This window comes from Lepidochelys kempii, chromosome 1 (assembly GCF_965140285.1).
Source record: "Lepidochelys kempii isolate rLepKem1 chromosome 1, rLepKem1.hap1, whole genome shotgun sequence".
Lineage (NCBI taxonomy): Eukaryota > Metazoa > Chordata > Testudines > Cheloniidae > Lepidochelys > Lepidochelys kempii.
In genome coordinates, this window is record NC_136380.1 from 55,866,784 (window position 1) to 56,113,200 (window position 246,417).

Consider the following 246,417-nt stretch of genomic DNA (forward strand, 5'->3'; position numbering starts at 1 on the left):
TCCTCCTCAGAATTTATTCAACCACCCGGGTTATTTCTGGATTAAGCACCCTCAGATTATAATAATGTGCTCCATCATTTTTTTAAAAAGGTTCTGCTGACACCCCACTCGCACCCCCTCCAAAACCTGTTCCCCTTCCCACATCTAATGATTTTAGGATCTAATCTGTAACGTGTGCTAATTTAAGAGTAATTCCTTCCTGTGGTTTTATTTAAGTTTTTGTTTCACATTTTCTAAATGTATTACATAAAGTTCTAATACATTAATCACCATCTCATGTCATAGCAATTTTATTAAAAGCTTATACTTACAAATATGCATTCTGAAGGGATTTCAGGAATTTTTGCAATTTTCTCTGAACCAGGCTTGTTGAACCAATGGCAACAATGCTTGAGCTGTGTAGAGCAGCTTCCAGCAATAAAGTATATCTACACAATATATCTTGTCAACTCAGGCATGGATTCTTCTTGTGTTTAGTCCCAAAGAGTTATAAACAAGTTAGTTTTATCACAATATGTTGTGATAAAATACTTAACACAGCCCTATAAGTTACTGTACCTGATACCATTCCAATTCCAGAAGAAATTCCAAGAGATAATTCCCCTTACATGAAGTACTGGAAAATCTGTTAGCTATTTTGCAGTTAGTGTTTGCTTATTAATATGGTATCATCTTGCTGAAATCCAAGACTTGGTACCATGAGGTATTTTTCCACATAAAATTGCTAATGCCAACAAGATTGTCCAAATGGGATCATCATTATTAAAAATATTAGGCAGTAAGGAATGTAATTACTACAGTGATTGAATATGACAACTGCTAATCACAAGTAGAATCCTGGTACAAATCTCATTTCCAGTATACAAGAAAGGACACAAAACCTTTTTAACATAATTTATATACATTTATGGCTTTATACAACAGTAAAGGATTGTTCTTGTGTCTGTAGGTACATCAGGCACTTCTCTGAAAATATCCAAATATGAACTTTAATTCTGCGATGTTACTGAATAAGAGCAGTGGAACACAGAAGTGTTGTTACACCACCCATGAGTAAAATTAGCCATATTTACAAGCCATTCTCTGGTGATATTGCTGGTTTGTGGAACAACCCTCAAAAAGGAGGCAAGTTTTAATGCCAAGGTTTTTTGTTTGTTTGCATAAACCACACTGCATTTTTACGTAATGATTACAAAAAACATGACATCTTATCTAAAATCAGTTATAAATTAAGAATCCTAGCAATTTCATAATGAAAATATGAACTTCAAATCAGTAAAAAAATAAAAAAGTACTAACATACATCCAGTGGTTTAACAAGTGCAAATTTTATACTATTTTATAATTGGTCCAATTTTAAGTTCTCTCCTCTTCTTAGGGATGCTCTGTTGACTTAAGCCAATAATAAGCAGTACAACTTTTGCTTATACATGTAGGCAATTTGTCAGTTTATCAAAGCAGAGCTTTCCAATTAATGCATCTACTATCTAAACATATATCATATAGCTATATTATGGAAACAATACATCTTTATATTTAAAATATCTGAACAGCTCTATAATACAATATACTTTTAATAACAGTACAAACCAGAGAAAAGTCAAAACCAAAGCTGCATAGGTAAGATCATCTGCACAATTCACAAAGCAATCATTTACAATAATTCTGACAAACTAATTTACTCCAACAGTTCGGTACTTTTACTGAAAAGAATTTATTACTAGAGGTCACATAATGTTTGCTTTCATGACAGACAACCTACCCTTCATTAGATTTCACAGTATCCCACAGTTACAAGCAAAAATATTAGAACTTTGACACACAAACGAAATAAAAAGAAAATGCAGAACCAAAATTCCCACCATCTATAAGTATCTATTCTGATAATGATCAAACAAGACTTCCTGCAGCCTATTTTAATTAATGAACTGTTGCATTCAAGCTCATCATAGCTATAAAAGAAAGAATATATTTGTAAGTTATACAGTAGCAATAAAATTATAAGAGGTAAACTGTTAAATGTAGAATTTTCAGCTCCTGCACCAGAGGGTCAAATTTCAAAGGGTCTCTCTTTTGGCACATAGAGGTCAAATAATTATATGACTCAGTACTTCACTTACTCTAGTCAATTGCCATTGGAAAGCAAAAATTTTGCACATGCACCAAAAAGGAGGCTCTTTGGAAACTGGTCCCAGAGTCTTCTGCTCGTGCCATGGCCAAGAGCTGTGATCACATTTCAGATATCATTAATAGGGAAGTTATTAGACAAATGCAGGCTGTTTTAGTGATATGCCAGCACTGAGCACACACTGTAATTAATATCAAGAACTTTTTTATGTTGTGTTTGTTAATCTTCAATCTCCTGGCACATCCCACAAATGATCTGGAGAATGACGATGGAGAAGATGGGAGCTAAATTGGGATTATAATCACTTTCCAGTTATGGATCACTTGAAAATAGTACAGCAGAAAAATTCATTTCCATCCCTGGGCCTATTGTAAAAATTGCAAATATTGTAAGTGCAGAATAAAAATCCTCAGTTTTTTGGTTGGTTTTTGTTTTTTTAATAAACAATGTGCAGTAATCAGTGGCAGGCAGGCAGGTTTACCTCCCCTTTCATCCCTCAAAACACAATTTAACTATGTAAATACAGCAAATATTTACCAAGTAAAGGCCCAATCCTGTAAACCCTGCTATGGGCCCAATCGCCTAAAAGTAAAGGTTTGCAGGACCAAAGCCTTAGTAACTAAAGCTATCCCTTCTCCCTAAAACTCTTGTGTTTATGTAACTTTGCTATTTCACTAATCTTCCCCACCCCCAGAAATGGAGAACAAATATGTCCTTGCCCTGAAATGTTATATAATGCAAGTTTTATCCCCCATGTAGTTTTATAGTAGCACTTTCAAACCCCCTAAAATAGAGTGCGATAATAAAAATGCTGACAGACCCTAAAACTAATGCTAAATACAAATGGAAATTCTGTCATTAACTTTATTAAAATATGAACATTCTTAAAACAAAGATCCTGCTTTTGAGTCCACAAACATTATGAGACCTCCATGAAATAAATACAACATGAAGCATTGTACAAGCATCTAACAATGAATACTTAACACTTTGTGGTAGTCAGAGTTAAAATGGTAATAGAAGCTGATGAAGTTTCTAAAAATGCATATATAAAACCGATTAAATATTTCCTAAACATGAAACGGAAAGTGTCTGTCTATACACATCACTCTTCTGCCAAAAAATATGGGACAGAAATGTTCTGAATGCAAGGTACTCAGTAAGCTTTTTTCTTTCTTTAGTAGCACTCTAAGGTGCTAAGCAAATATATAAAAATGTTCACTTCATCCAGTTAAAATACTGTATAAATGAAGGTTATGAATGCTGCCAGATTTTAGATTCTGTAAATTTTTTTTAGGTAGGCTATATAACAAAGTAAACTTTAATTATAAGAACAAAATAGCTTTATAACTATTCCAAATATTCTCTCAAGTCCAACAATACCATTCATTAATCTGGAAATCAGACCCACAAATATTTTTGCATAAATTTACATAATAAAAAGATCGGTAACATACCAATTGGTATATAATCTATTGTTTGTTTTGAACATTGACTATTCAATGACCTTATCTGGAACTTATTTACCAGGCCTCTGTTTTCTCATATGGAATGTGTATCAATTTTAACAAACACAAGGCAGTTCATACAGCTGCAAAACAATGTCCACAGTTGTCTCAATTCATCAGTTCAACAGAACACGGGTAACTTCAATAAAAGTTAAACTTACTCAGGGCATGAGACCACCACAGTATTACAAGAAGTTTATAGGTTTTTTTTGGACCAAACAGATATTTTTTTTAAAAATAATTCTCCATTTACAGCTCATACTGTACAAAAACTGAAAGCACAACATGATGCAAAAGTATTTTCTGTGATTATATGGTGTAGTGAATTTGGCACTTCAGAATAATGAAATTTCCAATGGCACAGTTCTTATCTACAGCAGCACATAACCTGCAAACACTGGGCAAACATCCTGTACAGGAAAAGTCTGTTTGCTGCCAATTTTGACAAAAGGAAAAAATGAGAACAGTTTTATCAAGAAAACTAAAAGAGGGGCGAAGGACATCTTTGGACTACTTTTCTCGGTTCCTGTTGTCAGACAAGTCTGAAGAGCTTTAAACTGTAGCCTAGGGGAAAAAAACAGAAAAAACACAGTGAAACAAAATACAAAATTAATGTTCACAAAAAAGCAAAAGAGATAGAATACGTGCTCCAAATAGCTCTAAGTCAGACAAGAATGAAAACTTCCACTTTATTGTTATTTTTATATATATATATTTTAATACTACTGGCTAGATGTCCAAAACTACTACTCTACCTGTCCAAATAAATGCTAGAAGTCTGTATTAGGTATCCTCATTGCATATGCGTAAGTGTAAAGTAATTTACAACCCATTAAAAAAGCTAGCAAGTTAGACAACAGTTAGATGGTAGATGCAGGCACATGACACTGCAAACCATTAAAGCTTTAAGCAATTCCAAATCTGTTAAAGCCTGTACTTTTCCTTTAAACTCATTTTCAGATTTTTTTTTTTAAAATAGTATGAGAATTTACCTTGCACTAACTCCTAGCCCGACACCCAGCTATGTGTGGTGGTCTTCACACTGTGTGGAAAACTTTGGTTAGGCAACACACTGTCAAAGTTAAAATCTAATGTTTCTCCATCCATAAGGTCATTACGAATAATTGACTCCATGTCACAGTCCAACCGTTCAATTAACATGTCATCTAAGTCACTGGGAAGCTTCTCCTGATGGAGAGAAACAATTCCCACTCTTCCATAGCCATTGCAACTGTTAACAGCAGCATAAGGGTTCATTGTATTCATATGCATTGGGTGACTCATAGGCACTTGTAATGAAGTTTTCACCGTGGACAAACGATTTAAACCTGAAGTATGTGACATGGCATTCACTGTGTGTGACAAGGCACGACCATTAACTGCAACTGTTGGCTGATTACGTCCTTGGTGTGGGTGGGCATTGGGAGTCATCATCTTGTTGTGGGATGGTTGATTACCATATGTTGACATCACTGAATCTGAGACCATCAGCACATTTTGGCCCAATACTCTACCACTAGGTTGAGAAACACCAGTATCTACTGATGCCAAGATATCATTGTGCGGAGGAGAATCAGAAGTTAGTAACTCCTTCAGGAGTCCTGCAGGACAGTTATATTGGCTGATCGTTCCATAGCTTGATTTACTGTCTTGAAGAGTTTGCATAGGCATCTGGGGCAAAGAGTTCATGCCAGCTTGAGCATATGTAAATTTTCGGTAGTCTGGATTTGGTGAACCTATACTTGTGGTTGGTGATGCAAATGAATAACCTGGTGTTTGCTGCATCATTGTCGCTGGAGAAGACTGGGTCGATACGGTCAGTGATGTACTAGGTGACAACAGGTTGAGATTATCCAAAAGATTCTCCATATTTTCAGAATTGCTCATCTCTGAAAGGCTGGGTAGAGTAGAAGCCATTTTGGTTGCTGATGAAGGATATACCATAGAGTGCACATCCCCATCTCCAAGGTCATCTTGTTCTGGCAAGATTGGAGAAAGTCTTCCACTAATTGTACTAGCATTAGAGCTAGTTCTAGGTCTAAAGGTACTCCAGTTATCAAAGTCATCATTACTGTGAGAGTTGGGGCTTGCAGGCCACTTTGAAAACTGTGATCCTGGGCTGTCTCCATTTCCTTCTTGGCCTGACTGAAGGGCTGCCTTTTTCTTGGCAGCTCTTCCTCTGCTTTTCGCAAACTTGCTGTTGTTGTCCATGGATGCTGCTCTTCTCCTAGGTGACTTTCCACTCTTTCCTCCTTCAGGGTTGAGCATCCACCAAGAACTTTTTCCTGTTCCCTCATTCTGCACCCTGATAAACTTGCTGTGCAGCGACAGGTTATGACGAATTGAATTCTGAAAGATAAAATATGGGATAAGAAAAGGGCCAGTTCTCTTTATCTCAACATGTAACATTTAAATGAGCAAGCCATTCTGATGCTACTTGTGTGAAAGATGCTATAAAAATAACTATGACTGAATTACTGTACAAAACACCAAAAACTTAACTGCTGTACCCAGTATCTTTTTTGGAAAAGGAATATTTTGCTTAATACCATTAATGTAACCTATCTTTCAAATTGCGCATCAAACCTCATCTGATAAACACAACCAGGGGCACTACTAGCAGGTTCTGCTAGAAATCCTTATTTACATGATTTTAACTCCTTCACTGGAGAAACGAAAAATCCCTTCAATTTTTCATTTAGTTTGAAAACTTAAGTGTAACGGTAAAGCTTGGAAGGGTGCTAATTTAGAAAGATATGTATTGGTTCAAAACTGGCTTGAACAAGTTAGCCATGCTTTGTCATATAATTTATCATATGGTTTAATTGCATTTGACATGATAAAAAGAAGAAATTGGCATGTGCCAGAGGCATCAATTTGAAACATGATAAGAGGACACCAAAACCAGAAAAATTCACTGAAGAACTGGTTCTCAACTTGATTGTATGAGTCCCTGCTAAAGTGTAGCCTGCATTTAGGCAATTTTATTAAACAAATGGATTTTTTAACCCAGTACATGAGGAACTGTTCCATTTCTATCTCTCTCTCTCTCTCTCTCATCACACATGCTACCCTGCAGTAATATCACAGCTTCAGGAGGGTTACTTCTAAACAAAGAAGATTTGAATAATTATACTTTTGTGACAAAATATTTATTAACACGACAAACGGTTTATTCACCACTTCAAAAACTTACCCTTTATAAAAACTCCTAAATGCAGGCCTCATACGAGACTGGATTCATTATAATCAAGTTGTAAAAACCTATTTTTCTGTAATATTTCTTTTTTATTTTAAATAAAACTCAAAAATTATGCTAAAACATGGGATTGCTGTAATACAGCAACTACAAGAAAATCCAGAGTTTATTAATATTAATGTTGTTGATAGCACTTTAAAGCTAAAGCATGACCCAGCCTCAAGAATACAATCACGTAAGCCCCAACCTGCAAACACACACAAGTAGTCCCCGTTGAACTCTCTGAGCCTATTCACATGCATAAGTAATTTCAGGATCAGGTCCCAAGTTAAACAGATAAAAATTGCAATTGCTAAACAATGAGGAAAGAGCGAAGACAAACAGCAGAGAGGAAATATGACTCATGGAGAGTTAAACTTCATCCTTAAAACCATCTTTTTCTCCTTGAACATTTTAGTATGTGAAATTAACCATTCTAATACCCAAAGGCACAAGAGTTAAAGGATGACTGTACCTCTGCAAAGAGAAGACACTGCTCATATCTTCACCAGAGCCACTGGAGCTTCTAGCCACCTTCTGAGACATGAATGGCTTCAGAAAAGCCACTGACCCCAGGAGATCCACAGCCAGCCAGAGAACACTCTGAAATCTCATGCCATTGATAAGCAATTTTGCATAGCCTAGCCCAAGGCCCCCATTCCTGCTGAAGGCAAGAAAGGGGCAGCATGTCTGCCTAAACGTTCCTGGTATTATTCCTCAAGTACATGAGCCAAGATCAAAGGGGACCGAACCATCAGGCAGGAACCCAATAACTGAGGATCCCACATGAGGAATAGGGGACAGCATCCCCAAAAGACCGTCCTCATGCTAAGGCCATCTGACAACTGGACACTGGTCGGTGGAGGACAGACAAGTCTCCAGATGCACTCTCTCCAGTTCTGACCAACCCAGGGAGCTTTTTCCCCCTCCATATGCTGCTGCAGGGCCACAGCTCTGTTGTTACAATTGTGGTTTACCCCCAGTTGTGAGTTCAATGGTCAGAAACTGGGTGAAAGCTCAAAATGTTATACTACCTACAACAGTGAGTATTGACAGAAAGGGTATGAAGAGATGCAGGAAAACTGGATTAGTGCAAATTAGTGGGCCTATCAATCAGACCCAAGAACTGTCATGACTTTCAAACAGGAGAATGGAACTGGAAAATGATGGATCAAAATTAGTGTGCTGGAAATTAGGCCTAATTGGTGGGCAAAATAAGATCTGAGAAGATGGCTTATTCCACCCATCACCCCCTTTTGAGGTACTTAGGGATTAAAATGGCAAAATGGACTCCTTGTGGATTCCTCAGGAAAGGCTGGCAGGCCTCTGCTTCACTCAAGAGACTGTGCCCGTCTCTGGTGAGCCGCAAGGGTCATTTTGACACTCAGACCTCAGGACACGAGTTGGAACACCTGACCACCACTGCTGGACCAGCGAGAACTATGGATTGATATATATGAGATTCTGCTCTGTCCTTCCTTCCCTTGTGTGTTCCTTTCTGTCCTCCTATCCTCTCTCTCCCTCAGCTTTTCAACTGCACCAGCATAATGGAATAAGATGGCCCATCCAGTCCTTACCAGTCTGAGGAGGACTGGTGAAAGAGGAACCTGACCGGGGCAGCCAGCAGGGAAGCAAGCAAGCAAGCAAGCCAGGGTCTAGAGCAAGAGCGGTCATGAGTGGCCTGACAGCTCAAAGCATCTACCTGTGACTGACCAGCCACCTCAAGTCATAAGAACATCAACAAAAAGCCACAGTCCTCCACCATTACTATCTCTTCTTTCCCCCTTGTTTCTGGTTTGTCAAACACAGGAAAAGTAACCACCAGTCACAGGGTCAACTCAGCATTTTACAGCAGAACTAACCCTTTCTTCCCCACAAAGGATTATTTCACAAAATAAGAGACTAACCAGTATCTTCTCTCTGAAAAAGGAACTTTTAATCACAATGAATCTCACTGAGTTATGCCAAACAACTTCATTTCCAAAATGCTTTATGTTTCATTTTTGATTCTCTGTCTCTCTCATGTATTCTAATCAATATAGTTCTATATCCTGGTGTGACATTTCTAATGTGTTTGCCACAGGACTAACCAGGCTGATGTCTCTGCACTCAAAACCCTGAGACATTTAAAAGTGCTTAGTGTTATACACGGACAGGGCCATGTTAACACCTTCACCTCTTTGGGCCCACTTGTTCCTCTGAAATTAATACAACCACCCTTTCCTCAAAGCTACCATCACTCAACTAATGAGTACATCTCACTGCCTGTACCAACACCCAGATGGAAGAAGTTAGCTTGCTGACTTGGTTGAGACCAGAGAAGGCAACTAAAGTATTGTCTCTCAACCATCTGAAGTCTCTAGCTGCTATGGGACCTGTCAGAGGATTCTCTTTGTGAGGAGGGGCTCTGCCACATGTGGAGATGAGCAGATATTGATGTCCCAGCTCTGCGACACCAATCTCTTTTTAGTCCACCTCCTGGGGCCACAGAAAACAGTTTAAGGAGGGTGGCCTGTTCTTCTGTTCTGTCTAAAGGAGAAAGGGTAGCAATACCTTCCTGACAATGGCTCTAGCAACTTGGGGCATCTCAAGGGGCACATTGTCCCTCTTTTTCCATGCAATGGTGGCAGAGGCAGATCTATACCCAGATGGAGATACAAAATGCAGCCAGCAAGTCAGCAGTGGCAGGCTCCTCTCCCACGCTAGCTACTGAAGATGCTTTCAGGGTCAGGTACACTGAAGATCTTCAAGACTTCAAAAACAAAGCTAAGAGTATCTGCCAAAGGCTCTGCTGCAAATGTGAGCTGCCTCACTGCTGCAGGGAATCTAGAAGAATTTTAGAAACAAAAAAAGTTTAAAATTGTCTTTTTAAAAGGTAAAAAGTAATACAATTAAAAAAATACATATCAATATTAAGGCCAGAATTTCCACCCTCCATTGTGAAGGGGATGTTTTTGTTTGTTTGAAACAGGCTCTCTAATATGAAATAGTTAGAATGGGGATATGCCCTTCTTTGGCATACTACATCTTTCATCTCTGATCCGAGGATACGTACTCTAGTTAGAACAGTGGGGATCACCATTTTTTATTCTCATATAAGGGCCTGACCCTGTTAGGTGATAATACTGCCTGTTGATGCTGTGTACCTCTTAACCACCATCATATTTGCTGGGAGTTTAGGGCTCTCAGTACCTTGCTGTACCCAGATCGAATGCCCTTCTCTTCACCACACCTGGCATCTTAGCTATTGGCTACAAGCCAATGAGGGCCAAAACACAACTCCTGTGGAGGACCAAATGTCACTCTTTGGTCAACCATGAAGTTCACTGTTGCCCCTTCTACAGGCTGAACTCACTCCATCTGAAGCACTCTTGAGTGGCAACAACTCAATGTTAAAAGAAAATTATTCTGCAAGGCTGTTGATTAAAAGCCTCCTGCACTAGTTCATTTTTATTGTATTTTGTAAACATACTCCACCTTGGCACAGATTTAGTGTTTACTATTAAAAAAAAAAGTATCAAACACACAAAACATTAGGCCATACAAATGTGTTAAATATTTAAGAAATTACTGCAATTCCTTAGTCATCAAAAGTGTCATAAACGGGTATTAGTGTACTGAGGACATTTGAGGTCACTCTTTGAGTAACAAAGCTGTCTCCTAACTTTGCCAACAATAAAAAAAAATTTTCCTAACAGGAAAAAGTTTGCAGCACAGAGCTTGTTACATAAATTCCTGTTTTTCACACAGCCAGCAGGACATTAAAGAAGCTATGATTTACTAACTTGGAAAAAGTGTTGAAGAGGTAAATCTTGTGAAAATATGCATGGCTGTTAAAGTGATGTTGTGTCTACAGACCTTTGCCAGACACAAACATGAGTGATAAAAAGTGTAGTTTCAGCAATGGAACTTGGCAGCATGATGAGCAAGTGTGGTTGCAAGATTCAGAGGCATTCGTTTCCGAACCACCAGCCAAGCGCCAACGTGTAGCTTTTTTTGCTGCGGATCACTTAAAAACTGTTCTTTAAAATTTAATTTGAAGTCAACCCTTTAAACTGGATTTGAAAGCCATGAAATGCAAATTGTATTTAAACTGATTTTAATGCACACAAGCAAAGCATGTCAGTTAAATTTCAAAGCATGCAAGCTGGAATTTTATCAAAAGCTAATTATGAATATGGTAGGACTGCTGCCACCTGTGGGGTGGTCCTTGGGATTGATTCTATATCTTTGATCCTAAAAGAAAGTTAATGAAGTCTCCAGTTCTATTTGACCTTTGAAAAAAAAACTGGCTCTGCTGTATTTCAGTATAGACTATGGTTTATGACTGCTTGCTATTATTTACTTATCTGAGAGTCAGAATGTACCACTGTAATTAACAAATACAGTACTGACTTTGTAATTAGCAAATAATATATAATCAATTTTAGGAGGACCCGTGGAAGCTATTTGTTTCTGTCAATGCACAAATTTTTCAGCTATAAATTTACTTCAACTAATTTTAAAATGAGGTAAAAATCTCTCAATCCCCACCACCCCTTTTCCCTGTGACACAGTGACTTCAGCTGCTAATATACTGAATTTAAGGCAAGGATATAAATGTATTAAAAAAACAAGCAATCCAAAATTAATTGGCAGATGTCTGAAAACTATAGCTTTCTTCATTTTCCAGACTTCTCTAAAGGGAGAATACCCTTTTTTTTGGGGGGGGGGTAGATTTCACACTGTTTACAAAGTAAATTGTTCTCTGAAGTCATATTTTTGGTTAACTGTGTGGAGCAAGGGACATTTGAGAAAACATCTCCACTGCAGTATATCCAGATTAATAAATATGGACAAGAGAAATATGTACAATTAGGTTGGTTTTATTTTCTTCATACCGAAAGATGATGCAAACATGGGACTGAGAAGTAGGAAAGAGAGGTAACTTACCCTACAATAACTATGGTTCTTCAAGATGTTGTCAATGTGCACCCCACTATAGCCACGCATGCACCTCGTGCATCAGATCGAAGTGTTTTGAATAGCACTGCCCGTTAGAGCTGTGCATGCACCCTCTGCCTCCTCGTGATATCTTACAAGTCCATAACTGGTAGGGCAGCCACAATCCTTCCTCAGTTCCCTCACAACTGTCAGTGGCCTGGCCTGGCCAAGAATGTCGCTGGGGAGAGTGTTCTCTTCCTGTTGCTAGAGTGTACTGGAGATCGGCTGCTAGAAGAATGTGAAGGGCAAACCCCAATACATCCTGTAGGGCCCCAGCAACATGCCATAAGGATGTGGCAGACTTGTTAGATATTAGATAGTCAATGCCATTCCTGATTGGGCAGCAGCAGCAGGCCCCTGAGGGAGAGCCCGCTGGCCTTTCAGTGGTGTCTCCTATGGATCTCAGATGAGAGGATTCTTTGCTCAAAAGGATGTGAGTACATATACCCTGGTGATGGAGGGAAAGAGTAGATTTCCTCTTGAGGTGGCACTAAGGTATATGGTGCTCTCAGTACCAGGATCTTCACTGGTACCAGTAAGTGCCTCTGTATCAAAACACAATCCTGGTTCTTGTAGGGGCACACCAAGTAGCTGTGGTTCAGGTGTAAGTGTGGATGCTGCATCCTTGGATCACTGGTACTGGGGTTGGTGTTGGAGGCATTTTTCCTGTCCTGCAGACCACTATGTATCAGCAGCTCTCCATGCCACCTGGGGCTTAGTGGTTCTCTCTCGTGAGGCCTTAAGAAGATTGACCATGCGTGAAGGCACTGAGCGACACCTGGATTCTTTGCCTCTGTGTTCACAGTCTTCTCTCTTGGTGCTGGACTTCAGTAGTGGAGCGGTCAGCATCTGCTTTGGTGCTGGTGTCATTGCTAATGCTGGTCTTCGGTGTCATGTCTGCCAGGTTGGAAGCTGGACAAAGCTGGTTTGTCCAGTACCAGGCCTCTGGTGACTCTCTCTTCTCCATGTGAAGAAACCCCACAAATTGTTCCAGGAGATGAAGCTTTTGGTGGCATTGGAACAATTTTTATAGTGATTGTGCTGAGAGCCACTGAACCAAATTGTAAACCCTGCATATGATGGAAACCACGTCAAGTCAGGGGGTGCTGCCGCCATCACCCCTAGTTTCAGCAACCTTGTATCAACCTCACATCTTGCGACTTACACGTTCTCACTGTGAACACCAGGCATACTGAGCATCTACTCATTATATGGGACTCTCCTAGACAAAAAAAGGCATCTGCTGAGCTCATTTTGCACTGGGATTAATCTGTCACAGGAAGGCAGGGCTTGGAGCCCACATGCTTACGATTTGCTAGGTTGAGGTGTCTTACACAGAAAGTCTTATGGAAGCGTGGGGGAGCCTGACAACCTAATTTTTAGTCCAGACAGATCAAATTCATTCGCAGCAGTTCTTCACAGATGAAACGAAAGAGTTTTGAAGGAGTTTGGGAAGATGTAGTTGAGGCTACAGACTAGCAAGTTGCACACTTGCTGGCCTATGTGTCGCTGCCGTGGGTAGTACGAAGGAACTGAGGGTCACAGCTGCCCTTCCCTTTAGGCCCTCCTACAGAAGCAAAAGGAGGCAGAGAGCGCATGAACCCCCAATAGGCATTGCTCTTCAAAAGACTGATCTCGCACGCACATACACCTACAGCGGGATCCACACTGACACTCTACAAAGAGCTTCAGATGTCTATTTCCACATCTGCCACTAACTCACTGGGGGGCATTGGGCAGGTAACATAGAAACCTCTATCTCTGTTTTCCGATTTGTAAAACTGGGTTGATAACATTTTCCTATTTGCCTCACAGGGGGTGAGGAAAGGATCAAAGCAAACACTCTAGAACTGTAAAACGTTATATAAGCGTTAAGTATTACAGTAATGATATAGAATGTACACACATGCAAATACAGAGAAAGGAATAGTAATGCACCCATTCCAAACTCATGCTGATATAACCCTGCTATCGCGTCACACTTACGTATTTCTATTTCTAATAGGGACAAAGCCACTCGCAATGTATGTAGATCATCTAAATAAGTGCAAATTAAACCTTTATAACTATTCTTTGTATAAAAAGGATTCCCAGCTTCATGCTTGAGTGTAATAAGAATATATTGTGCACTATGTACATAATACTTGCTAATATATCATTTTACTTTTAATGGGAATAAGTTTGTGCTGGAGGAAATGTAACATAGGACAATCAGAATTATTTGCAGTGAAAAGCACAGTAACGATCACCAGAGACATTTGTGAGATATAGAAAGGCAGTCCCTCCATTAAAAAATTCAGCCTACATTAAGATTTAAAATTAAATTTTGTGCAGCTACCATCAACACAACTACGTGGGGAAAATACCAACAAATACTACAGTGTGGTAACTGTTGAAGATTCAGTTAAAGAAAATTAATCTTTGATTGGATGCAGGATCTGAACTGGATACTTTATATAAACAATAGACTTTGCTGAGAATTGAGAGTCAAAATACTGAACTAGGATATAAATAAAAACAGACTACAAAAGATTCTGAGATTTGCAGACTAGCTGTGAAGGATGACACTATATATTAATAAAGTAACAGAATAATGATCCAGTGCCAGAATCCCTAGAAATCATTTAAAAATATTATTCCACAACTATAAGGGGTGTGGCTTTTTTGTTTTGTTTTTCCAGACAGCAGGAATGATTACAATCACTCAGACAAAAATGTTAATACTAATTTCCTGTTTAACAGACAGTCTATTTCACCTTTGCCACACTCTCCAGTTACACCCAAGTCATCACAAATAGACAGTGTGGCACTGTTTACAGAAATTTTTTTTTTAAAGGTAGCTTAACTGAAGTGTTTTAGCTCTAATTAACATGCAGAAGTTCTCATGTGAACTAAATATATCAATTCTATTTGACAACAGAGGACTCTTAAAATACTATAAACACCCTCCCACCCAGAAGATGCAAGAGAGTGGGAGTCTAGTCTTAATGTATGCCCATAAAATGAGAAATATATTGACATCTGAAAATAAAATGTAATTACCTTGTCTTTATTATGTTAGGCTAAGTTAACACTGGGAGGGCTTTCAGGGAAGGAAAATCATAGAGATTAAAAAATAGTCCATCACATTAGGGCTTTGGGAATAAACTGCTAGAAAAATACAAGTCTTTGTTTGGGCACCCATATTAGGTGAAAGGTAACTACCCAGGATAAAGACTGATGTAGTAGCTTGTCATCTCTCTCTCTGTAGAGATAAAGCCTGTCCCCAGTTGGGGGTCTTCCTTAGGCTGCTTTGGCTGGAAGTCAAACATTTTGTTTTGAGGTCAATGAAGACTGACCTGAAAATTCTCCTTTATTGAAGAATCTGGCACTCCTGAGCCTTGTACCATCTGCCTCTGTGGAACTGGTTATCACTTCTGCTGTACCTTGTGGAGAAAGAGCTATGAAAAGACTCTTCGATCTTATAAAGCAGCTGGTGCTCCCTCTTGTGCTGCCTAGAGGGTTGGAGTGTCTTTTTATTCTTATTGGAGGACTCGGTCATTATCTTGTCCATTGACTCACCAAGCAACTTTCTTGTTTTCCTGCATGTGTATTTTCCTGCATGTCATAGTTCCATTTATGGAGCCATATACACCTACAAGATACCATGTGGTACCCTACCACTCTAGACAAAAAGAAAGGAGTCTCTATGTATGCATCTGATGTATGAGACACCAAATAATTGCCTGAGTGGGTCTCAGTTGGTGGGTGGTCTTAGCTCATAGAAACAATCCATCCAGTAGCACCCATCTCTGCCAACTACGTGGATGTCGATGATGCTCTTGGGGACGCTAACGTGGACTCAGTTTCCTCTCAGGAATAAGTCCCCCCTATCCTGCCTGTGGAGTCCTTCGGAAGGAAATCTCCTTCATTAGGAATTGTTGTTTCCTTTACTAAGGATAAGGTTCCTTAGGTAGGGTGACCACATGTGAATTACATTGGTGAACACTGCAGATCCTTTTGTAGCATGTCTACTGCAGCATTCAGGTTACTAGTTCCCACTGTGATCAGATGACATCCTCCAGAGCCAAGTGGACAGGACAATAAAAGTCCTAGTTTGATAAAGCATTTCCTCATTTTGTGCCTGCCTTCTCTCCAGAGCCAGGTCTCCAAGTGACCTGGGGTAGAAGAGAACCAGAGGCACAAGACAAGATGTGCAGGATAAACCGAGTCAGACAATTAGCCCTCTTCCCACACAGTCTTTCAGTTAAGAGGCTTTGGGGGGGAGGGTGTTATATGTGGGGACTTCTGTGCTTGGAATTGGTGGAATTTGCACATTAGGAAAATGGATTCATTGGGTTTTTTTCTATTGAGCCCAGATTGGGGTGGCCTACAAATCTTCTTTGGAGGCTTATGCGTTTTTCCCCATAGAACATGGCACTTTACTTTCATAGGATCATAGACTCTCTGGGCTCGAAGGGACCTCAGGAGGTCATCTAGTCCAAACCGCTGCTCAAAGCAGGACGAATCCCCAATTTTTGCCCCAGATCCCTAAATGGCCCCCTCAAGGATTGAACTCACAACCCTGGGTTTAGCAGGCCAATGCTCAAACCACTGAGCTATCCCTCCCCCACACTTTGGGCCCACTGTGGACCTGTTGAAGAGGAGAAGGGAACAGATCTAAGATGCACCCAATCATCTGTGAGGGGATCCCTCCATGTCTCAGACTTGGCCATTTCTTCCTTTCTGGGGCTTCTTTCAGCACAGTCTCTCTGGACAGTACCTGGTCCTGGGAGAGAATGGGCCGTCTCCCCTGTGGTCAGACATATGGAAGCAGCAGTCCCTAAAAGGATTAGACTCCATATTTAGAAAATTGCCTGATTGGTGGGAAAGCTGAAGTCCGAAAGATGAAACGTCCAGGGGAAAAAAAAACACAGATGGGCCAAACCAGGGTACATGTGTTGGGTGCCTCCTGGTCTCATCACAGCTTTGTTAGGGTGGGACTGATGCTAGGATCTGGCAGACCTGCAGTCTACAGCAGTGGCTGGCTGACCATGCCATCTCTGTTGGCTTCACAAGGTCCTTCAATCCTTTGTCCATCTTCAGAGCACTGTCTTCCCTACACCAAGTCAGCCACGTTCCGCTGTTGTCTGTGAACTCCCTTGTTGAAAGGGACTATGTTCACTGTGCCTTGGCCAGAATCGCAGAAGCACAAATATCCACTGTATTACTGGCGAAGTGCAATAAGAGCTAGATTTTTTCCCTTGAGGAAGTTAGCTAAGCATACATACAGGTGAGAAGCCAGATTACACTACCAGTATTCTGGGCAACAATAAGGTATGCTGATGCAATTGTAGTTTGGATTCTCAGAGTCGGATACTTGTTTTAAGTGGACACAGAACTGATGGTTGATAGCTATGCATCTTAATATTACTGCCATCATCTTTGAGACTGCCTTTGAGATGTGTTTAGCTTGCAGTTCTTCTGTGTGAGAAACATTAATATCCGTCACTGCTTGTTTTTATGACATCTGTTTGTATAACATTGTGATGCTCTGTAAGGCTTGTGGAAAAAAGTGTTTATATCACTGACTCTAAACAATGTTACTCTAAGGAACGTTTATAAGGGTTCAATGGACATTATTCAGAGGAGGCAGAATATTATTGGTCAAAGCTAGCCTTGGCAAGCAAGCAGAGGGCAGAAAAACTAGAAGATAATGTTTCTTCTCCCTATTTTGGAGAAGGTGGAATCTCATGACTCCATTAATGTAGGTTATACAGCACCCAGTAAACGGGAAACAAATTTACTGGTTTAATTCAAATTCCACATTAACACAGAAGTGCCTCTGCAAGCAAAGATCACTTAACTTTAGTTTTTGCTTTTACTTTCCCTCCTTCCCCCACAACCCTTCACAAAAACAAAACAAAAACAAACAAAAACCCCACCTTTTAGTTTAAAAAATTATTACTATGAGAATTTAAACACAAAATGTCAGGACGCTCAAGGATCTCACGAAGTTAATTAAAATGCAACTTAACTGATAAAAGTATTAATAATTGCAAACGGTAACATAAAATACTATGTGCGCTCAAGCTGGACAAAGCTAATGTGGCCTGGGTTCCTTTCCTTGTGCACTTCTTGAATGTGTGCACACAAGTACAGGAGAACAGTGTACACATGCACATGCCACACACACAGATATCACTTCACCCACCTCCGGAATGAAATGCAACTACAGCAGCTGTTGAACAGCCGATAGCAACACTAGGCCTACCAAAAACATCTTGACAATCGTGTGCTGTGACCACTGCTTTTCATGCTGACCAGTATTGTCTCGTTATTTCCTTGTGCTCCCCTTGTCCAGTTATTGTATCCATCTATTGTCTTTTATCTTGTACTTAGACTGTCATCTCCTCAGTGCAGGCACTGTGTTTATGTGGCATTTGTACAGTGCCTAGCACAGTGGGGCCCTGGTCTAAGACTGGGTATCCTAGGCACTATTGACCACGACCACCACCACCTCCTCACTCTAAGTCAGGAAGAGAACACTGCTTTATGCAACTGAATCTGCAAGAGGAAACAGACTGAACAGAAACAGGTATATAACCAGGACACGGGCCAACACCCTATTCTTGCAAAAACCACTATAGCATGTTTAATATCCGGAGGTAGTCAGGATATCAGTCTTCAGCTTCATATAAAAGAAAGCACCTCCAACACTGCAGAATCCAACACCCAACTGGAGCAGCGATTCAAAGCAAAGACAACCACCTTACCCAAAACACCAACACTGCAACCTGCAGTTTTGTGTATTTCTCCTGAAGGTCTCCCATAAAGTTATTGACTGGGCCTAATCTCAAGGTGGTATGGATACAAACCATGGACATTCTTTAAGACCAAAGTACCCAGCTGTTAAATCTATGCCTTTTTCTGTTTACTTATTTAAAAATTTATACATGACAACAGTCTAACTTTTAAAGCAAATTGTGAGCTTTGCTGTAAGATTCATATTCCAACTGCCATGTTTGAGCCTTGAGCAAAATATTTTTCCCCTTACCATTTAAGCCAGCATATTATACATTTCTGAAACAGTTTTAATGAAAATACTAACAAACAGTTAAAAGGCATCTTAACAACCCAAAAGACTAGTTGTTTTTTGTTTTGTTTTTTAAATATAAAGGCACACGTGTCAAGGCCTTACAACTTCATCCCCTTCTGGTAGCTATTTCTTTTAAGGATTCCAATTTTGTTTTTCTCTTTTGTATATTTAAACTAGATATTTAATAAAGAGTTTAAAAGATAGCCAAATGGTGATACAAGATCTCTTCAAAGAGATAATTCATACATTGATTTGTTTGGAATGCGATACACTCGCTTTTAAAATTTAGAACCTTAGATTATCAGAATGTTATCTATAAGAACTGCCATTTGCAACAGCTTCCAAGATGCTGGAGGATATTTTAAGGCCTAGTTGAATCTCTTAAAAATAAACTTGAAAGAAAAAAAGGAATGCAAGTTTTCTGTAGCTTTAGTTTTTAATATTACTTATACAATCACATCTAAAGGTAAACTACTGTTTATAGAGTTACTGTAGCAATTTTCCACTACTGTATCATTAGTTTACCCGTGCACAATGTTTACGAACAAGTTCATAACCAAGCATTCATTGAACAGCTGGAAGAAAAAGGGCCATAGATTAAGGTCCATGATTTGCTTATTTTATTATTTTTAATTTAAAAGATTTGGGGAACGTTTCCAAATTTGTCTTGCTTTAAAAATAAAAAATAAGAAGTTCCCCCCAGGAATGCAGAGTGTTTTCAGACATTTTGTTGGTTGATCATTCATACATTCATAAATTATTTGCAGTATTTGGCAGGCCATACCTCTTCTGTTTTAAAATGTTTATTTTTGTTCCTTTAGGTTATTGTTTAGGCCTGGTCATACATCTCTCAGGTTGTTGTGAACAGCAAAAAAGGAAATAAGCGGTATCTGAATGTTTTTACAGTGGGATATAACCTAGTGGTTAAGCAGCAATACAATGCCTGCCTATTCAATAGGAACAAGGGTGAAGATAGTAATATTAACTAGAAAGTGTCAGTTTGTAACACTAAGAAAGCAGAGTTCTAAGAAATATTTGAATACATAGTACACACAGAATATATGTATGCATGCACCTACACGTACTGCACATGTACCTTTAACAATGTTCAAGCTGGTGAAATCACTGTCTTAATGCAATGCTGCTTTGCAGACACGTCTCCACTACACTTCCCACTACCTTCTTTTGCAACAACTAAACACCATTTAAAGCCATTTATTTTTCATTACTTGGCTCCCAAAGATGGTATTATAACAACAGGCACTTTTTATTAACACTGGAGAACAAAATAATTATGTACTCTAGATCTATTTTAAAAAAAAATCAAAGTACAAAAAAGCAACTGGATATAGCTGAGTAGAGTAAACTGTGCTTTGGTATCACTGGAAATAAATGTCTTCTTATGGGTCAAGTTGGAACTGATAGGTATGCCTACCGGTATTCTACCCCTAAAGTTACAGTGTTCACACCCAGTGCTGCTAAATTCTTGTTCATACCACAGAAAATCTGTAGGTCAGTTTTAGGGAAAAAATATCAATTGCATATGGGTTTCATGTGGATTTGCAGAGTAAAGAGCGTTCCCAATTTAGTTACTATTTTCAAGGATAAACACTCAAATCGGGTTGTTTAAAGGAAGGAGACAGAGTTTTCCAGCTTTTTCTGTCGTTTGATTATGAAACAAGAGGAACATAAAGATTGGCAAATCACCTATAAAGAGAGGGATAACCTTCCAGTCACCAGAATACAAAATAATGGGGAAGACCCCTCCAACTTCATTAAATGCTTTGCTTTAGTCAGTTTTGAGGGAAGCAAGATTTCTCCAAAACTCTCAGAAATCAGTTCCAAAATAATAATAAAAAATACATATCACTTAAGAGGCCACACAGCAAGAAGGCAAGACACTAGTTTCATCTAAGGTACACAAACCTGCTTTTGTTGGTTAAGAGAACAGGAGGTGAAGATCCTGATTTAAAAACCAAACAAAACCAAACAAACAAACCTTATGTTTGGATCATCTCAATTTGAGCCTCAAAAAACACACTTGCTGGGAAGAAACAGGTTTTTCTGCTATTTCATTTGACAACCATTTGACTCCCCAAATTGAAGGACTCTATAGCCTACCAAAATGAACTTTTTCTGGAAATCTACTGATTAAATCACAGCAGAGTATGGATATCCAAAAATACCCTTCTTTTGGAACTGGAACACATTCAACTAGCTTGCTCAATTCATCTGCCTAATACTTTTGGCACAGCAGAGAGCATAAAAGCTTGTTATAAAGCATGCAAGAAGTTAGCTAGATAAAACAATGGAAAACCTTTGTGAGGGAGCAAGCCCTTGCATGCAGATTAATAAGACGATATAATAAATCTTTTCCATCTCTAAATTTTATGATGTTACATAACCTCTAATAACTAGTGATCAGAGATTTGACTGGGTCAAATTATTAGCAACAGGGGAATAAGTTTTCCTATGGATATTGTCACCTGCATCTATTCATGAGGGTTTTTGGGGCTACATAGGGTAGTTCTAACATCCATCTTTGCCTCCGCTCCACCCCAATTTTCTAGGCATATTAAACTGGAGAGAGCAACATTAGAAGAATCTTTGGAACATAGCAATTAACACGCCAGATCATACCAATGTCCAACTAGATCAAGTATCCTGTGTCTGACACGGCCAGTACCAGATGCTTTAAAAGGGTACTAAAAACACCATGGTGGATACTCTATGGAGTAATCTTTTGTCCACAGAAGTAGTATTATTCCTAATTTTCATTAGTTAGTAGTTGTCTTATGCTCTGAAGCATGAAACTTTATATCCCGTTTAAAAAAAATACTTAAATCAAGGAAAAACTATGAGAATAACTATCTTGTGAGATGGGTCCTGTAGAAGAGCTATTTTTAAAGATTCAGTCTTTTTCAAAAGGCTGTGAGAAGGCTGATTTAAATGAGAATGACGTGGAATCTGCTAGCCAAAGCCTTAGCCCTTCTGTACTACAAGTTACCACAAAAGAAGCCATGCTGCCTTTTAATAGTGTAAAAATGCCAAATGATAATGTAACCCACACACCTCCTGGGTGTGGTGTTCTGTCCCATCTAGTGGCACAGAGACCACATAGAGAGATTAATGAGTTTCCTCTACAGCCTTAGCTATGAGCCAGCTGGCTTTTAGCTCATGCGGTAGAGGCTCATGCACTAAGCTCCAGAGGTTCCAGGTTCGATCCTGCCCACCGATGACTTGGATCTTTCAGCATTACATACAACACTTGAGTGTTGTGCCAAAGGATACAGCAGCATTCAAATCTAACTCTAAGTTTATTGTTGCACTTGGCTTACATTGTTTCTTGTGTTTGGCTTACATTTTTACACAGTAGATTCACTGTGCACAGATACCTTCAGGGTGGGGGAGACTAAATTTACACCTCTGTCTTGCCTTCTTCTTTGCCAGCCTCCCCATCCTCTGCCTCAAATGAGGCACTTAGAATGGAGGAGCTTAGCTCCCCGGCACGCTTCTCTCCAATTATTGCTCCTGTACCATCAAATCCAGAATCCCACGTATCCCATATTGCCAATCCCAAGCATTCAAAAAATCATATTTTAAAAAATAGAATGGGGGGGTACTTGCATTCTGTTTTTTGAGCTTTTATGAATTGTTCACACTAACTTTTCTCTGCAACCACCAGGTCTAGAAATTTACTTTATTACAATGGAAGCAAGATTCTCATGTAGTCAAATGATTTCAGGAGCTGGGGCTTTAGGAAAAACACCTAACAAAACATTGTTAGGCTCACACTAACATCATGGAAGCTGGCAACATTGCTTAGGGCTTCCCCAGGAAGGCAGACGACAGTGAGAGGAGGGCATGAAAGGCCCCTGTATAGCTGGTTTGAGGGAGGGGAAAGGCAGCATTAAACTTAATGCCAGTACATCATATAAGGAGGTCTTGAGATATCAGGGTCAAAGTTTCTTAAAAACCTTGTTCCAGAAGGACATCTGAATGATTTTCTAAGAAGAATTTTAGCATCCCTACATTTACTCTGCTGACTAAGACTACAGAAGGCTGATCTATCAGTAGCAATCCCTAGGGCTTATTTTGAAAAGACATAAGGTAATATCTTTTATTGGACCAGCTTCCAATGGTGAGCTTCACTCAGGTCTCTTCTTCAGGTCTGAAACTCAAAAGCATGTCTCTTTCACTAGGAGCAGCTGGTCCAATAAGAGACATTACTTCACCCACCTTGTCTCTCTCATATCCTGGGACACGCATGGCTACAACAACGCTGCAAACAGTGGAAGATATCTTATTTCAGAAACATATTTTAAACTAAAAGCTAGAAACATCAGCATCTCTCACCCATTTTAGTCACTTTTGCTAACTTCTTTGAATTGGAGAATCCTTCAAGGAGCATTTAAAAGAAAGCACATGATTAAAAAAAACTTTTAAGGCTACACATTCAGCCTTTGGGAGAGTTTTGGAGAAACGTTTAATCTCAGTTTCAATATTGTTCCAGTTAAATCAATTTCTGTATGGTTTGGCTGACTAATGTGGACAATGCGAAGCCATGTTTAAACCATATTTAGATTCCTTTCACCTTATAAACAAACTTCTCAGAGACCCAGTTACAATATGCCCGTCTCCTAGCATGATTAAAGGTATAATTCAACCTTGTAATGCAGCTGAGACCTAATTTTTAAATGGCCCCTCAACCTGTGTTACTGCCTAGGTTTGAGACAATTTGGGGATATCATTAGGTACTATGAAAAAAGGATTTTAAACATGCACGTGAACTATCACATTTTAATTAGGCCCCCGACAATGGTTTTTAAATCAGTACAGACATCCCTTTAGCATCTCTCTAGCTTACAGGCTACAGAATGGTTTTAACCATTTGACTTCATCCACATTTTTTCTTCTTTACACTAGAAGCCAGTACAGTAAGAACCATGTTTACACTATGTTTGAACACTGTTTCCAAACTTTGCTAAAGGGTCAGTGTGGGAAAACAAGCTTAAACCAGATTTATTTTAGTGAGCATTGCTGCGTTAAGATGTCAATGTAGTGGTGAGTTGCCTATCAATAGATACTTGAAAACTGTTACGGAGTATGTCAAAAAATAAAGCAAAGAAGTTAAGAGTCTAGCACTACAAAAGGTGCACCAGAAGCGTGCAAATGTGCATTTGAGAACTGTGCTTTTGAGGACTTTTGACTTTCAGTAAAAGCTGTACGTTTGTCAGGAGTTTCACAAAAAAATGTGAAAGGGACCGTTTGCAATGAAAAACAGAATAGTTTTACTAAAAATTTGAACACAAACTTTCCAGCTTCTGAATTTTTGTCTGTTTACTGCACAAACACAGAGGAAAGTGTGGGAGATGCAGTGACTGAGCTTGCTGAGGAATGGACAAGAGTTCTGGAGATAGGTGGGAAATGGAGTACTGGCTGCGACCCGCAGACTTGGCTTAAGAGAAAAGGAACCCAACTCTCCTCATATAAAAACATTATTTTCTTAGATCAGAAGAGAGCAAAGACCTGTTCCCTTTCTCCCAAATTCTTGTAGTTTCTTGTTCCTCTCTTCCTAGTGCTGTTCTCTGTGATCTAGTCTGCAGGACAGGGTCCTTGTTACAGCTGCCTCAAAAGGATGAAACCATTCAAAAATTGAGAATTTAAATTTAGAAAGGGACAGCTTAGAGAACATAGTAACAACTAGCAAACAATACTGCTTTTGCAGGGTCAAGGCACATAAAGGGCACAGACCCATTCTCCTAAACGCCTCTCCCTCTTCTCACTTCTGATAGGCTTCATTCCCACTCAGGGCAGGCAAATCTATGACTAGAGCTGTTTCTGTAGAGACGCTTGATAGACTTTAAAGTCTGAGATACTATAAAGCAGTGGTTTCAGAGTAGCAGCTGTGTTAGTCTGTATTCGCAAAAAGAAAAGGAGTACTTGTGGCACCTTAGAGACTAACAAATGCATCCAATGAAGTGAGCTGTAGCTCACGAAAGCTTATGCTCAAATAAATTTGTTAGTCTCTAAGGTGCCACAAGTACTCCTTTTCTTTTTGTAAAGCAGTGGTCACCTCCCAGTCAATCGCAATCTTCGGAGGCGTAGTGTGGCTGCCACTAAGAGGCTCCCTGCCTGCCCTAGCCCCATGCTGCTCCCAGAAGCAGCCAGCACAGCCCCAGGGTATGGGGGGCAGGGGTCTCCCTCCACACGCTGCTCCTACCTGCAAATACCACCACTGCAGCTCCCACTGGCCAGGAACGGGGAGCTGTGGCAAATGGGAGCTGCCGGGGCGGTGCTTACAGAGAGGGGCAGCACGCAGAGCCACATGCCACCTGCCCCCCAGGGGCCGCAGGGGTGCATTGGCCCTTCCAGGAGAGGCGTGGAGCCGGGGTAGGCAGGGAGCCTGCCTTAGCGGCAGTCATGCTGCACCACCAACCGGGAGCCGTCGGAGGTAAGTGCTGCCTCATGGGAGGCCACACCCCCAACACCCAGCCCTGAGCCCCCTCCTGGAGCCAGTACCCCAAAACCCCTCCTGCATCCCAACCTCTAACCCCAGCCCTGACCGCCCTCCTGCACCCCAACACTCTGCCCCAGGCTCAGCCCAGAGCCCCCTCCCACACTGTGAACCCCTCAGCCCCAGCCCAGAGCCCGCATCCCCTCCCGAACCCCCAACCCCCTGCCCCAGCCAGTGAAAGTGAGTGAGGGTCGGGGAGAATGAGCAATGGAGGGAGGGGGGAATGGAGTGAGTGGAGCAGGGCTTTTGGGAAGGGACGGGGTAGATCCTGGGTTGCCCTTACATTGAAAAAGTGATCTTGGGCGTAGAAAAGGTTGGAGACCGCTGCTGTAAAGTGTCACAGCAGACAAAGGAAGATTCTAAATTAGGAAATATTCCTGACAAATTTTAATGTCTCACACTACCAAACATTCCAATTATTTATAAGGGAAAGATGCATGTGATAGCCATTCCGATGCCTCGCTCCCTCGTAAAGAGGAAAAGCTCATTTCCGCTACAACCTGCTCCATGGAAAAGACAGGCAACTGTGAAGGAGGTGCTTGATATAAAAGCAATGTAACAAAACAACAACAAGAAGGCGGCCTTTTAATTTGTATTAACATCTGAGAACATGCCACTCAGTGCTACAGTGTGTATAACTGACTTCAGTGTTCCTCCTTTGAAGCAATCTTAAAATTCACTTTTGCTACAGCCGTAGTTTTAAATAATTTTTGACTATTGATATATGTTGAATTTTTGACCAAGTAGTTATCTTTTGAGTCCAGGAATTTTTCAACATAAAGCCCAGCAACTTAACAAATGTGGGTAAATCTATTTTTCAGCTCCGTACTGAAATATTTCTAGCATCTTATAAATCATTGTTTGGTTCACATATGCATTAACATTAATATTTATGAAATTTAATGTTGCCCCATTAAATACGTCAATATGCCCTTAAAAAAGGCACCTTTTATCTAAGGGAAAAAATATATAGCTTTAATTACATGTCCAATTGTCAATACCTTTGACCTTGCTCCTGAACAAATATAGGTATTTTCATATACAAGGCCTTCACTGTCAAAGACTACATTGTCCAAAGGTAAATTTGACCTTTTAACATGCTGGCAAACTTAGTGTAAGTAATTCCAGCCAGAACAGTCTAAAGTATATAATCCTATAATATTTATATCTAACTAAAATTCAAAATGTATTCTAACAGCACTATACACTAAAGAACCTTTCATATGCTGACAGTTTAAAATTATTCAGATAATGCAGGTAGTAACGCAACTAGAGTATGCTGCACAATACTCTATACAGTGTTACAGAAGTGGTATTATGGCTTCAGTCACACAATGCTTTCCTATTTGTGTGGTGTTTTTAATAAAAAAGGTATTACCAATAAAATATAGAAAAACAGTGATAAAATTTAAAAAGAAGTAAAAATGAGGAATGGAAAAACATGCTGAACAAATCCTTTCAACCACAGATAGCATTAACTCAAAACTATTCAAAACATATATCAACAACTTACTGTATACTGTAGTTTGAAAGACGCTATTGAATAAAAGTACTTTCCAACCATTAAAAATGCATCATCACAAAATTTAACTGCACAAAGCAGTGCTTAACAATTTAGGACAGGAAGCGACGATTAGCATATCCAATTAAATCTACAGAGAGTGTTCCAGGTAGGCTGAATTATAATAACCCACCTTCAAATTTGGCCAAGACCAGAGTTAACACTTCTATTCTTTCAAGTAGTCTCACAGAATTGGAACAGATGTTTTCTAGACCAGTGTTTCTCAACAACCAGTCCATGGACCGGCGCTGGTCCCTGATATCAAAAAGGTTGAGAAACACTGTTCTAGACCGTTAAATCGTATCAGAAGCACATTGCACACTTACGCCTTACTGTGGCATTAGTTCCATAATGATTGAAGGGAAAGAGTGCTGTCTTCTCAATCAAATACCACTTCCTAGGACATGTGAAGCTTTTCCTTGACTTACCATTCAGTTATTGACCGGGCAATAATGCTGCTTAACTTGTGAGGCAGTAAGAAGCCAGACCATTGTTCTTAAAACAAACAAACTTGTTCTACAAAAGAGCAGTAAACTAGGAATTTACACCCACTTTAGTGACTTTGACACTGAAGGGCAATTTCTTCTTGACAAAAGACGTTTGGGTTTCTCTCTATTAGGAACTTCACTGATTTGGAAATTAAGACTGGAATATTTTTAGTTATTATGTTTACTGCAGTAGAGTCTAAGGGCCACCAAAGAATTGGGCTATGCACTGTACGAACACGGAGTAGCAGAGAGTCTCTGGCCAGAAGATCTTACAATCTAAACTGAAAAGACAGGCACGGGGTCGGGGAAGGGATATAACACAAGCAGAGTAAACAATGTTCTATGATTATTTTTTTTTTGGAGGGGTGGATTTTGGTAGGAGGGGATAAGTTAAATGGAAAGAAAAGAAAAGGGAAAGAGGGTGAAGTGACAAGGCAGGGGAAAAGAGGGTAAAGGGAGCAGGTATGGAATTACAGGTGAAAAGACTGAAGGGAGAAAGTTGGAGCAAATAGTCAATCAGTACAGGGCACAGAAATTCAAGTTTTTGTCCATATTATCATCTCTCTGTAGGAAAACATACTTTCCCTACACCTGCAGTTGCAACTAACCAATTAAGTTTTCTAGCTCATTCCCCTTTTATAACGTCTCAAACCAATGTCTGATGAAATGTTATCCCAATTTACATATTTGCCAAGTTTACTTAAATGTTACTGTAATGACTGTCGATTCTACATCAACACTGAAAAACAAACACTTTCCAGGGTAAGCAGCAGCATAAATGAAAGCTCACACAGGCTGCTTGGCTAGTGACAGCAGATGACAAAATAATGCTTATATAATTTTATACTAGATTCTGGGCAAAATATTGGTCACATTGAAGTCCATGGGAGTTTTATCATTTACTTGCTTATCTACGAGGTCTCAATGCACGTATGAGACAATGGTGTAGGGCGGAGGGATTTAGGTTTATTATGAATTGGGGAACCTTTTGGGAAAGGAGCAGCCAATAAAGGAAGGATTGGCTCCACCTAAACCAAAACAGAACCAGGTTGCTAGCACGTAAAATTAAAAAGGTTGTAGAGGAGTTTTTAAACTAGAGGCTGGGGGAAAGCTGACAGGTGCAGAGGAGCACATGGTACAGACAGACATATCCTATGGGGGGATTTATTAAAGGGGTTCCTCTTTCATAGGATATAGAGTAGAAGATAGACAATAAGTACAGGTAGGAACTGAAGAGGCTAACTAAAAAGAAGGAGGCTAACTAAATTGAAATTAAAAAACAGTCACAAGAATGAAATACCTGCTGCATGGAAACGTTTAAAAAATACCAAAATACTACCATTGTTCAAACTATATGTATACCTGAATTAAAAAGGAACAGTCAGAGGACCCCGCAAAAAATGCTACCATGTCTAAACAGAGTAAAAGAGGTGGTTAGAGACAAAGACATCCTTTAAAAATTGGAAGTCAAATCCTACTAAGGAAAATTGAAAAGGAACATAAAGACTCTGACAAGTCAAACGCACAAGTATAATTAGGAAGGCCAAAAAAATTTGAAGAGCAACTAGTAAAAGACACGAACTAACAGAAAAATGTTAAGTACATCAGAAGCAGGAAGCCCACGAAACAAACAGTCTGTGGGTCCACTAGACCAGTGGTTCTCAAAGCCGGTCTGCTGCTTGTTCAGGGAAAGCCCCTGGCGGGCCGGACCAGTTTGTTTACCTGCTGCGTCCGCAGGTTCGGCCGATAGCCACTCCCACTGGCCGCAGTTCGCCGCTCCAGGCCAATGGGGGCTGCAGGAAGCGGCGCGGGCCAAGGGGCGTGCTGGCCACCCTTCCCGCAGCCCGCATTGGCCTGGAGCGGCGAACCGCGGCCAGTGGGAGCCACGATCAGCCGAACCTGCGGACGCGGCAGGTAAACAAACCAGTCCAGCCTGCCAGGGGCTTTCCTTGAATAAGAAGCGGACCGGCTTTGAGAACCACTGCACTAGACAATCAAGGTGCTAAAGCAGTGGTCACCAACTGGTCGATCACAATCGACTGGTCAATCCTAGAGGATCTTCCAGTCAATCGCTATCTCCACTGGCACAGCAGGGCTGCTGCTAAGACAGGCTCCCTGCCTGCTCCAGTCCCACACCGCTCCCGGAATCAGCCAGTGTGGTCCTGGGGGTTGGGGGAGAGGGGTCTCCCTCTGCATGCTGCTGCTCCTGCCTGCAAGCACCACCCTCGCAGCTCCCGTTGGCCAGGAGGGAGCTGTGACCAATGCTTGCAGAGAGGGGCAGCAAGCACAGCCACATGCCGCCCACCACCCCCAGGGGCCGCAGTGGCACGTTGGCCCCTTCCAGGAGAGATGTGGGGACTGGGGTAGGCAGGAAGTCTGCCTTAGTGGCAGCCATGCTGCACAGCCAACCAGGAGCCACTGGAGGTAAGTGCTGCCCAGTGGGAGACTGCACCCCAACCGCCAGCCCTGAGCCCCCTCTCAGAGCCAGCACCCTGAACCCCCTCCTGCACTCCAAGCCCCAGTCCTGAGCCCCGTCCCAACCCAGCTTTTGTAAGGGGCAGTCATGCCTGACCATTCTATTAGAATTCTTTGAGGGTGTCAACAAATATGTGAACAAGGTGATCCAATCAATAGAGTGTACTTGGACTTTCAGAAAGCCTCTGACAAGGTCCCTCACCAAAGCAAAATATGCAGTCATGGGGATAAGAGGGAAGGTCCTCTCATGGATTGGTAACTGGTTAAAAGATAGGCAACGAAAGTTAGGAATAAATGGTTGGTTTTCCACAATGGAGAGAGAGAGAGAGAGAGAGAGAGAGAGGTAAATAAAACCCAGGGTTGTGAGTTCAATCCTTGAGGGGGCCATTTAGGGATCTGGGGCAAAAACTGGGGATTGGTCCTGCTTTGAGCAGGGGGTTGGACTAGATGACCTCCTGAGGTCCCTTCCAACCCTGATATTCTATGATTCTATTATTCTAAATAACAGGGTCCCCCAAGGATCTGTACTGAGAGCAGTGCTGTTCTACATATTCATAAATTATCAGGAAAAGAGGATAAACAGTGAGGTGACAGTTTACAGAAGATAATACATTACTCAATATAATTAAATCCAAACCTGACTGCAAAGAGATTACAAAGAGATCTCACTAATCTGGCTGGCTGGGCAACACAATGGCAGACGATGTTCAGGGTTGATAAATGCAATGTAATACACATTGGAAAACAATCCCAACTATACATACAAAAATCAGGAGGTCTTAATTAGCAGTTACTACTCAAGAAAGATCTTGGCATCATCATGGATAGTTCTCTGAAAACATCTGTTCAAGGTGCAGCAGTAGTAAAAAAACCTAAAATGTTAGGATCCACTAGGATAGGGATAGATAAAAAACAGAAAAATCTCATAATGCCATTATATAAATTCAAACCTGGAACACTGCATGCAGTTTTGGTCAACCCATTTCAAAAAAGGTATATTCAAACTGGGAAAAGTTCCGGGAAGGGCAACAAAAATTATTAGAAGTATGGAATAGTTTCCATGTGAGTAGAGATTAAAAAGACTGGGACCGTTCAGTATAGAAAGACGACGAAGGGGAGATATGACAGAGGTCGATAAAAGCATGAATGGTTTGGAGAAAGTGAAGAACGAAGTGTTACTTACCACTTCATATAACATAATAACCAGAGGTCACCCAATGAAATTAATAGACAGCAGGTTTAAAACAAACATAAGGAAGCGCTTCACACAACACACAGTCAACCTGTGGAACTGGCTGGCCAAGGGATGTTGTCAAGGCCAAAAGTATATATGGGTTAAAAAAAGAATTAGGCAAGTTGCTGGAGGATCGATGGTTATCAGCCAAGATGGTCAGGAACAGAACCCCACATTCTGGGTATCCCTAAACTTCTGACTGCTAGCAGCTGGGATTGAACAACAGGGGATGGATCACTTGGTAAATGCTCAGTTCTGTTCATTCCATCTGAAGCATTTGGTGCCGGTTACTGTTGGCAGACAGCATACTGAGCTAGATGGACCACTGGTCTGATACAGTATCGCCATTCTTATGTTCTCTATGTTTAGGACACAGGATTAACACTACTAAACATATTATATGTACATGGTAAGGGCTAAGGCATTGAGTGACTATTTTTCTTTGCCAGTACCTCAATAAAACAAGCTAATAAGCTAGCATTTCTCATTTAAGAAGAATTCATCTTTATGTTAACTGTACTATGAGCATTCTGGGTGATCGAAAGGAGTACAAAACCATGCTTACATACACTCAGGTTAGAGAGCAAGAAAATACCTGGTGACCATGAAGTCATTTATGATTAAGGCTGTGAGTCTGTCACGGAGGTCACGGATTCTGTGACTTATCGGGACCTCCATGACTTCTGCAGCAGCTGGTGCAGCTGACCCGGGGGCCGCCTGAGGAGCTCGGGCAGCCCCTGGGCCAGCCACACTGGCTGCTGCTGGGGAAGTCTCGAGCCACCACTCTCCTCAACCCCCTCAGCAGCAACAGGCATTTGGGTGCATGTGGGAGGGGAGCTTAGGGCTGTGATGCGGGAGGCGGTGAGGGCTGTGATGCGGGAGGCGGTGAGGGCTGTGATGCGGGAGGCGGTGAGGGCTGTGGGCGGTGCGTACCTTGGGAGGCTCCCCGGAAGAGGCGACATGTCCCTCCCTCTCAGCTCCTACCTCCACACCCTGCCTCCGCCCACAGGCACCGCCCCCCAACTCCCACTGGATGCAGTGCCCGGCCAATGGGAGCTGCGGAACCAGCGCCTGGGCTGGGGGCAGTGCACAGAGCTAGGAGCTGAGAGAGTGGGACATGCCGCTGCTTCTGGGGAGCCGAGAGGAGCCAGGTAGGGAGTCTGCCAGCCCCACCCCCACCCTCTGAGCACCCACGGGCCGCCCCTCCCAAGATTTAGCCATACAGGTCATGGACAGGTCACAGGTCGTGAATTTTTGTTTACTGCCTGTGACCTGTCCATGACTTTTACTAAAAATACCTGTGAATAAAACTTAGCCTTAATTATGATGCATCATGCATAGAGGAGAGTGGACACTTAGCTGGCAAGTTTGGCAAATTCTGCATAGCGACGAAAGAATCAGAGAAAGGGAGCTTGCATCTAACTGCTAGAAGCATCTCTCCCATATCACTGCATTAAGAAATGTTGGAGGGTAGCATAGAGAAGCTTGATCTCATCTACCGCTCACTGCTAAGCACAGCGGTCTGAACTGTACCTGCTCTGTGACGTAGGGAGAAAGACAAATAGTCTGGCATCTTTGTCAAACACTAAAAATGCACCTTTTTCAGTTATCGGGGGATGGGGGGGTTGTTTCAGGATTTGTAAGCAACTTCCTCCAGCTTTAAGAAAACAATGAAATGTAGGGAGGTCTGCCCTTATAGAAAATGCACAAAAATAGGTTTAAATTAGGAAAGCAGCTGTTTCAAGCTCAGTCACCCTTTCATCAGCAACAGGACTTTAATTAGTACCCATCTGCTTCCTGTTTTATACTACAAATCTAACTTTCTCCTGTTCAGCAAAACATAAACAGCCCCCCTTACACTTTGTAAAAATAAGATTAAATTGATTAATTGTAAGAAGTTACGTTCTAGACACTGGACTTCCATGTTCTTAAGTATTAAACACTGTACAATTTTTTAAACTAAAAGGGACAAAACCAAAATTATGGAGCTTTAATTTTTACTAACAGGCATTAATATATGTTTATAGTTATTATACCACATGATTAATAAGTATTAATGAAGCAGCACCTGAGGACCTCAAACAAGGATTAGCGCATTATTTTAGCGGGCACTACACTAAGACAGACAGACCCTGCCCAAGAATGCTCACAATCTAGGCATATAAAGCGTATTTGTTACTGACAGAAACGTATACCAAATGCAAGCAAAGGATATATGAATAAAACAATAGTAAGTCTAATAGCTATGGGGATCAAACTCACCCCACTGTTTGAAGAGAAGAAACAACACACAAAAATATTAGTTGAGGAGGAAGTAGCTTCATTTTTTAATCTCCTAGCATTTTTCCTCCCCTGCTTCTCCCCTTCAACATGTCAATTTTAAAAAAAATAAAGATAGATCAGTGAAAGTTAAGACTAGCAAAACTATGCATTGTAAATCCTTCAGAACTCTCCTGGCATTGGAGTTAAACAGGGCTTGACAATTTGCCAGACATGATATCCAGAGACCAAAACCAAGAGACTGACTGGAGGGGCACCGGTTAGGACCATGGGCAATACCTGGTGAGAAGCTCAGCTGCCGGAAAAGAGGAGGGGAAGGGGTTCCTATAGAGGTTCTCTCAATAGAACTTACACAAGGGCTCCATATTTCATATTAATTTCTGGATAATAAATGTGAATAGAACATCTGAAGTCCTCCCTGCCACACCTGAACACCCTCTGGCTTCTGGAAGGGGCTCTCTATACATCCCTTTGTTCTTAAGTGTTGATGATATTTTACTCAGGTTCCATAGGTTTTTTTCCAGTTCTCTCTTCTCCATTAATAATTTCAGTGGCTTTCTACTGCTGCTGTTCATAGCTTTTTCCGACATGTTAAACCGACCAAAGGCTTCTTAATTTCAGGCTGCTGCTGGAGAAAGCTGTAAGCAGTGACAGATATTGGAGCTGTCTGCAGATTCAGGGAGATGTCACTGCATAAGCTAACAGTTGGAACATTACCTTGCAGGGTTATGAATGTTTCACTTATCTGAAAGCTTAAATTCTGCACATATTGACGGCTTCACCCTCCCTCTGCCCTCTAACTTGGGAGTGAATTTTTCAGACCCTGTCAGTTAAATAGAAGAACCAAAAGAACAGGTAAACTCCTATACTAACCAAGGAGTTTGTTTATTTTCACCAATAGCAAACAGTTTTCCTGTCATCACTTCTGTTAGAGGGCTATCCTATTTCACGCTGTTCAGTTGGACACACACAAAAACTTAGTTTATTTTTATGCTTGCACTTTGGATTTTTATATTTTATATATCTAATTGTAAAAACATCTCAAATGATGGAGATGCACTTTCAATCCATCAAAATATGCATAAATATAAACTTTGTTTTTAAAATAAAGTATTTCTACTTCACCATAAACTAGGGTGGGATGCCTGGGTTACACTAAGAGGCTTTGGCAGAACCAAAAACTTTCAAGAAAGAAATGACTCCTCAAAACAGTTTGACCCCCAGTTTGAGAACCCCTGGAGCAATTCACCCAATGTTCTCAAAGCAATTTACAGTTAAGCTGTAAAACCACCAACTGGACATATGTATTGTCTCTATTTTATATAGGGAAACTGAAGCAAAGACTTGTTCAATATCACACAAGTCAGTTCCAGAACTAGGTTTACAACCCATGAGTTAAGACTCAATATGCTTCTTTAAATGCAAAGGGTTATACACAAGGCAACTATATCAAGCTATATATTACAACATCATTGCCTGATAGATGCTAGACTTTTGTCACTTTTGTCCATTCTTTGAGAGGATGAAGGAGAATAAAGTCTGCCGATGGAAAAAGGCTTTCTGATCACAATGCTAACAAGAACAGAAAGCAACAAGAAAGGGTGGAGTAACTGAACACCAAATGTTTGAGTCCTGGATTACTCCCTAGAAAAAACAGATAGAACAGCCTATACCTAAGTATTCAAATTGGTGCAGCACAGTGGGTACTACAGAAATAAATTGCTTAGATTGTTTACCGCGAAGGTTAAAGACAGTGTACTTAGTTTTTTACTAGAAATACTACTTAGTGATTTTAACTAAAGATATTTCTATGACATCTCAAGCAGCATTTCAGAAAACTTCACCCAGGACTGAAATTCCAGATTGTCTCAAGAGCATATGACAAAATATTTGTATCAGAAATTCTGGCAACATATCATACAGATGGATTTCTGAAAAATAAGCATCCAAGAATAACCCACTCTCAGTTCCAAATATAAATATTTAATCCAAACTGAATGTTCATTTAACTTGGTGCTACAATCTCCCCTCGAATTCCCCCTGCACACACACAGTGCTCTTGCTAACCACAAGCCTCTGAGCTCTTAATTAAAACTAAATTCAAGACACACAGGAAAGCAATCTAATCCAGCCACCCACCAGAAACAAAATCACAAAACAAAAGAACAAAAAGAAAGTCAACACTAAATATCAGGTAGCTATTTTATCCCCACTGTAATCTGTCAGACACCATGAGAGCCCCCCAAACTAGACACCATGAGAGCCCCCCAATCATTCCTGATCTTGACGTTTCATTCAGTGGGACCAGGGACCACCTTCACAAGGACTATGCCACCAAATGAATTCTCAGAGTGATTTCACATTCAAACTGAAGAAAGGTGACAAAAATTGGCCACGACAGGCACCACACAGGATGTCTCCTGAGCATGTGGGTGGATAGGCTGAGCAACAGAAAGTGACAGTTTGTGCTTGTACCCATTGCACCTCTCACTTCAGGATGTCCATGCATGCGATGTTCTGTGCTAGCTCACAACTACTCTGCAGACAAGCAGCCAAAAAGTCTAAATTTTCATAACCATAAAAGTCTTAACTTTCCCAGTTTCCTCAATCCTGCATGTTCATATGTATAATCTTTAAGTTCCGTTAATGAACAGTTTTGCATCAACAGTGCATTATATGAGCTGAGGCATGAAAACTGTCACAGTTCTAGGGCTGGTCACCAGAGCATGACTGAAGACTAAACACAGATGTTTAAGCAAGTTCTTGTATACTGTTTTCAGGGGACCAAGGCTAGCAGAATTATACAGAGAAGCTTTTAAAGTCTTATTTAGCAATTATAGTGGAAAGTCTTTGTATAATTCATCTAGAATTTTGCTACTTGGCTCATAGATTGGATCTGTTTTGTTTTGGTAGTTTGTTTTTTTTAAATGACTAAATTTTACATATGCAATAAGCCAACCATACCTAATCCCAATTTTTGTTTGCAAAGCTACTGAACCAACGGGATTCCAAGATATACTGAAACAATTAGCAAGAGAGCAGAAGATTGGTATGTATTTAATATGTTTTTGTTTTAAAATACAGACACTCGATATATATGAATTCTTACCTTAAGTACATCTTATGCCAGTAATAGCTGTGCTTGACAGCAGCCAACTTTTGTATATATTATTATTTGCAAAAAATAGAAACACAACACTAGAAAATATACTGTAGGAAACAGACATGGATTGATCAACGTAACTTACAGGAGTTTTTCCATTCTAGGATTCTATGAAAAAGCTATAACCAAAAAAAATTTCAAGCTTGGCACTTAAACCAAAATTTTCATATTCACGTCTAAATAACTTATGTTACATTTTGCATACAGACTTTTTAAAAAGAAATATGGATAAGATGGAAGGAGAAGTGAAACAAGAACTGCAGAATGAGATTTCTTGATAGGAAGAGCATTACAGTCTGAGGCACAGATGTTAACTATGTGCCATTTTTTCCTTGTAGGTTTTGTCTCGATATTGACCTGGTCAAACTTTATTTAGCCTATGAGATGACCACAGGCAGTATGCTTACAGGCTAAAGATTTGGTTGCATTCAACAGAGCCCAAGGGAAAGAAATAACAAGAACAAAAACCAAACCTGTAATACATCTACGGGTGTAACACTTTATATATTTTACCCTTACTTGGGGACTTAAAATTTGTCAAAATTAAGTCTTAGGTTTATAAAAAATTACTGATATCCATTCCTACCACAGATGCAACAACCCAAAACACCAAGGATTCTCCAAATTTGAACGCTGCACCTGTGGAACTCGTTGCCAGGTGACGTTGTGAAGGCCAAAACTATAGCAGTGTTCAAAAAAGAACTAGTAAGTTCATGGAAGATAGATCCAACAAAGGCTATTAGCCAAGATGGTCAAGGATACAACCCTATGCTTTGAGCGTCCCTAGCCTTTGACTGCCAGAAGCTGGGAGTGGACGAAAGGGGATGGTTCACTTGATTGCCTGTTCTGTTCATTCCCTCTGAAGCACCTGGAATTAGCCACTGTCAGAAGACAGGATAGTGGGTTAGATGGACCATTGGTCTGGCACAGTATGGCCATTCTTACGTTCTAAATGTATGTTGAGGACATATATGTTTAGTAGTGCTGTGTTAATCATATGTATGTGACAAGAGCTGCGGCATTGAGTCACTATTTTTCTTTGCCAGTACTTCAATAAAACAAGCTAATAAGCTAGCATTTCTCATTTAAGAAGAATTCATTTTTATGTTAACTGTACTATGAGCATTCTGGGTGGTTGAAAGGAGTACAAAAGCATGCTTACATACACTCTGGTTAGAGAGCAGGAAAATACCTGGTGACCATGAAGTCAATTATGATTAAGGCTGCAAGTTTGTCATGGAGGTCACGGAAATCACTGATTCCATGACTTTCTGGGACCTCCTTGACTTCTGCAGTGACTAGTGTGGCTGGCCCAGGAGCACCGGCTGCTGCTGGGGCAATCTTGGGCCATTCTTAACTGTTTAAACTTTGTTCTGTAAAATAAACAGAGTACAAGGTCACTTCTATTTATTTAATCTCAATTTTGCCCTTGTAAAGTACACTTAGAAAAATATCACAACTAAATTTTTCTTTGTAATTCTCAACCTATTAAGAATACTTAAGAACATTAAAACAGGCATTTCTGAGCCTTCAGTGTACCAGTAGCCATGATGATGAAGAGCCATTAGTAATCTAGGAGGCCAATGACACAGATAAATCAGAACTGTATTATAACAACATGGTGGAAAACGGTTAGTCAGAAATAACTCACGTTCAAAAGCAATATTTAAAATATTAAAGGAAAATGGTGCCTATCTGATCACTAAAGTAACATGGAATTTGGGTTATCACTAATGAAAGTCCTACGTGCGGTGGTAATGGTGACTCTTTGTTTTCAAATGCAAAACGTGCTTTCAAAAACAATTAAAAATATATATTTGTTTGCCACCACCATTAATCTTTTGGACACTTCAATCCTCACAAGAACATTAGAAATTTTGTGCATTTCTGCTTTAAGCTCGTGACAGGAAGCTAACAAGGTGATGGGTGCAGTATAAGAACATCATCTGTTAGTATTTTCAGTTTGGCTTGTAATTATAGAGAATAATCACTTTATCATATACACACGTTTGTCGATCCGGAGAGAGTGATGTTGCACATGCTGAAGTTAATACAGAGGAAAAAAGCTACTATAACCTTTACTACTGCTAGATCTAGTGTTAGACTGGCAGCAGCTAGGAGCTTTGTTTTCATTTTATAAACATAATCAGATTAACAGAAGGCCTGAATACACAACAGAATTATTCCAATATATATCACAAATAATCATACTGTTTTCTCTCCTGTTGGCCTCAATATTGTTTGATGCCCCAATTGAATGCTGCACACAAAAATAATAATTTGATCAGCCGTATTGAAATCAGGCCACCCTAGACACTGTTCCCTTCTCAAATCAGACCCCAGTTGTAGCAGTTTGCAGGGATTTTGACCACATCCTCTGGGTGAGAAAGATTGCTAAAGAGGGTTTTCTAGACCAAGTTCCTCCAGGCCCTTTAACATGAGCATTTGCACTCTGAAATTCAGGACCTCTGGACAAGGGAGCCATTTGCTCAGTTTCCCACCCCCCAGGTGAGAGGGCTCAAGGATTTACTATTAATTATTATTATCTGTACTACTATAGTGCCTACTAGCCCTAGCCATAGACCAGAGCCCTAGTACTTGGTGCTGTACAAACACAGAACCAACAGACCATCTTTGCCTCACCCACAGATTCTCAGATTGCAAACTAAGGCAAGAGATGGATACAAACTGTAACAAGATGGCTGATGTTAGTATGGTGGGTCCTATGCTTTTCTTGGCGGGGGGCTAAGATGCCACTCCTTGCCCCTGCTCTTGGGGCCCCACCAGTGGCCCGGGAAGGTGGTAGAGGAGTGAAGTGGGAGAGGGGTCTGGGTTTGCTCCCCACTCTGAGCCCTAGCCCCTCTCAACCCCTGAGGGTTCTTACCCTCTTACCCCTTGGGTGGGGTACCTTCGGTCCTTAGACGCTGGGAAAGGGAGTCTCCCTCCCCTGCTGGGGCAGGGTCTCCCTGGTTTTTCTGGTTCTCTGGTTTTTCAAAACACACCTCCAAGCTCCAGTCCTCTCTCCTTTCTCCTCTTTGACTGCCTGAAGCAGGGGTTTTTATTAGGTTCCCGACAGGGCTTTAATTGACAACAGATGCTCCACTTAACCTGTAGCCACCCTCCCTAGTCTACAGGGAACCATGCCTTAATTAGCCTAGGGCTTATATATTTCCCCTCTACCACTCTCGCACTGCTCCCTGGCCCTCCTGTATCACAGAACAAATGAGGAATACAAGGAAACCATGAGACAAGACTGGTCAGCATGATAGACAGTGGTCTCAGCACACTAACAGCTTACCTGTTATCCATTTTTTTTGTAGGCATCATGGAAGAGGAGAGTTTTAAGGAAGGTTCTGCAGAAGTTTACAGAGAGCTCCACTCAAGCATGAGGAGCACCACGGGAGAAAGCACAAACGTACTTGGTTGAAAAATTAGTAAGTGGGTGATGGCGGCTGGCATCATGGGCTGATCTGAGATGGGAGTCAGTATCTCAATAGTGAATGAGAGCTGTTAGGTAGAATGGGGGCAGGAATTAAAGAGCTCTGGAAGTGAAGAGAAGTAGCTTATGTTTGAGGTGACAGAGAGGGAGAGCCAGTGGAGAAAGGCAAAGAGAGGGGTGATAGGGTCAAAGCGAAAGGCTAGCGAAATGATTTTGGCAACAACAACATTCTGCATCAATATGAGAGGGGCAAGGTTGCACTTATCAAGGCTAGAGAGAAGGATGAAAACGCATGGGGTCTTGTGTCCTCTGATTTTTGCTAATGCAAATTTCAAATGGAAACACCTCTAAGTCTAGTCTCATGTCCTTTTCTCAGAGTGATTTTCATTTCTTAACTGAACTATGGGACATCTACCTTCATGTCCCCATCCACTGGCACTTTCCCTTCTTCCCCTTAGATGATCGGCATTACCAATTTGTCTTCTCTCCTTCAGTTTGTCGTCTGCCCCTTGGTCTCCATGAAGATCCTGATAATTCTGATAGCCAGAGTTCATCAGGAAGGAATACACTTATATCCCTATCTTAAATGACAACCTGATCTGAGCATCCTCTGTACCCCTGCTAGAATGGTCCTGGGACAGGATACTGTAGAAACTGGATTTCCTAATCACTTGAAACAAGGCTTCCAATTACTACAACAGAAATAGGACCAGGCTCCAAGATATGGCCTCTGAACAATTCCTCAAATATTGATTCACAATGGCCTTGAAAGGCTCAGGCAAAGTAATTTAGGTTCTTATGTATGCAAGGTTTGAAACTGAGCAAACAACAGATAGTTGTTGCTAGTACTGTTCTAGTACAGTTTCCAGTATTTCAACTATTGTATGGATAAGACTTAAGTTACCTTAGAAGACCCAAACAGCTATGAACATGTATCTGAGATCCTCTCTCTCTCAGTGCCCACAGAAACTTCCACCATCTGAAAGTCGTTTGAAAGAGATTAGAGGTATGTTAATAATCAGAACATCTAGTACTTCAGTCTCCAACCTGAAAGGAATGTGCTAAGAAGAGACTGCCTGCTGAGTAATACTATTCCTATTAACCTGTGGCTGCAGGATAACTTTATGGTCCCAGGTTCTTACTCTTTGGCAAAAAAAACTAAAACAAAACATACACAAAAACACACAAGACTGCAACAGAAAAACATTTATATGACAGAAAAATATTGAAGTAATAGACAAATCTATTGATTTTTCAGATATGAGAGAAGGTGCTATAAAACTGTACAGGAAGGATGCAAATATCAACATTGTTCACAAGACAGTTATTCTTGCAAACTAAAAAGCTATATGAAAACTGATAAAAATATTGCCAAAGTATTCTGACAGAAAGTAAAAGCATAACAGAAATGACCACCACTGGCTAAAGACAGACATGACAATCTGATGCAAATTCTTAAAATAGCATAATCCATTCTAATGAAGTCTCTGCCAAACAAAGAATAATTCAATATTTGATACTAAAAGGTAATAAGAAAGGTCTATTTTTCTCTCTTTTTTTTCCTTGATGTGTTCACATTTATTTGCTGATGCTGCTAGACAGAGGAAGTAGTACTTCCATCCCCTTCTTGAGTTCATCATTAAAAAATACTTTGGGACAAATTCTACCCTTAGAAAAATATGGAGCAATTCTCACTAGCTAGAATGGTCTTTGAGGACAGAATATAGCCCACAATGAAGAAAAGGCAAGTAGCAATTATAAAAGCATCTTCCATGAACTCATTTTCTAGCAAGGAGACCTTTGAGGAAGAAAATCCATTCAACACTGAAAACAGCAACAACTCTCACTATATTTTCACTTGAGCACACAATAATCAACTGTACCCACTAAAGTTTAGAAACAAGTTGTACCATTTTGATTAGCTTCATTTCTTCATCTTTGAGGAATGTAAGTGTAGAAACTACTACTTTACATTTGAGAGAGAAAATTGTATCAGTTTTTAGAACTGCTGACACTTCGTAGCCTTTCCCCATACTTATTATGCTTTCACTTCAAATTATTATGCATAGACACTAGAATACAATCTGTGATTACAAAAAAAATAGAGAAAATAAATGTATTCAATAGACATTTTAGTTAATTATATGACTGATAATATTCCACTCAAACTGTGGATTATTCAAGTGTCATTAGTGGAAATAGGTAAGAGCAGCTCTGTGTAAACACAAAAGCTTTTCTCTCTCTCACCAACAGAAGGTGGTCCAATAATAAATATTACCTCACCTACCTTGTCTCTGATTTGATTTTATTTTTTATATGGAAGAGTGCAAGGAGTTAAGTAGTATCCTTTTGTATACCTCCTGTGTATAACTTTAGAGGTTGCTAGAAACTCAATCCACTGCCTTTCATTACAAGTTTTCATTGCTTGGTAATGGATGGTATTAGTGCTCATATAGACCAAGAATTAATATGGAACAATAAACAAACTGGGCTGGAAAAGGTGGAGTAAGGAGTAAAAAAGTTTGGCTGGAAGAACACCTGGATTTTCCTAGACATTTACCAAGAAGAAGTGGCAAACAATAAAAAGTAATCGAGATTAAAAAAAAGGTCAAGTATAGTGGAAGGCTTTTCTTTTAATTCCTCTGAAAGAAAATGTGTATTAAACCTCAATTAATTCCTTCATTGTCAAAAGTGATTTTTAAAATAATGTTTAACAGTTGCTTTCCTGTAGACAACACAAATGCATAGTTAATTCTAAATCTCCTGCAAATCTATGTTTTACATCTTAGATATAAAATAATCAAATTCCTGCTGTCTCAAGCTTATCAAGTCCACAAATTTTCAAACTGCTGTTAAATAAAATCACTTCATGTACATTTTGTTCATAAGAAAAGCCAGGCAGTACCTACGTACTACTAGATGGTAAACATGACCACCTGGTTCTTTCATAGAAGTCTTTACATTTTGTGTAACAGCCAGTCTGAACATTTGTTAATCTAAAATACTTGGCATGTGGCTGAACTAACAATTAAACAACGTCCTGATAAGATGGTTATGATTTTTTTACTATAAAATATTTATATTGCAGTAGCACCCATAGGCACTGATCAAAAGGGGGCCTTGTTATACCAGGTATTTAAGAGGCACTGAAATACATAGGGTCACTGGTGAAACAAAAAACCCACAACTCTAATGAGACAAGCAATGCATGAAGAATGGGTGGATTCTATGAAATATACAGTTTTCATATATGTATACGTTAACAAACGAAGTTTTCCCCCAACTGCTCCTTAGCCCAGCCATTAAACAGAGAGAGATTTCTTATAAGAGATTACATCAGAAGTGAGTCTTGAGAAAGGATTTCCACACCACCTTTCTGTGCTGCCTAAGAGAACACAATTATGTTTATGGAAAGAGTTCACCAGTTTATCTTCTGTATGTCATAATTTCACGCATAAAGACACGCAGGTATAGAAAGTTATACTCTGATGGCAAGAATTTTGCCAGTGGAAATTGGCCTTTTGGGAATAAGCAGCTAAAGGAGATTATTAGCTACAGTACCCATATCAGTTCTGTTTCCTGCAAAAACTCTTCAAAAGCACAGCAAGCCATTTTCACATGCATGCCATGCAGTTGAATTTTAAACTACCATTCATAATATTTCAGACTGTTTTGCATGGAAGCTTACAGCTGAACATTATTTAGGGTGAAGCACCCAATGAGATTTTTTTTTTTGGCCTTATACAAACCATTTTGTTCCCAGAATACCCCGGGTACCCTTAAATGTGGAGTGAAAAGTGAATACAAGCACTAGAATTTAATGTAGCAGAAATGGCTATAGGACTGAGCACAAGATTAGGAGTGAAGTGCTCCATGACCTATTTCAACTTTTTTAAACCACATGGGTGCCATTTTACATCGTAGGACCGTTTACAATTAAAGTACAATTAATAAAAGAGCAAGCAGCAACCCCACAAATTATAATACAAGAACATAAAACGTACACTGCAGATGCTTAGATGAGAATGGGATGATTTTTTTTTATCATCCATCAAACAGCATTTCCCACCCTGAAAACTCTCCTACAATGGCTGGCCTTGACAAGGTTGGCCTACAGAGAGGCTGACCTGGGCTATTTCAGACAGGGAAGAGGAAACTAGCAGAGAAAACTAATCCAACAGTCTCTAGTCATACAGCATGAAAGAACCTCTGCAGATCTCAGGTGTAGTATAATGGAAAAGGAAGGGTGGTCTCTCAGATAGTGGCCCACCTGGCCTGGGACCTACCTGATTTACTATCTAGTCTAGGGAAAATTAGAGAACCCCTTTGCCTCAGAGTATCCATCTGTAAAATAGGACTAATTGCTTAGCTACCTCAAAGTGGTGTTTAATTTTAGCAGATGCTGCCTCACATCCTTCTTTATTCAGAGCCTTCTGTTCCATTCACCTCATCATATGGGATGGATATATCCTCCTGCTTCATTCTAAATACAGAACAAATATCTATTGAACATTCCCACCTTTTCTGCATCACTATTTGATGTTACCATATGCATCAAACAATGGATCTCTGCCTGACTTAGGGTTCTTTTTGTTCTTAATGTTTTTAAAATGCCTTTTCATTATCTTTAACCTTATTTGCTACTGATATTTCATTGATTCCTTTAGCTTCCTCATCAGACACTTACTTTTTTTTATAAATTGTAACACATTCATTGCCATTAACTTCTTTTTTCCATTCTTTATACAGTGATTTTTTTTTTACGTTTTATTTCTGCTTTCACGTCATCTTGTAGCCAGGATGGTTTTTTGACCAGTGTAACTTTCTCCAAAAGCCACGATTCCACAAACATGAATGTCCTTAAACAAGCCCCAGATTTTTTTAATATGTTTCACTTTAAGTTTGTTCCCAGTTAGTTATGCCAAAAATTGATTTAAGCTTGGGGAAATTGGCCCTTTTAAAGTTTTAAGTACACATGTTACTAGCAGGTGCCATATTCTGTTTGGACAAAGAAAGTGTAATAAGACCAGAACCACAGGTACTTAAGCAACTGCTAATTTTTAGTTCAGTGATTAACTCGTTGTCCATCAGAATTAGATCCAATATTGAGTTACCCTGTGTTGTGTATAAGACTTTGTGTTAAGAAAAATCAATTATTTTTAGAAATTCTAAGGAAGTTTTGCTATTGGCCACATGAGATATCACATGGCCACATGCTGATATCCAGCAAGTGTCCCCTAGGTTGAAATTCCTCAGGTCTGAACATTTTCAAATCAACAGGCCCAGATCAATTACACCTAAAAATCTTAAAGGAAGCAACGGAGGAGCTCTCTGAACCACTAATGTTAATTTTTACCAAATCTTGGAAAACTGAGGTAACTCTAAAGGATATTACGACTGCCAACCTAATTTCAGTATTTTGAAAGGGGTAAAGGGATGACCCAGAACTATGTACTGGTTAGCCTGATGTCAATCCTGGGCAAAATAAGCCAACAGTTAATTCACTCTATCAACAAAAAATTAAGAAGCTAAAAATATAATTAATACCAGTCAGCATGGTTTCATGGAATATAGGTACTGCCAAGCAAACTTGTTATCTTTTTTCAAAAAACAAGATTATGGGCAGTTGATAAAGAAACTGTACTGATATGCTAGACTTGGATTTCTCCAAGGTGTTTGACTTAGTATCATATGACATCTTGACTAAAAAACTTCCATTATATGAAATTAACTGGGAACATACTAGATGGGTTAAAAACTGCCTCACTGACATATCTCTAAATGTAGTTAAGCTATCAATGGGTGGAGCTGTTACAGGAGTCCCGCAGGGATCGATTCTTGGTACAATACTGTTCGATATTTTTTATCGATGATCTAGATAAGTTTGCAGATGACAAAGGTTGGTGGGGTAGTAAATAATGAGGACTGAGTTACTATTAGAGTGATCTGAATTGCCTGTGTAAATGGTCATAGTCCAACAAAATGCACTTTGATACAGCCAAACGCAAGTTAATACATCTGGAAACAAAGAATGCAGACTATACCAACAAGATGTAAGACTGTCTTGGAAAGCAGTGACTAAGAAAAGGACCTAGAGGTCATTGTAGATAATTGCCTCCACATGAATTCTCAATGGAATGCTGGCGCATTTACAGGGCTAATGCTATCCCTGGACATATACAAAAGTAAACAAGTAAACATAGGGAAGGGGCATTGCCTCTGTACACAGCACTGGTAAGACTACTAGAATACTGTGTCCAGTTCTGGTCTGCACACTTCAAGGAGGATGGGGGAATGTCGGAGAGAGTTCAAAGTAGGGCTACAAAAATTATCCAGGGCTAGAAAACAAGTCTGATGATGTGAGGCTTAAGGAGTTCAATCTATTCATCTTATCAAAATGAAGATTGAGATGTGACTTGATCACTGTGTATAATTACTTATACATAGAAAAAATATCTGATAGTGGGGGGGGGGACTTTTCAACCTTGTTGACAAAAGGCATAACAAGATCCAATGGCTGGAAGTTGAAGTTAGACGAATTCAACCTTGAATTCGGTAACCTTACTGCAGTTGCCTAGCGGTAAAGGTAATTAAATATTGGAACAACTAACCAGGGGAGGTAGTCTTTAAATATGTATTTTTAAGAGAAGAAATTAGATATATTTTTAAAAGACATGTTTTAATTCAACTTCTGCACACACAAAAATGGCCTGTGTATACAGGAGGTAAGACAAGATGATCAGAGTGGACCCTTCTGAGAGCCTCTGAATGAATCTATGAAAAAGGAGTGTTACTAGGAGTTGCATAACACTCTGAAGATGTTAAATGCCTTAAAAGCACTACACATGGTTAACATTTCTTCCTTTGCAGTAACATCAAGATTCTACAGCAAACTAACTTCTCGGCATAATAATGAGTGGCTACTTTTATATTTCTCCAAGGACTTCATTTTAGCATGGTTTCAGATCACACTTTGCAAGGCCTTAAGAAACTTACTCATACAGCAGCTAGTAATCTCTAATTGGGGTTGGGATTTTTGTTTGTTTGTTTTTTAAAGAGGGTAAAGGAGGAGGTGAGGATGGTGAAATCCAGTCAAGTGACTTTCATCAATCTAAATTATTCAAACTAATTAATTCAAATTAAAACAAAATTAAAAATAGAGTCCTTAAATATATGTTTTAAGCTGCTTTTTGCATGTCACGCCTGCCATAACCTAAACATGAAGCTTTAAGTATACAGTAATCCTATGCATTTTACAATTTGTGCTCAAAAGCCAGTTTGCTGATTACTTGTGAACTTTGTCCTGTTTGTGGTGTGTGTGTATTATATATTTGCACAAGCCAGCCAGTCTTCTTACACTTTTTTGATTTTAGGATTTGAGATAATGTATTCAAAAAGATCATTGTTACATCACTTTAACTTGCTCAGAAATGCAAGTCATCTAAGATGCCACAAATCCTCATCACCAAATGTACTGTGCTTCAGTACACCCTGCAGAATGTGCACAAGAGCACCTCTTTCATCATTCTTCTGTTTTGAAGCTTCACAAACAGAGCATCAGTCCAGATCATCCCCTACATATTTTTTGCCCCTTTCTCCCACTCATGGAGTTCCTGTCAGTTCCCTCTAGGGGATAGGGGATTTCTCCCTCCCCTTCCACCCATGAAACTCAGGGATTTTTGACACATCCACTGGGGGGCCAGGGCGGTGTCTCAATACTGCATCCTGTCCCAACATCTATCCCAGTATCTCTATGGCAACAACTCCATAGCCAAGCTGTCACTGGCCTCTTCACTGTGACTGCTGTCACCAAATCTTCCCTTGAGATAATAGGTGCTGGAACTAGAGGTGCGGGGGATGCTACTGCACCTCCTGGCTTGAAGTGGTTTCCATTATATACAAGGTTTACAGTGTGGTTCAATGGATCTCAGCACCCCCCTACTATACAAATTGCTCCAGCGCCCCTTCTTGAGGTTGTTTTAGAACACCCAGATGGTAGTGAGGAAAAGGAGTAAACTAATACTGACCCTAGCATCACAATCTTGTATTTCCTGCAGGTTTATCTGGGAGAGGTTGTGTCAGAGTAGCTCTGCCTCGTTAGATTCCTGGGAGGGACTGGCATGTGGAAAGGGAAGGATGATGCAGCAGAGGTTGCACCCCTGCATCAGTTTCACCAAATCTGAAACCTGCTGCTCATAGAGGCAGAACAAATTTGGCCCATGGCTCTACGAGACATTAGCTATGACTTACAGCTACTCTCAGTTATACAGCTGAAATTGTTCAGTAATGAGTGCAGTAAACACGATCTTTTGAAAAAGGGTTGGTTTAGATGAATCAGACCATTCAGTGGTATACTTTTAGAAAATTCTGGTTTAGAGTTCTTGCAGACTATACAGAGGCAACTTTTCCTTTCTCTCTCCTCATTTTTTTGGAGGAGTGAAAGGTAACATGGTATAGTACTGGTTGGGTGGGGAAGGAACTAGATATTCACAAATATACAGCATTCATCTGCCTACTCTGTTTTCTGTGTTTGTAACTTCACATTCTGTGTGTATTTATAACTTCTGAATATGCTAATGGAAAAAAAATCAGTAAAAAAAACTCCACTAAAACTGATCCCTCTGATGATGATGGAGTTTAAAATTCGTTTAAGTACCTACACAAACTAGAATAATCAAATACAAGTTGCACTCTCATAAGTTTCTCTACAGTATTTCAGTCACTGCCCTCTTTCCCCCCACCCCCTTCTCTGAGTGTAATATCATGGCTCTAGAAGAGTATGTTCTCATACATTTTGATAGTTACTTTTCGATGTTTCATGGCTGACTCAGTGGGTTACTCCAACCAGTGACAGGGAGGGTGGTTTTCAATCCATCCTAGCAAAACAAATCCCTCTTTCAGAAGTTCTGGTTTGGTACCACCTTCCTGTTGACATATGTGATACAGGCCAAAGTCTCAAAGCCATAAAACCTAGCAAGATCAATTACCTGAAGTAACAGAACCCACATTTCTATACAATTTATGCAGAAGATTGCTCTTTTCACATTTGCAGTCTGATATCAACCACTGTTAAACCAATGTTGGCAGGCTGTAGGAATGCTGTAACAGCAGTGATCTCAACTCACCTAGGCAGGAGTAGAGAAAGAGAAGAAATATTACACAGACTAATAGTGGACTCTATAGCTAATTAAAGAATAGTGTTACACAAGCGCACACAAAAAAAAAATCTGCTTAGTCCTCTAATGAAGTAGACAGTCGTCGTGCACTGGCCATGAAGAAGGTGGATGGCAAGGAAATAGCTATTATATGCACAGAAAGTTTTACTGAATTTAAATCTAATATTTTCCATTTAAGACCAGAATGACAACTGGCAAGGTCACCAGGAGATCTAGTTTATACTATTCAATATTCAGAGAAAGAACTGTATTTGGGTTTTTCCCTTGCACAAATCTGAGAACAAATTTAATTCTCATGAAAGTGAGAACCTGCCCCTGTGCAATCTTCCTCACACAGACACTCCTGGATCTTGCAAATACAAACTCTATCATGAAATTAAAGCGTCTATAGCAGGGGTGGCCGACCTGTGGCTCCGGAGCCACATGCGGCTCTTCAGAAGTTAATATGTGGCTCCTTGTATAGGCACCAACTCCGGGGCTAGAGCTACAGGTGCCAACTTTCCAATGTCCCGGGGGGTGCTCACTGCTCAACCCCTGGCTCTGACACAGGCCCTGCCCCCACTCCACCCCTTCCCGCCCCCTCCCTTGAGCCTGCCATGCCCTGGCTACTTCCCCTCTCCCACCCGAGAGCCTCTTGCATGACACGAAACAGCTGGTGGGGAGGGAAGGGAAGGCGCTCATTGGCGGGGCTGCTGGTGGGTGGGAGGCCGGGGGAGCTAATGGGGGCTCCTGACGTATTACTGTGGCTCTTTGGCAATGTACATTGGTAAATTCTGGCTACTTCTCAGGGGTCAGGTTGGCCACCCCTGGTCTACAGTCTTCAGAAGTGTCAATCAATTCTTCCATCTTCAGTCTGTTTCCTGTAAGTAACTTTAATCTTTTGTTTTAAAAGTACACAGCTACATATGAATCAAACTCCATTTGTCATCCATTAACAAAATCACGTAAAGGAAAAAAAAAATCTACTCAACACAACAGCCTTTCAGCTGTGGAAGCCTGGGGACAAATCAGAGTGGGTGGCAAGTTAAAAGAGATCACCTGGACCAAGCAATTTCTGGACTAGTTAGCCACATCCTCTCAGAAAAATGCGAGAATTGGAATTGCACTGTTGTTGCAGGAAGGAATAAGGAAATACTGGCAGATCTGCTCTACCTGCGAAAGCTGGTACCATATCTTTATGCACTGCATTTGGATGTAGTCAGTATGATCACGGCTTTTATTTAATTACACACGAAGGGCCCCCCAACAGAGAAAGCAACTACATTTCTTTCCGAGCGTGCCCAGAGCCACACTCAGTCGCCTTGAAGGCTCTCTCATTCGGGACACTACCAAGTTCTGTCTAGCTACTTCTCCTGTTCAACGTGTTGGAGTCCATTAGGAGGCATAGACTCGAGCATGCTGGGGGCTCTGAGTAATATATCTCCATCTCTAGAAGATACCAAAATAGTAGATCAGCAGTGGTGTTTTAGCCAACAGCAACCTGGGAAGAGTGTTCTGTGACATCCTCCAATGTGGAACTCAGTCCCTTTCTCACTTCCCACACCCTGTTTCCAACAGAACCTACGTTTGCTGAACCTTGCAGATGGCCTGAAAGTCATCAGTAGCCTCAGATGGTTATTAAGAAGGTGGAAGAAGAATATATGGAGTAATTAGGCGAGAGATTGCACACTGATGCACCTTTTACATTTATCAGTCCATTGGGGGGGAGGGGGAGGGAAGTGGTTTGGCCTGTCAAGTACTCATGTTCTAGGCATTTTTATCCTCAGTATGTATATTTTAAACGTACTTGTATAAATACCTAAACCAACAGGACAGACACTTAAATCTGAAGAAATAAACAGAGCACCTATTATCCAGAAAGTTCCCAAAGTTCTTTACAGACTATATTTAAAAAGGGATCCAATTACTTGCCCACCACTGAAATACAGCTCTCTCCGAGATCTAAGGTAGTAGTCATTCTGCACTAATACTACATAAAGAAAAGGAGGACTTGTGGCACCTTAGAGACTAACCAATTTATTTGAGCATAAGCTTTCATGAGCTACAGCTCACTTCATCGGATGCAACTCACAATGCAGCTGTAGCTCATGAAAGCTTATGCTCAAATAAATTGGTTAGTCTCTAAGGTGCCACAAGTACTCCTTTTCTTTTTGCGAATACAGACTAACACAGCTGCTACTCTGAAACCTAATACTACATAACCGTTTATAAGAATGGAAATGAAGCTTAATTTCTCCTGTTGAAGCTACAGGGGGAATTCAAGGCAAGAAGAATGTAATTGTGTAATTGGAATTAGGCCAGGATACCGGGGTTAACACTGCTGTTCTTACAAAATGTGCCAAGGGATCTTGCAGTGACTACTTGGTGCCATCTACTGAGTCATCAGTACCTCTTTCTGTAGAATCTGGGTTTTCCTTGGAGATCTCCCATTTACATACTGATCAGGCCCAACCCAGATTAGTTTAAGAACACAGCAAAAGACAGTATAGCTGGAAGTACACCTACTAGGGTCACTTTCAAGAACAGTAAAATATGTTTGGATTAAAAGGATGAAATCTTTCCATATAATAAAAAAAGAACTGTAACGAAGGCAACTTTCTATCTACAGTAAAACCTGCAAGCAGTAATTATACAACAAGAAGGTGGTGTTTAGGACATTCTGGCAGAAAATCTAAAGCATCCAGGTTGTAAAAAGCCGTAATAAGTAGGTAATCCTAGCCTGGCGTCCAAGTTGCTGCCCTAACCTGTTCCTTATGATTATGATTTTAAAATGTCTCAGTGTCAGCAGGTTCACTGTGAGTCAGAGCTGAAATAATAAGTGGCTTATTTTCCATCCTGATGGAGGAAATACATCACGGCTCATTGTGGCTCACTTACAGAGCCTGTTTTTTTTACAGGAAAATGTAAAAATAACTAAGTCATTCTGTCTTACTGCTCTTATTTTTGATTAACAAAGCCCTTACTACAATCAAATTAGAATAGAAAAAGCACGTTTTCAATATGGTGCACAAAAACATACCCAAGAAAAACTGTAGAAGAGCAAATAGCATAAACAGTCAAGAATATTAAGTCTGTGATAAACACCCTCTTCTGCCAAAATGACTGAACTACTCAACCAATGTAAACAACTGACTACTTCATTTGAAGTGAAAACATAAGATCTGATCCTGCAACCCCTTACTCCAAGGAGTTGCTCTCTTTTTTTCTTTCCTAGGCCTTGATGGGATAAATACATGCTAAAAAGTTACTCAATTAAATGTTTGCAGAATCAGGGTCCATGACTGCGAGTTCCTCAGGGCAAGGAATGCCTGTTGCTAGGTGTTCATGCAGTGTACAGCATAAAGTAACTCTACTCCTGACTGGAACCTTTGGGTGCTACCTGCAATGTAAATGTTCAGTAACAACTCCTTGTGCAGGAATTCCCAGAGAAATTTATAGAGTTTCTCACATATAGAAGGGAAACTGGACCAGGCACCAAAAGTTGGTCTCCAATTTACTACAGAAGCATATATAGCTAACATATATATTAGCGGTAGTAGTACAATTGTACCTATACACTCCAATTAAAATAGAAAGGATTGTGCAAGGATCTGCATAGAGACCCAACAGTTCCTGCCCCAAAGAGTTTACAGTCTAAATAGACAAGACAGACAAAGGACAGGAGAAAGTAAGCATCATCATTTTACAGGCAAGGAACTAAGGCACAGAGATTAGTTCATTTGCCTAAGGTCACATAGGAAATCAGCGACTTAGCCGTGAGCTGAATTCAGATTTCTGAGGTTCTATCCTATGCTTTAATGACAAAAGCAAGAAGACGGTTGTTGGTTTTTTTAGAACAAATTGATAAAATTTAAGAGTAATAAGTCACCAGGACCAGATGGGATTCACCCCAGAGTTCTGAAGGAACTCAAATATGAAACTGTAGAACTACTTAACTGTAGTATTTAACCTATCACTGCAACAAGCCTCTGTACCAGATGACAGGACTGTACGTAATGTAATACCAAATTTTAAAAAGGGCTCCAGAAGCAATCCAGGCAATTACAGGCCAGTGAGCCTAACATCAGTACCAGGCAAACTGCTAGAAATTATAGTAAACAACAAAATTATCAGATACATACATAAACATGATTTGTTGGGGAAGAGCCAACATGGCTTTTGTAAAGGGAAGTCATGCCTCACCAATCTATTATAATTATTTGAGGGGGTAAACAAGCCTGTGAATAAGGGTGATCCAGCTGATACAGTGTACTTAGATTTTCAGAAAGCTTTTGACACCAAAAGGTCTTAAGCAAAGTAAGCAGTCATGGGATAAGATCAGTAATTCATTGATCAATAACTGGTTAAAAGATAGGAAACTGAAGAGTAGAAATAAATGGCCAGTTTTTACAATGGAGAGTGGTAAACAGTTGGGTCACCGAAAGATCTGTATGGAGACTTGTGCTGTTCAACCTATTTGTCTGGAAAAGGAAGTAAGCAGTGAAGTGGCAAAGTTTACAGATGACAAAATTATTCAAGATACTGATGTCCAAAGCTGACCACGAAGAGCTACAGGGGGAATCTAACAAAACTGGGTGACTGGGAAACAAAATGGCAGATGAAATTCAACTTTGAAAAGTGCAAAGCAATATACATTGGAAAAAATAATCCCAACTACACATATATAACGAGGGGTTCTAAATTAGCTACCACTCAATTAGTTACCACTCAAGATAGATCTTGGAGTCACTGTGGACATTTCTCTATAAACTTCAGTTCAATGCATAGCAGCAGTCAAAAAGGCTAACAGAATGTTAGGAAAGGGATAGAAAATAAGATGAAAAATATAATGTCACTATATAACTATTTTGTACCCAAACATTGAATACTGTGTCCAGTGCTGGTCACCCCATCTCAAAAACAATATAGGGGAACTGGACAAGATTCAGAGGAGGACAACAATGATGACCAAGGGTATGGAACAGCTTCCCATATGAGGAGAAACTAAAAAGATTAGAGCTGTTTAGCTTAGAAAAGAGACAACTAAGGGATGATACGCAGAGTTCTATAAAATCATGAATAGTGCGGAAACAGTGAATAGAAGAGTTATTTACCCTTTCGCACAATACAACCACCAGGGGTTACCTGACGAAATTGACAGACAGCATGTTTAATACAAACATGAGGAAGTACTTTTTCACTCAACACAAAGTTAACTTATGAAACTCATTGCCATGGGATGTTGTGATGCCCAAAAGCATAACTGAATTCTAAAAAGAAATAGATATGTTCATGGAGGACAGGTCCACCAATAGCTATTAGCCAAAGATGGGTAGGGATGCAACCCTATGTTCAGGGCAACCCTAAACCTCTGATTGCCAGAGGCTGGAAGGGGAAGAATGGGGTATATCATTCCAACTGCCCTGTTTTGTACACTCCCACTGACGCTCTGGTACAAGTCACTGTGAGAGACAAGATACTGAGCTAAATGGACCATTGGTCTGATCCAGTATGGTTGTTCTTAGGTTCTTAACCACCCTCCCCTCCATATCACGAATTTTTTTAAATAGACAATCTATACTTTTCCTATGGTACAACTACTTCCAATCTAAAACTGTTTTTGTTTTGTTTTTTCACCTACAATACACATACTAAAGTTGCTTTTATTCCATTGTGAAAATACAGCATTCATGAGAAGATACAACTATGTGTTGGCTTTATCTCAGACTGTATTTAAAATTTTTCTGGAGAATAATCTGTGTGTGGAGCTAAATAAAAAGGATCATGTAATATTTTATTTCAATAGCTAATAGAATAGACAGTTGCTTCTCCTCAGCTTTCCCAACCCCAATCATTGAACATAAATCGCACATTGCACATAAAAAGTATTAGCTTTAGAGAAATTAAATAATGATGAGTTTTTAAAATCTAGTCAATGAAGTCTGATGAGGGGATTTTTTTTTTGAGGAAATAAGATTTTTTTTGTTTAAACTGGATTTTATTTTATTTTATTTTTTCTCTTTTTAAAAATAAACCTGCTTAAAATGAAATCTGAATTTAATACAAAATATTTTGTGGCCTAAACTATTATAATCTCTTAAAACATTTAAACAAGAAATAATTACGCTGAATCCATGAGCTATCAAAAACCAAGTTAAAGTCTGCTTTTCTGTATAATGAAAGAGGTTTTCCCCCACATACTAACTTTTCAGATCAAGCTTTATAAATGTGGCACAATAGGTCACATATGTATTAGGGGTTTGTTTTATTTAATAAACAAAAAATGTATATGCTGTTTTGTATGTTTAATTAAATTAAATGCAGCTTGACAAATCCTGAGCAAAAAATTAAATATATTATATAAGCAATATGTCATTCACCATTTTTAACATAGTAAAAATGTACACTTAAAAATCTGAAAATATTAAGCCACATACTTGCTTCAATGAAAGTATATAGTTGTAGTGTATCCTCCTAGCCAGCAAAAATACACCAAATCTAGTGTAAAGGCTCCATTTAGTTGTAAATCAATGTGTTTTAATGGTTATAACAGTTAATGAAAATGCAGCTTTCTGTAGAAAATTACCAAAGTGCAAATCGAAAAGGTGACTAAATCAATTATTTAAAATTTGAGACTTTCCACTTGATTATTTAAATCATTATTTAAATGTTTCCACCCTGGAGGATGGATTACAATTCACTAGTATGGAAGGCAATAGGAGAATCCTAAAAGAGGCTTGTCTCTATTGAGTGGACAGAATTTTGCAAGTTGGTTGGTAAACTGGAAGTTCTCAAAAGGAGAGGCAGAGGCATTTAGTAGTGTACAGTAAGCATCTGTTAAGTCCGGTTTCCATTAGTGACAGAATAAATAGCCCACTAATGAAACATACAGAGGATGCTTAACTGGGAGAAGTTCTGAGAATGTCAGATATACCACCACCACGAGACAGAGATTAGAAATGTGGGCAGAAAATGAAGAGACATTCATCTTTGGGGAAAAATGAGCGGGGGAAAAAAAAATCTGTTTGAGGTGGGGAAGGTGGAGAGGGAAACAGAGAGCAACAATGACAAGTGCGATGTGATAAGCAAATATATCAGTTTGCAATAGGATGTGGCCCTATAAAAGAAGGGCCAATGGAATTTTAGGCTACATATTTTGGGGCATCACATCCTAGAGGTATTCATCCCACTTCACGCTGCCCTAGTGTGACTGCAGCTGGAATACCAAATTTAGTCCTGGACACTTTCTCACCAAGACAAGTTTGAGGAAGTTCAGAGAAAAACAAGCAAGCAAGCAAGGGGCTGAAGGGACTGATATGAATAAAGATTAAATAGAGAGTAAGTAAAACACAACTCGCTGAAGTGACAGCTCAGGGTTGGGGCCAGTGTCTACAAAGAACAGTCCCGCAGTTTATATGAAAGCATCAATATTTTCAACAACCTCATCTTATTTCTACAGCCCTCAATTCCCCTACATGTCTGTCCATACATCACTCATGTACCCGGTCTCAAAATCTGAATGTAAGTTCCTTGCTTGAGGTGGGGACATCTTTTATTTGTCAGACTTAATGCACTTCTACGGTGCATACCAAACATTTTAAGTTGAAATGTATATGAAGTGCGCATATACCAAGGAGGGAGTGAAAATATTTAGCATAGTGAAAAGAGGTACTGCATAAATACCAGCAATAATATGAAAGGTCAAAGGAAAGTAAACTCCAGGCTGAATGTAAACTCCATAACTCTGCATACTTTAAATACACTGTCCTAAACGTAAGTGTACAATAGCCAACAATCCAGCACTGAACTGCCATCTCTAATATCTTTGACTTGTATAAATGTCACATCACATGACATTACATTTATAATCCTCACTGAGAAATCGCTAAGGGCTTGTCTACGCTACCGAGTCTTTGCTAGTGTAACTGTCAGCAAAGCACCCTACTGGAGATGCAGCAAGTGTAACATTACAAACTGCTACCATTACAATTTTCTACCAGTAGTAATTACTAACATCTGAAACCTAACATCTAGGTGTTTTTGCTGCTCTGTCATAATTAGCTGCCTCTGCCTTTCCCAATCCCCTCTGGTCCAGGAGTAGCAAATTGTGATTAACAGGGGTATGCCTGTCACAATTTGATAGCTCTCACCTTTCCCCACCTCGTGATGCAGGTGGTAATAAGTTCTGGTGGTTCGGGGGGTACTCCCATCACCATTTACTACCAGAATGTCCTGAACACCACCTATAGTAAAACCTGGTTCACTGACAAACTGGGAGGGTATTTCTAGTGGGGTCCTGCACAGCTCAGTCCTGGGTCCACTACTAGTCAATATTTTCATTAATGACTTGTATAACAGAATAGAGTGTGCGCTTATAAAAATCTGCAGACCACACCAAGCTGGGAGGGATTACAAGCACTTTGGAGGGCACGACTAGAATTCAAATGACCTTGACAAATTGGAGGATTGGTCTGAATTCAACGAGATGAAATTCAATAGAGACAAGTGCAAAGGATTTCCTTTCCTCTGCATAACTACAAAATGGGAATAATTGTTTAGGCAGTAGTAATGAAGTAGATCTGGGGGTTATAGTGGATCACAGCTTGGAATAAGAATTAACAACATGATCCAACTGTGAAAAAAGCTAATACCACTCTGCGGTGCATTAACAGGAGTCCAGAGGATAGCAACAAAAATGATTAACAGTTTAGAAAACTTGACCTATGAGGAAAGATTAAAAAAACTGGCTGTTTAGTCTTGAGAAAAGATGGTTAACAGGTCTCCCCTGAGCTATCTTCCAACATGTTAAGGGCTGTTATGAAGAGGACAGTGATCAGTTGTTCTCCATTTTCACAGAAGGTAGGACAAGAAGTAATGGGCTTAATCTGCAGTAAGGAATATTTAGGTTAGAGATTAGGGGAAAAAAAACTAACTATAAGGGTAGTTAGTCTTTGGAATATGCTTCCAACGGAGGTTGTGGAATCCCCATCATTGGAGGTTTTTAAGAACAGGTTAAATAAATACATGTCAGAGATAGTCTAGGGGGTTAGTTGGTCCCGCCTCAGCCCAGGGGACTGGACTTGATGACTTCTCAAAGTGCCTTCCAGCCATTGTGCATGTTCTTGTGATGATCAGCCACTGATGTCACAGGGCTGTCTACAGCAGATATATTTATACCATTTCCCCCTCTTGAGCTTTGATTAGGTGAGGAAACAGAGCGACCTGCGAAGTGCTGGCCTACAGTGGAAATATCCTATGCAGCTTCAGAAACAAAGACCGATCATGTCTAGTAACTAACACACCATATTTATGGATGTTTCTGGGTCAGGTGAGGTGTCTGAGACACAACAACACAATGTTTCAAGTTGAAAATATTTTTTGTTGCAGCCTATCATACTGTGTCATCACACCTTTATGGATATTGCAATAATAGACTCATTAATATTACCCTCATAATGTAAGAAAGGAACACACACAACAAATGCTGTGTTTATAAGTTAAATTTTTCCGGGGAGCACATACTTAGTACAAGATAAGGTTTATATCAAATGTGGTTAGCAAACAGGTAGATGCTGTGATCAAAGAAGTATCTTTACAGTTTAAGCATCAAAAACATGGCTCAATTGATTAATTCTAATGGGACAAAAGTGCCATCACTTTATATGCATTAGCCCTGTAAAAACACAAAGGAGACAAGGCACTTTAGCGTCTCCAAAAGGCAACTAATGCAAAGGAGTAACAGGATAATTCTTCTTTAAAAAAAAAAAAGAACCTTGATTTTGGTAGTACAGAACAGTAAGCTTGTCAGAATGAAGAACATGACTGAAAACTGTCATTAACAAAATACATAACATATATAAAAGGCTATTAAATTAAAATATTCAAATAGAAATATAAACAACTCCGTAGGAAAAAACATTTATGTATGCAACATCTGAAGCAACAGAAGAATAAACTCTGCACTTCAGTATTTGTAGGATGGAGAATTACTTGTAGAAATAAGGATGGTTAATATATTTTCAATTACAAAGGTATGGGGAAATAATGTTACTAGAAGTCCAGAATAGAACTGAATGGTAAAGGAATGTACAACCGTTTCAAGTATATGGATTCTTTGGGAGAGGTAACAAAAAGTATGAAGTTAGTGTGCCCTAAAGACTCAAAAACAAAATGGCAAATTAAAAGAACTGTATTTATTTATTTGTTTTAATTTCATTACTTTTAGGTTCATAGCTCACAATCTTTGAATATTTGTGGTTGTCAATCTTTACCTTTGAGAAAGATTTTATACAAGATACTATAGTACCCTAAGGGCCAGATTTTTAAAAGGAATGTAGGTGACTGGGGGGATTTTTCAAAATCATCTTGATGCTTTCAACCTTTAAAAATCTGGCCTGTAGTGACTATTTGGGAGCCAAGTTCTACACACAAGTGGTGACGTGAAAAAGGATGAGGGTGCCAGATAGAGAGGCAAAACAACAGTTGACAGAGGCAATCCCCGCTGGTGGATTATAAGAAACTGAGGTATTTTCGCCATCAACCCAGGAAAGTCAGTCAGTCTTGATGTCATATGATCCCAAAGAATAAACTTGTGCATTAAAAGAAAAATGAAAAAGCAAAAATTTAAAATTAAATACCAATGTCAGTACACTAGAAAGGCTGAAATGTGATTGCTGATGCTACCAGCGACCACGAATATTTTCAGTGATTATTGCTATAAAAAATATCAATAGCATAATGACATCAACCTCCACATTGTTAACGAAGATAAATGAAGTGCTAAGAGTATTAAAAATAACATTTTAAAAAGTAAATAATTAAATGGAGTGACACTCCATTTACAGTGGCTCGCAAGAAAAAGTACCCTTCAGGAAATCAGAACAGCAGATAAGACAAATCTGTGAAGTGCAATGAGGCTTTATACAGACACAAACTAATAATGGTTTGTTGACTTGTCCAAATATTGGGATGAATTGTGCCTTTAAGATCGCAGCCCTGGGAAGCACATGATGAGATGAACCATCCCTCAAGGGGGGAAAAGTCTCTCTGCCCCCCAACACCCCATTTTTGCAGGGACTAAAGATGGTGCATCCCATCTGGGGTAACTGTTACCCCCTCTGCTCCTCCCCATCCCAGGGATTTCCCCTCTGCTGCTATCTGGCAGAGCTTCAACCCCATTCTCAATCCCAGCTCCTACCCCACCCATCCCTGATTTGGCCCCTTCCTCCTCTTTCCCCTGTCTCCACTCTTTGAGCCTCCTGTGCATTCAGTTTGACCCCTGCAACTCCTGTGAGCAGCAGGGAGCATATTGCTATCCCCATGAAGAACCGAATCAGGGCAGCAGCTTCAACAGATGTTACTGAGCATGCTCAGTATCAGCAAAGTGAAAATTCTGACAGTCAGCAGTTTGTAACATTACACAACACTCACCTACATCAGTTAGGGATGTGACTTTTTTCACACCTCTAGCCAACAAAGCTACATCAGCAAAAGTCGGTAGTATAGAACAAGCCTTCCATTCAGACTACGATCAACTTTGCATGCAGGAGAGAGGCATGTACTCACTCCATAACCATTAAATAAGGTATTTAAGAACAATGTACAATACTGTATTCAAAATATAGATGCAAGTGTAAGATATATTCTCCTGCTTTTCTTTTGAAGTTCTGCAGCTCCTCTTGGCAAACAGCAGCTTCTAAACTGACATTTATAAAGCTGCAAAAAGGCATTATTTTCAATTACTTGAATAAAGTTTCTTCAGTTCTTTAAGCATTGTTTAATAAGAGCTCAAATTTATCATGACTGTCGAAACCACAAGATCTTTTGGGTCACAGTGATCAAGACAGAGAGCCACAATTGCTGTAGGGCTGCTTTTTTCTCTCTCTCTCACATACAAAACCAATCCACCCACCCACCTACCTGTGCCACAGCTTGTTGGCAAATCACTATGTTTTGGTTTCTATCACCTGCTGTCTTTTAGCTGAAAAAAAAATGAACAGTTCTTGTGTTCTCTATCTACCCCTGTTAAACCATGGCAACCTATTAACTCTAAAGCATCCATTCAGAAGGAAAAATGATCTTGTAGTAAAGACAGGATTTTTTTTGAGTTCTAGTCCTGGCTCTACCACAAACTCCTTATGACCTTGGGAGACTTACTTAACCTCCATGCCTCAATTCCCCTATCTGTAAAATGGGGATAGGAGTACTTCTAACTCAGAGGGGTGTTCAGGATAAACTAATTTTTGTAAAGCACACAGAGGTCGTTTGAGACATCCAAAGTATCACCTATTCATACACTAAGTCACTATTCATACACTACATACAAGCCAAAATAAGTGACAATATTAAAGCATGACACGGATATAGAAAAGCTATCCAAATACAAAAAATTCTCATTCTGTTGAAATGAGAATCAATACACAAATTCTGTAGAACATTAGAATGACTATGTAAAAATGGTACCTCACTCAGATCTGCTCCTTTTGTTTATTCTTCATCATAGAAATGTACTGCTCCAACAAAACAAACAAGTTCTCACTACTTCTTACTCCTGTAAGCTATAGCATTACTACTTTGCTATAGGAAAGTGAGCTGCATTCATTTCTGGCTTCTGGTTCATGAAGAGATTATTTTATTTCTAAAATGAGTAAAATTTTATGTGGAAGGCGTAGACTGTAATCAAGGAATTCCAGCGCCACTTTAAAAACACCTGTCACACTAGAACCACACTTTAAAGGAGTCAAAATCAAAGAAAGATCAACAGAAAGTGAAGGAAAAATAGCCAGTGTTCATAATGGAGAGAAATTTTGAGTATGAGAATTTGCAAGCCCAGTACAGATACATGCCAATTCATTTTTTAGCCAAACATTTAGCATTTTCTGCTCCATCCTTCAAATCTCCCGTACTACACTATATTTCAGAGTCAAGACGTGTATTTATGTTTTAGTCTGTCCCCCATTTTACAGATTTTTAATGCTGGCTGGCACAAATATAAGCAGACATATTGCAACACTACAGATGGCAAGTCTTATTTAACTTTTAAAACAAAAGCTTGCTGCTCTCCAGTTGGTTTTGAGTTCTAAATCTATTTCTGCCCCAGATGAGAGGCGAAAGTAAGGAAGTGGCTGCTGGTACACAGCTGACCAACCGATTGTGTGTGGGGGGGGGCAAAAGGGGCAGCTGCCTTGGAACCCAGCGATTTAAAAGGGCCCGGGGATCCTGGCAGCGGCTGGAGCCCTTGGCCCTTTAAATTGCCACTGGAGCCCCTGGCCGTTGCTGCTACCCCAGGGCTCCGGCAGCAATTTAAAGGGCCTGGGCTCCAGCTGCTGCCATGGTAGCTGCAGGGGTGGCTGGAGCCCCAAGCTCTTTAAATCACCAGCAGAGACCCGGGCGGGGTAGGCCAGACTGCGCTGAAGGGCTAGCTGGGGAAGTCTGGCCCCAGCCGCACCCCTTCTGCCCAAGGGCCTGCCCCTTCTAGGGGCCCAGAGCCGCCCCCTTCCCCGCACAACACATACACCTTGCCCAGGACCCTGACTCCCCTGCGTACCGGTAAATCTGTTAAGTTACTTTCACCCCTGGCCCAGACGGAATACAAAATGGTAGTATGTATATTTATTTTAAAATAATTAGTACTGGAATACTTACAGCACAGACATGTGCTTAACAAAAATTGTATAATATTAGATTACTTTTTAATTTGGAAGTTTAATACTCACACTGTTTGACACTTGGTTCTTTCAATCTCAAATGCATTTAAAACATACTATTGAAGCTTTTATGGTTGTCAGTAAAGGCTGTCTTGTTTAAAAAAATAGTGGGAAATCCTATAGGCTGTACTCTAACAGTTTCTTTTCCAAAACTATCTTCCATTATGTAACAAATTAGATGTTTTCAAAATGTTCCTCCTGACACACTGTTCTTCTTTACAAGAAAATGTTACTTTCTTGCTTACAATGACACAGCGTAGGGTTTTACTTAGCCAAAAGTAACCAAAAAGCCCCCAACATCATATACCTTATGTTCTGCTTGTCTATATATGCTACAACATGCCAGTCACTGTTTAGCTCAACAGATTTCAAAATCATTTCTCAGTTCCTCCACTTCATTTGCCAAGAAAAAAAAAAATGTTAGCTTTCATTTTTAAAAGCCACACCTCCAAGTGAGGGGGGGAGGGATTTTCGCCAGTAAAATATTTTCAGATTACCAGAAGACTGCACTCTTAGTTCTTTTGTTCTAATACTTAAAATATTCAGCCTTTAGGCTTCCTAACTAGCACCAAATAATTTACAGTTAAGTACATTCCTCACATCTGTTCTGAGAGCAGGAAAAGTTGCAACTGACAGCTGTCATGACAATCTCTGGATTCAGACAAATGCCTGGTGGTTAATGTCCATACAAAGCATGCACATGTGACGACATAAGCATTTTGCAATTCTGTGACAGAGCATAAATTTTAGTGGTTTGGGTTTTTTGCTCCATTAGTCTGGTAATGGAGATACGAAATTAATCTGAGAATTGTATCAGTTTTGAGGTTATGATCATTTTAAAGTATGAATTGCTTAATCTAAAAGTTATCAGATTGTGCAGACAGTCCTCCAGGAGTTGTATAGACATAACTGTTAGTCCTGCAAGCTCTGGACTACAGACCTGAAAGTGGCACTGTTATTTTGTACAGAAGTTTGATTGTTCTTCACTATTTCCTGAATGGCTGTAAGTTTAATTTATAAAACACCCAGGACTTCATGTCTATTTTCATTCCCATCCCCTCTTAACCAAGAGCCTCTCTCACCACAGCAAGAGGCATGCTGAACAGGTTGAATGATTTTCAAATACGAAAGTTAGTGAAGTAAAAGAAACTGCTCTGCTAGTTGAATCAGCAGAAGAAAAACATTATAGCAGGTCTTACACATTCTGTGTGGAAGAGGACAGTGGCTCAAACACTAGCTCACTGTACAGTGACAAACAAGGCTGCCTGTTTTCCTCCTTTTGTGGCTTTCTAAGGTCAGAAAGAAGATTTTCAAAATCTAGCTGTACTCATGCACAAATGAATTCCATCAGCTTTACAGTGATGCTCTTTAACTGGGCTAATAATACAAGGGGGAATCTTAAGTGGCCAAGAAGTTGTCTACTTCCCTTAGCACTACTATCCTAGTTGAACAACACTAATGCAAACTTTGTACGTGTTGGAAAAGGAGTTCCCAATCATTGAACATTAGGAAAATGTATTCCTATTTATGTGAAAACTTCCATTCTTTGAGTAATAAAGTTCCATTATTTGAGTAATAAAATTCACCATGGGTACTACAGCCTGTTTGCAGGATGAAAGCAGAATCAGATCGGTCAGGCACCAGCAGCAGTGGAATGCCCCACATCCTGAAGTTCCATCCAGCTGAGAACTTCCACAGCCAGGATAACTCAAATCTACTATGAGGGGGAAACTGCAACCTGCCAGCTGAGCCTCCCTACCCCCCACCCCAAAAAATGAGTCATGGGGTGGAGAGCAAAATACACAGACCCTTCTTTTTGCCTCTGGCCTTTCTCAGCCTAGCTTGCTCACTCCCAGAAGAATGCAGGGGCACCAGCCCCTAGAAATGCCTCAGAAGAAGAAGTGGAGCTGAGGAGATGATGTCCCTGGCTGGGAATCAATCATATTATTGAACGAAACTCTTAATCTAAAAATGTGAAGTGAAGTTTGGAATTTCCCTCAAAACTACTCTGAGCAAGGAGGTCTGGCTAAGTTGCCTACTACTGCGGGGATAAGGGGGCGGAAAAAATATGGAAGGACCTTCAGCTGGTGGGACAAAACAGGTCTGCTTCTGCCCCCAGCTACAAACAGGCTGAAGTACCCATTGTAACAGATCTGTGGACACTAATATGAAGAATGTAGTTCTCTGTCCATAATTTGGGATAAATTTAACATTAAACAAAAAATGCCAAGCCCCACAAATTATTTAAATATATTTTTCTAAAATTCCTTACCTATATTTCAGTTTAGATTACAAATGAAAATTTAAAGAACTTTCACTCTGTCTTTATTTTTAAAAAACATGCATTTCACTGAGAAGGTTTCAAAAGTCATTCACAGGTTGTTTCACTTACAGGTCGTTACACCACCACCACATTGCTGCTAAGACCGTGAAATTTTTTCAGTTTCAAGATTTATTCATAACAAATTTTGAAAAAAAAAAAAAAAAAGGAACAGTTTCACAAAATATGCTTAATTTCACTTCCATGATAAATCCCGTATCCCTACAGTCATTTTCTTGAAGGAGCACAAATTAATTTTAATGGTCTAATTAAATTTGAGTTGTCTGACTCCTCTGTTTCAGCCCTTTGAACAGAACAGCAAGTCATTTGCTCCCATTTACCTAAAACCAGCATGCAAGGCACTCAAAACTAAAATATCACGAATACAAAACAAAAAATGTAATGTTTTACAGAATATGAAATTAACCTGTGGAACCCAGGGCTGCAGGATAATTTGAGGCAAATTGTTTGTAATTAAAGAGCAATTTGATATTTTTATGAATAGCAGCATCTGCTGTTACACTAGTTAAAATAAAATTACAAGTGTTAATAATCCATTTGCTTCAGGGCATAAATTCATCATCAGCTACAGGAAGTAGAACTTTCCCCATGTGTCAGTTTTATCTGTAGCACAACTTTTACAAATGGACAAAATCTTAGCTTTTCATTCTTGGTAATTAAAATAGTCCTGTTTGATTGGGAGAAGAAAACACAGCTGGCAGAGTTTTATAAGCTTTGACAGAATTAATTTTTTGGGTTTTTCCAGCCCAAGTATGCACTCTGTATATGGCTGTACACTCCACTAGTATGCGCTGGTGTTTAGAGTGAGGTATTAAATGATAGTTTTTAAATATGGTTTTGAGGTACAACAAACAGTGTGTAGCTAAATCTCTATTAAAAGTTCAAAATGTCAATAAAACATTAAGTGACCTTTATTAGTATTTTCACATATGTATAAAGAAAAACATTCAGTTAAGTCTATTTATAAGGAAATTAGAGCTTTGAGAACATGAAAGTGAGGGGGAAAAGTTTAAAATATTACATAAAAATTCGCTTAGCCAGTAATTTTAAAAAGTATTTAAAGGACTGATATTATATGCAGTTTTCGCTGAGAAAACTGCTAGTGTTGTCACAAAGAACAATTACTAGAACATCCAGAGAGAAGGAAAATCCCTTCCGACTCCTCCAGGTTATGAATCCATACTTTCCAAGACATTCACTAACTTCAACTTGCAATTTTGGTTCCACAGACTGTGTCAAACTTAGCTCTTCCAGCCATGAATAGCATCTGCAGCACTGCTAGACTGGCTGTTCATTAAAACATTCTGTGCCTGGATATCTACCTCCTCCAAACAGCATAAAAGGTATGAGGTAACATGTCATGATACGATGTGTAGCTGTGAGAAAGAATGAACTGGCAATTAAAATTGAAAAGTCGTAAGTACTTTGCATAAGAGAGAGGCATTCTGAAGAAAATGTGCAATTTACTGGCTTTGGGGAAAGGTACGGCAGATAAAATGATAATCAATATTTAAACAACTGCATGTATTAGCATATTAGAATAAATATACAGAACTCACTTCAGAGGTGGTTTTCCCAAACAGGTTAAAAAAAGTTCTAAGTTAGAACAAACCTACACAGACTTCTGTTTATCCTTTTGGCATACTAAACTGAATGCAACCACCAAAAGGGTTAAGGAAATTTAAAATCCCAGTCCAGAAGAATCAACACTGAAAAATACTTGTTTTAAAATATAAGCTATGTTTCATTTTAACGTGCTAGCAGAAGAGATAACGTAGGCCCAATTACATGTGAATCTCAATAGAACAATCTCAGTCTTAAATTTATCATCAAAAAAGCAATTAACCCTTAAAATTACCCCAATATCTAACATTCTGTTAAAACTCTAAATGGAGAATGTTTCTCCAAGACAGAAATATTTTAAAAACTGAGGTTTTTTTGAAGGGCTTTATTTGATTGATTGAAGTCTTAGCTTTACTTCACATAATTTTCAGTACAGCTCTGGGTATTCGTAGTATCCAGAAGAAAATTAAGCAAAAATTGGGATGGATGCACAAGAGTAACTATAGTCAAAAAATGTAATGTGTTACCCAGAACTTTCATAAACTACAATGCAGTCATTACTCATTGCCTATGAGAAATACTACCCAGATGGCATTACCTTCTTCTGTAGCAGTCACTGATTAGTACTCTGTCACTAGGGCTGGCCCCCAGCTAAGTCTCTTCTAAGGAGAACCAGCCAATCCAGATCCACCTGTGCACAGTTAACTGGCTACATGGCTGAGCAGCAGTTAGTTAAGGAACACCCAGGGCCCTAAAGGGTTCTGAGGACTCAGGCAGGACCCCAGAACACAGAGGAAGCTCCCAGGGAGAGAGCTTCTCAGGCAAACTGGGTAGAAAACTACACCCAGGGACATCTACCTAGAGAGCAGAGGCTTCCAGAGAGAGGAATAGCCTCAGAACACAGAGAGAGAAAGCTCAAGAGGAGACAGTCTACACAACTCCCCAGGAAGGGAGGCCTGGGAAACACCAGGAGTCAGCATGAGAGAGACAGCAAAGATCCAGGCAGCTGAGAAGCCTGGGGACTTACAGCAGAAGGAGAAGGCTTGTTTACATATGTTTGGCAGTTGATTAAATAAACTAGACCCCATGAAGGGGTATTGTTCACTGTATACAAGCCTCACTGAGCTTTCTGAAAGCCAACTAGGGGAAACTGAGGCACAGACCCAATTGTGTTTCTACACCAGGGGACTCCAGGGTGAATTCTCACCATAACTTACTCATATAGCAAAGTGTTTAAAAGCAGTAGTCACCACCTGGCAGATCGCGATCGACTGGTTGATCCCGGAGCCTCTGCCTTTCGATCGTGATCTCCTGGTTGGTGACCACGGCTTTAAACACTCTACTATATGGGTATGTTATGATGGGCATTCACCCCTGCACTGCTAAAAGTCTGGCGGCGCAGTAAGGCTAAGGCAGACTCCCTGCCTGCCCTGGCCCCATGCCCCTCCCGGAAGTGGCCAGCATGCCCAAGGGAGGAGAGGCAGGGGTCTCTGTGCACTGCTCCTGCCTGCAAGCACCAACCCCGCAGCTCCCATTGGCCAGGGATGGGGAACTGTGGCCAATGGGAACCGTGGGGGCGGTGCCCGCAGACAGGGGCAGTGCACAGAGCCACGTGTGTGTGTCCCCTGCCAGGGGCCATAGAGGTGTGATGGCTGCTTCTGAGAGTGGTGTGGGGACGGAGCAGGCAGGGAGCCTGCCTTAGCCCTGCTGCGCCGCCGACCGGGAGCCACCCAGTGGGAGCCCGCACCCTTCTTGCCTCCAGCGCCCAGACCTCCAGCGCCCTCCTGGAGCCAGCACTCGGTACTCCCTCCTGCACCTTAAACCCCCTGCCCTGAACCCCCTCCCAGAGCCAGTACCGCGAGGCTCCTCCTGCTCCCTGAACCCCCTGCCCCAGCCCTGAACCCCCTTGTGGAGCCAGCACCCCATACCCACTCCTGTATCCCAACACTCTGCCCCAGCGCAGAGCCCCCTCCTGCACCCAAACTCTCTCCCAGAGCTGGCACCACCTCCTGCACCCAACCCCCTGCCCTAGGCTCAGCCAGGATCCCCCTTCCACACTCCAAACCCCTTGGCCTCAGCCTAGAGCCCACACCCCCTCCCAAACCCCAACCCAGTGAAAGTGAGTGAGGAGTGAACGAAAGAGGGAGTGGGAATGGAGTGAGCGGGGCAGGGCCTCGGGGAAGAAGCGGGGCAGATCCTGGGTTGCACTTAAATTCAAAAAGTGATCTTGTGCATAAAAAGGTTGGAGACCACTGGTTTGAAGACTACTAGGCTAAATTCTGCACTCAGTTATACTTTTGTAACCCCACTAGTTTTAATGGGGTTGGATAGATGTAGCCAAGGACCAGACCAGACCCACAAAATGTAAGTTAATTTACTTCTTTAGGCACTTTAATATGAAGGGCCTTGAAGTTGGGAGCATGCCATTTTGGAGATCCTGTTAAAAAGATGATCACAGTGCAGTCTGCTGGTCACATTCAGCCATAATGTGGCCGGGAAACAATATTTTGCACTGTAGAAGATGTTTTCATATGTGCTGCCTTCTGAAAAGCAGTTCAGTTGTTCTTTTAATCTCAAACACCCAGCAAATATGAAGACACCAGCTTTCATTTACTCCTATTGCCAGGATTAATATTGACAGGAGCAAAGAACAGGGACAACCAAAATATTGCACAGTGTTGCACCAAAAATTAGTAAATACTATAAGTTAGGCAAAAAGTCAAAGTGCGACACCAACTAAGACCCAGCCAATTTTGGATGGTTACAGCTAAGCCTCAGTTTCTAATGACTCTGTGGTGCATGGGCAAGAACAGCCTTCAGTCTTTTTACAGCCTCAGTTGCTAACTATAAACCTCCAAAAGTAAAAACATGAAAAAAAGTATTTGAGATACTGTACAGCTACATTATACAGGTCATCTCTAAACTGCAAGAGAAGATTAAGAAGTTGCCTTGCCGCTGTTTTACTAAGGGATACATGAGCCACCCCCACATACCCTTAGCTATTATTCCTATTCTATAATTCACCATGAGGCATGAAAGGGATGGAAGGCATGTCCCAGCTCACTATTAGTGGCACTGATGCTAGTATTTACAAGTCAGAATTCAGTTAGGGATTTTATTCTCTTAAATCCTCAGGATTGACCATGGACCAGTTACCCACAGAAAAAGATCTAGCTTGAACATCCTTAACAGATTTCTATTCAGATACCCAAGTAGTATTCTCCATTGCTTGACAATAAAATATCGATATTCTGACAAGATAATATGGAGATACAATATTTCCAACCAGCAATATCTCCATTGCTGGTGTCATAAATATAAAGGGAAGGCTAACCACCTTTAAATCCCTCCTGGTCAGAGGAAAAACCCTTTCACCTGTAAAGGGTTAAGAAGCTAAAGATAACCTCGCTGGCACCAGACCAAAATGACCAATGAGGAGACAAGATACTTTCAAAGCTGGGGGGGACACACAAAGGGTTCTCTCTGTCTGTGTGTTGCTTTTGCCGGGACCAGAGCAGGAATGCAGGTCAGAACTCCTGTAAAAAGTCAGTAAGCAATCTAGTTAGATATGTGTTAGATTCTGTTTTGTTTAAATGGCTGATAAAATAAGTTGTGCTGAATGGAATGTACATTCCTGTTTCTGTGTCTTTTTGCAACTTAAGGTTTTGCCTAGAGGGATTCTCTATGTTTTGAATCTGATTACCCTGTAAGGTATTTACCATCCTGATTTTACAGAGGTGATTCTTTTACTTTTTCTTCAATTAAAATTCTTCTTTTAAGAACCTGATTGCTTTTTCATTGTTCTTAAGATCCAAGGGTTTGGGTCTGTGTTCACCTATGCAAATTGGTGAGGATTTTTAATCAAGCCTTCCCCAGGAAAGGGGGTGTAGGGCTTGGGGGGATTTTGTGGGGGGGAAAAGACGTTTCCAAGTGGGCTCTTTCCCTATTATATTTGTTTGACGCTTGGTGGTGGCAGCAATAAAATCCAGGGACAAAAAGTAAAATAGTTTGTACCTTGGGAAAGTTTTAACCTAAGCTGGTAAAAATAAGCTTGGGGGGTTTTCATGCAGGTCCCCTCATCTGTACCCTAGAGTTCAGAGTGGGGAAGGAACCTTGACAGCTGGTACGTTAAAGTGAAGTTTCAAAATTAGAAGAAGTGAAAAAGTTGACTGTCTGCATTGTGTAACTTTAATAAACACCTTCCCCATCAAACCTACTTACTTGCCCGAATGAAAGCAGCAATAAAGTTGTGTTTTCCTGACCACAAAGGGGAAGAGTCAGTGGCTGTGGGATGTCTTCCAGAGAAATACAATACAATGTAGGAAGTTACAAATTAAGTTACAAGTTGAGTGGAATGTTGAACATTCACATACTGATCTGATGGGCTAACGCACAGTGCGTTCAACTGAAACGATATCTATATGCAATACTTTTTTCTTTGTTTTATTCTCATAGTAGTAATTGCCACACCTCAGGACATTTTCTTTCGACAAATGACTAAACTGCCAAGACACTTTGCCTCAGACTAAAAAACTCCTCCCAGAGGGTCAGTTTATGAATACCCTTAATTTTGGAAGAGAACTGTTCAGTTCTTGTAGCACAGATTCCCTGGTGGTAGAAATTTGAGGACAAGTCTATTGTAGTGTTAAATGTGGATATACGTGTTCAAGGAAAAAGGAGTGGTGGGGATGGGGGGAGGAGGTGGGTGAATGTTTAGGTTTTTAATTTCAAACTAGGGCTCAAAAGCTGTTCATTTTAGCATGCAAGTGATAAAGGAGGACACACAGTTTTTGCAGAGTCAGATGATGTTTATTTGAAAAGTAGTAATTTATTATAACGCTGGCTTTGGCTACGCAACAACTTAAGTCAACATAAGTTATGTCCTCAAGGGTGTGAATTAGCCACCCCCTGAGTGACATAACTTTTGCCAACTTAAGTGTTGGTGTGGACAGTGCTTCTCCCAACGACATAGCTACTGCTGCTTGCAGGGGCTGGAGTATTTAAGCCGAGGGGACAGCTCGCTCCCATCTGTTTAGAGCAGCTACACTAGAGAGCTTACAGCGGTGCAGCCATAGCCATGTCCTCTGAAATAACATTTATACATCTATGACCTTGATTAGGATGGCTTCACAAAGCCATCCTAATGGATCAAAAGAAAGCAAAGTGGCCTCTAATTAGGCATCTAATTACATTTTGGGTCCCCCATCCCCTTTCAGAAAAAGAGGGGGGGTGTCCCCCTTCCCTGTGAACTCCTAAGATCTAGGTTCAAATCAAGTTTGAATCAAAAGATCAAGTTCAATTTGATTAGGTTAAAACTAATTTGTGCTCTCACCCTAAACTTTCCTGGACATTGGTCTAGCCCAGAGGTGGGCAAACTATGGCCCACGGTACCATGCGGGGAGGCTGCCCCCCAGCCTCTCCCCGCCGTCCCTCCTCCCCCGCAGCCTCAGCTCGCCATGCCGCCAGCGTTCTGGGCAGCAGGGCTGCGCGCTCCTGTTGGGCAGCGCGGTGGTGTGGCTGGCTCCAGCCGGGCAGCGCGACTGCCAGTCCTGCTGCTCTGAGCGGCATGGTAAGGAGGCAGGGAATGGGGAGGGTTAGATAAGGGGCAGGGGGTTCTGGGGGGCAGTCAGGGGACAGGGAGCAGTTGGATGGGGCAAAGGTTCTAGGGGGGCGGTCAGGGGATGGGGAACGGGGGGGTTGGATAGGCATGGGAGTCCCAGGGGGCCTGTCAGAGAGTTGGATGGGGGTGGAGTCCCGGGGGGCGGTTAGGGGCAGGGGGTCCCGGGAGGTGGTGGTCAGGGGACAAGGAACAGGGGAGTTCTGAGGGGGGCAGTCAGATGACAGGACATAGAAGGGGGCAGATGGGGGGGGAGGTGCCAGGCTCTTTGGGGAGGCACAACCTTCCCTACCTGGCCCTCCATACAGTTTCAGAACCCCAATGTGGCCCTCAGGCCAAAAAGTTTGCCCACCCCTGGTCTAGCTAAAGCCTCCATTTTGGCACAAGGCAATCTTGGTTCAAAAGGCCCAGGTCTAGATTAACAGAGATGAGGCAATTTGAAATAGTTGGAGACTGAGCTGTGCAGAGAACCCAGTACCTGTACCATACCTGTCTCTAGCAGATTAATCCTTCATGTTCATTAGCATAAAATGCATGCACCAACACCAAGCCAGATTTATTTATTTTTAAAAAAAGAATTCTGTTATCAGGACTGCCAACCAACTAGAGATTTCACCTTAAGGAACCTAACCAAGAATTCTCTTTCTGAATTGCTTCTTTATCATGACTCTTCCATTTTACTGCAACTATTTACTTTCCTTGCTGGTTCAATCAGAAAAAGCCAAAATGCTTTACTGGAAGAACAAACAGGGATCAACCAAAAGCACAATATTTTTAAGACTAGCCACCATAAATATTCTACTTTAATTACTCTTAACTGGTGTATATTTATCACTAGATGATTAACATACTCCCTGTAATACATAACAGGAAGTCTTATTCCTTCCTGTTACCTACGGTATATCAGTGCCAGATACACGAACTGCCAGAGTACGAAAAATTTGCAAGCTAGTCTAAGAACTAAAAGTAAGTCTTTAAGAAGACTCCAGCCAGCGTGAAATCCTGACGTAGAAGGGCTATTAGCTCATAAAATTCAAACTCTTAATGAAAAGGAATTGGTGAACTGGCCTGTTGCTATTCAATTAACTAATATTTTGATGGCCAATCTCAAGTCTCCTTAGAGTGAAAAGATTTAGGTTCACCCTGCCACAAGCATCTACCAGCTGTTTTTCCTTCTTCCAAGGTTTGAATTTGACAATGATTCAAGGGGGAATTATTGATGGTTGCTCCGGACTACACTCAACAAATCAGAGTGAGTAATGTTAGACCTGTAGCAGTCAAGCTCTGTTGATACTTCAGAGAAGAAAGAAAAAGTTCCTTCTTGCAGCTATTGATTTTAAAAAAAGAATTAAAAGTTCCTCTTAACCCAAAAATCAGATACCTTGACTGGAAATTAAAAGCACTAATTTAATAGAGACCTAGAACTACAGTAATTCCATAACACAATGATCCTAAAGCAACCCCTCTAAGAGTAGTGAAACTGGGTCCCAAGCACAAGAGAAATTTTAATATATTCATTAATTGAGTTTGCAAAGAACACACTTTATTTAAGGGATTGATTTAATCTGGCATATACAAATTGCACCCACTGTAGACAAACTAGGACTCTTCAGCCCTGATTCATTACTGCTTTACTCCAGTTTTACTCTGAAGTAGCACCATTCAAATCAATGGAGTAACACTGGTGCAAATCATAGCTGAATCAGGTCCCTTGATAGTATGTTTTCAGATCGTAAGTGTTCTCTTTCTCCCTTCAGCTGTTTAAAATAGGCCAAAATTTGCCTTCTGGACTAGCAGAGAAGTGATGTCTGATTCGAAAGATCAGGGCTTTGGAGCAGAGCCTGGAGGTGGAGCGCGGAGCTGCAGTTTTTTGCCTGGAGCTGGAGCAGAGCTGGAGCACAGCTCAAAAGCCATGCTAAACATACTCCAGGAGCAGCAACACTTTGCCAACTTGCAAATGAAATTTGGGGTGGCTTTAGCTCAATCACCACTTGCAGTTATCTTATTCACTTTATGAGCATAGAAAGAGAGCCTTCTATAGCGTAGTGGGTAACAAATCCAATACCTTAATCTCATTACTGATAGGTATGCAACTCATAGTAATTAAAGTCACCTAATTTAATCCACTTCCCTTTAAGTAAACCTTAAACGTTTCTGCTGATCTTGCAGGATGTAAGCTCATTTGCACAATAAATGCAGTCTAACAAGTCACCACATTTAGAACAAGTTGCTTCAGTCTTATCTAACTGCCTAGTTTAAATGGTGATAGGTAAGTGAAACTCCACCCACGTGATAATTTCTGGAGTCAAACCTGAAAGAATTAAAGAATTTCCTAACTTTTGTTGTAATACCGAATCACAAATTAGCACTGTCAGTGGTAATCCCCAAAATCTGATTGGACCTATGTAGTTCTATTACTTATTTGAAAAGTCGATGTAATCTGTATTTTAACTACTCCTTTAAATAACCAATGCTTGCACCTCAGCACTCCTAAGACACTCACAAAACCCAGCATGTACGACCACGGGAAAAGTTACTTTACAAGATGTTAAATAAGGACTGTCACAAGTGGTCTAGCAGTAAGGCAGGCTAAATAATAAAATCCTGCTGAATTAATTATAAAGTGAAAAGAAAAAAAAGACAAATTCTATGTAGTTTATAAAATCTATATGAATGTGATGTTAAAACAGAGACTAGGCCAGATCCAGCAGTCCAGCTGATCAGTAGAGTACAAGGTGGGAAGGATGAAAAGGTTGCTTAAAGATTATGTCGCTCTTCCCTGATCCAGCTGCCGCTCTCTAAAAGAGCCTCTGTGCTGGGTTAGTGCAACATAAGGACTGAAGAACTGATCAAATTTAGACCAGCTGCATGGGGCAGAAAACACGGCTGGGAAAAAACAGGGTATAACTGCTTTTCAGGCATACCAGCTTCCCCCATACATGCTTCTATATTAGAGACAATGGGGCAACAGGGAGAGGGAGTGCCATCAGAGCCGAACATTGCCTATGTCAGCAGAGGATCAGCTTTACATTGGAGTGATCCTCCCCACACCAGTTACTTTAGGCTATGTGAAGCAAAGTAGCTGCACTGCGCCATCTGGCCCCCTTAAATAAAAGTTCTAACTTTGTGCAAAGTTATAGTTTCCATGGAGAATAAAATGGCTGCTTGCACATATAAATATTTCATTACTGTATATCTGATTTCCCCAATGCTTTCTTCATCCATTATGACAGAGCTCTGGTTGTTGTGGGAACAACAGCTTTCAATCCCCCCCCCTTTTTTTTTTTTTTTGGTGGGCAATTAAAATCTCAGTTTTTGCACTGCATTAACAGAGTTCTTTTTACCTTTTAATACCTTTCAAAAGAGAAAAAAAAAGGGAAGTGACAGTGGGATTTACACAGTCCTTTTACATTTCAGTGCCAGGATTGGGAAGGTCTAATACGGGAGGACTTCTGAATAATATACAGTCTTCATGTATTTCAATATCTAATCACTTAAGCAAATGCTTCTATGTATTAAAGTGCACGGATATAATGTAGTTTCAATACTCTGCAGGAAAGGGGCCAACTTTAGCTCATAAGGCAGATTTTGGGGTGCTCAAAATATAAGTCTGGATAAGTACTCTTGTAAGGAGAATGTACTGCACGTGCACAATATACTATATTCAGTACATGCATGTGAAATCTGGAGCTTAAACTGCTTGAATTATGTGAGAACAAGACAGCCACAATAAGCACTGAGAACATTACTCTGTGCTGTTGCAAACCAAACAGTTGAATGGATTTTCTAGCTTGCCCAAAAATTAATTTCTAGGCCAAGAACAACTATTTCAGAGACGTTTCAGCCCTAAATATGACCAGCCTTGGGCTTAGAATAAGGAGACCTTCTCAATAGGAAGCAGCAGCAGCACAGATAGGACACCCCAACCACCACTTAGCTATTCTCTTTGTAAACTGCAAGTCCAGAACCAGCACAAGTTTAAGGAGTATTGAAACATAGCCAGGTCTTCTCATTACCTCTGTTTAATCTCAGTTTTTCATCCTACATTATTCAGCAATAAGCCTTAGTTGTTTTCCTCTGCACATCAAAATTCTAGGACTACTCCACTCCACCCAGCGATGCACACAGTTCCAGTAGATTTTCAGCAAACACTTTTCAAACTGAGCCTCGTCACCTGATGTATCTACAAATGGTAAAGTACCTCAAAATCTTTAGCAACTATTGCAACAGTGTTTCAAATGGAGCAAATAAACCCATCCCTTAAGCATCTCTCTGAACTTAAGCAACTTCATGACATGTAGTTTCTTCAATATTCATATACAGAACTAAAATAGGACACCAAGACTAGTGAAATCAAAAATCTGAGGCAGTCTCCAGTGCAATCATAACATTTGATTTCATTCACTATATCCTCATTTGTGACCTAATTGAAAGCTAGTGCTACAGCAGTCATGTTACACTGCCCCAGAGCTAACATATGATAGTTGCACATTACAAGGCTGAAAGACAGCTACACAGCAACTCTGCTGGATGAAAACACATGAATAAACTCAGCAAATATATTCTCTGCAGTAGGTAAAGTGCAGTAAACAATATTTAAATACAGTCCAAGCTAGTGAAATTCTATATGCAGAAGCACAAATGCAGTTCTCCAATACATACATGATTGTTCCCTTGTGCATTTTAGATTTAATAAGTTGGAGCTAGTGTGGTAAAGGGCTGAATTCTTACAATACCACATCAAATTCAACTGCCTTGCATTTTAATTCACAAATAAAAATTCTACACAACTCATCAATACTCTATTGTAAACTAGCAAATGCTAAGAAAGTCACAGTTAACTGCTGCATGTATAACTTAACCTGAGGTTTCCTCCTGACTTCAAACAGATGCCTATCATCAGCTCAGAGTCTCTATTATATATAATTTCTTTTTAAAAAACTGAAAAGTGTATTTACCAGAAATATTTGGTATGTCTTTGCATGAGTTAGCTGGCAGGGTCAGTACCTGCTATACTCAGAGTTACAAAATCACTTCCATTAGAACTCCCTGTTTTCACATTTTTTCCAAAACAAAAAGGTGGCTGAAGACTGAAGCTCAGCATGGTCATAACCAGTGTTCTGTGTATTCTGCAATTCCATTGCCATGGAATTTGTCAGCAATTATGCTCTCAAAGCATTCATTTTAAAAAGGGTGTCTAGCATTCGTGGTGTCATCTTGAATCTGCAGCAGCCTGAAACAATAGTTCATAGAGGCGTGAACTGCCCAATTTATCTCAATAGTGTTGACTCAAATCTAGAAAACACTGCCAATTATTTTACTGTGGATTATTTTTTCAGAAACATCCAAATAGAAGCTTTATCCCAGTGTCTCAGATTGCCTCTTACACCATCCCGTGTGCCAAAAGCTACGGCTACCAAAATCTCCAGCTCCACTGACAACTTCTACAATGCAGTTAATACAAAAATCTGGAGCACATAAAAAAAATATATCAGAAAACGACATAACCAAACTGAATGTACTATAACAGCAACCACCACAATAGCTAACACAAAGATTGCCTAATTTTATTTCACCATGAGAGGGTGACAGAAACCAGGGCTTTTACCACAAAACCTAGGTCCATCTTACCACAGAGTACTTGGGCTTGGGGATGGGGAGGAGACAAGTAGTAAATTAGGAAATAAATAAAAATGTCAAAGCACTTTTTTTAAAAAAAAATCACTTAAGAGCATGCTCAATATGCATCTCTGAATTTTAATAGATTCTAATGAAATGTTCCTCTTTAGGATATGAAATGCATGTTCAAACTTCCCAGCCTTAGGAGGGGACTTGCACAGAAACATGGGCTGCTGCTGCATTAACAGTTTGTATAAGGAAGATTATAAGCATTAATGAAAAACACACTGGAAAATCCACACCAAAAACCACCTGCTTTATCAAGAAGAGAAATTGTAATCTTACTGTGGAATGCAACAAAATTGCATACAGTGTATTCTGCACATTTTAGGTTCTCATTCAAGATTTAATTGGAAACATTAACTCATGCTATCTTGGACATAAATACTATGTTCCAGTCTTGGTTTGTAATATTAAGGTATATGATTGATCAAAAAACATTCTTATTTATGGCATAAGGGTATAATTTAAATATATAGAATTTGTAGTATGATCAAATTAACATTACTGTCTTAATTTTTAATTTTCACATTTCCTGACTTCCTGCTACTTTAATTGTGCAACCTACAGGGGCCCGATAATTTTTTTTTTTAAATCATACAGAAGTGAGGGTTTTTTAAATCTACTACTGTTACAACAGGTGTAACTAAAAGATGGAAAAGATCTTTTATGTGCATTTGACAGCATTTTCTGTCCATTAATTTCACTGTTGCCCCAACATAGTTTCGTGCCCATTTGTGTGGGCCTTTAAAAATACCGTTGTCTTCTGTTGTCTGAAACAGAATAGGAAAATGAGTTTATAAAGCCACAGAAGTTGGCAAGGAGACCCCAGACGTGAAGTCAATTTTTTTTTAAAACCAAACTAGCTAGCTTTCAAGTTGCCAGAATCATTTTAATATTACATTAAACTAACCTGTGCATCTGAGATACATACACAGCCCTTTAAAACAAGTATGCTATTTGCCACAAGTACTGATTCCCAAAACTGGCTTTATTTACCTGATCATAGTATCTCAGAACATAAATAAGAATGCAGGCACTCTTCTATACAGAGCCTCTCACTGGAGTCATTAGTTTGAATCTTGCCTATTAAAGATAGCAACTGAAAGTTACTACTGAGAGCTATTTAGTGGCTTGTATGAAATGAGGTGGCAGTGGACAGACATTTATGGCTCTGAAAGATTTATTCTGACATCAGAACAAATGTGTTTTAAGTTGGCAGAGTCCCTCTAACTGAAAGTTAAAGATATAGCGCAATGTATGATGTTATCAGTCCATGAATCAGTTAGGAAAGTATCAACTTCTATTGCAAAGGCACAAAGGTAGATACCTACACTTCTTGTATCATGACTGATTGAGCATATAGCAATTCTGCAGAGTAAATTCAGTGTCCATCAACTAGTATCCTATCACCTTCCATATTAAAAAAAAACCCTACCTGTTCGATAAAACTTATTTTAAATACTTCAGCATGGAATGTATTTTTGTTATTTCAGGTATTCAGATACCAAAGTAAGGTTTTTCAAATTTTTGTAAAGTGCTCTGTATTCTATTTGCAAAAGGCTTCTGAATTATTTAAGATCATGTTATGTGGCTTTTGAATATCACACCCTAGAATCATCTTTGTACAGACCCTTATTCAATTATGAGTTAGTCATGACCACTACAACAATTCTTATGGACAAAGACATTCAACTCAGCATATGCTTTGGGCTCACCCTATCAGGCATACTTCCACTCATACTTCTGCAACTTGCTAACATCCAGTCTCATTCCTATAGCCAGGACAACAGGTAAATCTAGGTGATCAAGCCTTCACTAAGCCAGAAGTCAAGAAGGTGTAACCAGTGATGCAATCTTAATCTCCACAAGACTTAAAGAATATACCCAATTTACAGCGAAAGCCAAAAAAAGTTAGTAGTATTTTCTGTTTCAACAGAGCATTCTGTCTAAAGAATTACTCTGAGGATATCAGAATGTTGGTAGGGTCAACTTTTGGCTTTATTCCATTTTCAAAGACTGAATAAAAGACAAAGAGCAGCAAGTGCTGAAAGAGGGGATGTGATAGATGTTCTTTATAATTAATCTCACAACTTTTCTGAAGTAAAACAAAGGAAAAAAGAAAAAAGTTACCCACAGTTATTTCCCTCAGAGGTAAGTCTACTGCCACCACAACAGACTCCATTTTTTTAACCACATTCTACCCTTATCCGCATAACTTGAGTAAGAGATTGTTTTGACTGGAATAGTGAAGAAGTACGAAGATTTATGGTACAACACACTCAGTAACTTTCTTGTTATCACTACAACAGATCTTGGTCTTTCTGCAATTCTTTTTAAGCAAATATGGTTATCAACAGTGCTTGTTAGCATTCAATAGTACAAAAGGGTTTGGTAAAGAATGTTTAGGATCTCCCTTTGTTGCATGATTCATTCAGAAGAGTTGATGAGCATGTGGGCATTGGTTTTTTGAGGGGGGTTGGCAGAGTTTACATTTCAGACTAGAAATTCTCAGGAACTCTAGAGCAGACTACGCACATGTATAACGGAGATCAATTTTACCTACTTTAGTAAACATTACTTAAGAATGTACTTAAGGACAATTTCTGTGTAATGTAAAATTATATGGTCTTTGACTTTCACATTCCTTTTATTCACAGTATGGAGATGAAGTTTTAACAATCAAGAAATATACCTGAAAGTTGACGTAGATAAATTCTTTTAGTGAAAAATGCAGTTTAACAATTGAAATTACAATTTGGTAGTTATAGAATCACAGACACTTGAAACTGAGGAGACATATTCAGTCACCTAAATAATCTGTTACCAATGCAGAATATCATAACTAAGGTTGAAGGCACTGGAAATTAGATCTTGTTTAAACATTTCATTCTGAATTTCTTCTCAAAACAAGGTGTGTAATTTGACAGCTCACTAAATTAGGTGCTTTTACAATTATAAACCTAAACTCTAATTACAACAATATGGAAAGTTTTTTCCGAGACATTTTACCCAAATAAGACATGCAATCCAAGTGAGAAAGAGACAGCTATACCACTGTGTATTGCAGGCCATAAAGAAATTGACCCAAGACCCATTACAAATTCTGTTAGTAAAAGTTTACCCTCTCTAATCTACATTCAACCTTCCAAGTAACACTCCTTTTTCAGGGCCCATAACTGACTGAAATTTAGAATGTTTTAATTACACCTAAAGAAGTCCACTGATTACAATACAGTACTAAAACAACAGATCCTGAGCCAAACAGACCCTTATTCAAGCTGAGCCATTGATTCATCATGTTAAATGAGGCAAGTGACTTGAACTCCTTGTGCCTCAGTCAACTCAGCCATAAAACTGGTTAAAAGCAGAATTTCTTAGAACATATTATGGTGGAGCAGTAGGAAGACAATGGTTAAGATTGCATCAGGGTTTTCATTTCAAGGGGAGGTAGATAACTAACCCTGAAGTGGAGTGGGGGATGTAAAAAACAAAACAAAACAAAACAAAAAAAACCTTCCACCTACTACCAAAGCAAGAAATTAGGAATGACTGGGTGTATAGGTGTTTAACAACTTTCCTACCACCCTGTCAAAAATATGCACAAAGAGGAGAAAAAAAGAATCATGGTGACTTATGCCCCAGGAGACAGTACAATAAACATTTAAAAAGCCATACTTAAAGAGTTAACTGTGTTAAACGATAAATTTTATGAAAAATTGAAGTTGATAAATTAGGGTACTATGACAGCCCAAAAAACACCCAAACATTCCACATCCAACGAAAGTAACAGTAGCAATTTTTTGGTCTATAAACAAATGTTGGGAATAGGAAAGTCTTGAATCTGAGAGCTGAAACTATGTTTGGCTTGTTAAAACAATGCACCACCAAAAGATAAGTAATAGAATACAAAGTAATTAGTCAGTGACATTCTTCTTAGACTTCCTAGTTTTTGAAATACTCCTTTACTCAAACTGAAAATGCACTTGACAATCTCAATCTGTACCAACAGACAATACAGCCACCTGAAAGATCTCATTTTTAAATGCTGGTCTCTCTCATTTACAGCTTTGCCAGATCTAATATTGAAGTTTAACAGAAGTGAAATGGTTATCATTCAAATTTCTTCACATACATCATCCTTTAGGTTTCTTAGCTTCTACCAGTAAATTTAGCTAAGTGTTGTCCTTTTGTTTTTGTAACTTTATACTAGAAGAACACTGTAGGATGTTATCCACCTATCAAAACAAAACAAAACAAAAATGTACCTTTCGTAATACCATATCCCGAGGTAGAGGGGAAAAAAATTAAAAGACACTGTTTGGATGGACAACTACCCCAATATTTAAAAAGCCTTAATTATTATCTAATCTAGAAACCCAAGTAAAATGTATTTGGAAAAACTGATAAAACTTTGCAAAGTTTAACTAATATTGACTGAAACTATATTATGAACCTGTCAGTAGAAAACACTAAAACTTGTAAAATACTGTGGAGGTATCAAATTAATTACTATGATGTAATTGACTGTGTGGAGGATTTTTCTCCCTTTACAGATGTAAAAAAACAGAAGACCTCTTCTCAAAATAATCTGGTAGGTAGTGACAAAACCCTATATACCTCTGTTATGAAAATAAGTACACAAAGCATACTTTATACAGCATCAAACCAAAGGTTCATTTACCTCAAAGATGTTAACTGTTTAAATATTGTCCCCAATAAAGACTATAGGAAAAGGCAGTGCATTAATAATCAGTGTATTCAAACAAGTGGCACTTTGTAATCCAATTCAAATAGCCAGTTTTAGAAAAGTAGTAACTGATTAAAAGTCAGCCATTAGCTCTAATGATGGCTAGACAACCTGCTACATTAGAGAGGTCAAGCCACTTGCTAAAGATAACATGTCCACTGTTGAACAGCCTTAGAAGTCTCAAAGACCAGAACTCTTGCCTATTTATTATTGTCACCCCCACCCTGAAGCTGGAATCAGGGCTTGATGCAGGGCTAGTGTGTGCTTGCTACCCCATTCCAGTTTGTACAAAAGCAGAGTAGCAAATCCTATGATCAACAGGTCACCTAGCTGTCTGCTACTTCTAGACAGGCAGACTTCATTCTGAGGGAAACAGAGTCCGGTTAAATTTAGTTTACAGGTTTTTTTAATTAACAAAGCCATTACAATGAACACACAGCTCACTGGGTAAACATGCAGTGTTACTATAACCCTTGTCATGCCTATGCTTCTTCCCCCATTTTAGTTTATGACCCCCTCCCCCATTCACTGGGTCATGTCTGAATTTAGATTGTAAATTCCTTGGGGCAAGGACTGGTCTATTTGCTTCTGTGAAGCATATATCTAATGCCTGAGCACATAATGAACAATGGGATGAAAAGGTGATTTTACATCTTAGACCTGAAATGGCACTCGCACACTACTAGCTCTAGCTAAACTACCTTTAAAAAAAAATGGCAAATTCCCTCAATAAGATTAACTGCAATTAAAGTCTGTGTTGGAAAGGACTCTGTACTGCCCTACTTACTGACAGGGGAAGGTCTCACACAGCGGGTTAAAGGCGCTGCCATGTGTCTTCGGATTAGATCTGAAGCAGGAGGCACCGGCCCTTTAAATGCATTGCACACATTGACAGGCTTGAACTTTAGCTCCACACCGGGCACAGTACAGGCAAAATGAGCTAGCGTCTGCTGCCCTGTCGCCCCCAGCACGTTGCACCCTAACACTGCACTTCTCTAGCTCTCGGCTAGCCCTTGAATCTCTGTCACTTTAAGTTCGTCCCAACTCTGCAAAGGGAAATGACACAGCGAGTCTCCACAGCCGGCTGGCTGCTAAGTTACAAACCCGGCACAAGCAACTTCGGCTGCCCTTTTAGGCACCGGGGAAAGTGCGAGGAACCCCCTCGCCCCCGGGGACAGCCGCATGCACATGCAACCTGTTACAGTGTAAACCTTGCATCTCCCCCTTAAGCCACGTCCTCCGGCCTCTAACCTCAACTCTCTCGGGGGAGAGAGGAGGACACACTTTTTAGAAGTATTCAGCCACACTGCAAACCAAGCCAACCTGCGTAAGCTCCGGCCACCCCAGCGTCAGTGAACAGCCAGCGAGGGCAGGGGGCAGCCTGCAAATCACTACGTCAGCCTCTAACTTCGTGCACTTCACTTACGGGGGCGAGGGAGCAGAATTTGCAGCGCTCTGCAACCGCCCTGCTTCCCCTCCAGCTCCCCGATCACTAGGGGGTTGCAATGCTGAGTCCGCAGTTCCCGGTGCATCCTAAGCCCGGGGCGCAGCCCGCTAGCGAGGGGCCGGGTGTGCGCCCTGGAAGGAGCTTCCTGCCTCCCCTGAAAGAAGCGAGGTGGGAAGAGGCAAGTCTCCCCGCTCCTGCCGGGGTCCCGGGCCGGCCAGCTCTCCCCACGCCCCACCGCCTCACCTTCCAGCCGGCCGAGCTGTTGCTGTCGCCCTTATCCTTGAAGTAGGGGACGCTCTTGACCATCCACTCGTAGATCTGGGACAAGGTGAGCCGCTTCTCCGGGGCGCTCTCGATGGCCTTGGTGATCAGGTCGGCGTAGGACAGGTTGCCCCAGGCGTTGCGGCGAGCCGAGCTGCTCTTGCGGGGCTGGCCGGGGATGGGACCCGCGGACAGGGCAGACACCGGCGGGTGCTGCTGCTGCGGCTGGAGCGGCGGCCCGGGCTGTTGCTGCTGGTGGAGGCAGCCGGCCTCCTGGCACTGGAAGTCCCCGCAGAGGCAGCCGCCCCCGGGAGCGGCCCCTTCTGCTGCACCCGCGGCGGCCGGGGGCAGCGGCGGCGGCTCGAAGTCCTCGCTCTCCTCCAGCAGGCTCAGGTTGCCGATGAAATCGACGCTGACCGCCGAGGCAGAGGCGGCCCCGTCGGGCTGCCCCCCGCAGGACGGCGCTGGGCTGGAGGTGGCCGAGCTGGACGGGTTGAACTCCGGTCTGGGCAGGGGCCAGGTGCAGGAGCGGGGCCGGGGCAGCGGCTCGAAATCGGGGTCGATGTCCACGAGCTGGGGCGCTTCAGCCATGGTGGTGGCGGGGAGGGGACGGGCTCCGGGGAAGGGCCGGCTCGGGGGAAGTCAGGGGAGCCCGCTGGGCAGCCGGGGAGGCTGCCGGCAGAGAGCCCGCAGGAAGGAGCGGAGCGGGGCTGGAGGGAGCGCAGCGCTCCCGGGGAGAGCGGAGGGGGGGGCGGGAGCCCCGGGGCAGGAGCCCGGAGACGGGGGAGGGAGAAGGACACTTAGCTCCGCCACTTCATCAAGGCTCCCAGGGAGGGACGGCGCTGCCCGGCCGGAGCACCCGCCAGCGCGCCCGTGGGGTCCGCAGGGCTCAGGGCGGCTGCAGCCTGGCTCGCTCCCCGTGGTCGCGCAGCTGCCTGTTGAGTGTTCGGGACGCGGCCGTGACAGCAGCGACTCAGCGGCGGCCCGGCGCTGACTTACTGGAACTCCCGCCCGCCCCGCAGCCGCGGCGGGGCCCGCCTCCTCCCCCGTCCTGCGCCTTGTGATTGACAGGCCCGCCCGAGCCAATGGGCGCCCCACGCCGCTCAGGAAACGATTTGCCCGTCGCATTATGCAGAGGCCAATTTTCCATGAGGGGTTTCGTGTGTGTGGCTGCTGGTAAGTCACTGAGGGGAGAGTGTTCGCGTGAGCCTGGCTCGGTGGTGCGGTGCCTCCAGCCGGAGCAGGCAGCAGGTTTTGTTTACTACAAAATGAGCAGAGAAGCAGCTTTGGAGTTTGCTCCAGGGTTTTGCGGCAACGGGACTCGCCTGGCTGCAGGAGTTTGTTTTCAGCTCTGTGTGCATGCACATTGCACTGATTCCTAGGCGGGCTTTCCTTGGACTGCTGCCCTGTAGTCATTTGGCAATTATCACTGCAAGGCATTCAATTTATTGCGTGCAATCGGTTCTCTGGGTGTTACTCACTATCACTCAGGTAATAAAACTAAATGACAGGAAGGATGGTCTAGGTTAGGGACTCGCCAGACCTGGATTTGATACCCTGCCCTGTCACAAACCTAGAGCTGCTGCAAGTCACTTATCTGGCTGTGTCTGGGTTCCCCCCATATGTGCTGCACCCCCTGGCTTGACGGAGTTTCCATCATATACAGGGTTTACAGTTTGGTTCAGTGGTTGTTACACCCCCTCTATACAAATTGTTCAAGCACCCCTGCTTTCCTCTGTGTAAAATGGATATAGCAGTGCTTCCCTGCCTCAGAGGTGTGTTGTGAGGATTACAGTAATACATTAAGGACTGTGATATGCCGTGGTGGGGAGCTGTGTTAGTCCCAGGATATTAGAGAGACAAGGCGAGTGAAAAACTGAAGAACCATTTACTGCACCTTAGGTACTCCAGAATGGGCCGTCTCAGACAAGAAATCATCACATGCACCTGGCCACTGGAAGAAAAAAAGCAGGAAATTTACCTAGAAATCATGTAGGAAACACAAAACAGCTATCAACAGAAATTGGTCTAATAAAAAATACCCACCTTGTCTCTGTAAGCATTGTGAGGTATTCAAAGACTATGGTAATGGGAGCTATACAAGTACCTAAGGTAGATAGAGAAAGACATGCAAATACAAGCACGCACATTCTCTATCAGTGGCATTTATTTTCTATCAAAATCATCAGTCTGCTATGGTAGCTCCTACTTTCTCTTAACATGTGAGGGACTCTGTTGTCTGACTTTATTTTGAAAGGGAAAGCTTTCCCCGAGAGCTCCTTAATGGACAATTGGTTTTAGGGTTGGTAAGAGCCAGCATCCAACCCCCTCAGAAAGAGAATTCCCACCAGCAGTGTTGGACTATGCAACATCTGATCTGATGCACACAGATAGCTTCTGTAGCTACCACTGTCTATCCTGGCTTTGGATTTCTCCCTGACCACATGGAGATCCAGACTACTTGCTATTGCTGACTGACAGCTGTAAGCAGCAACAAGGCCATTGAACTACTCCACCCACCCACCTGACATACACAGAACAGTCAACATCAGCATAACAGACTCTTTGCAGTCTTGTTAGTCTGCGCCAGCTCTTGATTTAGAACATACAAAAGCATTATTTAATGTCCTTTCCTCATGCACACAAAATCTATGGGATAAATTAAAAGACAGTTCTTCCAACACAGGCAGACATTCTGTTGTTCCTGACAACCAGTTGTTGCTCAGTAGTAAAAGCAGCCTGGGAGGAGTGAGGACCAAAGTGATTGCTGCTGTAACTTCACCATCTTCCCTTTTGGCCAATATACATTGCCAGGAGATGTGAACATTGACTTAAGTTGCTTCTGTTTTTGCAGAATATATATTTTATATTGTATGCCAGTACATGACCTTGAGATAATTACATTTTTAAATTAACAACACATTTAATATTGCTTTTCTCAGCAAACCCCAAGGCCACATAACTTAATAGGGCTTTACTTTCCCCTCCCAATAAGACATCGGTTCCAGGATGTACATACAAAGGGCAGTATGTTCCAAGGAACATAGAAGTTTAAGTTCTATTTAAAATTAAAATAAAGATGTTTTCTTATAGAGAAAAGATCACAAAGGATGATGCATGACTGCATTTCAACACTGCCTACAAATTGGCAACTCCAAATTTTAGAAGATCCTGTTTGTCCTTACTAGCAGCAGTACATTTAATAATGTACTTTTGACATAGAATAATAAATCACAAAATTCACCAGTAGCAGCCGACAGTTCATCCTTTATTCTCATAATTTTATGTTTATATATTTAAAGAGTGTGAGCTTAGTGGTCCTTACATTGTGATTTCTTGGCTTTGCTAGCAAAAAATAGGTTTCAAATCCTACATTCTTGGATCCCAGCTACTAAAAAGTTACCTTGCCAGCATTGCTGCCCTTCACCCACGCCTCAGACAGTGAATACTATAGTAAGGGAGGTATATAAGCACCTAAATAGGTAGTTGGGCATTGTGACTTCTTGTTTCTTTCCAACTGTTTCTTTTTTTTAATAAATTATTAGATGTAATACAGTACAAAGCTAGACACTTAAAACATTACTAACCCCACCACTGTGTTGAATCTCAAGGAGCCCACTGAGGCAGGGTTGCTTTCACCTTCCAGCCAGTAGATCTGTTGCTGTTGCCCTTATCTTTACATCAAGATGGGCAATGTTAATGTTTTTAAATGTAGCTCATTGCTCCTATAAAAACAGATTTTGATCAGGAAAAACAATAATGAAGTCAGTAGAGTTAAGCTGGGTGCAATGGGATGTGTCTACCTAGCACTGACCCAGCTGGGGTCAACCTCACGATGTGGGCTGAAGAGGCCTTGCCCCTGCTAGGCATGCTCGACCTGGAGACAGGCTATAAAAGGGTGTGGCCCAGTTCAGTTTGTGCTGACTGAGGAGGAGAGTGGATATATGTTGCTAGCTCCTGCCAGGGCGTGGCTGGAGCTACAGACTATGGAGGCTGAGCCAGTAGGATCGACCGCAGAACCCCTGCTAACCCTGTAGGACAAGAGTGAGCCAGAAGGTTGACACCCCCGGGAGAACTGACAAAGCAGGAACCCTTGATAGGAAGCAACCCAGGGAAAGTAACTGTTAAAATAGGAAACTGAGCCAAATCATGGATCACTGGTTTCACAGGGCCCTGGGTCAGGAGCCATTGCAGATGGTTGGGCCCAGGTCCCCCCATCGTGCTCCACACATACTGCAGGGTATGGGTACTGTGCAAGGATTTTGGCTATTAGGCCACTCTCCTCTGAGAGCAAGGTTAGCCCCAAGGACTCTGGCTACTAGGCAGCACTGACCCGCTTTGTAGGCTAGGACAGCAATACCAACTCTCGCCATTTGAGCCAGAACCCCTTATTTGTCACACATGACTGAACACTCCATGATGTGGTGTACAACACATAACAGTGGGGTAAAACCAGTATGAGACTAAATTTAGGCCCAGCATGTATAATTTGTATGATATACCATACATTCACATATAAATGTTGTCTGTAGTTTAAAAACCCTTTTCAAAATGTATGGTGAGAAATCCAATCCAATGTGTAACAGTATGTGTCATGTTTATTTTCCAGGATGACAAAGGTGATTAAACCTTATTATAGGCTGGCTGCCTGTCAAATTTCAGGGTTTATTTGTTTTTAAGTTGTCATTTCTGAGTTATATTTACATAAAACCAGTATATTTTAAAATATTTTTTTTAATTCTGTAAAAATAAAAATATTCCCAACTCAGCCTAAGACCTTCCATGCCACGTTTCAGTTTGGAGAGGAGTTATTTAGCAGTGTTACACAACATTACAGTGGTTTCCTGTAGTGAGAGAGCACCCAGATTTAAAGAAGCAAAGATTACATAATGAAAAGCGAGGAAAACTACAGTGCTGTGTGAAAGAAACAGCAACCTGAACTGGACATGTTTAGCGGGGAGTCAAAAAAGGTGTGGTTGAGAACATTTTCCCTTTCCTTCCACAGGTGTTTGAAAAGAGGTTTAAGAACTGAGATAGCACTCATCCTGTTAAAGCAAATGGTTTTATAAACCAGAGTTTCATTTAAGAATTCTAAAATCCTACACTAATTGTTATTAAAAATATATATATATATATATTCCCTGACCCGTATAGAAAGTGATTACTAGAATTTTACACTAATAATTTATCAGTAGTCTTCGAAGGACTACATTTTTATAAATAAATGTTGGTAAGTGTCAGTTGTACCATACACACACAAACCAATGAAAAAGTATTTCCATTGATGATAACTGAAATTTACAAATAGGCAAAGCAAGGGGGGAAATGCTGCTTAAGAACTTATTAGAGTGTAATTTAAGAATATTTACTTCCTGTATTTTGAGATGTGATGTTGACAATTTGTGTTTTAACAGTTATAAATCTTTAACTTTTTGAATCTCAACATCTGTCTGTCTGACTCCCTCATCATTTTATGCAACTATGAAAATATAAATCAATAAAAATATTAAAAAGCTTTAAAGTAAAAAATTATCCATCAAAATTATAAAAAAAAATTGAATTCTGCCAAGCTTACTTATGTGTTGATCTTTCTACCTTGACCATTTTACAGAATTAACATTGCATTTTCCTATCAGGAAAGCAGTTACATTGTTGATATTGTTTACCTCCTCTTCTGTCAGATTCTTTGTCATGTTTGTGCCACTTGTCATTGACATACTCACTTCTTAGTCAGATCCTATCAGTGAACATAAATATCAAATAGTTTGCACTGCCTGTTAGTGGGATTGTTGAAGTATGGCCAAAGCATAGAAAGCAAGAAAACAAAGCAAGAAACAAAACTTCCAAATTTCCAAAATGCTGCATTTATTGACAATTCAAGGACTAGACACAAGGAACACATAGGATTGAATATTGCATCATTAAAACCAATGGGTGTTGGACATATTGCATACCGTAAATTCCGCTCCATCCCCACAGATCTTTATTAAGAGAATAAAGATGGGCCGATCCTGTACACTTTGCTAAAATGACTAATCCTTACTTATGCAAGTAGTCTTACTGGCTTCAACAGCGTGAGCTGTCTAAATAAGAATTACTTATGAGAGGCCCCAGTTCAGAAAAGCATTTAAGCAGGTGCACAAGTGCTTTCCTGAATAGGAGTGCTTTCCAAGTCACAACCTAAAAAAATTGGAGGGTCTGGCCCCTTCGCATCCACCAATTTAAGAATCCAATTACCACTGTGACACAAAACAATAAATAATGTTAACTTCTAACCCCAGTTTTTCAACATTACTGAATACTTTCAGGGAAACTCTCCCACCATCTAAACAGCCTCTTTTGGTTCTACAAAAGGTGCAGCATTGTTCTTTGTCCCAATATAGTTTAACACAGAGACTGCACAGCACGAGACATTACAGACCAGGTTCATCCCATCTCCCACAATGCCCTAAATGGTGATGGGTGCACCACAATTCATTTTCTACTCCTACACATTCCATTCCCAACCATTCTCCTTTATCATCCACAGCATCGGCTCATATTTTTCCCAGAATAAATGGCTGAAGATTGCATTGTATTGTCCTTCTGGGGGCTCACACTGGCATAAAGCATGGTCTTCTATTCACATGCTGAACATTGAATTATGCAGTAACACCTGTTTGAGGCAACCAAAATTAAGGGTCGAAGCTGCATTCTTTTTAATACTTTACGTGTAATTTAGTTTCTGAAGTTTTTATCAGATAAGTAAGGATTATATGCAATGGAAAGCACTGTATTCAGTGCATATCTCCTTTTTTGTATATGTATTTTTAAAAGCGTTATTTTAATAAAAGACAGAAAATAGAGACAGTGCCAGGTACCATAAGTGCTGTGGTGCTACAGAAGGGATTCATTTTTGGAGGAGGGCCAGGTGTATTTTGCATTGCTCGCCCCCTTTCGCCCCCTCAAGTTTCTGTCAGAGGAGAGTAGCTTTAGTTTGTGATCAAGGATCTATGGGAGCCTGGGCAGCAGAGATGTGGATTCAATGCTTACCTGGCTGTTTAAATGCCCCAGCCAGTGCCATCCACTTTGGCTTCTCCCCTGGCTGACTGAAGACCTCTTAACCGTGCAAGGTTTGTGGATGTCCTCTGTCACTACAACTCCCATTCAGATTACCTTTTCACAGGTGGGGGCCCTGGGTTTTAGTTATACTAGCAGGAGCCAGTGTAATCCAGGGCTGAAAGCAGCCCTTTATGTACCACACATGAGCAGAACATCAAAACAAAGCATTTTATATCACTTAGGAAATGTGTAATACATTATTCCCTTCTCCCATCCCCAAGATTGTGAGGTGGCTCGAAGTAAGCTATGTAATGGTGTCAGTCTGAGCCAGAGGTGCTGGAACAATTTTCATAGTGGGGGGTGCTGAGAGCCATTGAACCAAACTGTAACACTGTATATAATGGAAGCTACTTCAAGCCAGGGGGTGGTGCAGCACCCCCCGCACCCTTAGTTCCAGCACCTATGGTCTCTGAGCCATCAGTGTTGAAGTGGTCTGAACACTGAAGTTTGACTTAAATGGGAGTATTGTGGAAGTAAAACAAGCAGAGTTTGGCCCATTAAGACTAATATTTGGCTTAATTTTTAAAAATGTATTTATTATTTACAGCAGCATCTAGAAGTCCCAGCTGAGATCAGGTCACTGCATTAGACACTGTACAAATACATAGGAAACAACAGTCCCTGCACCAAAACATAGAACTTAAACAGACATGATGGACAAAAAATTCTGCACTCTGTTACACTGGTGTAAATCGAGAATTAATCTGTTAAAGACAGTGACACCACCTTGGATTTACATCAGTATAACTGCAATCCAAATTACCTGGTCCACTGACATGTCCTGAATACTAAATTAGTACTAGCTGCAGAGCATGCTTGAAATGTTTGGAGACAGGTGTCACTATAACCTAGAGCTAGGGAAATAATGCAAAAAGTTTGGCAAATATTTGTTGATGAATTCACCTTAGCAATGTTCATAACTCATTTGTATTCCATTTCTGCAAACAATTCAAACAAATAAGTTTTATGGGCAAAAAAATTTTGTGGGAAGAAAATTTCAAAGTTGCACCTTTGAATACTCACAAGAGCCAAATGTTAAGTTCATACATATAGGTATTCATACCAGTCAAGGATGAGAAAAAATAACATGACCGATTGTGACTAACACAACTCAAATTTCCACTATACATAAACAATTTTTGAGTTAAAAAAACTAAAAGGATATTCATTGAATGAACTCATATGATGAATACATTTGGGGAAATCACAATCTGCTCATATGCATGTCATGAGCAGAAAAAGAAGCTAAATCAACCAAATAAATTGCCATAAATTATTCTCTCAGCTCTACTATAAACCATTGCTATCTGAACTCCATATCAAACATTTTTAAAGTATATGAAAAAATGCTAAAAATACATTGCAATTACATATGTTGTTTACTATGGACCAATAAAATAACAAAAGTAATGCCTGCATAGTTATATCCCTTTTTAATGTGTCATGTGCAATCACTGACTCAGTGTAAAAGCAGGAGGTAAGAGTTTATCAGGTTTCAGTTTTGACAGAATCATACGGTCCACCCATATGCAAAGGCCAATCTGCTTGGGAGTAAACATACTATGAATAGTGTGTGCATTTTCCAGGGTCTCATGTTTCTGTTTGTCGTATATATGAGCCATTGTAATATTCTTTCACATATTACATTCAACATTTTAAGTGAATTCATCATTTGTTTTTTCCCTGATATATTGCTGGAGGAAAAATTGACTTGCATCACATGATAGCATTTGTATATTAAATAATTGTATGTTTAAACAATAAACTAAAAACAGGACATTTGACAGTTACACTATAATCCAGTGGTTCTTGTTGGTTTTATCCTGAGGAGGCCTCAAGATTTAAGCCAATGCAGTGCTTGATAATTAGTTTTTACTTTTTCTCTTTACTTCATTGAAAAAATGTTTTCTACATGTCTGTTTCAAGAAGAATAATTTTATACCCAAAGTCAGCATAGAGGCCTGTGATGTAATACAGGTTCTCTTTTCAAAAATTGACCAGTGTTAGGTTGCCTTAATTAGTCACTCAAAGATGTGGATATTTATAGCCCTGAGTGATGTAGCTGGGTCAACCTAACTTTTAGTGTGGACAAGTCTTAGTTTTAGCAGTACTCACTCTGCTAGTAGTCCCACTGAATTTAGCCCTTAGGCTTAATTGTTTTCTAGAGCAAGGTCTTAGTTTTCATTCATATGAATTACCTCTGGGGATTTTTCTTCATATAATATTGAAATAATGAAATTAATATTAAAAAGAACCCACTGACATGCACAGTAGTATCTGTTTATGATGCCCCTTTTGAAGGAGTCTGTGAGGCAGGGGCAACAGATTCTGCCTAAAAGTGGGGGGGGGGCACAAAGCCCTGCACCCTTTGTGTCCCTACCCCTATCCCTCTCTCCTCTCTGAGGCCGCGCCCCCTGCCAAGCTGCAAGACGGATCCTGGCTGGGGAGCTCAGGTCCCTCCACCTCCCCAGGGTGGGGGGCCCAAGAGCAGCCCCCAACCCATGTCCCTGCCCCTGGGCTCCCCGCCCAGGATAGGTGGAGTATCTGCAGCCCCCCACAGCTACCCACATGCCTCTTACTTTGACCTGGCTCCAGCTTCCAGCCTGGCCTGGGGGTGGGCTCTCAGGGGCCAAAGAGCCACCTGGGTCCTCCACCTACCCTGGGTGAGGGGCCGTACATGGGCTGGGACTGCTCTCAGGGCCCCCCCTGCCCCGGGCAGGTGCGGGGTCCACTCCGCCCCACAGCTCCCTGGGCCACTCTTACCCGGTCCAGACTCCAGCTTCCGGCCTGGTCAGGAGGCAGGGCCTTGGGGAGGAAGAGAAGGGGCAGGGAGCCGGGCTCGGTCAAAGAGTGGACAGGACAGGCCCATCCGCTTTCAAGAAGTGGGAGGGTCATTGTCTCTTGGTCCCCCCTTCCCCTCCCGCTGTTTCAGCGCCCCTGCTGTGAGGTGAGATTCACAAGGGAGATCTAGACATTACAACACTGAGCATTGCAGTGCCTAACTTTTATGTGTCCTCCTGCCAAGTGACATTCATAACCCCAAGTTAGGTATCAGGCTCTCTATACAATGCATGGAGAGAGTTAGGCACTTAAGATGGGGATTCACAAAAAGCATCATGCTGAGCTGCCTAAGCTAGCCAGTAGCAAATGCTGAGGAGACAGGTGTGACCTAAGCCTTGCCCTTCAAAGGGAATTAAGCACCTAACTCTGGACCAGAGGGAGGTGCCTCCCTCCACTTGGAATTCACAGCCATGAATCCTATCCTGAAGTTAGGCGCCTCACACAGTTCATCCCTTTCTTAAGGAAAACCAAGGAGGAGGCATGGACCACCCTCAACAGGAGACCTTAAGAGAAACCTGTCCCAGAATAGTCTATAGCCCAGTCTGAGGGAGGACTCCTGGGTTTAAATCCTTGCTCCACATCAGGCAGAATGGGGATTTGACATCAGGTCTGCCACATCCTGGGTGAGTGCTCTTATCACTGGGCTATTGGGCATAAAGGGGGCATATAGACTACTCCCTTCCTCGGCTGTGTTTTGTGTGAGGTCTGAACTGGTGGACAGGCAGGAAGACACCTAGTTTGTGCATTCCTCCAGGGCTTAGGCATGAGTTAGGCACAGACCTATTCAGTTATGTCAAGATGTAGGCAGATGCGTGCATGCCCAGCAGCAGATATTTAGAGAACTTTATCAGTAGAATCTTAGGCACCTGCAGAGTTAGGTGGCAGCTGAGCAGTGGTTTTGTGAATGCCAGTGGCACCTAAATGTTGGCCGTAGGTGCCTAAAGAGATAGTTAGGCACCTACATTTCACTTGTGAATCTAGCTCTGAGTGCCTTTCCACTGACTTGTCCTGACCTTAGGATTGCATCACGGTTTTCCACTAACTTGCATTAGGAACACATCCCATATAAGGGCCTGTCTACATGTAAACTTAGTGCATGGCAAGCTGAGGGGTAAATTACAGCACACTAGCTGGCTGTTTGGACCCTGCTACTGTGCACTAAAATTTCCAGCAGCAGTACATCAGAGCGTGCTACAAAACATTCAGTGCATAGTAGCACTGTCCACAGACCCAGTTAGTGCATGGCAAGCTAGTGTGCTGTAGATTTATATCCAAGCGTGCCACTCACTAAATCTCCATGTAGACAAGCCCTAAGTCCGTGAAAAAAGGGTAAATGGTTTAAATTTATCAGGAGATTATTATTGGACTTTATCTTTTAAAAATATATTAAAGGAAAATTAACAGCATCTCTATAAAGAAGATATTGACATAAGGTTTTGGGTCTCTCGTGGGATGAAGTAAAAGCAAAAGTGTTGTGGTGTTTCCCAGCCTGGGAGAGGGAGGTGGGACACACCAAACTGGTGTGGGGAGACCTTGGGCAAAGGAAGGGGATCAGTGTTGATGGAGAAAGTTGCAGAACCATTCAGATCCATTCAGCCACGCAAAAGTGCAAAAGTGCTGCTGGATCTGAGATAAAGCAGCTGGTGGCTCCTTGAAAAGCCACCCACCTTCCCTCTCTGCCCCCATGGTGGCCACTAATGTAGCTGTCTGCAAAAGCGGTGTACATATTCAAAAGTGAAGGCTCAGGCAGCAGCCAGCCTACTCAAGTTTCTCTTCTGTTCTCCAAGGGCCCTCAGTTCAGCTGTGGGTTGCACTAATGGACTCCCTTCATCTGTAGCGTTCTGTGGAGTGGCAGAATGGGAAGGATCAGAGCTAGCACAGAAGGGGAAACAGGAAGAGAGATAGGAAGGGGAAAAGTGAGCAAAAAGATAAAGAGGTGGCAAACAAAAGAAGTCACAGAGAGGAAAAGATGCCAAGAAGGAGGGGGAAAGGAGCAGGCAGAAAAGGGAGAGAGAAAATGGAGGGAAAAAAGATAGCTGTAACTATGCCAGAATGTGGGGAGTGCCCATTTGTCAACTCATCCACATTCCAGACCCATGGCAGCTTTTCCACCTTACCTGGGACCTTGGCATAGGCGGCACGTGACTCCTTCATTTGGGGAAACTGGACATGCCTGGATTGCAGCCCCACCCTGAGGCCCGCCCCCGCTCAGCCTCCTTCCCCTGAATCCCCTCCCATGCTCCACCACCGGCATGCTTGGCCTTCTCCCTGAGGCCCCCACCTACCACATGTACCTCTTTGCCCCTCCCCCAGACTCCGCTGCCTGCCAGCTGGCTGCTCACCACTTGCATGCGTCTCTTCACCCTCTTCCACAAGGCCGTCGTGTGGGCAGAGTGGGGAAAGGGAAGAGGTGGAGCCTTGTGGGGGAAGAGAAGGAACGGAAGCAAGGCCTCGGGGCAGAGCATAGGTAGGGCCACGGCCGGGGCACCCACCCTTTCGGCAGCAGCAGGCTCCAAAGGTGGTGGGCCAGCAGTTTGGGGAGGCTTAACCTGCCCTGGCCTCTTATACCCACTGCCTATGGACTTTGGGGAAACTCCTATGCTGGAGCAATGTGGACAGTGGCAGATTAATGTACGCGCGCATGGGGCCTGTGCCAAGGGGCCCTAGTCAATTTGGGGGGCCCCGCAGGAATGCCAGAACCTGGGTAGAAGTGGAGGAGCCACCGGTATTGGAACTGTGGCCCCACCTCCTGGTCCTCCTCTTCCCCCAGAGCCTCACCCCTGGCCAGGACAGAAGCCAGAGCTGGGCCCTGGTAGGAGCTGCCCAGGGAGCTCAGGCCGCTATGGGGAGCCCCAGACCCTCCACCTGCCCTAGGTGGGGGCCAGGGTGCCTGAGAGCAGCCCCCAGCCATGTCTCCAGCCCCCGGGGCACGCCGCTATCGGTGGGACCCAGGGGCCGGGGCTCTGGTCTGGCCTCATGCCCCCTTCCCGGGACCTGAAGACATGCTCTGTAGGCAGAGGAGGCCCTGCCCTGACCTGGGAGGCAGTGGGGAACCCCAGGAAGGTCACAGGCAGTGAGGAGCCAGGCAGGGAGGGCTCCTCTGGTGCAACTCCAACTGCTACTGGCCCGGCCTCAGCTGCCGACGCACTCCACCTGGGCTCGCTCTGTGCCTGAGCCGGGTTCCCACTGCCAGGCTGCCCGCTGCCAGGCTGCCCCTGCAATGCCCCCCCCCACAAACTACACCCATGCTGCTGCCACTCTGTGTCTGCCCAAGGCTACTATGCCCATGTTAAAAAGTGGGCGGGCATGGCCGTCCCAGTTCTGGCACCTCTGGGCCCCGAGGGTGTGCAGGGCCCAAATGGTCTTTGTGCCCAGGGCCCCAATAAATCTTAATCCGCCTCTGAATGTGGAGGCAGTGTACTGCAGGGTTGTGGAGCCGGGGCAAGATTGGGTAGGGCAGTGGACGACCTGCTGTTGCCAGTATTGTCTTCTACTGGCTCCATGGATTTCTCTGTGGAAATCCAACTAGGAGTTGATGCTGCTTTGAGTTGGGCTGCTGCAAAGGGGACCCAGCTAATTGCAGTGCTTTTGCAGGAGGAGCCATGCTACAGAGGGTGGGTGGAGCCAGCAAAGCTGCACAGATGACTCATCCTGTGTTTCCTTTCCTCTCAAATCCCCAATACCCAAGACTCTTTCCACCTCAGGAGATAATTGCCCTGAAACTGCATCAGTGTAATTTCACAGAGTTTCCTGGCCACTTGACGCATCCTTCTACTGATTTCTCTGAGGGAGGGGACAAAGTAGCCTATAGCCTATAAGAATTTGGTATATCTGACGATGATGCTGGTGCCAAACGAAGGAGCCCAGTGGGTGGTAAACCCAATTACACTGTGGATTAAAGATTTAAGATGAGCAGCCCTGAAAGAAGCCGTTTACAACAAAAAGAAAAATATTAAAAAATATCATGTAGTTTGGGTCTAATTCATAAAAAGAGATCTTGGGACCTGATCCAAAGTCCACTAAAGTCAATGGGAATCTTTTCATCAACTTTAAAGGGCTTTGGATCAGGTATGTAACACTAAAGCAATATGCTTCAACTGATAAAGCACATGCAGTGTCTATTTCATGGGCCAAAATCATAGCTGATGTAACTAGATGCAGTTCCCCTTACTGCAGTGGAGTAGTCAGCCCTAGGTATTCATTTGATCCCTATTCTAATGGCTCAAATTCATATTCTTCCCATCAGCTGTGACAGCCTCTCTAACACACCTGAGCAGATTAATAAATTATCCGTTCTGGGGCATCCTTCAGTTGTTGTTATGCTTCCCTGGAAAGTTTAATTTTGTTTCTGGTTCCTTACTTACCAGTGATGCAAAAGTCCCGACATTCCAGCCAAAATGGCCTCTGATAATGATACAATTAATGGCTTTGTTTTTATACTTACAAATAAAGAATCTGATACAAAACTACAGATAGAGGAATAATTAAATCACAGTGCTCTAGAAAAAATAACAATGCTTAATGCTTTCCACTTTAGCAGCACTTTTCATCCAAGGATCTACAAACACATTGTAAACACCAAAGCAAAACCATCCTTGTGAGGTACAAAAAGAAGATTATATACATTTTATGTAAAATCTCCTTTTCATACCTCACAGGGTGTGGGAAGGGGGATAGTGTATGAAATGCAGTAACTGTTCAACAGTGCATAGCTATAATACTACCCAACGGTTAGTACAGGAAGTAAAGAAGAATACCACAGACATTTGAAAATGTAAGAGGTAAGTTAGATAGCCAGGATGTAGTTTTATCTGAGTTGGAATTTGACCCAGACACTAGGGTTAACATTCTCTTTTGAAAAGCGCCATAGGATCTACAGAGTAGTTTTTAAGTCTACTGCTATTGTGTTCTCACTTCATAGTTGAAAGTCCCATTGACATCTATGGCAGTTTCACCCAGGAAGTGAGAGCTAACTATCAGAGAAGAAACCCATTGTGCTGACATCAGAGAAGAAATCTGTACTTGGTTCACAGCTCCAAATTTCTACTTTTTTGGTGGAACTGAAATGAGAATAGTAACATCCTTTTAATGCAATTCCTTTAGGGAATGTTGTCAGCCCTTTAATGATTCAGATTTGTTTTGATTAGAATTAATAATTTACTATATTTTTTCATAGTCTGTCTTAGCTTAAGTATACATCTGCCTTGACTGTTTCTGGATAATTCCGGTATCAATGAGATTTTTTAAAAATCAAATTAAATAAAAAGCAAAATCTGTCTGCTTCAAAATATTGTAAAGATAATTTTGTAGTATTTTTCTTTAAACCAAATCGATTTTTTAAACAGGTCATCAAATTTGAGTGGTAACTGTTATCACCCAATTGCTAAATAACTCTGACCCATTTTTAAGCGCCTACTGCAACAATAAAATTGCTACATAAGCTTTAAAAGAATAAACCTCGACCAGCTTGTCATCACATAACTTTCATAACACCTTTAAGGAGCAAAAACAAACGGTTAAAAGGAAAGTTAGCTGACTCATTTCATGAGTAGCTGGTGTTAGTACTAGCAGCTTGGAAGTTAACAGATAAAAATGTTATCTAGTAAACTGTAAGCTACTTTTAACAATTAGTATACATAGTTATGTATAAATTAAGTTCAGTTAACTCTGTCCTAAATTTGTATGCAATTTGTATTAGATAATACTATTCTGATAGCCTAATTCAGGTAAATTAATAACTAGAAAAAGTAAGAGAGCCTTTTATTTTCATATCTTTTACAGAACAATTTTAGTGAATTCAGAACTCAGTTACTCTTGACTTCATCAGTGGAGTTACTCCATATTTACACTGCCATAACACAGAGCAGAATTTCTCCTAGAGAGTTTGGATTAATTTCTTTATTTCTATTCCTGTTAAAAGCAGGGGCCATGCCATTTTATTTTACACGTACAATTCAGTTTCACAGTTAAAAAGGATTCAGGTCTCTTCATCAAGATTTCGGTTTTCTCTAACCAGGCAATTCATGTGTCACCTGAAGTATCAGATACCAGAGTTTATCCCTCGATTTGTTATTCTTGATTCTAGTAATATCACGTCAGCATTTGTGGGGTTGAAGAATTCTGTCAAATGCCACAAAGGGGAGCCATGTCTTTCCACAGCCAAATTAAAATAAGCAATAAGTCTAGTCACTATGCTACAAAGTCTCTCTGAGGAGAGCCACAGAAACAATTTAAATTAGTCACTGCTCTATACTGCCTAATTAGGAGTATCAAAGTGAGAAGTGTGTTAAGACTTAGTGTGCTAGGTTTTTTTGTTGCCCCCCACAACTTCTGTAATCATGATCCCCAGTGCAGAATGGGTATCAGATGCTACAAAAACAGAAAGCTAGCATTTTACCCACATTATTCCTGTGTAAAGCACTACCAAGGTGCGGGACAACAACAAATCAGGCTCTCTGTTCAAAATGTGAATTAGAGACAAATGAAAGGTGTGTGGGGAATTGCACCTATACCCCTTTGGTCTTACTTTTGGTGTACCTGGAAATAAAAAAGTCCAGAGAAAAGCCATTGTGTGAATTTAATTTTTGTATATAGGCCTACCCTTTAAGTTTGATTCTGCCTGCAGTTGCCCCAGCGTACACCAGAAATAACTCCATCCAATTAAAGGCATTACACCAGTGTAAAACTGGTGTAAGGAAGGAAATAATCAGGCCCTATAATGTCAGTGAAGAATAACCCCAATCACTATTCTGACTTTTGCAAAAGCCAGATCTTCTTGTGACCTTATCTCCATATCTGGGCACTTGTCCCTCATTTTGCACTGTAAGAAACAATGCAATGCAGTCAAAGATTTGTTTTTCATAACTTAGCATATTGTTGTAGAAGCTAATGCAAAGGCGCTATCTAGGGTTGCCAAGTCTCTAACTGCACAAATTGCTTTGCCCCTGCTCACTCCATCCTCCCTCCCTCTGTTGCTCACTCTCCCCCCACCCTCACTCACCTGCTCATTTTCACCAGGCTGCGGCTGGGCTGCAGGAGGGGGTGAGGGTGTCAGCTGGGGGTGCAGCCTCTGGGGTGGGGCCAGAGATGAGAGGTTTCGGGTGCAGGCAGGGGCTCGGGGGTGGGGCCGAGGGGTTTGGAGTGTGGGAGGGGGCTCCATGCTGAGGCAGGAGGTTGGGGTGTGGGAGGCAGTACGGGCTCTGGGATAGGGGTGCAGGCTCTGGGATGGGGCCAGAAATGAGGGGTTCAGGGTGTGGGAGGGGGATCCAGGCTGTGGTAGGGAGTTGGGGTGCAGGGGGGTGAGGGCTCCGGCTGGGGGTGCAGGCTCTGGGGTGGGATTGGGGAAGAGGGGTTCAGAGTGCAGGAGGGGGTTCTGAACTGGGGCAGGGGATTGGGACACAGAACGGGGTTCAGGGTGCAGGGTCTAGGAGGGTGTTTGGGTCCGGGAGGGGGCTTGAGGGAGCGGATTGGGGCATGGGAGAGAGTTCGGGGTGCAGGCTCTGGGAGGGTGTTTGGATGTGGGAGGGGGCTCGGAGCTGGGACGGGGGTTGGGGCGCGGGAGGAGTTTAAGGGTGCGGGCTCCAGGCAGTGCTTACCTCGGACAGCTCCCCACAAGCAGCGACATGTCCCTCAGCTCCTAGGTGGAGGTGCGGCCAGGCAGCTCTGCATGCTGCCTCCCCCTGCAGGCGCTGCCCCCGCAGCTCCCATTGGTCACGGTTCCTGGCCAATGGGAGCTGTGGAGCAATCACTCAGGGCAGGGCTGGGGCAGCGCACGGAGCCCCCATGGCCATCCTTCCACCTAGGAGCCAATGGACATGTTGCCGCTTCTGGGGAGCCACGCAGAACCAAGTAGGGAGCCTGCCGGCCCCACGCCAACTGGACTTTTAGTGGCCCAATCAGCTGTGCTGACCGGAGCTGCCAAGGTCCATTTTCGACCGGCTGTTCCGGTCAAAAACTGGACACCTGGCAACCCTAGTGCTATCTGAATGTGCAAAACTGTCATTGTTGCTCGTAGTAGTCAACCAGTGCCTCCTCATGAGCAGACTATCATGAATCACATGATGGATGTCTGACAAAACAGAAGTGGGAGTTTGTACATAGAACCTATATGATGCTTTTCATCTTCCAAGGCCTGTCTGATTAATTGTCACATTACACCTGTGGGGTAGAAGTCACCATTCTTATTCTCATTTTAACGCGGGAAGTTGAGGTAGGGGAGTTGTGACCTTCCCAAAGCCATGGCAGGAGTCAGTGTTGGAACTCAGAAGTTTCCAGCTCCCACTCATGTGCTCAGAGCAGTAGACCACACCTTTCTCTCACTACAGACACAGACTGATGCTGAGTGGTAAATGAAAGAGCATTAGCAGTTAGTGATTCATTTGAAAGCATGCGGTTAATAGAATTTTACAATTAATAGAGATGTGATCAGTGTGGCCAGCCTAATGGCCTGTTGTTAGTGCTCTGCTCATGCTCAGTTATTTATAAGCATAACTCCTTGCCCCTGGGTCAGTTGTCAGCAGCAGCTATTGAAGCTGAAATTTCTGAGTCTATGAGCCTCTCCCGCCTGAGCCAAAAGATCCCTCTCTGTTAGCTGAGGCTGTCACAGGCTCATCAGCCTCTCTAGGTGCTCCAGCCCCCACTAGAGGAGAACAGAGCATGACACCACATGGGTGCAGGTTACATACGTTAAAAAAATATAGGCCGCTTGACCCCACAAAGTGTTTGCTAGCTGCAGTGAATGTAGAGTTTTGGAACATTGGAACACATCAAATGTAATGCTAACATCTGAGACAGAGCAGAAAGGATCAGTTCCAAGCAGTAAGCTCCATGCTTTTCAGTATTTAGAGCCTAGGGTTGTCAACCCTCCAGGATTAGCCTGGGGTCTCCAAAAATTAAAGATTAATCTTTAATTAAAGATTATGGCATGCAAAGAAACCTCCAGGAATACGTCCAACCAAAATTGGCAACCCTATCAGAGCCCCCTGGAGAGGCCAGGTACTTTGCCTACGCAAAGTACCTTGCACTAATGGCTATTGCCCTCTTATTTAGTAAAAAGAAAAGGAGGACTTGTAGCACCTTAGAGACTAACCAATTTATTTGAGCATAAGCTTTCGTGAGCTACAGCTCACTTCACCGATGAGGTGAGCTGTAGCTCATGAAAGCTTATGCTCAAATAAATTGGTTAGTCTCTAAGGTGCCACAAGTCCTCCTTTTCTTTTTGTGAATACAGACTAACACGGCTGCTACTCTGAAACCTCTTATTTAGTGTCATTCCTGAAAATGTTGCTGCCATAAGGGGCACATCTGGAATTAACATGACAGTGCTGGAGCCAATTAGCCATTGCAATTGTGAGGCTGTGCCCAAAGGAATGTCACTTTCCCATGGCAGCGCGTCTCTGACAGATATCCTAAAGTCCTCCTTCCTCACCCCAAAGATTCTGTGTTTAGAGAGTGTAACTGTAGAATGGATACATGCACATGAAACTGATGCAGACTAGTCAAATTAAAAAACCAAGTCCTTTGTCCCACTCACACCCCAGCTCAGTCAAATTCATCAGTCTAGGGTTGGTTCTCTTGTCAGTATATTCTCCTTTTTTGTACACTCAGTAAATATGACCCACGTGTCATCAAGTATTATTAGTTTTAGACCTTCAGCTGGAAGTATTCTTCTCCATTACCCATGTGTCCCAAAATCTGACACCAGCTCTGGGTAGAAGAGACTTTCTTTTCCCAGAAGACACTTACCACTAAAAATAAATAGCCATGAAAAATCAATGTGTGAACTCCCCTTGTTGGTGTGGTTTCCATTAGCTAGCTAGCTAATATTCACTGTTCCAAGATTTGCCCTCTGGCATCATAGTTCGTATTAGCTGCTATTGACATCGATTTGGGACTATAATTTTTTCCTCCTACCAGTTTTGACATTCTCCATTTGGCATACATTAACCCCTCCCCATCCCCTGGTGTTTGTAATGGAGTGGAAACCAATATGGCTGTCTTTGGCTCCATTGAAAACAGGGTTGGGAGGGAATAGCAATGTTTGCTAAATGGAGAAGGCCAAAATTGGTAAGGAAAAAAACCTCCAGTTTCCAAGATGGATTTAGCCTTCTTTACTTACTGGGAGCTTTGCCTGTGTAATGAGTGAGGATGGTATATTGAATATGGCTCTAGCAGGAACAATAGAAGTAATAATAAAATAATAATAATATAAATCACATTTGATAATGTCCTTTTATAACAACAAATGGGCCACATTTCTCAGTTGCACCTGGGTAAACTCATTTAATTCAGTTTAGCCCTGTATATTTGCTGTATAACCAAGTAAACACTATCCTTACTTACAAACATAAGTACCATCCTACAAGCAGCCAATGGCTGGTCTGGTTTTATGGTTTCAGTAGACCCCAACATAATTATTCATGGAGACCCCATCTCCTCAACTTCTCCTTTCTTCTCTCCCCACATCCTCTTTGCTCTTCTGATTTTGGTTGTGAAAAACTGGAAAGTAAATTGTGGTTCTTTCCACCATGGCTGGAAAAGGAGAGTAGCAGATTTTCCCTTCCCCTTTCTCTCAGGGTAGAGAAGGCTTGGTTAACAGGTCTCACTGTTTTCCCAGAATAGGACAGTAGAGACAACACTGGTCTTCACTCTGCTAGCTCTGCCAACTGCACCTAAAATGAGGCACAGTGAGCTGGGTGTCAAGGCTCTCAACCCGATTCAGCCAAGTACCTAAGTATGTACCTAAGTAAACCCATGAATAACCCCATTGACTACTTACCTGCTTAAAGTTAGGCGCATGCTTATGTGCCTTGCTGAATCAGGGCCTCAGCCAAAAGCAGATTCCAGGTCCTATGGTACATTTGGGCTTGTCCTATAATCACTTCCATATGCTTCCTGGGTTTTGTGGATCACAAAAGCTGGCTTTGCAGCTATTTCATGGAAAACGTAGAATTGTTTCTAAATGGGCAGCTCTCAGTTGATATAAATCATTTTTATTCCTATAAACACTAAACTTTTGTTTCTTTAGAGTTTATCTGCTTCTCGTGTTTATTTCTCACTTGGTATCATAAATCTCTGTCATCTAATCATTTCCACAGCAACCAATTGGGATGTCACACTGGGGTGGGACTCTCAGAGGAGGACTGAGGAGTAGGAACAAATACAGTTAATAAAGAAAGAAAGAAGAGCACTGGAATGGAGAACACCAGATTGAAATAGGGCCCAATCCTGCTCCTATTAAAGTGGTGGGACTACTGTAATTAACTTTAATGGGAGCAGGAGAAGGCACACGGATTGCTGAAAAAATGTTCGGTGTTTTTTTTCTTAAGGAAATAATTTTAAAATACCGAAGAAGTGGTGGTAATGCAGGTCAAAGCTCTGTGCCCACTCCCTTTGAACTGAATAATTGAATAAACATATCTGTTTTGGGGACATATTCAGGGGGAGAGGAAGGAGAAAATGAATTGTTACTAAAATAAACTAATTGAGACATGAGAATGAACACATTTTAAACCCCAAAATAATGTTACGGTCTAAATTTAAACTTGAAAAAAAAATCTTTATTTTGTTAAAATTCAGGGTCAGGAATTTAGAAGCCGCAGCAGCTTGAGGAGACTGATGTAACAGTGGAGGCGGACTGAAGCTCTCTGTTTATTCACAGTGCTGGGAAGCAGGACAGAAAATCTCAAGGCAAGCTTCCTTACGACATTCCAAAAGCAAACTGCATGCCTGACCTGAAGTGATCAGCCCCTGGGGAACAGGCGGGTAACTAAGACTTAGTGCTCAGTCATTCATGAGCTTCTTTCTGTAAAGCTGCCAGGGGAGCCAAAATTGTATATGTGTCAATATGTGCGTGTGTGGTTTAATGATGCAGGCTACTGTTAACTGTGGGCTAAGCTTCAACCATCAAACCCCATTTCGTTTGCTCCCGTGTGCCAAATTTAAACATGCCATTCCAGCAGTGAAAGGTCTGCTCACTATACCACAGCACTAGCTAGTCATCCTGCTGGAAAATATTTCGAAGTCTAGCAAGGAATTCAAATTTGTCTTGAACTACTTCTCTGTTCATTTAACAGACAAAAGTTTTTGTGGCTGTCAGTCCCACAGAACCTATGCTATAGATAAACACATTTGCTTTTGCAACAAAGCTAAACTCATTGGGTTTGGCATTTGAATTTCATTTGTCCTGAAGATTTCATTTGTGCTTTCCCTCCTGCCTTCTTACCTTTAATCTTTTGTGTAGGAAATGAAAAATCAGTCTAGGCATGTACTTAAAAATGCCCAAAACCTTAGAACTTCTCATTTCATGCTGCCAAAATGTTAATCTAGGTATTTGAGCTTCAGTTTTAATAAGTGCTATTATCAGTCACACTGCAGAAAAACTGGCTTAACTGACAGTTATGCTGAAACTGAACCTGCATATTATAATTGCAGAGAAAACTAGTTGCAGTTTGGAAACCAGTATTTCCCTCTTCAACATATTTTCTTGTCAGATCTACAGCTGCATGTTTGTCATAGACAAGCAGGCCAAAGCAGATACTATGGGGGTGAGCTCCTTAAAAGATGCCATTATTATTTTGCTTTGTTTATTGCCAAGGATGAGCTTCACATTGTAGAAGACATGGAAGACGACACGGTCCCCTGCATCAAGAATTTTACAGCCTAAAGGCCCAATCCTACAGTCCTTTCCCCATGTGATTAGTCCTTACTCAAAACGGGGTTTCATCCTGGGGCTAACTGACATCAGTGGACGGTCCCACTGATTTCAGTAATGCATAAGAACATAAGCCCTTCAGTAGGATCACTCACCTGAGTGAGAGGTTTTAGTACAAGTGCCAAGATGCACAGGCCACACAAATCGGAGACCCCAGGAAACCAAGAGAGTGCTTTTGGTGTGAATTTCTTTTGGGAAAAAAAATGGAGTGGGTGAAAGCATTTTGATTGCTTCTCTTTTACATCTAATAAGATACGGCCCTAAAAATCTCAGTACACACAAGACACACGTTGTTCAGGCAGGGTTTCTCCTAAGTAGGGACAAGTCACCAAAGGGTCTCCCAGTGTAACCCTCAAAGTAGAAGAACATATATGGAAACTGCTTTAAAACACAACCAAAGTTGCTTATTAAAAAGCAGGGCAGGGTTTCAGGGATGGAAGACATGGAAGTATAAAATTAAACTTGAGTAGGATCACTGCCTTTTATGGAGCTGCAGGAAACCCTTCTCATCTCTGTTACATCCTGGTAAAGTTAACAACTTTTATTGGATTCAGGATGGCCCAATTGCATCATACCATAGAACTCGCACCTCCAATATTCCATCAACCAGCAAAACACATGCAATTAGTTTGTTTTGAATTTTGTTGATCATTCTTTATCTCCTAAAACTATTTGGGTAGTAAATCATGTGTACTGTAATGACAGAAGAATTGATTAAACTGGAGCCCCTGTGCTGCTTAATCCAAACCACCCATTCATGAGTCTGGCAGCTCTTTCTGCTTTTGGAGCAATAGGAAGTTCTAACCTAGTTTACACCGGTAGGAGCAGATAGTACCGCAATCAGGATCTGGATACTTACTGATCCCATACCTTTGCAAATCTGGTTTAACAATGCCAGACTTAGGTCTCTAAGTCTTGTGACTATCCCAAAGCAACCCTTCCCCCCCATCTTTTTTTTTTTTTTTTTAAACTCATGATACCATTTAACAGTGTGGTATCTTCTAATACCCTATCTAGAGAGTGGTCAGATAGTTAAATACCTCTTTTTCACTCTTAATAAATGCCTAAAATGTTCATCTTCCTACTTGGAAGATAATAGGGAAATATCCACTTTAACAGGTGGTTACTTAGGGCTAGTTGTTACTTATGGCTGATGAGCAGTTACATGCATTGTCCCATTGACTTCACTGAGTAATTGAACATATTCCTTATGTGGTGAGCATTGCAATCTAGCCCTTAAACATAGGATTGTTTTCTTGTTTTTAAAAGAAAAACACCCACACCCTGTTTACTCAGTGGCTAAAGGAAAGCATTAACATAACATTTTACAGTACAGTACCCGTATAGGATGTCCCTCTGTCCAAGGGATCCCAAAGTACTTTACAAATGTTGAACTGAGTGAGAAACAAGCACATGGATCCAAGAGCAGAATTTGGCCCTTTTTATAAGAGTCGCTTTGCAAAATGATGATGATGAAGCATAACTACCAGTGGAGTGGAACAAGACAGCTCTATAACAATGCAAAGCAATACTGCATGACAGTTTCAGCAAGCAGCAAAGAATACCATCTCCTAGTATTTCAAGCTGTGGTCTGCCAAGCACTTGTCCCAGAGAGCTCTTCTTGGTTGCCCACAGAATGCATTCATATAAGGAGAAGGACTGGGAGGAGATATAGTCCACGTAAGAGGTTCCCTCTCTTACAAAGTGACCTGTAGGTTTAAAAAAAGGGGGGAGGGTTGGGGGGGGAAGGTTAGAAAACTACATGGAGAATGTAAGTAAGCAGAATGGAATTATCCACGTTAGAACCATCAAGGAAAATGGGGCATCTTACTATGACTGTCCTAAAATAAGTGCAAGAGCAGTGGTGGCATCAGAAATGTGTAAGAATATTAATCTCCGCCCCCCCCCCCCGTCTAAAACACCACTATATCTGATACTACTGACAAAAAAATACATGATTTCCTCCCATCCCCCTTTTGGTGACACACTGGTCTAGAATGCTAACTACATTAAATGAATCATCTTTCTTCGGCTCTTGTTCCCACTGCTTTCGAACACCAAGGTCAGTTACGGACTGCAGCACTGAACATCTCAGTCCACCCACACACTGTAAGGCGCTCACATCTGTGGTTGACAGCTCAGTGTGGCAGGTGCTGGGGAAACAGCAGAAAAAAGGGGGTGGGGAAGTGTATGTACATTTTTTCCACTTTTATTTAAAATAGGGCCGTAAAAGATGGGAGGTATGAAATACTGGAAAGGTAGAGAAATATTTTGCCTCTACCTTAAGACACAGCCAGGTTGCACGGTTCAGATGCAGCCCTTCCTCTGCAGAGATGGATCTAAGAGGCATTGTGCCTCAACAAGCCTGCCAGAGCTCCTGTGCGTGCAAGGGGAAGTGTGCCTATTGCATCACAAAGGGTATAGCATGTGTTCCCACCCACCAGCGGGCAGTGATGTGTGAACTTGCCTCTTCCTTTCCCATTTAGTGGGGTGCAAGGAAAGAGTAGGATTCTTGCATCTTCCATCCCACTCCACCCAGTGACTGGAGACAGCATGGCCCAGAGTTGGAGATGAGGTGCAGGATTTCTATTGCTAGGGAAACTTACTAGGCCAAAGGCTTGGCTACAGCTAAAATGCAAAGAGTACAAATCAGCACAAAGCTCCTCTTTACACTCCCCTGCTCCTGCTCTCTAGAGGCCTGACTTCCTGAGTCAAAAGTCACAGGAAATGGAAAATGCCAATAGTGTTCTGCATTGTAACGGGATAGTCAGAACAAGCCCCTTTTCCTCCAGCCAGTTTTTATTTTCCTGTTGCTATGCTAGTAACAGAGAGGGAGAATGGTCTAGGAGCCCCTAGGCTGGCTCTACAACTTTAAGAATCACCCTTGCACTGGATGATTTTCCCTAGACCTGCTGTAAGGCCAGATTACCATACAATGTAAAGCAACTGCACCCTATGAGAAGATGAGACCCAATGTCTTTAAATGATAAGACTGTAGGTTTTAACAACAGCTGTACATACCCAGGCATCAGTCTTGCAAACCCTAACTCATGCAGCAATTTGCAAGATCCACAGGAAGGGGGCCCCTGATTTGGAGGAGGAAGCTCAAACCATGGGAGGGAACTGAGATGTCAGCATAGGTGTTTAGCTTTTGTTTTGTTTTTTCCTGAACACCCATTCTACTGCAGAATAATCTGACAATAGCTCTGCATCCACACTGTAAAGATATCAATAATTCTACTGTATCATGAATGAGTTATCAATGTAACTTTCCAACTAAAGGACCTTCTGTAGCCCTGACGCATATGGGAGCTTTGCCTTTTGCTCACATGGCTCTGAATCAAACAATCAGGAAACAGTCTGTTCAGTTTATTTTTCTTCCTTTATGCCCCCCCCCCGTTTTATTTGGCAGAATAGAAATTCCCAAAATCTTGACTGTCATTCCAGCTTGTTCCTAGGGTTCCAAACCTCCAAGCTGTGAAAATGTGAACAGAAATCCCATGATGTGGTTGGGGTCTCTAGGTTTACCACAATACAAGATGGGAGCCTCTGTTTTAGGCAGTGGGCAGACACATAGCAATAGATAAATTCTTCAGGGCAGGAATTACAATCTCAATAGAGAAGAGACCCAGGGTAGGAGAAAAGAAAGGTCATCATCCCTGTTTTACAGATGGGGAATTGTGCTTCAAAGGAATTAAGGAATTTGCTAAAGGGGACACAGGAAGTCAGAGGTAGAGCCAAGAACTGTATTAACGTCTTGCAAGTAAAAAAATATTTTGGACACATCTCTACTATGGATAAAGTTCAGCTTTTTTTTTTTCTTTCGAGTGCAATATTTTAACATTTTGTTTCAGAGAAGATGGGGATAAAATTCATCCCCAATTTCAGCATTAACTGAACTGTATGTGATGCATTTGTTCGGTGTTAAAATGTGCCACCAGTTACAAAAAGGATACTGCTCACATTTTAGTGCGTGATTGCACATCTCTTCCATTATTCCCTTTCTTGAGATGCCACTCCTCCACAGGGAATAAATCCCACAGCATAATCAAACCTATTGTTTCTCTAATAGTTTGTGTTTTAATCTGTAGGGGGAACAATACACCTACCTTACATCTGATAAAATAAATCTACACTGACATCTTGTGGTGAGAGGATTATGAGATTTAAGAGCCCTATAGCCACTTACAACAGCACATCACATGTCTTCTCTTGTTATGTACCTGCTCACAAAAATCTAACACTTATGGCGGGAGGGAAATACTCCAAGGGCCAGATTTTCAGGGATGCTAAGGACCCACAATTTCAGTTGAAGTCATTGGGAGCTGCAGCACCTATGAAAAATCATGTTACAGCTTGGACGGGGAACAGGAGGGGGGGGAGGCTGGGGTAAAGTGAGGGATGGAAATTGTAATTATTGGAAGCAACCAGGGCACTGGAGGAGGGAGTGTCCCCTGCTTCCCCGAGCAGCTCCTTAACAATCAGGCCTTTAAATCTCATATTGAACACCATTTTGTGCCTGAAATGTGTCAGGGAAGAAGTTTTAAAATTTATAATTATAATCAAACTATATGAATCTGGACTTTCTGCTTTGGAATCATCATTGGAAGTATGTCTCGATCCCACATTTGCAAATTTCATGACACTTTAAAGCTTCTAATCATCAAAGAAGAAGCTTCAAAAGAAGAGCTATTTTCATATTGGGACTCGATTATCTCTGCAATCAGTGAAGCAAGAGAGACTAATAGCACTCCAGAACACCACTAACGTCATCCTCATCTGAAATGGCATGATTTAAGACAAAAGTTGGCAGTTTGAGAAAGCATTCAACATTTTGTTCTCCTCCTTTTCCCAATTATTTCAGCTCCTTCTATTGTTCAGAAGGAGTACAACAGGCCACCATCTTTTTCAGTGCCTATCTGGAAGCCTGTTGGGAATTCAGCATGAAGATACTGCCTACATCAGGACAACCACTCTTATAGTTGCATGGGTGCAAGCCCCTGTAGTAGACACAATCCACTCCAGTGCAGCAGGGTATTCTGTTCTATATAGATTCTTATACCATGCTCATCATTGTAGCATCAGAGTATCTAAGCTACACTTTGTATAAAGTGTGCCTACATTAGGGGTTTGCTCTGGTGCCTGAAAACCTGGTGAAGGACTTGTTCCTCAAGTTCTCTGCTAGTGTCGGCCTGGAGATCAGGTGTCTGAATTCTCACACGATAGAACAAATCGCTGTTTGTTCACGTTTGGTTTCAAGAAAACCATCAGTTTTGTAACCGGAGATCAAAGAGGCTTTCAAAATAGAGGGCATCTTCCTCCCACCAGCTCTTAGAAACCAAAATAAATGCACGACACTGGCAGGATTCACACACTTGGTATTTACGTACTGCTCCTGTTCTACCACGTTGATACAGTAAATAGTTAATCCATTCATAGGATTTTAATCACATTTGCTGTAATCCTTCAATTATAACTAGAGATCATTACTGAGAAATCTTTAACTTGATATGTCTGTAGTGCCAGAGCAGGCATGTGGTCAGATTCAGTTGATATTAATGGTTACACACCCTTGGAAGCAGGTGTAATTTACACACTAAGTGGGGTGGCATGAAGAAAGCAACAAATAGAAAGATGTGAGGAGTTGTAAAATGAAGTAGAGAGAGGTAGGTGAGATCTCAAAGTTAGGATTCTCTTCTTGCTGATCCAAATGTTTGGGCTTTTCTGTTACATTTGTTTTTTTCTGATATCACATCTTGAAATGTGAAAGTTCATGCAGAAAGTCAAAACTATAAATAGAAGTGTAATCATTCAAACTATTACAATTAATGTCTAATCAAACAGTCCACACCATGCTAAGATACTCCTGAAGACTGACATTAAGCATTTGGGTGTATTTGCTGGGGTAAAGAATACTTCTGAAGGCAAGCTATCCAAATCTGGTGTAGGCCTGGACACAATGAGAGGATTTTCACAAAATGCGATTGCTGAACAGAGCTTTTAACATTTTACTGGATTCCTCAATATCCCCCAAGTAGACCTTAATGGAGCCCATTAATGATTGACTTGGAAAATACAATTACTACCCTACTCTGTGGCTTATGCCATAATACCTACATGTATTGCTTTGCAGTGGTACAGCCATCCCCACTGCTTTTAAAATATGTCCCCCTCCATTACATGCCCCATCTTCGGCAGCCCAGGAGGCGAGAATCTCAACCTGGAACTTTCAGACGACAAAAATCACTGCCGTCATTGCTCCAGGTCAGGTTGCTGCACTACTAATGTTTTTGTAAGTGACAAGTGCAGTCTACACACAAAATAGAATAGGCAGATGCCCAAGTGGGACATGGTTCAGGACTCTTAAGGTAGCATGGGGGTTAGACTAGATGACCTCCTGAGGTCCCTTCCAACCCAGATATTCTATGATTAGAGAGGACTAAAAGATAGGACATTAGTCATCCATTAACAAGACCTCAGCTTCATACATTAAAAAAGAAAACTTAAGACTATGGCAAATAATTAATAGTATTCTACTCTCAACATAGATCCTATAGACATGTGAAATCTAATCTATACACCACTTAATCACTGAAAAAAATGCATAACTATGTCACACCCACAAATTAATACATTGTTTAAAGATTATTGCCGTGATGGGACCAATAAAGTCAATATAAAAAGGTGGTTTTATTCCAAGTATGAGGACTAGCATTTCAAACTCTGTATTTTAAGTTGCAAAAGACAGACAGTTTTTATGTCTGTAAGTTAAGAATTTGGGAGCATCAATGTTGAACACTCCATTGTGTATGAGGGGTAGCTCCACGTATAGACACTCAAAAGCATCACCACTGGCACTATGCTGATTTGTTTTGAACAGTCCCAATCAGGCTTCGATACATACATACCTAGACCAATATTTTCCAACCTAGTTTCCTAAAGTTAGGAAGTTTAAATACAGATTTGGAGTCTAAACAGAAGCAGCTTGATTTTCAAAGGTGCTGAAAACCTGCAGCTCCCATTGAGAGGTCATTGAAGTGCTGAGCTCCTTTTATACCTTTTCTAAGGGATAACATCCGTCTAGTTCCCACAGCATAACACCTGTTGATTCAGTACTCTCACACACAGCTAAACCATCTAACCCCTCAGAATTAAAACTATGAAAATTTCCTGCCTTCCATAGTAAAATGCAGGCCAAGATACACTGAAGACAGAAGAAATTATTTCGAAGTGAAATAAATGCTATTGTAGCTGCAGTCAATTCGCCAAGTTTTTGGGGAAAAAAATCCAGTTAGAATTATTTAAGCAGTAGTGTGTTTTCTTTTTGGCCTCTCTCATAGAACAGCTCCAAGCATCACTGGCTAGGTGAAAGTCTGCAAGGTACAGGTTGTAAACCTAAAACACACCTGGGCACTGAGCTGAAAATTAAACAAACCTACCACCAAAGATACTTTTGTTACAGCTACCGCTTGGTCTTGCTGCTAGAGCGGGAAGTCTCTGAAGATTTCTGCAGAACTTGAACCTTGCTTCTCTCACTACTCCTATTTAAAAGCCACTTCCCTTCAAAAGAGCCAGTATGCAGAAAAAGTAAGAAGAAATGAAACCAGGCTTACCTATACCCTACAAGATAACAGGGTGTCAAATAAAATTCTGATTTCAAAGGCAGTGATCAGACTCTTTCATTTGCACTTTTGTGACTGAGTTAAAAAAAGTGATTAGGCACAAGGTAATTTCATTTGCACAATGACAAAGCTAATATTTTGCCTCCATTGCATGATTTATTGCTTCCTGTATCATGGCTTTCAGGAGTAGTAAGTACCTGAAATACTAGCCAACAGACTGTATGGAGAACAAGTTAGGACCACCAGTGCCAACAGCTCCTACAGTGATGTGTGGGAGAGGCGAGAGAGAGTGCACAATCTATCAGACTGTAAATATGCTAGAAAAGAGACAAATGTAGCCTAGAGAACATCAAATAGAGCCTGGGTTAAGGGAGAATAAAGGATAATAGAGGGCTACAGGAAGGCAAGACAAATACATAAAATGTGCTTAACAGATTTGGAGCACTGTGCAGACATGGATCCTCCAAGAGAAAACATGGCATTTATTTCATGAACATCTGAGCACCACAGAATATCGTACAACAAAGCAGAAGACAAGGTTATAAAACAAGAAAGTAATAGAACTCTGTGCCTCTTGATAAGATCTGAGCCTCCCATTTCTAACTCTTCAGGGCAGGAGATAAACAGAACTTAATCAAGATACTGGAGCAGGATTGAATATTGCCAGCTCTGATCCAGTATGATTGTCGGGATTAAATTACATGTTCTAGGGCATTTTTGTGGCAGGCTGAATTTTTTTTTTTTTAAAACGTCAGGTGTTTGAAGCTGCTCAGATTTGGGATGTTTGAAGTAACCCTGCAATTAAGGGTAGAGTGCAGGAGAGGCTGTTTGACAATATACCACATGTACATTACCATTGTGTGTGTAAAATATTTTAATATACTACAGTGCTGCAGAGAGCAGAGGGGAGGGAACACTGGAGAGGAAAGAAGGTTTAAAAAAAAAAATCAAACAACTTCTTGATGGTAAACCAGGTTAGGCCACTGAACACAGTCTCTCAAGGGAAACAGTGGAATCACCCACCCGCAATTAGCGTATTTAAAAATAAACCACACAAAACATTAATATGCAACAAGGAATAATCCTGAATTGGCAGGGGGATGGAGTAGACGACATTACTGGCCTTTTCTTATCTCTAGATTCTGTGACAGTTTCCAAATTCCAAAATGCATGCAGCAGAAACCAGTAAAATAAAGACCATTCTGAGAAAATCTACTTACTGGTTATTTTGGATAGGCTTAAAATGAATTAAATAGTCAGTCAATCAGTGAATTTGTACCGCAGAATTAATGATATTTTTGCTATATACAACCTATGAGCTGCAGACCATTCCCTCCATTTTGTTTATATAAATGAAAAGAATGGCGAATTTTAGCTTTCTTTTTAAAAAGTTCACACAATTACATCTTTCAAATCAGGTGTTAACAATGTTTTACTATGCACTGACACAATGCTATAATTGTTTTTTTGTTTTTTTTAAGTGATCACTTGTTACTTTGATAGACTCCTCCTTTCAAGACTAACGTCTGTTTCTTTCTCATGATCATCAATCTCTTTAAGAAGTTCCTCCTTTTCCTGGAAGTAATTCCGGAACCATTCAATATGCTCAGCTTTTTGTTTAACACTTAGATATGGATTTTTGGAAAGCCCGCACGTCACTAGTTCCATGAAGTGGCGAATAGGTCCTTGCTTGGGAAAGTCTTCTAGGTATTTATCCAGAAAGATATGTTCATGAAATTCAACATCATCTTCAATACCTAGAAGGTGAATTGCAAAACACTGTTATATCATAATTTCAGTTTGTCTTGTCTGTGTTCACTAAGTCTTGCATGTAAATTCCTTCTAATTGGTAGAATTAATAGTTCAGTGCTGTACACAAAAAGAAAAAGTAGAATGGAAGAGGACTGTGGTGAGGTCCAATACCACACACTTTGACCTCTGTCCTCCCCAAATAGGAGAGATTTCAGTGCACAAGATGTCATGCCAACATTCACAACTCTTCATTTTCATTTTCTGTTTCTCTTTAAGAGGGCAATTTTTACCTAGATTTCATATTTGGTAATGCCATTGAAGCCTGACTCTGAAATCCATTTCCTTAGCAAAAAACCCTGTTCTTCCATTATATGCAAACACTGGTTTGTTATGGGCTATGAAAGCTGGCCTGCTAGCAATATTTTTTAAAGACTGAATTGAGCATTTACTTGTAATAAGAAATATACTGGTTGCATAACTTTGCAAAATGGTTTAAAGAAAAAAACACAAGGTAGTTCAAACGGAACAAGTCTACCTTTGAAAGTATTTGTTACTTGAATGAGTTCCATGCTTATATGTTCATTATATTTCACACAGTTTTAGGTATTTTACTATTAAATTTGAAAGAGGGAATATTTTCAAATACTTCTTTTAACTCTTTCCAGACTTTTGCAATCACAAAAATACAAATAGGTTGAGGTACACACAATTAAGATTTTGAAAGTTTTGTCAGATGTTACCTTTAGCAGTGATGAATGCAAAAATACTACATTAAAAAGCATTCCATCTCAGAGCTATGTGGCATAGTGGTTTGTTACAGACCTTTCACCAAAAATGCCTCAGATCAATCAAGCAGTGATTTTAGTCCTCTTTTCAGTGGATTTCACTGGTTTCTGCTCTGTATTTTGACACTAGTGTTCAAAGGACACACAAATCAAAGTGTAAGATGTTGAGGTCTACAAACTCAAATATGAATAGAAAAAAAAAAGGGGGTTGTCTCAGAAATACCATGAGATTTGGCCATATTACCAATCCAGAAATCAAGACAGACTGGGGTCTGTGACTGCACAGATTTCCCCCCCCCCCCCCGTTCAGTTGATTTAAAAAAACCCAAACCTGTCACTAATTAATGCAATTATTTGATAAGGTATAAAATTAACTATCATGAATGCTGTAATACATTTGTAAAGACTGCAGAACAGTAAAATGTTGGTTTATAGATGAACTAGACTTCACTTTTTTTTTTAAACTATCGGTCTTAAGTTAAAGATCTAGTGGATATTTGCCTACATCCCAAACCCAGCAATTTGGCAAAATTAAGCCTAAAATGTTTATGCCAATGACCAGTACTGTAACAGAGATACTGGCAGCGTTATTTGTGGAAGCTTGCACGTCACATGAGTGTTATTAGTCCTCCACATAGCCGTGAATAAGCACTACAGTTTCCCCACATTAGAAGAGAACATTTAAAAGTATTTAAGTGATTCCAATACACCTAACCCTTTTACAAGCCAAAACCCTTAGAACCAGAGTGACCTATGATGAAAAACATCTCTGTACATTAGCATGGTGCATGCCATCTTAGTAGAACATAATATTGAAGACTGGAATTTTTACTACTATATGTAGGCTTAGAATCATAGAATATCAGGGTTGGAAGGGACCTCAGGAGGTCATCTAGTCCAACCCCCTGCTCAAAGCAGGACCCATCCCCAATTAAATCATCCCAGCCAGGGCTTACATTCATTCTTTCTTATATCATAGTAAAGAAAACTCTCTCTGCATTATCAGAAAGGTAAATACTTCGAGGTAATAAAATACAGGAAGTTTGTACCACAGAAATGAGTGCAAATTATTTAGATACTAACCAGGATATGACATTTGGCAATAACCTTAATCATCAAAATTAAAGTGAGATAATAAAGACAGACATATTAGTGTAAGGATTAATGGCATGTCAGCTTCTTCCAAACCTCCAGCAGCACAGCACTGTAGCATGGAAGTGTCTCTCAACTTGTATACCATACTCGCAAAGTTACCATGGTTTCTTTCCTGTTTTTCCTTCAGACACTGCAATTCCTGAAGAAGCTGGAAAAGGATGTCCATTTTCCCACACTGCATCATCAGTAATATGTGCAGTGTTTATCAATACCAGCTACCCATCACCTTTATCTCCCTTGTCCTTGACAAAGAAACCAGATGTTTCCCCCTTCCCAGAAGCTAACTTTTTCTTCACTGATCATATTGGCTTTCAAAGGCATATTTTCGCTGGGCTTGGAAACTCAAATCCACTTTGTGAATACTAGGAATCCTCCAATTATCACTACAGTGGGTTCCAATTCCCCTTTTCTCCCCCAATACTTCATGGTTTCCTGAATCAGAAAATCCTGATAGTTATTGTTCGTGATTCTTGGGTCCCCTTATTCCTGTAATCTGTTGGTCATAAAAGTCTGAGAAAAATTGACTGATTTGCTATTAAAAGAATCTGAACAATGCAACAGTGAAATACGGAGGCAGTGACTATTATTATCACTACTATTTATTTGTATTATTGTAGTGTCTATGAGCCCTACTCATGGACCAGGACCCATTGTGCTAAGCACTACATAAAAACACAGAAGAAAATGTTCTCATTGTAAGTCCTCTGTGTTCTATACACTCAATGAGTAGCTTTCCACAGAAGTTCAAGGGTACTTTTGGTAGGGTTCTATAGTCACTAGTTCCAAGTATAGATATTAAACCTGATCAGAGTTTTGGAAATGGGCAAATAAGTTTTTCAGATCTTAAAAAATGCTGGCCAACATTTTTTGCCCTTTTCTGCCCCCCCCCTTTTTAAATTAAATAATTTCTATTTCTCTCCAGTAATAGTGTTCCTTCCTAACCCCAAAACATGAGCACTTGCAATTTAGGAAGGAACTAGAAAAAATGTGTGATAGCTTCACAGTTTGGCATTTAGTTGAGCCAAAACCATTTAACTGGAGAATTACTGAAGCAGCTAACATACGACTGGTAGAACTTTTGCATATAGATGCTGCCAGACGCAATTACATGATTTCGGTTTGCAAAGATTTCCTTTAACCCTATCACTACAACCCTTGAAGCACTAATGATCCAGAAGTATTGGTTCTTCAAAATGAGGCACTTCTATATGGGAGAGAATCAAGATGCGTTTTGTCTTATTTACCCAGTGAGTTATTCAGAAGTTATGTGATCAAGGCATGGATGTACAGCTCAAACCATTTTAAAAAAGGACATGGATGCTCAAGAAGGACGCCTGAAAAAGTAATTGCATGTTTCTTCTTTCCTATCTATATTTTATTTAAAAGTTTAAGAACTCAGGTACCATTATAATGTTCCAAGTTGAACACATCTCTTCCCACAACAGAGACATTTTAATTTTGCTTAGGACTGTATAGCCACAGGCTTATCGTATATAAAAGGAAACCTATTTCTTGGTACAGAACTAGGTGATGGAATGTGCTGCTATTGAAGAAACAAGGATACAAAATCTAGAATTAGAACTGGTAATGAGTGCCACTTTTCTGTAAGGCTGTTAGAATTACAACAAATTTGGCACAACTTAATGAGTTTCCCCAAGCCTTCTATTTCACTTTGATGTACCTGATGTGATTAATGACATGTAAACAGAGTTGGTGCTTTGATAGGCCAATAAATTCCATCCTGATTTTTGCAACCTGACCTGTGATAAAGTTTGAAGCTCTCTGTTGGCATTTTCCACATGACCAATTTTTGTGGACAAATCAATAAAGATGCTTGCTTAACTATATGTGAAGACTCCTTGCTAATTCACTACCCCCAAACAACAGAGTTCCAGCCACATTACAACATCAGAAATGCCTTTGGCTATAGGGATTACAAGATTGCAAAAAACATGACTAGTATATATTTGGATTAGTGCACAACAGAACAGATAGATTCTCATGGAAGCAGTGATTAAATTCTAAGAAACTACCAAAACAGGTTGAGAACATTAAGAAACAGCTCAACCACATTATGCAATTTACAACTCTACACAGAATAGCAGATTTTCAAGGAGTGTCACCCTCCAGAAACCAACTTGTTATGTGTTATGTCTTTAATGATTTAAGACCACTGCCAAACTTTCTACAGTTATTAAAATCCTATCTAAAGGATGTTCACACACTTTCTGTATATCTGTATTTCCTCTTCCATCCAGGATGGTCTTTATATTTTCTTGCTGTTTAACTTCACATAGAGATACTTCTATAAAAAAGGAGGAGGTTACTTATGTACTGTATAATGTATGTCCAGCCAGTGGGACGGTTGGAGTGGCTGACTGTTGTGACTGATTTTGCTTATGAAGCAGACAGGCCTAAGGGAACAATCTGACTGTAATATTCAGTAAATCGTTGTATGTAGTTTTGCTGTAGCTGTGTCGGTCCCAAGATATTAGAGTGACATGGTGGGTGAGGCAATATATCTTGGTGAGAGAGACAAGCTTTTTGAGCTCCACAGAGCTCTTCTTCAGGTCTGGGAAAGGCCCTTAAGTGTGTCACAGCTAAATACAAGATTGAATAGATAGTACATATTCTAAGGGACCATTCAGGATGAAGTGGCCTGTTAATATCCCTGTAGTAATAGGAGAAGGGGAGTTAGTGGGATACAGATTGTTGTAACAAGCCATAAATTCAGTGCTTTATTAAGACCACTTTTTTTAATGTCTCCTTTGAGGATGAGGACTGAGAGGGGAGATACACAATAATCACTTTGTGAAAAGTGTTCACCCACAGGTGACAGGAAAATATTAAGACAAAAAAAAAAACACACTATATAAGTGCCTTGGATGATGAACACCACATGTGTAGGATCCCTGGATCTTGAAAGCTGTGTTGTGGGAGGTGATGATCATAGCAGAGACATCCATAACTTCACTGGACACTAAAAACTATGATCTTAATAAAGACACCGACTTTATGACTTATTATATCAATCTGTAATCTGTAAGATGCTATAGTAAGAGGTAGTATGTTATGTAGCTGGGTGACCTTTTGAGGGTTGGATCTGGAGTTAACACCAGTGAAAGCATTTAAACTATACCAAAAGGTAAATGATTTGTGGGGTTAGTTTCCTTTTTATATTTGGTTTGTTAACTTTAGAGTGTCTGTAGAAGTAGCAGAAATTCTCCAGCTACAAAACCCTACCGAGAACCAGTGAGCTTGGTTGGATTTAAGCAATTTCAAGCCACAGCCCTAGACCTATTCAGTGATCACAACTTCATCAAGCTTCTTCCCCAACTCCTTTTAATATTTAAAACAGTTTTCCTTAAAGTTTTGATTAGGGTCTAATAGCAAAATTTCCAGGATGTCTTCATCTGAGGCTTCAGTAACTTAGGACAGCTTAAAGTTGCTTACTTGAGCAAAAGCATTAGTAAACTATTGTATGTGCTAGGCATACCTGAAATACATTATTAAAAAACTCTGAAGCATTAAGTTGGTGCTCTAATTCTCTACAAATATAAAGAGACCACAAAAGCTACAGTACACTTACCCGCTTCATTATTAATAGGGAACTCCCACAGTTTTCCCTCTTTTGTCCACTGGATCATCTCTTCAAAACCATTCCGAGGTGGCTTTTGATTTACTGCTGCAATCTGATTAGCAAGTTCCAGATCCCAGAGTGTAGGTGAAGACTCTAAATAAGAAAAAAATATATATATACATACACACACACACACACACACACATATACATACATATACATATATACATACATATACATATATACATACATATACATATATACATACATATACATATATACATACATATACATATATACATACATATACATATATACATACATATACATACATATACATACATATACATACATATACATACATATACATACATATACATACATATACATACATATACATACATATACATACATATATATATATATATACACACACACACACACCCCCCAGACCTGTCAGTTTGCCAGAGAATTATTGACTTAATCATATTTTGTTTAATATTATTACACTTAATGAAGGCTGGTCCTTTCAGATATACATATTTTAAGTTGTAGCTATTAATACCATATTTCATGGTTTGCTTCTGCAATGAAAGCCCACTGAATTCTCAAAGGACTATTAAGCTAGCCTACTGATCTGTCAAAATTGCAGCTAAGTTATTTTAACCCCTTTTCCAAACATTAATAGGAATTAACTTTTTCCATTATGTGACAGTTTTTCTGTTTTTGACACATTTTGGCTGCTTTTTGTTAGTCACAAGTTTTTATATTTAACTCAAATTCTGAACTTGGTCTATGCACTCTTTATTAAAACACAAGAGGACCTTGTTTAAGGGATTTCCTGGTATTTCATGATTATGCTCTCATTCAGCAAGGCAGCCCACATCTGCAAATGCTCCCAGTTGTTTACTATGAACCTCACCCATCTTGTTTGGTGGCCCAGCTTTTCTGTCAGTTGAGATTTTTGGAAGCCGGAGTCAATCTAGCACACAAGACAGAGAAATCCTGACTTCCCATTTATCTCACTACCTTAAATGTTGTCCTCCTTCATGGAATATACCTTAAATAATCTCAAGACTCACATACTGTCTTATGCCCACAATAAATGAGACTGTCATAATTAATATTAAATGATAAAAAAATATTAACTATACTCAAGGACATGCACATGACTGATCTGAGTAACTATTATATCACTATAATGCTCATCCTCCCACACCCTGTTCCCTCCGTGTTTGCTGTCCCCCAGTCAGACATCGCATCACCCTATCTAAGATTACACTGTAAATTCTTTGAGACCGGGACTATGGCCTAAATTTTCAGAAGTGACTAGAGTTTTTGGGTGTCCAACTTGACATGCTTTAAAGGGGTCTGACTCTTTCAGATGTCTTATGCTGGATACCTGAAAGGAGACAGCCAAAATCACTAGTCACTTTTGAAAAATAAGGCCCATGTCTTTCTACCTCAATTGTGAAGTGCTAGAAAAACATATATATATTTGCATATAGCATTTAAGACACATAAAAAATACTCTATGCACATTTTTATAGATTATATATAAAAATTATAATTTTGCATTTTCTCAAGCACTCTCTTGAAAGATTAATTTTGAGGCAGTTACTTCTTCAGACAGTTTACTTTGCTTTCATAAGTGCTAAAAAAACTCCATTCATCTTTTCCATTAAACAGTCCTTTCTAAAATATTGTAGTATTCCCTCGATTGATCACCCAACCCTCCAACATCCTTGGAATTTGGCCAAAGCATTATATGTTATGAGTCCTATTCATTTACTCATCTCTTGGCTTCATATCTAGCATTTACATAACTTGCAGCAGGCCAATGCAGAGCTCATCTCACCCAGCGTTTTTACTCATTGACACATTCCTTCCTGCTTAATTTCTTTTCATTCTCAGGCACACAAAACAAGCCACTGCCCATCTACAACAGATGACGGTCCACTACATGAGAGCGAGAAGATGCATGGTATTTGGAAGCAGAGATCAGGCAAAAATGCCTTACAATAATTTTCTAACTGCAAAGACTTTTTTTCAAGAAATGTGTCCCCAATTTAATAATGGTTTGTCTAATTAACTTTGGTTTCAGTGGAAAAATTATCCCTTTCCATTGAAAAGCCTCCCTTGCGATGGGTTTACATTTTTATGTTGGTCTCTGCAAGAAAGCAAGCTGGAGTTTCCTAAAATGAAAGCTTAAGTCTTCAGAAGTCACATAGTTTATGAGTCACAGCCATTCTGACATTTACTATTTCAAATGTTAGTAGTTTAAAACAAACAAACTAATCTTTGGTCTTGTGGACCATATCAACTAGTTGAATCCAGTAAACTAAATTCTCTTTCTTTCCTTTTTCTTGGCTACAAAAATGGCAGACACACAGACTTTTCCACTCTGGAAAACATTTCTATTTTGAGGGTGATAAATTAGAAAACCTTTGTTCAAATTAATTCATACTTGGCAGAAAAATTCTGCCTCAGCCACACCCATCAGTTACCCATTTTCATGTAAATATTCTTTTGTTTGGAGAGGTTAGAAGGATACCCAAAAAAAGATGTAATGGAACATCTGGGGTTACAACATTAATTATAAAGGAATCATTGCTTCTACTTTATCCCTTAAGTATTATATTCTGATAATTTTCTACTAATCAATCTTCTTTAAAAGGACGGCCCAAAGTTTAAGTTTACAAACATGGTGTGTCTGTTGGATGCAAAACAGCCTTACGTTTACCTTTATGGAACAGAAAACAGCATAGTGTAAAATGCTCCTTTCTCTACAGATTTAACAGTCTTTAAACAGTTTCTCCTTGATTTTCCACTTGAATATTTATTTTGAAATCCTGAATATTAACACTTGACAAGGAACTTGCATTCATAGTGGGTCTAAACAACGTTTTAGTTCAATATCTGCACTAATATGAGCTAACAAGAAGAAAACAAGGGGAAATAAGTTAAGGAATCAAATATCTTATTGGTATTTCCTCCTATTAAGGAAAAAATTGTTTTGCAATGAGACTTCTAGTCAATACAGTTGTGTAATATGGCTTCTGGCTTGAAATCTATTGTAGCTTTCCTCACTGCTACTGGGAATTAGACAAGGAAATGCTGTTAAAAAACTGAAAGAGGCATCCTTGTTGAGATCTTATGACAAACCCCATAAAGTTCCCTTGCTTTCAAGTTTTACTTGTGCTACGGTCTATTTATAAATTAGGGTATACATAAATAGTATATGGGTCTTTAAATAGTATGAATAACATTTGCAGTTCTGCTTTTTATAAGGCTGTGTACAAGCTAGTTCAAAGGGTTACTTATAAACAAAAACAAAACAAAAAAAAACTAAACACCAGTGATTATGCCTAAACATGCTTGATTCAACCCAAAATTTAACCATCTGAATATGTATTTTTGGAAGGGTAATTTAAAAGAATATATGTAAAATCAGAATGGGCAACATTTTTAAAATCAGCCCTTTTTTACTGACCTAATAATCTTACATATATACTATCTGGATTCCTAAAGGAGACAATTGCAGTATTCTGTTAAACAGTGCTCACATTCCATCCCAGAGGTGACTGCATTCAGTAAAATCAGCCGCTGCTTGACAATACGGAACACTCTCCTGTGAAGCCTTGTGTCTGAATGTGGGGATCCTGGTGGATAATCAGCTGAACATAAGCTTCTAGTGTGATGTTTGGGCCAAAAAGAGCTAATGCAATCCTGGGGTGCATAAACAGTAGAATCTCAAGTAGGAGCAGAGAGGTTATTTTACCTCTGTATTTGACACGGGTGCAACCGCTGCTGGAATATTGGTATTCACAATTCAAGAAGAATGTTGATAAATTGGAGAGGGTTCAGAGAATAGCCACAAGAAGGATTAAAGGATTAGACAACATGCCTTCTAGTGATAGACTCAAAGAGTTCAATCTGTTCAGCTGAACAAACATAAGGTTAAGGAGTGACTAAGTATCTACACGGGGAACAAATATTTAATAATGGGCTGTTCAATCTAGCAGAGAAAGGTATAACATGATCCAAGGCTGGAAATTGAAGCTGGACAAATTCAGACTGGAAATAAGGTGTAAATTGTTAACAATAAGAGTCATTAACCACTAGAACAGTTTACCCTGGGTCATGGTGGATTCATCATCATCACTGACCATTTTTAAATCAAGATTGGATGTTTTTCTAAAATATATGCTCTAGGAATTATTGTGGGGCAGTTCTATGGACTGTGCTATACATGAAATCAGACTAGATGATCACAATGGTCCCTTTTGGCCTTAGAATCTATGAAATGGCACTATGTGACATTTTAGTACAGGAAATAAAGAAGCTATACAATTGAAACTGCAGGGAGAAATTAATGGAGACAAGACTACCCAAACTAGGAGCTGGTCAAAGCTGTTGAACTAATACTCCTTGTCTTAAAAAACCCTAAAAACAAAACCACAAACCCTGAAATGGGCTCTTTACTGATCTGCAGAGAAGAGTGCCATCTACTGAATCAAACACTATTTCTGCAGCCTTGAGTTTTACACTTGATTGTAACACTTTGCAATGCAACAGTGCCTTTTTTCCCCCCAAAGGAATTCAGAGTATTTTTATAAAATCAGTGAATTCTGATTCATTGCCTACAAGTCATTATTGTACCCATTTTACAGAAAGGGAAACTTAGAGACAACTTAAGTGATTTGACCATTCAATGACAGTGGGGAAAGCCAGTCCTGAGCTTTAACCCCTAAATCGTACACCCACTCTGGCCTTCATTTTTGGAAGGGTATCCCATCCATGCACCAATCAGGCCTGACCCTGCATAGCTGGTAATATTTGTTGATATAACACAGTGATACAGCTAAAGGGTTTTCTGTTGTTTTTGTTTAAATAAGATTTCTGTATGTGTTTGAAGTTCATACATGTGAGGGATTATCTACACCAGGTAAAACTAGGCATAGTTTATCCAGGAAATCACAGCAAGGTTCTCAGAGTTCTGACAGTACACTTCAATCCTGTCCAGTTTCCCCTGTGACAGTAGTTTCAAGCCTCTTCGGAGCAAGATCTAGTGCAATAGTTTTGCAATATGGACAAACGTCTACTAAGAACTAGGGTAAACCAAGTATACATTTTCTACTGAGAAAATTTGGGGGAATTTTAGTGCTCATGGAAGAAGCACCGACAACACTGGCAAGTAGCATCACAGGTCGGCTTTACCACATAACTTTGTGTACGTTAGTCCTGATATAGGATCAAAAACTATTATTCCATAACACCGTGTAGAAGTCTTGCCTACCAAAGACCAGATTTAGACCACACATTAATTTATGACCAGGTTTGAAACCAGCAAGGTAGCAGCCAACCCCTCTCTTCCATGAGACAGCAAACTTCTCTATTTTTTGAAGAATTTCCTCCCTTTGGGTTTTTGTTGTTGCTTTTCCACTAACCTGCTTCAGGTGTCCCTTCTGTAACAGTGGGAGAAACAGGGAAAATATTAAGCCTCCTTCCTAGGTGAAGCCCTCTTCTATAAACAAAGAAGACAAATGATATTTGACATTTCACAACACAGCCAGTTTAAAATTAGGCTTACAAAACACAGAATATGCTTATTAAACTCTAGAACGAAAGTCAACCATCCCCTGGAAACAAAAAATACCAACATATTGACTATTCTACTAAATCTTTAGACTTGGTAACCAAAAGACAAAACATTGCATTTGAGTTACTGCTCTACAATGCAATTAATGAAGCACTGGAGCCAGATTCCCAACATACTTTCCTGTGAGGTAATTAGTATAATTGCCATTAATTTACATTTGATTTACTCCTATTTACATATTTAGGAATCTTAATAAAGTCAAATGCTATCAGCCCATGGTACCTTAGTAATAGATAGTTCTTAGAAAGTGCATTTCTTGTTTTTGTTTTTTTTTAATGTTTTTGTTCTACCACACAAAATATTTCACAATTCAGGAAAAAAGACAACAGCTAAAATCAAACTAACCCTGATTTATGAAGTAAACAGCCTTTTTGGAAGATTATGTATCCACCCTTTCCTCTCTGCCACATGACTAACACTCAAACTGTTGTGATAAGCTATCGTCTAAACAGTGTCATTTCAGGGCTCTCTTCTGGATAGTAAAATATATTTGGATTTTTTTTTTGCAAAACATCAACGTCACACTTAATAGGATTCTTTATTTAAAAAAAGAAAGATATTCAACGAGCAAACATATCTTTAATAAGAGCAGTCAAACTATATTTGAATTCTAAATTAAAAACCTCAAACAGCTGGTCTTCTCCCCTCAACCAGTCAAAGTGAATTTTCAGATAATACAAAATAAACAAGAAAATTAGTTCATTGTAATTTAGAACAAATGATTCCTTTAATCATTTAACCTTTCCTGTTTGTGTACATTTCCAATGAAATTCTAGCGTTCGTTTGTTTTATTCATTGTTGCCCAAGCAACACTTGCTTTTCCTGCCCTTAAATTTCATCCCTCTGCTTTCCAGCAGATTTCTGAAGGCCACAACTACTATGGCAAATCTGATCTTGTCAAATTACATATTACTAACGTAGCTACCCTGGATCTATTACACAGTCTCAGAAGAATGTGGAATTTAAACAGATTTGGAATTACATTTTCCTATCTGTTCATAACTTCCAATAATGTTAGTAGCAGATGCAGGCAGGATTTGGAACAAAACATTTACATATAAAGTTACTAGTTCAAGTTACTATAAAGCAGCAGCACCCATTTTGTTGAGATCTGCTAACTCAATTTACCCATTTTCTCCTAACCTTCCCTGGGAACACTAACAACAGGGTATATTTGATTATTAGAATTGTATACCCACAGGAAAAAATTTGAACTTTGAGACTGGTAGTTGAAATCTGCATAATGAACAGTTCATACAACTACACCAGAGGGTCAGAGAACTCATAATTTGTGACAGAGGGAATGTTTTCAAATGCATTGCAAAACATATTTTACTTTCTTTTTATTAAAATATTGTAAGCTGTTTGACCAATTCTAGATCAGCTGTTTTATTGTCTATATTCTAAGTTGCTTTTAGTTTACATTACTTCTTTACATGTTGCAACAAATTTTACCAAACAAACAAAATCAGACTACTGGGATCCACTCAAGTACTGTCACTTTCTTACTGTATCATAATGAAATGACTTTCAGTCTCTACCAGCCTAGGATGAATTAATATCCTCAGCCTAAAGGTAACAGGCTACTGAACCATTCAAAAATTCACAATGCATTTAGTTATTCTGCTCCTTACACTGGCATCATTTACAGCTCCCCAAGAACACTGAAAACCTTGGGGCAAAAGTTTCTGTACAAGTCAATGAGGGCTCATTCTCTTCCCTTGTTCAGTTCCCTGTTCTCCAGTCTCAGCCTGGTCAATTCCCTCTCCATCACTTGCTGCATTTTGGGGGTTCAGAAGTGGAGCCATTATGTACTGTTCCCAACTACGTGAAACTCTCCCTTCAAGATACTTTTTTAACTCCCACATAAAACAATTGCCAAAAATCAGAAAAAATCATATTACTTAGAAACATTTCAGCATCTACAGATGTTTTCTGATGATATAACTGCATGTTGCCTTTGGGTTTTTACAGTATGATCTACATGGCTTTGGAATTCATATGCTCCTGTTTGTTCCTCACTTAAAATCATAATTTTCTGATATACTGAAATAAATCTGTCTCAGCCAAGGAATGCAAGGATATTATACAGCTACTGACCCAGGAATGTTTATTTCTCAGTTATGCAAATCTTGCCTTCCAAATTTCCCACATATATGCCAATTAACATGGTTCTCTAAACTTCTAACCCACTAACTCCACTTAAAGTCAGATTTAGTTAATTTTAAAAGGCATTAATCTTACTGGGAACAGAAATGTGGGGAGAAATACCCTAAGACAGTGGTTCCCAAACTCGGGTTCGCAAAATGTTACAGGGGGTTCTCAGGAAAAAATTCCCGAATGGCGGACAGAGCTGTCCCTAGAGACCCCGGGCAGCACAGGGCCAGCAGCCTGGAGCCTCTGGACTTCCAAGAGCTAAGAAGATCAAAGCAAGCATATCTATCACACTGACGAGATTTAAACTTCAAGATTCCTTATAAGAAATGGAAAGGGAGGTGGATATTTTTTGCTGTCTTTAAAATTAAATAGGCAGCTAGTATTGTTTTTAAAATCATTACAAAGAACAAGTTTAAGCTTGCTTGTAACGTGTGTTGTTTGCCTGGACTGCTCAAGACCTGAATGCTTGTGTAGAAGGAACTCTTTCAGCTGGCTCCTTAAATCCCTTCATGCTGTTCCTCATCTGATACTCCTTGATGAAACCTAGGAGCCTTGACTTATAACAGGCTTATTCAAAGTGAGACAAGCTATGGAAGTGAGATCTTGGAAGAGTATTGGTGTTTTCATAATGTAATAAAAATATTGTAATAATAATAAAAAATAGTGTGTAATAAGTATGTCATAAGAACAAATTTTATATTTCCAAGAGCACTGCTTTTATAATTTATACTCAAGTAAAGGAGAAAATATCTGGAAATATTCGTTTTTAGGCGGAGGTTTGTGAGACTTGACATTTTAGCGAAAGGGGTTCACAAGTTGTTAAAGTTTGGGAACCATGTCCTAAGACAAGTGATTGTAAGGATGCCATGTAGACAGTGTATTTTAGGGACAGACTACAGGATGAGAGAACAGATAACAGTATAACAAAGTAAGGGTGCTCTATTAACTGAGTAAAAAGAGCCTGGGTTAATTTAAAAAAAAAAAAAAAAAAAAAAAAAAGGACACCAACAGTAAAAGGCACAGTCATTTTCAGGGAGAACTCTCAAGTCACCATTTTAAATCATTAGGTCCATGGTAGACAATTTTGATGCCTGGGGCGACAGTAAACTAAAGAAATGACTCAGGTGCAAAGTTCCTATTTTCCTTAGCAAGAGGAAAAAAAACAAAACCCTCAATTGGTGAAATATTTCTACCCACAACATTTTTCTAAGTGTTCCTTCAAATGACAGTAGCACTTTAAAGCTTTTCCCCCAACCCCCATAAGATGATCGAGAATGAGATGTAAAATATTGTGCATAAGTGATACATTCAAAACACACTTGAACAGCAAAGTCAAAAAGTAGATTATATATTAGCACTAAAGATTTGCAACAATCAGGTTTAATTCCCAAAAATTGCATTTACTTTGATCAGCTTATTAAAATTAATTATGTTCTTACACTAATCAACTTTAATACTATGTTTGGGGGAAAAAAAAAAACTACTTATAGTGTAAGAAACACATTTTCTTTTGTTTCCTACAGTATAATGCAGGGGTGGCCAACTTGTGGCTCCAGAGCCACATGTGGCTGTTCAGAAGTTCATATGCTGCTCCTTGTAGAGGCGCCAACTTTCCAATGTGCCAGGGTGCTCACTGCTTAACCCCTGGCTCTGCCACAGGCCCTGCCCCCACTCCACCCCTTCCCACCCCCTCCCCTGAGCCTGCAGTGCCCTCGCTTCTCCCCCCACTCTCCAGAGCCTCCTGCACACCCAAAACAGCTAATTGGGAGGCGCAGGGCGGGTGGAGGAGGTGTGGATCGGTGGGTCTGCTGGTGGGTGGGAGGCTGCTGACATATTACTGTGGCTCTTTGGCAATGTACATTGCCAAATTCTGGCTCCTTCTCAGGCTCAGGCTGGCCACCCCTGGTATAATGCATCTATATCTGGAATGTGGAGTCAGCATTTTTGTGGAAGATGTAGAAACTCAGAACTCTTTAGCTTTGACGTTTAGGAGTATAGTTGGTGTTTCTTTATTACTAGAATTTAAAAACTTAACTGGTCAGTATTTTATTGGGGGAAGGAACACAAAGAGAAAACAGGCAAGTAGAGAGTACCTTTTACTTCCAGCAAATTCAGACAGGATACCTCTTTGAAACATGTCACCTTGCCCATCATCATCATCGAATGAAATTTGACTGGATGGCCTGGATACACCACGGGTGAGACGGCGTTTCCCAATCTTCATGTCTGCAATAATGTTGCTGACATCAAAAAGACAAGTAGAACAATGAAAATTCCACAGTATGAAAAGGTAGCAAGCTTAGTTACATGTTTTAATAAGGCAAATTATTCCAAATAAGCCTATACTGTGCAAACTATATGAAAGAACTAGACATTTCCACGAAACATCTGTCAACATTCTGACGAAGTCTTGTTTTTTAGAATAAAGAAAATACCACTTACCTGCTATTTTCTAAATTTAACAAAAACAATTTCAACTTCGCAAACATATGCCAGTTACTGCCTCCTTGAAGAGAAAATCCAATGATGAATGTTCTTTGAATTGCAAATTGAAATATTTTTATCTTATTTCATGCTGCCATATACTATGTTCAGAGACTGCATTAGACATTAATGCAAACGTGCAGCAAACGGGAGTTTCAAAGATCATAGCTACAGATCCTGTGCTTGGAGGTAGAGGGATTTGGCGTGAGGAACATTGGTTCACCTATGGGGAAAAGGGTCTGTATAGTTCGGATGGCTTCCATCTCCACAGAAGAGGAACCAATTTTATAGGAGAATGGCTGGCTAGAGTAGTCAGAAGGGTATTAAACTAACAACAAAAGTAGAGGGTGAGAAGCGGGAACTATTGAGCACTCATTTAACAGAATATTAAGATGTTAAGAACAAAGTTAATCAATCAATGCACCAAGGAATGTGAAGAAAAGAAATTCTTTAATTGCTTATACACCCAGGATAATAAACAAAAGGAACCAGAATTGTTCATCTATAAGGAAAAATTCAATCTAGTTGGTATTAATGAAACCTAGTGGGTAGATTTGCACTACTGGAAGGTTAAAAAAAAAAAAAACACAAACAACAACAAAAAAAACCAATGGATAAAACTGATTTAGTAAGGATCAAGCGGGCAAAAGGGATACAGGAGGGCACTGTCAAAAATGGCATTACCTGTTTCCGAGTAACTGATAGAAGAAAACAATATTGATCAATGTACTGAGAGAGAAAAAAAACAAGATTGGATACTACTTTGTCTGCGCTACGGACCACCAAATCACACCAGAGAACAGGACGACCATCTCCTTACATGCCTACCTACGATGTGGGGGGGGGGAGGGAGGGGAAGCACTATCCTGGGGGACTTCAATCTGAGCAACTTACACTGGAAGTCTCATGCTTCAAGTACTAAAAGGTTCTCAGAATTTCTAAATATTTCAGATGACAATTTCTTAACTCAAAAAAGTGTTAAATTCAACACAGGGGAACTCTGTATTAGACATCACCTTGACGGACAGGAATGGATTGCAGAACTAAAAACTAGTGGCAGCTTAAGTACAAGTGATCATAATTTGATCACAATTTACGTGCGAACAGAATAAAGTCCATACAAGTAACAGCTGGTATATACTTGGTGCTTTAAAAGGGTCAATTTCACAAAGTTGAAAATAGTTACGACCCAAATCAGTTGAGAGGAAGACTTTAAACAGAAAAATGTAAATGGTAATTATTTAAGAACATTTTACTAGGTGCCAAAAAAGCCACATTCCACAAGTGAGAAAAAAGGCCAACTGGTTAAAACACCAACCTGATTTAGTGGAGAAGTGGAAGTAGCTTTAAAAAAAAAAAAAAGAACAAACAGATATAACAAATGTAAGAAAGGTAAAGTTGATAGCCATAAATATGAATCATATGGAAATGGTAGACTTGTCAATGATAATTAAAGGCTACGATTTAGTCACAGATATTTTTAGTAAGAGTTATGGACAGGTCATGGGCAATAAACAAAAAGTCACAGCCCATGACCTGTCCATAACTCTTACTAAAAATACCCCTTACTAAATCTTAGGTGCTGGGGGAGGAGGGAGGAGAGTGCTCCGGTGGACGCTGCTGCTGCTCTTGGGACAGGGGGAGAGGGGAGGGAGGGAGGAGAAAGAGAAGAGAGACTCCAGGCGGGGGGCAGCCCGGGGCCCCATCACTGCTACTGCCACTCCAGTAGGCGTGGGCAGCCACGGGGTCAACCACACTAGAAGTCACGGAGGTCCAGGGAAGTCACGGAATCCGTGACTTCTGGGACCTCCTTGAAAGACTCACACCCTTAATGATAATCCAGAAAAGGCAGAAGTTCTGTATTTGAGAAAAGGCCAGATGATGTAGTTATGTCACAATGACGGAATACTTTCCATTTAAACAGTAGCCGAGGAGGATGTGAAACAACAGCTACTAAAAGTTAGGTATTTTTAGATCAACAGGTTCAAATAACTTGCATCTGAGATTTTAAAATAACTGACTGAGGAGCTCTCTGGTCTGCTAATATTGATTTTCAGTAACTTTTGGAACACTGGGAAAGTTCTAGAACAGTAGTTCTTAACTGGGGGTGCACGCACCCCCAGGGGGTGCGAGACATGCCAGATTATTAGGTAAATCATCGAAAACACGAATTAAGCACAGGCACGTAAGTACAACTACTTTGTTTCATCAAACCGATGTATTTATTCACATTATACATTTAACGATTACTGTAATATACAAACAAAAAACATATCTAGGTTTAAAGAACTGACCTACTTCAATGATTTTTTAAAAGGGGTGCGAGACTATATTTGGAGAACTGAAGGGGTGCAGGCTGCAGTAAAGGTTAAGAACCACTGTTCTAGAAGAAAGGCAAGAGAACATTGTGCCAGTATTTAAAACGGGTCAATGGGATGAACCAGGTAATTAATTATAGGTCTGTCAGCCTGAAATAGACCCTGGCCAAAATACTGGAATGACAGATAAGGGACTTGATTAATCAAGAATTAAACGAAGGTAATATAAATAATGCCATTCAACAAGGGTTTACGGAAACCAGATCTTGTCAAATTAACTTGATTTTTCTTTTTTATACAAAGATTACAAGTTTGGGTGAAAAAGAAAGTGTCAACATAATATACTTAGATGTCTTTTTGGTACTGCACAACATTTTGATTAAGAAACTGGAAGATAACCTCCATTAGCATGGGAAGGTGGGTGTATGGCAAAGATCTGTAAGAGCACCTGAACTTTTAATGAAAGGTGCAGCAAGCAGTAGTTTGCATGGGATCACGGGTCTGTCGATCTCTTGGGAGTTAGGGAGCTCCAGTCAGGTCTTTGGCTTAGGAAGGTTTGGTAGGCCTTGGCCAGATGATGTCCTAATGGGAGGTGGGAAAACTAATGACTTTTCAGGGCTGCTGTTGTTTCCCCCATTTCAATTATTGTCAGGGCATGAGATCTAAATGCAACACCTTAGTATTATTATTTTGATAAAAATTGGAGAATCTTGGCCATATATGTGTGTCAATTCGCACTGGTTACTACCCTCAACAAGGATTGTAGTTATGGTGACAGAACTCTTTAGATATAAAGTTGTGTCTATGCCTTTAGGGAGAGGGACTGTTAAAAGCCAAAAGTCATTATTAGATTTTGGGACAGTGCAAGTGAAAACGATAAAAATCAGTTAAAATACAGTGTATGAGTTTTACGAGATAAAAGCCTCTTTTCAAGGGAACAGGTGTGGTATTAAAGAACAGAAATTAGGTCAAGAACGCAAGCTTTGGATACCTAAATGCAATATATATTTCCACCATTGCAATGCTTGAAGAGTGTCAGAAAACATATTTAAACATTCTCTTTTGGATGGTTTATATCAGAAGAGCTCTTCAAAGTAACTACTAACAAAAAGATGCCCTAAAATGTTCAGAACCTTGATTTTCTAAGGTTAATTTTAAATCTGACATTAACATTAACAGAAAATAATTAGTAAAATGAGAGAGATGCAGAAGAACTGAACTTTTGTTATTCTTGGCATTTATGACCTAGAGTTGATCCAGAAAATTCACAAATTTTCTGAGGGTCTGACTAGCATCATGCAGTCTTCCCCTTGCCAGAAGTAAAGTCACAGACTGCCCAGTCCAACTGTTTTACTTGGCAAGCACGCTAAAATGACAGAATGTTGTTCTACTATATGGAGATCACACTCCCTCTGAGCAGTTCTCTTTGAGGTTTTGCACAACTGGCCAAACTTTCTTCTGACTATGCTGGGCATCTAACACACAAAGCCCACAGTGTCACAATTTTGGAGAGCTAGGGTCCTAATCTTGTGTCACTGATGCATGAAAGGTGAGCAAATATGTTTTCATAATAGTTTTTAAAACAAGTGATTGCATGGTATTATGCCAATCATGTCGTTCATCCGATACACATTTCCTCTAACACGTTGGAAAAGAAACAAGAAATTAACCAAAAACAAAACCAGAAAGATATTTGTGGCTTGACTTCCTTCCACAACAACTGAAACTCCATCCAATCCACGGTAAGTATTGCAGATACATCTGAACAGGAATGATCATGTGCACTACATGGGTTAAAAAACAAGAGAAGGAGAATTCGGGGTGCATTTTAGCTTTAGCTTGGAATTCCTTTCCTTCTGTTTATTTAATTCTAATGTTTAATATTGCTGAATTTATTTTCCTATGGTGGTGTTGTAATTTCCATTAAGCAAAACTTCTTCCCGCACTAAAAAAAAAAAAAAATCCTGTATCATTAATTTTTTCCCCCCTTCTTGTGGAAATGCTGTCCTCAGTATGTCTACAAAACAAACTGATGGGAGAAAACTGTACAACAGTGACACCCAGAGGGCAGAATGTATGCAAAGCACAATATAAGCTAAGACTTTTTGGCTATAATTATATCATCTTTATTATAATTTAATACCTCCTTGTAAATCTGAACAACATTCTGATTTATAGTAACAATGTTATATTGTACGGTTCTTTTGCTTGTGTAGGTATTTCAAGCGTTTTACATAAAGTACCTGCTGTCTCAGACCAGTGGTCCATTTAGTCCAGTATCCTGTCTCAGAAGCAACCAATACTTGATGCTTCAAAAAAAAAAAGAAAGAAAAAAAAAAAAAAGGTAATCCAGCCATATTGCACCCAGCCAATTGTACAACGCTGAATACGTGGGGCGGGGGAGGAAAACCATGTCTTCTAAACCCTTATAATGAGTTCTCTTACACATGGCAAGCCGGGCTTGAAAAATCCACTTATGAATGAGTACAGAGCTTCCACTGGCCAGTGTGGGGACCTCAGCTCTCACTTTCTGCAGGACTCAAGCTTTCATTTAAAAAGAGAAAAAAAAAAAACGGTTTCAAACCCTTTTACTTAGGCTGAAAAGGCTCTGAGGCAGAAACCAGCTTTTCATCCTGTGTATATAGTATCTAGCACATTGAGGCCTGACCTCTCTAGATGCCACTACAAAGGAAGTAATATAAATAATAATAATGACGACTGAAGTTAATCTTAAAAATGTGAATGAAATGTTCACTAATATAGCAGTGTCTTCCAAACCACAGACTGTTCTGGTGCCTCTGGTAATTCTTAGTTAAACTAAGCAGCAGCAGAATGTAATTAACTAGATTCTAGTTAGCTTTCACTGCTTCTATTCAGAACTTTGTAGGAGGCAGTGAAACTGTCAAATTCATGTTGCTGCTGTTACTTGGGAAAGCTATGAGCAGCAGAACAGCAAGCTCTGGAACTATTACTTAGGAACAGCAGAGATTATAAAAAAACATGGAATGGTACAGTAGAGTATAGCTATTACTTCTCACAGCTCCTGGAAGGAAGAGCAAACACCCTACCTACTTAGGGAAGCCAGAGGACCTTGATGAGGAGTAAAGACCAAGTTCCCTCTCCTTTCCAGTAGGTGGAGGGTAGTACAGCTTCTATGCTAAACACAGAACCTCCTCACACCCCAAACGGGACCAAGGAACAAGTATCCTTCCCAGCAGCTTGTAGCAAGGAGTGCTGGGCTTCTCACCAGAGCATTGCCCAAAGCCTTACTTGTGGGGCCTCTTTTAAATCTATCACTGGCTAGTAGGAGTCTGGTAAATTTAATCAAGCCCTAGTTGCAAGCAATTAGCAATCCATTCAAATCCAGCCACAAGCTTGGTCTCAACCTCCAGCAGCAGTGAATTCCACGTGTTCACAATACAAAATAGGAAGAAATATTGCCTTGTTTGTTCATCTTAAGAGTATTTCCTTTAGCCTTTCCTTAAGGCTATAAAAGAACTAAATGGAGAAAATGATCAGTTTTTTTACACAGCTCAGTCAAATCTCCTTTAACTCCTTTACCTACATCAATGATTTTCAAGCTGTGGTCCATGGACCCTGGCGGTCCACAGACTATGTTGAAGATTTCCCAAAAGGGTCCGCACCTAAGTTCCCTCTGAGCTGCACAGCTGCCTGTTAAGCCCCACGCAGAGGCTCAGGGCTGGGATGGGGAGAGATGCCTCTCTCCCCAGCACGGACCTGCCGCCGTGGGGAGTGGCGGCTCTCCCCGCCAGCCCCAGCATGGACCTGCCTGGACTCGCAGCGGTCGGGGGAAAGGCAACCCTCCCCCAGCCCCAGCATGGACCTGCTACAGGAGAGGCACCTCTCCCTCAGCCCAGGTGCTGCTGCAGGGGGTCCTGTCACCCTGCCGTAGCCCCTGGACAACCTGCACCCGAAACCCCTCATCCCGGCCCCACCCCAGAGCCCCACCCCCAGCCAGAGTCCTCACCCCCCTGCACCAAACCCTCTACCCCAGCCCCACCCTGGAGCCCTCAAACCCCCTGCCCCACACCCCAATCCTCTGCCCCAGCCCTGAGCCCCACTCCAAACCCCTTGGCCCCATCCCCACCCCATGAATTTGGTTATGTACAGCAATATGGAGGTGATGTGTCACACATCACCTCCATATTGATGCACATAACAAAATTCATTCTGCACATGTGTGGGAAAAATTAGAGGGAACACTGGTCTGCACCTGCATTTGAAATTTTTTAGGGGTCTGCAAAAGAAAAAAGGTTGGATTATTTAGGTCAGTGGTTTTCAAACGGATGCAACACCCACAGCATCTCTAGCCATTTCTATCAACCTTCTCTGGATGTTTTACATTTCCGTTGAGAGGAGAGGACCTAACCTAAACATATTACTCCAGGAAAATGTATACCATTGTGCATTATCTAATGTCTTATTAGTTTCCACCATCACTTTTTTTAAATGCACCCAAGCTTCTAAGCATCTGGAGAGAGAACTTCATTTACTTGTCCACAATAACCCCTAGTTCTTTTGACTGAGAATTACGAATTCATCTACCTGTATGGCAAGGTTACATAGTTTCTCTCTTTCCCACAGACACTCTCTCAAGAATATGCATTACCTTATATTTAACAAAGTTAACGTTCATCTACCATTGTGCTTCCCCACCATTTTGTTTATTTGTAACCATCTAGACTTAGCCCTGGTCTACACTAGGACTTTAGGTCGAATTTAGCAGCGTTAAATCGATTTAAACCTGCACCCGTCCACACAATGAAGCCCTTTATTTCGACTTAAAGGGCTCTTAAAATCGATTTCCTTACTCCACCCCTGACAAGTGGATTAGTGCTTAAATCGACATTGCCGGCTCGAATTTGGGGTACTGTGGACACAATTCGATGGTATTGGCCTCCGGGAGCTATCCCAGAGTGCTCCATTCTGACCGCTCTGGACAGCACTCTCAACTCAGATGCACTGGCCAGGTAGACAGGAAAAGAACCGCGAACTTTTGAATCTCATTTCCTGTTTGGCCAGCGTGGCAAGCTGCAGGTGACCATGCAGAGCTCATCAGCACAGGTGACCATGATGGAGTCCCAGAATCGCAAAAGAGCTCCAACATGGACCGAACGGGAGGTACGGGATCTGATCGCTGTTTGGGGAGAGGAATCCGTGCTATCAGAACTCCGTTCCAGTTTTCGAAATGCCAAAACCTTTGTCAAAATCTCCCAGGGCATGAAGATCAGAGGCCATAACAGGGACCCGAAGCAGTGCCACGTGAAACTGAAGGAGCTGAGGCAAGCCTACCAGAAAACCAGAGAGGCGAACAGCCGCTCTGGGTCAGAGCCCCAAACATGCCGCTTCTATGATGAGCTGCATGCCATTTTAGGGGGTTCAGCCACCACTACCCCAGCTGTGTTGTTTGACTCCTTCAATGGAGATGGAGGCAATACGGAAGTAGGTTTTGGGGACGAAGAAGATGATGAGGAGGAGGAGGTTGTAGATAGCTCACAGCAAGCAAGCGGAGAAACCGGTTTTCCCGACAGCCAGGAACTGTTTCTCACCCTAGACCTGGAGCCAGTACCCCCCGAACCCACCCAAGGCTGCCTCCTGGACCCAGCAGGCGGAGAAGGGACCTCTGGTGAGTGTACCTTTTAAAATGCTATACATGGTTTAAAAGCAAGCATGTGAAAGGATTACTTTGCCCTGGCATTTGCGGTTCTCCTAGATGTAGTCCTAAAGCCTTTGCAAAAGGTTTCTGGGGAGGGCAGCCTTATTTCATCCTTCATGGTAGGACACTTTACCACTCCAGGCCAGTAACACGTACTCGGGAATCACTGTAGAACAAAGCATTGCAGTGTATGTTTGCTGGCATTCAACCAAAATCCGTTCTTTATCTCTCTGTGTTATCCTCAGGAGAGTGAGATATAATTCATGGTCACCTGGTTGAAATAGAGTGCTTTTCTTCAGGGGACACTCAGAGGAGCCCATTCCTGCTGGGCTGTTTGCCTGTGGCTAAACAGAAATGTTCCCCGCTGTTAGCCACAGGGAGGGGGGAAGGTTGAGGGGGTAGTCACATGGTGGGAGGAGGCAAAATGCGACCTTGTAACGAAAGCACATGTGCTATGTATGTAATGTTAACAGCAAGGTTTACCCTGAAAGAGTGTAGCGACTGTTTTATAAAATGAGTCTTTTTAAATACCGCTGTCCCTTTTTTTCTCCACCAGCTGCATGTGTTTCAATGATCACAGGATCTTCTCCTTCCCAGAGGCTAGTGAAGCTTAGAAAGAAAAAAAAAAAAACGCACTCGCGATGAAATGTTCTCCGAGCTCATGCTGTCCTCCCACACTGACAGAGCACAGACGAATGCGTGGAGGCAAATAATGTCAGAGTGCAGGAAAGCACAAAATGACCGGGAGGAGAGGTGGCAGGCTGAAGAGAGTAAGTGGCGGGCTGAAGAGAGTAAGTGGCGGGCTGAAGAGAGGGCTGAAGCTCAAATGTGGCGGCAGCGTGATGAGAGGAGGCAGGATTCAATCCTGAGGCTGCTGCAGGACCAAACCAGTATGCTCCAGTGTATGGTTGAGCTGCAGCAAAGGCAGCTGGAGCACAGACTGCCACTGCTGCCCCTCTGTAACCAACCGCCCTCCTCCCCAAGTTCCATAGCCTCCACACCCAGACGCCCAAGAACGCGGTGGGGGGGCCTCCGGCCAACCAGCCACTCCACCACAGAGGATTGCCCAAAAAAAAGAAGGCTGTCATTCAATAAATTTTAAAGTTGTAAACTTTTAAAGTGCTGTGCTTAAAGTGCTGTGCGGCATTTTCCTTCCCTCCTCCCTCCCACCACCCCTCCTGGGATACCTTGGTAGTCATCTCCCTATTTGTGTGATGAATGAATAACGAATGCATGACTGTGAAGCAGCAATGACTTTATTGCCTCTGCAAGCAATGATTAAAGGGAGGAGGGGAGGGTGGTTAGCTTGTAGGGAAGTAGAGTGAACCAAGGGGCGGGGGGTTTCATCAAGGAGAAACAAACAGAACTTTCACACCGTAGCCTGGCCAGTCATGAAACTGGTTTTCAAAGCTTCTATGATGCGTACCGCGCCCTCCTGTGCTCTTCTAACCGCCCTGGTGTCTGGCTGCGCGTAACCAGCAGCTAGGCGATTTGCCTCAGCCTCCCACCCCACCATAAATGTCTCCCCCTTACTCTCACAGATATTGTGGAGCACACAGCAAGCAGTAATAACAGTGGGAATATTGGTTTCGCTGAGGTCTAAGCGAGTCAGTAAACTGCGCCAGCGCGCCTTTAAACGTCCAAATGCACATTCTACCACCATTCTGCACTTGCTCAGCCTGTAGTTGAACAGCTCCTGACTACTGTCCAGGCTGCCTGTGTACGGCTTCATGAGCCATGGCATTAAGGGGTAGGCTGGGTCCCCAAGGATACATATAGGCATTTCAACATCCCCAACAGTTATTTTCTGGTCTGGGAATAAAGTCCCTTCCTGCAGCTTTTGAAACAGACCAGAGTTCCTGAAGATGCGAGCATCATGCACCTTTCCCGGCCATCCCACGTTGATGTTGGTGAAACGTCCCTTGTGATCCACCAGAGCTTGCAGCACTATCGAAAAGTACCCCTTGCGGTTTATGTACTCGGCGGCTTGGTGCTCCGGTGCCAAGATAGGGATATGGGTTCCGTCTATAGCCCCACCACAGTTAGGGAATCCCATTGCAGCAAAGCCATCCACTATGACCTGCACATTTCCCAGGGTCACTACCCTTGATATCAGCAGATCTTTGATTGCGTGAGCTACTTGCATCACAGCAGCCCCCACAGTAGATTTGCCCACTCCAAATTGATTCCCAACTGACCGGTAGCTGTCTAGCGTTGCAAGCTTCCACAGGGCTATCGCCACTCGCTTCTCAACTGTGAGGGCTGCTCTCATCTTGGTATTCATGTGCTTCAGGGCAGGGGAAAGCAAGTCACCAAGTGCCCCTACGCATGCGAAAGTTTCGCAACCACTGGGAATCGTCCCAGACCTGCAACACTATGCGGTCCCACCAGTCTGTGCTTGTTTCCCGAGCCCAGAATCGGCGTTCCACAGCATGAACCTGCCCCATTAGCACCATGATGCATGCATTGGCAGGGCCCATGCTTTCAGAGAAATCTGTGTCCATGTCCTGATCACTCACGGGACCGCGCTGACGTCGCCTCCTCGCCCGGTATTGCGTTGCCATGTTCTGGTGCTGCATATACTGCTGGATAATGCGTGTGGTGGTTAATGTGCTCCTAATTGCCAAAGTGAGCTGAGCAGCCTCCATGCTTGCCTTGGTATGGCGTCCGCACAGAAAAAAGGCGCGGAACGATTGTCTGCCGTTGCTCTGACGGAGGGAGGGGCGACTGACGACACGGCTTACAGGGTTGGCTTCAGGGAGCTAAAATCAACAAAGGGTGTGCCTGTACATCAAGGAGCATTTCAGGCAGGACTGCACGGAGGGTTCCAATAAGAAATGGTGCACCTAAGTTATCGTTGTTATTGGAACAAGGAGGTTAGCCTGGCCTCTGATTGATACATGGCTAGATTTACCTCGCTGCACCTTCTCTGTGAGTGACTGCAGTGTGATCTAGACAGGGGAGGAGGCAAATGAGTACAAAACAAATCTCGTCTATTTCTTGTTCTGACCCACTCCATCTATCTTTTACATCTTTGGGTGGCAGCAGACGGTGCAGAAGGACTGCATGCCATCCACATCTGATGGCTGCTCGGCAGAAGATGGTACAGTACGACTGCTAGCCATCTTCATCTCTTGCCTGCCTGGCATAAGATGGTACAATACGACTGCTAGCAATCCTCATCTCTTGCCTGCCTGGCAGAAGATGGTACAGTACGACTGCTAGCAGTCCGTATTGCCTGCCCGCTCACCATAAGACGGTTCAATAGGACTGCAGGACTAAAGAGAATGACCTGGTCAAGTCACTCCAAATTTAGTCCCTGCGCCCATGTCTGCCCAGGCGCTCCCAGCCGACGTGGCCAGGAGCACCTCGGACACGACGAGGACGACTACCAATCGTATTGCACCGTCTGCTGCCAGAAGGCAATGGGTTGCTGCTACTGTGCAGCAAAGCCGTACCGCGTCTGCCAGCACCCAGGAGACATAGGGTGACGGTTACCTGAGCGGGCTCCATGCTTGCCGTGGTATGGCATCTGCACAGGTAACTCAGGAAAAAAGGCGCGAAATGATTGTCTGCCCTTGCTTTCACGGAGGGAGGGAACGGGGGCCTGACGACACGTACCCAGAACCACCCGCGACAATGTTTTAGCCCCATCAGAGTGCTCCATTGTGACTGCTCTGGACAGCACTCTCAGATGCCCGATTGTTTGCCATTGCTCTGATGCTGGGAGGGGCGCTTACAGGGTTGGTTCAGGGAGCTAAAATCAACAAAGGGGGTGGCTTTACATCAAGGAGTATTTCAGGCAGGACTTCACGGAGGGTTCCAATAAGAAATGGTGCACCTAAGTTATTGTCCTTATTGGAACAAGAAGGTTAGCCTGGCCTCTGATTGATACATGGCTAGATTTACCTCGCTGCACCTTCTCTGTAAGTGACTGCAGTGTGATCTAGAAGAATGAGTCCCCTAGACAGGGGAGGGGGGGGAAGCAAATGAGTACAAAACAAATCTGGTCTATTTCTTGTTTTGATCCACTCCATCTATCTTTTACATCTTTGGCTGGCAGCAGACGGTGCAGAAGGACTGCATGCCATCCACATCTCATGGCTGCTCGGCAGAAGATGGTACAATACGACTGCTAGCAGTCCGTATCGCCTGCCCGCTCACCATAAGACGGTTCAATAGGACTGACTGCAGGACTAAAGAGAATGACCTGCTCAAGTCACTCCAAATTTAGTCCCTGCGCCCATGTCTGCCCAGGCGCTCCTGATCGACCTCACAGAGGCGACCAGGAGCACCTCAGACATGACGATGACGGCTACCAGTCGTACTGTACCGTCTGCTGCCACAAGGCAAGGGGTTGCTGCTACTGTGTAGCAATGCCGTACCGCGTCTGCCAGCACCCAGGAGACATATGGAGCCCGCTCAGGTAACCGTCACCCTGCTTGTCGTGGTATGGCGTCTGCACAGGTAACTCAGGAACAAAAGCGCGAAATGATTGTCTACTCTTGCTTTCACGGGGGGAGGGAGGGAACGGGGGCCTGACGATATGTACCCAGAACCACCCGCGACAATGTTTTAGCCCCATCAGGCATTGGGATCTCAACCCAGAATTCCAATGGGCAGCGGAGACTGCGGGAACTGTGGGATAGCTACCCACAGTGCAACGCTCCGGAAGTCAACGCTTGCCTCGGTACTGTGGAAGCGCTCCGCCGAGTTAATGCACTTAATGCACTTAGAGCATTTTCTGTGGGGACACACACACTCGAATATATAAAACCGATTTCTAAAAAACCGACTTCTATAAATTCGACCTAATTTCGTAGTGTAGACATACCCTGTGTCACAATCCTCCTTAGTTTTCACTGATGGAAATGGCATGTATCAGCAGCAAATATTAACGCTGTTGGCTACTTTCTCTGCTACTAATTGGTATATTTACTGAACACAAAAGGCCCTATAACTAATCCCTATAAAACCCCACAAATAACTCATCAGTCTTATGAATCCACATTTCCTATCACTTTACCAGTTAATTCCTTATCTGAATTTGCCCCAAATCTAGTTATTTTCATATGACATATTAAAAAATAAATCTATAAACTACTTGTAGTTTGTTACTGCAAACATGCATAATCACAGGCTTCCACATTCTCAGTTGCTGAAGATCCAGTTTTCTGCTTTTTAGTCAGCATTTTCTGAGCTGCTACATTGAAAGTAGCAGAAGTCAGCAGCCTGTCTTTTGTCATCACCAAACAAAAGGGCAGTATACACGGTTCCTTCACAGTTTCCAAATAAGTGTTGTTTGCCTGGCTGGAAGCCACATAAAAAAAGGAAATGTGCCAAGGGATGAGTTTATTGGGCTGCCTGGAAATTTTTGAAGGGTAGGGTGGGACTATAAATAGAGGTTGCTTTACTTAGTGCAGCTTTCAAAAACAGCCATTAAAATTTACCAGTCCATACAAATGAACTTTCAGACTTTCTATCTTAGTGATGGTTGATGAAGATTACAAAAAATAAATCTAATGATACTTTTATTAGCCCATCCAAAAAAAAAAACAAAAACCAACCAACCAACCACCCTTGAGAAAGCAGACACTAGAATTTTGAAAGGCTGCTCTAGAGGAAGGATGCAAGCTGGATGACTTGACAGTTACAGAAGGAATTTAGTACAAAGACTACTGCACTTCAGTGATTAGCTTTTTAAAGAAGGATAACATGCTCAAGCATGTCTTTTTAGAGCAGTTTTTCGGATATAAAGTCCTCAACCACCTTAAATTTGACAGTGTAATATTCGAGGCGTCAGCACTACTGGGGAATATTCAATCTACATACCTTATGTTAGTCGTTTCCCCTCTTTTCTGTGCATCAGTGGCTTCTTCATGCTTTCTTAGCTGTGCAAGTAAATCTGATACTGTCCGTTTCCTGTCAAAAGGTAAGGAAGATGCAACAGCAGAGGCAGCTTCCACCAATTCTGGATTGAGAGGCTTGCTCCTGTAAGAGACAAGAGGTGAAAAACATAAAAATCAAGATCTATGCGTCATTTTTTCCACAAGCCATTTTTTATTGTAACTGGTTATTTTACATCTTAATGACTTACAGGTAATAGTTATATGCTATCAAAGAAGAGGCCCAAGTTTGTCTCTTACTGCACAAAACTGCCAGAGGTTGGGTGGCACTGCAGAGTTGGTGTTCTTAAATCAAGGTAGGGATAGCCTAATGTCACTGAACAACCATCAGAAAAGCTTTTTTAAAAAAAAAAAAAAAAGCTTTGCTCAACCCTTCCTAAACAGAGTACAGTTATAATGCCAAGACCTATACACAGTGTCAGCTATAAATGGAAAAAAATAAAGCAGTCATTAAGGCACAGCTACCAATCAACTCCTGAAGAGAAGAGTATAAAAGATTGCTACTGAGATAGGATTTTTAGTCACAGACAAAAAACCCTTTTTTTCATATATCTCATAGGTATGATTTAACTATGACTACTGTTCCTTTACCAATTTGGCATGATTTTAACCACTATGTTTAGGTGTAAAGATTTCCCTTTGTTAAGCATTATCCCAATAGATCGTGACAATATATTTACTCCTGGGGGAATTCTGCACCAAAAAATCCAAAATTCTGCATATTTTATTTGTCAAAATAATGCAATATAATCACACCAGGTTCACTTACTTTGGTAATATATTTAAACTACCATACACTCCCCCTCCCTCCCCCCCCCCCCCCCCCAAAAAAAAACCACCACCACAGTAACTGTTCAGCATTTTCTAAACACATGAAAGTTAAGTTACAAATACCTGGTAACCAAGACCCTGCATTGCAGTTATAATCCTGGATTTTCATTTCAAAGATATTACTTTTATTTTGGTGGTCTGTAAAGTAGACTGTCTCTTTAAATTGCTCAGACTTTCACACATGAAAGTCATACAGTTTTGCTAATCACTGTCCTGCATTTTTTTTAAATGGGTAAGTAAAATAGATCCTGAGCAGTAATCCAACCCCATTGTGCCTCTCTGGCACAGGAAAAAGAGTTAGAAAGCACACAGACCTTTCTAGCTGAGAATTCCATTACTGTCATTTGCAATAAGGTTCCTTTACATCACTCTGGCAAGGTAAAGGAGTCTTAACTGAATAACAGGAGCAATTAATTAACAATGGGAACATTAGCAGCCTGCCCCTTTAGTTGTTACATCTCTGCTCTGCCTCAGAGACAGACCCTGCTTCACACAGCCCTGTGCCTCCCTCCAAGCCCAGGACGCAGCAACAGCAACCAGAGGGACAGAGTGAGGCCTTGTCTCCACTGGCACTTTACAGCGCTGCAACTTTCTCACTCAGGGGTGTGAAAAACACACCCCTGAGCACTGCAAAGTGCCAGTGCAGACAGTGCACCAGCGCTGGGAGCCATGCTCTTGGGGGTGGTTTTTTTTAGAACGCCGGGAGAGCTCTCTCCCAGCGCTATGCCATGACTACACAAGCCACAGGCGAGTGAAGACATGCCCTGAGTCTCTCTCACTCATTCACGTTAAGGCAGGATCCCATCCCCACACCTTTAATGTCTCTCCTCCTCCCCTCCCATGGTGATCTGCTGCCAGCTGCTCCCAGCAGAGGCAGCCAGGTTGCCACGGAAGGGGCATGTGTTTCTCACAGATTTCTTGGTTCCTCCATTTTTCTGCAGGGGAGCCAAGAAATCTGCAGAAGGTATGAATTCTGTGCCCGCTGCAGGGTGCAGAATTCCCCCAGGAGTATACATTTCTGTAAGTATGCAGTTATTCAGAGGAAAGATTTTCTTGGACTGTAACTGAACAACTGAGTTTAGCTGCATGTTTACATTTTTAATAAGTAAGTTGTATATGATCAATTGTGTGCAAAGAGAGGCAATTAAAAGGAGATAACACTTCTTTCTTTTCCCAGATTTTATTTTCTCATAACTGAGTAATGGCATTTCAAAAGGGAAAATTCCCGCACTCCCCTTAAATTGATTTTCTCTGGACAGCTAGTAACATTTCATTCTGAGGCTTCAATTCCAGGAATACAAGTATGGAGTAAATATACATGCTTAGTGCAACCATTCCATTTGTTATTGCTTTTTGCAGGGTACAGCTGTACCATTAGCAAAAGGACTGTTCCCATAGAGGATTCTTTTCTATACAAAGAAAAAGACATTTTATGCTACTATTTTGTCCTAGAGATTAATAGAGTCCACTTCAAAGAAGAAACACTTGAACTGTGCATATTGCATTTTACCTCTTAGCTTTACTGTCTGCTGTAGCTTTCTGAAACATGCTACTTGCACTCTCCATACTTTCTGGCTGGTCATTGGTCTGCTCCTTGGTCTTCCGTGTTTTTAGTATCTGGAACTTCTTCTTTGAACTTAATTCTACTTTCATTTCACTAATAATGTTCAACAAATTCTTCTTTGCATTTCCTGGTGTTGTCTTCTCCTGATTCTCTGAAGCCTTCTCAGCACTACTATCTGTAGAAGTGGCAGATTCATCTTCCTTGTTGTAGAACCCAGTGCTGGTGCTAAAGCACTTTTGTGTTTTACTAGACAAGATAGGAAGGGAAAAGGTATAATTTACACAGAACCGCTTTGTTAGTCATAACTGACTGGGCCTAATTTTGCACAAACTGAACTGGGTAACTTAAATGTACAATTTTACTCTGAAGGCAGGTCTTTATGGTTTCTGCGATATAATGTAAACAGCTTTCTTTTCTCCATGAATGAACTGAATCGAAAGGCAACAAGTAACTCTGCACTAAACAGTATGCTGAGATGTTAGACAACCACAACAGGTTGATAACTATGACAAATTGTGGGCTTCATTTTGTGCTGAGGTATACACCAGGACCTTGTAACAGTCTTGTGACCTTGTGCCTTTGTTTAGGCTACTGGAAAACCAGATAACTTCAGAACCTTACCAGAAAATCAGCCACTAAGGTCTGCTAGGTAAACACATTAAAACTCTAGGAAAACAAAAGTACCACAATTGCCACACATATCCATCAGAATATTTTGCACACTCACTCAACATTTTCAGTCTCAGCATTTTGACATATTAAGCAAAGTAAGTCTTCTTGTCAGCAAGTTAAGGAAGTATGGGCTGGATGAATGCACTATAAGGTGGGTAGAAAGCTGGCTAGATTGTCGGGCTCAACGGGTAGTGATCAATGGCTCCATGTCTAGTTGGCAGCCGGTATCAAGTGGAGTGCCCCAAGGGTCGGTCCTGGGGCCGGTTTTGTTCAATATCTTCATAAATGATCTGGAGGATGGTGTGGATTGCACTCTCAGCAAATTTGCGGATGATACTAAACTGGGAGGAGTGGTAGATACGCTGGAGGGGAGGGATAGGATACAGAAGGACCTGGACAAATTGGAGGATTGGGCCAAAAGAAATCTGATGAGGTTCAATAAGGATAAGTGCAGGGTCCTGCACTTAGGACGGAAGAACCCAATGCACAGCTACAGACTAGGGACCGAATGGCTAGGCAGCAGTTCTGCGGAAAAGGACCTAGGGGTGACAGTGGACGAGAAGCTGGATATGAGTCAGCAGTGTGCCCTTGTTGCCAAGAAGGCCAATGGCATTTTGGGATGTACAAGTAGGGGCATAGCGAGCAGATCGAGGTACGTGATCGTTCCCCTCTATTCGACATTGGTGAGGCCTCATCTGGAGTACTGTGTCCAGTTTTGGGCCCCACACTACAAGAAGGATGTGGGTAAATTGGAGAGAGTCCAGCGAAGGGCAACAAAAATGATTAGGGGTCTGGAACACATGACTTATGAGGAGAGGCTGAGGGAGCTGGGATTGTTTAGCCTGCAGAAGAGAAGAATGAGGGGGGATTTGATAGCTGCTTTCAACTACCTGAAAGGGGGTTCCAAAGAGGATGGCTCTAGACTGTTCTCAATGGTAGCAGATGACAGAACGAGGAGTAATGGTCTCAAGTTGCAGTGGGGGAGGTTTAGATTGGATATTAGGAAAAACTTTTTCACTAAGAGGGTGGTGAAACACTGGAATGCGTTACCTAGGGAGGTGGTAGAATCTCCTTCCTTAGAGGTTTTTAAGGTCAGGCTTGACAAAGCCCTGGCTGGGATGATTTAACTGGGAATTGGTCCTGCTTCGAGCAGGGGGTTGGACTAGATGACCTTCTGGGGTCCCTTCCAACCCTGATATTCTATGATTCATGGACTGCTTAAAAGCACCTATATATGTTCCAAACATTAGTATACTATAGAGAAAATTAAACAGGCATAAACCAACACCTTCAGTGAAAAAAGCATGTTGTGAACAAAAAAAACTAAGTAACACTTCACAACCCTGTTAATTAGGCTGTGGAAAGCCTTCTGACTTACACCAAGCAGACTTTGCTATTATCCACTACAATTCAGTGTCTCCATAATTTTTCCCCAAAAAAGCATCTTTTCCTATCAGCTCATTTTGCATTACTTATTGGAAGTAATTATTTTCTCCCTGCATGAAGCATTAGGAGCAATTTAGAAATCAACATGGGAAAGCTGTAGTCACTTACAATAACTACTATGTTATATACTTTGCATTATCAGTTCTTCAAAATACCCTCCAAATGTTCAAAAACTGTTCAAAAAGAGGATATCCTTGTATTATTAGGCTACCTTGCTTACGTATTTCATTCAAGACAGAAAACAGGTAGTTCTGAAGTAAAAAAAACAATACAATACAATTCTTATTGGAAGTGGTTAAATGTCTCCAGTGCCCTGTAAAATATACTAGTTTCCAAACCATGCTAATTTTTATCCAACGCTTTGAGCATACATCTGTACCAACAGACAGCATTGCTTTACTGCTCACACACACATATTTTAAGTGCTGGTGAGACCACAAATATATATAGCAGTTTGGCATCACAAGATAGAAGGAGAGACATGATAGTTTTTTACTTTTGTATACGATAACCTACATAACAACTGACACCAACAGTGGACGGATGCTAAAAATGTGCAGCCCCATTCTCTAGCAGCACTACCAGCTCATTGAGAAGTCTACTGCCTTGGATGAGAAGACCTGTCACAAATGACTCTGAGGGGTGGGAAAGAAAATGACATGAAGTAAGCCAGCTGCCCTTGAAAACACTTCATGACATCTCTAGTATCATAAGCCCAGTAGAGCTGGTACTTAAGCAGCATTTTAAACCCTAAACTGCTTTCAAAGCAATAGGGGCTAAATCAGAGAGAACATAAGGAGTGTCCACTCCGGGACTGATATGGGTATAAATATTGGGGTATAAATTCACAGCATACCAATTACCTGTATAACTTCTGGTTTAGAATAAGCCTTTAGTCTCTCTGTATCTCAGTTCCACATCTGTAAAAATGGGGATACTAGTACTTTCCCCATCGTTGTGAGGACAAACACCTTAAAGATTTTGGTGTTATAGTTAAGAAGCAACACTCCACATGAGTTCCCATTGTGATGCTGCGGCAAAAAGAGCCAATGGTGTTCCTCAGATGTAGAAATAGGGAAGTAGTGAGTAGAAGAAGGGAGATGATTTTACCTCTGTATATGGTGCACTGTTGCTTGGAATTCTGTGGACAGTTCTGGTGTCCACAGTTTAAAAACAATGTGAAAAAAGAGAGGGTGAAGAAAAGAGCCACAAAAGTGATTCATGGGACTTCCAGTGACATACAGAGAGCTCAGTCTGTTCAGCTTATAAAAAAGAAGATTGTGAAGTGACTTGATTACAGTGGATAATTCAGAGGGAGAAAATGGTGGGTTCAAAAGAGCTCTTTAATCTAGTGAAGAAAAGCATTAAAAAAAAACAAATGGCAGGAAACTGAAGTCAGACAAACTCAAAATAGAAATAAAACAAATTTTTTTGAAAGTGGGTGATGAGCAACCACTGGAATAAACTAACAAGGGAAGAGTCTCTTTGTGTCTCCAAACTAAGACTGGATGCCTTTCTGGGAGAGATCCTTTAGCCACACACAATTATGCTTCAGCCACACACAAGCTATTGAGCTCAATACCGAGGTAACAATGACATTTAAGTGCTTATGGTATATAGGCAAACAGGCTAGATGATCTAATGGTCCCTTCTGGACTTAAACTACGTTCACTTGAAATCCAGGTCAGAAAACGAGTTGAAAGTAGTCTCAGAAAATACACCTGCCCGGTTAAAACACACACACACACACACAGGAGTACTTGTGGCACCTTAGAGACCAACCTGCCCGGTTCTTGCTTTATAAAAAAGCCACACAAAGACCCGCCAACTCTCACAATCCGGCTCTGCCCACTGAGTCCCACTGAAGTCAGTGGAGTGGGCCTGGGCTGTCAGCCAGCGGCGGATGGGACCGCACCGAGAAAACTGCAAACGGCTCCCCGGAGCGCTGGGAGGCAGAACACCACAATTCTCCGGCGGCCGCTTGTTAAAAGCCGCGGGCGCCCAGGCGGGGCGTGACCCTGCACCAATGCCCGCCGGCAGAGGCGAGTCCCCGCCAATTCAGTCACACACCCCCCGAAAGCCGCAGCTCGGGCCCTCGGGGTTCGGGCGCGGCCGGCCCGGCCCGGCCCGCGTTTCAGGCGGGTCCGTCTCACTGCGAGAGCGGCCTTGGGGCCGCTGCTGACAAACCTCGGCACCCGGAGCGGCCTCGCCGACCCGCGCTCAGGGACCCGCCCCACGCAGGGAGCTCACCTGCCCGGCCCCTGCTCCTGCTCCTGGGCGCCCCGGGGGAGGGCGAGGAGGAGGCGGCAGCGACAGAGGCCGCGCGTGCGGCTCCCGACGGCAGAGACGCGGCTCCACATCTCGGCGGCCCAGAGAGCGGCGTGCCCTCGCCCCTAAGCGCTCCCCCTCCGGGCGTGGGTCCGTCTCCTCAACTTTCCGCCTGGAAACAGCAGCCAAGGAAACTGGTTCCGGGATCGATTCCCCTAGGGGAGGCCTGGCCTCATGCTGTGCAAGCGGGAGCTAGCTGGTGCCTTCATGCCTAGCGCGGGAAGAGTGAGAGGGACACGTCTACAGGGGTGTGTTTTCAAATAACAAGAGTTTTGTGTTGTTGGCCAGAAGCTTCCCCAGTGTGGGGAGAGGGTGGATGGTCCAGTGGCCAGAGGATTGGGCGTGAGGAGAACTGGATTCAATTCCTGGCGCTACCACGGGTTTCCTGAGTGACCTTGGGCAAGTCACTTTGTTCATAGACAGTTGGCAAACTGACAACAAGGACACAAGTGCCAGCAACGCGCAGATGACACACGGTTCTACCCGGCAGTGCCAACCTCAAGAGAGAAAAAATCATGTGGGTTTTTTTTGGGGGGGGTGGGGTGGGGGCGTGTGTTAAAGATTAACATTTGTCTGGGGTTTGTCTTTTGATTTTTGAACTCTTCCTGCCTACAGCCCACCCCCACTGTGTGTGTGAGAGAGAGAATGAAGTAGGGTGACCAGACAGCAATTGTGAAAAATCAGGACAGGGAGTGGAGGACAATAGGAGTCTATATAAGAAAAAGATATTTTCTCTTTAATATACCACTACTCCTAATTACAGCTCCTTTTAGTACTCTGAATGCCTTTGTTCCCTTCATTGTGTTTACATTTTTAAATGGCTGTTGATAATTATTATGCCCTCCATTTTAGGCTTCATTTCAAATTATCTACATTGGGTTCTTTTAATCTTTATTCTTAATTTAGTCCTCCAGCCCTGTAATCAATATTGGTATTCGAGACAACAGACCAAGAAAAGTATTTCTCTTGAGCCCTACACTGTCAATTTTTATCAAAACCAGCTGAATATTATGGTTGCTTGTTCTCCAGGATTCTTCAAAATCAGGATCCTCTCTAAATAGGGCATTTGCATGGCTGCCTGCACCCTGCTGGGATGCAGCAAATACAGACAGGTGCCTGCTGCTCAGATATAAGCATTTTATTAAGATGATGTTTTTTAAAAAAAAAGGGAACGGTACAGAATTTAAGTGTAGATGTTTCTGGGTATCAGAGAATAACGTACAGATTATCAAGGGGTGCGAAGTTCGGTTTAAGATCAGATGGCGTAAGGAATACATAAACTGCAATATCCCAGATTGGGGGTAAAAGATTAACAGGTTAAAGTACAGACATTGAGATATGAGGGTATGTTGTTCATATAATGGCTATGTTCAGGTGTGGAGTATAATGAGTGGATACGATGATGATGACGGATTGACCCTCATTTGGTGAGATTTAATGTTCAGTGAGTTTATGGTTCCAGTTTATATGGTCCAACGGACAGTCGGTCCCTTTCTTGTAGTTGATGCACGGTGTCGCTCCGGCTCACGCCTCCAGGTACTGTCGGTGGCCGGTGTACTACCTTATATAGCACCACTTTTGGTGCCACTAGCTGTGGGAAGTAGGAACAGGCTCCAGGGCTTCCACTTCACCATGTCCTTCTCTCTCTCTCTTCCCTTTTCTCTTCTCTCTTTCTTTCCCTGTCTTTCACACACAGGCATATACCATGAAATCAGGGCCATCCCTAGCCATTTTGGTGCCTTACGCAGCCCCCACACACCCTGCAAGGGGGGGCCCAGGCCTCCGTGGGGGGGCAGGAACAGGCTTGGGGGGCAGGGGGGAATCACCCCCCAGCACGAGCCGGTGGAGCGGAGCAGGTTGGAGCTGAGTCGCTCCACTTCCTGTCGCCCAGTGAGTGCAGGGCAGGCCTGACCCCGCACTCATGGGGCAGCGGGAAGTGGAGCAACCCGGCCCCAGCCCACTCTGCTCTGCTCCCTGGGCTCCCTGCCTTGCTCCCTGGGCTGCCCCGCTGCCGGAGCCTCAGGGTAGCAGTGGCAGGGCTCCGGCGGTGATTTAAAGGACCTGGAGCTCCGCTGTGGTAGTGGCGGACGGAACCTGGGGCCCTTTAAATCACCCCTGAGCCCTGGGGCTCCCAGTTGCCTCTGCAGCTGGTAGCTCTGGGGGTGATTTAAAGGCCCCGGCCATGCATCTTCCGGTCAAGGCCATGCCTCTTCCAGTCGAGGCCATGCCCCCTGCTCAGGACTCTGGAGTACCAATAAGTCTTTTAAGTTACTTTTCATCCCTGCACGTAGGTGGGGAAGCGTCAACATAGAAAAAAGAAAAATCATGCCTTACCAATCTATTAGAATTCTTCAAGGGGGACAAAAAGCATGTGGACAAGGGTGATCCAGTTTACAAAGTGAATTTGGATTTTCAGAAAGACTAGGACTGTAAGGGGGAGATACGATAGAAATCTATAAAATCATGAATGGCGTGGAAAAAGTCAATAGGGAAGTGTTATTTACTCCTTTACATAACAATAGAACCTCGGGTTACCTGATGAAATTAATAGGCAGCAGGTTTAAAACAAATATAAAGAAGTACTTCTTCAGCCAATGCATAGTCAACCTCTGGAACTCATTGCCAAGGAATGTTTTGAAGGCCATAACTGGGTTAAAAAAAAATTAAGTAAGTTCATGGAGGATAGGTCCATCAATGGCTATTAGCCAAGCTGGTCAGGGATGCAACCCCATGCCCTGGGCTGCCCCATGTCCCTAAACCTGTATCTGTCAGAAGCTGAGCCTGGACGAAAGGGAATGGATCATTCAGTAATTGCCTTGTTCTGTTCGTTCCCTCTGAAGTATCTGGCACTGGCCACTGTCAGAAGACAGGATATGGGGCTAGGTAGACTATTGGTCTGACCCGGTCTGGCCATTCTTATGTTTGTATACAAGTGTATGGACTGAGCAAAGCATTATGCACAATAGTGCAGCTGTTTCTCAAACTTCTCTGCATTGCATATTTTTCTGATCTTTGGTCTAAATCAAGTCTTAATCAAAAACTGTAAAAAAGTTATATTACATGTAAAGAAGCCTTTACTTTCTGAATTTTCATGTGGTTTCATCATGCCTGCTGGAATTATAGACATATGGATCCAATCCCATGATGTGCCAATTGGCTCCTGTAAGGTGTTTAAGGGCTCTCAATTTCCAAAGCTTTTAATGGAAGTTGAGGGTACTCAACACTCTGAAGGGTAAACTCCTTTTCTGGTTTGGCCATATGGCACATACCCCTGAAGAATGTTATTTTAAATATGTATTAATTAAACTAATGTGTCCAGTCAGATGTTTCTCATTATTTCTGTCATCCAATGGCGCCATTAAAATGAGTCAGTTTTAGAGATATTTCCTGTCAGAAGGAGAGGAGGACACACCAGGGCTGATTTGGTAATAGTTAAATGGACATTAGTAGCCAACAGTGCCAACTGACGTCTTTGTCAATTTGAATTTCCAAAACATCGTTTCTGTAGACATTCGTAAATATGGGGGCAAAGTGAAAAGCTATAAACATCTGGGATTATATGACTGTATACTTTAAAAACCAGCTGGTAGATACTGGCATGTACCCAATAGTTATATTTTTGGAGGAACAATGCAAAAAATAAAGAATATTAAAATAAAAAATAATTGTGAGACGCCTGAGAAAGATTGTCATTGTAGACCGTGCCCATTAAGGTACAGACTGATCTGAATTAAACCTAAACAAGTTTACTCTCATTCTCATCCCAATTTTAGACAGGTACTGGAAAAGCAGGACACAGCACCATCCCTGGTTTCATTTTACTGTAATTGAAATAGCAAGACGTTTTTTAGTTGGAGCATTGACTCTGTTATTTCCACAATAAAAAAAAAAAAGAGAAACAAAAATCTGAAAGGGATATAAGCCCTCATGCTTCAGGGCATAAACCAATCTAATAAAGAGAGTTAAAAGAAACTTCCACTATGGACAGATTATTCCATATATACCCACTTCAGATTTCTTGCACCTTCCTCCAGAGCACGTGGTACTCTTGGGACAGGATACTGGGTTAGATGGAGCACTGTCACTTTCTATGGGATGTAGAATTGCAGTAAAACCTATCTGCAGTCATGCACTATGGAAACACTGTAATTCTTTTGAAGCATAAATCTTACATCCGAGCTTAAATGTTATTTGGGTTGAGGTTCTGTGCTGCACCTCCTAGAGGGGCAACTCAGAAGGTGCAGGCCAGAATAGAGAGCAAAAAGGTAGCTTCTGGTTCATCATTGTGCCTTCAGGATGGGTGGCTCCCAAATATTAGAGTAGTCCATAGCTATTCTAATTTACACCAGTGGCCACACTGTCTCCCAGAGCAGCCCAGAATCCTAAGAGCATAAAGGTGGATTAATGCACCTTCTCTCCTCTTCCTAGACTGCATATGGAGTGTGTCACAGCGCAGAAATGCCACAGTGTCCTCTGCCACAGAGTCACCACTAACTCCTGCCTCTTGTGCCAGGTCTTGCAATGAGGCAGTATACTACATCTCTTGTGAGGGATTTCTCCCCCTACTCCCTACAGCACAATTCTGGCTACTGTTACTGTGGCAGAACACAGAATCTGTCCTTTGATCTTTTCTCAGAAACTGCATTTCTCATTTTCACTCACTTCATCCTTTGAGGTTTTGTTAACTCACTCTTTAAAATAGCATTCTAAATAGATACTTCACTGGCTCTGAGCAAACCATATATACTTATTTTAAAGGGTTCCTGAAAACCTATTCAGGTTATATATATATAAAGGATTTAAAGAAACCGGAAAGGATCCAGAGGCAGTGGTGCTGGAACAGTTTTTGGAATGGGGGTGCAGCCCTCTTACCCCTGTCTGCACCCCTAGAGCTGGGGCTGGGAGCAGGGCTGTGGCTCTGTGATGGAAGGACGCGGACTGGGGTAAGATGGTGGAGGCTGGGGTCACAGTTAGGGGCAGGTGCGGAACCCTGGGCATGGGGCTGTGTCCAGGACCCCAGACCCGGTGGCTGGGCAGGACCTGGTGGCCAGCAGCAAAACCACTGGGGCTGGTGGCCAAGTGGGACCCCAGGCTGGCAGCAGAGCCCTCGGATGCAGGGCTAGCAGCCAATCGGGACCCAGGGCCAGTAGCTGAGCGGGACCCAGGGCCAGCAGCAGAGTCCCTGGGCAGCAGAGGGGCAGGTGGCCGGGACTGTGGGTGGCAGGGGCGCAAGGCCAGCAGCCAGAATACCGGGTGTAAAACCTGGGGGTGCCGCAGAACCCCCTGCATACTGACTTCCAGTGCCTATGACCAAAGGGATGGAATGCAAGCCATATGAGCAATGGCTGAAGGAACTGGATATATTAGTTTGTTTGGAAAAGAGGAGATAAGGGGGGACACGTTAGTAGTCTTCAAATGAATGGTTGTCATTAGAAAGATGGAGAAAAAATGTTCACTTTTCTCGCAGAGGGCAGGACAAGATGCAATCATATCAGATTTAGATCAAATCTCAGGAAAACCTTCCTAACTGTAAGACCAGTAGGACAATGGAACAGACTGCCTAGGGAAGTTGTGGAATCTCCTTCACTGAAGGTTTCAAAAAGAGGCTGGATAGCCATCTGTCTTGGATGGTTTAGACACAATAAATCCTGCATTAGGGGGTTAGACTAGATGACCTGTGTGGTCTCTTCTAACCCTGTGGTTCTATGATTCTATTACCCTTTTAAGGGACAGGCTGGATGGAGTCTAAAGCCTGCAGCCTGAGGAAAATCAAGGAGGCCCGGCCCTACCAGGAGTCTGTGTTATACCAATAAAATAAAAATCAGCAGGATCTTATTAAAGGGGAAAAGGCAAAATGCCACATTTATTGTGAATACAGAAAGAATCATAGTAAGCAGTTAGTTATAGCTATAACATTCTATTCAATTTCATATTTATTCACACATTCATTCATACACACACATACACAGAGGTTCTGCTAGGCTGTTATCATAGTTACCAGCCTTAGAGTTGCTCATGCCAAGCCACTGGCCAGGTGGCCTGGACATGAGGAGGGAGCAGGGCCTTGTCAGATACTCATCTGATGCTTCTGGAAGTTGGTTAGCAGAATCAGACCCCAACGTTCTCAGCTTCTAGAGTCCATTTTTATAGGAATTTCTTCCTATGCCAATCTATGGGAATTGCTTCATCATGCTGTTGCTGAATCAATCAGCAGATGGCACATTCCTGACGGCTCCGTGTTGCCAGATGTTATCTTGTTCTTTGGTTCTCCCATCCTTGAAGCTGTTGGGTGGATTCCAGTCTGCCCTCCGGGGGTCCTCTGGTTGTTTCCATTTGATGCCTTCTTCTGCCGATGGACACTGGATTCTTAGACTGGCACCTCCCTGATCATTCAGTTATTATCCACACCAAGCATCCATCCACATACATCCTCTATCTCTATTTTAATCACAATTGTTAACAAAGCGAGATAAATACAACAAAAGGGCGGGGTGCTGTTTCTGTTGTTACAGAGTATTGCTCTGAGTCTCTCTTGTTGTGAGTAGTTGTTGTTACAAAGTATTGCTTTGAGAACAGACTCTGTCTTAGGATGTACTAACACAATTAGCAGCTTGCAAGTTTCACACTGAGAGGGAGAGAAACAGTAAAAATAAGAGACCAAGAGACCTCTTAATTAGTAAAAAGAAAAGGAGTACTTGTGGCACCTTAGAGACTAACCAATTTATTTGAGCATAAGCTTTTGTGAGCTACAGCTCACTTCATCGGATGCTGTAGCTCACAAAAGCTTATGCTCAAATAAATTGGTTAGTCTCTAAGGTGCCACAAGTACTCCTTTTCTTTTTGTGAATACAGACTAACACGGCTGTTACTCTCAAACCTCTTAATTAGTAATACCCTGGAATTTAAACTATGGAGAATCAAACTCATTTGTGATTTTAATACAGAACTTCTTTAACATGATCCAACATAACGTCTGGGCCATATAAACAGGAACAGAAAATGGAGCAGAGAGAGAGAGAGCTCCTTGTTGTAAGGATTCCTGAACTGAAGACTGATTAAAAGGAGATGGTATTTTTGTTAATGTGTGTCAGCTTCTCCTTGCCTCAGGACAGGTAAGTCTGAAATCTATTGTTGTTCCACTTGGGGAAATTAAGATGGGGTATAGCTCCAGTGTCCAAGAGGGGCATGCAGAGACTGTTCACCCATTCACAGGCTGACTACCCTGTTTTTCCTGGAAGACTCTGTGGACAACTAAAGACCTACCAGGTTTACATCATAGGTACCAAAGAAGTGAAAACTGACTGAGAGGGGAAGCATATTTTTATTCAAAATTGTTGGAAAAAAGCTGTCTTTGTTAATGATTTATCATTTTCGATTAAGGGCTAAGGCTTTCCCTCCACTTCTCTGGACCCTTCCAGGGAGACTTCCACTGAAGACAGAGTTGATATTTTTCAGGTTTAAAAAAAATACAGTCCCACTCCTTTTTAATTGTCTAAACCTTTCAGGCATTCATACATTATAAAAAAAACAAAAAAAGGGCATAAGCTCCATGGTTTTTAAAGTTTCCAGGTCACCTTTAATATGCATTTTTTTTTGCATCTCAGAGAGGAGAATGCAAATAATGTCATTAGCTGCACAGTGGCAGCACTGACGTTACAGTATTGCACTACACAAATACATTAACTAACAGCAAACAATTTACTATTCTGTTTCAAGGACAGTATATTTGATTTCTAAATCTTTTGTACATGGTCCAAGCATCTGCAGAGCACACCTTACGGGCTACACAGGGAATGTGACCTCTATGCATTAACATATAATGTATATCCTGCAGTAATCAAGGCATGGTGTTAACATTTGACACAAGACACACGGTGACTGCAGACAGCCTCTAGTTTAATTCTAAGTCACAAGCTTCATTAGCAGCAGAGGCTAGATAATTTTCAATCAACGAATTTTTCTAACAGCACCACCACCCTACAGCAACTCAGAGGGAAACAATCCAAAATAGTTTCTGACTGAATAATAACTCCTACTTTGGAACAATAATTAGCTCATTGGACCTACACTTTAACATTGTCTCAGCAAAATATTCTCAGTTTAAGGACTAAAAATCACTTCATAATTAACAAAGTGTTTAATGGAATTGTTTATATTCTGTTCTGTTTTTCATTAATAGTTTTGATATTTAGAGGAATACTCACATTATTTTAAAGGAATGTTAAGGTAACAATCAATCATCCATAACTATGTTATCAAAGGCATACAATAGATTAACAATGAAGGACAAATAAATGTCTACTTCTCTTTCTGGCATTTATGATGCTAATTTATTACACTTCACTCAACTTGGGCAACGAAATTAGCATTGGTCAGTTTTACTTTTTGGACAAGACTATGGCCTTAAGCCAGCACATGTGGAAGTGCGTGTGCATGCCTGAATGCAAGCACACACCTGGACAGCTTAGGAGGGCTGCAGGCACGTGGCATCTCCCAGGAGCATTAGCCTGTTTAGGTACAATGGCTCATGATGTATTTTGAAGTTCAAACCAGTGCAGCTGCTGCTCTTCCATCTTTCTGTGAGGTATAGGATACCAACGTGAGGTGTTCATTCTGAAGCCTAATGATGTCAGCATAGACATCAATCTTGTTAATTATTTCACTTTTAATTAAAAAGAAAGATAATCACATTATGAATTTTTGCACAGTCTACTGGGAGTGACATCTGAGTGTGATATCTCATAGTGATGTCAAGAGTTGGTGCAGGGTAGGTTATAGATCAGAGGTGGGCAAACTATGGCCTGTGGCCACATCCGGCCCACGGGACCGTCCTACCTGGCCCCTGAGCTCCCGACCAGGGGGGCTAGTCCTAGGCCCCTCCCCCCCAGCCTCAGTGCGCTGCGCTGTCAGCGCTCTGGCCCGCCGCTCATGGGGTACATGGCATTGGCCACTGTTGGAAGACAGGATACTGGGCTAGATGGACCTTTGGTCTGACCCAGTATGACCGTTCTTATGATTTTAAACTCCATCTTGCAACTGGATCTGCACAGGTGGCTCTCTGCACAGAGCCCCACTGACTTCAAAGGGTCTCCCTATAGGTATAATTGAAGGATCAGGCCATTAAAGTTCTGTTTTGATCCATTTGTAAGTACATATTGTAATTTATAATCAAAGGGTATGTAATTTTCTGACTAAATGCCTCCACGAAGTAAAACCACATTTCACTGATGGCAGGGGTCCCAGGCTGTGCCCCGCCACCCCCACCCCCCCACAGCACCAGCAGGGGGCCCAGGCCGCGCACCAACACATCTCCTCAGAGCACCCGCAGCACTCCCCGGCCGCCCTCTGCCCTAGACCTCCCAAGATTTTAGTCAGGGGCATAAAATATAAGTCAGGGACAGGTCACAGGCTGTGAATTTTTGTTTATTGCCCATAATTAGATTCCTTAGCAAGAAAGTGGACTCTGTGCAGAGTGCAGGGAACATTTTTCAGATTAGGTAAAACAGGTGCGGCTTCTTGCGATATGGCAGCAGGGAGATGCTGGCTGCTGCGATGTTCAGACTGCTTATTTGGTCTACCTTTGTCACCAGTCACTGCTCTGAGAAAAAGACCATTGTTCCAGTCCTGCTGTTGGATCAATGCAGGCAGACCCTTGAGACCATTGTTCCAGTCCTGCTGTTGGATCAATGCAGGCAGACCCTTGCCCCCATGCAGAGCTCCACTGACTTTTGGCTCTGGGGATCCAGTCTGTTCGTGACGGCACCTTTGATATTCTCCCATTATTTCCATGACACATGAGTGCTCATAAAAGTGAGCTGGCTATAGCAAGGCCTTTGCCCTTTTAACAAGCAAAGAAACATCCCACTAGCCCACTCTCTTTCCTCCTATATCCATCACACACACTCCATTCCCCCCACTATACCTCCCCATTGCTTCCCTGCAATGCTCTCAACCCTCATGATACATTCATCCCACTTTCCCCATCACATATCCACCTGGCCTCCATCCCACTGCTCCCCCACTATCCCCCCAGAAATCCCCTACCATCCCCCAACAGCCCCATGTTCCCCATCCATCCCAATAACCCACCGCTCACTCCAATGCCCCATCTATCTCCGGAAAAGTCTCTATTCCCCACCAGTGCTACATCCATTCCCCCAACACCTCCCACTCCCCCTACAATGCCCCACCCAACCCTCGCTCTCCCCAAGGCCTAACCTGTCCCCTGCAACAATCCTCCACTCCCTCTGCTATACCCCACTCTCCTCCCCAATAGCCCCCACTCTCTGCAACACCACACCCGACCCTCTGACAGCCCCTGCTCTCCCCGTAACACCCCACCCACCTGCCCCGATAGCTCCCTGCTCTCTCCAACGCCACCCATCCCCCCAACAGCCCCTGCTCTCCCAGCAACACCCTACACATCCTCCTGACAGCCCCCACTCACCCCAACCCCCACCCGCTCCCAGACAGCCCCCCGCTGCCCCAACCCCCACCCATCCCCCCAAAAACCCCTGCTCTCCTCAACCCCCACAGCCCCCCACTCTCCCTAATCCTCACCCGTCCCCCCGAAAACCCCTGCTCTCCTCAACCCCCACCCGTCCCCCTACGGCCCCCCACTCTCCCTAACCCCCACCCGTCCCCCCGAAACCCCCCGGTCTCCTCAACCCCCACCCGTCCCCCCACAGCCCCCCACTCTCCCCATCCCCCACCCGTCCCCCGGACAACCCCCTCCCGTCCCCCCGACAACCGTGCCCCACCCCCGGGAGTCACCCCGTCTCTCTCTCTCTCTCTCACGCACACTCCGCGCCTCCGCTTTCTCCCTCCCAGGCCGCGCCGCCGGGGGGGGCCGGGGGGGGCGCAAGGGGGCGCTGCCGCGGCCGCTCGGCAGGGTCCCTGCGCGGGGGGCTCTGACTAGTTCCGCTTCCCTGGTCTGGGGGCGGGGCGCTCCGAGCCGGGCTGGGCCCCGCCTCCCGCGGCCCGGCTATATATTGGCGGCGGGGCCAGGCGGCGCGGTGGGTCTCGGGCGTTGGGTGAGTGGAGGGGGCTGAGCCGGCCGGGGGAGGCGCTGGCAGCCGGCTCCTCCTTTGCGCACGTGTCTGCCGCGGGGCCTCCGGAACCACCAAGAACCCCCACTCCCCAGGTGCCGCTGCCGGGGCCCGCAGGGGCGGGCGCGATCCGCCGGTGCGGCTGCAGCGCGGAGCCGCTCGAGCAGCTGCCCGTCACGCGGCGCGAGAGGCGCGGGGAGTCCTCGCTGCGGCGCTCGCTCCCAGGCGCTGTTGTTTCCAGTGCGGGCCATCGCCTCTGGGGCAGTGAGCTGCGCCCGTGAAGTTCATTCAATGGACTTGCCACCGCTCGACCCCGTTAGAGCCGGCCGCTGACTGCCTGGACACGTTTGGCCCTTTCTGTTTGTGACCTGTCGGCAAACCGGCTTGCTTCCCAAAGCCCTTCCTTGTTCCCAGCGGCCTGGCTTCTGCCGGCAGTGCCTGGTCTGGCGCTTACAAGCAGATCGTTGTGTGTATTAGAAATTGGGGGTGTCTGAGTGTCGAAGTCTGAGGGTTTTCAGAGTAGCAGCCGTGTTAGTCTGTATTCGCAAAAAGAAGAGGAGGACTTGTGGCACCTTAGAGACTAACCGGTTTATTTGAGCATAAGCTTTCGTGAGCTTCATGCATCCGATGAAGTGAGCTGTAGCTCACGAAAGCTTACGCTCAAATAAATTGGTTAGTCTCTAAGGTGCCACAAGTCCTCCTCCTTCTTTTTAATTTGAGAGTGTCCCTTAGCATTGTGCTTCTGATGTAAATAGTGGTGATTACAAATGCCCAGTTTGCTTTCAATGTATATTCTACAACATTTGCTTAGAAATGTGTACTGGCTAGAATATTCATGGAAGATAGAGATGTGCCCATAACTAGTAAAAGCTTGTTTTAAAAAAAAAAAAAGTAAGCTGACCAAAGTCCCCAGGTAGGCAGTGCTAGGTTGATGGAAGAATTCTTCTGTTGATTTAGCTACCGCCTTTTGGGGAGGTGGATTAACAAGGCTGTTGGGAGAACCTCTCCCCTCACTAAGTGTCAATCCTGAAGTTCTACAGTGGCACAGCTGATCTGGGGTAGCATTTTCAACGCAGACGTAGCCGAACACTCTCCCACCTTCCCTTAGATCACAAGCTCTGAAGGAAGTTTCCTTCCTCTGTTCTATTCATGTAATGTGCATGACTTTAATTTTTTTTTAATTAACAGGTAGTGCAGGAAAGAGCTTGCAGAGACATGGATACAAACTTCTCCTACCTAAATTGAAACAGTAGGACAGCCTCAGGCTTATGCTTCTACTCTTCTCAAAGCTTGCATTTGGACAATGAAAAAACAAGTCCATTCTTATTAGGGTGAAGGGTAAGAGCTCCAGCCAAGAAATGGCACTTTTATGGCCCTTGTATTCAAATTCTACTTTGGTCATTGGCCTGCTGTGTCCTTAAGCAAGTCAAAAGTCATGCCCTGTCTTTCTGGTCTCTGAAGTGGGGCATTAGTCCTTATTTTGCAGGAGGGTCTTGTGGCTTAATCATTCAGTATTTGGAGAGTCCTTTGAGGTCCTTGGCTGGAAGACACTGTTTTAGGTAACAGAATTGTTAAATGTAAATTTCCTGAAAATCTCTTACATGACTCCTGGATTTCTTTGGATTTGTAGTATGAATGAGTGATTGCTATTTTAACAGTCATTTGACTTTTAGTCACTTGTTTATTACTGCAAATTCAGAGAAATCTACAGGATTATAAATGGTGGTCAATTATTTTTTGTCACGGTCCAAATTTCTCAGTCAAGGTATAGTGAAGGTCCAGAATCCAAAGAAATTTAAAAAAATAAAAAGATTTCAGGGTCTGCTCAAAAGCATCTGGCAGTTTGGATTTGGCCCGCAGTCTGCCTATTGACTACCCGTGCAATAAATGATGGCTTAGATTTAATTATGTAATCTTAAATCTAGTGCTGTGGCTGGGTACTTGTGTGGGTCAGAGTACTTTCTTTGAAAAACTCTTCCCTGTTTTGCCTTCACTTTCCCAGTGTGTGATAAATCTCATCGGCAGGATGGAATAGAAATGAGCATATATTCCGTTTGTGGCTTGGTATGGTTTCCTTTACATTTAGTGCAGTGTAGCAATAATGCAAGTTCCACTGCAATGAGAGACTCACTACTTCATAGTGATTCCCTTCATTCACAGACTCTTTAGTCTCTTTGATTTTTTTTTTCTTTTGCTCTTCTGTGAGATCAAAGGGGCTAAATCACAAAGTGCTTTGAGGACAGTAATGATATTAATTTCAGGATAATTAAGTATAACAATTTTGGAGCCTTTTTATCTTGAAATAACAGTAGCTAGTTAACTATGCTATTGGGAATAATACCTTTCAAATCTTTAAATATAATTCAGAAATACAGTATGTACTAGTAATGGCTGATTTTTTTTATCCCATTATATTCAGTCTAGTACAAGCCAGACCTTTCTAGAACGGAAAGAGTCAGCACTTTCATAAGTGTAAATAACGATTTGGCACAAAATTTTTCTGCTGTCAAAGTGATAAACAGGCATGTAGGAACAAACCTTTCAAAATGTTTTATAAACCCATGTCTGTCCATCACAGAACTTTAGAAAGGATGCAGTACAACTGTTCTTACAACTTCCTTGTCAGAATGTATCCTTCCCTGCATACTGTGAGTTGCTTTCCCTCTCATTTCTTTATCCGTTATCCCCCAAAACACTTTGGATGAAATATTTATACAATACATATTAGGAGTGTTTTAATTCTTCTGTGGATTTCCCCTTTACTTGAAAAAAATTAAAAATAATGTAAGAAAGGGGATACTCTGCTAGTACAACTGCTCACTCTCCTTATCTCATTTTTAAAAAGTACCATGCTGAATATATGGCTGGCATTATCTACCCATACATGTAGATCTTTGAATTTCAAACCAGTTTAAGTCTTTAATATTAGTTTTCTAACTTGGTTCTGTTGCCCAAAACAAAACCTTTCCCCTCATGAAATAGCCTTTGCACTGATCTGCGGATTTATTTTAATGAGTGTTGCTTTATTTGAAAACATTGCCCTTGTAGGGTATTTATTATGCCAACCACCTTCCTGAGAGACAAAACCAAATAAAATCCACACTGGGAGGCATTCTGTAAATTGAACCTGGGGCTTCCATTAAAAAGACTTATATTGGGAATACAAGGCAACCAAACCCCTTTCCAGATAATTCTTACATATTCCCGTCATCCTTTGTGATACTGATATCTGTCTTAGGTATTTATATGGCTTCCACTCTAGTACCTTAGTTCCTCATGATCTTTAGTGCAGTTATCTTAATGCATCCCTCTGAAGTAGAAAGGTACTATTCTTCCCATTTGTAAAATGGGGAAGTGAGGCACAGAGGGACTAGGTAATGTGCCCAGGGTCACACAGGAAATCTTTGGTAGAGCAGGGAATTGAACCTGGGTTTCCAAGTACAAGTCTAGGGCTCTAACCATTGGACCATCTTTTCTCTGCCATAGAACTCTTGATTTAAGAGAAGATAAATAGAAGTGGATATATGGGCATAATGGGTGGTCTGTAGAAAGTAGTTTAGCTGAAATATGCAGGTTAACAATAGTTTTAACGTTTTTTCCTTTTCCACCTTAGGTATACATGTCACGACATCTTACCTGTCATTGGAGATTTCGTATTCCATAGTAAGCAATAAGCAAGTGTGAAACATGAGGACAAATCCTGCCATTCAAGCTGCCATTGACCTCACAGCAGGTGCAGCAGGTAATACTGGAGAAAACTCTGTTTTCAAAGGTTTCAGAGTAGCAGCCGTGTTAATTTGTATTCGCAAAAAGAAAAGGAGTACTTGTGGCACCTTAGAGACTAACCAATTTATTTGAGCATAAGCTTTGGTGAGCTACAGCTCACTTCATTGGATGCTCAAATAAATTTGTTCGTCTCTAAGGTGCCACAAGTACTCCTTTTTTCTGTTTTCAAAGTTTCTGAGACTCTGATGCAAAAAAGCTTGTGCTCTTAAAGTAAGTCTCCTCACAAGTGTAAAGACAGTAATCTGATTGCTAAATGATGATTTGTCATATTGGCACTGTTAATAATTGAAAATCTTTACAAGAGGCACATCTTCCACATTTGAAGTAAGATGTTGAGATGAAGGAGGGAACTAACTGACCTAGCCCAGTGTTGCAAACATCTGATAGGTTAATATAACTCCACTGAAACCAATGCCAACAAGTAAATATGTAACCTCTTTTAGACTAATGATTTTCTAAGAGTAGGTTTGAGTACATCTAATGTGTATTTTCATGCTCACATGAGTTTCAGAATGTCAGTCACAAGTAAAGTTTTGCAATGAAGGCAAACACCATGTGCAAGCAAAGTAGTCGAGATAATGCTTCAGTCCTAAAAACTCTCCCTAATTGAAAGGGGCAGAAAGCTATCTGAAGGGTTATCTCTTTAACCAACATTCAGAAAGCCTCTTTGGAAGATGAGGAAACATTATGGTATTCAGAATAATGTAACATAAGGTCAGCAGTTCACTTAAGTTGTTCCTCCACTTAGCTACAAATGAAAATACCAATTTCTCATATTGCCTAAAATATGGTTGGTAAGGATGAAACATCAGGAGAAATAAATTAACTTTAAGTTGAGTTCTACAAAGAGCATGGAAAATACACATCTATGTACAGTGCCTAACACTGCTGCTGGTGCTCTACTACTAACAAATTCAAGACATTAGCCATCTAATCACATCTCTTGCATATTCTAATACTGCTAATTCAGGGTATGTCTACACAGCAAAGAAAAACCCCTACCTAGCCTTGACCTCCAGCCTGAGCCCAGAAGTTTATATAGTAATGAAACAGCCCCACAGTCCAAGTCGGCTGACATGGGCCAACTGTGGGTGTCAAGTTGCTGTGCAGATATACACAGAGTTAGTGTTCTAGGAATGTTCCCTGTATTTGTGCTATGGATCCAAGAATATTAGCCATGACTCAAATGTTACAAGACACCTATGATCCAAGCTCTAAATCCAGAGGTCAGTGTGAAATATGATGGCATGTGGAGGGAAAAGAGGGTGCAGCTACCATTATCCAGGGGTAACACCTATAAGAAGGTTGCCAGAGTTTCTACCAGGCTGCTGTCCCTTGACTCTGCCCAGGTATACTTGTTTTATATTGGCCTGTGGCTATTCAGTATGTGACAGACTTGAAGATTTCCACACAAAGGCCCATTCTGGCTGATGGAAAGGAGAGGGAGCCTTCTATTTATTTCCCCTGTTACCTCATCACCATCCCAGAGCAGCCTATTTCTGCTATTTCTTCTACTTTGCTTTTGGGTCCTTATTGTAGTGATTCACAAGCAAGATCTGCTGCTGTTCCAAACAATAGTAGAGTGAAATCACTGGTTGTTTTTTTTTGGTTTTTGGTTTTTTGGTCCACTTCACCGATGCTCACAGGGTTGAAATAGCAGCAGCAAAAACTAACCTCTAGTCAGTATCACAGCAGTCAATCCTCACAAAGATAACTTTGTCAGTGAAAGCCAATACAGTGTCATCTTGGCTCTCATGAGGGCTAGGAAACCTAGTTTTCATTTAAAGAGATGTGCCAAAGCTGATGGCATTTCTCCCCCCCATCTCCCCTCCCACCCCCATTACATCCACTATTCAGGGAAATCTGCCTATTTTCTGTCAGTAAACAGGTTTAAAGGTAGATTATAGTTCTTTGCTCTATTTCCTCTTTTGGTTGCAACTCAAATATTAACTTCAAACAGCATGAAGAAGCGAAAGCCTTTAAACGTCTCTCTCACTTTGATACTTGAAATCCTTTATAAAGAGATTGTTCTTGCTTTACTTACTCGATTAGCTGTAAAATCCTCCTCCTTTGTTTTAATAGGCTGCTGTTAATCTTCCTTTCTATCCTCATCTTCTAGCATTTTTAAAGGTCTCCTTTATGTTTTCTGTCTCTTGCTGCAAGCTCACTGTGTGCCTTGCTCTTGTTTTATGTTGGTTCCTACTGCTGTGCTGCATCTGGATCTTTGCCATTCAACAGAAGCTGACTTTACAGCATCCTAGGCTAGCAAACCAATTAACAGAAGATGTTGTAGGGATCCAATTAGCCAGTCCCTTGTTAAGTGTGTGGCCATGCTTCAGATTTCTCTCTGGAGATGTCTTGCCTGGCTGCTGGAGTAACTTGGCCCTCTGGCCAAAACAAGTCGTCCTCTTCTGGGGTAAATACATTCTAAACGAAAGTAAACAAGTACTTTTACCTTCAGTAGGCTACAGTCCTGTGTAGGAGGTGTGTGACACACAAGTCCTTCTCCTTGGTTGAATAGGACTTCTTCCCTTATACCAGTGCCTGAGCTATCCATGGCCTCGGCATCTAAGTCTTCCCTGTTGGTAAGTAGGGTTTTCCTAGTTGCCATTAGTTGGCAAGGGTTTCCTAAAGTCTTTCAGCCCTTGGTCAAGAGGGAATTAACTTGGACCTCTGCCCCTTATCTGAGGGCTCACAAATTCATTGTCCCTTGGTCACAGGAGTTCCTACACCACCTCCAACTCTGGGCTCTGGCCCTGGGACCCTGTATCAGCCATCCACCCTCAACTCACAGTTCCTCAGCTTCAGATTCCCAATACCATTTCCTACTTTCACTTCTCTCCAAAGAAGCCTTCTCCCTGGCCTCTTCCAGCAGTCATCAGCCAACCTACTTCCAGACAACATTCCTGGCTCTCTTTCAGTGAGGAGCCACCCCCAGTTTCTCTCCAGACTCTTGGCTGCTCTTTCCCCACCCTCACCCTAGACTGCCTTGCGGGGACTTCAGCAGAGCCCATCACAGGCACCTGCCCCAGCTCTCACAACAGGGAGCCACATCTGCCCCTGCCAGCTTTTGCTGTCCTTAGTTAATCCCTCCCCTAGTGAGTACAGGAAGTGTCATATCCTGCTTCCAAGCCTGGTTAGCTGTGTAGCCTGCAATCACCTGATCTGGGAGGAAAATGAAACAGTGTGGGAGCTCAGATTGGAGTTCCTCTGGCTCACCCCATGACACAAGAGCAGCAGCAGTTTAATACAAAGTGGCTCCACTCAGAGTGTGGGTACTAATGAGAATCACCCCTTCAAAACAAAATGTACCTTCTCCCTGCTTCAGAAACAACTAAAGGTGCTGGATTCACATAGGGTGACCAGATAGCAAGTGTAAAAAATTGGGATGGGGTAGGGCATAATAGGAGCCTATATAAGAAAAAGCCCCCAAAACCGTGACTGTCCATATAAAATTGGGACATCTGGTCACCCTAGATTCACACATTCAGCTTCTTTAGTTTCTTGCATAATCTTTTCACATCATTGGTTCAAATCTACTCATCCTTCATCTGATGAGGTGACGGCCTAATATACAGAGAATGTTAATTCCACTGATAACTCTTATTTCACCATCTAGTCAATGTATGAATTGATTGCCTTGTGTTATGAACGAATGTCTAACTGTTGTAAATCAAGCTTTGATCTTTTTCATTTGGTACTTCTGTAACTTAAAAATGTTGCAAGAGCCAGTGTCGTCATTGGTGTCACCAAAGTTGATTGAGGTAGGCCTAATTATGCCAGTGGTGAATTTGTCCCTTTCTCCATATTGCTTGTTTGTTTTTTCTTCATTATGTTGAGTTTTTTTTCACATGATCAGTAAGGGTTTGTTGAATACTGATATTCTTATTTCCTCAGGTGGGACTGCATGTGTGCTAACTGGCCAGCCCTTTGATACTGCTAAGGTGAAGATGCAGACATTTCCCAGCATGTATAAAGGACTCATTGAATGTATTGTGAAGACATATAAACAAGTTGGATTGCGAGGCTTCTACAAAGGGACCACCCCGGCACTTGTAGCCAACATAGCAGAAAACTCAGTCCTATTCATGTGCTATGGGTTTTGCCAGCAGATTGTGAGGGGCATTGTTGGATTAGACAGGAAAGCAAAACTGAGGTTAGTAACAGAAATTGTAATCTCCAGAATATTGTACAACTAGCAGTCAAGAGTAAATACTAATGTGCTGTATTTTAAAATGAAGTGCAGTCTCTTTGCCCTTATCCGGGGTGCCATTTTGTCACTGTGCAAGTGCTAACTTTATTACACAAGACCTTGTCTCAGCAATTATGGTACATTTTTCATAAGAACAGATGGCTGGTCTGTATGGGGTGTGCCCATTGCCAAAAAACCCAGATGTGAAATGTGTTGGTTCTTCCAAACACCATGATTTGTTTTGGGAAGGAGAAGAGAATTCTGTAAGCATCTTTCTTAAATCCCATGCTGTAGTATTTGTGAAGGAAAGGGTATGAAACTACTGGAGCATTGGCGGCTGTAACTCGTGCATCATTAAGAGAGGCTGCATCTTCATTGTCTGCACTGCTCCATGGATGGATATCAGTGATGGCTCAGGTGGTTTATGCAGTGACTCAGCACTGTCCCAACTATCGTTCCCTCCAGAGCAATGATGATGCCGAATAACATTCACTTACTTGTTATAACTGTGTTCCGGCTTCACTAATTTGCCATCAAAAAGGGGGAAGCTCTTGGTTGTGATTCTGCAAACTAGGTGTTCCCTCTAATACTTACAAGTTATTGAAAGTAAAATGTGAAAAAATCAGTGTTGTGTGTGGGTAAATGGTACCTTTCTTTCCTGTCAGGTTTCAGGAAATGAACCCAGACACTTGTGGATCAAACTTTGGTTTAAGGATATGAGAATGTGCTTAGCTTCAGGCCGTTTAAAGACCAATTTTATTAGCTGCATTCCATCTGTATATACTTATAATTACCAGAATGAGAAGGTGGAGGAAATTTACACTACATCACTAGAGGCTAAAGTATTTTAGAGGTGATCACAATGTTTAAATATTCTAGTCTTACCCCATATCTCATCTCCTCTGAACACCAGGTCAGTTTGCTCTAGGTGATAGTCTGTTTAGTATATAACTAGTCAGAATGGATTTTGAAATAACTAAAGAGAAAACACTAACTATGAAGAAATTATGGGTTAATTGGAGAGCAGATGAATATGTAATGGAACAGGTGACTAGAGCACATAGTGATACCAAAGCCAAGTGCCTCCAACAACAACAGTGCATTTATCAATCTGCTTTTATTCCCTGGGGTGTTGTACTAAATACAGAATGAAAAGGAGTACTTGTGGCACCTTAGAGACTAACCAGTTTATCTGAGCATAAGCTTTCATGAGCTACAGCTCACTTCATCAGATGCATCTGTGGAAAGTATAGAAGATCTTTAGTTTTATTGCCTTAATTATTGCATGCTACTCAAACTCTGTTCTAAAGACAGAAGGTTATCACAAACATTTCTATTATCCTCTCCCCAAAGTGTTATTGAAGCACTTGCATACTATTTTTAATTAATCTTCACAACACCTCAATGTTGCAAGAGGGTAGTAGTATCCTCATGTCACTGGTGGGGAGCTGAGGCACAGAAGTATGTTCAAAAGTATCTGCTAGTTTTGGGGCCCAATTTGAATCATCTAGGATGTGATTGTTTCCTCAAAGTACCTAGCATTATAATATCCAGAGCTCAGCTCCCCTTGACCTCTGTGCAGCTGTGAATGCTCAGCACTTGTGGAAATCAGACCCCAGGGTCTCAGGTCAGGTACCCGGAAAATGAGGAGAACACAACTAGTGGCCACTTGAGAGACGCAGCATCACACACACAAACTCTGTGACAAAGCCAAGGATCGAAGCCAGTTCTCCAGAGTTCTGTAGGTTTCAGAGTAGCAGCTGTGTTAGTCTGTATCCACAAAAACAAAAGGAGGACTTGTGGCACCTTAGAGACTAACAAATTTATTTGAGCATAAACTTTTGTGAGCTACAGCTCACTTCAGCGGATGCATTCTGTAGAACTTCCTTAACGATGAGACAATCAAGTCTCTTCTTGCAATCTCCTGGCTCATTAACCAAACACCTTCCTACATCTGCAACAAATGAAGTAGGGTCCTACATCAAACAGCCTCCTTCACTTGACAGCCCTGAGTCATCTCCAGAACAGGTTGATCCTGTGCATTGAATGAGGCAGGAAACCTCTGGGGCAAAAATAGCACATAATTAGAGACTCTTATAATGCAGAGGTACCAGGGGCACAACACATGCACAAGGAAAGCTAAAACTTTAAAATTCCTTGATAAAATTGTAAGCCTCTCATTCTATAGACTGACTGTGGTATCCTAATCAAGATACTAGGGATTAAGTCACTGTACTCCAAAGCCAGAAAAATCTCCATTTAACTGAATTTAAACAAAAAACAGAGTTTTGGCTCAACTTTGGCAGTGAACTTGCTTCCTTAAATAATTCTCAACTCCGCCATATACTCTCAGCTTAACAGTAAATGAAAAATGATGAATACTACTTAAATACACTTGAATCTAGCATTGTTGGCTTTAAAGACTTTTTTTGTAGCATGTTAAAAATGCTCAGTATTCACCCTAAGTGAAGCCTAGTTTCTTAAACAGATGCCAAAATTAAATGGAAGTAAGACTCCTCAGTATATTTAAAAATCTCGTGGTCCATTTAATTTCCCAGTAAGGCACTTCTGCTCTTTTCATAGATTCAGAAAAAACTGCATCAATGCATATTTAGAAAACCGAAAACATTCTGCTTAGGCAGCACTCTGGCACTTACTACATAATTTAAGGTACACTAGTTTAAAACATTAATATAGTCAAATTTATACACACTCTCTCTCTCTTCCCCCCCCCCCACCACTTTCCTAGGATCAAATGTTTTTCCATTCCTGGTTAGGGTGCTGAGTAACCAACACTCGGGTTGCATTCGGTCAACAGGCTCATGGAGTGTCTAATAAAAGCCATAGATGAGCTAAATTATGAAGACTCTGGCTTTCACAGTGTTTAAAAGTATTTGTGAAGATCTTAGATATACCGAACAGAGGTTCCAGCCTTTTAAATAGCTTCAAATGTACAATTTGTCATCATGAGACAGATGGATTGGGTGGCAGGGAAAACATGGAACTTTCAGATTTCTAAAGAATGTGTGAGGATTTTGCTATTTTTAAAGATCAAAATTAAATCCTTGCAGTAATACACAAAAAATGGGAGATGGTAAACCCCTACTCCAGGACCTTCACACCCAGTAAAAGGACCAGAGCAGCATAAAAGGGCCCCAGAACCAAAGGTTGCAATGACAGGAGGATTCCTCCCACTGAAGGCATTGTGGAAGACAGTTGTAAGATTGCCTTCAGAGGACCCCATTGCAAGCCTTGCTGTGGGGGCTGCTGTAAATTACAGAGGGCTGGGAATTTGGGATTGTGTTACTCCAGGGGATTCTCCAGTTCTGGGAGCATCCCAAGATTGGGGACACACAAAGGTGGCTGAAAGCCATCATAAGTCTATCCCCCATGTCCACACCCTGTCCCTGAGTTCTGTACTGCACCCCATTAGAGGCTCGGCAGAGCAGCTCAGCCATGGTCTACATTGTACCTAATTTCTCTGCCATGTTACTCATCCAAACTCTGGAAGGAGGGAAGAGTATCTTAGATCATCCTGACAGGTTTCAGAGTAGCAGCCGTGTTAGTCTGTATTCGCAAAAAGAAAAGGAGTACTTGTGGCACCTTAGAGACTAACAAATTTATCTGAGCATAAGCTTTCGTGAGCTACAGCTGATGAAGTGAGCTGTAGCTCACAAAAGCTTATGCTCAAATAAATTTGTTAGTCTCTAAGGTGCCACAAGTACTCCTTTTCTTTTTTTAGATCATCCTACTCATTTTGCTTCACCACAGAACTCCCACTTGAAGACACCAAAGTCTGAGGCTCTGTAGTGACCTAATTTTAAACAAACAAAAAAACCAAAACAGTTACTAACCTTTCCGTGACTACTGTTCTTTGAGGTGTGTTGCACAGGTCCACTCCACTGCATGCGCTACAATTGTTAGAGTAGGAGCTGTTCTCTGAGTGCATGATCCTTTGTTGATCACAGGGACATGTTGGTATGGTGCCAGCTATCTTTATAGAGGCACTGGCAAAAAAACTGGTAAAGAAGCTGTGGCCTTGTGATACCATGGGTTAGTGAAGCCATACAGTCTTGAATGTCAGGTTTCAGAGTAGCAGCCATGTTAGTCTGTATTCGCAAAAAGAAAAGGAGGACTTGTGGCACCTTAGAGACTAACCAATTTATTTGAGCATAAGCTTTCGTGAGCTACAGCTCACTTCATCGGATGCATGCAGTGGACAATACAGTGGGGAGATTTATATACACAGAGAACATGAAACAATGGGTGTTACCATACACACTGTAACAAGATTGATCAGGTAAGGTGAGCTATTACCAGCAGAAGAGTGTGGGGGGGAAACCTTTTGTAGTGATAATCAAGGTGGGCCATTTCTAGCAGTTGACAAGAACGTCTGAGGAACAGTGGGAGGTGAGGGGGGGTAATAAACATGGGGAAATAGTTTTACTTTGTGTAATGCCCCATCCACTCCCAGTCTCTATTCAAGCCTAAGTTAATTGTATCCAGTTTGCAAATTAATTCCAATTCAGCAGTCTCTCATTGGAGTCTGGTTTTTGAAGTATTTTTGTTGAAGAATTGCAACTTTTAGGTCTGTAATCGAGTGACCAAAGAGATTGAAGTGTTCTCCGACTGGTTTTTGAATGTTATAATTCTTGACGTCTGATTTGTGTCCATTTATTCTTTTACGTAGAGACTGTCCAGTTTGACCAATGTACATGTAATGGGGGGGAGGACTAGACAATTGGTCTGCTAAACCCAGGGTTGTGAGTTCAATCCTTGAGGGGGCCATTTAGAGATCTGTGGCAAAAATTGGGGATTGGCCCTGCATTGAGCAGGGGGTTGGACTAGATGACCTCCTGAGGTCCCTTCCAACCCTGATATTCTATTATTCTATACATGGCAGAGGGGCATTGCTGGTACATGATGGCATATATCACATTGGTAGATGTGCAGGTGAACGAGCCTCTGATAGTGTGGCTGGTGTGATTAGGCCCTATGATGATGTCCCCAGAATAGATATGTGGACACCATTGGCAACGGGCTTTGTTGCAAGGATAGGTTCCTGGGTTAGTAGTTCTGTTGTGTGGTGTGTGGTTGCTGGTGAGTATTTGCTTCAGGTTGGGGGGCTGTCTGTAAGCAAGGACTGGCCTGTCTCCCAAGATCTGTGAGAGTGATGGGTTGTCTTTCAGGATAGTTTGTAGATCCTTGATAATGCATTGGAGAGGTTTTAGTTGGGGGCTGAAGGTGATTGCATTCTGTTATTTTCTTTGTTGGGCCTGTCCTGTAGTAGATGACTTCTGGGTACTCTTCTGGCTCTGTCAGTCTGTTTCTTCACTTCAGCAGGTGGGTACTGTAGTTGTAAGAATGCTTGATAGAGATCTTGTAGGTGTTTGTCTCTGTCTGAGGGGTTGAAGCAAATGCGGTTGTATTGTAGAGCTTGGCTGTAGACAATGGATTGTGTGGTGTGGTCTGAATGAAATTCATTTCAGGTCTTATTTGATTCATCGAATTGGTTGTGCTTTTTCATCAGAGAAATGGGAAAGATTATAATATACTTACATTTATATAGCTGTTGAAGGAGAAGAACTTATTTGAGTTGTATATGAAGATGGCTGGAGCTAGGTGTTAAGTTGGTAACCTCTTTTAAATGATTGCTTTTTCTTTTTTGCACTCTTGTTCAGTTTTTCTTTATTTGATAAAGCTTTTAGGAAATAGCCTACTGCAAGAGCACCCATCTTGTGACTGTAGAGCAGTGCCCAAGTATCAATTGTAGTTTCTTTGTTGCAGTGATCTGCAGAATGCAGCTTCAGGCTCTTTTGCTTCTGCATTTGCTGCCCTGGTCCTATGTCCCACAGAGCTGGTGAAGTGTCGGTTGCAGACCATGCATGAAATGCAGTTATCTGGAAAGATAGCACAAGGACACAAGTAAGTATGTAATTTGCTCAATACCACTGAAATCCGTTGATGTTATACCTATTTTAAAAGTCCATCCTAGCACACTTAAGGTCTAGCTTGTACTGTGCTATTAATTGCACAAAGGGTGTGCTACTGATTGTCAGAATACATTCCTGGGGAATGCTAACTTAGGGTATGTCTTCACTGCAGAGTTAACTCAGGCTGTTACTAAAGTGTTTCCCTTAACTCCCCTACCTCCTTCTCTCCCCGTCCACAGAAACAGCCCTCTGACCTGAGTTTAGTGGTGCTTTCAACCTGGGTTAGCTGGTTCATCTGTGGCTGTAGGCTAAAAGCCAAGCGAGGCTTTCACTCAGGCTAGTAACCTGCTCACTTTGCAGTGACGATATGTGCTAAGTCACTTGAGTGGCAGTAGTCCTCCACGGCATTCCCACAGTTTCTTGTGTGGCACTCAGAAGGACAGACACGTTCTCCCACAATTCACTGGAAAGAATCAGAGCAGTTCAGTTTACTGCAGCACAAAGAACCATGGGATATGCCTCCAGAGGTACTAGCCCCGCACAGAGTGCAGCTCCACTGAGGATGCTGTAACCAGAGTAGGGCTTTGTAGTGTGGCTGCTCACACTTGAGCTAAACTAACCCAGGTGCTCATTTCTGGGTGCCAATCACCTGGGTTAACCCTGTAGCGAAGACATACCCTTAATTGCTACCCCTGCTCCTGTCTCAGGTCTGCAGCAAAACCAAATGATTAGAGCCAGAAATTCCTCAATTCTAATTCTTGCCTTGCAATTGATTCATTATTTGGCCTCTATTTCCCCATCTGTAAAATGGGGGTAATGTTTAAGGTATTTACTCATAGGATGTTGCAGATCAATATGTGTTAAGTGCTTCGTATTGTTAATTGTTTCAACCCCTCTATCAGTACAGTTTGGTCAGTAATGAAAAGTGTTATTCAAAAGGATGGCCCACTCGGGTTCTACCATGGTCTGTCAAGCACTTTACTTCGGGAAGTCCCAGGTTATTTCTTCTTCTTTGGAGGCTATGAACTGAGTCGGACATTTTTTGCAGCGGAGAGACCAAAAGATCAACTAGGTATGTGCCAGCTTGTGGGTATGTGGGAAAGGTAGTCTCTCACTACAGAAAGTAGCATACTGCTCCTCTCAAAATCTCTCCGGCAATGCTAATTATACCTTATGCACTTACTGTATCTCTGCACCAAAAAAATGTGGCCCTGTAGAATAGCGATGTGGGAGCAAAACCAACACTATTCCTGTTTGACTGTAAAGAACTGCTCAGACCAACCATTTTCCGATTTGACATGCATCATCTTGTTTTTGTACACTTATTTAGCTGATGTATGAGTTACCTGATCAGGAGAGGATAATTGTGCAAAAACTGTTTAATGTTCAACACTACATGGTGCACCACCAAACTGTTTATTGCAGCAAAGTTGTTCATAGTTTGGCAAATTATAAGCAACTGAAAACAGAGTCTTATCATGGGAAATGTCGGGCAACCTCATTAATAGGCTGTTTTGTCAGTCCTATTTATAGTACGTAAGGGCTATCTGGTTGTTTAGGATTCAGATGTTAGTACTGCAGAATGTGAAATGTAATTTTCTGTATCATTCCAGTATGAACACAAACTCTTGGAACTCTTGCATTCCTTATTTTGGACAATGCTCCTTCCATGCTCTGAAGTGTCAGCCTCTGTTTGCCAGAAGCTGGTAATGGGCGACAGGGGATGGATCACTTGATAATTGCCTGTTCATTCCCTCTGAAGCACCTGGCACTGGCCACTGTCAGAAGACAGGATACTGGGCTAGATGGACCTTTGGTCTGACCCAGTATGGCTGTTTTTATGTTCTAACTTCATATGCACTTTCAAAGAGGGATATTGAAGATAGGAAACCATTGGGTCTATCTGGCTATTAAAATGCAAGATACCAGCGTTTGAAGGGACTTGCTTTTTGCTTTTAATAGTTTGTTTTTTAGTAGTTAAAGGTTCTTGCTTTTTTTGGCCACTATTGTTACAGAATTTGCATAAAATCTGATCATAAGAGCAAAATGTGGTTGCATTTTGAAAATTGACTGGGTTTGTAACACTGCGGTCTCACTCAATAGACGCTCCCCTGTGTATGTTCAGAGTCATAACTGCTGGCTTTACTCAAGAAGTTTTTACAACCTTTTTACTTGTGCTAGCGCTGCAGAGCCAATCCAGTAATGGCAGCAGGAGTGAGATATTTTGTCTTAAGTATTAATTAAATTCTGACACCCCCCCCCCTTTTTTTTCTTTCTTGTCATGGCCTGAACCATACATTCCAGGGTGAACTTAAAGGCCTGGCAGGCGAGTTGCACTTCTGAACTAAGAATATGTAAATTTAGAAGGAATTGAGAGAGCATAATGGTATATCTCTCCCTATGTTACAAAATCTTTTAAAGAAACGTGCTTTCGTAAACTTTAGACTTTGTGTTGAAGGTTTGTCTACATAGTAAAACTTTGAAACTCTTATTCTAAATATGCTTGTGGCATTAGGAGGCTGGACTCTTTAGAAATCCACAACCACTTTGTTTAATCTTATACCTATGATACAGTGCACGCTTATCACACAGAAAGATGGCCACTTCTTCATAAACTCTGTGCATTCCTTGTTTTCACATTTGTTCTAAAATAATTTCACATTATTCTAAAATAGAACCATCAGATTTGGGGGGTAGTTTGCACAGTGTATAAAAGCTTATTTCATGTTTTTAGGCCCTATTCCTTTGATGGTGAGTGGTGGTTTTGGAGGCATCTGCTTGTGGATTGCTGTTTATCCTGTGGACTGTGTCAAATCTAGAATTCAGGTTCTTTCCATGTCTGGAAAACAGGCGGGCTTCATGGGAACATTTGCAAATATTTTGCGAAATGAAGGTAAGCATATCCAATACAAACTGAACCTGCAGGCTCATCTGTGAAAACTTTTCACTCCAGTATGAAAAATCTATTCTGAAACCTAGTTTAAGAAGTTAAGGGGAATTAATTACACTATTCCCTTTTCTGTAGACCACAAATTACTATTCTTGTGAAATTCTCCCATCACCACCTTTAGAGACCAGGGAAATGATGCTACTAAAAAAATCTTTATGCTAACATAACTAGTTTCACAGATTCAGACTTAATGCATCTACTACACTCAGTTGTACTTTAGAGGGCAATCACTTAGTACTTACTGTAGTATCTTACCTGTTAAAGACAGATGAGTAAATGCACCCTACTGTCCTGCAATGGCTAACTTGTCATTTAAACATTGAAACTCCAAGCAGGTACTAGAAATAGATCAAATTTGTGGTGAATCTATCTATTTTTGAAGAATTTATAAGAAACGGTAATTTGTACATCTATAAAAGATGCTCAGTTGACTAGGAAAGTAGAAATTGCCATACTGGATCAGATCCAAGGTCCATCAGGTTCAGGATGGTGTATAGCACCAGATGCTTCAGAGGAAAGTATGAGAACCCTGAAGCAGGAAGATGTGGAGCTAGCTGCCCCCCCTATTGTGTCTTTTCCGAATCGCTAATAGTTAGATGGTCTGAAGCCCAAGGTTTAATATCCCTTCCAAAATGTTATTAAGATGACTCTGGATATTTATCCATATAGATGTCCAGTCTCTTCTTGAATCTTGAGTTGTTGGCCTCAACAACTTCCTGTCTCAATGAGTTCTACTCTCTGCTTCCTGATTCTTCTAATTAACATAATTGTTTTAAGTTCCTCTGCATGACTTCTAGAGAGTAGAGCATCAGAACTATTGCTGATCAGTCTTTTAAGAGTTTAACATGCATATTTCTAATCTGTTCATGTTTCATTTTGCAGGAGTATTTGCTTTGTATTCTGGACTAAAGCCTACTTTAATTCGTGCATTCCCAGCCAATGGTGCACTATTCCTTGCCTATGAGTACAGCCGCAAGATGATGATGGAACAGGTTGACACATACTGAAATCTTCCAGCAGCAGGTTTAGGTTAACCTTTTTAAAAAGAACTGTAGGGCTTGAATGGATACAAAACCAATAGGGTGACATCATGATTTGAGAAACTCAGTCAATTTAGGATTTTAAAAAATCTTTTTAAAGCAAATGGATTTTGTAGACCTTGTATTTGTGTTTACAGGTTTTTTGTTGTTTTTTTTAAGGGAGGATGGAGACATGTTAATGTTCTTTCCACCTATTGTGCTGCTCAAGAGATATAATTATGTTGCCCTGATGGAAGCGGTACTCAGTGTAAAGGGCAGTGATCTTTCAGTTAAGTGAGTTCATCTCAAATTTTAAAAATCTAGTTCTGTAACATCCATGGTACAAGAAGCCTGAATTTCCCTTTTTCATTGTTAGCAAACACAACTGATTCAAGGCCACACGGCACTGGTGCATTAGTAAAAGTAGTGCTACTCTTTTCATTATCAATTTTAGGGCTTGTCTACTCAGGGAGTTACTCTTGAATAGTTTCATCTGTGGATACTCTTATTCTGGAATAAATCTCATTCCAAATTATTTTAATCCACTTTAGACAGCCTATCAGGAATAGTTAGTCTGCTCTAAATTCACACTGTACGTTATTCTGGATTCACTTTCATGTGTAGGTGAGCCCTTAGTAAGAGTATTCAATGGAAACAGTAAGCTGCTTACATTTTACAGCCATTTCACCTCTTTGTAAGAGACTGTTAGACTACTGTTTCTTCAAGTACTTTAATACACAAGGAAAGGTAGAAGAGGGAGGTTTAGTTTCCTGAAGTGTTTCGTTTAAGCAATGCATGGCTAATACTTACACTATTTTAGTAGTGTTAAAATTGTACAAATTCATTAACTCTGCCTTCAGTAGTTTCACCAGTAATGTGAAAACATTAAAGTAACTGGAGCAGAATGGGTCTTGCAAGCCTAATACCTCATTTCTCTCTTTACCACCCCCCTTCCTTTTCTGTTTTAACTGATGTCTCTAGGTAGCCTCCTTCTGTAGGTTTGCAAGCAGGGTATGTCCAGTACTAGCTACCATCTTTGACGCTTTTAGGAAAGGGTCTACTTGTAGATGTCTAATACAGTGGTTCTCAACCAGGGGTACATGTACGCCCTGGAAGACCTCTGCGTATCCCCAGGGGTAATCAGTTCATTTAGATATTTGCCTAGTTTTACAACAGGCTACATAAAAAGCACTAGTGAAGTCAGTACAAACTAAAATCTCATACAATGACTTGTTTATACTACTCTATATACTATACACTGAAATGGAAGTGCAATATTTATATTACAATTGGTTTTTTTATATTGTATGGTAAAAAGGAGAAAGTCAGCAATTTTTCAGTAATAGAGTGACACTGACATTTTTGTATTTTTATGTCTGATTTTGTAAGCAAGTAGTTTTAAGTGAGGTGAAACTTGCGGTACACAAGACAAATCAGACTCCTGCAAGGGGCACAGTAGTCTGGAAAGGTTGAGAGCCACTGGTCTAATATACACATCACAGTATGTAGGCCCAACAGGTTGCCAGCAGGGTGGTGTCTAGTTTACTACTACTCATCTTAGGCAAGGGAATGTCCAGAGATCCAAATGCCTACAGTAATACCACCTACCCCTCGATCCCTTCCATATGTCCGTGGGGCCTGGGTTGCACCCTGTCACCTCAATACCAATTGTTGCTACTACTCATATTGCTTGAACCAAGTAAGAAGAAAGTTCAGGTATTGTGCAATGACCAAGAATAGTCAGTGCAATCTCTACCCATTGGCCTCTTTCTTGGTCATCTTACAAAATAATCTAGGTTAAAGGCTGCCTTCAGTGGTCCCATCCCTGTGTTGAAAAAGCAGGAAGCCAGAAAAGAGTAGAAGGCCAGCATAAATTTTAATTGGTAGATGGATTTAAAAAACACCAAAAAAAACCCCCACCCTTGACCGTCAGGGTGTAGAAACTAGTAGGAAGAGGACCAAAACCGTGGGAGGATATAGTTTGGGACAGGGGTGGGCAAACTTTTTGGCCTGAGGGCCACATCTGGGTGGGGAAATTGTATGCAGGGCCATGAATGTAGGGCTGGGGTGCAGGAAGGAATGTGGGGTGTGGGAGAGGGTGTGGTGTGGTGTGCAGGAAGGGGCTCAAGGCAGGGGGTTAGGGTGCAGGAAGGGTTTCAGGGCAGGGAGTTGGGGGTTCAGGAGGGGTTTGGTCTCCGGCTCCACTTACCTCAAGTGGCTCCAGGGTGGCAGTGGCGCGCAGCAGGGCTAAGGCAGGCTCCCTGCCTGCCCTGGCCCTGTGCCACTGCCAGAAGGGGCCAGCATGTCTGGCAGTGGCTCTTGGTGGGGGGGCAGGTGGCCCTGCCATGCATTGCTCTTGCCTGTGGGTACCACCCCTGAAGCTCCCATTGGCTGCGGTTCCCAGCCAATAGGATCTGTGGGGGGTGGTACCTGCAGGTGAGGGCAGCGCCCTGAGCCGTCTTTCCCTGCCCCCACCCCCACCCCCGGGCGCCTCAGTGGAGGACACGTACCAGTCTGGAGCCTGCTCCATACTTTGATCTCAATGATGGTTGGAGGAATGGTAATACTTCAGCCATCATAATCCAAAAGGAACAAGATTTGGGGCCAGATGCAGTGGGTTAGGAAAGGATGTAGATACCCTTAAATATTTGCTACCATTGTGGAAGTCCGAGGTTCTTTGAGGCTATGGCCTTAAAATAGCTGCCAGTCAGCTTTTGTGTTTACCAAAGGGGAATGCTTTTGCCACCTTGTCATTGGAGCCTTTTACAAATGCTCATGGACACTCACATTTTGGCTAGAATGAGGGTAGCTATAGCCCAGGGGTGGGCAAACTATGGCCCATGGGCCAGATCCAGCCCACAAACCATTTTAAGCTGGGCCTGCGAGCTGCACCATGTGGCTCGGCCCTGCTCTGGAGCTCTGCCTGAGGCGCTGCGTTGGGGGGCCGCACCAGCAGCTTGGCCCCACTCCAGCCGGGGTGCTGGGTTGGGGGGGCTGGACTATGCAGCTCGGCCCTGCTCTGGGTCAGGGGGGTCACACCACGCAGCTTGGCCCCGCTCCAGCTGGGGTGCTGGGTTGGAGGGGGCCATACCATGTGGCTCCTGGAAGCTGTGGCATGGCCCTGCTCCAGCTTCTATGCACTCCAATAAGAGCTGCAGGGGAGTCGCTTGAGGTAAGTGCCGCTCGGAGCCTACACCCCCTGAGAGTCTCCCCTTGCCCCAGCCCTGATTCTCCTCCCACTCTCCAAACCCCTTGAGCCAAGCCCGGAGGGCCCTCCTCCACCTCAAACCTCTCAGCCCCACCCCATAGCCTGCTGTAGCCTATCTTGGTGATAGTGCTGCTTCTTAGGGGAGGGGATGAGTGTTTGTTTACCAGTGCAAGGCATTCCTTCTTCTTCTCTGGCCCCAGTCACATTCTGGCCAAGTCTTCCCTTTGCACCCTCACAGGAAAGAGCACCATGGGAAGTAAACTGAAGCTGCCTTTTTTTGTTTTTTAATACTGTTCTGCTCTGCTGTAATGTAAGATAGTTCAGTGCTAGTTGGAGTCACTTTTGTTAAGCTCTTGCATAGTGTATATAGGAATAATGTCAAACCATAAAAATGGTATGCAAGTTACAAGGTAATTGTCAAATCTTGTACATTTTCATTTGAAAAAAATAGTAATAGTACTGAAAGTCAGGTGCTGAAAGCTGGGTTGGTAGCATCTAGGTTAATTGTATAGCAGGTGGAAGAGTGAAAATAGGATTTAATTCAGTCAGTAATAATTGTCCTGTATGGTGTAGTATTGCCCTTTTTAAAAATAACTTCAGCTGTATTTGCAATAGTTGATGTAAATCAAGCCATAGGTGTAGCAGAAGCAGGATTTTCAAAGACTTTTTACTACAGTCAAGTTACTGAAGCTGACACTAAGCTATTTCAAAGCATGTTTTCAGTTGGACTAATACAAAATCAGTGTGTGAACTATGTACTACCACTTCCATCTAGCAGTATGAATACTGCAGCTGTTTCAACTCTGTACCTGTATTTAGTCATAATTCCTTTGGTCTTCATCTTCCTGAATATTCTAGCAGTAGTGTTGCCAACTATTCATGGAAATAAAATGTTGGATTTAATTTACAAATGCTCATACTGGAGCCCCAATTAAATTATTTATGCAGTCAGTGAAACTAAAATATACTCAGAGCCCTGTGTCTAATGCTTACAGCTCAAATTAAAAACTTAAATGACAGATCCTTTAATCTAACTGTGCTGTGGGTTTCTAGTTAATAATTGAGAAATGTTTTCTAGGATAAATTTAAGTAGAGGCAAAGACTTGTAAATTTTCCCAGCTCTTCTACAGTTCAGTTAAACTAATAAGGCAGAAAAACCTTAAACATTGGTGCAGTGCTCATGCTTAGTCTAATTTGGGTGAACATGATACAAGAGAATGTACACTGGCTGGTAAGGAAAGAGTCCTTTATACCTGGAAGTTAGTTGTCCCCTTATTACAAGTAGGCCTTATGCCCCTAGCACTAGGGACAAGGTTGATTTCACTTTAAAAGTGAATTACAAGTTTGTCAAAATAGTCAGGCAGTTTGAGTTAAAGTAGGTTTTAAAATATTAAGAGCTGAGATTAGTAAAATATACTGCAGCTAGGTTAAATTTTAGTTATATATCAGGCAATTTTACTTTCAAAGTGGCCAACAGGTGTTTTAGTTCTATTTAATGTTAATGTTTTCAGGAGAAGAACCTGTTCCAAAAAAGTTGGTCTCTTCTGGGCAGGAAAGATTCAGAATCCATTGGGCATTCTACAAGGCATTTTGAGCTGTGAATGAAACCAGATTCTGAAGCTTTGGTAAAGTGAAAAAGACTGTCAGTAGTACAAGCCAAGAGGAGACTGCTGCTCTTCCCTTCCTTTCTCCCCCACTTCACACATTCCTTTTAAAAGCACCTCTAACACTGACAATTATTTGCACATTTTGGGTCTCAGGCATGGAGGCGGGGTACTTAAGTGTGTCTTCCAGGTGGTGGTAGTGTTTGACAATTCTACTTGCTACTTCCATCTTCAGTAAGTATTAAAATCTGCTTTTCCAATTGAAAAAATATGATCTACTGTTTTGGTCAAACAGTAGTTGCCTACCCTAAGTGTGGCTTACCTGGCCTCTAGACAAGCTGCAGCCTTACCTGTAGCAAATTAAGTCAAGTAATTTAAATAGCCATTATACTACATAGCTTCCTGTAGCACCCATCGCTGCAGCCTGATTTGAGAGAGCTCATTTAATCCTCAACTTTAAGTACTAGAAATGGCATCACTGAACACTGTGTGCATCTGACTGCCAGGTCAAGTTTGCTTTGTAAGTAAAGATGGCTTACTGCAATAGCCAGCGTGGGAAAGTCAGTTGAGATTAGAAGTCAGGTGGGTTTGGCTCCTGCACCACTGAGGAGATTCTGCAGGCTAACTTGTCTACTCACCCCTCTGTGAGCCTTCAGTGTACTTGTACAGGAAAAAGGGCTATACCCTTCCTCAAATAAATAGAGCTCAACTCACTTTCCAATCACACTAGGGGTTCTGCAGTTATGACAGCAAGTATTAAGCTACTGTAATCACTGTTCAAAAGTGAACTACCCTTCAAGGGGAACAGTGGAGTTAACAGACCTACATCCTTAGTACAGATGTAGCTCCCAATAACTAGATCTAGTACTACATTTTCTATATTAAGGCTTTATATTTGGGTGTCTGCAGCTAACTTCTGAAAGTGTTTGATATTTCCCTTTCTCAAAAAAAACCCTGTCACCATTTAACATGTAGAAGCTACAGCTACCTCATTGCCTACAAGGTCCAATCAGTGGCTGAATGTGACTTTTGGGAATTATAAATTTGAATAAAGTTTTTTGAAGTTAATTGCACTGTCATGAGTTATTACTTAAGGGTACAGGAAAGTACTGGAGAACACAAATGATTCCTTTTACTCCTACATATAGAAAGGACCAAGTTTAACATAAACTGTGATCACAAGTCAGAATAGAAGATAATCCATTTAGCTGGCTAAGTGTCAGACTACTAAGAATCTGAACTATATTAGTTCTAGAGTTTTACTATTATGAAAGCAGATTTATCCCCTAGATTGCTGTAATGTCTAGTGTTCTCACACTAAATATCCCAGTGAAGGCTCCTGCCTTGAATTTGTAGGAATTCAGCTGCTGTAGGCCTTCCATAAACCTTGTCTTTCAACACTTACCAAATAGTTCACATCTCATCTTCTGGGCACTTCAGGGGTTAGGCTGAGAGAAGTGGCCCTTGCTGAGTCTACCTTCACACCTGTCTTTCTAAAACTTCTGTAGCTGTGTCCAGCCCTGCTGCTTGAGTCATGGTATCAAAGACTTCTGCCATGCAAAAGGATCAGTACTAACATTAAGTCTCTTAAACTTCCATTTCTGTACCATATACAGAAGTTTAAAAGCCAGATTAACTGATGTCCAGGAAATATGAGGCTGCCATAGCCTTACTTCCACTTAGAAAAATGCAAGAAAGGGCTGCTTGCTGTCTAGAGACAACCTAAACTTTTTCTCTTAGTGGTCATTTCTTTACATGAGTGTGTCCTTCACCTCCACCAGCCCCTATACTTTAAAGCATCACTGGTGGAAAGCACACCACAAGATTAGGTTCCAGGGCTAGCCTTAAGGAAAGGTGCCCTGGATGAACTTGTATTTTGGTGCTGCCCCTCCCATTGCCCCAGGCCCCTTTGGGCTCCCCAGGTTCCACCTTCACCCCTAACTCCAGCACTGTACCCCTTTGTCCCTAACCCCTTCACCCCATCCTGCCCTCCTACACCCCCATGGGGAAACTGACCTGGATGCAGACACTGCTGCTCACTCCTTCCCCCTGGAACTGATCCTCCCTATCCCCCTTGAATGGGGGAGCAAGGAGCAACATCAGTGCTCTCTGCAGCCAGGTCACTTTCCCCACCTGGGTTGAATAAGGGCAGGGCAGTAGCTCCTAGTGCTTGTTTCATAGCACAGCCCAGGTGGGGAAAGTGATCTGGTTACAGAGCCCTTGCTGTTGCTCTTTGTTCCATCCCCCAGAACACAGAGAATTGTTGGGGTGGTGGTGTCCCATGTTCCTGCAGTAGGAGGAAGCAGGGAAAAATCTGGGTGCTTCCCTGCCAGCCAGGAGCAGTTTTGACTCTATACCAGCATCGTATGCACCTCTGTGCTGCCACATGGTACCCCCTTGACCATGTCACCCACCCTACGGCAGACCCTGTCAGGTTCTAATCCTGACTGACAGCAGTAGCCTTTGACAGCTTACTCAACCTCTGCTTCAGTTTTCCCATCAAAAGGGATATTTGCATCACACTGTTAGTACCTATGGGCACTTTAAATCTCAAACTGAGGATACTATCAAAAGCTTTCCTCAGATTTCAGCTCCAATGGCATGTTTTTAAAAAAAAAAAAAAAAGCTTCACCTACAAGGCCCATATTGCCATGGCACTAACCCTAACCCTAGATACAATCAGCATAAAGGCTTATGTGATGCTTAAGACTGGTTTTCATGAGCTCAGAGCATAAAGCTGACACTCAAATGAAGTGAGGACTGATGCAGCAAGCTTTGTAGAGGCACATTCTCCTGTTCAAGAGCTGCTTCTGAGAATGTGTTTAGTTAAAGAATTAGCTAAAAATGAAAGCAGGGAGTGTCTCAAACTTGAAAAGGATGGAAGCTTTTTGAACACTTCAAACTCCAAAACCATCAGAAACATGTAAGTTACTATCCAAGACAGTAGGACATACCTCCCTGTCAGAGAGGGGAAGTGAGGTGTTTGTAAGAGCTTGGTCTCTAGTTACATCTGGCCAGCACAGCCAGAGTTGACATATCTAGCCTGTCTTTGCCCTACCAGCTCCTTGGGGCCTGTGCCAGATAGACCACCTTGCTCTGGGTATTGAGTTGGCCTGAGAAAATTCAGATTTAGTTTTTCTATCAGCACATAGTGCACTAGTTGCTAGCTCATTTGGTGGGAAAGAATGTATTTGAGATCCAATGTCACCCTCGCCCCCTTAAGTTGTGAGGGCCCTTGTTTATTTTGTCATGTGTTTAGTTAAAACCCTGCAGAGATCAGTTCAACAGCTTTGGGTTTTCCTTTATTACAAAGGCTGTTTTCCAGACATTTGTAGGGGATAACAGTCATGTTTTTGCAGGGTTCCTCAGCTAATCAGGATAACACTGATATTTTATATCTATTTTGTGTAAGACTGATTGTAAAGCAGTATGCATGCTTAGGGTAGTGTAGAGTTTGAACTCTGGATTTTGTTTTTAATTCATAAATGTGGATACTGTAAAAAAATTGAGCATTGGAATGTGCTCAGATCAAGAAATTCAGTTTTGGCATTATGCATAGTACAAATGTGTTGAACACGTTAAATTCTTCAGAGAATGCCACTCTAAGAAACTATACATGACAGTGCATACAAGAGGTATTTTTCCTTGTTTCAACATTTAATTTTGAGATACTGTATCTCCATACAAATACACCAAGAATTACATGAAGGAGACTCAGAAAATGCCTCTATATTGGTGAAGACCAACCATGATTCTTTGAGGGAAAGAACATCAATTCTTTTTAAACAAATGCTGACAACTTCTCATTATGGTTCTACAAAGTTCAACTCCACAGCAAACTTCTCCCTGTAGATTTTCCACATTTTTGATTTATGGGGATTATCCAACTCATTTCTAGGAAGGTAAAGCCTGGAAAATAGAATGGTCATCTGTTTAGTTATTCTACAGTTCAAACATGCTGCCCTCTTATGTATGGCATGAAAGTAGGCTTGAAAAGGAAGTGAAACATGAGAGCTAAGAATTTGTTTCAAGTTTTGAATATTTTTGGTTTACTTCCACACACTAAAGAGTTGGCTAACCAAATGCATTACACCATTTAGACAAACATTCCATGGTTAAGACAGGCGAGAGAAAACCAAGTTCAGCCATAAAATGAACTATACAAACAATCCTATTAGCAAGGTGACTATTAGCTTTATGGCTGGTGCTTTATGACAAGCACCAGCCATATTTGGGAATAAATGGGTATCAGTTGCAAGTTCAGGGTCAAAATTTTTGCCCAAGTATCATTTTGTTTTTTGGTGATCACTAAAAAATTAATAAAATTTAACTCCTCCAATGTCACAAGAAAAAAAGCAGCTGCAGATATGTGATTTATCCCAAATTTGGAAGAGCTCTGTGGGACAGTGACTTAGATATTTGAGGATTTGAACCTCATTTGAAAGAGCATGAGTGCTTCTCTTACCTCATCCCTGTGGTGGTAAATCCAAATTAAGTTTTCAGCTCTGTTTCTGCAGCCATGATCATTTTTAGCTTTTCATTTAAATCGAACCATGAAAGGGTTTAAAAATATCCTTTTAACCAGGATCACCTATCCTTATATCAACTCTCTTCATGGCTGATAATCCCTCAAGGACGCATCTTAGGCTTCCTTCCCACTGTTGTGTTTTATTAGACATTTTACTGAAGAGTGCCAAACAAGCATTTGTTTAGCTGGACAGTAGACATTACACTGCAGTGCAAGTGCAATCTTTACTGCCAGAAATCCCTGATTAGTGACAGCACTAAGATTTAAGCACACACAAGCATTTCACACCAGAGTGCCAGAGGGACAGGTGGGTCTTCCCCCAGCCAAGAGAAAGGTGTTCTGGTAGGTGTCTAAATCATCTCAAGTAGTTCAGGTAGCTCAAGACATAACCAACTCCTCAGTGGGTTTTATGGTGTCTAATGTAGAGACAATACAAAGGACAGATTTACCCTTACCCTGCCATTGTCCATGAAATATTTAGGTTGTGTAATGGTAAGGAAAGGACATTTCAGTTCACCTCACTTCACAAAAGGAAGAGCACCATTATTAAATACTTCTAAAATCTGTTAACAGTAATTATTGCCTATTGAGGGTAATAAGCCTTAGTGCAGCTATTGTTTAAATCACATCTGTCAGGTTTAAGAATCACTAGTGTATATACGGCCCAGATGACCACCAGCTTCCACATGCAGGGAATGGTGACGAGAGTTTTCCCCACAGCCTTCACTCCCAAGTTTGCCACCATGGTGGCAAATTGTAAGTTACCTTAAGCCTCTGGTAGTGCTCACTAGAGACCTTGCTTAAGTTAGAAGCATTTGCCAAGAGCATGCTAAGGCTCCAATATTTGTGTGGAAAGCACCCAAATACTGATGCTATACAAGTATGAAGACAAGGTTCCCACTATCACATTTGAGATAATTAAGGAAAGCAGCACACAAAAGGAGTTAGTTTATTTTAAACTAAACATTCAGCTTCAATACTTAGTCATGTGGAATGCTACAAAGATCAGTTTCCTGGATTTGCAGGAGACTTAGACGATGCTATTTAAGGTAAGGATCTCTTCAGATCTGTCTAGTACACCTTGCTTTATGCCAACAAAATGCTGAGAGTTTGTTCCCAAATCATGGCTTAAGGCCAAAACACTGCATGTTTCCAACTTATTGCACTGTTATTACCTATCAAAGGGTTAAACTCCAAGGCAGCGGTCCCCAAACTTTTGAAGGTCGCACCCCCCCCTTACCCATCTGTGGGCCCCTGGGGGCTGGGAGCAGGGCCACAGCTCAGATTTGGGGGGGGGGGTGCAGCTAAGGGTAAGGGAGCTGGGCCATGGCCAGGGACCAAGGCTGGCAGTGGGGCCAACAGCCAGGCCTGTGACCAGGTGTGGCTCGACTCCCAGCCTTGCCCCTGGGCTAGGAATGGAGCCACAGCTGAGGCTAGGGGCTGGCACGGAGCCGGGGACAGGACCAGAGCAGGGCTGGGGGATGCGCCTTCCTTGCCTTCTGTGCAGGCTGGCCCAGGCCCTGCCACATTCTCCTCCCCCCGCTGGATGTTCCTCCACACACCCCTGGGGGGGCACACCCCACAGTTTGGGAACCTCTTCTTGAAGGTTTTGAAGTAGACGTTTTATTCTTCTGGATGTTTAAGATTCTCCATAAATCTATTAAGATTTGTTCACACACTGAAAATAGTAGCATTATGGACTTGCCACTCTGATTGTCCTGGTGTATTACATCTTACCTGTTATTTTCTATAAAAGAGGTGTTGAACCAGAAGAAGAATGGGCAGTCGTCATAGCCTTTTGGAAGATCCTAAAGATAAGCAAAATTGTGTTTAGGATATTTTATATATTTGCTTTTAAAACAAAGTTTAAGAATCAATCTGTGCTGTACTAAACTATGCTTGTTCCTTGGCAGAACAGACAGGAACACACAACCCTGAAAACTTGAGGGGCTGTTGCTGATCATCCACATCAAAACAGTCTCACATAATTAACTTTAGCTGGAATTTTACAGTCAGGTCAATGAAAGAGGATGCAGGTCTGTGTGTTGCCTTCATTACACTGTGAAGAAGAAAGCAACAAATGAGATCGCCAAAGCAAGTTACAACAAGAGCAGGAATTGCCTGTGTGCCTCCTGGTCTTGAGAGTAGACTTAGGAGCTACAGTACATAGTCTGAAGTTACTAGATGTGTCACAGCACAAGGTCATGGAGAGAGAAGCAGTCACATAAGTGCTGAACACTTGTACTCGCACATTTGCAATTACTTGCTATTGTGGGTCTACCTTCATCAGAAGAAATACTTTTGAATCAAGGCAAGACTTGTCCTACACAGGGAGTTTTCACATGGATGCCAATTATGTATGTATCTGTTGGTATTGTAAATATCTTACATCTCAAAGTTGGAAGTGTACCAGATATATGCAGTTTTTATTCCACTATACTTACAGTTTGTGATTCAAATCTGACTTTCACATCACCGCTTATTACAGGACAGTCTTCCAAGCCAATTACTGCAAGGTCATTTTCAGCATCAAAAAATAACTGAAGAAAAAACAGAACTGTTTGGAGTAACTGTTTTCAAACTGAAAATAAAATGCACACAAATCTAGCAGTGCCAATTAACAGTGTTCCACTACTAAGTTACTACTAAGTCATTTGCAAATTGGATACTATTAATTTAGGCTTAAATAGAGACTTGGAGTGGCTAAGTCATTATGCAAGGTAGCCTGTTTCCTCTTGTTTTTTCCTACCCCCCCCCCCAGATGTTCTGGTTTAACTTGGATTTTAACTTGAAGAGTGGTCAGTTTGGATGAGCTATTACCAGCAGGAGAGTGAGTTTGTGTGTGTATGGGGGTGGGGGGGATGTGAGAACCTGGATTTATGCAGGAAATAGCCCAGCTTAATTGTCATGCACATTGTGTAAAGAGTTATCACTTTGGATGGGCTATCACCAGCAGGAGAGTGAATCTGTGTGGGGGGGTGGAGGGTGAGAAAACCTGGATTTGTGCTGGAAATCACTTTAGATAAGCTATTACCAGCAGGACAGTGGGGTGGGAATAGGTATTGTTTCATATTCTCTGTGTATATATAAAGCCTGCTGCAGTTTCCACGATATGCATCTGAAGAAGTGAGCTGTAGCTCATGAAAGCTTATGCTCTAATAAATTGGTTAGTCTCTAAGGTGCCACAAGTCCTCCTTTTCTTTTTGCGAATACAGACTAACACGGCTGTTACTCTGAAACCTACTAAGTTACAGTGGCTTATATGACAATACCCAATTACTAATGGTTAAAGGCTCTACAGTGAAGATAAGGAAAATGATTGACTGTTGCCAAGGAACTCAGTTTTACAAACTGATCGAATCATCCCATTAGTTTCCTGGGAAATCCACATTCCTTTTGTCCTGTGAAAAACTTGTGAGCTCCAAGTCACAGGAAGACGTTCAGGAAATAAAACCGAGTGTTCTATTGCTAGGATTGGTAAATTTCCTTATCAGAAAGTGAGAGAAATTTCTTACATCCAATATTTTGCCACGAAAACCAACAGATTTAATGGATTTAGTAAAGTGTGCTCAAGTTCAGTATTGTGAAGACATTTTAGTCAGACACCTGCATTAGAGTTCTTACCCTACAGTTTTCTTGAGTGGCACAAACACAATGGAATACAACTTTCCTTTTCATAATTATCTGTACTTTAAGATCACTTCCATTGCCTTTTCCAACTCCTAGAAGGAATCAAAATTGTATTATGCTAGGCTTTGATCTTTAAATTATAGAGCTGGAACAATAAGTAGTTAAATAGAACAGGATACAATCAACCCCATGAACTGTCCTATAACGATAATAAAGTCGCTGTCTTCAGTGTTAAAGTAGTTTTTATGTGGAACTTTCTGGAAGACAGTAGAAAAAAGGCAACCAAAATAAGTCTTCCTTAGTAGGCATAAGAGAATCATGCTTTGAAAAGTATCTATAGGAATTTGTTGAACAAACCACCCTGGAAATCAATTCCGCTAGCCACAGAATACACATGGAGCAACAGCAGTATAAGGTTCCTCAGGGGTGAGCACCTGAACTTCAGTTCTTGGCTTCTCTGCAAAGGCTGTTCAGATATCAGACTCAGAAGCACACTTGAAAGCATTTGATCCATGCCAGATATATCATGGTCACTTATCGGCTGAAGAATTCTAGTCCCTAAATGCATGCATCTCACAGTCCCCCTCCCCGTTCTAATGCCAGTTGGAGAGAATAAACCATCACTGAAAACAAACAGCCAGGCAGAAAGAATCCACTTTAAAAGGGCACGGTCACAGAAGGTGTTCATTTTGCTTGCAACTGAGTTACAAAGAACTTGAGTTTACATTTATATAGAATTTCATTACGTTTTATCTGGCTTCATGAAACAGCAAGGCACATCTCACCACTCAAGGGTTTTGTGTTTTTTTTTTTTTTTAAACCACACACTTATTCTAGTAATTCTGACCCCAGTAAGGTGTCTGTAGTGCACTCAATATATAGATGTAGGAATACAGAATTGAAATAAAAGTGACCTGGAAAATATGCCAAAACCAGGGCAGCAAAAAAAAAAAAAAAAAGAAATACTGAAGTGTCTATATAATTTGTATTAATTCTTACCATTAATAGAGTAGATTTTGATGTTCTTTATTTTGAGTCGTCTCTCCGGTGGGAGTTTCAAGTTATACTTGTTCTTCAGGATTTCATAATACCCAACATACCTACTCTGCAATGCAAAATAAAGCTGCCTATGTTAAATATGGTCCTTGCCACATCTGGCACAGACAGACCCTGTTGCTTTCAGTGACCGATAAGGGAGAAGTGGCAAAGTAAGCTAACAGACAGAAATTTCCACAATTTCAATCCCATTTTTGCCATAGTTTGCTCTGCATGGCCTTGGAGAAGTAACAATCTGTGCCAGTTTCCCCCACTCCCATCTGTAAAATAGTATTAACACTTGTCCAACAAAAGCCTTAAGTGTGTGTTGAGTAGTTGGTCAGCAGTCTTCTGATGGACAGTGCCCTCTTCTCAGAAATCTGAGTTTGAAACAGCAGCTTACTGTCTGGCCTTCTAGAAGGCCCTTGTCAACTTCATTTACTTTGAGTCAGGCAAAAAGTGAATGAAATTGATAAGGGCCTTACTTCCAGGTGGGAAGCTGGAAGGCAAAAAAACCTTTCATTTCCATTCTTCCAAAATGGTATTTTTCCCTTAAATCCCTTCCCACTTTTTTTTTTTAAAATGCTGTTTTGACTTTGTCCTGTTGAGCACAAAAAATTAGAAACAAATTTTTTTTGCAGAAAATGTGATTTCTGTTTTCCAGCTAGCTCTAGTTCTGAGCATCATTTGTTCAACAAATGGTTAACATTAAGTGCTAGGTATTGAACTTCTATTTAAGTCTCTGTGCCTCTTTTCTCCTCCCCCCCACCCCCGCCAAGCACATTTGTTAGAGCTACAGGAGAAGGCCCTCTTCTTTGGGGAACTTCCCAACTAGTCGAGGGAAGTCATTAAGTTCCTAAAAAGCACATTACCCAGACATACGGCACAGAAGTTTGAAAGTTCTCAACTGAACTGTGGAAAGTACTTCCATTCTGGTTCTTCCATCCATTACATTTAAACAATTACACAGTGGATTTTTAATGTGCTTTTTGATCTAACTCACCCTCCACAATCCTCTCACTTTGTTTAGGCTCTTACCTGGGATGGTGTTTCAACTCCTTGAAATTTGGAACTTGTACTTTTATCAGTTCGCCTCTCCCCAAAATAGTCCAAGCTCTCCTACATATAAGAGTCAGTTTCAAATGAAGCAACAGGACAAATTTTGCAGCTGGCTCACAATGAAGTTTGTGCTATTATACAGTTATAACTGAAGACTAAAACCCAAAAGTATCAGATGTGAACAGTGGTAAAAGGCTTGAAAGAGTCCAAACCAATGTTGGAGAACAGCTGCTTTGGAAGCTAGAGTGAGTTGGTACTAGAAACACAAGGACTAGTCAATCCCTATTGTGACAGAACATTTCAAGGTGGACAAGAATTTGCTAGTCAGAAAATGACAGTATTTAAGTGGTTTTACTGAAGCAAACATCAGAAATTTAGAGAACCCAGACCTTGTTAAAAACCCTCCTTTTTACTCCCAATCTGTCTCAATCACCCTCAAATAAAAACCTCACACTCCAGAAAAATACCACAGATGGGTTCCAGGGACCAAGCTCAATCAGCACACAGTTTTTGAAGGGGGGGGGGGGGAGGGGGAGAGAGACACAACAACAAAAAACCCCCACAATTTGCAGACATTCAAACTAATATTGGAGAGAAGTCTGTAAAACTACCTTGTACAAGAGAAGCTTATCCCAGTACATCAATTTTGATGATCCTCATACAGATGCAGGTGATTCATACACATGGCATATTTTTGCCATCCATGCACTAGGGCCACAAATCCAGCGATGCTGCATTACAGCAGCAGAGGACCTGCTTTTAATTATGAACTATACCTCTAAGTGGCAAGTCTCCTCTTCAAGAATGGCAAGTTCTAAAGGGAGGCGCGCTTCCACCCTCCACACAGGTGCATGATAAATATGCTGGGATATTTATAGGGATAAATAGTATCAAATCTTAATGACCCAAACTTTGAGCAGGCCTTGCTTTAGAGTAAGATATTAAGCTTAAATTCCTAGTTATCAATGGTTTTAAAGTGGAGTTTGTTTTTTTTTTAAAAAGTCATTTTGACAGCCCAATCAAATGCTTCCATGGCTGGTATCATCTCAACATAATCCAGTCAGTCTCTTCCCATTCTTCCTCACTGCCATTTTCCATTCCCTCAAACCATGAACATTTAACCATATGAACCATCATCACATTTGGCAACGCCTTTTAAAAGTGGCTTACGCTCTCCATGGAGAATGAGGCATGTGTTTTGTAAAGGGCCTCTCCCTAGTCAATACACATGGTCAGAAGAGGACTCATCTTTCCGGAGCCTAACATAAGAGCAAATCTAAGAAACTGCTAATATCTATTTTTCCCTCATACCTTTGCACTCTCAAACTGGTCACTGTCAATGAGCCAAGTACAAACCATTGTTCCAGTCCTGCCTGTATTAGAAAGGAGAAAAAACACACACTACTAGTATATCACAGTATTTTGGGACATACATGATAGTCAACATGTAAGATTTAAATTTAAACTCTCGACAAAAGCCACATACATATATAGAGTAGAAACTAGAGTACGATCTTAGACAGGATTCAACACGGAGTTAAAATAAGATGTGCTTTTGCAAAGTAGTTTCTACAGATTTGTATTTTCCTAGTTCTGCTAATTCCTCCTTTAAGAATGTCCCCCCAGTAATTCCTCTCTGCAGCTTTACTATGAACTACAGCAAGATGGCCAGTACTTTTCAGATCTCTGTTTAATTTGAGATGCCAAATATACCTCAAAACCCCAGGATCATGCTACCAGCCATTCTACAGTGTTACTGAGGGTTACTTCTCCACAGGGATGTCCTGACAAGGGGAGAACTGCCACATGAAGGCACACAGGTCAAAATATTGAAGCCAGCATTTTCAAAAGCAGATGTCTGATTTTCAGAGTGCCAAGCACCCCGCAGCTCACTGATTTCAATGAGAGCTGTTAGGTGCTCAGTTATTTTGACAAGTTTATCCTCTTAGATGCCTAATTTTAGGCACATGCTTTTGAACAAGTTTTAGCCTAAAGTTGTACAAGAGAAATTCAAATACAAGATGCCAGTAAACCTTCAATATGCAAACTTATTAAAGCAAACAATTGGATATAGGAAGCATGTGGCTAGCAGCAGACTGGGAACTGGTACAGGGGGAAGATCTGGGTTCTATACCCAGTGACTCTAGACTGCAGCAAGCCTCTCTGCGCCACTCTTCCCTTCTGAAGAAAATTGATGGTCTTAGTGTTGTGAGCCATACGATAAAGTTTTCAAAGTGCCTTAACTGCTTAGGTCACTTCTGAAAATAGGACTTATGTGCTGGAACTAGGGGTGCTGCCAATCTCCTGGCTTGAAGTGGATTTCATTACATACAGGGTTTACAGTTTGGTTCAATAGCTCTCAGCACCCCCACTATACAAATTGTTCCCGCATCCCTGACTGGGAGCAAAGGCATATTTAGGTCTCACAGAAGCCTGCTGTGGATTTTAAGAGCCTGGCCTAACATTTAACAGCATAAGCAGAACTTCTTATGTTTAAGGAATTGCAGAATCATATCTGTGAAAAGAAAAGAGTAACCCTAAAGCTTGGGGGGGTGGGGGGGAGAGACTGGTTTGAACTACTGATTGGGGAGGAGAGGTAACACGGAAGTGGGAGACTAACACAGGTATAGGATAACTATGTTATTTGTAAGTTTGTGTTACAAAGGCAGGTTGAAGCTGTATTGTCCAGCACTAGAGGTGACAGATGAGATTGTCCTAATGAGCTTTCCACTTGTAGGTAATCACTCACTTGCTGAGTGTTTTGCCTTAATAAATATTTGTTAGACCCATCTGTTGAGTAAATAAATCTCAATCCCACATTAGGTGTTTTTGAAAATTATCCTTTGTAAAGGGTTTTTGAGAGTCTCTGATGAAAGGTATATGAAGTGCAGAGTAGTTATTAACATGCCTGTTATTTGACTGGATGGAAATCTAAGCTATCCCATGATCAAATACTTGCAGTGGAAATTTAGGCAAGAAAGAAATGAATGCGTTTTAAACTTTAAGCTTCACACCATTTTAATTAGGATACTCCTATGTTTTCCAATCCCTTCTTTGCTACAGTACTTGTTCTCTTACCCTTGCCTCCTTTACAGTGAATTGCTATGATGTTCTTTTCATCCTGTTTCATCCACGCACGCACATTGGCAGTAAATTTCAGCATGTCCCTAGATAAAAGCAGCATATGAATTTCAGCGTAGTCAGAACTTGTTTTATGCCTAGTATTGTTGTTGGGCTGCAGAAACACTAGCATATGACTTACTCTAGGCTGGGGACATTGTGGTCATCAATAAAGACTCTCTCCACCCTGTAATGGAAGTACACAGGGTCATAACCTTTTTCACCTACAAAAAAAAAAAAAAAAAATCAAACACTCCAGATTAAAACTAGTTTAGAGTTCTGGTAAGTTACCTCTACAATTTTAGTTATTTAAAGTCAAGCTATTTTCTCTGCCTGTGTTTTAAAGATGGTGGAATAGCAGCTGAGACTATCTACTGGAGTCTTTTTCGGACAGTGCTACTGAATGAATAGATTCACAATTCAAGTAGATCTGGATCAGGCCTAACTTCGAAGGCCAGCTTCCTATTTTGCATCTGCAATTTTGCACCCTCAGTTCATGGAGGGCCCAAAGGACTCCCACCAACTGCTATCAGTTGCAACAGTGATTTGTGGTGGTAAAAAGCGAGAGGCCAGTTTTCAAAGTCATGACCCTTTTAGCTTGATCTTCTCTATTCTAACTGGTTGGCTGAACTGATGTTGGTTCTCATGATCTGATTGTCTGTAACCCCCCTTTGGCCAAGTGGCTAGCCAATTTCCATTTCTTTTGGATGCAATCCTTGGATGCAATTTCTTTTGGATGCAAAAAATGTACAAAGTCCTGTTTCCCTGAACACAGGAGGATCCAACAATAGGAGGCAGTTGCCTCTCACAAGTCCAAGCATGCCCTTCTAGCCAGCACTCTACCCAAAAATGCTCTCACAGCCACCCTACCCATGCTTTTTGATACTGTCTCCTAGTTTCATGCTTTTTGGCTGCTTCTGACTTAGTGCTGTAAACTGAGACAAGCCCTCAGATACATAGCTGCAGCAGTTAATCCCCAGCTGCCACTTTGTCAGTCCATAGTGGGGTGTTTTCCACTGCTTTGGCTATCACTAAATGAAGGAGCATTTAATTGTTCCTTCATTTAGCCTGAAGAAGGCTATTACACCAATCAGCTTCAGTGACATCTATGAAGCACTTTGTGGGAACCACCCAACCTCCAGCATGCCAGGAGCTACATATACTTACTGCAAAGGTTATAGATTGTATAGTGGTCTTTATGTTTTGTATCCAAGAATCTTGCAACTTCCTTAAGAAAATAAGATAAGAAATAGATATTTAACTCCAAACATCTGCTTTTTTTTTTAAACTATACACACACTAGTCAGTCTTCATTTCCACTGCCACTTAAACAGTATACCGCCTTACTGGAGAAGCTGGCTATATTCACAATAGACCATGAGACCAGAAGAAATGAGTAGTTCAGGTTCTCATCTAGCTACTAAGCCAGTCTACCACCAGTTTTTATACATAGTTCCTAAAATGATTAATTCAGTAAAGTTTAAGTGATCATTTAGTCTTATTCTGTATTTGAGAGAGAAAACGGCCTCTTCTATAAATCACCATTTAACATAGCCTGGATAGCAAAGAGTGACCTTCTCAGGAAGGCTTTAAATGGATAATAGAAAATTAGGGTAACCTCAAGACACTTATGTAGCAAATCATGCAGCTAGAGTACAACCCCTAAGGACAAGATGGGCAGACTGCACCCTTAATTTTTATGCTCGTGATTCAGGACAGAAGCCCACTAAGTACTGGCCTCAGACTACAAGTTGGTTTCCTGGAGACCATCAGAGGCTAGTTTAGTCATTCCCAATCTGATCCATATTCAACCTAGTGAAAAGGGATTGGAAGTGGAACACAAATTTAGTGCTGTTAAGTTTTGAAGTCACGTGCAGGAGGGATTTTAGGAGATATTTTACCTTTATAGGATTCCTATAGAAAGACTGCTTCCCAGATGATGGAAATGACATTGCAATAATACGATCTATGGAGGAAAAATGTATATGTTAAGTCCACAAGAATTGGAAATAGGCAGTGGAGGATGAATCTGAAAGAACTACTATGCACTATTAAAAGACAAAAAGCTATCCAAAAAAAAAAGTGTGGCTTTGAGAGTGGAAGTACCATTAGTGTTATGAATTAGTTACACAGTATGACTACTTGTTTGTGGTGTGGCCTGTATCACCAGCAGTAGCCCAGATTTTAAAATTTGAATTTTTAATTACAAAGAAGTACATTTTCTGCCAGTGTACTGTCTGTATTTATTATAGGATATTTATCAAATTAACAGCCCTGCAATAATGAATATTCCACCTAGAGGAAATCCTAGTTATCAATCACTATTCTCTACACAACAAGAGCTGCTTAAGACAATGGATTAGTTTTGCACCTTCCCCTCACCCCCAAACTGGCACTTATAGGATGTCTGCAAATAAGTTATTGAAAAAAAAAGGTTTTTTTTTTAATTTTGGTTCAAGTCAACCAAGTGAGGACATTTCAGCAAATCAAAGAAATTGGAAAGAATTGTTTGAGCTGAAACAAAATGGTTTGGGCATTTTTAAAACGAAAGCAACAAGTTAAGGGATAGATTCACAAGAACTGCGGTGGGGGCAGGGTGACAACTACGGCTTGTGGTCAGGGCACTTTCCTGGGATGTGGGTGACCCAGGTTCAAGTCCTTGCTCCACAGCAGGTCTCCCACATCCCAGGAGAGCACCCTAACTAACTATACAATAGGTGTAAGGGAGGGGCAACACAACAACCTCCTCTTCAGTCTTTTTATAAGACCAGCACCCAAATCTGTTGTGCCTTTACCCGTAACACCTGAAATTTCCATTTTCTTCCTTTCAACCAAAACAATTTGCCAACAGACAAACTTATGAACTGTGTTGACCCAAATATGCATTTTGGTGAAAAGTCTCAGCTGAAAAATTTCAGCCAGCTCTAACTTTGGAGTAACCAATAGTTCCCTAAATTGTACAAACCAGTAACATAGGTAAGGTCCAGGTCAAAGCCATCTTTTGTATAGCGCCTTTTGTTTTCCGAGACCTGTCAGTCAAAAAGACAAATGAAGGAGTTAGAAAGGAGAGTCAAGGGAACCATAAAGATTAGGGAGTGTCTAGAAGGGTGAATAGTGAAGTAGTCCAGATGGTTACTGTTTCTCCTTGTAACCAAGCACGAGTGGCAGAGCCTCAATCTTTCCCTATCCACTCCAGGTGGAAGTGTACATAGTTAGGCCACGTACACACACTGTAGAACTTATGTCGACATAGCCAGCATAACTCCCTCTTGTAGAAGCAGCATACATCAACAGGAGGAGTTTTTCTGCTGGTGCATCTGATGAAGTGGGTTCTAGCCTATGAAAGCTTATGCCCAAATAAATCTGTTAGTCCTTAAGGTGCCATCAGCCTCCTTGTTTCTGCTGGTGTAGGAACACCCCCCCCCCCAAAAGGCCATTAGCTATGCCACCAAACACATTTCTGTTGGCATAGTTGTGTCTACACTGGGGGCTTTGTCAGCATATTTATGTCACAAGGGTGTCCCCCCACCCCCAGCCCCTGACCAACATAACTACACTAGTATAAGTTTTAAGTGTAGAGCAAGCTTAAGACTAGCAAGTGGCTCACATTAATAACTCAGCGGCAGCATTCACACAAATTCAGAAAAGAAACTGCATTTTAGTCAGGCTTTGTGCTCAGGAATTATTTCAATCCAGTAATCAGTAGCCAGCAATAGCTGTACTGGGGCTGCTGACCTTATCAAGGCCTTATTCTAGTTAGTGGGACAATGCACGATGAGACTGTCTACATGGATCACACTGTTGTATGCTGCATCATATTACTGATTTGTTTAAAAAAGTAGCATTTAACCCATGATTCAATTCTCTACTGGGAGGGGGGAACAGGGGGGATGAAGATCAGCTTTGTTGCATCTTCACCAATTGTTTAATCAGGGCTACACTCCCATGTGCAAGTGAGGCCTTAGAGGGAGAAGCACTAGGCAGATCACAAGGGTTACTCTTATTTTATGAAAGGATGCCAGGGAATCCTTTGAACTCCTAGTAGGATGCAATACCTCACTTAAGATGTTAAAGTGAAGTTGAGCTGTAAGGGACAGCATCTCTCTCACACACACAAAAAAGTCTTGGAGATTTTTTTTCCAGAAAAAGTTTTGATGCCTCAGGGTAAACTCTAGCTATCTAAATATCTTGGAAATTTCTCAGTCTACATTTGACAAGCAAGATGCTGATGGAGTATTGATTTTGTTCCCTGAAAAATGCACATGGAAGTTGGGTTAAAATTGACACTACATTAAGAGTCCTGCGGGAGGGGAGAAGAGAAGAAAAGGAATACTTTTTATTCAAAGCTATGTCTAAACATTTTGAAATGGAGTTTTAATATCAGATGCTACCAGGAAGCTAAAACTTAAGGTACAGTTTCTATTCTGTTTATACCTGCAGAAGATGCACTATAATAAAAGCTTTTGCCTCTGATTTTAATTGTAACCACTCATTCCTATATTCATGGGATACAGCAGATTTTCTTCTCTCTGCCCTGCCATGCAAGTGTGTTCAATATAAAAAAGTCAAGACAGAATTGGCTATTTGCATCAGGTAGGTCATGGCATCACATCAGTGCCACCACACTGCTGTAGTGGGACAATGGTGTTTTGAAGGTGTGACCCTATATTGAGAGTGGAAACACTGCCGGAGTGCAAAAATGGTTCTCAACTACCTAATGCTGTAATTCAATACCTGCTCCTATCACTAGAACAAATTGCTTTAGTGGATGAGGCAGAATCCTGTTACTAGTCTGCTGGCCTGCAATTCTGACTGTTTTAGAATGAGAACTGTGTAGTGTTAGGTATGAGGGGAGGGAAATCAGAGTGCAGAGTAAGACAAATAAATGGAGGGGAGGGAAGCAGGCGGGGATGGGAACAAAAATGAAAGTTCTTATTACTACCCTTCACTGCTGAAGAACTCTGTTATTGCTTTAAGAATATGAGGAGAGTTTGAAAACCATAATAGCACATTCAGACAAACAGTTATGAAGCTAACTTACCATCCTCCTGGTCACCTTTTCTAGTTGTTTCTTTTGCGAGGCCAGGCGAAATATTCTTATCAGAATGATAATTCTCAAAGCTCGAAGGATGATAACCATTCTAGCAAAGAGGAAAAAGTTAGCTTTGCAATGGAATAGAGCTGGGCAGAAGACGTAAATTATGTTTTGCCAGAAAGATTGAAATTTGTTTTGTTCCAAATGAGGATAAAAAGCCAACATAACTGTTTTTGAAAAAACAAAGTTAAAATTGTTTTGGGTCAACACATTTTATTTTGATTTCAACCTTCCATTTAGAGTTGTTTTTTAATTCAAACAAAAAGTTGGAATTTTCTATTCCAGAAAGTGTCAAAACAGGATTTTTAAATAGTCAAAATGCTTTTCTATGCCCCCACCCAGTGAAATTGTGTCGAAGTACAAAATGTTGCAAAATCATGTGGTTACAACAAAATTGCATTTTTCTGATGACAAACTGTTTAACTGCAAGTTTTCTAACTGGCCTTACAATGAAAGCAGCCAGGAATTCACCTACAGAGATAAAGAGTTTTCATTGCTTCACCGCTGTGCATAGTGATGCCAGCAAGTAGTCTCACCCTACCTATCCCCCTTAGCAATAGTAAGAGCTCCACAATATTAGCCAAGCCATAACACTGTGGATCTTCCAGTTTCCCAGTTTAGATCCATGGTATACAAGGTCACTGTACTCATTTGAGTATGTTAATGGCTCTTGGTATTGAGAAGACATCAAGATAATCAAATGTGCACCTTTGGCTCCTTACTCCATGGACGTGTAGCGTTTTATGCAAGAGGTTCAGGAAAACTGAGCAGTCCCAGAGTCCCAAACGTAATCACTCATCCATTTCAGTTAGAGAGATAATGGACATTCTTAGAAGTTAAAAGTTTTGAAGTGGAAAGAGAATTTTCTGCTGACTTAAGTGGTTTAGAGAAGCATATTACTGTTTAGAAGGCTTCCCAAAACTTGGTTCGCAGCTTGTTCAGGGTAAGCTCCTGGCAGCCCATGAGACACTTCGTTTACCTGAGCGTCCGCAGGTACGACCGCTCGCAGCGCCCACTGGCCACGGTTTGCTGTTCCCAGCCACTGGGAGTTGTGGGGAAGTGGTGTGGGCCAGGCTACCTCTTCCCGCAGCTCCCATTGGCCAGGAACGGCGAACCACGGCCAGTGGGAGCTGCGAGTGGCCGTACCTGCGGACGCTCAGGTAAACGAAGTGTCTCATGGGCTGCCAGGAGCTTACCCTGAACAAGCTGCGAACCAAGTTTTGGGAACCCCTGCCTTAAGGTATGCCTATTCTCCAATCATTCTAGCCCATGTAGCTGTACCCAAGCTAGCCTTCCTTGAGCTAGCTTGCTAAAAACAGCAGTGTAGCCAAGGTAGCATAGGCTAGCTGCCTGGGTATGTACCTGGGGTCCCAGACAGGATTGTAGCCAGACCCTTAGCACAGGCAGTGGCATGGGCTACACTGCCATTTTTAGTGAGCGAGTTCAGTCAAGGCTAACTCAGGTATGCCCACATGTGCTGCACTCACACCTCCCGAGTGCTGGGTAGACATACCCGAAACGCCATCCCAGAAAATGCCTTGTCCTATACGGGATGAGATTACCTAAAGCATAACCAAAGTACTCAGTTGTGTGAAGGACATGGGACTGCTCTGTATTAATTTATCATTGTCCAGTTACAGTAAGGGATGTTCTCTATTTGACCATGTGCAGTTAAGTCAAGAGGCGCTGTTAGGAAAAACAAGCAGGAAATAAAACAGTGACTAGAGATAAGGCACCTGGAGGAGTGGGAAAGGAGACAGAACATTGCAGGGTAATTAAGAGAAGGACTATCAACTGGAAGAGTCTACCTCCCTTGGCTCCAGCATAGTCATAAGACTTTTTGGCCAGGGATGGGAGCCTAAAAATCAGAAGGACATCCTGAGGCCTTGTCTACAGGAGAAAAGTTTTGCTGGGATAGCTATGTCAGCAAACCCTCTAGTGTAGATGCAGTTTATATCAGTATACAACTGGTTTTGCTGGAATAGCTTATACTACTATTTCCCCAAGAGACATAAGCTATACCAGCAAAAGGTCTTTATGCCACTATAAGCCCTAGTGTAGATATAGCTTATGTTGACACAGTTATGTCCATTTAAAAAAAAACAAAACAAACAAACCCATACTCTTAACTGACAGATATGTCAGAGACACAAGGTGGGTGAGGTAATATCTTTTATTGGACCACCTTCTGGTGGTGAGAAGCTTTTGAGCCACACAGAGCTCTCACCACCAGAGCTCTCACCACCAGAAGGTGGTCCAATAAAAGATATTACCTCACCCACCTTGTCTTGCTCAGATCCTGGGACCAACACAGCTATAGCTAACTGACATAGCTATATGTAGTGTAAGTTTTAGGTAAAGAGTCTTTCTGGAAGTGGGAGGGTCAGTTGTCCAGGACTGATGGGAAAAACAGGTTGACAGAAAGGTTCCGCAAAGAGACTGAAGATGGGCCTACCTGGCTAACATGTTGGGTTGGGGGAGAGAAATAGTAGCTGTCTCCCTAGAGCTTATAGATTGTTTTAAAATCCTTATTCTTACACTATGCGGTGTTCCTACTGTTAAAACAATACCTGGTTTTAGAAAAGGCTGCATGGTCATTCTGTATATACCACTGGTCACAGCTCCCGAAGGTCAGAACTGCAGATAATGAACTTATGTTGGGCCTGCTGAAGTAATCACTGTTAGTACATAGGGGTCTACAACCCAAGATCCTGGTCTTGGGTTGTCTACAGCACAGAGCCCATGTTGGCATAACTATGCTGGTATAGCCCCCAGGGGACAGGGAAAAAACTTCACATAGGCTATGTCTACACTACAGAGCCTACGCTAGCCAATAGCCCAATAGTTAGGGCACTCATCTGAGATGTGTGGGATCCATGTTCAAGTCCCTGCTCTGCCTGAGGTGAACAAGACTCGAACCTGAATTTCCCACATCAGAGACAAATCCTTAAACTACCAGGCTACCAAGTCAATTTCTCTGGCCCAGTGAGTATTTATTGTATACAAAGTAGAACAGCTCCAACAGGAGAGTAACAATCATTTTCTTCCCCTTTCCCACTGAACTTGAGAAACCTTCTCAACAAATGGTTCATTGAAACAGACCCCTTTCCCACAAATTTGATTTCTACAAATTGTTTGACAATTGTTCAACAAAAATCCCCTGCCAGCTGTAGCTGGAAGTGCTCCGTTTTTTGATGCTGAAGTTTTCAAATCTGCCAAGTATGATATCACACACATTATTCTAACACTTTTAACTTGCTTTAGTTTTTAAAGAAGCAGGAGTTAATCCTTCCTCCAATCAGTTGTAAACTGATCAGTTGTAAGTAAGGTTTCTAGTTTACTACTAGCTCTGATTTCTGTTTACTTTTAAGACAAGTTTTGCCGAGTAAGGCTATGACACACTGTAAGTGTAGACAAGTACAGGCACTGTATGTGTAGCCACATGCCATGGTGAAAGGCTCCACTGCCTTGCCACTACCAGAGCCTTTCACCACTACTGAGCATTTCAAAAAAAAAAAAAAACACAGCAATGTAGACCTGGAAGGCACTGCTTGGTTGTGTAGAGCAGTGGTCTCCAAACTTTTTGGATCGCGTACCCCCAGGGCCAGCTCTAGGGAAGCAAAAATGAAGAATAGCTGCCGCCGAAGACAGAGCAAGGAGAGCCGAGCTGCTGCCGAAGATGGAGCAGGGAGAGCCTTCAGTGGCACTCCTCCTGCTGTGCACCCCCAGGGAGGGTCTTGCATACCCCCTGGGGTATGTGAACCCCACTTTGGAGACCACTGGTGTAGAGAGCCATGAAGGTGTGATGGGTTGGGTCACAGAAACTCCTTTGGGAATGCCACCTGATGTGCCTAGACTACCTCTGAGCCAGTTTTCCCTGTCAGCTTGGGACTTCAGTATCTTGCCTTGTTTGAGCCAGACACTTGCCTGCTGCAAACACAGATCCAAGTCTAAACCATCACAAGCTGCAGGCTTAAGTGGGGGAAAAAAAAAAAAAAGCTTAAGTGTTCCTGTCTCCAGCACTCAGACACCCAGCTCCCAAAGGGGTCTAAACCCCAAATAAAATCTGTTTTACACTGTATAAAGCTTATATAGGGTAAACTCAAATTGTTTGCCCTCTCTAACATGGATAGAGATATGCACAGCTGTTTGCTGCCCCAAGGTATTATTAATTAACTCTAAGTAAAAAGTGCTTTTAAATACAAAAAGTAGGATTTAAGTGATTCTAAGTAATGACAGACAGAACAAATTACCAAGCCAAAAAACCCACATGCAAATGTAAGCCTAATACAGTGAGGAGCTGAATACAGATAAAATCTCACTCTCAGATGTTTCAATAAGCTTCTTTCACCGACTAGACACCTCCCTAGTCTGGGCTCAATCCTTTCCCCTGGTACAGTCCTTGCTCCAGCTCAGGTGGTAGCTAGGGGATTTCTCATGACTGCAGCCCCCTTTGTTCTGTTCCACCCCCTTATATATGTCTTCTGCACAGGGCAGGAATCCTTTGTCCCTCTCTGGGTTCCCACCCCTCCTTCTCAATGGAAAAGGACCAGGTTAAAGATGGATTCCAGTTCAGACTACATGATCACATGTCACTGTAAGACTTCATTACCCACTTGCCAGCACACACTTATACAGGAAGACTTACAAGTGTCCTGGTTAATGGGAACCATCAAGATTCCAAGCCACCATTAATGGCTCACACTTTGCATAAATTACAATAGGACCTCAGAGTTATATTTCATATTTCCAGTTTCAGATACATTTATACAAATAGGATGAACACACTCCGTAGATTATAAGCTTTGTAATGATACAAGAGACCTTTTGCATGAAGCATTTTCCAGATACATTACATTCACACTCATTAGCATATTTTCATAAAAGCATATAGAGTGCACCATCATAGGGTATATACCCTGAGGGTTCAGGTATACACGGCACTCTACCTCATCTCTAACAGGTTTTTTGCAGTGTTGGAAAACTCTGTGAGTGGACCCCGTAAAGCTTTCTTTGCTGGGAGCCAGAGTGCTTTGGAGATCACAGGTGTTGCATAACACCAGAGAGAAGTCATTTTTAACACACACTACTTTCATTTACAGTGGCATGTGGAGTACATACTACTCCACATGCCACTGCTAGCATGTGTGTACAGCAGTGTAGACAGACACAGCTTAGGTGGGTAATTTGGGTATAACATTTTATAAACAAACATTCAGGTGTTCGGGGTTCTTCCCTATACTCCCTTCAAAAACCAGACGTGCCAGACACTAGCAAGTTTTAGAAGGATTTATAAAGAGATGATAATAAGAGATAACATTTCTAAGCAATTAGATCACACACTTCTTACCTTGGGATTTTGTCTGCACCACTGAAGTCGGAGAAAGAATACACCATATTAATCAACAGGGTGCCCACGACAATCACCGCATCTAAAACATTCAGTTTGGACTTGAAATAATTGTTGAAGCTGAAATACAAAAGAAGGGAAGCAGAGACAAAGTTAGGGGGGAGGAATATCTAAAAGTACTATGAGAAGTGTATTAGAGTGTATATTCCATATTGCTACAAAACATTGCTCATGGATGAATTGGTCCTCAATAGCCTGTTTGTTACTTCAATAGGAGTAAAACAGGGTTTTTTTATCAATCCTTTACAAACCGCTGACTCTACTTAACACCAAGTCACATATACCAGTTTAAGTTGGGATTTGAATGAAGAGGGTAGGAGGGAATTCTTTTCAATTTTCCTTTTAAACACTCTTCCTATGAAGCCTACCAAAACTAGCCAACCCACATACCATGCTGCTGTACCACTCGGTATGCTACAATTGCAATGCTTTAAATCTCTTCTGGACAGCCAGGGCAGTTTGTATTTGTACTATTTCTGACCATTTAGGACTATCTTCCGTTATCCTCGTGCAGAGGAGTACCAGAGTAATGCCTTTAGAATTAATGGGCCTATATAAGAACTCTGGTACTACCGCATTTTGCTCTCTACACAGACTGCATTTATTATTTTACCGCAGTAGCACCTAGAAGCCCTAGTCATTGTGCTATGCTCCACTGTGCTACTAACTGTTCAAACGGAACAAAGACAGTCCCAGCCCCAGAGAGCTTAAAGTCATGCTAAGAGTATTCATGAACCGTGCTTCCCAGTTACCTGAACAAACCAATGAATAAGAGTGCTAGTCACTGCACATAATGAATGACTTGCCAGTGTTAGGGACCAGCACTGGGAACTTCACAGGACTGATTCTGGCCTCACACTGGTGAGTCAGGAGTAACTGCACTGGTGGTTACCCCAGCGTAAGTGAATTCAGAATCAGCCACCACGTATCCACTGTGCAGATTCTTTAGAAGTCAGTGTACATTTTTAAGGTGTCCCTATACAAAGATATCTTGCTGAATTTTCAGGCCCTTGGGCATTAACCTTACCCCTCAACAAACACTCGCAGGAGAACATCCACGAGAAAGAAGAGCGCTATTGCCAAGGAAACGCCTTCCAGGGTCTCTCTTATGCTCTTTTCCTTGTCACTAATAGCTAGGTCCACAATCACAAGAGCAATGTCCACAAAGATGAGTACAACACCAAATACTCTACAAAACAAAAAAACAAAAAAGGCATCTCTCAAGAGGGAAAGTACGAAAGGATTACACTTCTCATTGCTTGATGTGCACAGTCAGTTGCTCACAATTTTCAAAATGAAAGCCACTTTTGTAAAGAAGTCTAGTATTCCCTTATTTTATGCCTGTTCTGAATTCTTCATGTTCCCCAGATATATGTTTTAGTAACTACTTTTCCTCGTAAAAAGAGAGGGAGACATATTTGCTAAGCCTGTTGGGAAATGCAGCACCCTCTGAAGGCTGCACAAGCCTTCATTCACACTAGCTGCCAAGAGAGCATGGCCAACCACGCTGTGGCAATTTAACCCATGCCAGGATGCAAGGATAACCTGTGGGACCATACTAGCGGGTGGTGTTAGGCTAAGAGCCAAGAGAAACACAAGTTCTGTGTCCAGCAACCTCAAAGCTGCTTCATATTCCTGTCAATATGCCAGCTTTAAACATGTATTCTGTAAAGACTGCTTAAACTGTCACAGCATGCACCACCTTCCCTCTCAATCAGGCCGAGTAATGTCCTTGTAGTAACTACAGCAGTTGCTCTAACATAGTATATTTTGCTATATCAATACAGTTTAGCTGTTAGAAACAAGCAGAGCCACTACCATGTGACCAGCTAGCTCTCCAAGGACCACCTCTAGTCCAGGTGATGAATTAGGAGCCTCTGCACCATACCAATAACAAAGCAATAGAACGTTATATTTTGCTTACATTTCAGTCATCTACAATGATACCTAGAATTGTCTCTATAAATCCTAAAGAGATCTGAAGTTGCTGTGCATTAGATTTCCCTTCACAATGCAAAGGGAGTTTGCTTTATAAAAGCTCCTCAATGTATTCTGTAGAGCCAAATGATTTTCAAAGGAACAAAACCAAAAAAAGATAGTTTGGAAGTTACTACTTTGTAGCAAACTGACTAGAACATATTTAACTAAAAACTTTCTACTTTATTTATATCTCCTATCAAAATCCGTGGCTGCATACAGGTTATGTATATATCCACACATACCTGAATCCAAATGACATCACAAATGGAGAAATCTTTTTCTTAATAGTACTGTTAAAAGAGGAATAGAGTCTAAAGTCAGTGACTACCAGATGCAATGGTAGACTTAAGCATTGATTAAAAATTACATTTAAGATTTGTTATTGCAAACTTGCCTGCACCTTTGCTGAATTTTAAGAGATACTTACAGATTCACTTGGAGAATGGGTATGAAAATATGATAGCATAGAGTCCTAGATAAACATGTAATCTTTGCATCTGAAGTGGGTTTTTTTTAAATGCACAAAAGCTTATGCCCAAAATACATCTGTTAGTCTTTAAGGCGCCACCAGACTCCTTGTTTTTATGTAATCTTTCTGTCAACTGGTGACAAGTAACAAAGGTGTCAAAGAGGATGACACCTCTTGGACCATAAAACCTAAGTGTGTGAACACACTCAGAAATGCAGCTTTATCCCCTTCTATTTTGCTTGAATGTTCTATACACTTTCCTTTCATGCTAGGTTTTGAAAGATGTATACACACACTAGTGATTGAGATTAACAGTTGGTACAAAAATTGTTAGAAGCCTTTAATTGCAGATTGTAAAGTTATTACAGATAGTAAATTGTAATTGAGCTGAAGATGCTACTAAGGCCATCCCATGTACACATTGAGCCAAAGTGACAGCAACTGATATTTGAATCTAGCCAAACCTCAGCCTGAAAGAAGGGCCTTCTACCTTTAGTGCCATTGTACAAAGATATCAACATTGCATTCAGCTCAACTTGTTCCTCTCCAAACAAAAGTTCATGTATTCAAATGGTACAAGTAATTTTTAATCTTTGACTAAAAGTGGAAAAATTAGTAAGCAAATTTTAGTTTTCCTTCCCCCATAACTCACTACAACTGTAAGGTCCCGATTCTGTTGCATTACTCTGGTGTTATGAATGGAGTTACATTGGAAGCATCAGACTTGCAATGCATACTTCTGCTATTAAAAGCCATTAAAGTGATCAAGGAGTTTAAATGAATTCAGGATCCACTGTCATACTTAATAGATTTTTCACTTTTCTGAATTGCCACATTGGACAAAGCTCTAGCTGAATAAGCTTTGCTTTGTTCTTTCTACTGTACATTCTCCAAGACTGAATGCAGAATCTGTCCAGATCAGAGTATTTTATGTTCACAATGCACATTTTTGAAACTCTAGAGTCGTTGATAATATTGTAAATCTCAGACATGGTTTGTCAGTAGGTATTTGTACTTTATGTATTTCAGACCAATTAGCTTGCCAGAAGGAATATTTTTGATTTCTCTCTATCAAGTGGACTCTGAGCCAGACAAGCTACATGCTTTATAAAAACAAATAAGATTGAAAGCAAATACATAGCAAAGTCTTCTGAATCTATGACATTAGGTTTCCTTACTAAGCAATGACCTACTGAGCTCCTTTTTGACATTTCAGCAAGCCATGCTTCCTTCTCAATTTTGGCTTGGGAAACTGCACTAGACAGTTTATTTTGCCCAGCAAAGATTAGAACAACTTTAACTTACCGGGAGCAAGTGTCTGGTTCATTATCCTCAATGCAGCCATCATCAATCTTTATGCTTGGCTCCCCGGTCTTTTGAAAGCTGCCAAAAAATGACAAATCAGACTAGGTCATAGATGGCTGCCCTGCACGTTCAGCTCCTGTGCACTAAAAGGGATGCTCCACTCAGGTCAAGTAAGAGCTGGGACACCACCAGGGGCTAGAGCAGGGGTTCTTAAACTGGAGGTTGTGACCCCTCAGGGGGTTATGAGGTTATTACGGGGAGGAGAGGGGGTCTATGAGCTGTCAGCCTCTACCCCAAGCCCTGCTTTGCTGCCAGCATTTATAATAGCGTAAAATATATTTTAAAAATGTGTTTAGGAGGGGGTTTCACACAGCAAGTTTGAGTGTAAGAGGTCACCAATACAAAAGTTTAAGAATCACAAAACTCAGTAAGGAAGGGGCAATGCTCCAGAAGCAGGAGATTTCCTGGGAAAGGCAGCCCTGAAAAGTAGTGCTCAGAGCACAAAAGAATCCTGCCATAAGTCCTGAAGCAGGAACAACTGAGAAAGGCAAAGGGGAAATCTCCTGGGATCTGTAGGCCAGGGTGGTCTTTAAAATGGTCTTTTTTTTTTTTTTTTTTTTTTAAGGGTAGTCTTAAGTGTGGCAGTCAGTCTTGTGTGCTGGAACCAGCACCACCTCACACACACTTTTCCCCCCAAACAAGGATATTAGGACTACACCTGCTTGAGTGCTGCTCACAGCAAGAGACAAAATGAGAGGGGCTGGCACTGGCATTTGGTGAGATCTTACCTCTTCACTGAGCATCACTTCAGCCAAAGGGACTTTACTAGGCTAAGTTAGCAGTTAAGCACATGTGGCTAAGACAACATTAGAGGCAGAGTTGTTCCATAGGATCCTTCACTATTTCAGAATTGAAAAATAGTGAAGGATCCTATAAAACATGCATTAAGAGATCAAAATAGTCTCCCTCCTCCCCACTGAATACTTCAATTTTATTTTAATCTAGTTTGATGATACAGAGTCTCAGGGAAGGTCACTAAAGACTGAGATAATGCTGCTAGATGGTGATCACTTGCTAGTATTTCAAGTGAGCAGCTTTCAAAATCTATTCCCTAGAACAGGGGTCGGCAACCTTTCAGAAGTGTGCGCTGAGTCTTCATTTATTCACTTTAATTTAAGGTTTTGCGTACCAGTAATACATGTTAACATTTTTAGATGGTCTCTCTCTATAAGTCTATTATTATATAACTAAACTATTGTTGTACGTAAACAAGGTTTTCAAAATGTTTAAGAAGCTTCATTTAAAAATTAAATTAAAATGCTGATCTTACACCCCGGCCCGCTCAGCCCGCTGCCAGCCTGGGGTTCTGTTCACCTAGGCTGGCAGCAGGCTGAGCAGGGCCTGTGCCTGGGACCCCGGCTGGCAAGGGGCTAGCAGCCAGAACCTCAGACCAGCAGCAGGCTGAGTGGGGCTGGTGGCCAGGACCCCAGACCAGCAGTGGGCTGAGCGGCTCAGCCCGCTGCTGGTCTGGGGTTCTGTCCGCTGGCTCCTGCCAGCCAGGGTCCCGGCTGCTGGCTCTGCTCAGCCTGCTGCCGGTCTGGGATCCTGGCCCTGCCCACATAGAGTGGGTACCTACCTTCTCCCTGGTTCTAACCCATTCTCTTCCTCTCTGTCTGCACTTAGCTAAGAGTGGGAATGCATGGAGCACAGTGCTGGGGGTGAAGGAGCAGGCTGGGGGCTGGGGTGTAGGGTGTGGCCAGGAGCTAGAATGAGGGAGGGGGCTCAGGGTTAGGGCACGAGGTTTGGGTGTGGAGTACTGTCATAAATATAAAGGGAAGGGTAAACCCCTTTGAAATCCCTCCTGGCCAGAGGAAAGCTCCTCTCACCTGTAAAGGGTTAAGAAGCTAAAAGTAACCTCGCTGGCACCTGACCAAAATGACCAATGAGGAGACAAGATACTTTCAAAAGCTGGGAGGAGGGAGAGAGAGAAACAAAGGGTCTGTATGTCTGTCTATATGCTGCTGTTGCTGGGGATAGACCAGGAATGGAGTCTTAGAACTTTTAGTAAGTAATCTAGCTAGGTATGTGTTAGATTATGATTTCTTTAAATGGCTGAGAAAAGAATTGTGCTGAATAGAATAACTATTTCTGTCTGTGTATCTTTTTGTAACTTAAGGTTATGCCTAAAGGGATTTTCTATGTTTTGAATCTAATTACCCTGTAAGGTATCTACCATCCTGATTTTACAGAGGGGATTTCTTTACTTCTATTTCTATTAAAAGTCTTCTTGTAAGAAAACAATGCTTTTTCATTGTTCTTAGATCCAAGGGTTTGGGTCTGTAGTCACCTAGGCAAATTGGTGAGGCTTTTTACCAAAGCTTGTCCAGGAAGTGGGGTACAAGGTTTTGGGAAGTATTTTGGGGGGAAAGACGTTTCCAAACAGCTCTTCCCCAGTAACCAGTATTTGTTTGGTGGTGGTAGCGGCCAATTCAAGGAAAAAGGGTGGAATATTTTGTACCTTGGGGGAGTTTTTGACCGAAGCTGGTAAAGATAAGCTTAAGAGGTTTTCATGCAGGTCCCCACATCTGTACCCTAGCGTTCAGAGTGGGGAAGGAACCTTGACAAGTACTTACCTGAGCAGCTCCCATTTGGTGTGAGGGGTGCAGGTAGGAATGTGGGGGGGTGCAGGAGTTCCCATTTGGTGCTCAGGGTGGGGGTGAGAGGTATATGTGGAGGTGCAGGAGTCAAGGCAGGGGGGCTGGGTACGTGTGGGGGTGCTGGCGTCAAGGCTGGGGATGGTGTGAGGGGGGTGCCAGAGACAGGGCACAGGGCTGTGGTTGTGGGCATGCTCCCAGCTTCCTGCCCTGAGCAGCTCATGGCAGGGGGCTGGAGGGAATATGCCCTGATTCCACCTGCCCTTGCCCACCTCTTCTCCGCCTCCTCCCCAGAGCAGCGAGCATGCTGCCCCTCTGCTTCTCCCCATCCTGCTCAAGGGCCATCAGCTGATCAGTGGCAGGGAGGGAGAGGAGGAGGGGCAGGAACCCAGCATGCTGGGGGAAGAGGCAGGGGAGGGGGAAGCTTGCCTGTCCTGCAGCAGCAGCAGGCAGGACCAAGCTTCTTCTCTCCCCACTGCTGCCGCAGGGGCAGGGTGAAGAGTGGGCGAGGGCAGGAACGATTTTTAATGGCATGCTGCTGCCTGCTGGGATCCTGGCCTGGGTTTGGCAGTGGGCTGAGCAGGGCTGGTGGCTGGGACCCAGCAGGCAGCAGCATGCCATTAAAATCAGCTCGCATGCCATCTTTGGCACGTGTGCCATAAGTTGCTGACCCCTGCCCTAGCATATATGTATCACAGGGAACAAGTACTAAATGGCTGTGCAGACCAAGCTAACTTCTGAACCCTAGAAGTGAGGTCTACTGCTTCTGTTTTGATATCTGAGGAATCTTGCACTATTGTATAATTTGACCCCACATCTCTGTAATATTAAGTCAACTACTGTAAAAGCAGCTTCAGCTAAAGAGTGCAGGAAATTACTCCATCCAAACTCATTCAGCTATGCCTACATATTAATAGGACAAGCCTACATATCTCTACAAGTCACATGCATAGCATAGCAGACTCTGGCCTTGTTTGCAGGAGAAACTTACTGGTTTAATATAACCAAACCAATTTAAGAACTGATGTTAAACCAGTGAGACTCAGGTAGGCAAAGCCTTAACCCTGAATTTCCAAGTTCCTGCCAGTTTAAGGTTGGCCCTTATGTACAATTTGAGTTGCTTTTTATTTTATGTGCACAAAGCAGGTTAGATCCTCAGCCCAGGAGTATTACAGAAGCAATCTACTCAACCTGTAGAGGTACGCGTTCATACGTTCACTGAGAAGTACCCTAAAAGGAGCAGTACTAAGATGATTTCCCTACATCAGCAGAAAATGGTGACCATGATGCTAAGTCTCAAGAGAGTGTATGGATGTCAAGGTTCCTCCCCCACTCTGAACTCTAGGGTACAGATGTGGGGACCTGCATGAAAAACCTCCTAAGCTTATCTTTACCAGCTTAGGTCAAAACTTCCCCAAGGTACAAAATATTCCACCCGTTGTCCTTGGACTGGCCGCTACCACCACCAAACTAATACTGGTCACTGGGGAAGAGCTGTTTGGATGCGTCCTTCCCCCCAAAATATTTCCCAAAACCTTGCACCCCACTTCCTGGACAAGGTTTGGTAAAAAGCCTCACCAATTTGCCTAGGTGACTACAGACCCAAACCCTTGGATCTAAGAACAATGAAAAAGCATTCAGTTTCTTACAAGAAGACTTTTAATAAAAATAGAAGTAAATAGAAATGAAGAAATCCCCTCTGTAAAATCAGGATGGTAGATACCTTACAGGGTAATTAGATTCAAAACATAGAGAACCCCTCTAGGCAAAACCTTAAGTTACAAAAAAGATACACAGACAAATAGTTATTCTATTCAGCACAATTCTTTTCTCAGCCATTTAAAGAAATCATAATCTAACACATACCTAGCTAGATTACTTACTAAAAGTTCTAAGACTCCATTCCTGGTCTATCCCCGGTAAAGACCAGCATGTAGACAGACACACAGACCCTTTGTTTCTCTCCCTCCTCCCAGCTTTTGAAAGTATCTTGTCTCCTCATTGGTCATTTTGGTCAGGTGCCAGCGAGGTTACCTTTAGCTTCTTAACCCTTTACAGGTGAGAGGAGCTTTCCCCTGGCCAGGAGGGATTTCAAAGGGGTTTACCCTTCCCTTTATATTTATGACAATGGAGTTACTTAAGGATGACAGAGAATTCTAGGGTACAATCCATGAACATAGTTAGGCACCTAAGTCCATTTGTCCAGGTGCCATTGCAATCCCTAGGCACCTAAATTCAATTAGTGCCTAAATTTTTTACAGTTGAAGTTCCCTAGGCATCTATGTTCCTGCTGCTGGGTGGCTGAACTGCTGCCTCCTGCTAGGCGCCTGCATGCCGAAGGGCAAATAATGAACTAGGGAAAGTAGGTGTTTGACTGTTTGCATGCGGAACCCAATTCAGTAGCTGTGCTCAGAGGCTGCCTGCTGGATCAGTCCCCTCAGGAAAGTTCACACAAAACAGCTGGGGGTGAGATGAGACGCCTAGGAGATAAGGTACTCGGGTGGGAGTCCCCCAGTTCAAGCTGTCCTCCTGCCACCTGAAGGGGAGAAGGGATCAGAACAGGATCTGCCACCTTGCAGGTGAGTGCCGTAACCACTAAGTCAGAGTAATTCTAGCTTTTGTGGCCCAATTAATATTTAAAGTAGAACAGCTTCAACAGGAGAGATTGAGACCCACATCAGAATAGTCTATAGCTTATTAGGTAGGGCACTCACCTGAGAGGTGGCTGGTCCCTGTTCCAATCCCTCCCTCTTCTTAGGGGGCTGGGACTTGAACTAGGGTCTCCCAGATTCTGGTGAGTACCCTAACCACTGCACTACAGGTTAAAAGGGCTGATTCCTCCTTCCCTTCCCCACTCTGCCCCAGCCTGGCTGTTTTACATGAATTCACCTGAGGTGCCTGATCCATTAGGTGGTCTCTGAATACACCGCCTACACACAGCTTAGGTATCCCAACACCTATATACCCTGGGTTTGTGAATCACAAGCAGAGACAAGTCTGAGCTGCAGGGAGGCCCCTGTGTGAGAGGGGCAGGACTTAGGACACAACCTGTCACAATACCACCATGAGATCAAATGTCATGAGTCAGACCCCTCCCCAGAATCAGGAGATCTAAAAAAACCACACTAATCTTTTTTAGATCAGTCTTGATTTTTTAACTTCCTCAGCCCATCCCCAGGGTGTGGGCATGTGACAATTAGTGGTACCCACTCTCCAACATGTATTGGATAAGGTGATTTTGGCCCCTGCTGCAGGAGCTCTCACCCAGATCCCCCTCAATTCAGCCCCTGCCAGTTCAGTCCCCCAGCCCTATCTTCCCCTACTGCACTCAGTTTACCCTCCCAGCATTCACCCCATCTGCTCAGAATCCACCATCAATACAGCCCCTCCACCCCATCAACCCTCCCCATCCTCACTTCAGCCCCCCAGCAGCCTCCAGGCCAGAGTACAGCCCTCTCAGCCTCACCTCGGCTGCTCTTAGGGCTCTGGCTGTCAGCCTGACACTGGACGGACAGTGAGTACTATGTAAAATTAAGCCTCACTCATGATAGAGCTCTCAAACACCATGGCTAGGGGAAAAAATCCTGATGCTTGAGAGTTCTATTGCAAGGTCATGAGTGAGGCTTAATTTTACTTAGTAAGTGTCTCTCCTGATAATTTTCCATGAGTTGGCCTGTCTCATCTCCCACTGGATAGCTTAGGTGGCTCCCCATCCAGCATGCTGGCTTTGTGGACTGCATTCTCAGGTGCCTCTCTCTCCCCTGAAGTGCTGTGTACAGGAGCTTAGGTGGCTAACTCAAGCTTTGTGGATCACAATGTTGTTCTTGTGATTTTCTAGGTGCCTAAAACGTAGGCATTGCAATACGGAGTGTCATGACACTTAAGTCCCTTTGGGGATGCCACCCCAAGAGAACCATTGTGAGAAGAAGGGTGAAGATAGATATTTCCATTGGCAAAGGAAAAAGCATCTGCATACTGAAGGAACCACTTGTGTATAAGATACAATAATGTACCCATTACCATTTTACTGGGTCAGCATTGTTTGCAGTAAAGATTTCAAGTGTCCATCAGCCATGAAACCACTCAAAGTTAGCAAAATAAGTTCTTGTATATCAGTACATGTCAGGGACTAAGGGCCTTGTAAATCAATCACTCCATTGACTACAAAAGAATCTGGGGAGTTAGTTTGTTGAATTCAAGTTATTTTATCCTAGTACTTTTCCTTCACAGCCCACCGCTAAGAAAAGGATATGCTGCCCAATAATGCCAGCTCACAGAGTTGTTCCAAAAGGCCCAAAACAGGAGTTAGGCAGAGTGGAAAGCAGATGGCTTATTCTCACTTTAGGTTGCTTTATCTTGATCAACCCTGTCCCCCCCTTCAGTGGTCCCCACAAGTGGAGCTGGAGAGGGGAGAAGAACCACTACATGCATAGATCTGTTTTATGTTTATTTATACTAGGTCTCTGCAATTTCTTACCTGAAATGCAGGTAAGAGACACTATTTGGCATTTTTATTTTATTTTTTTTATTTCTTTTAAAAAGGGATTCACATCAGAGTGCACTCCCAGGCCCCACAAGAGGGGCAGCTATAGGACAAGAGTTGAAGTAGTAATTTACTGCAAAGACCACACATTTAATTGCTGCCCCAATGCCTAAGGAACAGGCTGCTCTGAAAAGCTTAGAATCAAGAGTGTTTAGAAGAAATGAGAATTAAGATCAGATCATTTACTAAAATTTCAGCCACAGATTGTGTGTTTAGACAATAGTAAGTGTCTACAAGTAATTTTGGAACTAAGCATATTAAAGGGATGGCCAGACCTGGTAAGAAAATAAATGGTTGTGAAATTTCACCAAAAAAATTGATAACGTTTTCAGCCAGTTCCAGAAAGGGCACTACAACATCCACACAGTTCTCTAATATATCACTATTTTAACACTTTACATAGTAATTAGTGTTATGGAGATATTAAGGGATAACTCACCTATACATTGTTGCAGCTGCTCATTTTACTTATAACACTTGATTATTAATGCCTCACAGCAAAGGGAAGCCACCATTAATCTTCAGAAGTAGCATTCCAAACAGACTCCATAAAGTGAATTCAAATTAATGTTTTTAGCTTACTGGAGAATATGCATTTGCAAGCAATCCAGGAACCAGTTTAGAACCATTTTAGTACAGAGTACATGCTCAGAAAGCGCTGGCATTGCCTAGGTGCAGAACTATTTCGTCCAGTCAAAATGCCTAGTTCTTGTTACAGGAAGGAACTGTAGAGAGTGCATGAGCGCTTGCATCAGAAAAATTGTAGCACAGGAATGTTTCTGTGCAGAACAGGATACCAAACAGGCAAGGGAAAGACAGGAAGAACACTAATCAAACTAGTGCTAGAGTAGCACTTTTTAACCTCCCTAAAGATCTTTTCTGAATGGTCCATTTTATTACTTACTTCTGAACAGAAACTTTAATAAAACAGACAAAGACAGAATAGCCTTAACATTTTATGCTCAAGTCAGGAATTTCAAAGGTTAAGAAATGCATAACTTTATGCAGAACCCAGTTTTGCCATTGTATAGTACAGTCATGCAATTTTCAATCTCTGCTTAACTCTACATCTTTGTATAGTAAGTTGTCAGACCAGGGTGCTTTGCAGCAGCATTGCGTGGAATGCAGCATTTTAAAAAACCAGCCACCAATCAAGTTTACGTTTGTAGTGTATAAACACACAATGTGTTGCGGCAAACGTATTTTTGGATTGTTTGTTGTTAATTCATTGGAGTTAGGATTAAGTCAGTTTAAGGTAGTGCACTTTCTGGCTAGACCCAGATCCAAGTATCTGTTTTGTTTAAGCAGTTTTTCCAATGCCTATGATTTTATTACAAGTCTAGCTGTTTCTGGCACTGTTCTCAAAGCCCCAGTTCCTGCATCATGTCATTAAACAGTCTCCGCATTTATTTTAAGTACTTTGTACCCCTCACAGTTGTGAAGACTGAAGATGTGAACCTCAGTGATCAAAAGACAAAGGCAAAAAACCCTCCAATTTATTTAAAAGTTTGATTTAAGAGACAAGGTGGGTCCAATAAAAGATATTTTCTCACCAACTTCTGTTGGTGATAGAGAGCTTTTGAGCTTACACAGAGCTCTTCTTCAGGGTCATGATTTCTGGACTCCTAACACCTCAGCATGAAATGGGAAGATTTGGAGAGACAGGTAGTTGATAGGCAAGGATGGCAAATGTGGGTAGCCCAATGTGGAGCAAAGCACAGGATGGACTAAGATCTAAGGGGTTAGCAGTACTGTTTAAGTTACTGCCATTTTCCCATTAATAAAATGATGGTAAAATAGACATGAAAGAGCTGACAATCAGAACACATTCTATCCAGTCAGGAATAGGTAATTTAGTTTTATTTGTGGGGGTTTAAAATTGTTTAGAGTTTTCCATTTATGAGCATTTGCGCTGTTCATTTAAAGTTGGTATAGGGGCTGTTTGTACCCCATTGTGGAAAGTTCGATAGATGTCTTGTGCCTATACATTTACATATATGCCATATGCTTAAATATCACAGCAAAGGATGGACAAAGTTTTAAAAAATATTGTCTAATACTGTGACAAGATACCTCTGGTAGGCCATTAATCTTGCTACATGCCTTATTTATGTAGGTCCCAAATCAAGTTGATTAAGCATAGGGTTGCCAACTTTCTAACCCCAGAAAACTGAACACCCTTGCCCCCACCCTTTCCCCAAGCCCCCCCCCCCCGCCCCCATCCCCTCTCCCTCTGTTGCTTACTCTCCCCCACCCTCTCTCACATGCTCATTTTCACTGCAAGGCCCAAGCAGGCATATTTATTGCTTTGACAGATGTATTCTGCTACGTTCAGGTTTTATTGGTTATAGGATGCTAGAGCTGGCAGCAAAATAGTCAAGGGTAATTTTAAAAAAAAATTTAAAAAAAATTCAAAGGTTTTCATGATTCTTTCCCTTCCCTCTTCCCATTTTTCTTAATCAGCTCCGTGGTTTTTGCTCACTAAAGTTATTGTGTGGTCCTAATTCCACACACCATTACATTATCACAGCTGCAATGGGTCCATTAAAGGCCCACTCCCAAAGTCCAAATTCAAACCCAGAGCACAACTGCAGAAATGCACACCCGTCCAGATACCTATAAAAATAATCTGTAGAACAGGGGCTGGCAACCTTTATCATGCAGCCCATCAGGGTAATCCACTGGCAGGCTGCGAGGCATTTTGTTTATGTTGACCGTCCGCAAGCATGACCCCCCGCAGCTCCCAGTTCCCTTTTCTTTTAAAGGCTTATGAAATGAATACATACATTTCATGTCCTCAATTTGTGAGGATGCAAGCCAGCAAAAGGAATACAAGTCAGAGTTAGGCTGCAAATTTTATTCACACAAAGGTATACACACATGCAGCAATACACCCACCTTCCTACACAAAGGCACAGTCTTACACGCATACAATGCACACACGCACACTTGCCTATGCAGAGACTTTCATACATTTTTCCAGGGGCTGCCTAAATCCTCCCTTCCTGGATGGGCTGGAGGGGAAAGATGGCGGATGGGGTGGAGGAGAGAGGGTGGGGAGGGAAAAACCAAGGACAAGAGCAGGGTGGGGGTTAGCAGGTATGTGAGGCAGATGGGGATGCAGAAGGCTACAAGTGCATGAGATGTGGGGGACACAGGGGTGTCTAGGGACATAATGGAAGTGCAGCAGTGTATGGAGGTGAATGGGGTACAGGGGGTGGGGGTAGCAGCTCTGGGAGGAGAAGAGGAAGGGTGGGAGAGTGCTGTAAGGAGTACAGGGCTGGGATGAGTAGATGTGGGGGGCAAGATGGGATAGGGGAGGGATGCAAGGATGGGGGTGCAGGGGGATTGGGACATGGAGGGATGCAATGATGCAGGTGCAGCCCCGTTCCCAGCAATCTGAGATGGGGATACACATACCTCCAACTCCTGGGTGCCAGCAATAGGGCAACAGCCCACGGTTCGCAGTAGGACACATGCCACAGCTCATGCCCAGCCACACGAGAAGCACAAGGAGAAGAGGACCGGGCAGCAGTAGGAGAGGTGCAGGCCACACAAGCCCTCAACAGCTGCCTGCTGAGCTCTCACAGCACTAGTTCCTCCCCTGCCCTGACCCAGCCAATGGGAGCTGCGCCCACAGGCAGGGCAGCACACAGACCCCCTCAACCCCCCAGCAGCCCCTAAAGCTAGGAGCTGAACATGCCAGCTGCTTCTGGATTCAGGAGCTGCACGGCACTAGCAGTGAGCCTGCCAGCCCCGCTGTGGTGCTGCAAACTGGACATTCAAAGCCTGGTCAGCGGTGCGGACTGGAGCTGTCAGGATTTCTTTTCCACCAGGTGTCTTGGTCCAAAACTGGACACCTGATCACCCTACTTAAGCATATGCATAGCTCAAGATCCACAAAGGCACTTAGGTGCCTAAGCTCCAGATGTAGGCACCTAAATCCCAGTTTTGGATCCACAAAACTCCTGCTGAACCCTACAGATGCATAAACTTGCTCAGCATCTAAAGTTTTGCAGTAAAAGTCCCTCAGGAACCTGTGTTTCTGCCTCTGAGCGTGTGCCCAGCTGCCTCACTCCAGGCATCCAAGTGCCTACCTCCTGCCTAAACCACAGAGCAACTTACAAACCAAATCAGAGAATACAGGCGTTTACCTACCTAACTCATGTGCGGGGCCCAATCTGGTAGGTGTGCTCAGGGACTTGCCTAGACTGGTATGTTTCCCCTGTGATCACCATCTTCGCAATATTTCAACAAAGTGAGAGGGAGGCTACATGGAGTCTCTGCCAAAAGCTATTAACACAGGTTGTCATGGTTATTGTGGGATGTCTAGACAAGGTGCGGGCGTTGGCCTTCACACAGCACAAAAGGAGGCAGAGAAAGACCCTGAAGGAGGGAACCATTGGGGTGAACTGAAGGTAACAAAACACCCTGGTTATTAAATGAGACAGTCTGGAACTGCAAAATTGGAGAAAAGGGCATATGGTGGGGGGGGAAGAAAAGGGGATGCAGGGAGGAAATATAGTTGCTTATATAAGACAAAAAAAAACTTAATATCGGGATGTCTGGCCACCCTACACATGAAAGATGTATCCCAGCTCTCTCGACTGGAGAAGTGCTGTATGGATTGACGCTGGGTGAGAAATACCTTATTAATTGGTTAGTATAGGCTCTAGAGTGCATTTTATGTTTGCCTTATCTGTAACCATATGTTTCCAGTCCTTACACTTGCTTCTATTTGAATCTTTTATCTTAAGCTTTGTCAAATAAACTTCTATTTAGTTTTATTATAAAACACATCTAAGTGCTGCGTGCTAAGGACAGCATTGAACGGAGGTGAAGCTAGTGAACGAGGGGCACTGCTTCCACAGAGGCAGCCAATCTGTGTGCATTGTGAGGGTCCAGAAGTTGAGGGACTGGGCACTTGAGTGGGATGTAGAGACAGGTTGGAGGGATCTGTCCCTGGAGCCAAAGCAGAACACTGGGAGTTAACTATTGCCATAGATTTAGAATCATAGAATATCAGGGTTGGAAGGGACCTCAGGAGGTCATCTAGTCCAACCCCCTGCTCAAAGCAGGACCAATCCCCAACTAAATCATCCCAGCCAGGGCTTTCTCAAGCCTGACCTTAAAAATATCTAAGGAAGGAGATTCCACCACCTCCCTAGGTAACGTATTCCAGTGTTTCACCACCCTCCTAGTGAAGAAGTTTTTCCTAATATCCAACCTAAACCTCCCCCACTGCAACCTAAGACCATTACTCCTGGTTCTGTCATCTGCTACCACGGAGATGAGTCTAGATCCATCCTCTTTGGAACCCCCTTTCAGGTAGTTGAAAGCAGCTATCAAATTCCCCCTCATTCTTCTCTTCCACAGACTAAACAATCCCAGTTCCCTCAGCCTCTCCTCATAAGTCATGTGTTCCAGTCCCCTAATCATTTTTGTTGCCCTCCGCTGGACTCTTTCCAATTTATCCACATCCTTCTTGTAGTGTGGGGCCCAGAACTGGACACAGTACTCCAGAGGAGGCCTCACCAACGTCGAATAGAGGGGAACGATCACATCCCTCGATCTGCCGGCAATGCCCCTACTTATACATCCCAAAATGCCATTAGCCTTCTTGGCAACAAGGGCACACTGTTGACTCATATCTAGCTTTTCGACCACTGTAACCCCTAGGTCCTTTTCTGCAAAACTGCTGCCTAGCCATTTGGTCCCTAGTCTGTAGCAGTGCATGGGATTCTTCCGTCCTAAGTGCAGGACTCTGCACTTGTCCTTGTTGAACTTCAGATTTCTTTTGGCCCAATCCTATTCCTACCCTCCAGCGTATCTACCTCTCCTCCCAGTTTAGGGTCATCTGCAAACTTGCAGAGGGTGCAATCCACACCATCCTCCAGATCATTTATGAAGATATTGAACAAAACCGGCCCCAGGACCGACCCTTGGGGCACTCCACTTGATACCGGTTGCCAACTGGACATGGAGCCATTGATCACTACCTGTTGAGCCTGACAATCTAGCCAACTTTCTATCCACCTTATAGTCAATTCATCCAGCCCATACGTCTTTAACTTGCTGGCAAGAATACTGTGGGAGACCGTCAAAAGCTTTGCTAAAGTCAAGGAACAACAGGTCCACCGCTTTCCCCTCATCCACAGAGCCAGTTATCTCGTCATAGAAGGCAATTAGATTAGTCAGGCATGACTTGCCCTTGATGAATCCATGCTGACTGCTCCTTATCACTTTCCTCTCCAAGTGCTTCAGAATTGATTCCTTGAGGACCTGCTCCATGATTTTTCCAGGGACTGGATTTTTAGCTTTAGGGTCTCTTGGCTAGGCCCCAAAGGGCTCACAGAGGGAGCTTAAGTGCTGGGGCATGCAAGTTGCTAGCTTGTAGATGGAAACAGCAGGCCTTGCAGAGTCCAGAGTGGGGCATTGGTGTTGCTGGTAGTGTTGAGCAAGTCCCCCCCCCCCCCCCCACCGAGGGCACAGACAAGGCTCCTCTGGGTAACCCCAAAAGGGTCGAAGTGCTCTAACCTCTGAACCATAGAATATTCTGATGTGGGGCTCCTGCATCTCTCCTGTTGAAGCTCTTCAATAATGGATAAATAATGAAAGTGATTGAGTAGGGGGCCTGGACCCAGGGTCTCCTACATGCCAGACAGATGCCCCAACCACTGGATTGTGGAGTCATTGCCACACCCTCTTGCCCAGTGACTATTTCCACACACTGGAACCCCTTCAACAGGAGAGACTGATTAGTGGTTAGAGCACAGTCCTGAGAGGTGGGAAACATCATTCAAGTCCTCTCCCTTTCTGGCAGAGAGGTGGGACCAAACCTGGGACTCCCACATCCCAGGTGGGTGCCCTAACCACTGGGCTAAACATTACAATGCTGAGAGTGGCATCTGCACCACCTCCTCCCTGCTCCAAATCCACTGTTCTGTGCGGAGCCAGGCAAGCACCTAACTCATTCCCAAAAGAAATGCTCTTCAGGTGGCTGGTTCCCATTCATCCATCACTAAGCAGAGATGGAACAAGGAGTCCTTGTGGCACCTTAGAGACTAACAATTTATTTGGGCATAAGCTTTTGTGGGATATAACCCATTTCATCAGATGCATCTGATGAAGTGGGTTTTAGCCAACGAAAGCTTATGCCCAAATAAATGGTGTTAGTCTCTAAGATACCACAAGGACTCCTTGTTGTTTTTGCTGATACAGACGAACACAGCTACCACTCTGAAACCTAAGTAGAGATAGGTATCTATCTCAAGAAAGGCAAGGCTTCACACACCCTTCAGCCGCATTTCCCCATTGGCTAGCTTAGGAAGCTCCATGCCTAGCATGCTGGCTGTTGTGGATCATCTCTACCACATTGTATAGAGAGCCTAGGTGCCTAACTCAGCTTTGTGGATTGCAGTGCTGTTCTTGTGATTTTTCTAGGCACCTAGAAGTTGCCACACCCAAGTCTTTTTGTGGATCCCCTCCAAGGTTTAATGCTTTGCTAAAATCAGGGCTATAGTGCCACAGGTATTCAAGAGAGCATATAGTCTTCCCATGTATTTACAAGTGTAGTGGAAGCAACCTTTTCACTGGTCCCACAATGGGCCTTGTTTTAGCCTACAGAGCAACTCTTAAAAGTTGAAGTAGAACTGGCTGCTTCTGAAAAGCTCCCTTTACAGTTTTGTTTAAACTCCATCAGGGACAGGAACATCTTTGGGAATGGAAGGGTAAGGAGCAAGACCATCTCCAATGTAGTGAAGCATGGAAGTTCAGAGTTAAGCTGGCTGCCAGTCCTAATTTACTATGCAGTAAAGTAGAAATTCCAGATCAACTGCTATCATAGCTTTAGTAAATGGCATCAGTGTTACTGGATGAGAGTTTAGTCTTTTCACATCTAATAGACTTAATTTCTCCGTAGTTTTTTAGTTCAGTAGCTAGACAAATGCAAGAAAGCCACCTAAGATGGAATTAGTCTGTGGCAGGCATGGGGATCTTGCTATACTATATCCTTCCCAACAGAATCTCTTCTTATACTCATATGAATATGTTTCAGTTCTGATTCTTAAATCTTTATGTACTTCTATACTTCTTATAATACTTAGTCCTGCCACGAGTGCAGGAGACTGGACTAGATGACCTCTTGAGGTCCCTTCCAGTTCTATGATTCTATGTGTTATGTAAATTGGCAATTTTAAGTATGTTTTCCCTAAACTTTCCACTCTACTCCTCATGAAACCACACACTTTGTATAGTAAAATTATATACTGTACATATAACTGCAGCAGCCTCCCCTTAAATTCAGAGATTTCAAATACAAACTTATTTCCACTTGGAAGTGCTTACATACCATATTGATGAGCATTAACAAAACCCTAAAATGGAGAGACAAGAGGTTATATACTGTTATTAAGTTCTGTAATTACTACTGGTTACGTTTCTGGTGGACTACTCACCCATCAGCTTCTGGCAGTTCCGACCCCTGTTCATATCTCACAGTTGTCATTTTGCTCTTTCTAGTTCTGTTGCTCTTAAAGAGAATGCATCTAGTAAAAGGAAAACAGGTTATTTCTTCAAAATGTTTTAGATTAAGACATTTGAAGTAGTACAACAGATATGCACTAGTATCCATTAGAGGAGTTTCACATACAAGGTTAATTAATCTAAACATTCAGAAAAAGCTCCTACTTCATTCCTGAATTTACATAGGTTTACACCCCTAATTCAGAAAGTACTCAGCGCCTGCCTAACTAAGCATGAGTACCTCCCCTGATGTGCTTAGAGAATTACCCACACGCACAAGTACCTTGCTGAACCAGGGTCCAATACAGTAGAACCTCAGCGTTACGAGCACCTCGGGAATGGAGGTTGTTCATAACCCTGAACAAAACATTACGATTGTTCTTTGAAAAGTTCACAAGTGAACATTGACTTAATACAGCTTCGAAACTTTACTATGCAGAAGAAAAATGCTGCTTTTAGCCATCTTAATTTAAGTGAAACAAGCACAGAAAGTTTCCTTGCCTTGTCACTTTAAATCTAAACTTTAAAGATTTTTTTTTAACACAGTACTGTGCTTGCTTTTTGTTGTCTGTGCTGCCTGATTGTGTACTGTACTTCATGTTCCAAATGAGATGTGGTTAGCTAATCAGTTCATAATTCTGGTGTTTGTAACTGAGGTTCTGCTGTATACCAAAGTTAAGTAATTTTAAAGCATTCCATCGGGCTTATATCTACCCCAAATGGCAGATGTTTTATCCATCTTTTCCTTTAAACCATATAGTGCAGGGGTGGCCAACCTGAGCCTGAGAAGGAGCCAGAATTTACCAATATACATTGCCAAGCAGCCCCCCAGCAGCTCCCACCACCCGCTTCCAGCTTCTCCCACCCCACCAGCAGCCCTGCCAATCGTTCCTCTCCCTCCCTGCACCTCCTGATCAGCTGTTTTGTGGCGTTCAGGAGGCTCTGGGCAAGGAGTGAGGACATGGCAGGCTCAGGGGATGGGGAAGGAAGAGGTGGAGTGGGGGCAGGGCCTGTGGCAGAGCCAGGGGTTGAGCAGTGAGCACCCTTGGCACATTGGAAAGTTGGCGCCTGTAGCCGGTGCCTCTACAAGGAGCCACATATTAACGTCTGAAGAGCCGCATGTGGCTCCAGAGCCACAGGTTGACTATCCCAGATATAGTGCATGGAAAAAGCTAGTACAGACTTAAGTGTTTCTCATCTCAAAGTGACCCAGAAATCCTAAAAATAAAGGTCAAATATATTCCAAAAGCACCCAATTTATATTAGAATTTCTGGTTTACTCCTTAAATCCATCATGGACTACTGCCCAAGTACAACCTAAGAAAACTAGAGACCATGTTTTACATTAATGATGTTAATATCTATGAAGTGTGGAGCTACTTCAGAGCATGTTTAAAGCAATATTAAATTGAGCATTTGTATTTCAAGGGAATTGAGATGTAGTTTCAAAGTGGACCACTGTGAGGACTTTGGCTCAGATCCACAAAGGGACTTAGCCATTGTGATGCTGAGCATCATGGCCCCTAGCTTTTAGGTGCCTAGGGGGAAAAGAAAAAAAAAAAAAACAGCCACCAATCACAGGAACAACACTGATCCATAAAGCCTGAGTTAGGCACTTAATTTCCTATACAACGAATGGGGAGAGATTGGTACCAGAGACTGTGATCCACAAAACCAGCATGCTAGGTGGGAAGCCACCTAAGCTAGCCAATGTGTTAAGCCACACCCCTCTCACAGAGACAGGCACCAGGGGAAGATATGCATCCGGAGCCTGAAACAGCAACAGCAGTGGGAGGCCTCCCTTATAACCTTGAGCCTAGTGCACAGGGGGACTCACCCACGATTTGGGAGATCCCCGCTTAAGTCCCCTCTCCTCCTGAGGGGGAAGGGATTAGACCAGGCACCTGCCACCTTTCAGGTCACTGCCTCAACCTCTGGGACACAGTCACTCACTTTCACTGGCCTAATTGAATAACGAAATATTAATTATTTAATTACAGTGGAACACCTTCAGTAGGACAGATAGCGAGAGCCCCACATCAGAATCTTCCATAGCCTAGGGGAGTATCCTATGTCAAAAGTTAAAAAAGAAGGTCCTTCTCCTCTGCCTCCTCTTCCTTCCCACCACCAGCTGTTTTGGATGAACTTTTCTGAGGGGTCTGATCTGGTAGGTGGCCTCTGAGCACACCTACTAGATCAGGCCCCAGACACAACCTAGGTGGCTGTACATCTGCCTTCTCCAGTTTGCAGATCGCTCAGGCATGATCAGGCAGGAGACAGGTGCCTAAAGAGAGACTGCAGTGCACCTAGCGAAAGGTAAAAATATAGGCACCTCCATAAGCAGAAGTTTTGTGGATCACAGTGGGGCCTAAAAATGGGACAGGCTCCTAAGCCCCTTCCTGAATTGCACCCTTTGTCACTACTTCAGACCACATAGCACAACTTTGGCAAATGAGAATGGATGGGGACAGACAAGCTGGCCTTGGAAGAAAGAGAAAAGGAGACAGATCCAGGAGTTAATGAGGGCATAGGAAGATTAATAGCTACTTCAACACAACTGGAGCACTTTCCCCCACTTGATTGAGCAAACAGGCAGTCAGAGGTGCCCAGTGCAAAAGGGGTGTAAAGCAAATCAAGGACAGTGAGATTTCGGTATAGATGGAAGAGTCCATTTTAGAAAGTTTAAGCAGCACCAGGCAATGTTGGTGGGATGGATTTAGTCTACTTGAACTACAGCTCTGTTTAGCTTCTTAAGCAAGTGCATGTCTCCTCTCAACCCTCCCTTCACAGAATATCAGGGTTGGAAGGGACCTCATGAGGTCATCTAGTCCAACCCCCTGCTCAAAGCAGGGCCAATCCCCAAATTTTGCCCCAAGCAGGCCAATGCTCAAACCACTGAGCTATCCCTCCCCCAATGCAATGTAGTCTCTTTCCTAGACTGCAATGAAAGATCATGACATTTGTGTGCGCTAACAATGCTGTGCCTTGTGTCTGACATATTAGCAAGGGAAATGTCCTGTCCACGTGAGAGAGCCTAGCGGTCTCTTCCCTCACTTGCAAATGGCATTTGGATTTGGTTACTGGAAGCCCAGAGTCCAGCACATCAGCGATTTATTGACGTGAGCAGTGTGTGTTACTTCACAGAAGCTGGCCTAACTAGGAGAGTGTAATGCTTGGGCGATGCATCAACAGAAGCGCAGGTAAGACAAGTGCTCTGGAAGAGATTTAGGGGTTAGTTCTCCATTCCTCCCGGTCAAGAACGAGAGAAGAAAGAGGTCAAGGGAGATTTTAAATCAATCAGCATATTCCCCAAATTCTCACTATACCAGGGGCCTACTCCATCCCCAGCGGGAATGAAAGGAGCCCCAGGGCTGTCCTGCACAGCTCATTGACATCCTGCACCCCCAGAGCAGGCAGGCAGCAGTCTGTGCCTGTAACGCCACAGCTGTGTGCCTGGGACACTAGACAAGCCAAGAGAGCAGAGAACGGAGGAAGTGATGCACGTAGCAAGGGGAGGAATGCGGGTTTCGCCACACAAGCAGATCCCGCGGCAGGCAAATCTGCAGCGGCTGCAGATCATTAACTCCCGCAGCAGCAGGCTGGGTCAGGAACAACCCAAGAGGAAATCGCTTTGATTTTCCCCATCAGACGGCGTCTCACCTCCCCCCAAGGCCGCTGGGGGCCAGGGGCTCAAAGCCTCTTGCGCCTGCTGGCTCTGGGGAAGCCCCTCTCCCGCACGTGTCCCCCTTACCGGTCCTCTGCAGGCGGGGCTCTGTGCGGCTGGCTCCCGGGGCGACTCAGGCGAGGAACCCGACCCCCCCCTTTCCCGCGGCCAGAGAGCTGGGAAGTCTTGTGACTGGCTCAAAGTTTAGCTCAGGCACAGGCTCCCCTCCCTGGCCCTCTCCGCGCTTTGCAGACTCAGCAGGGTGGGTTTGTGTTTAAACTTCCTACGCTTTCCCCAAACAAACAAAAAAGTCCCTCGCGGCTGTCGCTCCAGCTCTGTCCCTTTAGTGCAGCTCAGCAGCAGCGGCTTCGCCCTCGCGGCTTTATGGCATTACCGCGGGCAGCAGGCGGCGCTGATTGATCCTTGTGCTGCGGGGGGAGGGGGGGCAAAGCCACCCGCTCCAGCTCCACACCTGATCCCCATCATTGCTGCTCACGCCCTGCCGGCGGCTCAGGGGAGGTCGGCGAACTGCTGGCCGGTTGCAAGCCCAGGCAGGAGCTGAGCGGCCACTGGGGCAGCACAGAAGTCTCCTTGAGGGGAGCGCCATGGCCGCGTGGCAACAGGCAGGTCCCTCACCCCTCAGAGCAGAAGAGTGACAGGTTTCAGAGGAACAGCGTGTTAGTCTGTATTCCCAAAAAGAAAAGGAGGACTTCTGGCACCTTAGAGACTAACCAGTTTAGTTGAGCATAAGCTTTCGTGAGCTACAGCTCACCTCATCGGATGCATACTGGGTGAGAAAACCTGGATTTGTGCTGGAAATGGCCCACCTTGATTATCATACACATTGTAAGGAGAGTGATCACTTTAGATAAGCTATTGCCAGCAGGAGAGTGGGGTGGGGGGAGGTATTTTTTCACGCTTTGCCTGTATAAAAGATCTTCTACACTCTCCACAGTATGCATCCGATGAAGTGAGCTGTAGCTCACGAAAGCTCATGCTCAAATAAATTGGTTAGTCTCTAAGGTGCCACAAGTCCTCCTTTTCTTTTTGCGAATACAGACTAACACGGCTGTTACTCTGAAACCATCTTAATTGTGTCACAGTTCATTTATAACAACAACTCCAGGCTCTAGCAGGACCCTGCTCCCGCAAACACTCATGAAACCTTATTTACTCAACTAGCCCTTCGAAGTCTTTTCAATGTAAAGGCTCCTTTGGAGGGATTATAGTCACCTGGATAAAACTGTGTACATGCATAAACCTTTGCAGCATGAGGGCCTAGGTAAAGGGCTAGCAGTTTTCACCCCTCAGCTACTCCAGTTGGACAGTAAGGGCCAGGAAATGCCCAGCCTGGAAATCACTATTGCTTAAGGACCTGATCCAGCTGCCACTGGCTTTAATGAGGGTGAACATGTCAGGAAAACTAAGCACATGGGTACTTCCAGGATCTTGTCCTAAGTCAATAATGATTGCGATAAATTCATACCTATCACATTCAGGTTGCGGCCTTCTTCTAAACTATTGGCTTATTATAGGATTCGTTAATTAATATGGCACAGCAGTTTGAAAATGTGAAGTGCTCTATAAGGCCCCAGTCCTGTAATGTGATGCATGCAGGCAAACCCCTCCACCTGCGTGAAGCCCTATTGAAGTCAATGGGGCTTGTGGGCACACAGGGGTCCATCCACATGCATAACAGTGCAAAATAAGGGTCCACGTGCCAAGGACCTATCTTCTTTTATGGTTCCTGTCACCTTGCCATCTAAGATGATTTTGAATCGCTTTGGATGCATTATTACAAGCTATCATTATGTAAGCCCTTCACTGCTAATACACATCTGTAAAAATGCTGTCATTCTCTCTCTAATTTGTTTCTGTAAATCTATGCGCTGTATATATCTGCTCTTTGGCCATCCCAGTGCACTTTCTGTCCAGTTTGTGGTGTTTGTCTATATAGGCCTCGATCCTGAAAAGCCTTATGCAGATACTTAGGGGTGGCATTGACACAGCTATATCAGGGGTGTGAAAAATCCACACAATGGAATTCATCCATTGACCTTACCGCCGCTTGGTGAGGGGGACTAACTATAGGGATGGAGGAACCCCACCTGTTGCTATAGCGAGTGTCTACACACTGAAGAGCTGCAGTGTGCTGTTGTGCCGCTATAATGTTTTAAATGTAGACATACCCTTAACTTTCTGCACTGTGAGTGTGAGTCATCCCACTGAAGCCAATGCAATGACTCGCAGTGTGTACATGGGACTGATTGCTCACAATATATAACACATAGTGTGTAAGGTTAAGCACACACATACATCTTTGCGGGTGTTGGGCCTTTGATTGTAAACTCTGAGGTAAGGTGTTTTGGGTTATTTTGTGCCTCAACAGTACCAAGCACAATATCACCATTTAAGATTAAGCTTAATTAACAATATTCTAATTTGAGTAGTTCAATATTTACCTCCTAGTTAAGAAAAACAACTACTTTTTTGATGATCTTAAGGCCTTATCTATATGGGAAAGCTTTACCAGTTATACTGGTAAAACTCCCATGTGGACACTCTTGCTCCAGTATAGGATTGCCTTTTTTCAGTTTATCTTAAATCCCTTCCCAAGTGACATAAAATAAACAAACAAAAAAAGGGCAATCTTATACCAGAATAGGACTGTTCACATGGATCTTATACAGGTATAACTATTCTGGTTTAAATTCACATCTTAGATTATACTGAAAAATATATCTGTGTAGACAAAGCCTTAGCATTTTTAATCAGATGGGCCTGGGTGATTAGCCTTGTTAATTTGTCACTGCTTATTTTAGTTGGTACCTTTCACTATAAGAACACCCTTGATTATATTTTTGTAGATTTTGTTCTTGTTTTCCACAGACTGTAAGGGTATCTGGCTCAGATCCCCAAAGGTATTTAGGGATCTGGGCCTCTGACACTTGAAATGTTTTCTCTACTGATTCAGCCCTTTTCCACTGGGCAACTTCTGCCTTGTTTTTAGAGGGAGATTTTCAAAGAAGGAGTTTGGCACCCAACTGTCATTTGAAAATGTCTTTATTACAAAGAGAGCTGAAATTAGCAACACTGTGTGGGTTTTTTCCACAACTGTAACTTTTGCAATGATTTGTCATTAAAAAATAGCCTTCCTTTTGTGTCTCAACATCACTCATGATTTCAGCACAACTCCCAAAGCAGTGTTCACTGCAGCTGCATGGCCCAGCAGAGGGAGCTCCAAGTGTGCTTTAGTAGGTCTTGTCCAAGAGGTGGTCACAGTGTTTGAGTTTGTTTGTTTAGTTGTAAATTTCTCAATGATGAAATGGCAGGAATCATTGTTTTCTAAAAACGAAACAAAACCCCTTTGATGAATACTCAGAATTTGGAGCACTTTTATGCATGAAACTGAAACAAATGGAAGGTAAGGTATATTTTACATCTATAACCCATAATGGTATCTTTTAAAATGTGTTTTTCCCCCTTTCTCAGTCAGTTTTCCTTTTGCTTAGTCCTAGTAAATGATCTTCCTATGAAAGCTGGCTCTCTGCATTATAGTTACTATATTTATACCAGATAACATAAATTCCTTAAACTTTTAATAAATTCCAGTACTAACCAAACAACAAAACCGTGGTTCTGTTGGGTTTCATTTGGTTTGATACATTGGATTAGGATTACTGCAGCCAAGAGTTAAAGCAGAGAGGTACCTATGAGACTGCATTGGGGAGGAAAACAGACCACATCCAGGCTAAGTGTAATGAACGTATGGAATAAGCCACAATTAAGATCAATAAGTAGTAAATTGTAACTTATGTAAGGTCAATAAAACAAATGAATTAAATAAATAAGTAAATGTGTTTAAGAAACAGCTAGACATTTTTGGAAACTAGCAAGATGAGGATGAGAAGATGAGGATGAGCTTTTACATTTACCCTTTTGATGATAAACGCTTTTACATGTGCTAGGGGTTTTTTTCCTGAAATGAATCCTGCAGTCCTTGTGGGACACACAATATGGATTCATTTCAGCAGGGGATTATGTGTGTGGAATGTATTCAGGATCAGAAGGAAACTGTTTAGAGGACAGTGTGTAAATGCAGTAGCTTGACTTCCCGTTCTGTATTCCTTGTGTAACAAAGTAGGAATGTGATATTTTGCGATGCATGGTTCAATTGAGATGCTGACTTTTCCCACGAATCATTGTGCTCAGAATATACAAGTAGCAAGGGTGAGGGAACAACTTGAAAGGCCTGTGGATCTGATTCTCTGTTGTCTTTTACACCAGTTCTGCAGGCATAAAGGAGCCGTAAACCAACCAGATATGCTTCTTACATAATAGAAGTGGACTTGAACCAAAATCTGAGATCAGAACACCTCTGACTTTTCATTGTTCAGAATATGTATCCAGGGCTGACTTTTGTGCCTTGGGCCTAATTCTAATTACTAGTACTTTTATTATTATTAACTGTACAGCACTGTCTATGCTTTACCAGTGTTGCCAGCTCTCATGGTTTATCATGAGACTCAAGAGACTTGGTGTATTTTCTTAAAGCCCTGTCATAAAAATAAAGGGAAGGGTAAACACCTTTAAATCCCTCCTGGCCAGAGGACAAACCCTTTCACCTGTAAAGGGTTAAGAAGCTGAGACAACGTCGCTGGCACCTGACCAAAATGACCAATGAGGAGACAAGATACTTTCAAAGCTGAGGGGGGGGGGGGGGAACAAAGGATTCTCTCTCTCAGTCTGGTTTTTTTTTTTTTTCTTTTTCCGGGACCAGAGCAGGAATGCAGATCAGAACTCCTGTAAAGGGTTAATAAGCAATCTAGTTAGATATGTGTTAGATTCTGTTTTGTTTAAATGGCTGATAAAATAAGTTGTGCTGGATGAAATGTATATTCCTGTTTTTGTGTCTTTTTGTGACTTAAGGTTTCGCCTAGAGGGATTCTCTATGTTTTAAATCTGATTACCCTGTAAGGTATATACCATCCTGATTTTACAGAGGTGATTCTTTTACTTTTTCTTCAATTAAAATTATTCTTCTAAGAACCTGATTGCTTTTTCATTGTTCTTAAGATCCAAGGGTTTGGGTCTGTATTCACCTGTGCAAATTGGTGAGGATTTTTAATCAAGCCTTCCCCAGGAAAGGGGGTGTAGGGCTTGGGGAGATTTTTGGGGAAAGACATTTCCAAGTGGGCTTTTTCCCTGTTATATTTGTTCAACGCTTGGTGGTGGCAGCAATAAAGTCCAGGGACAAAAGATAAAATAGTTTTTACCTTGGGGAAGTTTTAACCTAAGCTGGTAAAAATAAGCTTAGGGGTTTTTTCATGCAGGTCCCCATATCTGTACCCTAGAGTTCAGAGTGGGGAAGGAGCCTTGACAAGCCCCAGCTCCTGAAGGCAAGTGATTATATTAGAATCTTAGCTTTCATTTTTTAAATAAAAGTACGTATCTAATCTTCACGTTTGTGGAGGAAGGCTTGAAACCATGACCCAAGTGTATCCTAAAGTGTCAGAATGTAGAAGGCAAATAAATAGAACCATAAATGCTTAACTTTGAGGGTTCTAAATGAGATTTTTATGCTGATCTTATAATTTTTGGAAGTCCAATTCATCCTGAGGTTGGCAGTACTGTTTTACAGACATTTAAAAAGACATGAGTGTAGTTCTGATCTCAAAGCTGTTTTCAGCAGTGTGAATTGACAGTGGTATATTACTAGACAGAAATGATCATGCAGAAAAGGCAGAAACATTTAAGAAATATTTCTGTTCTGTACTTGGGAAAAAGTGGGATGGTGTATTCATATTAGATGATGATGATAAAACACTTTCCATAGGTGTAGTTTCACTTCTATATTTGGGAAGGCAGTTTCAATCAGCCCAGTGGAATTGGGGGGGGGAGGAGCAGCCTACCTGAGGCTTGCAGTTTGGGGGGACAATGCCCCCTGTTCCCCAGATTTACACACATGATTCCAACAGTAACTCAGGTGACTGTTAAAAAACAGCTATGAATAGTCTACATTTTAAAATCATCAGGTCAGGATAATTTGTATCTGAGAGTTTTAAAAAAACTGGCCAAGGACCTCACTGTATCATTATTGTTAATTTTCAATGTTTTGAAACAGTGGGGAAGTTCCACAGGACTGGAAGAAAGCTAATGTTGTGCCAAGATATAAAAAGGGTAAATGGGATGACCTGGGTAATTATAGGAATGTCATCCTGATGTTGATCTCAAGCAGAATGGTGGAATAGTTGATACAATAACTTTATTATTAAATAATTAAATTAATATAATTAATGCTAATCAACATGGATTTATGGAAAACAGATTTTGTCAAACTAATTCAGTATCTTTTTTTCCTGAGATTACAAGTTTGGTTGATAAAGGCAATATGTTGATGTAATATATTTAGACATCTGTAAGGCATTTATCTTGGTACCACACAACTAAGAAACTAGCAAGGCTGGCACGCAATAAATAGATTAGAAGCTGGCTAACGGATAAGTGCAGTGTTTAGCTGTAATGGTGCAAGTGGCACCGTTGTGCCATGGCCCACAGGACTGTGGGGGTACTCTTTACCTGCTGTGATACCACTCATTCAGTGCGACTCACTCCTATTTGGCCCTCCCACCTCTCTGCCAGATGGAGGGGGGCTGAGCCAAACCTGAGCAGTGCTGCAACCCCATGTGCCAGGTTGCAATACCATTCTCCACTTGAATTTGGCCCACTCCTTGTGCACACAGGATGGGTGATGGGAGCGAGCGGAGCCTCTGAGCAGTGAGGATCAGGCAGAGCCATCCTAGCTGGGGATGGGAGTGGAGCAGTTAGCCAGGGGGCTGCCAGTGAGTGGCCAGGAAGGTCTGGAGGTCAGTGGGTGAGGGGCTGGGAGCAAGTTGTTGGTGGGCTATGGGGTGAGTAGGGAGTGTTGGGGGGACTGTGGGGGTAAGCAGTTGGGGTAAGTGGGGGATTTTGAAGCTGGTGGGGTGAGTTGTGGGGTTTATGAAGGAATGGGGAATATTGCGGGGGAGGGTAGGTTGGAGCTAGCATGTTGGACATAAGCAAAATTTTAGGTTCTGGGATTAGAAAGGGGCCCTTAACCTATTCTTGCACCAAGGCCCTCTATGGCCTTGTTACATCACTGGATAGATCTCAAAATGAAACTGTAGGTGGCAAATCATCATCAAGCAGGTGTGTTTCCAATGGGGTCCCACAGGGATCAGTTCTTAGCCCTACACTGTTTAACATTTTTATCAGTGGCCTGGAGTAAAACATAAAATCAGCACTGATCAAGTTTGCAGATGATACAAAGTTGGGGGGAATGGTAAATAGGGAGCAGAAATTTGATAATTGAGAACTCTTCAATGTAGACACAAAGGTATAATACAACCCAATTGCTGGAAGTTGAAGGTAGGCAAATTCAGACTCTAAATAAGGTGTACATTTTTAACAGTGAAGGTCGTTAACCATAGGAACAACTTACCAAGGGTTTTAGTGGATTCTACATCACTGGGAATTTTTAAATCAAGATTGGATGTTTTTCTAAAATATATGCTCTAGTTCCAAGTCCTATGGCCTGGAGGTTAGACTATATGAACACAATGGTCCCTTATAAGCTATGAATCTATTATTTCAATGCAGCTACTCCTGATTTTCCCTGATGTAAGTGAGATCTGAATCAGGTCCATGATCCTTGCCGTGAGATACTTACACCGTAATTAAATTTGTGACAACAACCCATTAGAGTCCCATATGCTACATACACAGTTCCTAAACTGTCAGAGTGACCTGCGTTTACTCTTCTGAACATTATTGAAATATTGTAACCTAGCACCTTTCTCCTACCACTGCTTTTCCTTTGTGCCTAAATTATTCTGGCTATTCCTTTTTAGCAAACTGTGGGCCTCTAATGCATACATTTTGGTTTTTAATGCTTAAAATCACAGTTTCCAATTTTACCTGATTTTTATCTTTTTTTTTTTTTTTAAATCAAGGGCAGAATTAAAAATGGGTTCACCAGGACTTGCTGCTGAAGCTAATTTCTCTGAAGCCTCAAATGAGGTTCTCCAGTATATGCCTCAAAGTGCTTTGTGAAGCCTTGGCTATATACTCCTCTGCAAATTCAGGGACCATTTGAAGTGAATCGGTCCTAATTGCAGTGTGACCCCCTGGCACCCCCTTATTCATTACTGTCACGTAATTAGGATATGTTTTGTAGGAAGTGTAGCTTGTGAGGTATCACTGTAAAAATCTTGATCAGCTAGATATTAATATCTCGTTGGATTGTATGTGCTACCATTGTAGGTGAAGCTATGAGGTTTGGCTGTGTATGTGCTACTGAAACATGTTGTGAGGTTGAGAACAATCACAAGCCGCCGTTCAGGTACAACAATAGGAAGGCCAAACAATGTTAATGGCTTGTTGAGGAAATGCACACAAGCATAAGGATTACCCCAGGAACAGTGTACAATAGAAACCACTCAGAGATAGCACTACACAATGGAGGCTGCTTGACCCAGGTCACAGCAAAAGAACTTTCCAGCAAGTTGGAAGAAGAAGATATAAAAGGGAGAAATGACATCATGAGGGGACCTTACTCTGTCTACAATGACACACTAGAGGAAAAGGACTGAACTGGGGGGGAAATGAAGTGCTGGTCCCAGGCTAAAGGGATTTCTAGCCTGTGCATGGAAACTTGGTGGGCTGCTTGTATGATCAGTCAGGGTGAGAGACCATGATTCATCCTATCTAATATTATAGGCTTAGTTTACGTTTTGTTTTATTTCTTTCAGTAATCTACTTTGATCTGTTTGCTATCACTTATAATCACTTAAAAGCTATCCTTCTGTAGCTAATAAATCTATTTAATATTTTACCTAAAACACTGTGTATTGCATGCAGTGCAAAGGGGATAAATCTACGCTCATGAGCAAGAGTTGGTGCTCGTCCACTTTCCTTTGTAGAAGCGGCGGACTGGGTAATAAATTCATACTGGTTGGATTTTGACCAGGGCAGGGTGGTACAGCTCTGGGGTCTTAGGCTGGGGAGCTGGCAGGCCTGTCTCTAGGATTTTTGCCGCCCCAAGCAAAAAAAATTTTGGCCGCCCCAACTCTGCCCCTTCCCCTAATGCCCGGCCCCACCTCCTCCCCCGGGCGTGCTGCATTCCCCCCACACCTCTGCATTGCTTCCTGTGGCTCCCCGCCCTAGCTCATCACTGCTCCACTTCTCCCCCCTCCCTCTCAGGCGAGGGAGAGGCAGCGCGTTCAGGGGAGCAGATGGAGCGGAGGTGAGCAAGGGGGTCGGGGGAGCACAGGAAGTAACGGGGGGGTAGAGGAACCGCTCCCCGCCCCAGCTCGCCTCTGCTCCACCACCGCCACCTCCCCCAAGGGCGCCACCGCGTGGCTTCTCCTCCCTCCCTCCCTGGCTTAACAGCTGTTTTCTGTGCGGCAAGCCTGGGAGGGAGGGGGGAGAAGCGTAGTGGTGGTAGCACGCTCAGGGGAGCAGGCAGAGGCGAGCTGGGGCGGCTGGGGCACATTTCTAGGGGCGGTATGGCCAGCGCCCGAATGCTGCCCCTAGAAATGTGCCGCCCCAAGCACCTGCTTGTTTTGCTGGGGCCTAGAGCCAGCCCTGGGAGCTGGGAGTATTTTGGCTGTAGCTTCTCTATTATGGGCTCATGAGTGGCTAGCCAGAGCATTCATGAACACAGCTGGGTGTGGTCCCTGCCAGTGGATGTTGGTGTCAGCGTAAGCCTGGAGGGCTTCGCAGCTTGTCACAACATCACAGTGCAAGAGGGAACCAGAGTGAGACAGAGGGCTCAGCTGTACCTCACTTCCAGGGGGCACCCTGTGGGGGGAACCAGTCACATGCAGTTCATGAAAATCCAGTTTACTAGCAACAAATCAAGCATGCAAGATACTGTGCATATATTTACAAGTACCAATAATAATACATACCTCCAAAAAAAAGTGTGCAGTGCTTTACGCAGCACTTTTCAGGTGTAGATCACAAAGCACTTTACTAAAGAGGGCAGTATCATTATCCCCATTTCACAGAGGGTGAAACTGAGGCCTAGAGAGGTGAAGTGACTTTTCCATGGTCACCCAGAACATGAGTGGCAGAGGTAGGAACACCTGGTTCTTCTGAGTCCTCCTGGAAGTGATGTAAAAATGGGGGCAATGTGTAAAACAGTTAATATTTGCAGACAATATGACTGTAGGGCCGAACATTTTACAAAGAGTGAATCTGACCTCGTTCTAAAAAGCTGAATGGGAATTAATATTGCAGTTCATGTATCTGCCATACATATTCCTGGAAAAGAAAATGCTTTTGCTAACGTGCTGTCAAGGGATTTCAACATCTGTGAGAAGGTATCATTAGAGAAAACGCAATGTTCATATTTGCTTAAGATGACTCAATTATTTTTAAGTAGAAGCCAAATGGAGCTGTACACAGACACACTCTTCTGGTACATCTGCTTCACATGATCTCCACACCAGGTCCTATCCCTAGGTCCCTATCCTACACTGCTATCCCTAAGGTATTGTCTAAACTGGGAAAATAAGTCATGTCTGAAAATGTCTAAACAAATATCTTTTAACTAATATGATTATAAACATAGATGGTACTTAGGTGCTTAACTCCCATTGATTTCAATGAGAGAGAGATTCATAAACCCCTTTGAGATTCTGAGCCTTGGAACCTAGTGTAGACAGAGCAGGTCATGTTTAAAAGCCTATTAGCTGGTCATGATCAACCCTAGACTCCTGCATAGGGAAGAGTTAACATGTTTTCAAACATGACTTATCTACCTAGTCTAGACTAGTCTCACACTTCCGCATGAGTTTTGCCTCAATAAGGAGGGGGTTAAAAGTCAACAAGGAGGTCACGATTTGTCCCAGGGCTAATAAATGGCAGCTTTTAAAAACCTACTTTAGAGACCAAACCAAGAGTCTGGTGGAAGCACACTAAGATCCTCTGTGGGAGCATCTGACTGTGGGTCTCAAGCCAATTGTCAGGCTAGCAGAGGTGGGAGCCCTGTGCAGACAGGGGAGTAGAGAAGGGGAGAAAGTACAAAGATCAGAGACTTTTGGATTCTGTGAAGGGTTTGGAGTGTCCTTCAGGAAGGAATAGGATATTAAACCCTGATCCTGCAAGCACTTATGCACATACTGAACTTTATACACAGGAATAGTTTCATTGGCTCCAAAGGCTCTATTCACACATGTAAAGTTAAGCATGTGCTTACGTACCTGCAAGATGGTGGCCTTTATTTGTGTGTATGTTTTTAAAAGGAGTTGGGTCATGTGTGACTCTTAAGATTGTGCTCTCGGTTACACCCAGGCAGCCCCATTGACATCAACAAGCGATAGGCGAGAACAGCAATTGTAAGTATTGGCTGACTAGATCTAACTAAAAAGAGGGATTGTTAACAGATGAAAAGTCAGGAATGCTAATAATTCAACATCTGGGAACCATTAGCTTAGCCTCTTTGGCCAGATTCACAAAGGTATTTAGGCACTTAACTTCCACTGATTTCAATGGAAGTTAGGAGTCTAAATACCTTTGAAGAGCTGGGCTTTTTGAAGTCAGTGAGGGCTGGGGAAGGAAGTGAAGCACTCTGCAGGGTAGAACCCTGAACGCGAAAAGAGAGGAGGAGAAGAAGTTTCGTTCATTTAATTTCAAAGTTTAAAAAACTGGCTATTAAAACAGGGCTACCTCCAAAGCAGAAGGAAAAGCATTAATTTGATAATAAATAATATTTGTGGCTGAGAAATGGGTGCAGAGTGCTGATCTGTTAGAGGAGAAAGGGGAACGATATTTTTATTAATAAAATGGTATTATTGCACTTTCGTAACAGAATTTTTTTCAGTAATAATATGGGGGCTATGCAGAGACTGAATGACTTGTCATTTGGCCTCATTAGCTATCCTCTCGAGTGACCAAACAATTGCCTTGTAAAATGGAGAATTCCTCCTATTCTCCTGAAAATAAATATTAATCATTTGGCCATAATGCAGAGGGAGTGGCCTGTCTCTATTATTTTTTGCTCCATTCATCACAAACCTTCTTGTTTTTGTTAACTAGAAACCCGATCTTCCCATTTTGAGGTCAGTTACACAACCACAACCCTTCTGAGGCTTCAGTGTAATAGAGTCTTGCTTAATATCCTCATTTTCTACTCTCCAGTTAAGATTTCCTGTCCTTTGGCATTTGAATTTCTGTTTTCTATTTTTTTAGACATAAACCAAATTAAACAACAATGCAAATAAACACTGAGTCCAAAAGTCTGTCTTCATACTATCTTATGGAATTTATTGTAATTAGCATGGCTGTATTAAATTTGTAGGGCAGTGTTTTCCAAACTTTTTTGGCCACGGAACACTTTTTAGCCTATTACGGAACACTTAGTAATATTATTTTGTAGTCGTTTGGTTTTCAAATAAAAAATTGCGTTATTTATG

The 246,417-nt window shown here is 42.0% G+C and overlaps 4 protein-coding genes across 14 annotated transcripts; 1 reads left to right on the plus strand and 3 right to left on the minus strand.

The window, feature by feature from the left end:
- Window positions 1–266: 266 nt before the first annotated feature.
- Window positions 267–85,672, minus strand: FOXO1 (forkhead box O1). The gene is made up of 3 exons (XM_073342645.2): window positions 84,594–85,672; window positions 4,629–5,985; window positions 267–4,200 (listed from the first exon to the last, which is right to left on the minus strand). Exons 1-2 carry the CDS (start codon window positions 85,200–85,202, stop codon window positions 4,642–4,644), a joined length of 1,953 nt encoding a protein of 650 aa, XP_073198746.1. The 5' UTR covers window positions 85,203–85,672; the 3' UTR covers window positions 267–4,200; window positions 4,629–4,641.
- A 29,657-nt stretch (window positions 85,673–115,329) lies between these two features.
- MRPS31 (mitochondrial ribosomal protein S31) lies at window positions 115,330–153,320 on the minus strand. The gene is made up of 7 exons (XM_073342659.2): window positions 153,127–153,320; window positions 148,705–149,004; window positions 146,290–146,448; window positions 132,072–132,218; window positions 127,610–127,686; window positions 122,169–122,312; window positions 115,330–116,644 (listed from the first exon to the last, which is right to left on the minus strand). Exons 1-7 carry the CDS (start codon window positions 153,234–153,236, stop codon window positions 116,379–116,381), a joined length of 1,203 nt encoding a protein of 400 aa, XP_073198760.1. The 5' UTR covers window positions 153,237–153,320; the 3' UTR covers window positions 115,330–116,378.
- Window positions 153,321–164,144: 10,824 nt separating this feature from the next.
- On the plus strand, window positions 164,145–194,699 carry SLC25A15 (solute carrier family 25 member 15). Of its 7 annotated transcripts, XR_012158747.2 has the most exons (10): window positions 164,250–164,718; window positions 165,441–165,590; window positions 167,866–167,994; window positions 171,936–172,194; window positions 178,018–178,155; window positions 179,066–179,235; window positions 180,898–181,056; window positions 181,996–182,105; window positions 182,313–182,426; window positions 193,386–194,699. XR_012158747.2 is itself a non-coding variant. In XM_073342747.2 (9 exons), the coding sequence occupies exons 3-9, from the start codon at window positions 167,940–167,942 to the stop codon at window positions 182,367–182,369; spliced, it is 948 nt and encodes a 315-aa protein (XP_073198848.2). In that variant the 5' UTR covers window positions 164,145–164,237; window positions 165,441–165,590; window positions 167,866–167,939; the 3' UTR covers window positions 182,370–184,174. The 7 variants fall into 7 exon arrangements, 6 of the variants coding, with proteins under 6 accessions (XP_073198848.2, XP_073198864.2, XP_073198870.2 ...); XM_073342747.2 differs by lacking the exons at window positions 164,250–164,718; window positions 193,386–194,699 and adding an exon at window positions 164,145–164,237 and having other exon boundaries at window positions 182,313–184,174; XM_073342769.2 differs by lacking the exon at window positions 182,313–182,426 and having other exon boundaries at window positions 193,386–194,698.
- LOC140910804 (phosphatidylinositol 3,4,5-trisphosphate 3-phosphatase TPTE2) lies at window positions 190,581–234,361 on the minus strand. 5 transcript variants are annotated; one of them, XM_073342696.2, is made up of 20 exons: window positions 234,047–234,360; window positions 230,229–230,318; window positions 214,576–214,653; window positions 213,044–213,091; window positions 211,849–212,010; window positions 210,762–210,881; window positions 207,982–208,074; window positions 205,358–205,457; window positions 203,282–203,345; window positions 202,218–202,282; window positions 201,484–201,544; window positions 200,459–200,540; window positions 200,275–200,363; window positions 198,508–198,569; window positions 197,176–197,256; window positions 196,102–196,207; window positions 195,097–195,194; window positions 193,917–194,012; window positions 193,210–193,280; window positions 190,581–190,853 (listed from the first exon to the last, which is right to left on the minus strand). In XM_073342696.2, exons 2-20 carry the CDS (start codon window positions 230,276–230,278, stop codon window positions 190,751–190,753), a joined length of 1,629 nt encoding a protein of 542 aa, XP_073198797.1. In that variant the 5' UTR covers window positions 230,279–230,318; window positions 234,047–234,360; the 3' UTR covers window positions 190,581–190,750. The 5 variants fall into 5 exon arrangements, with proteins under 5 accessions (XP_073198797.1, XP_073198774.1, XP_073198786.1 ...); XM_073342673.2 differs by having other exon boundaries at window positions 207,982–208,077; XM_073342685.1 differs by lacking the exon at window positions 234,047–234,360 and adding an exon at window positions 233,956–234,041 and having other exon boundaries at window positions 207,982–208,077.
- Between the last annotated feature and the right edge of the window lie 12,056 nt (window positions 234,362–246,417).

What these genes read in the sequence shown, in the direction of transcription:
- FOXO1 (XM_073342645.2), bottom strand. Translation starts at nt 85,202, where the DNA reads ATGGCTGAAGCGCCCCAGCTCGTGGACATCGACCCCGATTTCGAGCCG. An exon ending in ACAGCTCGGCCGGCTGGAAG is followed by an intron (nt 5,986 to 84,593) that starts GTGAGGCGGTGG and finishes TTTATCTTTCAG; the next exon opens with AATTCAATTCGTCATAACCT.
- MRPS31 (XM_073342659.2), bottom strand. Translation starts at nt 153,236, where the DNA reads ATGTGGAGCCGCGTCTCTGCCGTCGGGAGCCGCACGCGCGGCCTCTGT. An exon ending in GCAGACAGTAAAGCTAAGAG is followed by an intron (nt 146,449 to 148,704) that starts GTAAAATGCAAT and finishes TGTCTCTTACAG; the next exon opens with GAGCAAGCCTCTCAATCCAG. An exon ending in AGAAGGGACACCTGAAGCAG is followed by an intron (nt 122,313 to 127,609) that starts GTTAGTGGAAAA and finishes TTTCTTATTTAG; the next exon opens with AGTCTTCACCTACACTCTGG.
- SLC25A15 (XM_073342747.2), top strand. Translation starts at nt 167,940, where the DNA reads ATGAGGACAAATCCTGCCATTCAAGCTGCCATTGACCTCACAGCAGGT. An exon ending in GACAGGAAAGCAAAACTGAG is followed by an intron (nt 172,195 to 178,017) that starts GTTAGTAACAGA and finishes TCTTTGTTGCAG; the next exon opens with TGATCTGCAGAATGCAGCTT. An exon ending in GCAAGATGATGATGGAACAG is followed by an intron (nt 182,106 to 182,312) that starts GTTGACACATAC and finishes GTTTTTTTTAAG; the next exon opens with GGAGGATGGAGACATGTTAA.
- LOC140910804 (XM_073342673.2), bottom strand. Translation starts at nt 230,278, where the DNA reads ATGACAACTGTGAGATATGAACAGGGGTCGGAACTGCCAGAAGCTGAT. An exon ending in TACAATCTATAACCTTTGCA is followed by an intron (nt 200,541 to 201,483) that starts GTAAGTATATGT and finishes TTTTTTTTGTAG; the next exon opens with GTGAAAAAGGTTATGACCCT. An exon ending in GAGTTGAAACACCATCCCAG is followed by an intron (nt 196,208 to 197,175) that starts GTAAGAGCCTAA and finishes TTTGCATTGCAG; the next exon opens with AGTAGGTATGTTGGGTATTA.